The sequence below is a fragment of the Quercus robur genome, chromosome 12 (assembly GCF_932294415.1).
Source record: "Quercus robur chromosome 12, dhQueRobu3.1, whole genome shotgun sequence".
In the NCBI taxonomy this organism is placed as follows: domain Eukaryota; kingdom Viridiplantae; phylum Streptophyta; class Magnoliopsida; order Fagales; family Fagaceae; genus Quercus; species Quercus robur.
In genome coordinates, this window is record NC_065545.1 from 37247893 (window position 1) to 37536250 (window position 288358).

Below are 288358 nucleotides of genomic sequence, written 5' to 3' on the forward strand. Positions count from 1 at the left end.
TAGTCCAAAATATGTCCGAGGAGAAAAGTCATCTCGGAAACAGAGATCCGAGGTCAGTAAGAATGTCTTATCATCCTGGTCATCCTTCAAAGTTGCATCACGATTAAAAGTCAGACATTGGATAAGGGATGAGTGAAGGGAGGCAACAAATATCTTCAAAAGCTGCTACCTCCACATTAAATACACCCCAGCTAACTATCTGGCCACATTAATGTGAAGGTGATACTTGAATAGTGGTGAAGCAGCTTTACAGCTGTTAGTTGAAAGTTCTGGGAGGTGTTGGATGGGACAAGAAAGAGTTCCTAGAAACTAATCTACACGTGTATGGTAGGGTGATACCAAAATTATAGTATATAGCATGGAGAAGTGGCAAAAAGAGAAAAAAAAAATCTTTGTAATAATCCTTTGAATTCTTGTAACATTGATCATCAACTGGATATTATAATATAGCTCCTCGGACTGTGTCGAGGACAAATTTTCTCATTTCATTAGTGTTGATTCTCTTAAATAAACAACTGTTATTGTCTTTCTTATCAAATAGAATTAGTTCTTATACCCACGCTCTATAAATTCATTGTTTGGGCTTATTGGGCTAAAATCCAATCCTAATTCAGTCCTTACAATTGGCGCCATCTGTGGGGAGAACTTGGTCTATTCTGAGAGTATTTCGGGTGCAACGTTTAAGATGGAAAAAGCAGGTCCAAATCAGGCAGCGACAGATCCACACCAGGTGGATGCGAATCTACACCAAGCAGAATCAAGGGGGTCTCAAAATAGCAATCCACGTAGGAGCCCTGAATGGAGAGGAGATCATGAGGGAATTGTGCACACAGCTCATACTAGTAAAAGCTAGTCTCGAGGGAAGAGCCGTGTTTCCCATGTGAAGAACGATAGAGACATGCAACGTGAAATCGATGAGTTGAAGAAGGAATTGTGCCACGCACGGTGAAGACATTCATCGCCCAACTCCGAGCTGTCCTCCGAGGAGACAGATGGTGCTAGTTATAAACGGAGATCCAGAACTCCGCCTAGCGAGTCTTTCTCCTACGACGAGGAGTACCACCATAGACGTAGATACAAGAGCCCGCCTCGCAAAGGCCTGGGGAACGATGCCATGAACAAGGCGTTAAGTCAAGTTCTAAGTCACCCTTCACACGAAACATAGAAGGCGCAAGTCTTCCTTGGCGATTCCATCAACCCACGTTCACCATTTATAATGGTCGAACAGATCCAGTGGAACATGTCAGTCATTTCAATCAAAGGATGGTCGTTCATTCCAAAGATGAGGCTTTGATGTGTAAGGTTTTTCCATCTAGTTTGAGCCCAGTGGCGATGAGGTGGTTCAATGGTTTAAGGGCGAATTCCATTGACTCCTTTAAGAAGCTCACTCGGGCCTTTGGTGCTCGCTTTATCACTTGTAGTAAGGTTCCTCGGCTTTTGAGATCCTTATTATCTATGTCCATGCGGGAGGGGGAGACTCTGAAGGCCTATTCAGATAGATACTGGGAGATGTTTAATGAAATAGACGGAGACTATGATGATGTGACCATTAGTACTTTCAAGGCTGGCCTCCTAGCCGAGCATGATTTGAGGAAATCTTTGACTGGTAAGCTTGTTGCCAGTGTGCGTCAATTTATGGATCGAATTGACAAGTACAGAAGGGTAGAAGAAGACTAAATGCAGGGGAAATGAAAGGCTAAGGTGATCCCTTAAGAGAGAAGAGATTTCAGGTCGGACCAGTACAATAATAACCGACCTCGGAAAGACTTTGTTGGGCAGCCAGGATCTGCCAACACCCAGGTGGTTAATGCCGTGTTCCAAGAACCAGTTCAACAGGTTCTGGAGAAGATTAAAAACGAACCGTTCTTTAAATGGCCGAACAAGATGGTAGGAGATCCTATGAGGCGTAATCAAAATCTTTATTGCCAATATCGTCAAGACCATGGACACACTACCGAGGATTGCCGAAACTTGTGGGACCATCTAAACTAACTGGTTTGGGAAGGGAAGTTAAAGCAACTCTTGCATTATTCCAGTGGCCGGGGAGGCTAAACGGGTTTAGAGTTTCGGAGAGATGCTTCTTCAAGACTCCCTCTTGGCACAATAAATGTCATATTTGTTGCCCCAATGAAGACTGAATCTTGTCCTTCTAGGGTAATGTCAGTATCCCATTACCCAGTTGAGGAATCTAGTTCAATGCCGAAAAGAGTTAAGATGGGCATCCCACTGGTGTTAGGTTTTTCAGATGAGGAAAAACTTGGAACCATACAGCCTTATGATGATGCTTTGGTGGTTACACTTAGAATTGGTAGGTACAATGTAAAAAGGGTGTTGATTGACCAAGGCAGCGGAGCTAAGATAATGTATCCTGACCTATATGAGAGGCTAAATTTGAAACCCGAGATCTTAACAGCCTACAGTTCTCCTCTGGTGAGTTTTGAAGGTAAAATGGTCATTCCGAAAGGTCAGATCAGATTAACCGTGCAAACTGGCCCGAATGTGGTGGAGGTGGACTTCATTGTGATAGATGCTTTCTCTCCCTATACGGCCATTATGGACAGACCCTGGCTTCATACCCTAGAAGCTGTCTCCTCCACTCTTCACCAGAAGGTGAAATATCCCTCTGGAGGCCAAGTTTTGGAAATATTAGAAAGTCAGTCTACAGCCAGACAATGCTTGGTAGTGGCCATCCAACATCGGCCTGAGGCTGAAATCTTGGCCACTGCTGATAATGGTTTATAGCAATCAGAAACTCCGGCGTTGCCCTTCAATGTACCAGCCAGTGAAGCGAAATGTGAAGATCTAGAAAGGGTAATTTTTGGCGATGATCCGAAGAAGTTCTTTCAGGTTGGAGCTCAACTGCCTCAACAGGAGAGGGAGCAATTGATTGAATTTCTTAGAAAAAATGTTGATGTGTTTGCTTGGAGCACGTATGAAGCCCTGGGTATAGATCCAAGATTTATTTGTCATCATTTAAATGTTAATCCTTCCATCACTCTGAAGAGACAGCCACCTCGGCGTCCATCTAAAGAACACGTTATGGTTGTCAGAAATGAGGTAACAAAGCTCAAAGAGGCAGGGGCTATCAAGGAAGTTTTCTATCCTCAATGGTTAACTAATACTGTGGTGGTAAAAAAGAAAACTGGGAAATGGCGTGTGTGTGTGGACTTTACAGATCTCAATAAGGCTTGTCCCAAAGATCCTTTCCCTATGCCTCGGATAGATCAGTTCGTGGATGCGACGGTAGGCCATACTCGAATGAGTTTCTTGGATGTCTTTCAAGGATATCACCAGATATCACTAGCACTGGATGATCAGGAAAAGATAGCTTTTGTCACTCCCATTGGAAACTATCACTACAAAGTGATGCCCTTTGATTTTGAAAAATGCAGGGTCTACTTATCAATGGATGATGACTAAGATGTTCGAACCACAGTTGGGCAGGAGCATTGAAGTCTATATTGATGATATGGTTGTAAAGTGTAAGGTGGTGTCCAAGCATGTGAGAGATCTCACAAACATTTTTGAAATTCTAAGAAAGCGTAAGTTACGTCTGAATGCATCCAAATGTTCGTTTGGTGTAGGTTCAGGAAATTTTTTGGGTTACATGGTGACTCACAGAGGAATTAAGGTGAACCCAAATTAGATTTAGGCCATTAACGGCTTGCAATCACCTCGGAATCCCAAGGAGGTCCAGAAACTGACCGGGATGACTGCCACTTTGAATCGATTAATATCCAGGTTATCAGATAGGTGCAGACCCTTTTCCCTTTTGCTGCATAAATGGAAGGGATTTAAATGGACCGAGGAGTGTGCTGTAACATTTCAATAGCTTAAAGAGTACCTTTCTCGGCCGCCATCATGTCCAGCCCTGAGGTGGATGAGGTTCTGTTTGCCTACTTGGCGGTAGCATCTCATGCAGTAAGTTTTGTTTTGATACGAGTAGACAGTGGCATACAACGACCAGTCTATTACATAAGCAAGTCACTTCATGAAGTCGAGGTGCGTATTTACCACTAGAGAAGGCCATTTTGGCGGTAGTACACGCTACACGAAAACTTCCCCATTACTTCCAGGCACACACTGTGGTTGTCCTAATTCAGTTCTCGCTCAAGTCAATACTTCGGAGCGCGTATTATACAGGGAGGATTTCCAAATGGGGCACGATTCTAGGAGCTTTTGATATCAAGTATATGCCTCGTACCTCTGTAAAAGGCCAGGTCCTCGTAGACCTAATAGCCAAGTTTGCTGAATTTCCTGAAGAAATAGATGTAAAGCAGCATGGTATGGATGAAAAATTGGTTAGCCTAATCTCCACACAATCCCCCTCACCTTGGAAAGTATATGTGGATGGAGCAACAAACCAGCGGGGATTAAGAGTGGGGCTGGTTCTGGTATCTCCTGAGAAGATCACCATTGAAAAATCATTGAGATTGGGGTTCTCGGCTATAAACAACGAAGCAGAATATGAAGCTTTGTTGATGGGAATGGCAATGGTCCAAAAAATGGGTGGAAAGACAGTGGAAATGTTCTCAGATTCAAGATTGGTCGTAGGCCAGGTAAAAGGGGAGTTGGTAGCTCGGGAAGCAAGAATGCAGGAATATTTGGATCAAGTTAGGAGTATAAAAACAAAATTTGAATTCTTCGACTTATCGCATATCCCTAGAAGTAGAAATACCCACGCAGATTCCTTGGCTACCCTTGCCACTTCCTCGGCACAGGATTTACCCCGAGTAATACTTGTCGAAGACCTATGCACCCCTACCCCAATAAAGAGAGACTTGCTCCAAGTCCATCAAATCAAGGTAGGATTGAGTTGGATGGATCCTATACTGCTATTCCTTGAAAAGAATATATTGCCTAAGGAGAAGTCAGAAAATGAGAAAGTACGAAGGAAAGCTCCTCGGTTTTGGCTGTTCGAAGACAAAAAGTTGTACAAACGTTCTTTTTCTAGACCATATATGATTTGTGTACATCCCAAGATCAGAATTACTCCTAGAAGAACTGCATGAAGGAATTTGTGGAAGTCACACAGGAGGAAAATCTTTATCTCACCGAGCCATTACTCAAGGATACTGGTGGCCGGGCATGCAAAAGGAAGCACAAGAATATGTTAAAAAATGTGATCAGTGTCAGAGATTGCAAAACATTCATCAACCTGGAGGAGTTCTTAATCCTCTTTCTAGCCCTTGGCCCTTTGCTCAATGGAGCTTGGATATTGTAGGTCCTTTCCCTAAAGCAGTAGGAAATAAAAAGTATCTTCTGGTCAGTACAGACTATTTCACCAAATGAGTTGAAGCTGAAATTTTGGCTAATATTAGAAATGTGGATGTCAAGAGGTTTATCTGGAAGAATATCGTTACTCGATTCGAGGTTCCCCATACTCTCATCTCGGATAATGGCCTTCAATTTGATAGCAAATCTTTCAGGAAGTACTGTTATGATCTTGGGATAAAGAATAGATATTCCACTCTAGCCTATCCACAAGGAAATGGGCAAGCTAAAGCTGTCAATAAGGTTATAGTGAACGAACTTAAAAAAAGGCTGGATGATGCAAACGGAAGATGGGTGGAGGAATTACCACATGTCCTTTGGACATATCAAACAACACCTCGCCGATCAATAGGAGAAACCCCCTTTTTAATGATGTATGGGGCCAAAGTTGTAATTCCTTTGGAAACTAGTTTCCCAACACTAAAAACAAATGCATTTACCTCGGACAGCAATGATGAGATGCTAGAAAGGAGTCTAGATTTGATCAAAGAGCGAAGAGAGAATGCAATGGTCTAATTAGCCAACTACCAGCACAAGCTCAAGCAAGGTTATGATACAAATGTAAAGCTATGACCGTTAGCCCCAGGAGATTTGGTATTGAGAAAAGTTTTGGGTACTACCAGAAATCCAGCCTGCGGAAAGTTAGGGCCTAATTGGGAAGGACCGTATCGCATCACTTCGGTGGCAAGAATAGGTGCGTACTATTTGGAGGATCTAGATGAAAAAAATGTACTCCATCCTTAGAATGTAAACAACCTTAAGAGGTATTATTATTAATAAAAATAGTCCTATTTAGTTCTTCTTTAATTCATTCTAATCATGTATCATGTGTTTCCCTATCTATTGAAGTATTAAACAGAAACTAAGTCATGCCAGGTTTCTCGGACCACAAACTTAGTGAAAATTAATACCCTTTGACATCTATTGAAGTATTAACAGAAACTAAGTCATGTCAGGTTCCTCGGACCACAGACCTAGTGGAAATTAATACCCTTTGACATCTATTGAAATATTAAACAAAAACTAAATCATGTCAGGTTCCTCGGACCACAGACTTAGTGGAAATTAATACCCTTTGACATCTATTAAAGTGTTAAACAGAAACTAAGTCATGTCAGGTTCCTCGGACCATAGATTTAGTGGAAATTAATACCCTTTGACATCTATTGAAGTATTAAACAGAAACTAAGTCGTGTTAGGTTCCTCAGACCATAGACTTTGTGGAAATTAATACCCTTTGACATTTGTTGAAGTATTAAATAGAAACTAAGTCATGTTAGGATCCTTGGACCACAGACTTAATGGAAATTAATACACTATGGTACCTATTAAAGTGTTAGTCAAACATTAACTCAAGCATTTAAAAGAAATAAACTCCTGATTCTTTCTCTCGAATCACAAGGTTTGTTATCACCCAATAAAGATGTAAACCGCAGTACGCCCATGAGCATCACTTAGAGCATTTTAGGGTGCCCTAGACTTGGCTGTTATTTGGTCAAACATTAGAACATTTTCTTAAAAGTTAAACTTATTAGAATTGATAGATTCAAAGTGTGTCTTAATTGTACTACGGGTTCAATAGTTTTGATCCGCTTCGATTACCAATTAAGAGTATGTGAAAACTTCGTTTTTCTCTTATGTAAGCAACCTTGTACTTTCATGGCATATGATAATGTTCAAACAAAGGACAGTCAAAATGAAAATTACATAAATGAAGAAAATAACTCATACAAATTGGAGAAAGTAAAAATGCATATTTCATTAAAACATGTCCTGGAAAAAAGAAATTTCATTACAGAAATTGTAACTACATTACAAAAAATGAAGATTCACTGTTTCAATTTCATTTGAAGCTTGTCCTTGGAAGTTTTGCTAGCTGGTTTAGCTGCTTCAGTAGGAATCATTTTTTCTTTCTCTTTGGGGGCTCCCTCGACAGGCATGGTAACTGAAGCTAGGGCTTGTTCAAAACCTTGGGAAGCTGCCCTATCTTATGGAACCTCTGTGGCCTTGTCCGAGGATGTTTCCTTGGAAACTTTAGGTTCTTTTGTTTGCTCCTACTGACTGGGAGGAAGAGGATCCTAAGGCTGTGCTTCTTCAATCGAGTCAGCAACTGTAGAGGCTACTTCACCTTGAGTGGAAGGAAGATCCGAGGCTCGTATGGTTGGTGGGAAGTAGATGTTTTCTGGCCTTCTCAACTCAGAAGAAGCCTTAACCCCCAGCTCGGTTGAGGGCTTCGTCCCAAGTCTAAGCACAGTAGGTTCGACACACGGCAGGGACCTCTGCCCGAAGGGTTTCCTAGGTCTTAGCTACGCCGACGTCGTAACCATACTGTTCAGCCTCGTCCCAAGCCTTCTCGGCCTCAGCTTTCAACCTCTCGGCTTGATCTTTAAGTTTCTGGGTTTCTTCCAGACGGTGGCTATTTGCTCTTTGGAAGAAGCCAGCTGATCATTGGCATCACGCAAGAGCTGCCTTTGAGCACTTTTTAGGGCCGATTCAACACTCTTCTTGGCTCTCTCCTCCTCAATCAGCTTATTCCTTAGATCTTTGTTGGATTGATCGGCAACGTTGAACGACTGCACAGCTGCTACATGCCTATTCCTTTCGTCGTCCAGCTGCCAATAACAAGAGTTGATTATCTCCTCAACCCTGAAAGTGGCTTGGACAACCTAAAAGGAAAGGGTTAGTAACCTAACAAATAACAATAAAGTGAAAAAAAAAATAATAATAATAAAAAAAAAAGGTGGATAGCATCATACCATGCCTAGATACTTTTTAAGGTTAAGGAAAACCTCATTCTTCCTGCTAAACCGCAGTTCAGCCATATCAGTGGGGAGTAATAAAGCCTCCTCCAAAGCCAAGGCCACATGGAACCCAGCACCTCCATTGAAATTCCTGATGGATGCATCATCCCTTAGGGGTTCGCCATTTATCATTGGAGTAGGGACCCAAGCCTGAGGATCAGGTGGCTGAGTATCCTCTTTCTCCGAGGCTCTCTACCATGTTTGGCCAGTCTTTTGCTGCTTTGCAGCTCTTTAGGTCTCGTCTTCATGAGCAGGACGAGACCTCCGGCCTCCACTACGTCTTTGCCCTTCTACTCTCTCTCCCTTTTCGGATCAGTAGGTTCAAGTCTGGATGGCAAAGACGGCTGAGGAGGAGGAAGAGGAGATTTGGGAGTAATAGGAGGAAGTTTGGGCTGTGTAGATTTATCCGGTGCACCATTTCCGAGCTAAGATTCTATTAATTCCATCAAACTTCTTTGGGATTTCCTTTGGATACCCATTTCGTTCGAAGTGATGACGTCTGTTTATTGCTGGAAGTCAATGTTAGCCGATGTATTCTTGGGAGATGGAGGTTGATTGAATACTTCAAATTCGTCTGAAGAGTCTGACAAAGTTACAATCCCCTCTGGATTTTTTTCTTCTTCTTTCTCTCTTTCTTCCTCCTCTTCCTTAGGAACGGGTTGGGACGATGATGCTCATACTGAAGGGATTCCCACAAAGAGGGGTTGAGTAAGGGGTGTACCTTCAGGAATTGGAATACCCTCAGGAACAACAAATCCCTCATAGGCTACACTAATGAGGTGAAGCCGAGAATCGTTGGCTTTTATCACACACTTGGGGGCTTGAAATGCAAGAGAAATGGGCGTGTATCCAAGGATTATGTGTGCTACTTGTAATTGACCGTCGGCTTCGTTTACGAACACCTCGGACCGTAAAATTCTATCTAAGCTCTCTCTATTGACTAAGTTGAGCCAAGGTTTGGTAGAACGTCTGTCTGCAAAATCATTAAAGTGAAAGGAAATTTTGTTAGAAGTAGAGATAATGTAAAACAAAGGGAAAATATAAGCCAGTGTGCATAAATTTATAACTATACCCCCACCTGGTGCTCCCTCCTCAGTCGAACAGGGTAGGCCATCATGCCATTCCCCAGAAAAGATTAAAAAATCCTCCTTTAGCCCTTTGTTTGATGTAGGGAGACATTGGATTAACCTTACTTCGGGATACCTTGATTTAAGGTAATATCCTTGCCTCGTCAAATGGTGTAGGTTGTATACCCAGTTCACATCATGGTGGGTCAAATTCAAGTTCATTCTCTCGTTTAAGACTTCTATACTCCCTAATACCCTAAACATATTTGGGGCGCATTGTGTGGGAGATAGTCTAAATAACCTAAGATAGTTCCTAGTGATGTTACCCATGGGAATGGTCATCCCTCCTTCTATGAAGGCGATCATTGGGATGACCACCTCTCTAGTTTTCCTAGCATCTACCCATTCCCCCTAGGCAGTGTATCTTATGCCCACTGTTGGTGGGATCCTGTACTTAGCCCTAAACCTTTTTATATCCTCTTCGGATTTAACTAAACGCTTGAACTTACCCATTTTCTGAGAAGTTTTGAAGAGAAATTAACAAGTTTGAAACGAAAACTAAGAGGGTTCAGGAAACTTACAGGTTTGAAAAGAAAGCTCCTCGAACAAATTTTTAGTATTTGTAGACGCACAGGGAAGTGAGAGAGAGTAACAGGTTCAGTATATGAGCTTTAGGACTGTGTGATTGCTGAAAGTAGGAAAGGGAATTGATTTGAAAATCTCTTTATAGTAACACAGAAGTTACAAGCGGGAAAATTCCCGCTCGTAAACCTAGGAAAATCCTCCACCGTTGGATTTACATCCTGCCGTTGAACGTGGGGGACAAGGGTGCGCCAAAATTTAATGATGGCACGCTTTGGACGTTGAAGCGTTAGGAGCGTGCCTTGAGCAGGTAAAAAGGCATTTGGGAGTTCGGGAAGACAGGGTATAACCGTAAACGGGGTGGACTGAGGATATCAAAATCCTCCTTTCCTCTCGAGGAGTCGAAAAACAAGATTTTGAGGGGCTATTATGGGGGCCAGTTATCTAGAAGGTACTATTAAAACTGTACGAATTGGGCCTATGGCCCAATCCGAGGATATTAATTAATCCGAGGATGGTCAAATAAGGTTATAATGGGAATGGTATAAGAAGAAGAAATAAGGATTGTATATGATAGTCCAAAATATGTCCGAGGAGAAAAGTCATCTCGGAAACAGAGATCCGAGGTTAGTAAGAATGTCTTATCATCCTGGTCATCCTTCAAGGTTGCATTACGATTAAAAGTCAGACATTGGATAAGGGATGAGTGAAGGGAGGCAACAAATATCTTCAAAAGCTGCTACATTCACATTAAATGCACCCCAGCTAACTCTTTGGCCGCATTAATGTAGAGGTGATACCTGAACAGTGGTGAAACAGCCTTACAGTTGCTAGTTGAAGGTTCTGGGAGGTGTTAGATGGGACAAGAAGGAGTTCCTACAAACTAACCTACACGTATATGGTAGAATGATACCAAAATTATAATATATAGCATGGAGAAGTGGCAAAAAGAGAAAAAAAAAAATCTTTGTAATAATCTTTTGAATTCTTATAACATTGATCATCAACTAGATATCATAATCTAGCTCCTCGGACTATGTCGAGAACAAATTTTCTCATTTCATTAGTGTTGATTCTCTTAAATAAACAATTGTTATTGTCTTTCTTACCAAATAGAACTAGTTCTTATACCCACACTCTACAAATTCATTGTTTGGACTTATTGGGCTAAAATCCAATCCTAATTCAGTCCTTACATTAATGGATGTCCTAAGTTCATTGATTTAAGAAATATTTTTAAAAATCTTTTATAAGAAAAGAAAAAAAAAAAGATTTTTTTTGGATAACTTTTTACATTTTTCATAAAAATTTATCAAAATTTTCTAAAAATAGTCCCATCACATTGGTTCACTTCCCTATACTAGTGTTGGAGTAACGTTTGGAAACTCTTTCTTAGCAACTTCTTGCAATCAGCCCAGAAAAAATGTACTAATATTTTGTTAAAAGAATTAGCATTAACCACTCACTTCACAACAACCAATGGCTCTAGTGAAGCCTCTTATAACCATGCCCCAGTGAAGTCCCAGCTAGAGCCTTACCTAGATTTCCTGTCTGTAATCAATTTAAATCAAACCAAAGTTTGTTTTTATCCTAGCGGATTTGCATGGTGAGTGAAAAACTCTAATTATCTATGAAATGAATCCCTATGCAGATCTCTATTAAGGTTGGAATTCCAAAATAAGAGAATTTGTTCATACCGTTCTACAGGGTCCATAGGCCCATTGCAAACATGACTCCCCATGGCATATTGAAACCATACAGTAAAAGTACACTGCTACAGTAGTTTTTTCTTTTTTTGAAAATCAAATCAAAAGAACTTTCATTAAAGAAAAATAGCAATTACACAATATCATTTTGGATTACGACATACACACAAGGAGGAATCTCTTCAAGCCAAACCATAACAAAGCAAAATGAAGTTTTTCACTATGTGGAATAGAGCAGTGTAAAAGTAATACTACTAGATTGGTACTAAGATATTTTTAGCTAAACAACTTCGTATTGATTATATTTTATATTATCCATTAGAAAATTTTGACAACGTCAGTTATTTATAAATCAATACTCTCTTAGTTAGCCCCTCCTGTGAAGGGCTAATATTCTTCAACCTTGTTTGTCGTCTTTGGCTTTGGAATCGGATACCAAATCTAATAGACCCTTATATTTACTTTGTAATAACAGAGTTCAAAAAAGCATATTAGAATTGTGGATTCTTCGGCTGAATATTTGTATAAAAGGAAGTTTATTTGTGATATGAGAATTGTTCAAACTTATTTTGGAAAAATAAGGAGAAAGTAAATTTCAGTAATACTATTGCCGAAATTCTAAGAAAAAATAGGAGAGAGGAGAGAAAAATGATGCGATGGGAGAGAGAAAAAGTAATTTCAATATTGGTATTGCTGAAATACCACCCAAAAAAAAATTGACAAGTGTTTCGGTAATTGTATATTACCGAAATACTTTCCTTGGCCCACTTAAATTTGCCTATTGCCCGTTAGTTTCAATTTCTTTCTACTGTTAACCAACCTGTAAACTGTCATATGACTTGATAATGATATTAGGAAACTAAATATATCTATTCTAAAATTAGTAGATATTTTAAGTTTTTAAGAAAGTATACAATTTTTCTCTATACTTTCTAAAAATTAATGATGATGACAATTAGGATGGTGGACTTAAACATTGAACATCTTCTTTATAGATATCAAAAGTGTCGATTAACATAACTAGATAAAATTAAAAAAAAAAATTATTGTAATTATAATTAGGGATAATTACACTCCATTCCCTTGAGATTGGGAGAAATGACACTCCACCCAAAACCTATAGGGAAAAAACACACCACTCCCTTGAGGTTTGAAGAAACTAACACTCATTTCCTTTTGTTTATATTAGGAATGAAATATTCTAAATTTTTATAATAATTTATTTACAAAACTTTAACCATTGTTAGTAAAAAAAAAAAAAAACTAATAAATTTAGAATAAAAATGCAAAATTTATCAAGCATCAAAACACTTGCAATGGAAAATCTCTTCATAACTCGTTGAAAAAAGAAAAGAAAAAAGAAATAATAAGCAAAATTCATACTTAATATTTTAAAATACACTTTAATTAAAATATTAAAACAAAGAATTTTAATTATGAAATAAGATAATCTTAAAAACCTATTCTTAAGCAAAGGGCAAGTTAGCACACAACATTTTTTATATTAATTTAACAAAGTTTGGTTAATGGGATGTTAAAAGGGAAGTGTTTTTTCCTTCAAGTTTAGAGTGGAGTGTTAGTTTCTTCAAAACCTCAAGGGAGATGCGTGTTTTTTCCTTTTAAGTTTTGGGTGGAGTTGTCATTTCTCCAAATCTTAAGGGAAGGGAGTGTAATTAGCCCTAATTATAATTATAATAAAAATTAAAAATAATTAATTTTATTGAGTTATGTTAATTGACACTTTTGATATCTCTAAAGAAGATGTTCAATGTTCGAATCCACCATCCTAATTGTCATAACTATTAATGTAAGTACTTAGAAAGTAAAGGCCCAATCCCACTAAGAACAGTGGTACCTTGTCCTTCAAACTAAGCTCAAACAATAGAATTTTTTTTAGAGAGTGGGAAAATACTTCAAGTGCAATTCTAAGCTGAGTTCAAGTCTAAGGCCAAAGAGCCCAGAGTAACAAAAAGGTGTAACACAAGTAGTGAATGAGAAAAAATGCTTTCCTTAGGTAGGTTTGAGGATCAGTTTCTTATATATATTTTTCTCAAGTTCTACAATAGATAATGCGTTGTTCACTTTCTTGTTTTTCTATTTCTTAGAGAAAATGTCCATCCTCTATTTTTCGGAGATTCCCTTTCTTTTATATCCCCCTTCCTTGAATTCTAACCCTCCACCTATATGCCTCTAGGCATTCCTAAGGATATTTGTCCTATCAAAACTCTACTGAAGGTGGTGGAAGGGGCTGTTAGCTATGAAGTTACTGTTTAGGGGTCATTTCCTCATTAATGCAGCTGATAAGGTTAGTGCAGGGAATTCAATGCGGAGGAGAGAAGTATTCCTTCCAGAAAACTTCCTCCTATCGTTCTTGTTTTTCTATTTCTTAGAGAAAATGCCCATCCTTTATTTTTGGGAGATTCCCTTCCTTTTATATCTCCCTTCCTTACATTCTATCCCTCCACCTGTATGCCTCCAGGCATTTCTAAGGATACTTATCCCATCAAAACTCTGCTAAAGGTGGTGGAAGGGGATGCTAGCTGTGAAATTACTGTTTAAGGGTCATTTCCTCATTAATGCAGCTGATAAGATTAGTGCAAGGCATTCAATGCAGAGGAGGGAAGTATTCCTTCCAGAAAACTTCCTTGCCTCCATCGCCACCCCTTTTCCATACCCTGGAACACCATAAGACACCAATTGCCTTGATTTTGTTTCCATCCTCGGGTGGGTGAAATTCTCGAAGCACATTTATCTCTTCGGGTTTGGACTAGCAAATTATTCCTTGGTTCGATCCTCCTCGTTCCTCAGACCCCCCCCCCCCCCCCACCATTAATTTTTAGAAAGTATAGAATAAATAAAAAATGTGTGCTTTTTTTTTTTAACTTAAAATATCTACTAGTTTTAGAATAAATATATTTAGTTTCCTAATGTTATTATGGTACCGCCGATTTTTTAATTTTTACTGAAAAAGAAACTAGCATTTAGAAATTGAAACTAACACCCTTTTTTTCAAAAAGAAACTTACAGTTAGAAAATGAAACTAACGGGCAGATAGGGCCATGAGGAAAGTCTTTCGGTACTACAATTACCGAAATACTTGTTAGTTTTTTTTTTTTTTTTTTTTAATTTATTTTGTCAACACCAATACCGAAATTACTTTTTCTCTCTCTCTCCCATCGCATCATTTCTCTCTCCTCTCTTCTACTTTTTCTTAGAATTTTGGCAATGACATTACTAAAATTTGCTTCTCTCCTCATTTTTTTAAATAAATTTCAACAGTACCCATATCACAAATAAATTTCATTTTCTGCAATATTTAGCCAAAAAACTGCCTTTAGTCCTAACAGCCCAAATGACTAGGCCTACCTAGAGTACGACGTGGCCCGTGGGGCTGCCAAGTTCTCTCCAAGAAGCAAACGCCCCCACCCCCAATACATTGAGAGTCACCCAAATAAAAAGAAGAATATATCTTGTTTATGCTGATGCAAATGTAATATCAAATATGCCTTGGAAGTACAAAGATAGTGTTGAAAACTGAAAAGAATTGAACCCTGAAATGTATGAATACCTTGTTATATATTTTGGGTACTATTAACAAGTATCTATACTGTCTCATGTCCGTAGGCATGGCAATAGGCCAGCCCATCTTCTGGCAAAGCATGCTTTAGACATTGCTGATTTTTCTGCTTGGATAAAAGAGAACCCTTGTTTCATTGAACAAGCTCTTCTATATGATGTAACTGTAACCTTTCAAGAGCAATATTAATTTATGCAGTCTTCCCATAAATAAATAAATAAATAAAAAAGGTATCTAAAAACGTACCGACACCCTGAAATGATGCTATTAAATAACATTATGAGGCTGGATGCCCTTTCTCTTGCATGACGACACATCCCACTTTGGAAACGCAATCATAAGAGTAACATATATAAAACCAGTCACTTGTACCAACACACCTTTGAATAATCTTGTATTAGTTGTATATGCTCTCAACAACTAATTCCTGGTCCCTTGCAGCTCCCCTGGCCTAGAATTATCCTCACGTTTAACAGAAGTCATTAGGTTGATAAAACTGTAAGCTACTTGATAATCCTCTTTTCGTGTTTCCTTTTCAAAGTAAAACAATTGAGTATCTCCAACCTATGTTATATAATTCGAATTTTACAATTATTGATATATGAAGATAGAAAATTTACTTAAGAATCTTAAGCATTGATTGCATCACAATTTCATGCATATCTACACAGTGCAAGTCTTAGTTAGAGGTCACCTCAAGCACTAACAAGTAGCAATGTCCCTGAAAAGATATTCTGACAATCCCTTAGAGCTTTAGATTGATATGAATATAATGCAAGGTTTTTATTTTTCACTAATAAAAATAGGAGGAAATTATGATGGGGGTCCAAAATTTCAAAATGGATTCCATGTCATGGCTGATGCGGTTGAACGGATGGATTTCAAGTCAGTCTATGTCGGCATACTGAAAACGTGGTGCTCTTGAGCCTGTCAACAAAATTCCAGTCAGCTCAGCTAGACTACTTCTGCAATGTGTGAATCCAAGAGATGAATAGAGGTTTAATTGACAATGAACGAACCATTAGGAGCGTGTTTTAGAAGAAACTCTGAGAAAGATCTGCTTTCTAGTTTTCTTTAGCAATTTTAAAGATGTGTTGAATAAAAAATTAATTCGAGGAACATGCCAATTTTAACTCATAATGAGATGGTTGTATCCTGGCACCTTCCACATAGGGATCAGGGTCCTAATGTGATCTTTAACATAGGTGGGAACATCAATTGATGCCTAACATTGGTTCTCTAGTGCAAAGGCACCTAACTGTCCCTCTTACTTTCATTTCAAGCAAACCCACTGTTTATTTTCTCGTTCAAAAAACTCAACTTTGGTTTCAACTTATTTTGGTATCAATAATGCTACAACCACAACAAACTTTACACTTTTTTCACAACTTTTTGAGATGGCAAATTGTGATTAGTGCAACATTACTTTCACTAGGACCACCATTGAGTCATTGACATCATACATCAATCACAACATGTTAGCCCAATAGTTGTGAAATTTGTTGTGTTAGACTTATTGTTTTGGTATATATGTCAAGGTCAATCGTATGTTGTGGTCAAATAACTAGCATGTTACAAGTTGGCTGAGTTCAGAGATTCCAATATTTTCCACATTGTGCATACTTATCCACAATATGCTTTTGATATGAAAACGATTAGTCCATGACAACTGCAGAATTTAAAGAGTGAAAAGAAGAAAAAAAAAAAAAAGTTGTGATCAGCATTGACTGCTAATAGAATATTAATTTTGATAAATCTGAATTAAGTAGAAAAGGATTGTTTCAAACTCAAATACGGTTTAAGAAGGACTTTTGTTAACTCAATTAAAAAGATTTTGTCAAGGAGGAAAAGTACAAATAAAATTTGGAAGGTCAGAAGGCAGAGTTTTTCTATATTATTCTTTAAAAAAAAAAGAAAAAAAAGTAAATTACCAAGTCTAATAAGGTAGCTGAGAAACAATACTAACCGAATCCCACTATATCAAAATGCTTTTTAGAAGAATGTCAAGGTTGGTAAGGTAATGCTGAAGGAGGTGGATTTTGGTTCATTATAAATACCACAAGCCTCTTTGGCTTCATGCACTACCACCTTGTCTTTTGTGCTTTCGTCCTTCTATCCTTTTTATTCCATAATGGCTCTCTCTCTATGGTCTCCTCTGTCCCTTGTTGCAACTTTGCTTCTCATGCTAACGCTAGCAGGAGCTCAAACAAGTAGCGACCCTTTCATTCATTCTCGGGCAGCTTATTACCCAAATTCTGATGAACAAGGAACAGATAGTAAGAGAATTAAATAAAAATAAAAATAAAACACATACTTTGATATTGTTGTACATACTAGACATGCATTCTTATTTTTCATTTTTATTGAACAACAGGAGGAGCATGTGGGTTTGGTTCCTTTGGAGCTACAATTAATGGCGGGGATGTATCAGCTGCATCTGACCTCTATAGAAATGGTGTTGGCTGTGGCGCTTGCTACCAGGTGAGTTGATGCAGCATATATCTACCTCAGATTTTAAAGCTGTGCTTCTTTTGATATGATATTTAGTCCTATAGCATATGCTAGCTTACCTATGAATAATGGTTTCAGTTTATTTCTGATGTTCCTTAACAAAAAAAAATCATTTCACTAGGTGAAATGCACAAACATGGCCTACTGCTCAGACAAAGGAGTAACCGTAGTTATAACGGATTCAGGCTCAAGTGACCGCACTGACTTCATTTTGAGCAGACGAGCCTTTGGCCGAATGGCACAAACTACTGATGCAGCTGCTTCTCTGTTTTCCCTTGGTGTGGTTGATATTGATTACAGACGGTAAGATAATATTTTAGTATTAGGCTACCTATATGATCAACTTTAAGAAAAAATTATCTCTTAAAAAAAAAAAAATTTAAGCAGAAGGGAAAAGAGATTTAAGCCTTAGATAATATCTCTTTCACTTTTAAAATTAATTAAATTTTGATACTTGATTAACAAGATAGAGGAATTTATAAATGAAAGACATTATTGCATAAAGTTATTTTCATTACTCATTTACCAGTAGACCTTATTAAATTGCATATTCTTTTATTTTTTCTTCTGATTTGATGGATTATTTAAAGCATACCAAATAACTCTGTAGACTAATTCAGGGAGATCTCTCTCTCTCTCTCTCTCTCTCTTCAACAGTGTCTCATGCAGCTACCCGAACAAAAACATAACAATCAAGATAGATGAGAACAGTAACTATCCTAATTACTTGGCTTTTGTCATATGGTATCAACAAGGCAGGAAAGATATCACTGCTGTGCAGCTTTGTGAGGTAGTAATACACTTTCTTACTGTTAACTTTCATCCATCCAGTCTTGAATTGAGCCAACTTTGTTTTCTCTTCAAACACTTGCTTTCCATACAATAATCGGTTTAACTTGGTGAAGATGGCATTAAAATGTGGGGTTATAGGGTTGGTATAGAAATGGCGAAAATGCTAAAACTATCACCAATTTTACTATAAAGGACATGACAATGAATGTGATTGGTGCCACATCAACAACATAATAATAAAAAATTTCGAGTTTGTTTATGTTTAAAAGTTGACACATTAGTTTGTAAGGTCTATATAGTAAAAATTTTAGTAATTGTTCTAAAAAATAATCGGTTGTAAGAACAAAAGAGAGAAATTGAGTAACTAGTCTAGATTACTACATAAAAGGGGTTGCATATAATAATGTCCTGACCTATGGCCCATATATATAGCTAGCCTGTCTTTTTAGCTATCTCCTACTAGTGTCAACATTATAATAATTGTTAATTTTTTTATTGATGAAAAACTTTTCAAAATGTGCAGACTCAAAATTTTGGGTGCAAGCTATTGGATCGTAGTTATGGAGCAGTGTGGACCACAACCTCACCCCCAAGCGGACCTTTGTCTCTAAGAATGTTGTTCAGTGGCGCTGATGAAGATGATCAGTCATGGGTTGTTCCTATTAATAACATACCTCAAGACTGGAAAGCTGGAGATACATATGACACAGGAGTACAAGTGAACTCATAGACAAGCTAGATTTTATTATTCTATTGTCATATTTATTCCACAGCAATGATTACCCACTATATTCTCCTATGTAGTTCATTTGATTTGTTGCTGTTTTTTTTACTCTTTGCTTTTTATTTCTTCAGAGATGGAAATAGTCTTTAATAAGAGAGTTAGGAAAACTTCTCATTCCTGAATGTAATCATTGTATCATTGACTAATAAAATTCCCCGTTGTCCTGACCTGCTCTAGTTAAAGCCGCCAAATGTCTGCTTATCTGTGAACAATGCTTACCAAAGTAATTAACCAAGAAGGGCCACTCTATTTTTCTTGTATACTTCTCAAAATCTAGTTTTTATTTTCCATTTTTGGACATACTTTCGACCAAAATGGCCAAGTACCCTTATTTGGAAAAATATGCATGGATCTACCATTGTTTGCGAAATAATTAGGGATTTACTACTTTTTTTTAAACTCAAGTTGTGAAACTCTAGTTTGCTGTGTAACTCAAGTTTCACAAACTTGAATTCCATGGAAAACAGCTCATGTAACTCGAGTTCCATAAAAAATAGTACAACTAATTTGAAGGCTATTTTTTCAAAGAACTTGAGTTTCTGGAACTCGAGTTTAAAAAATGTGATAGATTGTTAAATATTTCACAAACAGTAGTATATTGCTAAATATTTTGCCAAACAATGGTATATGGCGGTTTTGCCCACATACTTTCATGCTCCTGGCTCCTGCATAATTATGCATGATCAAAGACAATGAAAGATACAGTTCTGAATCTTTACAAGAATGTGATACGTTTATTCAGCCATGTCTGAACTTTGTGGTGAATGCTTTGATAGGCAAATAGTGTTTAAAGATATTGTTAAATGAATAAATTAAGATTCACAGTCATTCTACTCCTTCCATAGTCTCTGAGGGCCAAACCTTCCTATCCGCTCTAGTAAATAACTAAATACTCACATCATGGTACTTACAGGTACTTGACAGTATCAAGAAGACTTGAAAGCAAAACAAAAATCAGCATGTTATTTTCTTGACCTAGATTAATCATCAATCAGTTAAAAATTGATGTATTTACCAACCTCCCCTGCGTGTAATTATTGTTATTCCAAGCGGCATGTCAAGCAGCAATTATTTTTATTCCAATTCCATAGACGTATAGTGCAAGCACAATGACTTACGGAACCTTGAAAAAAATAGTGTACAATCATTGTGAGTAGAGACATTATTTCTAATTTACATAGTTTCCTTTTGAAAGTTCAAAGTCTTCACCAGTAAGCCAATAGGCTTGTGGATCGATCGGCACCTACCCCCATCCCTCTGTCCCTTCGACCTGTCTACTCTCTCCTCACAAAAGAAAGAGAAAAATAATAAGTTTAATAATAATAATATAAAGAATATACCAGTAATGTCAATTTGTTGATGCTATTCAAGAGCAAAATCTAAAGGTTAATACAGAAGAAGGGAAACCGAGCTTACGGCTTATGCTTATTGGGCTTCATCTACTCCTGGCCTTCCTCAGATAGATTACTTTCCCAAAAAAAAAAATGTATCTACCCTGGGGGTTTTCAGGTGGGCTTGAATTTTATGCCTAATAGGCCTCATATACTCCTCTCTTTCTTCAAATCAATTGTTTAGCCGAAAACAAAACATAAAAATAAACTGAGGGGAAGAACTTAGAAGAGTCGAGTTTATAAGAACTGAAAGGTGTGTTATTTTTTGTAAGCATTACAATATTTAATCTTATTAATGCAAAAGTTAAAAATCACAAAAAAAAAAAAAAAATTAAAATTAAAATTAAAAAAACAAAAAATGATAAATCCATACACAGTAACGTCATCTGTGTAGATCAGAGAATTTCAACAAAACTTATTCTACAAGATTAATGCTTAATACAATATATCGAAGCAATACAACACTGCCATTGATTACTTAGCAGGTTTATGCTGGATACAGAAGTAAAGTTGAATCTGAAATGTGGACTTAACCTCTTTAACTGTACAATGCCATGTCCTTATTACCAACAGTATCCAACTGTAGATAATAATTATTCAGCCGCAGTGCCCTGTATGAATCCCATAATTGCTTAATAAAAGGCCTCTGGTACGTTTGTTCCTTCCCAGCATCTCCTCTTTTTAGAGTCATCATTCTCTGACATGTTACGTAGATCCATTTGCAGCAGTTTAATCATAATGTACACATCCACTTCAATAATTAACCATCATAAATTCTTCTTAATGTCTTTTAATCTTTGTTAAGCTCCCAATTTTGATGCCATATTATTAGAATCTCCACAAGACAGTTTCATCTGAGCACCCATCTCACTCAACATTGAGTACACCATGCTTTTCCTATGGACTAAACCATTTCCCACAAAAGATTCGGATTTAAACTCCCCAAATTGAACCAAGCTAGACCCAGCTGCTTTTTGTAACCCCTTTTCCTTCATCAGCTTTCTCACATGCTCTACATCATTCCATTTTCCTTCTGCAGCGTATATATTTGATAACAGCACATAGGGCCCAATATCCCTTGGTTCCAACTCAATTAGTCGCTTGGCTACAATCTCTCCTAGCTCTGAATTTGAGTGGGTCCTACAAGCAGAAAGTAGAGCTCCCCATAAGGCAGCTCCGGACTCCATTGGCATCTTACTTATAAGCTCCTCTGAATCTTTCATCAAACCAGCCCGGGCAAGGAGATCAACCATGCAACCATAGTGTTCTACCTTTGGTTCAATCTTGTAAACTCGACACATTAAATCAAAGCACCACCAACCCTCCAAAACCATTCCTGCATGGGTACATGCAGATAAGACACAGACAAAAGTAGCATCATTTGGCATTGGTCCTCTCTTCACCATCTCCATAAATACTTCTATGGCCTTTTCTGCATTCCCATGAATACCATATCCCATGATCATAGAATTCCATGACACAACACTTCTGATGGGCATCTCATCAAAAACATCTCTAGCCAAATCCATATCCCCACATTTTGCATACATTGTCAAAAGAGCTGTTGAAAGTAACACATCAGGTCTGATCCCACTATTTATTAGACAAGAATGAACCCATTTGCCTCTCTCAAGACTCCCCAAGTTCGCACATGCAGTAAGGACACTCACAAGAGTAGCCTCATTTGGCTTAGCCTCTCCATCTTCTATCATACTATCAAACAAGCTCAAGCATTCACTGTAATCCTTACTCCGCACATAAAGTGCCAACATCATATTCCAAGAAATCACATTTCGCAAAGGCATCTGATTAAAATAATCACGAGCCACCGAAACATTCCCAATCCTAGCATACCCATCAATCATACAATTCCAAGAGACAACATCTCTAATTTTCATTCTCTCAAACAACCCTTTTGCTGCCTCCATATCCCCAATCCCAACATACCCCGAAATCATAGAATTCCAACTAAAAACATCTCTCTCATACATCGCATCAAAAAGCTCACGCGCAACACCAACTTCCCCATTCTTCACATACCCATCAATCATCGTATTCCAACTCACCAAGTCCCAGTCAGGCCCCGCATCAAACACCATCCGCGCATCCCAAATCCTCCCACAAACCGAGTACATATGAATCAATGAGTTCCGCACAAACAAATCTGACTCAAACCCAAATTGTACCACACGAGCATGAGCCTTTTCCCCTTCTCTCAACGACCCAATCTCCGCGCACACCTTGATCAAAATTGGAAAAGTATAATGATTCGGCAAAACCCATTTCCCTACCATTCTTCCATAGTAAAACCGTAAAGCACTAAACGGGTCGTTAAAATTCACATAGCTTCTTATAATAGTGTTACACACAAAAGCATCAGGCTCATCAAGGCAATCGAATACGTAAACAGCCTGCGAAACAGTGAGAGAAGAAGAGCAGAGCTTTTTCACAACTCGGCTCGCGACGAGTGAGTGTTGGAAGAGAGCAGAGATAATTAGCTGAGTGTGGACTTGGTTGAAATGCCTAACGCTAGAGCATGATTCCAAGGCTTGCAAGATGGGATGGCAAAGCTTCAAGATGGGGAGACCTTGATAGTCTATCTCTGTAGGGTCGTCTTGGGTATCGAGCCAGAGTTTTGGTGGGGTTTTAGAGAGGTTTTTGTGGGATTTAAGGAAGTTGTCAATTGAGAGTGAAGAAGATATATGGCCTCTGGGTTTGAACCTAACGCCCATTCTTTCCCAAAATGCTGTGTTTTTTGGCGGGGGGAAGGCTAAGAGGAGTCCTGCCTCTTATCTAGGAAACAAAACAAAAGGTGCTGCGTGGAAATGTGGGTCCCAAATGAAAGTATTAATAGTGGATTTTAATAGCCAGCGAATTACAGCTACTTGGCAAAATATGTATAGATTTATTACTGTATGTGAAATAATTAGGGGTCAATAATTTTTTTTTTTTAAACTCGAGTTTGTGAAACTCGGATTATAAGGCAAACTCGAGTTCCATGGAAATAGCCATCATTTTTTTTATGTAACTTGAGTTTTATAAAAAATAGCACGGCAAATTTAAAGGCTATTTTTTCAAAGAACTTGAACTTCTGGAACTCGAGTTATATGACAAACTTGAATTTCAAAAAAGTAGTAAATTACTAAATATTTCGTAAACAATAGTATATTACTAAATATTTTGCTAAATAGTAGTATATGGCCATTTTGGCCGAAGTATTTGTTAGGAACCTATAGGTTCCTAATAAGGATGGGTATGAATTGTAGGCGGATTGATGTGCAGGAAAATTGACTTAATTCAAGGTAGTCACCTTCAATAGAGAAATAAAGAGAGAGAGAGAGAGAGAGAGAGAGAGAGAGAGAGAGAGAGAGATGCACTAATGCACTAAGAAATTGGTTTATTTTTCAATTGATATCTAATATTGAATTACAATCATGTATTTATAGGAGACTAGCTTTAATGTCATTGGCTCACATGGTTCAAGATAATTGGCTAGTTAATTCAACACGTACTCTATGAATTAAGCCATGTGTTAAATGAGTTACATGTGTTCAAATCCTAACTAACTCATTATAATCTCAACCAACTATCTAGCTACCTAACTAAAGGGATAACAATTATTTCATATTCCTAACAGTATTATTTGTGTTATGTGAGTTTATACTATTGTTATGCACATTAATTCATGATTTCCCTTCCATAACCACAACTTTATTACAAAGCTTAATTAATTTGTATGATAAAACAAAATAATCAAGAAATCAATTTTCGAAAAGATAAAGATCTTGTAGATAATATAGAGGTCCTAAGTTATATTGAGAATAGCCAAAAACTATAATCTTCGCCTCTATTGGAGGAAGAATATCTTAATCAATGGAATCATGTGATACGCATGCTAGAAGCCTGGTACAAATTAATTATATAAAAAAGCTACTTAAAAAAAAGTTAGGAGTTAGGACACCTATGTACTATTAATCATCTTCTTTCGTTGTCTTTTGAGTGTAACTCTACGTAAAAACTAGACTATAATATAAGTCTTCTTCTTCTATATAACTTAAAGCTTAAGTGTCCTTTTGTTAATGGTAAGGCAATGGTCGCTAATAATGGTGGATCACAAGTCCCAACTATTACTCAAAGCTTAATTAATTTGTGTGATAAAACAAAAGAGTCAAGGAATCAATTTTCGAAAAGTTTATGGTAAAAGATTACTTTGTTACTGGAAAGCTACACGTAAACTATAGAGCAAATCACAAAAGATAAAGATCTTGTAGAAAATAAAAATATAGAGGCCCTAGGTTATATTGAGAACAGCCAAAAACTATATCTTCACCTCCATTGGATGAAGAATATCTTAATGGATGGAAAAGCTTGGTGGACCCTTGCAAATAGCAAAACACAAGCTCTTGTTTTATTTATTTATTAAAAAAAAAAAAAAAAAAAAAAAACTACTTAAAAAAAAAAGTTAGGACACCCTCTCAATCTTCTTTGTTAGTTATCTACTTTGTACTAGTAATCATCTTCTTTCGTAGTCTTTTGAGTGTAACTCTCTATGTAATAAAAACTAGACTATAATATAAGTCTTCTTCTTCTATATAACTTAAAGCTTAATTGTCCTTTTGTTAATGGTAAGGCAATGGTGGATCACAAGTCCCAACTATTACTCAATTGCAGTGTATAAGACATAGAAAGGCTAAAGACTAGTTTTCTTCACGAGTTGGTTACCTCATTGCAAAAAAGATTCGTTTCATTTAGTAATTAAAAAAACAAAATATATCAAAACGGCGTCGTTTTGAGCTAGGATTGCTGATTTCTGACTATTATAAATAGCATTTTTCTACTCTCAGCCACTCAACACTCTCAGACCGACGCTCTATCTCAGTATCTCTCGCTCTCGCCTGAGTCCGTGGAACCACTGATCGTGAGTCGCCTCTTGCAGCTCGGCAGGCTTACCATTCACGAGTCACGAGTCACGAGTCACGAGTCACGACCACGCCAGCTACAGCCCAGACGCCTACCGCCGTCCGCCGGTAACTCACTCCCTCTCTCTCTCTCTCTGTGTTTGTGAGTCTGAGACAAAACAAAGTTTGAACATAAAGAAAGAATATATTGGAGTTGTATTAGTAATGGCTGAGATTCTAAGTTATATTAAATTTTCCAAAAAGAAAACCGATTACAAAATTTTCCAAATTAAGAAGAAAAAAAAAAGAAGACCAAAAACCAATCAAAAGAAAACAACAGGTGGCCCTAATTGCTAAGTACTATATAAACATTAAAAAATATTGGGAGAAATAAGAAAAAGAAAAAGAAATGTAGGAGCATCTGAATGCAGAAGCCGCATAGAGAAATGAAATCACGGCAAGTGCAAGCATAATCTGCTCCTCTCCATTTCGGCAACGTAAAGGGCTGTATACGCTATCCATTTCAAGCGCATCAGCTATGCTAACTAATTGCCTTTTTTTTTTCTTTTTTCTTTTTTTTTAATAAAAAAAATATACATAACACCAAAAAAAAAAAAACCCAACAAAGCTTTATCATCATATTCATATTCATATACATCTACTACTAGTCTAAAACTCAATCTCAGACACACAAAGAAGCACATGAATAAGTCTTCAGAAACATCTATGAATGACCCATGAGAGGCGCCTCTGCTCCGCTATATATGTAGGGTTTTATACTAAAACCCTACTTAGACTAGAATAACCCTAACCTAATTAGTAGTAGTACTACTATATTTTTTTAGTCCCTATATTATATGGGCTTCAGAGGCAGGCCCATTTATGACAAATGGGTTTTCTGTTAACTATGATCCGACCCGGTAAGGCCCATTAAATATGCTGAGTGATGAGTACTCCAAGGAAAGCCCTCCTTAAACCCTCTCAGAGAGAAGAGAAGAGAAGAGAAGAGAGGAGAGGGAGTGCAGTGGAGAAATGAAATGAGATCAAGTTGAAGATGGCCATTTCCGAAAAGCTTTGTGAGCTCAGTAGAAATGGTGGAACCCTTAAGAGGAAGTGGGTCCCTCTACCAACACAGCCACAGAAACTATCTTCTTGCTTTTGTAGTAGTAGTAGTAGTAGCAGCAGCTCCACCATTTCGTCCATACCTGAAACCCAATCCCAAGATCACGGTATGTATACTGTCCATGTAGCTGTGTTTTCTTCTTGGGTTTGGAGTTGTTTTATTAATTGAAGGCTTACTTATTTGTTTTGTGGTTTTTATATAGGGAATGAGAGTTCTAGTTCCAGATTGTCTAAATGGTTGCTATTCCTTCCTGGAGCTTTCACTTTTGGTCTTGGCACTTGGCAGATTTTAAGAAGGCAGGACAAGGTAATTCTAATACATTCTCTATCTCTCTATTTAAATTTGTAGACCCAGACCCAGATATCCTAGGTTCAATTCTCTTGGATTACCTGATGGACAGTTCTGACAGGTGGGGTCGCGTATCCGTGGTTTAGTCCCGAGGGATGTGTCCAAAGGACCCATCATCAAATAAAAAAATTGTCTCCAGTCTTTTCTATTAATTTATATATATTTTTTTCCTTCCCATTAGAGCATCCACATCCGGATTCTAAATCCCATCTTATTTTACCATCCCAAAAACCTACTTTATCAATTATACAATACCATTTTACAATACACCCAACATCCCAACTTTTATTTTCCTATTCTACTCATTAAAATAATATTTTTACATAATAAAATAATATATCCTTAAACCCAAATAAAAACAAAAACCCAATACCCAAATAACCTCTTCAACCAACTGCTGCTTCAACCCAATACCCAATACCCCAGAAACGCCAGCCACAAACGCCATCCAAACCGATCCTCAGCCCCAGAGCCACCACAACCCACCACCGACGCACTACACACCTGACACCGCCACTGCCACCACCAGACCCAACTCATAATTTACCGTCAACAACCAAAAAAAAAAAAAAAAAAAAAAAACCTGGGCAGCAAACCCACCCTGCCACCCACTGACCCAAAAAAACCACAATCACCACCACCGACGCACTACACACCTGACACCGCCACCGCCACCACCACCACCAACAACAACCCATAATTTACCGTCAACACCCAAAAAAAAAAAAAAAAAAAAAACCCAGGCAGCAAGCCCACCCTGCCACCCACTGACCCAAAACCCATTCCGACGGAGCCATAGACACCCACCCCACCGTCGACCCACCAGCCACAACTACTTCCACCACCTCCACCGTCGGCCCACTAGCCATAACCACAAACCCAGTAGCTGAACCAAAAAAAAAAAAAAAAAAAAAAACACAATCCAATGGCAACACAGCACAGCCAAATCCAGCCAAATCAAAATCAAAACCAAAATCAAAATCCTAAATCAAAATCCTAAATCAAAATCAAAATCCAAAATCCAAAATCAAAAATCAAACCCATCTGTTCTCGCAAAACCCAAACCCAAACCCATCTGTTCTCACCGGCAGCGATGGCGAGAGAGAGAGGGTCGCCCGTCGCCGATTCATCCCAAACCCGTCATCATCATCATCATCTTCGACCCAAACGCCACCCAATCGCCACCCAAATTCGACCCTCACGCCGGAAACCCACGACCTCCACGCCTCCACCACAGCTTTTCTGATCAAGCCTCCACGCCGTTGCCTCCATTCCGTTGAAGAAGAGAGAGCAGGAAGAAAGAGAGAGAAAAGAAACAGAAAAAATGAGAGAGGAGAGAGGAGTTTACCGGGATAAATGAGAGAGGAGAGAGAAATGAGAGTATTAAAAAATTATTTTTTTTTATAACATTTAGCTACAGTACCATCTTACATTTGAGATGGTACTGTAGCTAAATCCCAAATTTGGAATTGGCATTTAGCATATGGCCTTCCCATTGTTGAGTAGTTTTGGGGCTTAAATGCCAAATGTTCCTAACATTTGGCATATAGAAGCCCCAATGTTGATGCTCTTAGTATGTATGTTATGTGGTGCTTGTTTTCCTTTTTCATTCTAAAAAATTTTGGATTTTTTTGGTTTTCCGTATTTACAAATTGTCAGAGATGCGTTGGACATACACAGCAGTTGGTGAAATGCTGCAGATTCATGAATTTTTTTTTCAATACGTAAATTTAAATGCCAGACGCCTGATCGATACACATGACATGTCTATGTAAGTGTTTTCTCTCAAAATGCTTTGTCAAAAAAGTTATTTTAAAAAGAAGAAGAAAGAAAGAAATAAGTACTAACATTTTGTTAGGACACACACTGTTCTTACATACATATATAGGAGCAAATAAATGCTAACATTTTACTTATACCTTCAGCCTTGCATGTAGAAGATGGCAAGATGCTTTAGTAAATTCCGCTCAATCTTAGTTCTTAACAGGTCTTATGCTGTCATCAGACAATTTTCAAGGCCGTAAAACTCATTTTAAGACTGTCTGAAATTTCTTCTTCTTTTTTAATCTTTTATTTATAAGTATTAAGATTTTAATGTGAAAGGGGAGATACTCTATGCACACTGGATGTGTGTATAGAAGATACCCATAAAAAATGAAAACACTAATCATTGCATATGAATAGAGAGTGAATCAATGAAATCTAAGAATAGAAATTTACTTATTATTGCCTATGATTGGGACCACTCGAACAATGATCTTAAGAAGCCAGATTTCATCTCTAGAACAGTTGACTCCTTTTCATTAAACATTCACTTCCTTCTCCCTCCATATGGTCCACATTAAACAAAGGTGGTGCCATTATAAGTAAGAGAGCTTCTATGTTTGCTAGACCAGCTACAAAAACCAAATAAATCATCTATCACTCTCTTCGGCATCACCAGTCACCACTGTTCTCTGAACATAGGGGAAAAAAATGAGAGCACTTAACTTAGGAGCAACTTTGCAATGAAGAAGCAAATGGTCTACTTTTTCACTATTACGTTTGCAAATACAATATTGATTTACAAAGTGATACTCTTTTAGTTAGAATTTTCCCCAAGGCTGCTGTTAATGAAAAAAGCAACCCTCTCTGGTTCCTAAAACTAGAAGTCAGCACTTTTGTTTTTATCAAATTTTGAGCCAGTTTGGTAATGCTGTAGCTTTGCAAAAGACATTGTGAAGGAGTTGCTGCAAAGATCTTTCTGTGGTGTCCTAAGGGTTTCTATAGGGATTAATTTTTCTTGGAGAAACATTTCTTGCATTAAGGTGCCTTCAAATATTTCATTCTTTTGCATGAGCTGTGGGATTGGATAAAATCGTAATGGTTGATCATCTTCGAAACCATGATGTTGATTATTGATTGGTGTTGCATGTGTAAGAACAGGAATCCATTGATCACCTTTTACTCTCTTGTATAGTGGCAGGAGATATTTGGTCAGTTGTATTTTCAATGTTTGGAGTATCATGGATCATGCAGAGGAACATAGTTCAATTAATAAGCTGTTGACAACGAGATTTCTACTTCAGCAAATATCTAAAGCTTGGAATGCTGTCACATTATGTGTCTTCTAGACAATTTGGCTAGAGGGAAACAGATATATGGTTAGTTGTATTTTCAATATTTGGAGTATCTTGGATCATGCAGAGGAACATAGTTCAATTACTAAGTTGTTGCCAAGGGGATTTCAACTTCAACAAATATCTAAAGCTTGGGATGCTGTCACATTATGTGTCTTCTGGACAATTTGGCAAGAGTGAAACAGTATAACGTTTGTTTGTGTCAAGTGCCCAACACCTGATGTCAAACAATCCTTTCTAAGATGCAATGGTTCTCTTAGGCAATTTCCAATGACCAATCCTGTTCCTTCTTAGAGTTTTAAATAGCTTGTGGTTGAGTTTGTGGTTTACATTGTGGAGAAGTCTTGTATTATATATTCTTTCTCTTGTCTAAAATAAAATTATTTTAACTATCAAAAAAAGAGTTTCTCTGACTTTTCCACTAAAACATTGTTTGGTAAATATTTGCAGAGGTAGCAATATGTAACGTGAATTATTTACATAATGTTCAGTAAAATATATATTTAGAAGTCTTGTGAATTTTTGGTATGATGAAAATAGATAGCATAAGATGTTTCAAGAAAAATTTAGAGCATTACCATATGAACTTTGATGCAGAACAGAAGTAGAAAAATAGGAAATAAGGAGTGACAACAGGAACAACTCTTATGGATCCTTAAGAGTAGTTGGTAGAAGCATTGATATATATAGACTTAAATAAATATATATATATATATTTATTCTTTATTATTATTATATTTTTTATAAGTAAACGTCAATTTTATTCAAAGAAATATAAGTGCAACACAGCCACAGTTCACAGGCAGAGTACAAGGGCCGTCAAAAGTCATATGAAAGTACATAAATCCAAAAACTTTAGTATATCAGAGAAAGAATGACTAATGCTTCAGCAGATTACTTCAGCAGATTATGATACTTATGCCTAATGCTTTAGGAAGCTTCACCCTGCCTTTCACCTTTTGACCTTGCACATTGCCTATATGCTTCTAAGCTTATGTGAGTCCTCGCAACAAACAGTACTTTTTGATTTTTTGGACAATATGATGGGTTGGCTCATTCTTATAGTGTCAAATTTATGTTTGTGACCATATCTGTATCCATGAGATTTAGTTAACAAAACCACCAAAAGCTTTGAGTCAAAGACTGAATTGATTTGAGTTAAGTGGACTATTATGTTTGACAATGTTTTATATGTTGCAGATAAAAATGTTGGAATATAGACAGAATAGGTTGGAAATGGAACCTCTGATGCTTAACAATGTATCTCCATCAAATGGAAAATTGGATTCTCTGGAATTCAGGAGGGTTAGTTGCAAAGGAGTTTTTGATGAGAAAAGATCAGTCTATGTGGGTCCACGTTCAAGAAGCATTTCAGGAGTGACTGAAAACGGCTACTATGTAATCACACCCCTTTTGCCCATCCCCAACAACACTGAGAGGTATATGCAGCAGGAGTTTATTAGCTTCATTAGTCATTGTAACGTAACTCACCATCTTCTACATACAATGCAGATTGGCATAGTAAGTTTCTGGTCAAAAAACCTAATGATGAACTCTCAAAATTTAAGCTTTCTTAAAAAAGAAACTATCCTGTACCCTATTGTAATATATCTATTAATTTTTCTCATATTGGCTTGAAACCAAGCTCAAAGAAGCTGTTATATTCTACTAGCATCTTCTCACGCACTATGCATGTGTACGAAGTTTTTTTTTTTAATAAAAAATAATAATATGATTAAGTCTTAATCACAAGTAGTTATAGTTTATGTATAAAACATGTGTCCTGATTTTGTGGAAGTTAAATTTTTTACATTTACTTTTTATTTGTTTTATTCTATCTTTTTATTTTAAGAATGTGGCTTTTTAATGCGTGCAGAGTATATTTGGTGCTTGTTAGTGGGAGTAGAATTTCATGGACAGTTTTTAATTTCTCAATTTACCTGTATGTCCTTAATATGGTTATTTTTTGGAAGAATACAAAAATGGACACTAAAGCGTTCTATTCCAACTATATATATATATATATATGACCTTAGAGAAATGAGGGGGGGGGAAAAGGGATTACAACCTGACTAGTATTGAAAAAAAAAAAAGAAAAAAAAAAAAAGAGAGAGAAACTAAATAGAAATAGCAATTAATAGTATTGTGTCCAAATTGTTGGTACCGTATTCCATTTTGGGATGTCCCAAAAGTTTTTCCTCTCAAAGTTAATAGATAAATTTCCTAACATATCCTTTATTTGAAAAGTAAATGCCATTCTTTCACTTAAGTTTGGATTAATGAGGGTAGTTTTGGTAATTTGTAAGATAACATTAAAAAGGCGTCCCCTCAAAATTTAATTTTCTAAACAAGACTAGCAATATGGTTGGGGCAGTTTGGGGTAGAGGAGACAAGGCTTTGGAGAAGGGTGATAGCTATGAAATTCGGGGAAGAGAGGGGAGGGGGGGGGGGGGGGGGGGGAGGGGATGGACTTCCGAGTTGGGTAGGGGTTCACATGGTTGTGGTCTTTGGAAAAACATTAGAATGGGTTGGGAAACCTTTAGTCATTGTACTCGGTTTGTGAACGGGATGGAGAATTGGGTGCGATTTTGGCATGACTGTTGGTGTGGTGACCATCCACTTAAAGCGGTCTTCCCGACTTTGTATGAGACTGCCATTGATAGGGAGGCTTTTGTAGGGTGTGGGGGAGAGGAGTTGGGATGTGAGGTTCCTTCGTGATTTTAATGATTGGTAGGTGGCATTAGTAATGGAGTTTCTTGAAATTTTGGAGACTAACACCCTTCAACTGAGAGTGGGGAATGTATGTGGTGTAAGTTGAAAAAGAATGGGGACTTCCATATCTATTCTTATTATAATAAGCTTAGAGATTCTTATTCTGTCATCATCCTGTGGAAAGGCATTTGGGGGATTAAGGCACCTAGACGGGTTTCCTTCTTTGTTTGGATTGCAGCATGGGGAAAAATACTCACTGGTGATAATTTGAGGAGAAGAGGATCTTCTATTGTGGATTGGTGTTATATGTGTCGGTATATTGGGGAGACTATGGATCATCTAATGATTCACGGCAAGAGAGCTTATCTTTTGTGGAGCTTTGACAGTAGAACATTTGCAGTCTCTTGGGTTTTACAAGTAAGGGTGATAGACCTGCTATATGGATGGAGGAATTGGTTGGGGAAGTACTTGTCTGATATTTGGAATTTGACAGCATTTATGTTTGATGTGTTGCATTTGGAGGGAGTGTAATAATTGTACATTTGAAGATGTGGAGAGTTTGGGGAATCAACTCCTTGCCTCATTTATGGGCTCTTTGTTTGATTGGTCTCAGGCTTGGGAACTCACATCTAGTGATTCCCTTCTGATGTTTATAGATTTGCTTCTTCCTTGTTCATAGTTTTTTTTTTTGGGAAATTACACTTTGCCCACTTGTGGTTTGCTTGAAAAACACTTTACCCACCTATGGTCTTATCTATTAACAATTCATTGCCCACCTATGGCCTTGCCATTACTCTAACACAATTTAACTTAAAAACATATTAGAAAGTGAATCAAACACACTGAAAAGCCAATATCATTACTGAACAGCTTTGAGCACTTTGAAGTTTCTATTGCACAAAGAGAAGCTAACATAGTAGCTTCATATGTCATATGTATTCTAGTTAATCTTTGATTGAATTTTTTTATGTGAACTATTGGACAGTGAAGTTCCAATATAAAAAGCTCCGATTCATATTCAATTTTTTTTATGTGAATTTTTTTTAAAGCATTGATTTTAAACAAAGTCCTTCTTGTTTCCTTTACCTTCTCTTCCTTTATCAACCCCACCTAAACCAAGTTCTCTGGTTTTAGAACTTAACCACATAACGAAACCCAAAAAACTAATTTATAAACCCCAACATTTTTAATTTTATACCAAAAATTCTTGGGGTTTCTTTCTTTTCCCTTAATTTTGAGGTCTGTTTTCTCTTTTGTTTATCTAATTGTTGGTATTCACAGTTTGATTTCTCTGTAGGAAACTTTCAAAATCTTCTTCTGGGTACATGTTTCCCAGATCTGGTTTTGTGTCCTAACTTCTGCTTTTATCAGTATCCTTTGAGTTGTCCTCATTCTCTTTTGATTTCTTCATCATCACAGTCGGACTACAATTTAGTTTATTCTTTTCCACTCTCTTTGCCTTTCTTTCCTAACAGTTTCCAGAGCTTGAATCAGGCTTCCCAAGCATGTATCAGCATCACCTTCCTCAGTCTTGGGCATCAATTTCTGCAATTTCTAACACAGAATTCAATAGAAACAACATGGAGAATTACCATCAATTTCTGCAATTTCAAAAAAAAAAATTTAAAAATTAAAAACCCTAGGTTAGAGAACGTACTTGGAACTTCACTCTAGAGGGGTATTCCTCAAACTCTCTTATAGGGGTTTTGATCAGAATGGTAGTCGAAAGTGATTATGGAAATTTCACTTGATGATCTTCATGGAGTGGCTGAATCCGACAAGAGAGAGTGAAGAGTGTGGCATCGGGTTTCTTTCTCTTGGTTTTAGTGTGTTTGATTCACTTTCTAAAATGTTTTTAAGTTAAATTGTGTTAGAGTAACGGCAAGGCCTCAGGTGGGTAACGGACTGTTAACAAATAGGATCACAGGTGGGTAAAGTACCATTTTTTAAACTACAAGTGGGCAAAGTGTAATTTCCTTTCTTCTTCTTTTTTCCCTTTTCTTTGTACATCTTTGCTTCTTTGTGATCTTTTCTCATGAAGTGATCTTTTTTCATTGACATTCAACAAATAAAAAATATATGGGATGGAGGTAGTAAAATATTTCTGGACATTGAACATATGTTAGATGCACCTATCATAGTGATATGTGTTCCCACAGGTGATCAAAACAATCCAGTTACAAGGGCTCTTTGATTTTATTGATGTGCCAAATATTGGCTCAAACAATTTGACATAACTTGTTGGCTTAGATTGTATCCTAGGTTTGGGAGTTTTCTCAACAAGCAGTGTTTTGTACCATAAAAAATTAAAGTAGGGTTCTACTGTCTTGGAGAGAAAAATTCTCAAGGTTTTATCCTCTCCTTCATATCTTAAAAAAAAAAAAGTTGTATTGTCTTGACTGATTGATGGTTTTTAGTATTAGCTAAAAGTGTATTGAATATTTTTCTTCCAGCATGCAGTCGCCAATATTGGTTAACAGAGGATGGGTTCCTCGTAGTTGGAAAGAAAAGTCTTTGGAAGATTTACAATCCAGCGAACTTCCTTCCAGTACAGCAACCCCATCTGTCAAAGATAGCGAAAGCAGCTCTTGGTGGAGGATTTGGTCTAAGAAGCCCAAAAATATTGAGGTTTGTTTTGTAGTTACTTGATGCCTTGTTCAGGTGGGGCATATCAAAGATACAATCTAAATTTTTGCAACTTACAGGTCAATGCCCCTGCTGTCATTCCTTCAGAAGTTGTTGGAGTAGTTCGTGGGAGTGAGAAGCCTAGCATATTTGTTCCAGCAAATGATCCAAGCTCCTGTCAGTGGTTCTATGTTGATGTTCCTGCATTGGCTCGTACTGCTGGACTTCCTGAGAATACTATCTACATTGAAGACGTAAACAAAAATGTCAATCCAAGTAACCCATACCCGATCCCAAAAGATGCTAATACCTTGATTCGCAGCTCAGTAATGCCACAGGACCATCTTAATTATACATTCACATGGTATGCTTTTGCATCTTTAGATACACCAAATTTTGGATGCACTTGCAATCCTCTTCTGAAAAGACTGGTTTGCTGTTACTGCATTCATAATCATTCTTTATTCATTTATGCCTTGATCTCAGTTTATATTGTTCATGATTATTCCAAGAATGGAAGGAGTTCATCTTCCAATTGTCATGTTTGTTTCCCATTTTGTGGACCTATATATAGGCCAGCAGTGCCACTATGATATTTCCCTGGTCAATTGGGAAATAATCAAATTAATTTAATTCATTAATTTTAACATATAATGAAAACTGGTCAACAAATTGTTAGTGAAAATAACAATCTGTTCTGTTAAAGGTTCATACTAAGTTATGCTAGTTGCATGTTAAGCAGCTACCAACTTACCATTACTTCTCAAAGCCACAGATGATTCAAAGATTTCATATACTTATTATTTGAATAAGGCATAATTTAGATATTTGTTTTAAGTTCTATGGGAACATCTTTATGTAAAGCGGAAGCTACTGTTACTTCAAACATCGTTTCCGTTAATCAAACTATCAAAATGTTTTGATCACTGTACATCAATGAAAGAAAAACATGCTTGTGGGGTTTGATTGATGTGGGAGGCACAAATCCCAAAATGTATTTTAGCATGTCATTGCACTCTTCTACATACTAGTTGTTTACTTAATTATATATATGTTGAAGATATGAAATCCACACATATTTCCACAAGCAACAGGCCAACAGAATTATGAGATAAATTCTCTCGCAAGGTTAAGAAATTCTGGGACATACTACAATACCTTTTCTGATGTCATGTTTTATTTTGCTCAGGTACTCTCTATCTGCTGCTGTCACGTTTATGGCTTTCAAAAGATTAAGGCCCAAAAAGAGTCGGAGATAGCATTTTCTCATCAGTGGTGACCTTTACCAATCATTGTTCTTCCTCTAGATCTCATCCATGAATTTGATTTAGGAGAACATGGAGAAGTTAAATCCACTTCCCATCAATACTGTCCTTATTGAAATGAGATAATTTTACTGTCTTTATCAAAATCGGCAGAATTTTAACTGTTGACAATATTTATCTTTTCATAAGGTCTTAGTTGACAGGAAAATGTTTTGTGGATCAGCTGCTTTCATCATTAAATAAGCTTACATGAGGGCAGTCAAGTCGATGGAAAATAATGTTTTATTTTCCGTTTTGATATGGTGAAAAGTCTCTCTTACAAATCTTGCATAGAAGCTGTTTCTCTCTACCTTTTCTTTGTTTGGTGTGACATGATGTACTTTCCAGTTTAACAGAGGATTCCATTGGCCCTATATAGAGATAAATTGTGATTAAAGTAGTCTAACAATATGGAATTAGACTTCATTGGGTGGAAAGGTGTACAATTATGAAGTTAGCTCATGAAGTTATATTGTACCTCTCTCTCTCTGCAGTAATCATCTATGTCACCTTGTAGCTCAATTGGCACCACTTGGTGACTTCAATAGAGTAAAGCTACTACATTCATAACAATTTCACAACAAATTTTAGGTTGCAAGTTAATATTGGTGGATAAAAAAGTGATGTAAGTAGTGGGCTTATATTATAACCAATAATAACTTGTTATTTAGGATTTTTTTTTTTTTTTTTTTTAAGTTATGAAAATATTGTGCACATAGCATTACACTTACAACAAAAATATCTATGGTTCAAATGTCTCAAATCCGTTGTAAATAGTGAATTTAAAAAATGGAGAAGAGAGGAAGGAATGTGGGATGGCAGAGGGGTGTGTTTTGAAATTGATTATCCCTTCTAAAAGCTGAGAAGGATTACAAACAAAGAAGGCCAACATGAACCAGCACATTCTCGGTAGAGTGAATAGATTTTGCCTCTTTTAAGTGGCACAAGGGGGTGGAGCTGAGGTCTAGATTGTTGTAGCTCCATTTCGTGTGTTAGTCCCTGCCCTGCAATGATCAAAGTATCAGTAATGTTGAGCAATTTTGGAGAAAATTGTGGAGTGAGTGGGTTAGTAACAAAAATTTAATGTGATTTGGTAAAGTGGACAATATATACTCTCAAACCCGAACTGTGAATGATGGGGGCCTGAAACGGTCACACTTGCTCTTTTGAATTGTCGCCTTGGAGGACTGGTGCTTCAGTTGTCCACAATGATGTAGTAAATAACTTGTTGAACCGTCTTCATGAGCCTGATATTGAAGTTTTTTGTTTATGCCATCGCTTGGATCCTCTGGTGTTTGGGAAATTAGGCCTAAGTTGAATAACAAGGACCATGTCCAATTAGACTTGCTTGAGATTTTGTTGCTTATGCCATGGAATATGGAAATTACACTCATCTATTAAGTTCGTTGACCTAAGATTCTAGAGCATTGGTCTTGCAATATTTGCAAAAGCATTCATGTTTCAGTTTCTTGGTTAGAAGTTTTCCCCATTATTCATAGCATCTTGTTCGTTGACCTAGGATTCTAGAGCATTGGTCTTGCAATATTTGCAAAAGCATTCATGTTTCAGTTTCTTGGTTAGAAGTTTTCCCCATTATTCATAGCATCTTGTCGCTCCTGATGTAATCTTAATGTTTCTATAATAAAATTTTCTATTAGTGGTAACTAAAAAATGGTGAGTTGGAGTTGATGTAATTTTTATTTGAGCTCTTTTACAAATATATAAAAATCTCACAATATTTTCATAACAAGCTGAAATTTTTCCAACCATAAGTCAAAATAAAATAAAAGGAAAAAAAATTCCCCAAACCCACCACAACTCAAAACAAGCCTATTGAGCAAATTAATGTTATAAGATTTTGTTATGACTAAAAACTTTCTCATTTTTTAATATTATTTGATACCTTTTTATTTAACTAAATTTCTAATGAAGTATCACTCAAAAATTAATGATGCAAAAGATATGGGTAAAATATAAGCAACTCATCATCTTTAAGTAAATCGAAACTTTCTCATCTTTGAGTAACTTCTAAGCTAGACTCAACCCTTACACAACTCTATTGATACAACCCAATTTTGACATGTGAACACTAGAATTTACCAACAAATTTATGAACCATGACAGTGTTAATTTTATTTTATTTTTTTAATTAGGAGATTTGTCTTAATTACACTTCATTCATATATATATATATATATATATATAAACCTAAGAATATTTGGGAAGGAATAAACATTTTCTATAAGGTTCCTATAAATAAATCAAACATATGGATGCCACGTTCTTAAAAATCTTATTGATTTAAATAAAATACAATTTATAAAAGAAAAACCCAAAAATCTTATAGATATCTAATAATAATAAAAAACTAAATGTTAAGTTAACAAAATGAAGGTGAAATACCAATTTTATCTTCATTATAAACACACATATAGAAACTAAAAGATATACAAGTAAAATTTTATATACATATATATATATATATATATATAAACCTAAGAATATTTGGGAAGGAATAAACATTTTCTATAAGGTTCCTATAAATAAATCAAACATATGGATGCCACGTTCTTAAAAATCTTATTGATTTAAATAAAATACAATTTATAAAAGAAAAACCCAAAAATCTTATAGATATCTAATAATAATAAAAAACTAAATGTTAAGTTAACAAAATGAAGGTGAAATACCAATTTTATCTTCATTATAAACACACATATAGAAACTAAAAGATATACAAGTAAAATTTTATATACACACGTGTATATATATATATATATATATATAATCCTATCCCTTCATTTATAAAATCACAAACACAATAGAAAATAAAAAAGAAAAATATCATATTTCATTCAATTCTTTTATAGCTTGCTTAGATGGAGGGAGGTGAGAAGAGAGTAAAGAGAAGAGAATATTTAATTAACCCTGTTTGAATGTTTTTTTAAAAGGGAGAGGAAGGGTTTGGAGGGAATTCTTACCCCTCCTAACCCTTATTTTTTAATTTCCCCAAATTTGGAGGGGAGAGGGGTGGGGGGACTGAAGATTCTAGTCTTAATAATTTTTTTTTTTAAATTACTCATTTTAGCCCTCACCACATTTTCACAATTTACAAAATATACCAACCTCTAAAATGGTAAAAATCGTTTTTGTGTTGTCTCAATATTCATCATCCATCTTAGTTCTCTCTCTCTCTCTCTCTCTCTCTCTCTCTCTCTCTCTCTCTCTCTCTCTCTCTCTCTCTCTCTCTCTCTCTCTCTCTCTCTCTCTCTCTCTCTCTCTCTCTCAAATTCTTAATACTTTCTATCTTTATTTCTCTCTCTTGAGTTTCTTGACACGGAACTAGGTCAATTTGGGGGTTTATAATTTTTACAATATTACATAACTTGATAACATTTTTTTAAATTCATATTCTAATCTTGTCGTTGAATTACATATTGTCTATATTTTTAATATGTATGTCAAATTTTATGCCACTCAAATATTATTTAATATTTGATACTTAGATTCTTCTTTTATGTATAATTTTTTATATAAAAGAAAACATGAAATTTAAAAATATAATTTATGAGATAGTTTTTAATCTCTAATCATTTTGAAATTCAACAACTGTGAATGGTATATAAAGAAAATGACATCCTTAGATGGAGTAATCAAAATTCATATCCTAGTTAATAAATCCTAAAACTTAATAAATTGTTATTTAATTTTTTTTTCTTTTATTGTTATGATTGTTCGTAAGGGCACTGACATACAGGGGAAAACCAAAATAAGTTTCTGGGATTTTTCAACCTAAAAAATTACTAGCTAGGCTCGCTAAAAAGTTTTTTTTTTTTTTTTTTTTGGTAAACCAAAATTTCATTAAACAAAACTAATTAAGGATTACAAAGTCTAGGGTATGTGATACCCCAAGCGTTAGCTGCGAGCTGATACAAAATACATGAGGGGGGATGGGAATGCAAAAAAAGAGAGCTAGAGCACTATGAATTCCTTCCTTTGCCAAAATGTCCGCGCAATGATTTCCTTCACGGTGAATGTGGTCAATCCGAGCTTCCTCAAAACACTGGAGGAGGGACCTACAGTCATTAATAATATTCAAATAAGGATGTGGAGAGTTAGAATAAGCATTATGGGAGTTAAGCACATTTGTAACAGTTTGAGCATCAGTTTCTATCAGGAGCTTTTTAATGTTCAGGTTTTTGGCTAGGCTAAGACCATTTCTTAAGCCCCATAGTTCAGCAGCCATCGAGTAAGTAAAACCAATGTTTTTGCAGAAGCTGTCGATCCACATGCCATTATGGTCTCTTATCAGATCACCTGCCGAGGCCAAACCTGGGTTTCCCCTAGCCGACCCATCCGTATTCAGTTTAAAGAAACCAAACGGAGGGGGTTTCCAACCAACGTATAAAACATTATTTTTCATGTTGGATCTTTTGGGTGGAAGGGTGTGAGTGATTTCCTGGGAGAGGGTTTTTATTCTTTCCATGACTGTGGGGGCCATAAAGGGTTGGGCTTCCATGACGTATTTGTTACGAGCCGACCATATGGACCACATGGCAAAAGGGAGGGTTGTGGATCAAGGAGTGTTCAGCTAAGATGGGATGACCAATGAAGAGGTGGACATGTGCTTTAGCCACTCTGTGAGGTTGAGATTGAAAAAATCCAGTGGGAGTGAATTATTTGAAAGGCCATGCCATATGGGACGAATGCTTGGGCAGTCCCTGAGAATATGAATTGTATAGTTTCAGAGTATGAGAGACAAAGAGGGCATGAGTCATCATTTATAACGTGTCTCTTGAGGAGTTGATTTTTTGTGTAAAGGCGGTCATGGCATGCAAGCCATAGGAATGTTTTCACTCTTGGGAGGGTGTGTGATTTCCAAAGCCAATTCCAAGCAGCGACGTTATGGGTTAAAGGAAGGTTTGCAGCAAGAAGATAGGTCGTGCAAGGATTAAACTGTCCGTTTGGGGAAAGGTTCCACGTGGGTAGGTCACTTAAGGTGGAGAGAAGAGGTCTGGGAGTGGCTCGGATAATGTCGTGGACCTGGTCTGGAAGGGCAAATGATAAAGCATTTAAGTTCCAGTTTCCATTGGCATCCCAACAATCCTTAACCTTTGGTGGTGTCAAGAATGTGAAGCGAGCCTTGGATGAGGTTTCAGAAAGGACCATGACCGATCCAGTTGTCATACCAGAAGTGGGTTGTTTCGCCATTTTTGATAATCCAACGGCTACTTTCATCACAAATGGATTTGGCTTTTAAAATGTTGTTCCACGTCAAAGATTTTCTGTTGGTGACATTCGAGGTACTAGGGTATTTTTTCCTGAAGGTGTGAGCCCAGATTGTGTCAGCTTTAGTACGGAACTCCCATAATCTTTTGGCTAGGAGGGCCCTATTTCGGCTCATGCTCTTTGATATACCTAGACCTCCTAGGTGTTTTGGTTTTGTGACAACATCCCAGCCAATAGCATGCATTCTTTGCCTTATGGTCGAGTCACCCTAAAGGAAGTGTCGGTTAATCTAACTCAGTGCAAGTTTTATGGGGAAGCATGGTGCCCTACATAAGGCGGGTGGGCATGGCCGAGGTGACAGAGTTGATAAGCGTGAGGCAACCCGCCATGGATGAGGATCTAGCTTTCCAACCAGAGAGCTTAGCACGGACCTTGTCGACAATGGAATCAAAGGCTCGCTTGTCTCTACCATCAGTGATGATGGGGACACCAAGGTATCTCCCAAACTCATCCGTACGGTTCATGCCCAACTCGTTTTCAATGGTGACGATATTCTCAGCACTAGTGTGGGGCGAAAAGAAGAGTTTTGATTTGCTGTGGTTTACTTTTTGGCCGGAACAGTTGCAGAAGGTATCAAGAACTCTTTTGATGGTGATGCTATTCTTCTTGGTTGCCTTAGTAAAGAGGATCAAGTCAAAAGATGCGTGAATGAGGGGCCATCTCTAGAGGTTTTCACTCCAGTCCAATTTCCAAGAGCAATCTCAGAGTTTATGAGGTCAGCAAGTTACTCCATGCATAGAATGAAGATGTACGGTGAAAGGGGATCACCCTGGCGGATGCCCCTTAAAGGGAGGAAAGGGTCAAGTTTTTCACCATTTATAAGAACCGAGGGGTTGGGCGAGTTGATGTGTTAGAGATATATTGACTCATTAGCATAGGCTCAAGCCTAATTCTACTTTGTGTGCAAGCTAAATTTCTTACTTGTACTAAAAGTCTATTAGTCTAGGGTTTATTCTGTTATATATATACACAAGTTATGATTCATTGTAACACAGGATTTGTATTACACTATAATATATTATTGATGTAACCCTTTAGGGTTTCCTCCGTGGATGTAGGCCATTAGGCTGAACCACGTAACTCTTGTGTGTTATTGTGTTTTATACTTTATGCTTTCGCTTCCGCATTGATACACCATATTGAACATACTAGTATAGATGCGGAAGCGAAAGCATAAAGTATAAAACACAATAACACACAAGGGTTACGTGGTTCAGCCTAATGGCCTACATCCACGGAGGAAACCCTAAAGGGTTACATCAATAATATATTATAGTGTAATACAAATCCTGTGTTACAATGAATCATAACTTGTGTATATATAGCAGAATAAACCCTAGACTAATAGACTTTTAGTACAAGTAAGAAACTTAGCTTGCACACAAAGTAGAATTAGGCTTGAGCCTATACTAATGGGTTAATATATCTCTAACACTCCCTCTCAAACTCAAGATGGAAACTTGATGAAATTTTGAGATTTGATAAGGTTGAGAAGATCCCTTGAATGAAGTTTGGCTCTGTGACGATAGTTTAAGGAAGGCAATGATCTTGCAGTGTTGATGCGACTTCTGATAGTGGCTTGACTATACCGGAGAGTTTTGACGGCAGCAGTAGGAAGCCAAAGAAGATAAACGCAACGAAAAAAAACACCGAGGAAGACAAAGATTGCTCTTAAATATACCGTAAGGACAGAAAACCATGGCCACAAGAAGGTGGCTCTGATACCATGTTAAATATTAGCATTGATACACCATGTTGAACATGCTAGTATAGATACGGAAGCGAAAGCATAAAGTATAAAACACAATAACACACAAGGGTTACATGGTTCAGCCTAATAGCCTACATCCACGGAGGAAACCCTAAAGGGTTACATCAATAATATATTATAGTGTAATACAAATCCTGTGTTACAATGAATCATAACTTGTGTATATATAGCAGAATAAACCCTAGACTAATAGACTTTTAGTACAAGTAAGAAACTTAGCTTGCACACAAAGTAGAATTAGGCTTGAGTCTATGCTAATGGGCCAATATATCTCTAACATGATGCATGACATGATAAGGTCAATCCACGCTTTTGGGAAGTTGAACCAGATGAGGAAGCAATGGATGAAACTCCATTCAAGTCTATCGAAAGCTTTCTTAAGGTCGATCTTAAGCGCCATGAGGCCACGCTTGCTTCTGGAGATTGTCATGGAATGCACAATGTTCATATCCTTGTCAACGAAATAACTAAAATAGAAAGTTACAATGCCACTAGTTCATCACAGTTCTTACTACTTTTGATATGGAGTTTTTCCATTTGGACAAAATAATAAAAATATTTATATATATTAGTGTAGATCAAATCATTGGTTCGGATACACTGATTTTGTTTTCTTTTTTATGCATATCAAAATTTTCAATGTTTCTTTTTCTTTCTTCATTCTTTAAATGATGGTTGCTTAGCTTACTGCTTGAAAAAGACAAATATATATATGGGCTAATTACAACTTACCCATCTAAAGTTTTATGGGCAAATCTGGGTTGTGAATTCTGTGCTGATGATGCTTGGGTTTAAGGTTGATTGGAAAGATTTTAGTTCAAGATTTTTATAATTAAAAATTGATGAAGGAATTCATATGTTTGCTAGATCTAATGATTCTTTTTCAGTATTTGTTTGAATCTATGCATATGATGCAATGAGTGTAAATACATGTTTGAAATGCTAAGACATTGAGTAAAATTTGTTACCAACCACCTTTTGATCTTATTTTCTCTTGTATTTTTATGTTTTTTGTGTTTTTGGAGGAGAGAGACATAAAAGTGAAGCAAAATTACATATTGAACCCTATTTTTAACAGAGGTGGGTTACGGAATTTTAACTGAGCTAATTTCAGGTGGATAAAGTATCAAATTTCAAACTATAAGTAGACAACTTAAATTTTGGATAAACCACAAGTGGGTAAGTTGTAATTTATACACACATACTAGTATATGCCCGTACGAGGCACAGATTAATCAAAATTCATATATAAACAATTTTTTTATATTAATTTACATAAAATTAAATAATAAAAATAAATGAATATTTTACTTTTAAGTTATATGATGAATGCATAATGTGTGAAACTAAGGTGTTATAAATGCTCATAAAAAAAGGTGTTATAAATGCATATATATGTCTAAAATAATTGAATGGAAGATGGTAGATAACTATGTAACTAATATAAAAAGAGATACCTAAAAAAATATATCAAAGGATTTTGCATAATATATTGAGATTTAAGGCTCAAGTAATATTAAATGGAAAAGCCTTGAATTTAATAATCAAAATCTATTCAAAAAAATGATTGAAAGCATATTTAAGTGGAAACCTCACATGAAAATTTAATTTATATCCTTGAAAGCATGGGAGAAAACACCAAAACTTGAGTTGTAGGGACACGATTTTCTTAACGGCCCAATAATGATGTTGGGCTCATACATGAAAGATCCCTCACAATATGATTTGTAGAGAGTGGGCTTGAAAGGCTTGCCTTTGATCACGGGGTGACGGTCCAGACCGGATTTTAGGAGAGCTCAGGTAAGAAAGGGTTTCAGTATGGATATCCAAGCCCTACAACTCTATAACCTGAGGGATTAGACTCCTCGGATCATGTCCGAGGAGCACTAATGTCTTTCCCCGGTTACCCGGCGGTGGTATTTTGTGGTAAGGGGGTGTGCATACCTTGTCAAGGTATTCTCATTCCTGGCCTTTTTTCCAGGTGAGATGGATCTCCGACTTCATTACTTTACGTTTTCTTTTATACTATCCCACGTTTGCTGTCCTTCGTCCACGTGTAGGGTCAAACTTTCCAAGACTGATATTTGTCCTGTCAGTCTAATCCCAGAATTGTTGGGGATGGTTGATAAAGCTGAAGAATACTGCTCTGTTAGGTGCAGAGTCTTATCTAGGAAGGGTAATAAGGGTAACTTCCCTAAGATATTTTAGATCTCCTCATGGATTTTTCTTATAGCTCTTTTTACCCCTCTTCTTAAGGGAGCTTTGGGTCTGCCGGGGACTAAACTGTCCTCGGCTGCATCTCTGGGCCATCTTCAGCCTTATATTTTCGAGCTTGGGCCATAATCTTTTTCGGCTTGGGCCTGTGGACTTCCCATGAGCAAGCGGGCCTGGCCCATAAATTACCGGGCCCCACATGAGTGATTTTCACCCAACCAAAAAAAAAAAAAAAAGTTACTACAAGATTATACTACGTTGCTATTTTTTAATTAAGATTTTTTTATAAAGCATTAGATGAAGAATTTGGATTGTAATTAAATTAATAATTTTATTAACTTAAAAATTATAGGAGATCATAAGTGATTAGATGGAGAATTTGGATTGCAATCAAATTAAGATTTTTATCAACTTAAAAATTATAGTAGAAGAAGATAAACAAAAAAAAAAATTATATCTATTTTTTTAAAATCTAAAAAAAAATTCTGCAATTTGGTGAGGTCACTCAGTGCAACAATGGTTTCTAAGTCCAACTTTTATTATATAAAAGAAAAATCTAAATTTCTAAACATTAAAAATATGGAAAACAAAGTTAAGCAAAGAGAGACTTACATTGGAATTTGATTGATGGATCTAATTTATCAGATATAAATATATATATATATATATATATATATATATTTCTCTTGTATCCAATTTTAAATTGGCAGCAAATTTTTTTTTTTAGAAAAGCTAGACTATACATAAGAAAGCATCAAACGGAAACCACAACAAATTAAATCCCCAATGTTGATGTCAATAACATATAAAATGAAAATAAATGCTACAGCTAGCATAATTTGTAAACACATCCATACATGAAATTTCAACCTATCTATAAAATGAATAAATTCAATAAATAAAAAAAGAGAACAGAAGAACTACTTTGTTCAATTACAGTTTCTAGGCCCAACTTGTACTTCCTTCAATATTGTAAAACCTACCTACTTTTCATTTGCCTTGCACATTAGAGTCTACCATATATATTTACTTAACTAAATAACATTATACTTTATATGCATCTTCAAAGAAAAAAGTTATATATACTATAATAGGACTTTTTTATTTTTCTCAAAATGTGAAATGGAAAAAGTTATATAAACCATGTTATCAGGTAGAGAGAAGAGAAGAGATCCATATATTAACCATTTTTTTAAAACTCCACCATGATTTTTAGATTGAGACGTAACTCCATGATTATCAACTAAGGGAATGGATATTATTGTAGAAACTGCAGGTGTGAAGCCGAAATTCTATTCACCCTAGAACTCAACTCATAAATCAAATAAATTTCCAATTGCTAATCAAATAAATCAAAAGCGAAAGGACAAGTCAACGAAAGGACAATTTTCCTTGGATTCTAAAATGTATCCCAATGAGTGCATGCACGCTAACAACATGTAGTTAATTAATCAAAACTATTGGAAATTGGGTAGCTTTCACCGCATGGAAACTCGGCCATATAGTTTTACTTGGCCAAATGCCACAAAAATATATGGTATATTTCCTGAAAGGATGTTCAGAAAAGCATCACAAAAAATAGACAATCAAAAGAATTTTGTTCATTATATAGGCAGATTGTTTTGTTAACTGATTTTGCTCTTAATTGAGCAAATTTAATAGAGATTCAAAAGGATATATATATAGACAACAAAAAGTAATGAGGCTAAGAGATTCAACTCTTTGGTAACAGGGACAACTCTCTGCAATATGTTGGACTAAACTCATTATTGGTCACGCTCCATTTGGGTTTGGTATAGACCTATTGTAAGGGTCATATTTTTATGTAATTGACATATTTTTCAATAAAAAGTACTTTATGTATAATTGAGTCTTAGTATATAAACAACTAAAAGTAATGAGGCTAAGAGATTCAACTCTTTGATAATAGGCACAACGGCACAACTCTCTGTAATATGATGGACACTATATTTGGGTTTGGTATGGACCTATTGTAGGGTTATATTTTTATGTAATTGACATATCCTTCAATAAAACGCATTTTATGTGTAATTGAGTCTTAGTTTATAGTATGTTCAAGAATACCTTAAAGTTGTAAACAAGTTGTACGATTGAAGACACAAGAATGCTTAAGAAATGACTCAAGAAAAATTGCATCTGCAGGTCTTGATACATGTCAATCTATCGAGATTTAATGAACCTTGATGTCTAGCTCTACATCTCTCGATCTATCGAGTTTCAGGAAAATTGAATGTAAAGTTCTGTTTTCGGCCCATGATAACTTGGTTTTCTAGGGATTCATGTACTAGTATTCCAGAGCATATAAAAGACATTTTATAGTCGTCATCATCGAGATAGAGGGATACATGCATAACAGGAATTGTTGTGATGTTTGTGCGCTTAGGGTTTTGTGTCAAGCTACTTTAGATTCATTCAAATATGGATTAAGGAACTCTGCAAAGTTACAACAATTACAACAATAGAGGTTGTTATGGAGTTTGTCATGGATAGAGAGATTCATGCATAGGAGAAGTCTTTTACAAATCAAGTCCAATTGGGAATTAGAACTGAGACTGGTATAGTTTAGAGGTTCTACTATAGGTAGGTACCTCAGGATAGGCCTATAGGGTAAAATTCCATGTATCCGTAACTGTTTTTTCTTGATTAGTGGATTCTTTGAGAGTGGTGGCTTGAAATTCACCTAGTGAGGTTTTGCATGCGAGGGTTTTGCCCATTGTGATCAAATCTTCATGTCAAACTTATTTTCCCCTACACTCTAATTTAATTTGGTGATTTGATTGTGTCTTGGTTTGATCTGCATGCAATTTGACTAATTAATCAACTTGGATAATTGGATTAATTACCTAAAGTCAGTCTATAACCCAACAAGTGGTATCATAGCAGACATACTTTGATTAGGTTTTTTATCTTTATTGTGTGATTTCCTAACTCCTGATGTCCTGGATCGTGGATAGTCACAGAAAACACCTCCTTTGTTTGATGGTACTAACTATGTACATTGGAAACTTTTTTTGCAGACTCTAGATGAAAAAAGTTTGGTTGGATGTGGAAATTGGTTGGAAGAAACCTGCTGAACCTCCATATGCGTGGGATGAGATAAGATCAACGCCGCTAACTATAACAGTAGGATTTTGAATGCTCACTACAGTGGTGTGAATAATGAAGAATTCAGATTTCCTTCACTGATATTGCTAAGGAAGCATGTAATCATCTTCTTTCGTTGTCTTTTGAGTGTAACTCTATGTAAAAACTAGACTATTAATATAAGTCTTATTCTTCTATATAACTTAAAGCTTAAGGGTCTTTTTTTTAATGGTACGGCAATGCTGGCTAATAATGGTGGATCACAAATCCCAACTATTACTCAACTGCAGTGTATAATTTACGCATATTGCATTTTCTAGACTAATAGCTTCATATGGGTTATAAGATAGAAGGGCCAAAAATGTATCCCAATAATACTGCGCAAGGGTGGATGATGAACTATATTGCATGTTGTTAACTTGGCTTGCCATGTTCATTGTATTCATATCCTTTATATATTTGCATCATAGTAATTTTATTTGGGTATGATTTAGTATGGAACATATCCTATTTGGAGTGGATTTATTTATCTATTTTTGAAGTAATGATAACATGGTAGTCATTTTGGATGTGACAAAATTTGATTCTCAGCTTTAATTTTTTTATTTAAAAAAAAAAAAATAAAAAAAAAAACAGTTTTGGAGAATAAACTTCTTGCATAATAAGTCAAGGATCCAAGCGGGAGCTTGCCAAATTGCCAACATGCTGAGTTTCATAGTGTAAGCTCGCGATCAAGACAGACAACTAAAATCTGAAATCAACCTTGTTTCTTTTGTTATAATTTTCAGTTATTTGGTCGGGGTTTTCAACAAGCATCCAAAAAGGATTGCCATTGTTGTAAGCTTCATGTTTGAGAACTATATTCTTTAAATTTGTGTCTAGCCTTCTCGCTTAAGCTTGACAGAGATCTTAGCCACTGATTTTGCATTTGCTAAGGTACACGCCATTAGCCCCACATGCCACACCCACCTTCATTTTGCATAAAGTAGGAGATCATCACTGGAGTAGATGCAGAGTGTTTGACCACTGCAATAGAAAATGGAAAGTATTCTTTATGTCACACCCATAATAGGTTCGGCTAGTATCTACATCAAGCAATATATTTATCTGGACTTCATTAGTGAGAGGACTCACTCTTTAACTGCTTGCCTGACTGAAAAATTTATGTGTTTGGCTTACCTCTAGAAATTTTTTAACTAGACATAACATTTTGTTTTAAATATATAATGGCAAATGGTAGTGGGTTTTAATCTCCAATTTTTATTTAATTAGTGGGTGATGTGGCACTCTCTCATTAAAACAAAAGGAGATTCCTTTTTGAAAAGTACTGAAAATAGGTTTTTTTTTTTTTTGAGAACCAATACTGAAGATAAGTCAAACTCAAAATTTATAAACCACATGGATCCACAGTAATCCATATATCATCCTGGTTGCAAATGAATCAAATTATGAGCATGTAGAATTCACAACAACTTCGTATTCTGCCATTTCAGAATTCCTCCAAAGCAAAGTTAAAATGAGAAAATACTTTATATATACTTTTGACTAAATTGTCATGTGCCGTTCAGTTACTAGAATGATACAAATTATTTAAAATATATATATATATATATATATATATATTTATTTATTTATTTATTTAAGGGTCTGATTAACGGGTATCTTAAGACATTTGTTAATAAACTATTTAAGTAAAATTTTAATACCACTTTCATGAAAAATATAAAAAGCTATCATGAAAATATAAAAGCTATAAATAAATAATAATAAAAAGTCAGTTACTTTAAATACCTTTAGGCCAAAAAAGTTTTCAAATCTTTCAATAAGGCCATCTGACATTCTAAAAGATCACAATGGACACATACTCGGGTCAAGCTTAGGTCCAATGTCTAGTAGTGCTGGACCCATTGAGATGATGACATATGTCCACTTTTAGACACATGTTACCATCTGACCGGGTCTAGTGCACACTGGACCTAAACCAAGTCCCACATACTCACATGCCAGGAGGCCCAAGACTAGGTTTCTTTACAACAACGCAACAAGAGATATCCCAACACTCAAAGCATAAAACGTTATTGCTACATGCTATAGAATTGCGGTTTAATCCACAGCCAAGCAACAAAAATTACCTGGATTGTTACAGCATCTCTGCAGAGTTGAAATTCTACAACTAAGCATCATGAGTACAGAATTTCAATTGCGAAGGAAACAGCTGCTGCTATTGAGCAATAAAGGAAGTTCAACTGTACACCACTGCCACCAATTAATTTATGGAACATATTTTCAGTTGGTGCTGAGAATCCTTGGTGTCTTTACCAGAAACACATATAAAGCATATTGCCATCTTCTTAATCCATACACTTCAAGTCACATATCAGAGACAGACCAAAGATATGCTTCTGTTTCTGTAGCTCGTTTCTCATTCATCCTTTTGAACAATCCCTTCTCAAATCCTATAAGAGGTAAAACAACAGAAATTAATCACTTCTGATAGCTAAACATACTTTTCAAAATAATTCTTTTGCTTCTTTAGAGCATAAGAATCTTCCAGTGGCCAATGATCTCTCTCTCTCTCTCCCTCTCACACGCACAATTTCACTATAATGGGAAATGACCAAACGATTGGGATCACCACATCATGGCACACAGGAAGATGCTAAGACAAGATCCATAGCTTCTCAAGAAAAATAAAGAAACATCTGACTAAAGGATGATGGAAATGAACCAACCATTACTACGGTCAACTCCATCCCAATGTCTTCCTGGTCTTATACCATATCAATTTGGAGCAGTATCTAATCTTCGTTTTAACCAGCTGTGATCAGGAATGTCCTGAGGAACAACAAACCCTGATTCCTTCATTTTCTCATTATCCCCTAGGTTTGGGAGAACTAGTTCAGGACGCTTTTTCTGCACTATGTCAAAGAGATATGTCAAATTAGTATTAAATTCTTTGATTTCAACAACTAAAAATGAAAGTCAATTACTTGCCTTCACCAAATGTGCCATCGGATCACCATCTCTTATTCTCTCCCTCAGCATTTTGTCAAGTTCAGGATCATCTCTACAAACAGAGAACACAGATGTTATTTATTTTTACTTCCTGATAAGTAGAGAACACAGATGTTATTTATTACAAGGCACTAGGTGTACAAATAGTAAGACCGGAAAAGGAAAGCTGTGCTTCTGCTAAACAGAAGATGGGTAGCTCTGTAGTGAAGCACAGTTAATATATTATTCATCAAATGTACGATTTAGATTTTTTTTTTTTTTTTCTTTTTTTGGTCACATGAGTAATCTATAATCAGTAAAAAACCTTATACCCTGAGACAAATTCAGACACCATGCATTTAATCCCAAAATTTTCGAGTCAACTATGAATCCTCGACAAATTGATTAGGGTCGATCATATGTTTTCCTTTATTCTGCTTTATCTAAAGTCACTCTTTATTACTCCATTAATTGACATGTCATTTTTTATTACTTCCACTAATGTGCTTTTTGGTCTTCCTCTACCTTTTTTTGCTCCCTCAACTTAGCCCAATTCACTCTTTCTAACTGGTACATTAGTCACTCTCCTCTAAACATAACCAAACCATCTTAAGCGACCCTCCCTCGTCTTTTCATCAATAAGCACTACACCTATTTTTAAGTGAATTTCCTCATTTCGAATCCTATCTTTCCATGGATCTCCATTTATCCATCTTAGAATTCTCATTTCAACTATACTCATTTTATGAATATTGCTTCATAATAGCCCAACATTTAGCTAATTTTATGGCAATTTTCTCTTTAGCTTAATAAGTATTCTAAAATCGCACAACACTCCCGATGCACTTCTCCGCTTCATCCACCCTACTCTTATGAGTACGATTCACATCCTCTTCAATCTCTAATCTTTATGAATTATCAATCCAAGATATTGAAAACTATCACTCTTTAGTATCTCTTGGCAATCAAGTCTTACCGTCCCTTTGTTTTTGTTTTTACTTTTACTAAGTTTACATTCCATGCACTCTATTTTAGCCCTACCTAATCAAAAGCCTTTAGATTCTAGAGCGTCTCACCAAATTTTTAACTTGGCATTAATTCCACTTATGATTTCATTCACTAAAACTATATCATCAGCAAAAAGCATACACCAAAAGACTTCCTCTAGAATTAAGTTAGTGAGCTCATCCATCACTAGTGCAAAGAGATATGGACTTAGTGCTGATCCTTATCCTTGATGCAAACCTATAATGATGGGAGACATGCACTTAATGCTGATCCTTATCCTTGATGCAAACCTACAATGATGGGAAACTTGATTGTGATTCCTCCACTTGTTCGCACACTAATCAATTTAACACTCAGTAAACTACCATTAAACAAAAAAATGTATTTCTAAAGCCATAGGAAAAAAGTTCCACTACAGAGGTCTACCAATTGTAACAGAAACCCCCCCACCACCCCCCCCCCCCCCCCCCCCCCCCCCCCCCCATAAAAAAAAAAAAAAAAACTAACCTCTTTAACTGATTGAAACGATGCAAGGGCAGATTAGGATGCGGTTAAACCAGCACTAACATTCTTGCATCTGCAGCTACCATCTAGTGACATTCCTTTTATGGGTAATCATTAATAAAATATCATATGTAAGACAGAAGGTGCCAAAACCCCTACTAGAAATCATAATAATAATAATAACAACGAAAAGTTCTATGGTTAATTTATAGGCAGGTGGATTTCCGCAATACCCTCTGATTACAGCATCATATGGAAATCAAAACCATGCCATTGTAAAACTCAAATTTGGTGAGGCACAATAGAGGAACAGACCTACTGCAGGCCAGCAGCTATATACTTACCCACTTATTGTGCTGGATTATATTAACACTGAGAAAATCCATTTATCAAACCTACTCAAACAACAACAACAAAAAAAAAAAAAAAAAAAAAAAAGGTCCTCGAAAGACATGGTCAACCAGGATGCCCAAATGTCTGTCACCCGATCAAATGTATAGGAATTGGAAGGAAAAAAAAAATTAACATGAAAGATACAAGTAAAAGAAACCTACAGGCTACATCTTTCAGAATACAGAACACATGTAAATATTAAAATTAAATTTTTAAAAAAAACATATATATGTGTGTGTGTGTATATTACAATATGATATCTCGTATCATTAGTTTTACCTGGTCCGCGCAAATGGTTTGTCCTTCTCAGATTCCAATTCCTGCAGCCTAGCTTCAGCTTCCCGCTTTTGAGCCAAGCCTTTGCCCCATTCCAACTTAATCTCCTGACAAAAACATGCAGCAAATATTTATCTATCTACTAAATCCAGGAAAGAAGCCTTTGAAAAATTTTCTAAAAGCCTTTGAAAACTTTACTTATCAAGGAAAGAAGCTTTAAATCCAAGTTAAAACATTTCAGAAAGAAAATAAATTAAAATTGCTCACTATTATCCCTAAGATCCTCAACCATGATGCAGTCAATATATCTAAAAGCCTTTACTTCTCAATTTTCTGCAAGTTTCTGTCTCCTCTACAATATCACATTTTAAGCCTTTGAAACAGAACTACAGCACCTCTACCAAGCTTTGTAGTAGTTTTCTTTTTGGTGCAGTCAGTAGTATTCATAACCACCAACTTTTTTTTGACAACTTACTGTTAAATTACCGATTGTTCAAAAGCTTAAGTTTTTAGGAAATGGTGAGTTTAATCACTTAACCATAATTCTAACACTTACAAACAACTATTACAATATTAATAAAATCCCACAAAAGATGAAAAGGGGATGACATAAAGTAAAACTTTCTTGCAATCAGTACAAGTCTGACTCTCTCCATAAACAATTTAGTTCTTACAAGAGATGAGAAATGTAAACAGGGGAAAAAGAGGAAGAGAGAAGGGAACACTATCATAGCTAGATGACATCATTTCTTTTCTTTTTTTAACCAATCTCTCTACCCTTTTAACTAAACATTAGTCAAAACCAATGATCTTCTGATTTTTCAGAAAAAAAAATATATAGATTATTCAGCCAAAGCTTAAATAGACACCACTTAAGTGAGCCAAAGCTAAAATATACATCACATAACTGAAGAAAATCTAGGAGCATGAATCACATTTCCCAAATAGTTGTGCAGACAACTACTCAACAGAAATAAACAGACGGTAAACTTTCTACCAGGTCACATCAATAGCATTTAATTTGTGAATGAGTGCAAAATGTTTTATTTAGGGAATAAACATTAACATTATGATGCAAAAATATAATATAAAACCTAATGAATTCAAAAGGGAAGCTTCCTACGGTCCTCCGAATTAGATCAGAATTAGATCACTCCAATGACACAACAAAAGAGTGATGGTGAAATATAACCAAGGCAGAAAAATTGGGTAAGAAGGAAATTTAAAGTTGAATAAACTGTAGCTGATACTCATTGGCACTAATACTTTATCCTAAACAATTTAAAGCAGGGAAACTTTGTGATTGCTATCAGAACAAAATTATGCAACGTTTCTTGCTTGACCACCAAAATATGGGGAAAAAAGATACAGAATTTTTCATTCAAGTGAATGGGTCAGCCACAGGGTCATAACAAACACGTAAATGAACTCTTGGACTCCTATATTCTGTTAAAAACACAAATTTCATTCGCTCACGAGAATCTTATTATTTTACTAAAATGGAATTCTTTTGACAATTTAGTATGACAAACACTGCAGAGCCATGGTTGCGCCAAAAGGTATCTTACGAGACCACCCTCTCACATGTGGGTCCCATATGCTATGAGAGGGTGATAGTACCACAGCGCTGGCATAGCATCAAACAGGCTTAGGATCAATAAAAAATTGTTTTCGTCTGTAGCTTTTTCAATGAAATTTGACACCTCCCTCACCAAAAGATAAATCCAGAAATAATAACACAACAAATCAAAATAAGCAACTACGTTCACAACTGATCAGTTGTAAATGTGCATATAATAAAGATGGTAAACACAATTCATCAACCTTAAAAGTGGAAAAAAAGAGGGAGGGAGGGGGGGCAGTATTTTAACAGCTTAATGTAATTGTTTACCTCAACAAATCATTCTTCTTAGTTCTAGCAATCTCTTCCCTCATATCTTTGCCAGAAATCAGACCTGTTTTTCATTGTTCTTCCACAGCAGCTTCCTTTCGACTTTTCCTTGGTGGAGAAAGGTCAGGAAGCAAAGATGCATGTAAAGCATTGGTTTCAGTTGAGTGTCTACGTGGAGGGGAAAGGTCAGGTGACCCAGGTCTTCCAAGACCCTTCCTGCTTTTCCTTGGGGGTGAAAGGTCTGATCCCAAGGGAGCATGGAAGTCATCTTGATATGGAAAACCATGACGACCCCGTCGAGGAGGAGAAATGTCAGGGTTCCTCCTATCATTGTCTGCCAATACATGACGTCGACGAGGTGGAGACATATCAGAATTCAGGCTGGTGGAACGTGGCACCCTCTGCCTTGGAGATGACAAATCAGATGAAAGCTTCACTCCAGGTTCTGGTGAAGGGCTATCATTTCAAACCCTCCATTGACGAGGTGGAGACATATCATCGTTCAGGTTCGGTTGTGAAGGTGACAAATCGATGTTATCTCTGGCAGAATATGAAGGCTTCTGTTCAGGTTCTGGTGAAGGTGTGTCATTTCGAATCCTCTGTTTACGAGGTGGAGACATATCAAAATTTGGGTCATTAGAATTCAAGCATTTAGGAGAGAGTGAAAGCCATCCACTTCCATCCTCTGATATGGCATTATATGCACGTCTGGCCCTCAATTGTTCAAGCCACCTCATCCGCTTAACCTCAATGTCTTCATCAACTTGTGGCTTCTCTTCATCTACATAAAACCACCAAAACACGTTCAATAACATAATAGAACACTTAACCCAATGTGGAAAACCATCAACAAGGGAAAAATTAAAATCAAATTTAAAATGTTATTATTTACCAGCTGAATCGCTGCTGTTTTCCTCTTCGAGATTGACTGTTTTCTGCCAAACTGGATCTTCGTCCACAACTAAAAGACCCGTTGCATCTGGTTTACTGTGGACCTTCTTCTTCTTTTTCTTTTTATCTTCTTCATCATTTATTCCATATCTTTTCAGATATTCTTTAAGAGAGTTGGATCCTGAATATGCAGCTGCCGCCATTATTCAATATCAATGCCTCCCTAGAACAAAAGTTAAATAAATTCTTATTACCCCAATTTGCTTTCATCAAGCTCAACCCAAATACAAAATTACTCCATTATTAGATTCTAATTCTAGCAAAATCAAAAGGGTTTTAGAGTTTTGGCTCCATCATAATTACCAGCACAATAGCAAAGTCTAATGTTTTTATTTTTTTTTATGAGCCAAATAAGTCTACAACAATTTTCACATTGTAACAGAATCTGGCTGAGTTGTAACCTGACAAGTAGCTCCAAAATACTTAGGGACAAAAACAATTATCTATTTGTAAGTATAAAATCATTAATCCAACAAATCAAATGATCAAGTATAAATTCTAAAGATTTTTACATTAAAAAGCCTGCTATGCTGGAACAGGATGTCATTTTACTATACTACAAGAAGGAAGCTTGGTGTTAAGGTGTAGCATTGAATCAAACCAACTTTAACTTCTATTAGTTTTATAGGTTCCTTTCACGACTAGAACTGCATTGCTCTTTCTCAATGACAACCATTGCTAACCATTCTCAGCTGATTAATAGACTCAATTGGAATATACAGGCCCACTTCATAACCATAGGAGATGACAATACCATGCTTGTGGTAGCATATCCACTGATGACTGACCAGTTCAAAAGGTAAAATCTTTAAGAGATTTGTCTTAACTCAAATAAAAAAATGTCTCTGGAAGGTGAAAATGTGTAGGATGAGCCTCACCAATATATGCTTCTATACAATAAACAGAACTTCCCCAAACTTCAATATTTCACCCACTTTCTTACGATTCACCTACTGTCACATATAGGAGAGATAACATATCATCCACTTGTGAGTGTAATTTATTTCCTGACAGGAACACGTGAGCTTTCCCTTTCAGCATTATCCAACTACAGCCAGGAGCCTTTCTAACACCCTTCAGTTTCATCTCCTTCCTCAACATTGTCTCCTCCACATGCCGTCCATTTGCTGCATATATGTTACAAAGCACCACATGGGCAGGTGCATTTAAAGGATCCAGCTCAAGGATGCATTTGGCTGCACGCCTAGCAGTCTCAGCATTTGTCTCATGGAACCCACAGACACCAAGCAGTGACCCCCAAATAGCATAATCAGGTTCAAGAGGGAGCCTCAAGACTAACTCCTCTGCTTCTTTTACTTTCCCAGCTCGGCCTAAAAGATTAATCATACAAATATAATGCTCCAAACCTGGTTGAATTGCATAAGCATCACTCATGGCACTAAATAACTCCCACCCTCGATTCACCAACCCTGCATGGCTACATGCTGATAGGACACCCAAAAAAGTAACAGAATTTGGGTGGTTCCCAGATCTAAGCATGTCTTCAAATATTGTCAGAGTTTCATTTGCCAGCCCATGATGTGAAAACCCCATGATCATGGAATTCCAAGAAATCGAATCCCGGTAAATCATGTTTGAGAATATGCAATATGCATCCTCTATCTCCCCACATTTTGCATACATTGAGATCAGAGAATTTTCAAGAATCAAGTCAAATTCATATAATGTTTTCATCAGCATGCAATGGAATTGCCTCCCCTGATCAAGTTGTGACAATGCACCTGTGGCTCCAAGAAGAGTAGAATAAGTAGAATTTAGAGGTGAAATACCCTGAGCTCTCATTTCCGAAAATAAGTGTGTAGCTTCTGCAAAAAGCTCATTTTGGACATGCCCTGAAATCATTGCAGTCCATGCAACTGCATCTCTCTCAGGCATATTGTAAAAAAGATGGCATGCCTTTGATACTTGCCCAAAACTGAGATAGCCATTTATCATAGAAGTCCATGAGATCTTATCTCGAACAGGTACCACATCAAACAAATTTTGAGCCTTTTCCAGCTGTCCAATGCGAATATAGCCATTTATCAAAGAATTATAAGATTGAACAATACATTTATTAGGGTTCTTCGAACAAATATAGTGTGCAAAGTCCATCATACCAAACATAGAGTACATGTGAAGGAGGCTTCTAGATAACCTGCCATCATAATCATTGCAGTCCCAACTGTTAATAATCAGCTGAGCATGTAATTGCATGCCTAGACGAGGAAAACGCATTCCAGTACAAGCATAGGCAAGTGAAACGAAAGTCTCCTCATTTGGTTTTAAGTCAAAACACCCTCTCATTTCACGAAAAAGCAACAAAGCTTCTTTATAGAAGCCATTCCAGGTGAACCCACCAATCATGGCTGTCCAAGAAACGACATTCCTCTCAGGCATTATCCTAAACAGACAATACCCCTCTTCCACACTGCCCACCCTACAATAACCAGCAATCATGGTAGTCCAAGTGACCACATTCCTTTCTTGCATCTCATCAAACAAAACTTTTGCTTCTTCCATTCTACAACACTCAGCATACCCTGCAATCATAGCATTCCAAGAAACTACATTCTTATCGGGCATTTGCTGAAAAATCATCCTTGCTTCCTCCAAGTTCCCATTCCTAATCAACCCCACCACCATCGAGTTCCAAGACACAACATTCCTTTCAGGCATCTCTTCAAACAACCTCCTCGCCCCATCAATCCTCCCTGCATCTGCCAACCCACAAAGCATCGAAGTCCACGACACAACATTCCTTTCTGGCATCACCTCGAAGAACCGCCAAGCCTCACTCAACCTCCCATTCTGTACATAACCTGACAACATCGCATTATAAGTAACAACATTCCTCTCAGGCATCATGTCAAACAGCGCCCGGGCTTCGTCAACAAAGCCATTCTTCGAGTACTTGGACAGCAGCGAAGTCCAGTGAACAAGTCGGTCATGTTGGTCTCTGTGAGGCAATTCATCAAGCATGTTACGTGCATCTTGAAGCCTGTATTTGGAGAGGTAATGGAGAAGTTGTGAGTCATGGTTCGTGAGTTTCCGGTAATGGGTTTTGGAAAATGCCACCTGGGTTTCGAAGTGGCGTGCATAGATGAAACGGCACTGAAGCTTGGCTGAGATTTTTGAGAGAGAAGAAAGATGAACGACTCTGAATGAAAAGGCGGGCATTAACCGTTATACAAAGAAAATAAAAAAATAAAAAAATTTAAGATTCCTGGTGCTAGTGAGTAGTGACTGAGTGGCCTTAAAATTCTGAAAGCTTAAACGTTGTTGTCGTTGCCATGCATACAAAACAAACGAAGGACAACCTATATAGTTAAAATGCGAAACCAGAATTAGTGTAAGAGCTCGGGTTGTTCTTTCTTTCTATCACCCAAAATCTACTCAAACTTACCCAAACAATTTCGGCGGCGCTACCGTGAAACTTAAAAGTCTTCTCTTTCTTTGAACTGGAGCTGCCGAGTATTGGCCGGAGCCGCCGAGAAACACCTCTCGGTCTCTCTTTCTCCCTCTCAGTCTCTCTCACTTATATTATCGGGTGGGGTTCTATTTCGTAATTTTCGCGTTCTTCAGATGTGGGGGAAGGACGACGTGGTTGGGGGGTTTATTTTAATTTCTTGTTTTTTTTCAATTAACGTTTTTTAAATTTAAAAATAATTAATTAAATATAGTATGACTTATTGCTTTTTTTTTTTAAGTTTACTTGTGCTACAAAAAACACAAAGCAAACCTTCTCATAAATCTACTATCGACTGTTTTCTAATTTTGAAATAAAACAAAAAGAGATGAGATAACTTTTAGTTAGGAACATAAATGTAGCTAGTTGTAGTTGAACATAAAATATTTTCGAGTAAATATATATATGTATTTTTTAATTCTTAAGTGTTTGGTTACATTCGTGAAATAATTTCAAGAAACATTTTTAGGTGCTTGGCTAGTACATACTGAAACATTCAAGCTGATAAAATAGTACCATTATTTTCAACAACAAATTGAGAGATGGGAGGGTAAATCAATGGAGAGAGAGAGAGAGAGTCAAGCCCTTCTTAGAAAGCACTCACTAAGTTACTTACAGAATCTCAAATCTCTCTTGACGCCAAGAATTTTTTACGTGGCCAGGTCAATCAGAGGGAGAGAGATTACGTGGGTCTTAATGGCACAATCAATGAGGGAGAGCTTGATTTGCAAATGGCGGAGGAGCGAGACATGAGTGGTAAAGAGCTTAGACACTAGTAATGGCTTGGTTTAAATTTAACAAAGATGGTGCCCCACAATCTGCAATCCTAAAGAGATAAAGAAGAATGGTCTGAAATTGAATGCGGTGGTTGATCTTGTCATTGTAGCCGGTCCAATCTTGACTGTGAGAGTAGGGGGAGGGAGCTCTAGTTGTGTTGAGGTTTATTGTTTTTGGTTTTTGTTTTTTTATTTGCAAGTAACCTAAAAATGATTTTCGAAATTTTTGGGTGTAAACCATTTTACTTTTGATCCCTATTAGTCAAAATTGATTAGCATTTTCAGCAACACCAAACACCATTACAAAGATTCTTAATCGAGGGAGTAGGATTTTTTTATAAAATAACTATAAAACCCAAACTATGTTATTAGTTAGGCAAGTTTTGAAACAAATTTGGTTTCTAACAAATTGAGTCCAGAGGACTCAATTTTGGAGAGCTGAGCTGGACAAGCTGTGCACGTAGACTGGAAATCGAGTTTGTTGAACTCGATTTTTGTACATGAAAATCGAGTTTGCTGGACTCGGTTTTTGTTCATGGAAATCGAGTCTACTGGACTCGGTTTTTGTTCATGGAAATCGAGTCTACTGGACTCGATTTTTGTTCAAACACGGACACCACGCATGAAACTTAACCCCTGTTTTACTCTCCACAAAATAGAGCATGAATATTATCTATTGTAATCACCCTCAAAACTATTCAAATAGCTAGGAAGTCCCTCTAGTTTGGTGTAGAGTTTCATGTCATGTTCAGATAGCAAACAAAAGTCTAACATCATCACTGTACTTTGATAGCTTTGTGTACTATAAACTGATTTTGTGTACTTTGATAGGTTTGTGTACTTAGAGCTTTGTAACTGATTTTGTCTTTCTTGAAACTTTTGAGGATAAACTTTCTGTAGTTATGATTTTGTTCAAGTTTTGATGAATAGTGAACCAAATAAATAGTTACCATGTCAATTTTTTCTTCAAAAGAGCTGGCGGCTAGTGGTGAGAAAGAGTGGTATTTCTACTGCCCATGGGACAGGAAATACAGGAACAGTGCACGGCCAAACCGAGTGACTGGAGCTGGGTTCTGGAAGGCCACTGGGACTGACCGGCCTATGGCACAAAGAGGTATGCTCTGTTTTGTGGAGAGTAAACAGGGGTTAAGTTATTTCATGCACACCGTCTGTGTTTGAACAAAAACCGAGTCCAGTAGACTCAATTTCCATGAACAAAAATCGAGTCTAGAAAACTCGATTTCTATGAACAAAAACTGAGTCCAGCAGACTCGATTTCTATGTACAAAAACCGAGTCTAATGAACTCAAGTTCCAGGCCTACGTGGATAGCTTGTCCAGCTAAGCTCTCCAAAATCGAGTCCTCTGGACTCGATTTGTTAGAAACCAAATTTGTTTCAAAACTTGCCTAACTATAACATAGTTTGAGTTTTATAGTTATTTTATAAAAAAATCCGAGGGAGTATTCTCTTAAATTAAATCTCATATTTTTATTTAAATATGTTAACGACCATCTTACCATAAATAAAAATTTAAGTTTTGAAGTATAATAAAAATCTAAATAAAAAAAGTAAATCCAAGTCCCAAATTTTAGCTTTAAAATATCATTAGATCCCCTAAACCTTCATTTAAAAAATAAATAAATAAATGAAGTTGAGCTATAAGAATGAATCAATCCCAAACAGTTATTATTAACAGTAACATATAAAGTCTGAGGTAGGTGTCTAGACCGAGACCTCTGACCAAAAATGGAGTTCTTGGACGAAGACGCGAGGCCCAGGTTCCTCTTCCAAGCTCGCCCAAACCCTTCTTCTTCTTCTTCATTCACCGACTCACCACAAACCCACCAAAAACCCAGCAAGCCATTCCTCTTTATCACCATTTCCATCTCCTCCATTCTTCTCCTTCTTTCTCTTCTCTTCTTCCAATCCGAGCCCCTCAGATCTCTCCTCTTCTGGCTCTCCCTCTCTCTCCTCTTCGGTCCTTTCGCCCCAGCCTCCGTCACCGGCGGTGATATCCGCGTCGGTCAAGGCCCAATCCTCGAGTTCCCAAATCAAGAAACTGAAGCATTGGAAGAAACCAATAAGAGGGTATCCCAAAAGAGACAGAAACCGCGTAGGAATGAAGAATTCGATGCGAATTCGGTAGTTTCGGTCGAGAAGGCTAATGGGTTTGCGAGAGAAGAGAAGGAGGGTGGGAAAAATGGGGGAGGGAGAGAAAGTAAAGATGGGTTTGGTGTGGAGGAAGAAGAGAAGGATTGGACTGAGGAGGAGATTGAGGTATTGAGGAAGCAATTGATTAAGCATCCGGTGGGGAAACCGGGGAGGTGGGAGGCGATTTCTGAGGCATTTAGAGGGAGGCATAAGGTGGAGAGTGTGATCAAGACAGCAAAGGAATTGGGGGAGAGGAAAGTGGAAGATGGGGATTCATATGCTCAGTTTTTGAAGAAAAGGAAGCCGTTTGATAGGCGAATTGAAGGTGGGGATGGAGAATTGGATGGTGGGGTGGTGGTGGATAGTGGTGGTGTGGGGTGGAAAGGTGAGGAGGATATTGCATTGCTTAATGCATTGAAGGCTTTTCCTAAGGATGTGGCCATGAGGTGGGAGAAGATTGCTGCTGCTGTGCCCGGGAAGTCGAAGGCGGCTTGTATGAAGAGAGTTACTGAGTTGAAGAAGGGTTTTCGAAGTGCAAAGGCTGCTACTGAGAGTTAGATAAAGGATACACTACGGAGGAGGTAATTAGGTAGTTAGTAGTTAATTTTGGATTTGTTTGTTTTGCTTTTTATATCAAGATTAATGCCCATGTTTTGATTCTGGTTAAGTGCATCGATAAATTTGTTTTCGTTACCTGTTACCTTGAGATTGTGCTGTAATAAAAATGAATTATTATCAAAGTAATGTGTCTCTTTTTTCGATCTGTTATAAAATTTTGAATTTAGTCATCATTATATCAGAAACACGGACCTCTGGTCCGCCATTTGAATCTTTAATAGCAGTATCTTACCATTTGAGCCTGCTCCTGTATTTTCATTGTGAGTTCTTGGATCACATTATGCTGAACAGGGATCTTTGAATGTTTTTTATCAGGAGGATACCAGTGAGGTTGTCTTGTATACTTTTAGATTTAGATAGAAAGGAAATATAAAGAGAAAAGACAGATACACTAACCACTCATGTTTTCATTTTTTTTTATGCATTGCTTATGAATGTAAGTTCCTTTATGTCGTAATGGAGTATTTGGAGTGAGAGGAATGCTAGGACATATGATGAAACTGATGTTTCAGTGCTTGAATTGAGGTTACTATGTTTCAGAACAATTAGGGGTTTTGCTTCTTTGTTGGTTTCTTGGAATTGTTAGATATTAGCCTTTTCCCTTTTCCCTTATCTTATGCATATCTCTTTTATACTACCCATGTACAAGTGTTATTCCCTTTATTTCTTTTTATTTTTAAAATAAATTTTGGAACTTATAAAGAAAGGAATTGTATATGACTGATATTATATGTGCAAAGAGGATTTATGGTAGATAAACCAGCACATTGGTAAGAAGTCATTGACAGTTTGGTAACTTTGGTTTGGTCATGTTTAATATATGTAACCATCAAAAGTGTTCGACTCTAATATTTGTTTTTGTATGGGTGAAACTTAGCATTTTCACCTAACTGAGATTTTCTTGTTTGTAGTTTAAAACTCTATGGATTCTCAGATTAGCTGTCTGTTGCTATATAGAGATGCTTTTTGCAACTTTGGCAAAGATGGTCGTAACAATAATTTTGACTTTTACTACAAGAGTGATTACTCAGATCGTAATGGGACTAAAATCATTACACTGGACAGAGATCTGAATGTTTTTAATCTGGAGGGTACCAGTTATGGTATATTGTAAAATGAGGCTGTATCACCTTATGATTTTTGTCTAAGCTCAGGGTACCCCAAAAAAATCAATCCAAACCAATACTTTCAGATTTAGATACAAGCCAAAGGCCTTGTAGCTAAATTGGCACCTCCCCATGTTCAAAGTGCTTGGAGGTCTAGGGGGGAAAGGGTTCGAGCTGCGGGGTTAACAGCATGTTATAATTATTTCTCAAAAAAAAAAGATTTAGATACTAAAAGAGAGATGAAGAGAAAAGAAACATATGGTAAAGTTTTGGAGGGAGAGGAATGCTAGGAAATTTGATGAAATTGATGTCTTGGTGTTTAAACTGAAGTTACTATGGGTCGGAGCAATTAGGGGTTTTGCTTCTTTGTTTGTTTCTTGGATTTTTTTAGATCTTATTTTCTTTCCTTTTTCATTATCTTTTGTGCATCTCAGATATACTACCTGAGAATAAGTGCTATGCCTTGTTAAAAAAAAAAAAAATTGAACTTTTTTGGGGGGGGGGGGGGTTGTTTAAAGGAGACTAGGCTAGGGGCATATATTTAGTTGGAACTATGGAGAGATTGAGATAAATGGGTGGTGTGACAATTATGCTATCAAAAAATAGCACATTGGCAAGAAGTCATAGAAGGTTTGGTCTGGTCATGTGCAACTTGCATAACCATCAAATGTAATTCCCTCTTATTTGTTTTTGTACTGGATCTTGAGCATTTTTGCCTAATGGTGATTTGTTTGATTGTAGTTTAAAACTTTATGGATTCTCAGATAAGCTGTCTTGCTGTATAGAGTTGCTTTTTGCAACTTTGGTAAAGATGGTTGTAACAAGATTTATGACTTTCACTATAACAGTGATGACTCAGATCATAATGGTTCTAATATATTTCCTTATGTAACTTTTTCAATGAGTTATTGTTAAACTAGGCTTTTGAACATTCTTTTTTTTCAATATAATTGTTCATTCTCTTTTATATAGTTACTTACTAATTATCAAAAAATATAGTTACTATATAAAAGCACATACACATACATACATAATTGGGTAATTGAGTAGGTTGGGTTTTAGCTTAAAATTTTTTGGTTAGGTTTGGGTATGGATAATAATTATTTTGTTAAATGAATAATAAATGGGTATTTAAACATCCAATCCATTTATGACTTGTCCAAACCCACCCATTTGCCGCCCCTAAGTTAAACACAAACTAGTGTGATACATGGTTTCTTTTGGCAGTTAACTGGTGAGATGCATGCTTTCATAGAATCCTTCTATCAATCAAGGTTGATGAGGTATAACTTGATATAGCATTGCCATGGGCAATGGAGTAATATCAGTGAAATTCTAGTTATATTTTTGGTTTCCATTTAATAATCTCACTTGCACCAGCAGTAAAAGAAGATTTAAAAATCTAATTGTAGCAATTAATTTCTTTTAGGTGATTAGATAGACCAAACCCTCCACTACCTGATTTAGGTTAAATTGCAGGGAATGTTAAAATCACAAGATTGGAGCTGCTACCATTATGAAAGCTGTTAATCCACTTAAATTGAAGTTTAGGCAGTCAGTTTGTCTCAAGATAGATAGAACAGCACTCTTTTCAGCAGTCACTGTTCTTATCTACTGGTTTTGGTGCATCAGCTTGACAAGTCCAAGCAAAAACTGGCTCTATTGTTGATGACATTCATAGGTTAAAAGCCTCTTCTATCTCTTGTATTTTCAAGAAAGTGGACAGAAATACAGCAGAAGAAGCTCACTGAAATGCTAAGTTTAGTTTGCCATAATGAGGAGATCTAAACATCCAGTCAATACTGCATTACTGAAGCATTGTTATGGAGTTTGTGAGTTCTTTATTGGGTTTGTACTTTTTTATTTTTTTCTCTTTGTAGAATTGTTTTCTGATCCATCTAAACTGTTCCCTCGGTAGTTTTATTGTGAAGCTATCTCTTGAAATGTGATTTTCTGGGATGGTCTTTTCTTCTTATTTGTTCTACCGAAGTTCTTATCAACAGCAAAGAAATCAAAGCTTTTCTCTGATAGAATAGACGCAAACGTGTACGTCTTCTTGAATTACATACCTGTGTAAACATCATATATGGGCTCTATGTTGAATGATATGTATGTGTTCAATAGAGTTTAAATAAGTTATTTATCGAAAAAGAAAAAGAGTTTAAATAAGTGTACCATATTAGTAATATTAGTGTACCATACTAGTCTTTAAAGACTGATTGTTGATAATTGACTCAAATTGACTAATATTATCATAACCAATAAAGAATAACTTTGAATTTAATTATGACAATATATATACACACAATCAAATTTGAACCTATGGCGTGATGATTGTCCTTTATAATCATCACACCAAAACATCAATTGGTTTTTTGTGAAGATGAAATTCGAACTCAAGTTCCTTATTTATGACAAGAGAGTTTCCTAATTAAGCTAACTAGATTGAAACAAATAGTGAATCTTAATCTGCCTTTGTTAAATAGAGGATCCCTTGTTTGTCTTGAAAGTACAATGAGAATTATTTTGCTTTAACATGATGGGAATAATTTGCCTTGTTTACTTAGCTTAATGCACACCAAGCTCATCTGCCAAATGTTTGATAACTTCTTTGAGGAACCAATTATGTTCTAATGTAGGTTTTAAACTCTTTACTTTTCAACGATAATGTGGTCTCCTTGAAACCCTCTGCACCAGTTCTCTTTCTGGATCTATATTAGTGAGGGTTCTTGAGGAAAGTGGAGTTCCGCAATAAGATACGAAAATAATCCGACTGCGCTTTTAGAAAAAGTTAACTCAAAATCCTGTGTCTTGTCCTGAGAGAATTGATGCAAATCCTAAACTCTTTATAAGATCTCTGTGGTGGTCCCTGTGGACAATCTTACTACAGTTGTTATTTTTTAGACCAAAGCAATGCGTTTTCAATTTTAGGTCAACGTTCCTTTTAGGGGGCACTTGGAGAAGCATGTAACATGGCACCATGGCAGCCAATAGTGCAACATAAGCCTCATAGCGTTTATGGCCTTCTATGATACTTGAGGGAAAGGTTGAAATCTCCTCATGCCTACCAGGCAACATGTTTGGAACCCTCAGAAACTATAGGAACATTGTGTGTTTCATTCAAGTGGGATCTGCTTAAATGTGAGAAGCATCATGCTTTTCAGTTTTCACTTACTTTAGAAGTTCACCATACTTCTTGGTATGCGTAATCTACATGTCTTTACTCAATTGGAAAGAAGCAATGTTTCAAGAGAGCAAATTTAAGTCCAATATGCTATGGAAATTTGTCTCTGAGTCTCAGAGAACCGTACATATTAAATGGATTGTTAAAAGTTTGGTCTTCAACACACTCAACCCCAATGGATGCAGAAGTTGGGACCTTCACCTGAAATCATAGTGGAAAGGTTGGACAGAGTTTCATGGGACTCTATAAAGGATTATATCAAGCAAAGTTGACTCATTTCAAATGCTATTGAGAATACAAAAATTATTCCTTTCAAATCCAAAACAAAATAAATACATAACTATCATTCCAAATCATTGCAATGTTTGCTGTCTACGCTTCTTCATGTTATGTGTTCCCCAAGTATCAAGGTATATCTCCTACCAACTCATAGTTCTAAGTAATCAGTTACATATTCAACGATCAATAACATTAAATCAAAATCAAGCTCATCAACTAAGGACCAACTCTCTATGACAAATCTCCAATTAAAACATTAGTTAGAAAGAAGACTTCAAGAGCTGCTAAACCCTAGGAACTGGTCCACAAGTTTGGCCACAGAATTGGCTAGGCTGTCAGCTGCTTCTTGTGTTGATGCCTCTGCATAAACTCGAATGACATCCTCAGTACCCGATGGTCGTATGAAAGATCGGCCTTGAGGGTATTTGGCTGCATTATGAATTTAAAAAGAATTTAAAAAACAAAAGAGCAGAAGTCCAGTGATCAGTCATTCATGGCATGTTCCCTCAAAAAATTGGTTAGTCAAGAAGTTACAATTACATGAAATAGAATTAAACCAATCCAAGTTCCATACATATGCAAGGTTCTCCAGCCATGCAAAGACATAAAAAAGAAGAAGAAAAAATTAATATGTGGCACACACTGTCATCATTTAGGGGAATTTCTGTGTAATCATGTCTTGTTCTACATTCAGTGACATTTAGATGGTTGTTGAACCACAAAAATTGGATGGTCCAAATCAATTATCAAGTTGTGAACATGAATGGTAATCATGTACATGATATATGTGCACTTACCAGTCTCAGCATTAATGGCTTCTTGTATGCCAGGGGGCCTCACAGCCACAGTTTCTGCATTCGCTGTTACAACAGCAGTTCTGTCTATAACTTTAACCTGACAGAATGGGAAAAAGCAGCAGAAACATCAATTACTGAATTAGAAGTAAGAAAAAAAATATAATGATTACACTTTTAGTAAAGATGTAAGCTTGAAGAATATATAAACTCTAGCAGGCAAGTTTCCTCCAAGAGCAAAAAGAAGGGAAAATCAACCATGCCTTTCACAATTTTGGCGTATCTATGGTCGTGGAATGTGCTATATCACAGATCCAAGACCAATGCCCATTCCAGTCTTTCTTGTTTTCCTTCTATTTCTTCAACTTTCTACCAATTTAAACGACTCCCCTTCACTAACTTTCATTCATCTAGTCCTCACGGTGCTGCAAATAATTTACCAAAATGCATTTTCCTCTTCTTTTGACACAAGTCTGGTCAGCAACCTTATGTTTCTTGATGACCTGGAATTAGAGCGTAAGGCATGGCAGACCAGCCTTATGGTCGTCTTATATTAAGTCTACATGATTTAATATAGATAGCTGGAACACACTATGTTAATGCACCTTACCCTGTTTTCTAATCCCCTGTTTCCTTTATAAGGTAACTACTTGATGCATCACATGGAGAAGCCTGTGAATAACCAATTTTATAACAGAAGGTGCTAGATGAGTTGATCTTGTAAAAAAATTTACAATCTTACATTTAAAATTTCAGATGTTGCCATGGAAGATGCATAAGGAGAATTCAACTAAAATATAGTAGAATAGCTTTGATAGACATTAGCTATTATACCATTTCACCTTATTATAAAAAATAAAAAAACCATTTCACCTTTAAAATTTCACACAAGAAGGTTTACCATGGGTAACAGTGACATGCATTATCAACATTAATTTTTAACCCCTTTAGCTGTTTAGGACACATCTTATATATCCTCAATTCGAGAAATCATCAAATCATTTTTGAAGAATTAATCTTGAACAATGGCCACTTTTTAAATTAATCTTAATTAAAGATGTCTCCCCTAATCTGGAAATAATTGAACCAATTCAATAATTAAAGTTCCACTCAAATAATAGAATCCCCCATAGAATCCCCCATACCTATGAAGAGCTCATATATGCTGCAGAAAAAGAAAATGATCATCTAGCTTCCATCTAAAGTATAGAAGTTATAGAAGGTGACAAAGGAAATTGACCTTGAGCTGCCTACTGGGTAGATCTCGGTAAAGCTCAGTCCATCTGTGTATTGACCATCCCATGTGTTGCAAAATGACCTCCACCAAGAGTAACCCACTCAGAGCATCTCCAACAGCTTGGTTGATTAACTTACTGACTGCCAATAGTCTCAAAGCAGCCTTTTGCTGCTCTGAACCTGAAACAAAATAATTCATGAAGTTATCACTTGACCATCAAGTTAGCACTTCTAGAATTATGAAGACTATATCAGATATAACCTTTAACTACTGAAGAAAGCTCATTATTTCTGGACTCTAACCAACATACGAAGGATTCAGAAAACACGATCGTTCCGTGGCCATTTGCCTCAAAGTAGATCCCAATATCATACTCAGCAGCTTTTTCATGTAGATATTTCACTCCTGTTGGAGTAAACAGAACTTCTAAGCCCAACCTTCTAAGGTAATCTGATGATGCTCCATTTGCATAAGCTGTCTGTATGACACCAAGTCGAGGTTGATAATCGCTATTTCCATCTGTATGCCCTTCCTTGTTGAGAATGCTTAGTTGCTCTTTAATGAAAACAGCAAACAGAGATAATATCTTGTCCCCATCAACAAGATCAATCTTACTGCTACTTTCTGATGGCACAGAAAAATATACAAGCCGATCAGCATCCCCATCCAAACTAGCACACCTGAAATACTAGAATTGCCCATGTGATTAGTCCCCACTTCCCATTAGTCAATATTTATTAAGCATCAAAGATACAGCACACATTAAGTGGCCTCAGTCAACTTAGAATTTAGAACCACCCCCACCCCCCACCCCCCCCCCCCCCCCCCCCAAAAAAAAAAGTTTGCATGTAATCCTTTCTCAACAAACTGAATAGTTTTTACAGTCAATGGACATTGCCTCAAAACACCATCAAAACTACCTTTTTCAAGCAGCCAATTATCCAATGTATCAGTTAAGAGCCATTATCAATGTTCTTGATCACAATTCAAGTTATTTAACAACTAATTTGCCACTAATATACTGTTACAGTGAATATCAGTAATTCAAACCAACGAGGTATAAAAATATATTACAAACATAATATATATATATATATATATATATATATAAAAGACATGCTGACTAGAACAATCCAATAGGTTATTTATCCACCAAAAAAAAAAAAATTCCAATAAGTCACCAGAATCACAGAGCTTATTCCATGGATATCACAAATATAGTACTTTTACTTCACATCTATATGCAAGAGACAAAATTATTTGTCAAGTTAATAAATATTTTCAATCTTCCTCAGGAAATTTTCATGATTCGGCCATACAGGAACTCAAAGTAATATTTGGGTGAAAAATTAAAAAAAAAAAAAAAATATATATATATATATATATCTTTGTGTTTACAGTTGGCAATCAAAAATTACTTCCCTATTCAACAACGAAAAGATGCCTGACCTTATCCCTACATCCTGGGAACTAAATCCACGAGGTACAACCTTCTCTTTCTGCACATAATCAGCACCAACTCCTTCATTGAGTACACCTCCATCTTTCCCAGAATTACGAACCTCAATAGCCAAACCATCCAACATTTTCTTTAAAACTTCAAGCTTTTCTCCACCCACACCGTTAGCTCCATCCACCACCAATTTGTTATCCACCTCATTGAATGTACTGCCACTAGGGATCAAATCCATCAAGCACCTACCAAGTAACATAAACTCCTTAGCGAAGGCCTTCTGAAACAACATAATATCGAACAAATTATCATATTATATTCACCTTTATCTCAAACTAACCTGAATGAGCTTGATAGCTGTTCAAAATAATCAAGTTCAGATGCTTTCACGCCCTTATTTCTTGCACGAACCATCCAATGTAGTTGTGGGGTTGTCACAATTCCCATATCAATGGCAACTGCTCCAAGAATTGAACTGATTCCCTTTAACCGAACATAAAACAGAAGCAAATCAAACTTAAGAAAATGAAACAATGACCAAAATATTAGTGGAAAGTTCATAGTTATTAATGGAAAGAGGCTACGCACTTGTTTTGCAGCTTCAAGTAGAGATTCCCCACTAGGCCTAGTGTCCCTCCCCAACAATATCTGGGCCGGCCTTGCTCCTTCCAATGGAATGTTTTCCTTCTCCACAAATTCGATTATCAACTGTCCACAAAAACAATGCAACAACATAAGCATAGTACATTTTTCAATACAGGCATTCCAAGTAAAAAATTAAAAAATAAATAAAAACCCATCAAGACATACATTCCCACTTTTGAGTATTAAATCGTCAAAAAACCTCACTCTCACCCTTGAAACCCAATTCAACTATTATGAAAAAAAATTCTCCAAATTGATATCTTTGTGTCTCTCTCATTCCACGGTTTCACATCAAAAACTTTTCAAGCCAAGAGCATTGTGTAGCTCAGTGGCATTGCCTAGTCGAAGGAGAACCAGGCTCAAATCCCCCCACCCCCACTTATTGTAACAATTAAACTATCCCAGAAAAAAAATTCCAAGACCCAATTTAGCTGAATACACATGAAATCTAGTTAAAAAAACAGCAAATTGTATATTTTCAACTCTTTTGCAGGAAAAAATATTATCTCATTCACAATACACACACTATACAGCTAAAATTGACATTCTTTTCAAGACCCAATTTAGCTCAATACACATGGAACCTAATATGAACAGAAAATTGTAAATTTTCAATGTTATCCCATTCACAATACACACACTATACGGCTAAAATGACATTCTTTTTGTCCAAAAAAGATATCTTTTTCCATTAAAAAAAAAAATGGGCATTTCACATTCAAAGTAAATATGAAGAATACATGCGAGAGAGAGAGAGAGAGATACATGGAGGAGGTGTTGGGGAGAGGGAGCATTGGCAAGTGCATCAGCGAAAGGTTCCCAATGTTGAGAGAGCATTCCGCCACTTGGGTCAGCAATTTTGACTCCATTATCAGACTCTTTGTTGTGAGAGGCCGTAATCATGAGGCCGATCACCGAAGAGTCCATCTTGAGAGACCTCAGAGCTGCCAAGATCCCCGCTCTGTACACCGTCGATTGGAGCAACCCCGCATCAGCCCTGAAACCTGCCGTACCGTACGAGAGCCTCACCCCTGTCCCCAAACCCACCATATATCAGTCTCAATTCTCAATTTTCTATCATTCTGATTGTTGAGGAAAGGAAACAAAAAAAAGAGAAAAGAAAATGGGGACCTTGAGGAGGAGGGAAGCGAGCGGAGGAGCTGAGGAGGAGGGACTGTTGCTGTTCCTTCATGCTTTCTGTTAGAGTCAGAGAGAGACAAAGACCAGTTCCAGGAAGTGAGCGTGGTGATGGATTCTATGATTCTGTCGGAGGAGACTAGTACTGGTACTACGCAACCAACCGTCTATTTGTTTTTCATACTGTTCCTTCACTAAAACGCTCCGTTTCTATCTACGTCTTTTTTTATTCTATTCCTTGACATATCAACTTTGCCCATTTTAATTTTTATCCAACCAAAAAAAAAAAAAAATTGCCCATTTAATAACATTTTTTTCTTTATTGATTATTACAACTCCCATTGAATAAAGGACAATAGAAAAAAATAATAATGTTAAAAAAATGGGCTAGTTGATATAACAAGCAATATATAATTCAATGATGACATGTTTGTAGTGCATTTGTAATTATTAAATCTCTTAAAAATCTTTAGTTTAAAATTTCTCTTCTAAGAAAAAAACTTATTTTTCATTTGCTATATTTTTTTTTTCTTTTTTTCCTTTTGAATAAAAAAGGGAGTTTCCGGTGTGAGCTCATCGACTCCCCGTCACGTGACGGTAACGAGTAATACCACATATATTACATGGGTCTTGTTAGAGCTATCGCTCAAACCACTCATCTCTGGATGCAGAATGAGGACTTTTACCATCAAGTCACACCCGTTGTGGTTTTTTTTTTTTTTTTTTTTTTTTTTTTTTACACCCAGAGAAAAATATCTAGTTTTTTTTTCCTTTTTTTTTTTAATAGCATGTGACTCTACTCTAACTCTATTTTTGGGGGTGAGAACTAAGAAGAGACCAATGATCTATAGATAAAAGGATGTGAATTATACATTGATAAGTTTAATTAATTTAATCGATAAAAGTTTTAAAAAATAAAAAATAATAATAATTATGGAGCTGATTGAAATTCTATCCTATTTTAAAAAAAAATCTAAAACTACCCGTCAAAAATAAAGGACATATCCGTCATTTGACAGAAACCCAACACGATCATAGTTTTCTCAGCCCAAAAACCCTATTAAAAAAGTAGTAGCTCATTCAGTGACACTCATATACACAGAGCAATTCCAATTTTCAATCCAACCAGACATGGGTTTGCTATCTTGGTTCAAAGGCAGCCCACAGCCACAGCAACCCAAACCCGTATCCGAATCCGAATCCGAATCCAAACCAAAACAACCCACCACCACCCAAAGCCCCGCCGAAGTGCCCGGGATGAACGGCGCCGTGGCGGTCCCTCGCCGCCTCGCCGACGTTACGGTTTTCGAGTTTGGGTCGGTGACTGCCTCCGCCGACAAGGTCACTCTCGCCGGATTCTGCACCGTCTCCGACGACCTCGAGCCCTGCCGTTGGGAGATCCTTCCGGCCAGTTCCTCCGACGCCCCTCAGTTCCGCATCGTCTTTTGAGTGAGAGAAAGAGAGACTATTTTTATCATTTTGTAAACTAGCTCAAAATATAAAGAGACCCCATTGTTGAGTTTGCTTGTTTTTTCGGTTTAGTTATGTCAAATTTGAAACCGAACTCTGAATATAATTTTGTTAGAAATGGGGTTTTCTTTTTAAAAAAAAAATGTAACTTTATTTATTGGAAATTGACTTTTAGTAATCTATGTGATTGATTATGTTCTATGTTGTGTTTACTTTTGGAATCACTTAATTTTAATTTGAAAATGGGTTTTTTTTTTTTTTTTTTTTTTTTTTTTTTTTATTTATTTAAATAGCTAAAACAATATTTTGAGGCATTTGATGTACTTTGGTTGTAAACAATTTACTGGGTTTTACTTATTGTTTGCTTGGGTACATGTGTTTTCATTAGAATAATGCAGTTATTGAAACTGTTTTAAATTTGCACTATTGACATTGGACTTCTTTTGTATAGATATGTGAAATAGTTTATGCATGATAGGAATTTGTGGTCTGCATTATTTGTTTCATTAATATGATATAGCTTGTATTATGACATTTGCCTTTTGGTGCCCATAAGATGAATGATTATTGAGCTGGATATTTTTACATATATTCTTTTTACATATGAAGATGTATAATGTGTACACATGGATATGCTTGTGTATGATTGTAGATTGAAAACATTGAGAGTGGAATCACAACAATTGCTAAATCTTGTAGGTTGGTCAACATTGAAGCTTCCCCCAGTTGATTTGAATAGAATTGTTGTCTAATTTTGGCACTCAATGTTGCTCCACATGTGTGTATATATATTATTCACATTAATCCAATACAAATATGTTATAACAAGTAACAACTCATTGCTGCTTGGCTGTAATCGGAGCTTGATATGTCCTGATATTGTAGTATAATTTGTAGTGCCATATGTGGTTTCTCTTAGATTTAAGGACGGGATGAAAATGATGAACAACTTGAATGGATTTGGTAGTAAATTTAACTTTCTTGATGATAGTTTAAAACTTCAGCTATAAATTGGTATAGGCCTAGTGTTTTCTTTAGAGGGTTTAGGGGTCATTAGGATTTAGGACCTGGTAGAATATGTTGTTGGGTATTGGATAGAGATTTGGTGTTCTTTTGTTAGTTTATTTTTAATTTGACTCGAATTGGGTGTTCAAGCTCAAGGTAGCTAGTATTTTATGTTTCAAAAGCAAAAAAACAATGAGAATCTTAGGAAAAGAATATAAGAATGAGAACTGAGAAGAAACTTATTCCCAAGAAAAGTAGAAGAATCTTAGGAAATCATACACCTGCTGTTTTTGAGCAGCTGGGCATGTGTGAAAAGATTGTCAAATATTCTAATAAAGGCTCACAGAAATGAAGCTTCAATTGATATTTCATGAAGAGAGAATGAAACCATTTTAAGTGCTAAAAAACTTAGGATTGTTATATTCTACCCCTTGAATTGATTAGTTTGACACCAGCAGTATATATTTCAAGTAAAAGAAGCTGTAGAAGACACTCAACTTATACTCTTGGGCTGCAACATTTGCATGAACTACTTGCTGAATGCTAGACTAAAATAAACTTCTAAGCGAGAGAGATTGAAATAAGAAATAAGCTTCTGGTCTGGCTTGAAGAAAATTAAGGTTAGGATTGTATCTAGATTTTTATAAATGGGCTAAGGCAACCTACCTAGTGTGTTTGTAATCTTGGTTTAATCAGATTTGGTCTTGGAATTAACTCCCCCCCCCCCCCCCCCCCCCCAACCCCCCACTTCTCCTTTTTCTTTTTACTGAATGTTGTTTGAGCTGCTTGTTATGTAATAGAAATGCTCTGTAGTCACAAAGAGGACCAAGTAAAAGAAGAGGAAATTCGGAGTTGTCCGAATGGACACTTGATCTCAAGTGGTTAAAATTCTGTGTATTAACACCTTTTCTTTCTTATTGACAACATCCCCGGAACAGCTATTTGGCAAGCATATTTTCCAAATTATCTTGAAATTTCTGCTCTACTCGTTTCCAATCACCAAATCCCATCAAGCATATAGATGTTTGCCAAATAAAAGCAGCTGCAGGAAACAGGTTTCTGGATGTGTTGGATCTACTTTCAATCTGTATATGTAATGAACTTTTAGCAAGTATTGCAATTGGTTGATGGTTGATACCTAATTGGACATCCCAGTACTTTTGCTTACAGATTTACAATTGAACATTATGTTGCTTGTCCTTGAATTCTCCTGTGTTTGGATGAATGTGGGGCAGCAGAAGAATGAAACCAATGTGGTTTTATTGACTTTCATATCACAAAACCATTCTTTGGGAATGAGAGACCACAATGCAGAGTGAGAAAAATTGGAAGATAAAAGGCTTTTGATAGAGTTGTAGTTCTCGCTTCTATGATCAGCTAATCTTGATACTTATAAAATTTATCCATCAATTTGTTCCAGTAGTCGATCCTGCCATGTTGGCTAATGGGCAAGAATTGTGAACAAAAACCGTACTCTCTGATTTAGGAATGAGAGCAATAAAAGTGTGGCTACGTTCTGAAAGACCATTGGAGAAAAAAGTTTGCACAACCTCAATCACGTATTCACTATCCATCCTCCAAGGGTGTTGAAAAATAAATAGAGGCATAACTTCCGGCTCCAGCTTTATTAGACTTCATGCTAATTAAGTACAAATTGCTTTATTTCAACTGCATATGAAACCTGTCCCAGGTCGTCATTTTCCTCTTGAGACATGACAATTGGAATAAGGCTTTCAAGTTCTTGGGTACAAATTGTTTGCGAATGTCCTCCCTTGATGAAATTCATTGATGATTGTCAATCTTTAGAAAACCCATATGATTCTTCCTCCTCCTCATGATAGTTAGAGAGGTGAAAGAATTTTGTGTTTGTGCAAGTGAGCAATTGAAGGCTAGCACCACACGGAGGAAGACCTATGGACGGGTTAGAGGTTAAGCAACTTAATTCAGGTCTATTTGGTTTTGTTTTTGGAATGGTCGGAAAGTGCTTAAAGGGGGTTAAACCTCTTTTAGCTGAAATTGTCAAATCACTAAAGAGTTTTAAGGGGGTCTTTGTTTTAGAGTTGAATTTGAAACATTTAGAAAAAGACTTTACAATTCACGGTTCATACTTTATAAATCCAAACTTTTAAAGCACTATTCACTATAATTTCTAAACAATTATAATGTTTTTTTTTAGTTATAACTCTATATTGCTAAAGTTATACTACTAGGCAAGAGTCTTAGTATTCTAAGGGGTCTTTATTTTCAGTTTTAAGGTCAAAATTGAATTTAAAATTTTTAGGAAAATACTTTACAATTCACGGTCTATACTTTATAAATTCAGAATTTTAAAGCATTATGCACTATAATTTCTAAACAATAATAATGTTTTTTTAGTTACAACTCTATATTACTAAAGCTATACTACTAACCAATGGCCCTAGTGTTTTCAACCTAGCCGTTTAGGTTCAAATTCCTCTTCTGTTACTGAAACCTCTAGTTAAAACCCTACTTTTCATAATAGTGCCAAAGAGGCACTAGACCAAAGTTATTTCAAATTTTAATATTATTGTTTCGATAGTGAGGGTGGCACTTCAAACAAGAAATGTTGCAACTTGATATGAATGTATGACCTTTTTATTTTTCACTTAAAAGAGGAGCTCGCCTTGCGAGTTGAAATTAATCACATGCCACAAGGCGACGAGAATTGGGTTAAAATTGGGTTGGGTCCTTGGCAGAGGGCCTTGCATTGTGGTAAAAGGTTCTTCTTCATTTTAAATAAATCTATTTATGGTTTAGATTAAATATTAGAAATCTAAAGGAATTAGATCTAGGAAATAAAATCTTAATCATAAGATGCACTTTCTTTTTTTTTTTTCCCAATAAAATTTCTTGTTCCTGAATTGTTCTTATTTTGAGGTGTGCATATGCTAAGGATGAAAATAAACATTTACTAGCCCCGTTTTATTTTTTTATTGTAAAATATTTTTCAAAAAGTATTTTCTAATATTTGTTTCATTGTAAAATATTGGCCAATCCTAAAAACGTTTAGCAATCAACCAGAAAATGTGTGTAAAGAGACAATTTGCAGCATGGTCAGTTTGAGTTAATCCAATTGTTTTTTTGGGCAAATCGATCGAGTTTGCACCAATCTGGTGATTTGTGCTTGGTGGTGGGCCAGGTTGTGAAATAGGAAAACGTTTTATTTTTATGTTTTAAATACCTAAAAAAAAAATTTTGGAAGCATTTTCAAGAATATAACCAAACACCGAAAAAGAAAACATTTTCTCCAAAAATATTTTTAGTTGAAAACAATTTACATTATAAAATATTATTTTACAACGAAAAAAAATGGAACCTAAGGATCCATTTGCTTCAATGAAGTGTGTTTTTGCATTTTATGTTGTTTGGTACAACGAAAAATACATGTCAACTAAAACCAAACCCAATAAAAGACAAAACATATTTTCAGCTTTTTAGGAGCATAAAATGTTTTAAAAACAATACATACTCAGTAAATTACCATAATGTTGTATAAATTACCGACTTTATACAACTGGGAGTATCCTTTAACCAAATAACTTCATGCTCTAATAAGAAGGCAGGGTGTTTGAGCAATGCCCACTACTTCAAGAACTAGATGTTTTTCTCTGGGTAAAAAAAAAAAAAAAAAGACAGTTCATCACAACTTAGCCCAACCATTTTTAAGTAAATTTTTTTGCTATGGAAAAATACAATCTGGTGAGTGGTAGCAAAGGGCTGCTTCTTGTCTCAATTTTAAAATCAGAGATCATTTGAGACATCTATTGCAATAAAGGCACTCACCACATGAGCAAAAAAATATCAACCTTCATCCAAAAAAAGTACACTCATTCTAACGCAACTGAGGAAGCTCAAGCTCAAGAAATCAAGAAACAGAAGCCTCAAATGTGTAACTTAAAACTGATACTTCTTTACACAAATACAGCAGGGCCTTCTCAGAGTGCATTGTAATCATTGTCACCACCCATCTTAATGTAGCACATTATGGAAAATACAAGTACGAAAAAGGATGAGAGCTCCATTACTAGGGCTCCCCAACCAATAACACCGGCATGCTTCAATATAGCTGGTATGGCAATGCTTCCAACAGCTGAAGCTCCAGTCAAGAACTTAGTCGCATTCACCCAGCTGTTTTCATCATCAAAAAGGATGTAAGGACAAGTTGAATGCTTATTTCAATGGTTCAGCTCATATTAAAGAAAATTGAAAAAAAATTCATTGCTGATTAGTTTTAGAAAAGACTTACGGGCTCTCAGATTCAGACATTACAGAAGAACCATCAGATCCCGCTAAAAACAGCAAAGGCATGGGAAGGAGCACATACATCAATACTGCAAGAGAATAATTTGCATATTTTCAAACAAATAAGCCAACAGGACGAACATTTATATGGGAGAAATCTCAAGCCCCCTCATTCTATGTAAACATTTCACTATCAGCAACTTTGTCCAATTAAAGAACCAAATGACCAAAAATCTTTGCCTAAAACACTCCCTAGCAAAGATCATATCACTTATTATGAAATTAAAATATGAATATTACCATGCATATGCTAGTTATGGGCAACAATGAAAAATATGAATACACTAACAGTTGTGCTTATACAATATAGTACCTTATTTGAGATTAGAAAGTATAACCTATGTCGCAAGGACCAAGTATTGATTTAAAATTGAACGCCTCCAATTTATTATGCTCTAGGAATTCAGGTGAAAGCCTTAACCATCCAAATATAAATTCTTGAACATAATCTAACCATGTGATTAAAACAGGAATGAAATATGAAAAGCTGTATCTAAATTATGTTTGAAAATTCAATACTTCATCTAATAAAGGCAGCAGAGAACTCCAAATATATTCATTTTTAAAAACTAATATGTGAATATAAACTTCTTTAGTGAGAGTACCAATAAATCAATACGTGCAACAGCATAAGTATCCAACATATATCCGTTCCTGCAGTTGCACCTAGTCATGTAGGGAGAGATCATCCTGGTAAACACATCACTTAAAACCCTTTAATATAGGGTAATTTGTTCACTTAACAGTATATTATGACTTTTGTTTTCAAGTTATTTTTTTTACAATTTTATGTAACAAGATCAACCTTAGCGGTTTGGAGAATAGGTGTAGGCATGTCAGCCCTTTAAAGAATTTGATAAGTTAGAACCTCTCTCTCTCATCTTTGAAGAAAAAAATTATTAAAGCACAAAAAATACACAACCCACGAATTTAATATTTTACTTACAACTTACAAGGTCCTGATATAATTATCACATTGATTAAAACCAAATATAACAATTTAAAATTTGAAGTTACAAGCTATAGAGATTAGAGAGCCCCTTGATAACAAACCAATGCTAACACCCAAGACCAAAAACTCACCAGTTAGCATGGGCCACCAATTGTCGTACAAAGCACATGCCTGCAGTATCACATATAATAAGATAGTGATTAGGTTTTGGCACAATAACTGTTTTTTCATCAGTTTGTATTTATAATTCAAAATATGACCAAAAGAAAAGAGCATTACTGACCAATATTTGCAGTACAATCCCTCCAGAGACCAAAATTGCCAAGAAAGCAAGTTTGCCGGATTGCAAGCAGGCACGCACATAACCTGGTATGTCTGCCATAATCAAATTTGCCTTACCTCATAGAAGAGAACAACTGAAACAGAAGATGCTATTAAAGCAGATATATGGAAACTAAAGAAATAAATATTTGAAATAACTAGGCAGATGCAGGGGATGCACGATAAATAAAGTCATACAAGGACAGAAAATTTTAGGAAGCCATTTATTTAGCAAATTCTTAACCGATTTTGTTCGGAAGAACAAATTCATGCCACATTTCAGGTCAAATTTTTAGCAATGTGGATGTAAGCCCAAAGAAAGGAATTTTAGTTGCAGTAGGTTGACCTGGATACTTACTATATATATAGTAAAATTTTCTTGAAAATCAATCTCAAAGTTTTTTAAGTGCAAATGCATATAAAGACATTCACTTGAGAGAGAGAGAGAGAGAGAGAGAGAGAGAGAGGTGGGGGGTGGGGGGCCTTAGATCAAGCAGCCATAAAATTTGTCAGCAAACACCACATAATCATGCTTGGTATTTGTTTCAGATAGCTGTGTTGATTACTGAGTATGAGCAATTAGAACATGAACATTTTGTAATATTAGCATTATTAAAGGCTAAACACATATTGACATCATAAGCAAAGCAAGGCATGAGCCTGAATGAAGTTCAGCATATCTTTTGGAGTTATGGAAGATAAATATAGATGGGGAAAAAAAGAACAATATTGCAAAACTGCCGTGTTCATTGATGCAAAAAACTAAAATTTGATAACATAAATGCATGCCATATTTTGGATTTAAATACATAAAAGTAAATCTAACAAGGCCTTCTGAAATGTTTTTTTTTAATAAGTAGGAAAAATCTGTATAATAAAGCTTCTTTATGCAAAAGAGCACAAAGAAGTCAAAAAGTACAAGGAAGAAAAAAGATAAAAGCAAGGAAAAAAACTTAAATACACGAGAGAAGAGAAGTAATGAACAGAGGGAGGGAGTTACTAGACATGCCCAAGACCAATTAAAAAGAGTACCACTAAAAGAAGCAAGTAGATGGTATTCTGAACTATCTACATCCTTAGATGTCCGCCTATTACGCTCCCTCCGTATACACTACATCAAACACAATGGAACTAAATTCCAAATGTCTGAAGAATGCTTCCCCAACTAATTCCACCAACCAAAAAGAAAATCTAGTACCGTTCTTGGTAAGACCCACGAAACCCCAAAGGATTGAAAAGCAAAACACTACAACCAATGAGCCTTCACACAATGAAGCAACAAATGATCCACGGACTCCTCACAACAATGACACATAACACACCAGTCAACAAAAGTGAAACCCCTATTTCTCAAATTATCACCCGTGAGTATCTTATCCCAAGCTATGGTCCAAACAAAAAAAGAGACTCACCGAGGGACCTTAACTTTCCGAATGTCTTTCTAGGGAAAGACACAAAGAGAGGGCTCACAATTAATTATAAAGTGAATGGATATCAAAATCCCCATTTTTCTTCAACTTCCATCTCATGTGATCACCATTTTTAGTTGAAGGAGTATTGGATTCCGAAGGAAATCCACTACTAAATCCGACTCCCAATCATTTAGATCCCGAGTGAAACGTACATCCCAACTCTTCCTCTCCCCCACCCCCTGCCTTGCCAAGGAAAGCTCTACTGAGGCCTCCCTATTAATGGTAATCTCATACAAAACTAGGAAAGTCAGTTGAAGAGGTTGATCCCCACACAACCTTGCTAGAATTTTACTCTATTTCCCACCCCAATCTCAAATTGAGTATTTTGGCTAAATACTTCCCAACCCATTCGGATGCCATTCCCTAAACCACAACCATACATATTTTTCTCCAAGGAAAAAGGTTAATTTAAAGGATATATTTTTGCCTTACTATGGCCATAAAACAAGAGAATTGAGAGTATAGGGAGTAAGTGAAGACAGAGGAACTAAAAGGAAAATTTCACATGGACATTAGGTGAAACAACAAGCTTGTATTGTAATCTCTAAGGGCCAGTTTGGATGGAGGTGGGAGGGAGGGGGAGTAAAGGGATACCCTTTACTCTCCCTCCCTCCCCCCGCCATCCAAAATAACCATAAGTGCCATATCATGGAAGTCATCACCTCATGTTATGCATTTGTGCCTGTGCTAGTGAATTCCCTTCATTTGTTGACCTATTGTCAAAACTATATTATGCCTAATCACTTCTCTTATAATTGCTTCCACCCAAGGGTATGGCAAGGTAATCAGACCCAAAAGAAGGTTACCCTTCCAAACTCTATCAACATCTGGCATATGCATCCAATGCCCATCTCTTAAACAACATGAAAAAAAACTCCATTCCAAAAAAAAAAAAAAAAATTTCTTTTTTGATAAATCAGTAAGATTTCATTAAAAAAAAACACTCAAAACAAACAGTCCCGCTACAGTTCAAGACAAGGCTCAACAGACAATTCCGGCACAATCAACTCAACTAACAAATATGCAACAGAAGAAAACAATATCCAACTCACGACTCATTTTTCTGCTATAAGAGCTGAGACTACACTTTTTTTTTTTCACAGTATCCACTAACTTCACCAACTACCATGGGGTTATAGATTGCTTTTGGATTGAAGAACAGAGAAAGGTAATCCCCAGATGGAGCAGAGGACTCTGTTTAAGGTTGAACAGTAATCTCCTCCAATAGGAGCAACAAAATTTGCATTACCTAATCAACAACTCTGAAATTAGCAACACAAATTTTCACACACCTACTAAGTGAAAGACTCTAAAATCACCTCTAGTAAGAATGAATTGTCAATGAAATGAAATTACAAATTTTTTTTTTTACCACACATTAATCACCTATCAAGTAATTCAACCACATCTTTCATGGTCAAACTTCAGAAAACTCAAAAATCTAAGACCATACTCAAAAACCCACCTAATAAAAACGCAATTTTTAATAGACAATACCATGTATCATATCATATAAGTTACCAACAAAATTTTATTGTAAATCACAATATATTATTACGCAATCAGGGGAAAATCATGGTGAAAAATGACCCTTTATTCTCTGCTAATTATCCAACACAAACAGTAGTATAATCTGAACTATAATGGAAATTAAAGTAAAGAGTTACAATCTTCGAATCATAACATAAACATAGAATCAGAAAAAGAAGAAGTATTAAGAGAATTAGGAAGAGATTAAGGTCTGGTCAATGGATCTCTAGCAATTAAGTTATTATCGATATAAAGATGCAGAGAAGTGAAATGAGAGCGTACCAGAGGTAGAAGTAGAAGCCAATGTGTTTCGAAATTCGATTCTATAGTATAGGCGTGGAATGTACCGGACAGACAGCCCTGTGTCTGTGTGTTGGCCCTTTTCTCGGATACAACTAAAATCAACGATATCATTCAACAGAACAAGTAATTATATATATATATATATTTTGTGAGTGGTGGATGTGAGGTCTACCCTTGATCAAAGGATCCTAGCGCTAATTCACGTTTGATTATTGGATTCAACCTCACTTTCACACTACTAATCTATTTATTATAAAAATATAAATAATTATTCAAATTATTAAACACAATTTAAAATTATTATAAAAATATAAATAATTATTCAAATTAAAAAAAAATAACATGTAACATATGCATACGTATAGATACACTTAATAAGATAAAACGTGTGGTGATCATAATTATTCAAATTATGATCACTTTTTTTCTTTGTAATTTTTAATAGGATAAAACGATTAGTGATCTTTGTTGTGTAGTGATTTTTATTGAGAATTGTGATTTTTTTTTTAATTTAAATTTTATAGTTCATTAATATTAGATTCTTAGTATTTTGTACTCATTAATAACTCACTTGGTACAAAAATTGAAAAACTTAAATAGATAATTATGGTATGGTTCCCACATAAATTTAGATACATGCCGCAAAATTATATTCTAATTTCAAGTTCTAATTGAACTTTCTTTAAGTTTTACCTATTAATATATATATATATATATATATGTTATGTATTTTTTAAAAATAATTTGATAATTGGACATTTCTGTTGGAAATACACGAAGTGTTAATTAAGACATAATACTTTTAACTACTTTAATTATGTACTCTTCTCTTTGGGAAAAATTGGAAAATAACAACAAATTTCAAACAATTTCGTTAGTTAGCACCATTTCCAAGCTATTTAGGAAACTAAGATCTTGTGCTCATTGGACTCGATTTTGGTGTAGTAAATCAAGTTCTAGGGACTCGATTTCAATGACTGGAACTCGAGTTCCATAAAGAGATTTCAAACCAGAAAATCATGAACAACAAATCAGAAATACACAATCAGAAAAACCAAATCACGAACAACAAATCAAAAAACCCAAATAAAAAAACCACGAAGAAGTTCTACGAACCCAAATCAAACCCAAGAGCGACGACGAAGGTTGGAGGAGGCAGCGGCGGCGAAGCTCCAAGCGAAGCAATCCACGGTTTGGACTGAACCCAAGTGAGGTGAGCAACCCCACGATTCGAACTGAACCCAGGCAACGGCCTTTGCTCTCTGAACCCAGACAGTAGGTTTTATGCATTTTTCTGAATCTTTGATTTGATCCTTAAAAAAAGAAAAATGAAGGAAGAAGAAGGACTCGCAGAACGCTGAAAAATGAAGGAAGAAGAAGGATTCGCAAAGCGCAGAAATTGTCTCTCTTAAGCTCTAGTTCTCAAAGAAATTGAGTTTGTTAGGGTCGAGTTCTAAGAGCAAAATTGAGTTCCTTTGACTCAAGATGTTAGTTTCCTAAATAGTTTGGAAACATTGCTAACTAACGAAATTGTTTGAGAATTGGTGTTATTTTTAAATTTTTCCCCTTCTCTTTAAAAAAAAGTACTCTCGCTAACTTATTAAGCTTGCGAAAAAAATAAAAAATTATAATCCACTTCGTTTGTAAGACAAAAAAAAAAAAAAAAATCAATTTATTTATTGTTTATGTTATTACTATTTTAGGAACAATGAGTCTATGCATACAAAATTCTTCATTACTATTGACATAGTATGTTGTTGTTATTATTATTATTTTTTTTGATAAAAAGGAAAATGCATTAAAGAAAATGTTATGATTCATACGTAATATAGCCAATGTCAGTAGTAGGCCACATGGAAGTAAACAAATAGGTTGGGTCAGGCTGGTTCTAGTTTTATCCAACTAAGCATGGGTAAGAAACGTACCGAACTAAACAAGTTGCATAATAACTTATAACCTTTATTCAATTTTGATGAGTCATATAACCTATGTTGAAGTCCAATTTTACCATGTTTATATGAAAGTGATTTTGATATGATCATAATTTCTCATATTATAAATCATGACAAAAAAACTAGACCCTAACTTTGCTGTTTTAAGGAAGATTGATGGATGGTAACACAAAGGGATAATAATTACAGACTGCATGGGATTATTAGGATAGTTGGAACCTTAGTAACTAAGGATTTAGCTTAGGTCACAGCAAAAAAAAAAAAAGGATTTAATTTAGGACAATTTAGGTTAGATCACATTTTGATTTGGGCTTAGCGGTCAGTCAAATTATTAAATGGAATAGCAGACCGTTTGGGAGACACAAAACACAGCACAAGAGTCCAAAACTGAAGGAACAGTAGGTTGGCTGAATCTGATTCTGGATTTTAGGTAGAGGTTTTGTTCCAGTGTAAAAAAAGACAGCTTTGCTTGTGTGCTGTGTCGGCACCAGAGCTCCATAAATCTTGATTTTGTCCCAATTAACACAAAATATGCATTATTGAGCAGACCAGACCACAACTATTTCTACCCTCATTTTAGGACTTTCTTGACCAGACCAGAACATTAGTGATAGTGAATAAAAGATAATGCATTATTGTCCCAATGAATCTTATCTTAATTTCACTTGGGAGTTCGGATCCAATGAGAGACATGGTTACCACCTCGAACAAAGTTTTTCTCTAAACTAGTTTGAAGAAAAATCTTTCAAACTTGTCATATATTTTTATATTGAGTGTAAAATTTGAAAATCTAACCATTGGATTGCATGTTCTTATTATATCCTTCATCCTTGCAAAATTTCAAAAAGATCAAAGATCAATTGTTATATCATCAAACAAATGTTAAATTTTCAAGTTTTTATAATCTAAAATTGTGTATAAAAAATAAATTCATTGATCAAATAGTAAATAACATCCAAATTGAACGAAATTTGACATGCATATTAAGAACATAAAGAACATGAAATTCAACGGTTAGATTTTCAAAATTCACACTCGAAAAAAAGATATATGATAAGTTTGAAGGGTTTCTCTCCAAACTAGTTTGGAGAGAAACTTTATTCTTACCACCTCTTCCCTTACTTTACGAGAAATTATTATTTACACCAGGAGAACTGTTGATGTGATCCTTCCTGGCCAATGAAATAATGTTATTTATGCAAATGTATGTGAGAGCTTCCTAATTAGCACAAAGACTAAAAAATAAAAATTATCAGATGATGTCACATTTGCATAAATAACAGCATTTTATTGGTTGAGAGGTCAGGGAGAACCATGTCAGCAATTCTCCCAATAAACCTAATAATTTCTCATACTTTACATCACACCACAACTATTTCTACCCTCATATTAGGACTTTATGCATCTAAATTCCCATTGCAAAGATTTTATCCTATTGCAAATTTGATATGTTGACTGCAGAGCTAAAATTCCTTTCTTTACCTTGATTATACCTTTTGTTCTAAATATTTAGTTTGGGTTCAATAATCAATATTTTCCCCTCAAATTTCCATATATATATATATATATATTTCCTCAAATTTAAAAAGAGAAAATTTTAAATGTGTTAATTTCTCATTTTTAAACATATGTGATTAATGTTATTAATGATCTAAACTTTTTTTTCCTTACAATAAATTGGAGAAGAAAGTCTATTCAAACCATTTTTTTTTCTTCATAAAAAGAATTAAATAATATCATAGAGTCTCATATTGATAGCTTAATAATTGTAGGGATGATAGGCCTAGTAGTATATATTGGGCCGAGGGCTCGGATCGAGGACGCTTAGTAGTTTGAGGATAGGTAAACGTTGTTATGGAAGTTAGCATTAGTGAATAAAGAAAGGAGTCTGGTCATAATGGTCCAAGAAGGTGGTCTGCTATTCCAACCATTTTTTTTTCATAAAAAGAATTAAATAATATCATAGAGTCTTAGATTGATAGCTTAATAATTGTAAGGATGATAAGCCTAGTAGTATATATTGGGCTGGGGGCCTGGTTCGAGGACGCCTAGTAGTTCGAGGATGGGTAAACGTTGCTATGGAAGTTGGCATTAGTGAATAAAGAAAGGGGTCTGGTTAGATGGTCCAAGAAGGTGGTCTGAGGAGGGATGCTTCCTCGATTGAGCAAAGCAGAGGTCAGAAGGTGCGGTCTGCTATCCAGAAGTAACGTTCCAAGAGATTCTATTGATAAGGATATATATCGTGAAAGCACAGGACAAAGGAAAGTTATGAAATATCTAAGAGAAAGCTGTTACCACTACATTGAATGCTTTGTAACTAACTCTCTGGCCGCATTAATGAGGAAATGATATCTGAACAGTAATTTTCAGCCTTACAGCTACTCCCAGAGACTTCAGAAAGATGCTGATGGGATAAGGATTAACACCAACAATCTAATCTACATGTAGAGGGTAGAGATGAAAGAAAGAAAATAGTATAAAATAGAAAGAAGACCCTAAGGTAAAGGGATCAAAGAATTAAGAGAAAAACACTGTAAGAACAAGAACAGGACTTGTAACCAAATTCAAAAGAGATATATATAAGAACTGATCTCCTTGGATTGTGCCGAGGACAATTTTCTTTAGATAAAACTAGTTTATCTTTGCTTTCTCGTCATTTGGGCCAACTATAATGGTTGTCTAACTCATTAGAGCCTAGTTTTTTAACCCATTATCTACAAATTTATTGTATTGGATTTTTTGGGCCTAAATCCTTTAACCCTTTGGGTTTAGGAACCAAATTGTGACCTTACAATAATCATCCAAATATTTCCTAGTTTAATACGCTAATAAAGAGACAATATTTTATGGGAAAATTTTGTTACACTCATTTTATTGTATACTCTGTCCACATTTCTCTTAAAATTGTGTTTTGAGAATATGATTTCATTTAAAATTGTGAAATCATGAAATCGTGTTTTTAAAGGAAATGTGTATAAAGTATACAATAGACAATGTGATAATCATTATACTTGTATTTTATGAATAATGGCTGGTCCTTAGTGTTTAGAAAGAATAAAAATTTGATTCTCAACCAAAAAAAAAAAAAAAAAGAATAAAAGTTCTTTGATACTTTCTCTTACATTTATTTTATTACTAACATCAAATACGTACAAATAAAAGAAAAAAATATATATAAAAACACCATATGCTAGGAGAGAAAAAAAAAAAATCTCATGAAAAATCTATCCAAAAAAGAAAAGAAAAGAGAGCATCAATTCAAGGAATCTGCCTCAAACTAAGGAGGAGCATCAATACAAATTGAGAAACCAAAAATTCAAAGCTCTACAATAATCCATCTCAAAGTCAAATAAAGCCGTTTAGGAGAAAACCAAATCTAGAAGAGAGAGCCCACCTTAAATGCTTGATAGCTATGAGGAGGAACTCATTCAGTTCTAGAACTCTAGCCTTGAGATCTCAAACATGTTAGCGCAAAGGAGCTTCGATTTGATGGAAAAATTTGAAGGTGAAAATGAAAAGGAAAACTTTTTTTTTTTTTTTTTTTTTATATAAGATAGAAAATTGAGTGAAGATGAATTTTTTCTTAATCGACAAAAATGTCCATATGTACGTGCACATGGGCTCCCTCAAGTTGCCTTTATTTATTTATTTATTCTTTCTGCCTTGGGCAGTAATGTTACCTTTTGTTTATTTTTTTTTATTTTTTTTTTAATTTTCTATGCCTAGGCATGCCCTTTTTTTGTCTTGATTAACGTTGCCTCTCTTTCATTTTTTTTTTTTTTTTTTTTTATAAACTAGTCATGATTTTTTTTGGACATGATTTTTATTTTTTAATAAATTTCAGTGATTGTTCTTTTTTTTTTTTTTTTATTTATGGTTATTTGTCACTTTTTTGTTTTAATTGAGCCTCATTCTTTAATAAGGATATATGAGTAAATTTATTCAAACTAATTTTTTTCATCCCTCCACTTTTTCACTCTCAACTAAACAAAATGGAGAGAAAATAAAATCTCTTCCATCCTCCTACTATTTTTTTTTTTTTTAGGGCCTAGGCGTGATATATATAAATATAAATAAATAAATAAATAAATATATATATATATATATATTTTAATAAACTAGATAAAGCATAGCATTTATTGTTGCTATGCTCCAGTTAAACCACATCAGCATCTATGTCATTATCATTTTTTTTTCCCAATTTTTTATACAAATTTTTTAACATTTAAAGTTAATTAAAAACTCTATTATATTTCAATCAAAATATCATATTTATCTTATTTTTAACTATTTTTATTTATTATTAAATTTTCAATTCCATTTTAATTTTTCATTTCCCCACTACTTTCTACCTTATCTTTCTTCAACCTTTCTCATTCCATTTTAACTTTTCATATCCCCACTACTTTCTACCTTAATATCACTATTATTCTATCCTTTTATCTTCCTTTATTTTTGACTCTTCTTATTCTTATCCTCATACTATAAATTTGTCATCCCCTCTCTCATTCCATGCATAATTTTTTATTTTTCCACACATAAAAGGTTCTCTCTCTCTCTCTCTCTCTCTCTCTTTATTTTTCTTCAATTTTTGGTATATTTATTTTTCTTGCATCTCTACTTTAGGATGATAAACTTTTGTATTAATTCTTTAAAATTCTCCTTTGGATTGATATGATTTAGTTTTTTGTTTTATGTTGTTATCTTTTTTATTCTCATTGATTGTTAAATGTTATACTATTGCATTATAAAGATAGTATATAGAAATATAATGTTATTTTATTGCATAGCATAACTAAAATAATTTGGTGTTTATTGCTATACATTTCATTTTTACTATTTTTCTTCTCATCTTATTTTATTCAACATTTAAATTTAGCAACATCCACCATATTATTAACTTATTTATATTTTGTCTCATTTTTTTTTTTTATAAATTAAACATATAATATTTTTTTTTAAATTCAATAAATAAAAATTGCTCTTATAGAGTATTCCCATGAAATGTTACAATGCATCAATGGAAAAATAAAATACAGAACAAATACCAATTTAGAAACACTAAATTTATATATATATATATATATATATATATATGAAACCAAACATAATATAAAAAAACTAATAGTTATGGATATACTAACTTAATGGAAGCAAGACGGAGTGAAAAAATAAAAAAATAAACGTTATAGTACATATTTAGTACATTAGAATTATCAACAAAATTTGGAAAAACAATAAGATGTCAACAGGGAGAGAGAGAGAGAGAGAGAGAGAGATTTATGGGTAACAAAGTGTAGATGGAGAAAGGGAAAAAAAAAAAATCAAACATCAATTTGTAATTGTTAATTAGAAAACAAAGAGCTTGACGGGAGGAGTAAAGAATAAAATAGAGAAAACCTTACAGAGGACATCAAAAACTTTACTTCTACTTTTATTTTGGTCAATTTTTTTTTTCTTGCATCTCTACTTTAAGTTGATTAATTTTTGTATTCTTCAGAATTCTACTTTGGGTTGATACAATTTTTTTTTTCGTAGCCTATTTTTGTGTTTTAAGTTGTTATCTTATTTATTATCTTTGATTGTTAAATGTTATTCTATTACATTATAAATATAGTATATAATAATATAATGTTATTCCATTACATAGCATAGCTAAAATAATTTGGTGTTTATTGCTATACATTTCATTTTTACTATTTTTCTTTTCATCTTATTTTATTCAATATTTAAATTCTGCCATATCCTCCATATTATTAATTTATTTATATTTTATATCATTTTTTATTTAAAAAATTAAAAATATAATATTTTACTTAAATTCAAATAAATAAATAAATTTCTTATAAATTCTTCCCATAAAACGTTACAATGCATGAATAGAAAGATACAATACAAAACACATGCTATTTTAGAAACACTAAATTTATAATAATAATAATAATAATAATAATAATAATATCAAACCATACATATCATAAAACAAACTAATAGTTATGGATATACTAACTCCATGCCATCAAAATGGAATAAAATAAAAAATAAAAATAAACGTTACAATGCATATTTAGTACATTAGAATTATCATCAAATTTGATAAAACAATAGGATGTTAACGAAAAGGGAAAGAAAGAGATTAGTAAAAGATATCAAGTGTCAATTAAATAAATTAATTAGTAACTATTAATTGGAAACTAAAGAGGATGACAGGAGTAAAAAATTAATTAAATATGACCTTATGAATGTCATCAAAAGCTTTACAGTGCAATTAAATAAATCGTTAAATTCACTTAATTGAATCATATAATCAACAATTAAATACAATCATACAAAATTTAAACTTAAAACTAATCAGACTCTAATCTAGAAAACCATATTTATTATCAAAACTAAAAGGAAGATGTTCTTCAGTAATAATAGAAATATATAAGAAATAAAGATGGAAAAGTTCAAAATCCCATTTTTGACATTTCATTTAACATTATTTATAAATAATAAAAATAAAAAATAAAATCCTTAAATGCTTATATTCTTCACACATCATGACTTTTAAAAATCTAATGAAAGGTTCTAAGATTTTATCTCTCATGTAATGCCTCTATTATGAAAATCATCAGCCAGTAAAATATGATAATAGCAAAAAAAGTTACAAATGAGATCATGAAAAAACTAATTAGCCACTATTATTATGGAATAAATGTTTTTTTTTTAATGTATCTAAGGAAATGAAATGTATAGAGTTTACTTATTAAGGCATATTTAAAGATTCACATTAAAAAAATATGTAAAGGTTTTTTTGAAAAATAAAGTATATGTAAGGTTTTTATTAACTTAAAAGACAATGAAAAACCAATTGTTATTAACTACAATCATCACTACTCTATAAATCTCACACAACACTATATTTAATATCCTAAACAACTTATAAATTACAACCAAAATCAATCATACAATTACACAATCAAAGCATGAACATGTAACATGAATTACCTTCTGAATTATTGCTTAAAGTTTTCACAATTATTGAAAGAGAATCACTAAATTTAATTTTTAGGAAACATCAAGACAAGGTGTCACGCCCCAAACTCGATACCCGGATTTGTGACCATAACCGGCATGCTAATATCAAGCCTAAACTTGATATTAACAAAAACCAACTTAACTTTTACAAAACTTTTACCAAAAGCTTCCCCCTTACTTTTCATCCTTGTTTCCTTACTTAAATGGTATAACTTTTCACTTGATATTCATAGCATCTACATTGTACTCAAAGATTGACATAATCCACCAATTGTTCAAATTCGGAATTTCACATAATACATCTCTTAATACTTTAAGGTATACACTTTCATTAGATCCTAAAATACACAATGCTACAAATCTAAACATCATATTGCTAATTTAGGATCTATACATATAAAACTAAAATCAGCTCATTCCAAAACTCGACTAAGGCTCTCTCTGCTCCAAAATAAAACCTGCTAACTGAAAGAGTGGAAGGGGTGAGCTATACAACTCAGTAAAGGTAAGATATATGAAAATTTAATAAGGATGCATGTAAATCAGATCATTTCATTCTATGAATATTCGAATAGGAGAACATCTTTTGATGCATAGTATTTTATACTATTCATATTAATAACTTATACGCTCTTCATAGAAAATAATTGTTCTCTTTTTTCTTATCAAGTTAATATTACCAAAACCTTTCAGGTTAAACTTCTTTCATTTCCTACAAAGTCACTATATGTATATTCTCATTACAAAATAATCATTTTAACTTAAATCAGATAATCGGCAACTTTGTATTAAACTAGAAACATCTTGACCCAATAAGAAAACCTTTCTTTATAAACATTTTTCCCGAAAAAATATTATAACTTTCATAGTCATAAAACTTAACATATCATAAAGAACAGATATCTGATAACTTTTAAACATAACTTGTACTTTCATCGGAAGTTTTATCTTTATAGCACAATAGAACTTCAGAAACTTTTATCTTTAATGAACAGCTTTTCTTTTCATCAGAAACTTCTTCTTGCCATGAGAGCTTTTACTTTTCACAATGCATATAAACAAAATAATTCTCTTATGATTAATAATATAACATAGTTGTTCATAAATAACTTATTGGTTAGTCCAAATCTGATAAGTCTGTACTTATTTGGGAGGTTTCTAGCACCACAATGCTAGGCATCTAGCATTCCCCACAATGCCAGGTATTCCCGGGATTACATCGTAATACATATCTTTCAACCATGGGGGTAGGTTGACTTCGTCCACAAGTTGACCGTAACCAACAAGGGCAGGTACAGCAGAGCCAGTCCCACTTAATGACCAATCATATAACATTTTCTATGAAAAGCCAGTAATTAACCCTTACTGACAGAGTTCAGATCACCAGAGGACATAACCTGAAAATCTTTCATACTTATACATCATCCTGAAATTTCTTATTTTGCATAAGATTTCATAATAATAGCATTTCCATTCTTTTCTTTAAACATCATGTTCGTGGAAATTAGTAATGGCATCAATATGCTTAAATCATATACATAAGGTTTCGAAAGTTCATGAACATATCTTTGTCAGAATAATGATTATATGTCATATCTCTAACCAAAAACCTTTTAATGCATAATATACTTTAAAATAACCTCATGACTTACCAAATACCCATATAACTTATCCCTTACCTGAAAGCAGAGGAACCGAGAGCCTAAAGTCGAAAGAGCTTAGACTTGGATACTGGTAACACCTAAACCAAATATCAAAACTTATTACTATCCATAATTCATTATCATAAGCTTACACATTCATCTCAAAGTCTATCTTGTAGAATCAAGGAAATCCTAATCCCACCTCAACGAGGGTCCCACAAACACAAAATACATTCATCATACAACATGTTGAACAAAACAGCTTCATAAATACAACCGTTGCATGGTTTAGAACCCCTCCTTTGAGTACTAAATCTCAAACCAAGTTACACGAAATTAATCTATGATCTAAACATACCAAAAGATAAACATATTAAATTATAGCTCAAAACATTCACCCTAACTTTAGAATTAAATCCTCAAAGTCAGAGTTATCCTTTACCTTTGATTGCTCATTTCAACAGCATATGCCTCATTTGTAAAATATAAATGGGCTGTCCATACACATCAAAATGCCATGAAGTTTTACAAAACCACTCCCCTGTATGTCCAGTATATACCATAAAATTTTTCGGAGTCAAAACATAAAACCATGATTTATTAAAAATCATACAAGATAACATGCTCAAATCTATCCTGACAGAGTTTCAGGCAATATAGAAATTAAACTATTATTTTTATATTGATTCAAATGCTGTGAGACCACTTCCATAACAACCACATGTGTCTTAGATTCCATAGAAAATATCCCTAGCATCCAAATTCACTATATACAATTTAATATATAATTTACCATGCATGAACACAGAATCTGTCACAGTAACAGTTTTGCAACGTTTTATTGTAAATTCATAAACAATTATCAAACGATGGTATTTTCATTTGGGGATTTTTATATACTCATTAGACATGTTATAAAACACTTACATACAGTCATTTAACCATTTAGAGCAAAAATACACACAACAAAAATCCCAACAGCAGCATCAAAAATACTCATCCTAACTTTTTCTTACTTCCTTAATCATATAAAATCATTAATTAGTAAAAAACCCTAATCTACCTTCAACAAATCACCAACACAATTTCAAAGCTTCTTAAAACACTACATATATATATATATATATATATATATAGATTTACAAGTTCATGATTTCCTAATTTCACAAACCACAAAAACCATTACTAAAAATTCCTTGAAGAAATCATGGATTTTAAGGTGAGAGTAGCTAGAATCCTTACCAAATTTATGGTTCTTGAGAGGAAATAGAAATAAATCACTCTTGCATGAAAGGATGTCCCTTTCCTAGTGGCTGGACCAATGGCGGTTCTAAGAATATTTTTTAGGGGGTCAATAAGAAACATAAAACCAAAAAAAAACAAAAAAAAACCGAAATACATAAAGTTTTACAATTACTTTCTATGATGTTTCATTTATTGAAATTGTTAAATGATTTATTCATTATAAATCTTACGAGCTATATTTTTTTCAGTATATACAGCTAAACAATCATTGATCCATTGATCTCTCATTGATCCATTGGACTTATTAATTTTTTTCCCATATTTTAATTCAAATTGGTTTGTTATTGAGTTTTTTTTTTTTTTTTGGTTTAAAAATGCTAAGATATTGTTAAGAGGATCATATTCAAACTTATTTTAGCTAGGTTTAAAAAAAAAACCCATCAAGGTGTTCAAAATTTTATTTTAGGGAGGTCAAATTTTTTTCTTTTTTTGGGTGTGCGGGGCCAATAGGGGGTTCATTTGAACCCCCTGGGCTCCAAGTGGAGCCGCCTATGGGCTGGACCCAAAAGTATGAGAGGTAGAGAGCTTGAGAGAGTTTTCTTTCTTTTTGATGTTGGACCCGTAGGAATGCAAGAGAGAGTGTTCTTGATTGTTGTAGTTGTTTTGAAAGACTCAAAGAAGAGATAAGATGGAGACTTATCTTTCTTTTGGTGTGTGAACCCGTGGACTTGAGAGAAAGACTCAAGGGAGCTTCCTAGCACTTTCCTTAAGGGAAAAAGAGAGCAAAGTTAGGTAAGAAATTCAGATTTGTTGTTTACCCGTGGAAACAAGAGAGGGAGATGGCTTCTTGGGTGTTCTATTTGTTTGAGGAAGTCAAGGAAGAGGTGAGGTGGAGCTTGGTGATTGCATGTCCAAGTCTTGGTCTTTGGGTTTGTTCACATGCATGAAACTTTGGCTTTACATGTGTTGAATTTCAATTGATATGCCTAATTAAAACACCAACTATGTATCTAATAACTTAAACCACTTAATATAGTTTTGTACATACTTAGTGTGTGTCTATATATATATATATATATATATATAATACAAAAGGCCATTCAATTATTTATAATCTTTACAATTCTTATTCAAAGGTATTATAAAATAATATACTTATTAAATACTCTTCTATTAATTATAAAAAAAAGAAGGTTGTTTCAAATAATAATTAACCATTAAAACACATAGTTTAATTATAAAGTTGGGTCGGGGTGTTACACAAGGTATAAGAATTTTAATTTTTAACTTCCATAAAAAATTACTACCCACATTATTTCAACCCTTATGGAAAAGAAGGTATACATGTAGCATGCAAAACGTGTTTAATTGACTTCAAGATGTAAAAATTAGTCAACCGACTATGGTAGAATTAAGGTTTCAAAATTTAAATAAAAAAATTCTACAATAATAAAAAATTATTTTGTGATAAATATGATTATGAAATGTATTACTTTTCATTAAAATAGTTCAAATTACAAAATAATAATAATAATAAAGCCACCCATAAAAAATAGTCACACGCAACGCGCGGGTACGCGATTAGTGATTTATCTACTCTACCATTTTATAAAAAGAAAAATTATATTTTTATTTTGGTACATTAGGCAGAAAACTGAAAAACATAATATGCATTGTCAAATTATAAATAGAAATAGATGGTAAAGTAAATATGAAAAAGATATAAAAAATAATGTGTCAAAATAAAAATTTTAAAACGTAAATGCCCTAAGAGGACCAAAAGTACACTTTAGTAAAAAAAGAAATAAAAGAGAGTAGTTTGCATAAATATAGAAAAAAAATTACTAATAAAAAAAAGTAAAAACAAATTAAAGTTTAGGGGGGCATTAGCATTATTTTAAATTTGCACTTAACTTCTTATTTTAAAAGTCGAAGCCGGAGGATTTTTTTTAAAAGCCAGGGGACCATGGCCCTCTAAACATTTTCCAACCCCAAAACACGCGTGAAACCCAACGAGTCATTCTGTAACCCAATTATTGAGGTCATGGGACCCAAATTTGGACCCATGCTCGATAATTTATGTGAGAGAAGGTAATCCTATCAACAACGAGTGATTGTGTGTCTTTTCATTCTGTTTCTTTACATCATTCTGTTTCTGTGGTTCTTTCATTCTTTGGCTGTCAATTATTTTAAGCTTCCAGCATCTCCCATAGCAAAATTTTCACAGAAATACCAAAAAAAAAAAAAAAAAAAATCCAAGAAACGCAACAATCCAGCATAATCAGATCAGATAGAGAGAAAGATCTAGAGACCTAGATCAGATAAGAGAAAAACCAAAAAAAAAAAAAAGAAAAACAAAAAAAAAACCGAAATACATAAAGTTTTACAATTGCTTTCTATGATGTTTCATATATTGAAATTGTTAAATGATTTATTCATTATAAATCTTACGAGCTATATTTTTTCAGTATATACAGCTAAACAATCATTGATCCATTGATCTCTCATTGATCCATTGGACTTATTAATTTTTTTTCCCATATTTTAATTCAAATTGGTTTGTTATTGAGTTTTTTTTTTTTTTGGTTTAAAAATGCTAAGATATTGTTAAGAGGATCATATTCAAACTTATTTTAGCTAGGTTTTAAAAAAAAAAAAACCCATCAAGATGTTCAAAATTTTATTTTAGGGAGGTCAAATTTTTTTTTTTTTTTTTGGTGTGCGGGGCCAACAGGGGGTTCATTTGAACCCCCTGGGCTCCAAGTGGAGCCGCCTATGGGCTGGACCCAAAAGTATGAGAGGTAGAGAGCTTGAGAGAGTTTTCTTTCTTTTTAGTGTTGGACCCGTAGGAATGCAAGGGAGAGTGTTCTTGATTGTTGTAGTTGTTTTGAAAGAGTCAAAGAAGAGATAAGATGGAGACTTATCTTTCTTTTGGTGTGTGAACCCGTAGACTTGAGAGAAAGACTCAAAGGAGCTTCCTAGCACTTTCCTTAAGGGAAAAAGATAGCAAAGTTATGTAAGAAATTCAGATTTGTTATTTACCCGTGGAAACAAGAGAGGGAGATGGCTTCTTGGATGTTCTATTTGTTTGAGAAAGTTAAGGAAGAGGTGAGGTGGAGCTTGGTGATTGCATGTCCAAGTCTTGGTCTTTGGGTTTGTTCACATGCATGAAACTTTGGCTTTACATGTGTTGAATTTCAATCGATTGCATGTGGGTGGAATTTCTACTATAACATCTCATGCATCATATGCCTAATTAAAACACCAACTATGTATCTAATAATTTAAACCACTTAATATAGTTTTGTACATACTTAGTGTGTGTCTATATATATATATATATAATACAAAAGGCCATTCAATTATTTATAATCTTTACAATTCTTATTCAAAGATATTATAAAATAATATGCTTATTAAATACTCTTCTATTAATTATAAAAAAAAGAAGAAGGTTGTTTCAAATAATAATTAACCATTAAAACACATAGTTTAATTATAAAGTTGGGTCGGGGTGTTACACAAGGTATAAGAATTTTAATTTTTAACTTCCATAAAAAAAATACTACCCACATTATTTCAACCCTTATGGAAAAGAAGGTATACATGTAGCATGCAAAACGTGTTTAATTGACTTCAAGATGTAAAAATTAGTCAACCGGCTATGGTAGAATTAAGGTTTCAAAATTTAAATAAAAAAAATTCTACAATAATAAAAAATTATTTTGTGATAAATATGATTATGAAATGTATTACTTTTCATTAAAATAGTTCAAATTACAAAATAATAATAATAATAAGACCACCCATAAAAAAATAGTCACGCGCAACGCGCGTGTACGCGACTAGTGATTTATCTACTCTACCATTTTATAAAAAGAAAAATTATATTTTTATTTTTGTACATTAGGCAGAAAACTGAAAAACATAATATGCATTGTCAAATTATAAATAGAAATAGATGGTAAAGTAAATATGAAAAAGATATAAAAAATAATGTGTCAAAATAAAAATTTTAAAACGTAAATGCCCTAAGAGGACCAAAAGTACACTTTAGTAAAAAAAGAAATAAAAGAGAGTAGTTTGCATAAATATAGAAAAAAAAAATTACTAATAAAAAAAAAGTAAAAACAAATTAAAGTTTAGGGGGCATTAGCATTATTTTAAATTTGCACTTAACTTCTTATTTTAAAAGTCGAAGCCGGAGGATTTTTTTTAAAAGCCAGGGGACCATGGCTCTCCAAACATTTTCCTACCCCAAAACACGCGTGAAACCCAACGAGTCATTCTGTAACCCAATTATTGAGGTCATGGGACCCAAATTTGGACCCATGCTCGATAATTTATGTGAGAGAAGGTAATCCTATCAACAACGAGTGATTGTGTGTCTTTTCATTCTGTTTCTTTACATCATTCTGTTTCTGTGGTTCTTTCATTCTTTGGCTGTCAATTATTTTAAGCTTCCAGCATCTCCCATAGCAAAATTTTCCCAGAAATACCCCAAAAAAAAAAAAAAAAAAATCCAAGAAACGCAACAATCCAGCATAATCAGATCAGAGAGAGAGAAAGATCTAGAGACCTAGATCAGATAAGAGAGAGAGCGTAATGGTGTAGATCTTTATCAGCGACCCACTAACAAACACTTTCATTCATCTTCTTCCCCCACAACCCACTCCTATATCAACTGCTGATTACACTTTTTCACTTCAATGACTTTACTCACCCACCTGCCCTGAATCTGACTCACTCGCTCTCATCAATTGGTCAACACTTGTCATACTCCGAGTTCACTCGCAAAACCCAAACTATGTCCTCTTATCTTCAGTCCGTGATCGGACTCTCAGGTCATGGGACCCAAATTTGGACCAATGCTCGATAATTTATGTGAGAGAAGCTAATCCTCTCAACAACGAGTGATTGTGTGTCTTTTCATTCTGTTTCTTTACATCATTCTGTTTCTTCTGTGGTTCTTTCATTCTTTGGCTGTCAATTATTTTAAGCTTCCGGCATCTCCCATAGCAAAATTTTCGGCATGGAAGTGGTGGGCGCAGCTGTCGGTGCACTAGTGGCAACAACTAGCGAGCTTCTCTGTAGTTGTGTCATTTCTAAGACCAACACCACTTTCAATTTGCATTCAAATCTTGCTGCTGTTGAGAAGGAGATGAATAGCCTTAAGGATCGTTTTAAAGAAGTCAAACGTGAAACGGAAGCAGCAGAGAAAGAAGGAAACGAAATCAGAGCTCAAGTCGTAACTTGGCTTAAGGACGTGGAAACGCTTCAGCCTGGAGTCGATGCAAATCAAGTCGTAACTTCGCTTCAGGACGTGGAAACGCTTCAGCCTGGAGTCGATGCAAATCAAGGACAAATGGTCAACAACAAAAAGCCTTCTCGATGTTTCTTAAATTGCAGAAAACGATATAGAGCGAGCAGGGAAGTGGAAAAAACTCTGGTAGAGATCCAAAGGCTTCTTGATGTAGCTGACAAATTCAAGGATGGTGTGGTTTGTCCTACTAGAGTTCCCAGAGCAGTGGAGCATATTGCTGGACCTTCAATTCGGGATCAAACAACTGCATCAAAAAAATTAGGCGAGATTAGGAAGGCATTGGATGATGGATTCAAAAGGATTGGTATTTGGGGACTAGGAGGAGTTGGCAAGACTACTCTGGTGAAGAACTTGAATAATGAGCTCAAAAATGCATCTACACACCCTTTTGGCATTGTCATTTGGGTCACCGTTTCCAAGAATCCGGTCATTAAAAATGTCCAGACACGAATAGCTGAAAGATTAAATTTGCAGGTGGAAAATGAAGAAAGCGAGCAGGGAATGGCCAGTCGGCTTTATCAAAGGCTTGAGAAAGAAGAAAAATTTCTACTCATTCTAGATGATGTTTGGGCGAAAATTGATTTAGACACTTTGGGTGTCCCAGGGCCGGAAGTTCATAAAGGCTGTAAGATCATATTGACTTCTCGACTTATGGAAGTCTGTAGGGCTATGACAACCGATCTCGAAATCAAAATAGAAGTTTTAAATGATGTTGAAGCTTGGCAATTGTTTTGTCAAAAGGCAGGGGATGTGGCTCATCTAGAAGAAATTAAACCATTAGCAGAAGCAATTGTAAAAAAATGTTGCAGATTACCACTAGCCATCACCACCGTGGGAGCTGCCATGAGAAAAAAGACAAAGGTCGGGTTGTGGAAGCATGCGTTAAATCAGTTGCAAAGATCAGTGCCTTCTATAGAAGGAATTGAGGCTGAGGTCTATAAGCCGTTGAGGTTGAGTTACGACTCATTACAAGGTAACAACATAAAATCTTGTTTCTTATATTGCTGTCTATTTCCCGAGGACTCTGCAATTTCTATAAGGGAATTAGTACGCTACTGGCGGGCAGAAGGTTTGATAGGTGAAGGACAGAATTGGGAGGATATGGACGAAGGCATTTCTTTGATTGAAAATCTGAAGGACTCTTGTTTGTTGGAAGATGGTCCCAATGGGTGGACTGTGAAGATGCATGACGTTGTTCGGGACGTTGCTATATGGATTTCATCAACGTCTGAGGATGGGTGTAAATCCCTTGTTCGTTCGGGGATTGGGTTGAGTGAGATTTCTGTTGGAGAGTTTTCAAATTCAAATTCAAATTCTCTCGATAGAGTTTCTTTCATGGGTAACAACATAACAAGGCTACCTGATTGCATGATACAATGTTCAAAGGCCTCGGTTCTGCTACTCGGAGACAATCATGCCCTTGACACGGTTCCTGAGAAATTCCTGCAAGGGTTTGAAGCACTAAAGGTATTGGATCTCAGTAAAACCAGCATCCGGTCATTGCCTCATTCTCTACCTCAACTTAGAGATCTCCGTGTTCTTCTTCTTCGCTTTTGCAAGAATCTTGAAGAACTACCCTCACTGGGAACACTTACTAAACTTCGAGATCTTGATCTTTGTGGCACGTGTATCGCAAATTTGCCAAGAGGGATTGAAAACCTGAGTGAGCTAAGGCATTTAGACTTAGCCTTGACTTCCAAACTGAAAAGCATTCAACCTGGAATTATATCCAAGTTGTCTTGTTTAGAACGTCTAAATGTGTGGAATAGTGGCTTTTGTTTCCGTTTGAAGGGAGAGGAAGACGGACAGGCAACTTTTGAAGAGCTCAAATCATCCTTTAATCGAATACGTCATTTAGGAATCCAATTGAATGGGATCCCATGGGAAAAATCCGAAGATCTTTCCTGGATAAATAGAATGAGTCATCTTCTACTTCAGTTTTACCAAGCACAAGGAATGAGGGTCCTAATTGCATTTAATGAAAACACGTGTTCTATCAGGAATCTTAATCTTTCTCTCTCGCAAGAATGGATTGGGTGGTTCTGGGATAATTCAAGTTCTCTGCTATTAGAAGAATGTACAGGACTGGTTGAAATGCTTGAAGACTTCATTGAAAGTGATGCCAGCTTTGCTGGTTTAAAGTCACTTTCTATTATAAATTGTCCAACCAGTTTAGGGCGGGGAGGAGGTTGTGCTGCCCGCTGTGATCTACTACCAAACCTGGAGGAACTTCATCTCGAAAGTATGAAAAACCTAAATAGCATTTCAGAGCTAGCTGGTCATCTTGGGCTGAGATTTCATAGCCTAAGATCAATAAAAGTGGAATTCTGTCCTCAGATGAAATATCTTCTCTCCTGTGGTGACTTCATTCAGACTCTGCCAAACCTAGAAGTAATCAATGTAACCAATTGTAAGAACTTAGAAAAGCTCTTTAATAATGAATCAGGGCAGAACATATCTCCAGATCCTATGGTTCCAAAACTACGGATATTGGAATTGGAGAAACTTCCCAAATTCAAAACTCTTAGCAGACACGAGGAGACATGGCCGTGTCTGGAGCAGGTTGACGTGTCGGAGTGCAAAGGTCTCAGAAGGCTGCCTCTTACTAACCAAAATGCAGGTACCATAAAAGAAATAAAAGGAGAATCAGAATGGTGGGATGCTTTGGAGTGGGATGATGACCAAACCAAAACTAGTTTGCTGCCTTTTTTCCATCCTCGGTAGTTGGGTGGCTTCGGTCAAATAAGGGCTTTGGCCCAAAGTGGCCCTTTTGATTGTGTTTGAAAATTGAGTGAGTTTTTTTTTTTTTTTTTTTTTTTTTTTTTTTTTTTTTTTTTTTTTTTTTTTTTTTTTTTTTCAATTCGAGTTTGAGAGTATGTTCATTATTAGAGTGTGAGTACACCATTGCGTGTATTGGAAATTTGTAATAATTGAGTGTCATGTTTGTGAGTTAAGATTGAAAGAGTTTTGAGTTACCCATATTGGGTTTGAAATTGTGAGAGATTTATAGAGTTTGAAGTTTGTATCTGTATCTTTCATAAATGGATTTTTTTTCCTGGTGTGCCCATCGATGTCATGTAGGCATGAAGTTGAAGAAATGATAATGAAATTATGTTAATATATTTTAATTTCTTGTTTAAATGGATATATTTATACTTACTAAAAAATTAAAATGTTGGTAGATATTCAGAATTATGGTAAGTAATAAAACAATTTCAAGTATCCTTCTAGGCAGCCCTACTCCAACAAAATCTTGAGCACCACTCTTTTTACTTTTTCCTTTTCATGATTTCTTCTTCTTTTTTAAAGATCCATTAGGGAAAGAAAAACATTTATCTTCTTCTACAAGTTATATATCAGCTCATCTGTTTGATTTCAAGCTTAAAATGATTCGAATAGGCAATTTATTAATACTCTTCCCAAAAAATTTCTATCTTTTCTGGTATTTATGTTATGCTTTTGGAGCAATATAACTTTCCTGTACATGCAATTGTGTAGTCTGTGCTTTCCAGCTCTTTGCTGTCTGAACATAAATTCCAACTTGAATCTAAATAGAAGACCTCCTAATTTCCTGGAATTAGGTGATCTTCAGCAAATACAGAACACTGCTACATAATGCATAGCACCCAAAAAAAAAAAAAAAAAGAGAGAGCTTTTAAGCTGGTGTCTTTCACCTGCATAGTACAAAAAATGCATGACCAAACTATCAATTTGTTTATACAAATAAGCAGTACAAGATTACAGGCCTGGACAACTTTCCTAGAGAAAGATGATGGTCTATTTTGGCAAAATTTTTTGCCTTTTCACTCAATTTAAGAAAAAAAAATTGATAATTTTTTTTTTTTTTTTTGAAAATAAGCTAACATTTTAACTTTTTGTCATATATTTAGCATAAAAGCTACAAAAAAACTCTTTATCTCTTTAAAAAATACCATGCAAATAAGCTACCAAAAACTACAATATGCAAATAAGCTACCGAAAACTACCACATACCCAAACGCACACAAGATCAAATTAGTTTAAAATGCCATTTATATTAAAAAGAAAAAAAAGGTTGACTCATAGTTGTAGTTCCACAGGTTCATTAATAGGTATTATATTCATTGAAATCAGCTTATCAACTGATTAGATTAAAATGCCATTTATATTAGAACCTTTGCAGAATAAGATATTTTTAGAGCTTATGCCTAACTGTTCTAGTCATCCTATTCATTTAGACCATGCAATATCATCCTCATCTCATTACTCTGTTGTTAACATGTAAATGCCAATTCTTTATCACCTATCCTACTTCAGAAAATAAAAACCATTTTCACTGAATATACAGCACTGATGCTTGGGTACAAACAGATATACCTTCAAACATGTTTGAATATTTACTGTTTCATAGCATTGTTGAAAGCTTTAAGAAAAGCTTTCCTGAATCCACAAAACCATCAACCCTTTTCCCCTATAACTCATTAAAGGATGTTGCAGAAAGCTAGAGAGTAAAACTTGTAAGCACGTTTCAGTCCACAAGTGAAAAGATCAACTGGTTAAAGAATCTAGGAAATCCATGACAGAACAGGAAGAAATCCAATTAAACAAATTGTTACAGAAGGAAGATAAGAACCCACACATGAGATTGGTCAAGAATTTCATCTTTGATAAAATGTAAAAAGAGTGGTAGCAGAATATATTTAAATTAAAAGAATAAAGAAACAATGAGTGAGAGAATTTACAAGATGCTATTATGTATGTATTGAGAAAATATATAGACTGTTATTTACAAAGTTGAGTAGATGAAATCCCAAATACATAGCATCCATAGCTCTGCATCACTATTCTCTAAATTTCCACCCATCATATACACTATTAAGAGAAAAGGGACAAAGTGTAACTCAAAACTACCAGCAAGAAATAGGGAAATTAATTAAAATGTGACTAAAAAGAAATCCAAACAAGGTAGAATGAATTTCAATATATATATATATATATATACAACCTTCATTCAATATAACATCTTTACCAGATTGAAAGCCAATCAATATTCAATACTAGTAAGCTTAGTAACTTCATTTCTCATGTCCAACCAACCATTTAAACCAGACAAGGGACATACCTCTAATCAAACTCACCACCTTCATCTTTAAAATGATTCTTTATTTTCATGCCTTCTTTGTTACTATTTACAAACTTGAGTTGAGCCTCCATTCTTAAGCTCTTTCTATTAATTACAATCTCACGTGAGTCTTTGTTTTTGGGCTGTCACTAATATTTACAAAGCCCTTGGTTCCTACTAGCATCCAAGGCCATTACATTCAGTTTCTTTGCTAGCATTGTGAAATTCTGCCACCACAGCAGCACTGTCAGTCATAGAGTCAAGCAAGCTAGAGTTGCTCTTACATGAAAGCCTGCTGTTTCTCGTCATCTGGGCCAACTATGGTGGTTGTCTAAATCATTAGAGCCTAGTTTTTTAACTCATTCTCTACAAATTCATTGTATTGGGCTCTTTGAGCCTAAATCATTTAACCCTTTGGACTTAGAAACCAAATTTTGACCTTACAATAATCATCCGAATATTTCCTATGTTTTATATGCTAATAAAGAGACTATTTTATGGGAAAATTTGGTTACACTCATTTTATTGTATACTCTATCCACATTTCCCTTAAAATTGTGTTTTGAGAACATGATTTCATTTAAAATTATGAAATCATGAAATCGTGTTTTTAAAGGAAATGTGTATAGAGTATACAATAGACAATGTGATAATCATTATACTTGTATTTTATGAATAATGGTTGGTCCTTAGTGTTTAGAAAGAATAAAAATTTGATTCTCAACCAAAAAAAAAAAAAAAGAATAAAAGTTCTTTGATACTTTCTCTTACATTAATTTTATTACTAACATCAAATACGTACAAATAAAAGAAAAAAATATAAAAACACCATATGCTAGGAGAGATAAAAAAAAATCTCATGAAAAATCTATCCAAAAAAGAAAAGAAAAGAGAGCATCAATTCAAGGAATCCGCCTCAAACTAAGGAGGAGCATCAATACAAATTGAGAAACCAAAAATTCAAAGCTCTACAATAATCCATCTCAAAGTCAAATAAAGCCGTTTAGGAGAAAACCAAATCTAGAAGAGAGAGCCCACCTTAAATGCTCGATAGCTATGAGGAGGAACTCATTCAGTTCTAGAACAAAAAGGAGATAAAATAAAATCTCTTCCATCCTCTTACAATTTTTTATCCTTCCATTTTTTCATCCCTTCAACCAAACAATCCTTAAGACATATCTATATACCCAAACCATATATATAAATCTTTTTTGTTTTGTTTGATTGTTTGTAATTTTTTTTTTTTTTTTTTGGTGAAAAATTTAGATAGAAATGTAGAATAGTTGAGTGCTTTCAAAATAAGCATTACATATTAATTATTAGTATTAAATAATTAAAAAAAAAAAGAAAAAAAGAAGAAAAAAAAAGAAGAGAAACCTTTGAATTTTTTATTTTATTTTGTTTTCTTGTAGTTCCAGACTCAAAAAGCCGAAACTACGGACAGCTTCAAAATCACTTTTCCCTTTACCTTTCCCTCCCCATTTCCTTTTTCTCTTGCGACAATTCTCAGACTAAGAAACGAAGCCATGTCTTCCACTCGTAGTGGTCGTCATCATCGTCCTTCTTCATCTTCTCCTGTATCATCAAATTCATTACTGAAGTCTATAAAGGAACCCTCACACAACATTTTTCCCTCTAAGGACGAGTTCCTGAGACTCGTGGCGGTGCTCGCCATCGCTTCCTCTGTCGCCGTTTGTTGCAACATCTTCTTCACTCTCATCAACCGCCAACCAAAGCCCTTCTGCGATTCCCACAACTCTCACTCCCCAGATTCTATCTCCGGTACTTACTTCATGATAAATTGTTACTTGGGTTTCTGTTTATATACTTATATTGGATGTAATGTTTAATCTTTGTGGGTATTTCTCAATTCAATTGGTTACACAATGTGATTGATTTCCTATATGAATTTTTTTGAAAATATATTTATTTGTTTATTCAATTAGTGGGTTATCACTCAAAAATTCATTTCTATGGAACAAAGTGAGAGAATTTTTGTTTAGTAGCATGATTATCGAGGCAAGCCGAGTTGCGTGGTAGGCTGTTTGAGGAGCTGGACTTAGTTATCTTACTTAGTAGTAACCAGGCAATGAATAATGAATAACAAGCCTCTTATAGAGTACTTATAGTTTCATGAATGTTGCTCCAAACCCAAGCAAATCTATATTGGCACTTTTTGCAGTTTCATTAACTGGCGCATATATACATATATACATGCAACAACAACAAAAACTAAGCCTTAGTCCCAAAGCTTTGGTGTACAAGTTTGCAAAGTAGACTTTCAATGGGATATAGAACAACAACAAAATGGGTCTTAATGCGACAGATGCGTGTTGCAACTTTCTTGAAATGTACTCATCTAGTGTCATAAAAATAGGGTAAAAGTTAGGTACAATATGTTAGGTTCTCCAATTAAATTCAAACTCATAACTGCATCCATTTTAATTGTTATTGAAAAAAATATAACATTGTTTGTGCTTTATTGGTCAATACAACTATATGTTTGAATTTAATTGGGGAATCTAATGTACTGTATGTAAAGAATTGTACTTAAGTTTTGCTCATAAAAATAATATCTTGGTGTTCTACCATCTATCATATGCTTCAAAATAGTGGGATGAAGATCATGTCTTGAAGTTCCATCTACCATATAGGCCCCTGTTCCTTTAGGGCTGTATTATATTTGTATTCCTGCTTCATTTAATTGGTAGGACTCTCATGCCTATTCTATATAAACTCACGCCTGCATGCTTGTTTAGCCTGACCTCTAAACATGATCTTGTTTAATATTTCCTGTTGTGCAGTACCACTATCAGTATTAAATACACTGGTCCTGAGAAATAGGTTCTAGTCTGATCTTTACTACTTCTGTTAATGCTACATTTGAATCAATTTGGATAATTTACAGATTTCTGTGAGCCTTGTCCAAGTAATGGAGAATGTAACCAAGGCAAGTTGGAATGTGTTCGTGGTTATAGAAAGCATGGGAAGTTGTGTGTAGAGGATGGAGATATTAATGAAACAGCTAAGAAACTTGTGTGTCCTAAGAAACTTATTCATTCTGGTACACTTATGTGGTTGGTATAGAAAAATGCTTAATTTAACTTTGAATATCATGTATATCTTTCTAATTTGTAATTTATATATAATGAATTTGCAGCTGAAGTGGATAGAAATTCATCTTTGTGAAGCACAAGCTCAATTTTTATGCGATGGACTTGGGGCAGTTTGGGTCTGTCACCTTTGCGACCCTCTTAACTTCATTGCAATTGGTTCTATACTATTGTTACATGTGTATGTCAGTGAATGCAACATTCTTGAGTTTTGTTGCCCATATTTGTAGTTCTAACTTAATACCCATTGTCAGGTCAGAGAGGATGATATATGGAAGGAGTTAGATGGACATGATTTGGTGCAAAATGTTGGCTTGGACAATGGCACCTTTATGTATACAAAACAAAGGGCAATGGATGCTGTTGGTAGATTATTGGAGACAAGGACAGATCCTCATGGGTATACCATTCTATCTTCAATTCAGAAATCTTAAGATTTAATGAATGCTGCCGGACCTCAGGTTGGATGTTTTCTAATCATTTTATTCTATGTTTCTTTTCTTTTTATTTTTAGGATCAAAGAGTTGAAGTGCCCTGACTCGTTAGCAAAGCATTACAAGCCAGTTGCCTGTCGTATCTGTCAGTGGCTCTCTGAGCATGCTCTTATAGTTTTCCCAGTTTCAACACTGGTATTCCATTTCCAAAAGAACACCTTTCAATTTACATGTTCTAGCATGATTATGTTGAAGCTTGTTGACAATATCAAAATTTTACAGTTTATTGGATGCACAGTGTTATTCTGGAAAGTTTGTCAGAGACAATATATATCAAGCCGAGTTGAAGAACTTTATCACCAGGTATACGAGGCCATGTGTTATTTTCTGGTACAGCCAACTGAATATTAGTTTCTTGTTTCGTTTCATTGCCACCTCCTTCTTATCCAGAAATGTGTTGATCTTGCTGTCTTAGAAATTTCAATGGTTTATTGTTAGAAATATATAGCAGATAGATTGTTTATAGGTTGTAAGTTAGTCATGAAACCCTATGTCTGTCATATTGAAGAGATGGGAACAAGACAGCTTCCAATACGTGTATATGGTTGTGAATGAAAAATATTTTGTTGAGTTCGTTTGAGCTGACCTGGAAATTGAATAATAGTGAGCTCACAGTAGCAAAGAAATGGAGATAAAGTTGCACCATATATCAGGAAGAAAGTAGCCTTTTTAATTTTTGAACTACGTGATACGATGGTAAAGACTTGGGCTGTCAAGTGCAAGTGTGAGTTTGAGTCTTGACAATGGCCACCTCATGTGTTGAAGGACAGGAATGTATTCAAACTACCCTTCCCAGGATGCTACTTAAGTTGGACCATCAGTGATGAACCTTTTACGATATTACTCATGATGTACTATAACTTTAAGAATTAAACAATCCGGGTAAGAAGACATTACTTTTACACCTACCACTGGACAAATCATTTTAAGTGCACCATAATCTGAGAAAAGTCTAATAAACAAAATCAGTAAGCAGACCTTGCTTGACTCTATCCAACTACTCTCGGATGATGACACTGTTTCCATGAGAAGATAGCAGATCTTTTGCTTCAATGTGAGGAGTAACTTATGCTGGATATAAATTTGCTGGCCCTCAGTGCACATCATTTGTGCAACTGGCATTTCTGTAGTTTTACATAAGCATACTGGCATCTGTCTTTTGTATAAAAGTTTGGCAATAGAGGTAGGTGTCCCTGAATACTTGATTTTGATGCCTGAACTTAACAGTTGAACAGGACATTGTAGCGAGATTCAAAGAAAACTCATAGACGTGAAGGCAGAATCTTTTTTTTTAAACATCCATTCCCTCATCAATTTCTTGCTTTATTATTATTGCCATAGGTGAATTGTGTACTTGTGTGGCACCGAGTTTGGGTGTCACCCTGTTTAAATTTGCTATCTCCCTGTTTCACTTTCACAAAAAAAGCCCTTTATCTTTCTTGGGAGTTAGGAGTTCCAGGACTGCTGGAATTTATTTCTCTTCTTTCATGTACATGTTTTTTCATGGATTGTTTTTAGTAGAGCTTAGTAATGCATGGCTAGGTGTGCATACTTCTATTTTAACTTGATGTTGATTTCCCTTTATATTCCTAATCCGTGCACACTTTAGGAGAGAAAAAATTATCCCTGATTTTATCCCTTTATTGATTCCATTTTCTGAATCTTTTTATTTAAACATAACATTCTGTGTCCAATGTGATAGGTTTGTGAAATACTTGAAGATAATGCATTGTTGTCAAAGTGAGAAAATGGGAAATGTGAACCTTGGGTTGTTGCTTCTAGGTTAAGAGATTATCTTCTTCTGCCAAGAGAGAGGAAAAACCCTGTGTTATGGAAAAAGGTATTTTTGTGGTCCTTGGATATTGTTTCACCTAAATAACTTCTTTCCACAATGGATTAATATAGATACAATTCCAAAGCAGTAACTTTTTGGGGGAAGTTACAATTTACCCCATGTGGTTTGATCATATCACAATTTAGTCTACAAGCTTTCAGTTGCTACATTTGAGTTCCAAAGATTTGGACAAAATGAAATCCCCTGATGTTGTATTCTACCGGAGTTTAAAATTGCATGTGTTGGTATGTGTTGATAAAATGACATGCTTTTGTGAGATAACAAAGTTGCCTTTGTTCATCTATGATCTCATTGCAATGACCTTTTTGGAGGAACTGGAGTACTGGCGCAGGAGTTAGCCAACCAGTTTCAAATGTTTGAATTCATACCTCTTTGTTTTAGTTAATATGTAAGTGTACATAGGATTGCATCGCTTTTTGTTCCTTTTAATAAGTTATCTATGTGTATAAAAAAGTGATTATTTTGTATCAATCTGGGCACATTTTGACTTAGTAAAATTCTCAAAATGCCTTACACCTTTGAGTACAACCAAAGTTAGCTTATTTTGTTCCATTGCACTGATGACATGAATCTCCTTTAGCCATCTATCTTTTTGCCATAGTCTAATTTTGGCTTACAGGCCTTACTACTTGGAGTCACTACAATAAATCATGCCAAAGAGCACTAGCTCAAATGGCACCTCCTTCCCTTATAAAGAGCAAGGTGGACGGAGAGATTGTGAATTCCAAACCCATCAGGTGCTTGTGTGTGTAAGTAACCAATAATAATAATTAAAAAAAAAAAATTTGAGCCATTCATCTTTAGGAAGCCATATCATCTGTTCAATATTTGGGAATCATGTATTTTCTCACAACCTTGGCCTTCATTCGTTTGGCCTTAAATTTTTTTGGGCCTTTAACTTGAATTGAATGACTCCTACTAGTGCATCTTTTTTTCATAACTCCTGTAGCTGATAAAGATTTATCTACTTTGTTGTCTTCCTAAATTCTAATGTTTGTAAAAAATCTTCACCAATAAAAAAAAGAGTTTATCCAAAATCTTCAGGAATAATTTTATGATATTATGAACTAATGCAAGGCAGGTGCGCCTGTTGAGACCATTGGTTTGATTTTATTTATAAATGCTTATTTGTTTTCCCTTATACTAAATCTATATCATTGATGATTTTTACTTATGTTGAGTTTATAATTATTATGTTGTTATTAGTTTTGTTAATAATTTCCCCTATACTTGCAGGTGGAAGAACTGGTTCAAGAAGATTCCCGAGTAGATCAGTATCCAAACCTGGTGAAGGGCGAATCAAAAGTAGTATGGGAATGGCAAGGTAAAAAGGCTTACTCAAATGCTTTTTGATAATAGGTGTAGGTTTACCTCCTACTTGGTCAAGTCTCTTACCTGGCTATACTTACGTGTTACAACTTAATAGTCACAATATCAAAAGAATTTACTTTTGACAAACTAGGGGCTTTTTAGGAAACAAAAGATTGAATAAGATAATTTCCAAATAGTTCTTTTTTTTGGGTGTGTGCGTGTGTTGGGGGGTGGGGAATGGGGAAATGCATTAATGAAAGAACAATTTAAATCAAGTTGGAGTGAAAATAAGTTGAGGGAGGCCTAAAACAATATGGATAGACAGAGTGGAGGAGGACATGTTTAATAAGTAGGTGATAAAGTAAATGATTTTAGGTAGAATACAATGGTGGAAAAGGCTAAAAGTGGCCAACCTTGATTATTTGAAAAAGAATCTATATATCTGACCCAATTTAACATCAATTGAGGCTTAATTGAGTTGAGTTTGTCTATTGGGAACCAACCAGATCTGCCATCCTGAAATTTGAATTTCCTGCATTGTTTTGTCTGTGTTAGCAAAATCAAGGACAAGTTATTTTTCCTCTCTTTTAAATCTTGTTCGTTGGATTAGCTGATTGTTAAACCTTTCTAGGTTTTGTGGTGCAGACACTAGCTTAATGCTGATTTGATTCCATTGCTCCAGATTTGGGATTTGAATTGGTTTGAATTTTACCTTTTTTAGGGTTTTAAGGAATTTGGTTGCAATCTTAATTATGATTTCTATTCATTATTTTATGTAATCTGGGGCCCTATTTATAGGCCCTAGAGGAAACATTATTGTCATTTTGAATTTAGTGACTAGTCTGGAATTGAGAAATTCTCTCTAGCTTGGTGATGATTCTGTGCAGGCAGCTCTGGGTGATGAAGCCCAGGTGTTCACTCCCCACAACACCCCCCCCCCCCCTCACACACCCCCAAAAAAAAAAAAATTCCTCCCTTTTGCAACAGTCTTGCATCATTTTGTTAACATCTTCCAATGTCCATTCTGATGTCCTGAATCCTTTTTGGCTGTCAATTCCATGCTGACATGAGGCAATGTTATTTGCAAGTTTCATTTTGAACCTTTAGATTGTAAATAAAAAGCGTAATTGTTAATTGTGATTTATATTTATCTTTATCTTATGGAGTTCAATAGGCATTTCTCATATTGCTTTTTCATCTTCAACTTTGACATGTGTGCTCATTTTTTATAGTTGAAGGCTCTTTGAGCTCTTCAAAGGTTAGAAAAAAAGTAGAGGCAAACAAATTGAAGTCCACTGAAGGCATCGGCATAAATTCTGATAAATTACACCGCACATTGAAGGCTGGTGTGTTGGTAAACCTTTGATATTTTTTACATAATGCCTTTCTGTTGTATATCAATTAATATCTTCTTGATTTTTTTTTTTTTTTTGCTCAAAATTCTTTATCTCTGCCATGATATTGCTGAACTTATCTATCAAACCACCAATCTTGTGCAGAGCCCAAGGCATTGATTTTTGACGTGGGGCATTTCTCAAAAAGTTAGGGTCCTCTCTCAATCCCTTGTGCTGAAACAACTTAGAGCCTAGACCATGAGATCAACACAAGCACAAAAGCAATTGAACTTTCAGAAGGTCTGGTTATCTCCTGTACATCTATGCTCTTTTTGGGTCCTGTGAATAGTTGAATAAATACAAGGTTTCAGATTATCTTTTCAACTCTTTACTGCATCAAAGGTAAAAGTAAATGGAGCATTGATCTTCATATTCAAAAATGTCTGCTTTATTTTTATTTTTTTCTCACCTCTAGGCATGTGATAGAATTTGAAATCCTTAATGGGTCTAGTGTATCATTAATGCCCACCCTTGTGGTTTTCCATTCATGTTCATATTTTTTTTTTTGTTGGATGTGATCTCAATAGAGCTGGTGGTGCTTAGCAACAAGCATGTTACTGCAGAAGGGATTAGTATTTGACTGATTGTCTTGCTATTGATGGAATCATAGGCGTAATGCCATTTTTCTTGCTTAGCAATAGCACGTGACACCATGTATGCACTTTCTTTATGTGCATTTTCCTCCTGAATTTTATTACGTTAGAAGTCAGTGCTTTTGTGCTTATGTTGATCTCATGGTCTCGCTATTGAAAACAGATGTTGCAAAACATGACATGATGCTATTTTTTCTTTCTTTACGATATATCTCAACGTATTTAAGCTCTTGTGATAGCTCATTAGGGCAGCAGCCATGTGAAAGTGAAGCATGAGTGCTAGTTTCTAGCTAGTTGCATGCCATTGTTTCAATTTATAAAATTGATAATTCATATTGGAACATGTACATTCTACTCATGGGGCAGCCAGCGCTTGGAAATTTGGGGGAAGTACTGCCCATTAACAACAAAAAAAAAAAAAAAAAAAAAAAAAAAAAAACAGATTACTACCTAAAGGGCTATGAATTGCAGAATGCCCTATGTAGGGTGGTTCTTATCTTCTAGATGGTCATGCAGGATGCTTGCCATTTATTCTATTATTATTATTATTATTTAGCTAAAATATTATTTTGGTCTTTAAACTTTATCAAAAGTTTTTTTTTTTTTAAACCTTAAACTTTGTAAAGAGTTCCTTTTAATAGTTTAGAGACCAAAATAGGGATGAAAAAAGAATTTTTTTTAATTGTTTAGGGATGAAGAAATATATTTTTTAAAGTTTAAGACTTTAAGGACAAGAAGTGAAACATTTTTAATAGTTTAAGGATGAAAAAAGAACTTATTATAGTTTAGAAACGAAAAACAAACTTTTGATAAAGTTTTGAGACCAAAATAGTATTTTATCCTTATTATTATTATTATTTTTGATAAATTTGTTAGTTACAATGGGAGATGAGGGATTTGAATCCTAGACTTTTCCGCTGGTAACACTAGGAGGTGTTAGTTGAGTTACAAGTCTCTTGGTACCTTTTAGTTGAACAAAACAAATAAATGCAGAAGTTGTGTCGACAAATTGTGGTAATTATTTTTTGTTGTATGGTACTAGCCTTTTTCTGCTAAAAAATGGTATTGATGGACATAATGGCCCATACCTGAAAATTTAGATAGGTCTCTCATAGAATGGGCATAATGGAGATTCCACAATGCCCATTTCAGAAAGCTACATGGCCTGCATAAAACAATAACATGGCTGTTTCAGCCAAAGATAAATAAACGAAAATTTCAAAATAAATAGAGACTTACAGTAGTCATGGCATTAAAATCTAGATCAGAGAAAACATGAAACCATAGGGTTAGGGTAGGGCTTACCCAATCTCTTGCCGTCAATTCTTGTGACTTAGAAAGATAAAATTTCTGTATGGACTTCCTTGTCATGGAATGTCAAACACTTCATTAATGTTTCATTTTTTTCCCCTATATTTTTACCCATTTTGGACCATTCAATAACGTTGAGAATGTAGAGAACGAGATCTTGACAACTGTTTGCAAGGTGCGTTTTTGGATGGTATGAACAATGCTATAAAGTATAGACATAATTTTCATAATAGTTAGGTGCTCCTAAATATTATATATAACTTTTATATTATATACAATAATCTGAAATAGTTATTCTAAATAACAACACAGCTATATTGAATCATAGCATTCTAGTCTGAGACGATGTTAAAGATTACTGATGATATGCAATTGGCCTTCTCTGCACAAGTCACCAGCGTGAGCCCTTTTCATTGTGAGATTATGGTATCTAATATTTTTTAGCTTTGATGTGCTTTTAATGCAATTATTATAGGTGTAAAGGTAAGTAACTTTGATGTGATTTCCATGCAATTTCATCTTTTTATATATATATATATATATATATATATATATATATACACGATAAAAACGTAATTTACTAAAAAGAAAGGAAAAAAGAAAAAAAAGAGACAATGTATACGTATACTAGAGACCATCATAATCATGGTGCAGAGTACAATGATCAATGAAATTTAAAATAGAATAAAACGAAAAAGAACCTAATGAAGGCAGCCAAGCAAATGGAGAAGTAAGAAAAAACCTTTTCAGTTCTGGAATAATTCTTTCTTAATCCTCATAACTTTTGGCATATCGTTCACACCAAACGCTTGATATTCCGTTATTGTGTTCCCTTCTTACCGTCGTTGGCGCCACCCTAGTCGTAAAGTGTCACCTAGGACCTAGCTGTAAGGCCCGTTTGAGCCAAGAGAGGGCGTGTAGGGCATGAGAGGTATGAGGTTGGTTAGGGTATGTGTTACGAAATGCAACGATTGTGGGAAAAACATGATAACTGAGTGTTGAACCTAGGATAGTATGGATAAGTTGTGGAGATCCAACTCCTCTATCAGCTCCAGGACTAGTTGTCCTCCTGATATTGTAAATGAAGAAGATCACACTATTGATGATAATGAGGTGATCCCTGATTTTCGTAAATGGACTATTCCTAAAGTTGATACTAAAACCATTTACAAAACTAGTTTTGTTGAAAGTGCTTTTCATTCTGCTTATAAAGCTAGAACTGTTGAACAAATTTTCTCTATTTCGAGAATTCATGAAAAATGTTGTTTGTTTACTAAAAAGAATATTAATGACTTCCTTGCTGCTAAAAAATTCAGTTATTTGCATATTGGTATGGTTCAAGTTGCTATTAAACCACTTACCCGAAAAGGTATTAATGCTTCTGTTCTCATGTGTTTAAGAGATGCTAGATTTAAGATTTTTAAAGATAGCATTCTTGGTATGATCACTGCTTCTTTGTATGATGGTCCTGTTTATTTTAACTGTTATCCTGATCTTACTCTTGCTTTGGATGATCCTAATATTGTTAAAGCTTTAACTTTGAATATTGCTTCATCTGGATATCACATGGAAGAGGGTAGTAAGCCTTTTGCTCTGATTTATCGTATTTATTACAAACTTATGGGTACTCAAATGAATCCTTATGCTATAATGCCTAGAGAACCTTCAGGTAAAACCATGTTAATTAAATGTTCAACTCCTGATGCTAAAATCCAAGTTCCAAAAATGATTCAATGGCAAGATGTTAAACTTCCTAAAGATTGGTTGTTAGAACAAGAAACCCCTCCTGCTAAACCCATTTTTGATGAGCTTGATCTCACCCATATTCAACAATATCTTGATGGTACTGTTAAAATAAGTTTTCAAAACAATCCACCTTTGAGGATCAACGAAGGAAGACATTCCTTTGCTGGATCTGAAAGTATTTCAAAAAGAGATCATGAGATCAATGAATTTTTGAAAAAGAATTTGGAAACATCCTCTGATTTAAAGCTAAAAGGTATTTCAAGTGATAAATCTCAATTTAGCTCTGTTTACTATTCAACTAAACCTGAAACTTCCACTCCATTTAGTAAAACTGCTAATGAAGGTGAGGAAGACACTGTTTCTATTACTCCATCTGATTTTGATGATCCTATTGAAACTCCTCCTGTTTACCAAAATCAATTAAGAGTTTTGACTGTTTTAAATGATGATTTTGAAATTGATTGGGATTCTTTGTACAATGAGTTTATGCTTGCTTCAAACAAAACCAAGAGAAAATATTTCCAAGATAATTTTGCTCAGTCTGATAAAGACCGTGTTAAAAGAAAATGGTTGGAAATGATGAATCAATTGAAAAAACATATTTTGTTTTTTGATTTTCTTGAAAACCATTATGTTCCAAATAATGAGGTTTCAAAACAACATTTGAATGTGATAAAGAAATCAAATTTTGTTAAGATTGATAAAACCATTATTAGGTCTAGTCATCCTCCTCTTGATTCAATTTTGATAACTACTAAGAAAGATGAAGTGACAAAAGGAAGTGAAGGCCTCTCCTTTCAAAATTACTGATGATCAAACTCCCATTGTTAGCCTTATTGAACAAAACAATTTTACTAATCAATCTTTGCATATTATTGGTCAACAGCTTGACCGTATTGAAGAAAAAATTGTTGAAAAATCTGTTTCTGAAAAACCTGTTTATGAAAAATCTGTTAAAATTGATTTACCCAGTCAAGGAGAAAAAGTTATGTTCAAAACCTCTCAGTCCAAGACTCTTGAAATTGTTGAAAAAATGCTTTCTGATTTAAAAGCTAAAACTGAGGGTACTTCTGCAAGAACTCCAACTGCTCTCACTATTTCCAAAAAAGAATCTATTTCTTCTGTTCCTGTTGATGAACTTTATGAATGGAATATTGATAGTTTGTCTGAACTAGAAATTGTTACTAAAATGATTCACATGTCTATGGTTGGTATTGCTTATCAAAATAACCATAATCTTGATCAGCCTGATGTTATTAACTTACTTGTTACTGGGTTTTCTGGTGCTCTTCGTGGATGGTGGGATTCATATCTCACTGAAGAATCCAGAAAGTTTATTAAACATGCTGATAAAAAGAATGATGACTGTTTGCCTATTTTTGATGAAAGTATTGTTTGTAATGGAGTCAATACCTTGGTCTGTACTATTCTCAAACACTTTGTTGGTACTCCATCCAATATTTCATCTCATGATTATTTAAATAATTTGAGTTGTCCAACTATGTCTGAATACAGTTGGTATCAAGATGTTTTTATTTCCAGAGTAATGCTCCGGAAAGATTGTCTTAAGTTTTATTGGAAAGTAAAGTTTATTGACGGTCTGCCTCCTAACTTTGCTCATAAGGTAAAACAAGAATTAATGCGTAAAAATGATCCTATTGATTATAATAATTTAACCTATGAAGATATTTTTAGTACTATTAAAAAACTTAGTACCAATAGGTGTAATAATAAAAAAATGTTAAAACACCAACTAAGGTACAGATATAACTTTGTTAAACCTAATTATTTCTATATTAAGAAGAGATTTGTTAACTGTAGAAAATCTGGACACTTTATTAAAAATTGTGAAAGAAAACCTAGAAATTTAAAAGACAAATTCAACATTTCTTCCAATATTAAAATTGGTAGTAGAAATTCTTGCTGCAATGTTATTAAAACCAATGTTCTCACCAAGAATAAAGAGGGTAAAACTTTGAAAAAATTTAATAAAAAGAAAGCTAAAGAACTAACTGTTAATGATTTACAACATGAAATTAATATTGTTAAACAAGAGATAAGCAACTTAAAACATGATTCTAAAGATGTTAAAAGTGATAAAAATAATCTTAAACAAAGACTTGAGCATAATGATGGAGATGAATCCCGTCAACAAACTCTTCTTTCTGGTAAAGGTATCCCTGATGATGTTACTATTTCTCAACTTGCTCTTGTGAATAAAATAATTCCTCCAAAATGGTTTACAAAAGTTAAAATTGTTGTTTCTCTTGATTATCATTTCACTGTTATTGCTATGATAGATTCAGGGGCAGACATGAACTGTATCCAAGAAGGACTGATTCCTTCAAAATACTTTGAAAAATCTACTGAAAGATTGATTTCTGCTAATGGTTCTCAGATGAAAATAAAGTATGAATTGAATAATGCTCATGTATGCCATATGTCAAGGACTTTGATGAGAAAAATATTCCCACTAAAGCTTGTCCTATCCAAATGAATATTGAAACTGTTGAATTTTGCAAAAAAGAAATCCATGATTTATTGCAGAAAAAATTGATTAGGAATAGCAAGTCTCCTTGGTCTTGTTCAGCCTTTTATGTCCAGAAAAACGCTGAAATTGAAAGAGGAACCCCAAGATTAGTCATTAACTACAAACCACTGAATAAGGTTTTAGAATGGATTCGGTATCCTATTCCCAACAAGAATGACCTTGTCCATAGGTTGAATGAAGCCGTTGTGTTCTCTAAGTTTGATATGAAATCTGGGTTTTGGCAAATTCAGATTAGTGAGAATGATAGGTACAAAACTGCTTTCACCACTCCTTTTGGACATTATGAGTGGAATGTTATGCCATTTGGCCTTAAAAATGCCCCAAGCGAGTTTCAAAATATCATGAATGATATTTTTAACTCCTTCAGTCATTTCACCATTGTTTATATTGATGATATTCTTGTTTACTCTAGCTCTATTGACGAACAATGGAAACATTTGAATTCGTTTCTAGATACTATCAAAAGAAATGGTCTTGTTGTTTCAGCCAAGAAAGTTAAACTATTCCAAACCAAAGTTCGTTTCCTTGGCTATGATATCTCTGAAGGACAGATCCGTCCTATAGATAGAGCCATTCAGTTTGCTGATAAGTTTCCTGATGCTATCATTGACAAAACACAACTCCAAAGATTTCTTGGGTCATTAAACTATGTTGCAGACTTTTACAAAGATATGAGGAAACAATGCAAACCTCTGTTTGATCGGTTAAAAAGTAATCCTCCTCCTTGGTCTGATGTTCATACTTCTATTGTTAAACAAATCAAAACTCATGTTAAGACATTGCCTTGTCTTGGTATTCCTACTGTTGGAGCTTTCAAAATTGTTGAAACTGATGCCTCTGATGTTGGTTATGGTGGTATCCTAAAACAAAGAATTTCTCCTGAGTCATCTGAACAAATTGTTCGTTTCTATTCTGGTATTTGGAACAATGCACAGTTAAATTATAGTACTATTAAAAAGGAAATTTTATCTATAGTACTATGTATTTCAAAATTTCAAAGTGATTTGTTAAACCAAAAATTTTTGTTACGTATAGACTGCAAAAGTGCTAAATACGTTATTGAAAAAGATGTTGAAAATATTGCCTCAAAACATATTTTCGCTAGATGGCAAGCTATTTTAAGCGTTTTTGATTTTGATATTGAATATATTAAGGGTTCTCAAAATTTTATCCCTGATTTCCTTACCCGTGAATTTCTGCAGTGTCACCATGACAAGTAGAAGACCAAAAGATAATCCTCCTGCTGAAACTGATAAACAAATTGTTAAAAAGGAACCTGCTTCTCCTCTTGAAATAACCAACCGTTTCACCACCCTAGGAACCATCCCTAGGATTAATTACTCCATTGTTCTTGCTTCATCTTATGATCCTTATGCCTTAACCCCTGTTAACCGACCCATCAAAACTGTTTATCCAAAAAATTCTCCTCAATATATCAAAAAACAATATTTCCAACACCTGTTTTATATTGAACCCAACAGAGCCTCTATTTCTGATCCGCTCAGACTTGCTAGGAGTTATTTCCCTCCGAAGTTTCATTGGATTCCGGAGCATAGGGAAAAGAATTTAAATTATTATTCTGATCTTCTGCGCCATGAAAGATCTATTATTATTAACACCATTTCTGATCACAAAGATGCTTCCAAAATTATTTACCACAGTGTTTACTTGGCCAATTTTATTTCTGAAGAACAATGGGGCTCTTCTCTTACATCTACCAGAACAATGCCAAGTTCCCCCATTCCCTATTCATATTATGATTATATCATGGCTTGGTCAAGATTCATGCTGCACCAGAATGAAAACATGTCCCATTCCTGGTTTGTTAACTTTGACAAAGAATTCACTGGTGATTTGCCCCTTTGGTTCAACCGCTGGTGGGCCCAATTTGGTCCTATTGTTGATTTATTTCCTGCACCATTGCTTGAAGCTTTCAACAGTTTCAAGAAATGTTTTAGGTATGATGCTTATGGAGCCAAATTTCCTGCCTTGCTTCATTTTGTTAAAAAATATAAAATACCTTGGATATTGAAATGGCAATATGAGAAAGATGGTGATGTTCTCTCCAGACATTGGTATGTAAAATGGTGGGGAAAATTCCCTCACACTCAAAGGATCATTACCGCTGTTGCCTTTATTTCCAGAGAATTTTCATCTACTGCTTCCTTGCCCAAGGCCAAAGACCATTCCCCTGTTCAGACCCCTGCTCCTGCTGATGCTCCCTCTTCCTCTTCTGGCAAAAATGTTCAGACTAAAAGCTCCTCTATTGACAACTTGAGGAAGAATCCTGATGCTCTTCTAGCTTTACTCAAATGGGCAGAAGAAGCTGTTGCTGATCAGGAAGGATCCAAAGCCTCTTCTGAAGAATCTGTTGCTCACAACCCTTATTTCCCATATGACCAGGAGCTGTTTGGACATGATGAAGATACTCCTGATCTTCGTGAAGATTGAACTTATTTGTCTAGCCTGCATAAAGGCCAAATGCTACACTATTTACTAATGGACTGTTAATTTCCACTCCTGATGATAATATTCTGAAAAGTTGATTCTCCGTGTTTCACATGCTACACTGTTTACTAGTGGACTTTCACTGTTAATTTCCACTCCTGATGATAATATTCTGAAAAGTTGATTCTCCGTGTTTCCCGTGACTTTTAGTCACACCAAGATTGCTTTCAGCAATTTAACTTTTACTGTTTATGAGTATTGTTTACTCAAAGCTTTGCCTATTTAAGGGGGGATGTCCCTTGGGTTTTTCTAAGTTAAGTTTAGCTTCTGATTTCTCTTCCCTTAGAACTAGCCTTCTTAGAGAGAGAACTCACCCTATTGCTACTACTACTACCTTGTTTACAACCTTGTTCATCCTTGTTCACTACAAGCCTTGTAATCCTACAAACCTTGTAACTAGGACTAGTTCAAGCTTTGTAACTGTTGAAATCTTGTATTCACTACTACTACTGTAAGTATTTACTTTCAATAAGAAGTATTTTCAGTTCTATGTTCATTACTTTACTTGTTGCTACCACCACCTTGGACGGATTACCGCCATACCGGATGGTTTTAAATTGCTTTCATTAATTTTGAACTATTGTTCTTATTTACTTTGAATTATTTTGATATATACTGCTTGGCTGGTTCTACCGCCTTATTATTGTTCTTACATTCAAGTCATTTACTTTCAAGCTATTTACTTTCAAGTTCTTTACATTATTTCCATTTACAATATTACTGTGCTTCCGACTCCTTCTCTTCAGCAGCGTGTCCCCTTCCCCCTTTATGGTATATATATATATATATATATATATATGTGTGTGTGTGTGTGTGTGTGTGTGTTGGGAGGGGAAAAGTAAAAAAAAAAACTGATTTTTTTACTACTATTTATATTTTTTATAGAAGAGATATCAAAACTTTCCTAAAATAGTTTATTAACAAATGCCTTAAAGACACACATTAACCGAACCCACATATTTATTTGGGTAACATGAAATCTCACCAAGGAAGGACCTTTTAGACCCACTCCAATGGATTAAAGTCATTAAACCATATATAGATACACAAATTCACCTCCTAGAATCATGTATTCAAATGTTTAATGAGATTGAGCTAGTTGATGGATCCTATATACATGACAATTCAAATGTTCATTCACATGTCTTTTAATTATAATTATATGATATGTTAAATCATTTAAATGTGTCTAGTGACTATCAAATATATGTTTTGTCTTTTATAATTGTGACAATAAATAGGGAATAAGATTTGAACTTTGATTCTCTCTTAAAAGAGACCACATAATGCTATTGAATTATTAATTTCTTGGCAATATGTTATATAATTAAAATACATTCAGATCACTATTAGTTGAATCATATGTTATAACAACTTTTCTCTAAATTCAGTTTGGAGAGAAATCCTATCTTAAATTAGTTGGTCAAAACTTAGGTTAAGAGCTAAGGCAAAAGTATAAATGTGTTAAGTCCCATTTCAGTTAGATGAGAAATATGTTAATTATGTTAAAAGACTTTTTCTTGGGGGGCAAACAAAGAAAACCACATGCTTCTAATCTGTTAATTGTAACTTCCCCAAGAGAGCCGAAAGAGGTAGGAAACAATGCCGATGCGAAGGAGAAGGAATGTTTACGAAAGCAGTACAAAGTACAAACTGTTTCTCAAGGACAACATTTGTGGAAGTATCATATTGCTTACAGAATTCAGAGGCACTCCTATTTCAGCCTCAATAATTTTATAGTAAGTATACTATTTGACACATATTTGATGCATATGACAACTGTTTTATGTGTAGGAAAGTATCATTCAAGTGATTTCCTACTGCCATATGTGGCTGGAACTCCAGGCAACTGACTAGGTCATGACAGGAAACAAAACTAAAGAATTTACAAGGTCTAGCCAAGCAAATGTCGTTGGAGCAATGACTAAAAATTAAAAGCAGAGCCATAGTAACAATGCAATTATAAAAACATATAGCAACCTATCAGCTGAAAAGAAAAGAAATATATAGAAAAAGGAGGAAGAACAAAAGAATGAGAAGATTTAAAGTGAACAATTATATAGTCAACCAAAATCAGTATGTAAATACAAATAGCCTACATAATATTTTTCCAAGTAATATTTATTTTTCTTGCATCTCTACTTTAAGATGATAAACTTTTGTATTCTTTAAAATTCTCCTTTGGATTGATACGATTTTGGTTTTTTGTTTTATGTTGTTATCCTTTTTATTCTCATTGATTGTTAAATGTTATACTATTGCATTATAAAGATAGTATATAGAAATATAATGTTATTTTATTGCATAGCATAACTAAAATAATTTGGTGTTTATTGCTATACATTTCATTTTTACTATTTTTCTTCTCATCTTATTTTATTCAACATTTAAATTTAGGAACATCCACCATATTATTAAATTATTTATATTTTGTCTCATTTATTTTTAATTAAACATATAATATTTTATTTAAATTCAATAAATAAAAATTGCTCTTATAGAGTATTCCCGTGAAATGTTACAATGCATCAATGGAAAAATGAAATACAGAACAAATACCAATTTAGAAACACTAAATATATATATATATATATATATATATATGAAACCAAACATAATATAAAAAAAACTAATAGTTATGGATATACTAACTTAGTGGAAGCAAAACGGAGTGAAAAAAATAAAAATAAATAAACGTTATAGTACATATTTAGTACATTAGAATTATCATCAAAATTTGGAAAAACAATTAGATGTCAACGGAGAGAGAGAGAGAGAGAGAGAGAGAGAGAGAGAGAGAGAGAGAGAGAGAGAGAGAGAGAGAGAGAGATTTATGGGTAATAAAGTGTAGGTGGAGAAAGGGAAAAAAAATCAAATGTCAATTTGTAACTGTTAATTAGAAAACAAAGAGCCTGACGGGAGGAGTAAATAATAAAATAGAGAAAACCTTACAAAGTACATCAAAAACTTTACTTCTACTTTTATTTTGGTTGATTTTTTTTTCTTGCATCTCTATTTTAGGTTGATGAATTTTTGTATTCTTCAGAATTCTACTTTGGGTTGATACAATTTTTTTTTCGAAGACTATTTTTGTGTTTTAAGTTGTTATCTTATTTATTATCTTTGATTGTTAAATGTTATTCTATTACATTATAAATATAGTATATAATAATATAATGTTATTCTATTACATAGCATAGCTAAAATAATTTAGTGTTTATTGCTATACATTTCATTTTTACTATTTTTCTTTTCATCTTATTTTATTGAAAATTTAAATTCAGCCATATCCTCCATATTATTAAATTATTTATATTTTATATCATTTTTTATTTAAAAAATTAAAAATATAATATTTTACTGAAATTCAAATAAATAAAAGAATTTCTTATAAATTCTTCCCATAAAATGCTACAATGCATGAATAGAAAGATAGAATACAAAACACATGCTATTTTAGAAACACTAAATTTATAATAATAATAATAATAATAATAATAATAATAATAATAATAATAATAATAATAATAATAATAATAATAATAATAATAATAATAATAATATCAAACCATACATATCATAAAACAAACTAATAGTTATGGATATACTAACTTCATGCCAGCAAAATGGAATAAAATAAAAAATAAAAATAAATGTTACAATGCATATTTAGTACATTAGAATTATCATCAAATTTGAGAAAACAATAGGATGTTAACGAAAAGGGAAAGAAAGAGATTAGTAAAAGAAATCATATGTCAATTAAATAAATTAATTAGTAACCATTAATTGGAAACCAAAGAGGCTGACAGGAGTAAAAAATTAATTAAAGATGACCTTATGAATGTCATCAAAAGCTTTACAGTGCAATTAAATAAATCATTAAATTCACTTAATTAAATCATATAATCAACAATTAAATACAATCATACAAAATTTAAACTTAAAACTAATTAGACTCTAATCTAGAAAACCATATTTATTATCAAAACTAAAAGGAAGATGTTCTTCAGTAATAATAGAAATATATAAGAAATAAATATGGAAAAGTTCAAAATCCCATTTTTGACATTTCATTTAAGTTTAACATTATTTATAAATAATAATTATAATAAAAAATAAAATCCTTAAATGCTTATATTCTTCACACATCATGACTTTTAAAAATCTAATGAAAGGTTCTAAGATTTTATCTCTCATGTAATGCCTCTATTATGAAAATCATCAGCTAGTAAAATATGATAACAGTAAAAAAAGTTACAAATGAGATCATGAAAAAACTAATTAGCCACTATTATTATGGAATAAATGTTTTTTATTTATTTATTATTATTTTTATGTATCTAAGGAAATGAAATGTATAGAGTTTACTTATTAAGGTATATTTAAAGATTCACATTAAAAAAAAAAGTACATATTGGAGCCAAAGATGATACGATTCAATCTTACCAAATTCCTCCGATAAAGGAAGCAACGCTCCGAAAAATGGATATCCGTTGGCTTTACTGAAACAATGAAGCCCTTGCGTATATGTCATATATCCAATATTTTGAATATGAAGTTGGTGAAGCAAATGATGCTGGCAGAATATATAAACAACGCACACTACGATTCCCATAAATTTGCTACTGAATAATAAACGTGAAGGCACTTGCAGATTCATTGAAGCCCCCGCATTTTGGTGCCTAATCCAATTCGGAATTTCACTTCCAAGAATTGTGAGATATGTTAACCTATTCGGGTTACAGCATCTCTGAAACAAACAAATCATGATGTTTAGAACTTCACTCACATGCAAGAGAGAAAGAGAGGGAGGGAAAGAGAGAGAGAGAGACAGACCTTAATCATATCATGTCTTCAAATTTTTGATAACAAGTCACCTTTGCCTTGATTATAAATCAATTTGACACAATTGAGATATATATTTTGGCTAGTACAGAATTGGGTTTTTTGTACTTTTTCTTGCTATTTGCCTTGTTTTGAGAATAGCATCTCAGGTTGTTTCTGGTGCCTGTGCTAATAAAATTTTCTGATATATAAATTTTTTTTTTTAGAGATTGTAGATCAAAATAATGAAATTTTTTGAAACATCTTGTAATTTTATATTAACATATTGAATCAGTCAATAGCATTTTTGGATGGCTAACTACAGTAAATCAGATTGCTACTTTTGATGCTAGTGCTTACTCAATGGCAATTTTTTTTTTTTTTTTTTTTTTTTTTTTTTTTTTTATGACTGTCTCACTAGGTAAATTGAGTTGTTTCATATTCATATCTTCATATCAACTTTATTTCTTGAAAATTTTTTCATATGAAATAAAGAGAGCAGGATCCCCGTGCAAATGCTGTTGAGAACATTTTTTTTTTGATTGACTATTGAGAACGTTTCTAATGCCACTAGTTATGTCTAGTGCTTAGTCTAGAGAGTTGATACACAAATAGAAACTAGCATGATAATAGTAAAAAAAGTTACAAATGAAATAATGAAAAAACTAATTAGCCACTATTATTAAGGAATAAATGTTTTTTTTTTTTTTTTTTTTTTTTTTTTTTTTATGTATCTAAGGAAATGAAATGTATAGAGTTTACTTATTAAGGTATATTTAAATATTCACATTAAAAAAATATGTAAAGGTTTTTTTGAGAAATAAAGTATATGTAAGGTTTTTATTAACTTAAAAGACAATGAAAAACCAATTATTATTAACTACAATCGTCACTACTCTATAAATCTCACACAACATTATATTTAATATCCTAAACAACTTATAAATTACAACCCAAATCAATCATACAATTACACAATCAAAGCATGAACATGTAACATGAATTACCTTCTGAATTATTGCTTAAAGTTTTCACAATTATTGAAAGAGAATCACTAAATTTAATTGTTAGGAAACATCAAGACAAGGTATAAGAATTTTAATTTTTAACTTCCATAAAAAAATACTACCCACATTGTTTCAACCCTTATGGAAAAGAAAGTTTACATGTAGCATGCAAAACGTGTTTAATTGACTTCAAGATGTAAAAATTAGTCAACCGACTATGGTAGAATTAAGGTTTCAATATTCAAATAAAAAAATTCTACAATAAAAAAAAATATTTTGTGATAAATATGATTATGAAATGTATTACTTTTCATTAAAATAGTTCAAATTAAAAAATAATAATAATAATAAGACCACCCATTAAAAATAATCATGCTCAACGCGCGAGTACGCGACTAGTGATTTATAATAAATGAGTTTATATATGAAATTTATACTCTACCATTTTATAAAAAGAAAAATTATATATTTTATTTTGGTACATTAGGTAGAAAACTGAAAAACATAATATGCATTGTCAAATTATGAATAGAAATAGATGGTAAAGTAAATATGAAAAAGATATAAAAAATAATGTGTCAAAATAAAAATTTTAAAACATAAATGCCCTAAGAGGACCAAAAGTACACTTTAGTAAAAAAAGAAAAAAAAAAAAGAGAGAGAGTTATTTGCATAAATATAGAAAAAACAAATTACTAATAAAAAAAAAAGTAAAAAGAAATTAAAGTTTAGGGGGCATTAGCATTATTTTAAAATTTGCACTTAGAGCATCCACAGCCCAAATGGTATATCTTATATCTTGATATGTTTTACAATCACAGCCTTAAATTGTTGCTCCAGCCGGACATGCCAAATGTTACTATTGTAAAAAATTTTACAATAGTGCTACAGTACCATCTTATTTCTAAGATGGTACTGTAGCAAGATTGTATAATTAAAAATTATTATTATATTATCTCTGATTCTTTCTCTCTCTTCCTTTCTCATTCTTTCATTTCCCTCTTTCTCTTGTTTGTTCTCTCCTCTTCAGACCCAAAACCATGGTGGACATCAACGCCATCACCAAGCCACCATGGCCGGACCCACTATGACAGGCCCCACCGCAAGCCACCATCCAGGCCACCGCAAGCCACCTGACCAAGCCTCTACTTTAATTTTTCTACCAAAAAAATTATTAAATAATTCCTTTAATTTTCTTTTCTCCTCCCAATGATGCACTTCAGATCATTATGGACTGTTTCAGATCATTATGAAGTCGTTGGAGACGAAATACAGAAACCAATACAAAACCGGACCGATCCCTTTGTGGGTTTCTGGGTTTCAATTTGTGGGTGTAGATATTTGGATGTATGATTGTTGACCTGCTTTTTTTGGATTTGAGGGTGTCGATCTGTGGTTGTGGGTATCACTCTGTGGCTGTGGACGTCGATCTACCGATGCACCGCATCGAACCGAGTCCAAGAACCGCATTGCTGGAGGCTGGAGAACCAACCTCCGGCAGTGATGAGCGGAGCTGTTTACCTTGATGTACGGTGCGATCATGCGCCAGTTGCTTACCGATCTGGAGGAGGTTGAGGAAGTCAACAAGCAGCTTGATCAAATGTAAATTTTTATTTTTTTATTAGTTTCTTACGGTTTTTTTCCTTTTATATTTCATAGATTTTTGTGTCTAATTTGTGGGTTGCCGTGGTTGCCGGAGTTGGGGGTTGCTATTGCTATTGGTTTGATTTGATTTTGTTTTCTCTATGGGTTTCGATGGCCATGAGTTTGTGGCTGGGGTTTCTGGTTTTTCAAGAAAATAACCGTTTGGGTATGTTCTTCGCAGTGGTGGTGGTAGCAGGTGGTTGCAGAGTTGTTTTGGATTTTGGAATTTTGTTTTTATTTGGGTTTTGGGATATATTATTTTATTGTGTAGAAATATTATTTTAATGAGTAGAATAGGAAACTAAAAATTGGGATGCTGGAAGTATTGTAAAATTGTATTGTATAATTGATAAAGTTGCTTTTTGGGATGGTAAAATAGGATGAGATGAGAATTCCGACTGTGGATGCTCTTAACTTCTTATTTTAAAAGTCGAAGCCGGAGGATTTTTTTTAAAAGCCAGGGGACCATGGCCCTCCAAACATTTTCCAACCCCAAAACACGCGTGAAACCCAACGAGTCATTCTGTAACCAAATTTGGACCCATGCTCGATAATTTATGTGAGAGTAGGTAATCCTATCGGATCCATATCCCTCTTTTTTCAGCCGTAGATTTAATCTAATGGCTCAAATCATTGACACCTCACCAAAAATTAAAAGACTACTTTACCCTTTAAAAAAATTTCACCCGCCCACTGTTTCAGTTTCAGCCCTAATTTTTCATAAACTCAAAATTTTTTTTTTCTCTCTCTCTCTCTCCTGCGCAGCTGCCTCTCCTTCAACCCATTCTCTGCCTCTCCTTCAATCCATTGTCACAGCAGCTCGGTACCAGTCCACACAAGGCCAAGCTTCTCTCTTTTCAAAGGACCATGCTCGATAATTTATGTGAGAGAAGGTAATCCTCTCAACGACGAGTGATTGTGTCTTTTCATTCTGTTTCTGTGGTTCTTTCATTCTTCAGCTGTCAATTATTTTAAGCTTCCCAGAAATACCCAAAAAAAAAAAAAAAATCCAAGAAACGCAACAATCCAGCAAAATCAGATCAGAGAGAGAGAAAGATCTAGAGACCTAGATCAGATAAGAGAGAGAGCGTAATGGTGTAGATCTTTATCAGCGACCCACTAACAAACACTTTTATTCATCTTCCCCCACAACCCACTCCTATATCAACTGCTGATTACACTTTTTCACTTCAATGACTTTACTCACCCATCTGCCCTGAATCTGACTCGCTCGCTCTCATCAATTGGTCAACACTTGTCATACTCCGAGTTCACTCGCAAAACCCAAACTATGTCCTCTTATCTTCAGTCCGTGATCGGACTCTCAGGTCATGGGACCCAAATTTGGACTAATCCTCTCAACAACGAGTGATTGTGTGTCTTTTCAGTCTGTTTCTTTACATCATTCTGTTTCTTCTGTGGTTCTTTCATTCTTTGGCTGTCAATTATTTTAAGCTTCCGGCATCTCCCATAGCAAAATTTTCGGCATGGAAGTGGTGGGTGCAGCTGTCGGTGCACTAGTGGCAACAACTAGCGATCTTCTCTGTAGTTGTGTCAGTTCTAAGACCAACACCACTTTCAATTTGCATTCAAATCTTGCTGCTGTTGAGCAGGAGATGAAAAGCCTTACGGATCGTATAAAAGAAGTCAAAGATGAAACGGAAGCAGCGGAGAAAGAAGGAAACAAAATCAGATCTGAAGTCGTAACTTGGCTTCAGGACGTGGAAACGCTTCAGCCTGGAGTCGATGCAATTCTAGGACAAATGGTCAACAACAAAAAGCCTTCTCGATGTTTCTTAAATTGCAGAAAACGGTATAGAGCGAGCAGGGAAGTGGAAAAAACTCTGGAAGAGATCAAAAGGCTTCTTCTTGTAGCTGAAAAATTCAACTATGATGTGGTTTGTCCTACTAGAGTTCCCAGAGCAGTGGAGCATATTCCTGGACCTTCAATTCAAGGTCAAACAACTGCATCAAAAAAATTAGACGAGATTAGGAAGGCATTGGATGATGGATTCAAAAGGATTGGTATTTGGGGACTAGGAGGAGTTGGCAAGACTACTCTGGTGAAGAACTTGAATAATGAGCTCAAAAAGGCTTCTACACAGCCTTTTGGCATTGTCATTTGGGCCATCGTTTCCAAGAATGTGGTCATTAAAAATGTCCAGAAACAAATAGCTGAAAGATTAAAATTGCAGGTGGAAAAGGAAGAAAGCGAGCAGGGAATGGCCAGTCGGCTTTATCAAAGGCTTGAGAAAGAAGAAAAATTTCTACTCATTCTAGATGATGTTTGGGCGAAAATTGATTTAGACACTTTGGGTGTCCCAGGGCCGGAAGTTCATAGAGGCTGTAAGATCATATTGACTTCTCGACTTATGGAAGTCTGTAGGGCTATGACAACCGATCTCGAAATCAAAATAGAAGTTTTAAATGATGTTGAAGCTTGGCAATTGTTTTGTCAAAAGGCAGGGGATGTGGCTCATCTAGAAGAAATTAAACCATTAGCAGAAGCAATTGTAAAAGAATGTTGCAGATTACCACTAGCCATCATCACCGTGGGAGCTGCCATGAGAAAAAAGACAAAGGTCGGGTTGTGGAAGCATGCGTTAAATCAGTTGCAAAGATCAGTGCCTTCTATAGAAGGAATTGAGGCTGAGGTCTATAAGCCGTTGAGGTTGAGTTACGACTCATTACAAGGTAACAACATAAAATCTTGTTTCTTATATTGCTGTCTATTTCCCGAGGACTTCACAATTGAAATAAGGGATTTAGTACGCTACTGGCGGGCAGAAGGTTTGATAGGTGAAGGACAGAATTGGGAGGATATGGACGAAGGCATTTCTTTGATTGAAAATCTGAAGGACTCTTGTCTGTTGGAAGATGGTCCCTATTGGGAAACAGTGAAGATGCATGACGTTGTTCGGGACGTTGCTATATGGATTTCATCAACGTCTGAGGATGGGTGTAAATCCCTTGTTCGTTCGGGGATTTGGTTCGGTGAGATTTCTGTTGGAGAGTTTTCAAATTCAAATTCAAATTCTCTCGATAGAGTTTCTTTCATGGGTAACAACATAACAAGGCTACCTGATTGCATGATACAATGTTCAAAGGCCTCGGTTCTGCTACTCCGAGACAATCATGCCCTTGACACGGTTCCTGAGAAATTCCTGCAAGGGTTTGAAGCACTAAAGGTATTGGATCTCGGTGAAACCAGCATCCGGTCATTGCCTCATTCTCTACTTCAACTTAGAGATCTCCGTGTTCTTCGTCTTTGTTATTGCAGTAATCTTAAAGAACTACCCTCACTGGGAACACTTACTAAACTTCGAGATCTTGATCTTCGTGCCACGTGTATCGCAAATTTGCCAAGAGGGATTGAAAACCTGAGTGAGCTAAGGGATTTAAACTTAGACAGGACTAGTGAACTGAAAAGCATTCAACCTGGAATTATATCCAAGTTGTCTTGTTTAGAAAGTCTATCTATGTGGGAAAGTGGCTTTTGTTTCCGTTTGAAGGGAGAGGAAGTCGGACGGGCAACTTTTGAGGAGCTCAAATTATCCTTTAATCGATTACATTACTTAAACATCTCATTGAATGGGATCCCATGGGAAAAATCCGAAGATCTTTCCTGGATAAATAGAATGAGTTATCTTCGACTTTGTTTTTACCAAGCACAAGGAATGGAATTCGAAATTATATTTTATGAAAAAAGGTGTTCTATCCGGAATCTTAATCTTTCTCTCTCGCAAGAATGGATTGGGTGGTTCTGGGATAATTCAAGTTCTCTGCAATTAAATGAATGTACTGGACTGGTTGAAATGCTTGAAGACTTCATTGAAAGTGATGCCAGCTTTGCTGGTTTAAAGTCACTTTCTATTAGAAATTGTCCAACCAGTTTAGGGCGGGGAGGAGGATGTGCTGCCCGCTGTGACCTACTACCAAACCTGGAGGAACTTCATCTCTTTAGTGTGGAAAACCTAAATAGCATTTCAGAGCTAGCTGGTCATCTTGGGCAGAGATTTCATAGCCTAAGATCAATAAAAGTGGAATACTGTCGTCAGATGAAATATATTCTCTCCTGTGGTGACTTCATTCAGACTCTGCCAAACCTAGAAGTAATCAAGGTAACCGATTGTGCGAACTTAGAAAAGCTCTTTAATAATGAATCAGGGCAGAACATATCTCCAGATCCGATGGTTCCAAAACTAAGGATATTGGAATTGCAGAAACTTCCCAAATTCAAAACTCTTTGCAGACACGAGGAGACATGGCCGTGTCTGGAGCAGGTTGACGTGTGGGAGTGCAAAGGTCTCAGAAGGCTGCCTCTTACTAACCAAAATGCAGGTACCATAAAAGAAATAAAAGGAGAATCAGAATGGTGGGATGCTTTGGAGTGGGATGATGACCAAACCAAAACAAGTTTGCTGCCTTTTTTCCATCCTTGGTCGTTGGGTGACCCTTTTGATTATGTTTGAAAATTGAGTGAGTTAAGAGTTCGTTTTCGTAGTGTGAAAGCACCGATCCGTTTTTTTTTTTTTTTTTTTTAATTCAAGTTTGAGAGTATGTTCATTATTAGAGTGTGAGTACACCATTGCGTGTATTGGAAATTTGTAATAATTGAGTGTCATGTTTGTGAGTTAAGATTGAAAGAGTTTTGAGTTTCCCATATTGGGTTTGAAATTGTGAGAGATTTATAGAGTTTGAAGTTTGTATCTATATCTTTCATAAATGGATTTTTTTTCCTGGTGTGCCCATAGATGTCATGTAGGCATGAAGTTGAAGAAATGATACTGAAATTATGTTAATATATTTTAATTTCTTGTTTAAATGGATATATTTATACTTAACTAAAAATTAAAATGTTGGTAGATATTCAGAATTATGGTAAGTAATAAAACAATTTCAAGTATCCTTCTAGGCAGCCCTACTCCAACAAAATCTTGAGCTCCACTCTTTTTACTTTTTCCTTTTCATGATTTCTTCTTCTTTTTTAAAGATCCATTAGGGAAAGAAAAACATTTATCTTCTTCTGCAAGTTATATATCAGCTCATCTGTTTGATTTCAAGCTTAAAATGATTCGAATAGGCAATTTATTAATACTCTTACCAAAAAATTTCTATCTTTTCTGGTATTTATGTTATGCTTTTGGAGCAATATAACTTTTTCCTGTATATGCAACTGTGTAGTCTATGCTTTCCAGCTTTTTGCTGTCTGAACATAAATTCCAACTTGAATCTAAATAGAATACCTCCTAATTTCCTGGAATTAGGTGATCTTCAGCAAATACAGAACACTGCTACATAATGCATAGCACCCAAAAAAAAAAAAAGAGAGAGCTTTTAAGTTGGTGTCTTTCACCTGCATAGTACAAGAAATGCATGACCAAACTATCAATTTGTTTATACAAATAAGCAGTACAAGATTACAAGCCTGGACAACTTTCCTAGAGAAAGATGATGGTCTGTTTTGGCAAAATTTTTTGCCTTTTCTCTCAATTTAAGAAAAATAAATTTGATATATATATATATATATATATATTTGAAAATAAGCTAACATTTTTTCTTTTTGTCATATATTTAGCATAAAAGCTACAAAAAACTCTATCTCTTTAAAAAATACCATGCAAATAAGCTACCAAAAAGTACAGTATGCAAATAAGCTACCGAAAACTACCACATACCCAAACGCACACAAGATCAAATTAGTTTAAAATGCCATTTATATTAAAAAGAAAAAAAAAGGTTGACTCATAGTTGTAGTTCCACAGGTTCTTTAATAGGTATTATATTCATTGAAATTAGCTTATCAACTTATTAGATTAAAATGCCATTTATATTAGAACCTTTCCAGAATAAGATATTTTTAGAGCTTATGCCTAACTGTTCTAGTCATCCTATTCATTTAGACCATGCAATATCATCCTCATCTCATTACTTTGTTGTTAACATGTAAATGACAATTCTTTATCACCTATCCTACTTCAGAAAATAAAAACCATTTTCACTGAATATACAGCACTGATGCTTGGGTACAAACAGATATACCTTCAAACATGTTTGAATATTTACTGTTTCATAGCATTGTTGAAAACTTTAAGAAAAGCTTTCCTGAATCCACAAAACCATCAACCTTTTCCCCTATAACTCATTAGAGGATGTTGCAGAAAGCTAGAGAGTAAAACTTGTAAGCACGTTTCAGTCCACAAGTGAAAAGATCAACTAGTTAAAGAATCTAGGAAATTCATGACAGAACAGGAAGAAATCCTATTAAACAAATTGTTATAGAAAGAAGATAAGAACCCACACATGAGATTGGTCAAGAATTTCATCTTTGATAAAATGTAAAAAGAGTGGTAGCAGAATATATTTAAATTAAAAGAATAAAGAAACAGTGAGTGAGAGAATTTACAAGATGCTATTATGTACGTATTGAGAAAATATATAGACTGTTATTTACAAAGTTGAGTAGATGAAATCCCAAATACATAGCATCCATAGCTTTGCATCACTATTCTCTAAATTTCCACCCATCATATACACTGTTAAGAGAAAAGGGACAACGTGTAACTCAAAACTACCAGCAAGAAATAGGGAAATTAATTAAAATGTGACTAAAAAGAAATCCGAACAAGGTAGAATGAATTTCAATATATATATATATATATATATATATATACAGCCTTCATTCAGTATAACATCTTTACCAAATTGAAAGCCGATCAATATTCCATACTAGTAAGCTCAATAACTTCATTTCTCATGTCCAACCAACCATTTAAACCAGACAAGGGACATACCTCTAATCAAACTCATCACCTTCATCTTTAAAATGATTCTCTATTTTCATGCCTTCTTTGTTACTATTTACAAACTTTAGTTGAGCCTACATTCTTAAGCTCTTTCTATTAATTACAATCTCACGCGAGTCTTTGTTTTTGGGCTGTCACATTTACAAAGCCCTTGGTTCCTACTGGCATCCAAGGCCATTACATTCAGTTTCTTTGCTAGCATTGTGAAATTCTGCCACTACAGCAGCACTGTCGATCATAGAGTCAAGCAAGCCAGAACTTCTCCTACATGAAAGCTTGCCGTTTCTCGTCTTCTGGGCCAACTATAATGGTTGTCTAACTCATTAGAGCCTAGTTTTTTAACTTATTCTCTACAAATTCATTGTATTGAGCTCTTTGGGCCTAAATCCTTTAACCCTTTGGGCTTAGGAACCAAATTGTGACCTTAAAATAATCATTTGAATATTTCCTATGTTTTATATGCTAATAAAGAGACAATATTTTATGTGAAAATTTTGTTACACTCATTTTATTGTATACTTTGTCCACATTTCCCTTAAAATTGTGTTTTGAGAACATGATTTCATTTAAAATTGTGAAATCATGAAATCGTGTTTTTAAAGGAAATGTGTATAGAATACACAATAGACAATGTGATAATCATTATACTTGTATTTTATGAATAATGGTTGGTCCTTAGTGTTTAGAAAGAATAAAAATTTGATTCTCAACCAAAAAAAGAATAAAAGTTCTTTGATACTTTCTCTTACATTAATTTTGTTACTAACATCAAATACGTACAAATAAAAGAAAAAAAAAAATATAAAAACACTATATGCTAGGAGAGATAAAAAAAAAAAAATCTCATGAAAAATCTATCCAAAAAAGAAAAGAAAAGAGAGCATCAATTCAAGGAATCCGCCTCAAACTAAGGAGGAGCATCAATACAAATTGAGAAACCAAAAATTCAAAGCTCTACAACAATCCATCTCAAAGTCAAATAAAGCCGTTTAGGAGAAAACCAAATCTAGAAGAGAGAGCCCACCTTAAATGCTCGATAATGAGGAGGAACTCATTCAGTTCTAGAACTCTAGCCTTGAGATCTCAAACATGTTAGCACAAAGGAGCTTCGATTTGATGGAAAAATTTGTAGGTAAAAATGAGAAGGAAAACTTTTTATTTTTATTTTTATATAAGATTGAAAATTGAGTGAAGATGAATTTTTTCTTGATTGACAAAAATGTCCATATGTTACCTTTTGTTTATTTTTATTTTTATTTTTTTGTTTTGGGCAACGTTGTCTTTTTTTTCTTTTTTGATTTTCTAAGCCTAGGCATGCCCTTTTTTTTGTCTTGATTTACGTTGCCTCTCTTACATTTTTTTTTTTAATAAAAAACTAGTCATGATTTATTTTTTGGACATGATTTTTATTTTTTAATAAATTTCAGTGATTGCTCTTTTTTTTAATTTTTTTTATGGTTATTTGTCACTTTTTTTTTGTTTTAATTGAGCATCATTCTTTAATAAGGATATATGAGTAAATTTATTCAAACTAATTTTTTCCATCTCTCCACTTTTTCACTTTCAACCAAACAAAACGGAGAGAAAATAAAATCTCTTCCATCCTCCTACTATTTTCTATTCTTTTCTTTTTTTTTAAGGATTTGGGCATGATATATTTTTATTTTTTTTTATAAACTGGACATGATTTTTTTTTGGACATGATTTTTTATTTTTTAATAAATTTTAGTGATTGATATTTTTTTATTATTTTTTGATGGTTATTTGTCACTTTTTTGTTTTAATTGGGTATCATTCTTTAATAAGAATATATGAGTAAATTTATTCAAATTAATTTTTTCTATCCCTTCACTTTTTCACTCTTAACTAAAAGGAGAGAAAATAAAATCTCTTCCATCCTCTTACAATTTTTTATCCTTCCACTTTTTCACCCATTCAACCAAACAATCCTTAAGACATATCTATACCCAAACCATATATATATCTTTTTTGTTTTGTTTGTTTTTTTTTTTTTTTTTTTTTTGTGAAAAATTTCGATAGAAATGTAGAATAGTTGAGTACTTTCAAAATAAGCATTACATATTAATTATTGGTATTAAATAAAAAAAATTAATTTCTTGTTTAAATGGATATATTTATACTTACTAAAAATTAAAATGTTGGTAGATATTCAGAATTATGGTAAGTAATAAAACAATTTCAAGTATCCTTCTAGGCAGCCCTACTCCAACAAAATCTTGAGCACCACTCTTTTTACTTTTTCCTTTTCATGATTTCTTCTTCTTTTTTAAAGATCCATTAGGAAAAGAAAAACATTTATCTTCTTCTGCAAGTTATATATCAGCTCATCTGTTTGATTTCAAGCTTAAAATGATTCGAATAGGCAATTTATTAATACTCTTCCCAAAAAATCTCTATCTTTTCTGGTATTTATGTTATGCTTTTGGAGCAATATAACTTTCCTGTACATGCAACTGTGTAGTCTGTGCTTTCCAGCTCTTTGCTGTCTGAACATAAATTCCAACTTGAATCTAAATAGAAGAGCTCCTAATTTCCTAGAATTAGGTGATCTTCAGCAAATACAGAACACTGCTACATAATGCATAGCACCCAAAAAAAAAAAGAGAGAGAGAGCTTTTAAGCTGGTGTCTTTCACCTGCATAGTACAAGAAATGCATGACCAAAACTATCAATTTGTTTATACAAATAAGCAATACAAGATTACAGGCCTGGACAACTTTCCTAGAGAAAGATGATGGTCTGTTTTGGCAAAATTTTTTGCCTTTTCTCTCAATTTAAGAAAAATAAATTGATAATTTTTTTTTTTTTCAAAATAAGCTAACATTTTAACTTTTTGTCATATATTTAGCATAAAAGCTACAAAAAAACTATCTCTTTAAAAAATACCATGCAAATAAGCTACCAAAAACTATAGTATGCAAATAAGCTACCGAAAACTACCACATACCAAAACACACACAATATCAAATTAGTTTAAAATGCCATTTATATTAAAAAGAAAAAAAAGGTTGACTCATAGTTGTAGTTCCACAGGTTCGTTAATAGGTATTATATTCATTGAAATCAGCTTATCAACTGATTAGATTAAAATGCCATTTATATTAGAACCTATGTAGAATAAGATATTTTTAGAGCTTATGCCTAACTGTTCTAGTCATCCTATTCATTTAGACCATGCAATATCATCCTCATCTCATTACTCTGTTGTTAACATGTAAATGACAATTCTTTATCACCTATCCTACTTTAGAAAATAAAAACCATTTTCACTTAATATACAGCACTGATGCTTGGGTACAAACAGACATACCTTCAAACGTGTTTGAATATTTACTGTTTCATAGCATTGTTGAAAACTTTAAGAAAAGCTTTCCTGAATCCACAAAACCATCAACCCTTTTCCCCTATAACTCATTAAAGGATGTTGCAGAAAGCTAGAGTGTAAAACTTGTGAGCATGTTTCAGTCCACAAGTGAAAAGATCAACTGGTTAAAGAATCTAGGAAATCCATGACAGAAAAGGAAGAAATCCAATTAAACAAATTGTTACAGAAAGAAGATAAGAACCCACACATGAGATTGGTCAAGAATTTCATCTTTGATAAAATGTAAAAAGAGTGGTAGCAGAATATATTTAAATTAAAAGAATAAAGAAACAGTGAGTGAGAGAATTTACAAGATGCTATTATGTACATATTGAGAAAATATATAGACTGTTATTTACAAAGTTGAGTAGGTGAAATCCCAAATACATAGCATCCACAGCTCTGCATCACTATTCTCTAAATTTCCACCCATCATATACACTGTTAAGAGAAAAGGGACAAAGTGTAACTCAAAACTACCAGCAAGAAATAGGGAAATTAATTAAAATGTGACTAAAAAGAAATCCAAACAAGGTAGAATGAATTTCAATATATATATATATATATACAGCATTCATTCAGTATAACATCTTTACCAGATTGAAAGCCAATCAATATTCAATACTAGTAAGCTCAATAACTTCATTTCTCATGTCCAACCAACCATTTAAACCAGACAAGGGACATACCTCTAATCAAACTCACCACCTTCATCTTTAAACTGATTCTCAATTTTCATGCCTTCTTTGTTACTATTTACAAACTTAAGTTGAGCCTCCATTCTTAAGCTCTTTCTATTAATCACAATCTCACGCGAGTCTTTGTTTTTGGGCTGTCACTAATATTTACAAAGCCCTTGGTTCCTACTAGCATCCAAGGCCATTACATTCAGTTTCTTTGCTAGCATTGTGAAATTCTGCCACTACCACAGCACTGTCACTCATAGAGTCAAGCAAGCCAGAGTTGCTCCTACAGGAAAGCCTGCCGTTTCTCGTCATCTGGGCCAACTATAATGGTTGTCTAACTCATTAGAGCCTAGTTTTTTAACTCATTCTCTACAAATTCATTGTATTGGGCTCTTTGGGCCTAAATCCATTAACCCTTTGGGCTTAGGAACCAAATTGTGACCTTACAATAATCATCCGAATATTTCCTATGTTTTATATGCTAATAAAGAGACAATATTTTATGGGAAAATTTTGTTACACTCATTTTATTGTATACTCTGTCCACATTTCCCTTAAAATTGTGTTTTGAGAACATGATTTCATTTAAAATTGTGAAATCATGAAATCGTGTTTTTAAAGGATATGTGTATAGAGTATATAATAGACAATGTGATAATCGTTATACTTGTATTTTATGAATAATGGTTGGTCCTTAGTGTTTAGAAAGAATAAAAATTTGATTCTCAACCAAAAAAAAAAAAAAGAATAAAAGTTCTTTGATACTTTCTCTTACATTAATTTTATTACTAACATCAAATACGTACAAATAAAAGAAAAAATATAAAAACACTATATGCTAGGAGAGATAAAAAAAAAAATCTCATGAAAAATCTATCCAAAAAAGAAAAGAAAAGAGAGCATCAATTCAAGGAATCCGCCTCAAACTAAGGAGGAGCATCAATACAAATTGAGAAACCAAAAATTAAAAGCTCTACAATAATCCATCTCAAAGTCAAATAAAGCCGTTTAGGAGAAAACCAAATCTAGAAGGGAGAGACCACCTTAAATGCTCGATAGCTATGAGGAGGAACTCATTCAGTTCTAGAACTCTAGCCTTGAGATCTCAAACATGTTAGCGCAAAGGAGCTTCGATTAGATGGAAAAATTTGAAGGTGAAAATGAGATGGAAAACTTTTTATTTTTATTTTTATATAAGATAGAAAGTTGAGTGAAGATGAATTTTTTCTTGATCGACAAAAATGTCCAAATGTACGTACACATGGGCTCCCTCAAGTTGCCTTTATTTATTTATTTATTTATTCTTTCTACCTTGGGCAGTAATGTTACCTTTTGTTTATGGTTTTTTTTTTTTTTTTTTTTTTTTTATTTTCTAAGCCTAGGCATGCCCTTTTTTTTGTCTTGATTAACGTTGCCTCTCTTTCATTTTTTTTTTTTTTTAACTAGTCATGATTTTTTTTGGATATGATTTTTATTTTTTAATAAATTTCAGTGATTGCTCTTTTTTTTTTATTTATGGTTATTTGTCACTTTTTTTGTTTTAATTAAGCATCATTCTTTAATAAGAATATATGAGTAAATTTATTCAAATTAATTTTTTCCATTTTTCCACTTTTCCACTCTCAACCAAACAAAACAGAGAGAAAATAAAATCTCTTCCATCCTCCAAATATATATATATATATATATATTTTTTTTTTTTTTTTTTGGGCCTGGGCGTGATATATATTTATTTTTTTATAAGCTAGATATGATTTTTTTTTGGACATGATTTTTATTTTTTAATAAATTTCAGTGATTGATCTTTTTTTTTTTTTTTTTTTTTTTTTTTTTTATGGTTATTTGTCACTTTTTTGTTTTAATTGGGTATCATTCTTTAATAAGAATATATGAGTAAATTTATTCAAACTAATTTTTTCTATCTCTACACTTTTCTATTCTTAACCAAACAAAAAAGAAAGAAAATAAAATCTCTTCCATCCTCTTACAATTTTTTATCCTTCCACTTTTTCACTCCTTCAACTAAACTATCCCTGAAACATATCTATACCGAAACCACATATAAAAATCTTTTTTGTTTTGTTTGTTTGTTTTTTTTTGTTTTGTTTTTTTTTTTTTAGGTGAAAAATTTCGATAGAAATGTAGAATAGTTGAGTCCCTTCAAAATAAGCATTACATATTAATTATTAGTAAAAAAAAAAAGAGAAGAAGAAGAAGAAGAGAAACCTTTGAATTTTTTATTTTATTTTCTTGTAGTTCCAGACTCAAAAAGCCGAAACTACGTACAGCTTCGAAATCACATTTCCCTTTACCTTTCCCTCCCCATTTCCTTTTTCTCTTGCGACAATTCTCAGACTAAGAAACGAAGCCATGTCTTCCACTCGTAGTGGTCGTCATCGTCGTCCTTCTTCATCTTCTCCTGTACGATCAAATTCATTGCTGAAGTCTATAAAGGAACCCCCACACAACATTTTTCCCTCCAAGGACGAGTTCCTGAGACTCGTGGCGGTGCTCGCCATCGCTTCCTCTGTCGCCGTTTGTTGCAACATCTTCTTCACTCTCATCAACCGCCAACCAAAGCCATTCTGCGATTCCCACAACTCTCACTCCCCAGATTCTATCTCAGGTACTTACTTCATGATAAATTGTTACTTGGGTTTCTGTTTATATACTTATATTGGATGTAATGTTTAATCTTTGTGGGTATTTCTCAATTCAATTGGTTACACAATGTGATTGATTTCCTATATGAATTTTTTTGAAAATATATTTATTTGTTTATTCAATTAGTGGGTTATCACTCAAAATTTCATATCTGTGGAACAAAGTGAGAGAATTTTTGTTTAGTAGCATGATTATCGAGGCTAGCCGAGTTGCGTGGTAGGCTGTTTGAGGAGCTGGACTTAGTTATCTTACTTACTAGTAACTGGGCAATGAGTAATGAATAACAAAGCCTCTTATAGAGTACTAATAGTTTCATGAATGTTGCTCCAAACCCAAGCAAATCTATATTGGCACCGTTTGCAGTTTTATGTGCTACTGCTATCTGAAGAAAACTTTCATTAACTGGTGCATAAATACATATATACACACAACAACAACAAAAACCAAGCCTTAGTCCCAAAACTTTGGTGTACAAGTTTGCAAAGTAGACTTTCAATGGGATATAGAACAACAAAAAAATGGGTCTTAAATGCAACAGATGTGTGTTGCAACTTTCTTGAATTGTACTCATCTAGTATTATAAAAATAGGGTAAAACTTAGGTACAATATGTTAGGTTCTCCAATTAAATTCAAACTCATAACTGCATCCATTTTAATTGTTCCTGAAAAAAATTAAACACTGTTTGTGCTTTATTGGTCAATGCAACTATATGTTTGAATTTAATTGGGGAATCTAATGTACTGTACAGAAAGAATTGTACTTAAGTTTTGCTCATAAAAATATATCTTGGTGTTCTACCATCTATCATATGCTTCAAAATAGTGGGATGAAGATCATGTCTTGAAGTTACATCTACCATATAGGCCCTTGTTCCTTTAGGGCTGTATTACATATGTATTCCTGGTTCATTTAATTGGTAGGACTCTCGTGCCTTTTCTATATAAACTCACGCTTGCACGCTTGCTTAGCCTGACCTCTAAACATGTTCTTGTTTAATATTTCCTGTTGTATAGTGCCACTATCAATATTAAATACACTGGTCCTGAGAAATACGTTCTAGTTTGATCTTTACTACTTCTATTAATGCTACATTTGAATCAATTTGGATAATTTACAGATTTCTGTGAGCCTTGTCCGAGTAACGGAGAATGTAACCAAGGCAAGTTGGAATGTGTTCGTGGTTATAGAAAGCATGGGAAGTTGTGTGTAGAAGATGGGGATATTAATGAAACAGCTAAGAAACTTGTGTGTCCTAAGAAACTTATTCATTCTGGTACACTTATGTGCTTGGGATAGAAAAATGCTTAATTTAACTTTGAATATCATGTATGTCTTTCTGATTTGTAATTTATATATAATGAATTTGCAGTTGAAGTGGATAGAAATTCATCTTTGTGAAGCACAAGCTCAATTTTTATGCGATGGACTTGGGGCAGTTTGGGTCTGTCACCTTTGCGACCCTCTTAACTTCATTGCAATTGGTTCTATACTATTGTTACATGTGTATGTCAGTGAATGCAACATTCTTGAGTTTTGTTGCCCACATTTGTAGTTCTAACTTTATACCCATTGTCAGGTCAGAGAGGATGATATATGGAAGGAGTTAGATGGACATGATTTGGTGAAAAATGTTGGCTTGGACGATGGCACCTTTTTGTATACAAAACAAAGGGCAATGGATGCTGTTAGTAGATTATTGGAGACAAGGACAGATCCTCATGGGTATTCCATTCTACTTTCAATCTAGAAATCTTAAGATTTAATGAATGCTGCAGGACCTCAGGTTGGATGTTCCATCATTTTATTCTACATTTCTTTTCTTTTTATTGTAGGATCAAAGAGTTGAAGTGCCCTGACTTGTTAGCAGAGCATTACAAGCCAGTTGCCTATCGTATCTGTCAGTGGCTCTTTGAGCATGCTCTTATAGTTTTCCCAGTTTCCACATTGGTATACCATTTCTAGAAGACCACCTTTCAATTTACATGTTCTAGTATGATTATGTTGAAGCTTGTTGACGATATCAAAATTTTACAGTTTATTGGATGCACAGTGTTATTCTGGAAAGTTCATCAGAGACAATATATGTCAAGCAGAGTCGAAGAACTTTATCACCAGGTATACGAGGCCCTTGATATTGCTGTCTTAGAAATTTCAATGGTTTATTGTTGGAAATCTATAGCAGATAGGTCGTTTATAGGTTGTAAGTTAGTCATGAAACCCTATGTCTGTCATATTGAAGAGATGGAAACAACACAGCTTCCAATACATGTATATGGTCGTGAATGAAAAATATTTTGTTGAGTTCGTTTGAGCTGACCTGGAAATTGAATAATAGTGAGCTCACAGCAGCAAAGAAATGGAGATAAAGATGCACCATATATCAGGAAGAAAGTAGCCTTTTTAATTTTTGAACTACATGGTGCAATGGTAAAGACCTGGGCTGTCAAGTGCTAGTGTGTGAGTTTGAGTCTTGACAATGGCCACTTCATGTGTTGAAGGATAGGAATGTATTCAAACTACCCTTCCCTGGATGCTACTTAAGTTGGACCATTAGTGATGAACCTTTTACGATATTACTCATGACGTACTATAACTAAGAATTAAACAATCCGGGTAACAAGACATTACTTCTACACCTACTACTTGGACAAATCATTGTAAGTGCACCATAATCTGAGAAAAATTTAATATACAAAATCAGTAAGCAGACCTTGTTTGACTCTATCCAACTACTCTTGGATGATGACACTGTTTCCATGAGAAGATAGCAGATCTTTTGCTTCAATGTGAGGAGCAACTTATGCTGGATTTAAATTTGCTGGCCCTCAGTGCCCATCATTTGGTGCAATTGGCATTTCTGTAGTTTTACATAAGCATACTGGCATCTTTATTTTGTATAAAAGTTTGGCAATAGCGGTAGCTGTCCCTGAATACTTGATTTTGGTACCTGAACTTAACAGTTGAACAGGACATTGTAGGGAGATTCAAAGAAGACTCATATATGTGAAGGCAGAATCTTTTTTTTTTAACATCCATTCCCTCATCAATTTCTTGCTTTATTATTATTGCCATAGGTGAATTGTGTTCTTGTGTGGCACAGAGTTTGGGTGTCTCCCTGTTTAAATTTGCTATCTCCCTGTTTCACTTTCACAAAAAAAAGCCCTTTATCTTTCTTGGGAGTTAGGAGTTCCAGGACTGCTGGAATCTATTTCTCTTCTTTCATGTACGTGTTTTTTCATGGATTGTTTTTAGTAGAGCTTAGTAATGCATGGCTAGGTGTGCATACTTCTCTTTTAACTTGATGTTGATTTCCCTTTATATTCCTGATCCGTGCACACTTTAGGAGAGAAAAAATTGTCCCTGATTTTATCCCTTTATTGATTCCATTTTCTGAATCTTTTTATTTAAACATAACATTCTTTGTGTCCAATGTGATAGGTTTGTGAAATACTCGAAGATAATGCGTTGTTGTCAAAGAGAGAAAATGGGGAATGTGAACCTTGGGTTGTTGCTTCTAGGTTAAGAGATCATCTTCTTCTGCCAAGAGAGAGGAAAAACCCTGTGTTATGGAAAAAGGTATGTTTTTTGTCCTTGGATATTATTTCACCTAAATAACTTCTTTCCACAAAGGATTAGTATAGATACAATTCCAAAGCAGTAACTTTTTGGGGGAAGTTACAATTTACCCCATGTGGTTTGGTCCTATAACAATTTAGTCTACAAGCTTTCAGTTGCTACATTTGAGTTCCAAAGATTTGGACTAAATGAAATCCCCTGATGTTGTATTCTACTGGAGTTTAAAGTTGCATGTGTTGGTATGTGTTGATAAAATGACATGCTTTTGTGAGATTACAAAGTTGCCTTTGTTCATCTATGATCTCATTGCAATGACCTTTTTTGGAGGAACTGGAGTACTGGTGCAGGAGTTAGCCAACCAGTTTCAAATGTTTGAATTCATACCTCTCTATTTTAGTTAATACGTAAGTGTACATAGGTTTGCATCCCTTTTTGTTCCTTTTAATACGTTATCTATATGTATAAAAAGTGATTATTTTGTATTAATCTGGGCACATTTTGACTTAATAAAATTCTCAAAATGCCTTACACCTTTGAGTACAACCAAAGTTAGCTTATTTTGCTCCATTGCACTGATGACATGAATCTCCTTTAGCCGTCTATCTTTTTGCCATAGTCTCATTTTGGCTTACAGGCCTCACTTGGAGTCACTACAATAAATCATGCCAAAGAGCATTAGCTCAAATGGCACCTCCTTCCCTTATATAGAGCAAGGTGGAGGGAGAGATTGTAAATTCAAAACCCATAAGGTGCTTGTGTACATTAGCAATAATAATAATTAAAAAAAAAAAAATTTTGAGCCATTCATCTTTAGGAAGCCATATCATCTGTTCAATACTTGGGAATCATGTATTTTCTCACAACCTTGGCCTTCATTTGTTTGGCCTTAAATCTTTTTGGGCCTTTGACTTGAATTGAATGACTCCTACTAGTGCATCTTTTTCTCATAACTCCTGTATCTGATAAAGATTTATCTACTTTGTTTTCTTCCTAAATTCTAGTGTTTGTAAAAAATCTTCACCAATAAAAAAAAGAGTTTATCCAAAATCTTCAAGAGTAATTTTATGGTACTATGAACTAATGCTAGTCTGGTGTGCTTGTTGAGGACCATTGGTTTGTTTTTATTTATAAATGCTTGTATGTTTTCTCTTATACTAAACCTATATTTTTTATGATTTTTACTTATATTGAGTTTATGATTATTATGTTGTTATTAGTTTTGTTAATAATTTCCCCTATGCTTTGCAGGTAGAAGAACTGGTTCAAGAAGATTCCCGAGTAGATCGTTATCCAAAGCTGGTGAAGGGCGAGTCAAAAGTAGTATGGGAATGGCAAGGTCAAAAGGTTTACCAAAATGCTTTTTGATAATAATAAACAGGGTGTAGGTTTACCAAAATGCTTGTTGTTAATAATAAACATGGTGCTCCTACTTGGTTAGGTCTCTTACCTGGCTATGCTTACGTGTTACAACTTAATAGTCACAATATCAAAAATTTACTGTTGACAAACTAGGGGCTTTTTAGGAAACAGAAGGTTGAATAAGATAATTTCCAAATAGTGTTTTATTTTATTTTATTTTTTGGTGTGTTGGGGGGGGGGGGGTGTGTGACAGCCGGATAGGGAAATGCATTAGTGAAAGAATAATTTAAATCAAGTTGAAGGAGTGAAAATAAGTTGAGGGAGGCCTAAAGCGATATGGATAGACATAAAGTGGAGGAGGATATGTTTAATAAGGAGGTGATAAAGTAAACGATTTTAGATAGAATACAATGGTGGAAAAGGATAAAAGTGGCCAACCTTGATTATTTGAAAAAAGAATCTATATATCTGACCCAATTTAACATCTTAGTTGAGTTAAGTTTGTCTATTGTTGGGAAGCAACCAGATCTGCCATCCTGAAATTTGAGTTGCTTGCATCATGTTGTCTGTGTTAGCTAAATCAAAGACAAGTTATTTTTCATCTCTTTTAAATCTTGTTGAATGGATTAGCTGATTGTTAAACATTTCTAGCTTTTGTGGTGCAGACACATGCTGATTTGATTCCATTGGTCTAGATTTGGGATTTGAATTGATTTGAAATTTATTTTATTTTGAGGGTTTTCATGAATTTGATTGCAATCTTAATTATGATCTGGTTTCCATTCATTATTTTATGTAATATGGGGCCCCATTTATAGGCCCTAGAGGACACATTACTGTCATTTTGAATTTAGTGACTAATCTGGAGTTGAGAAATATTCTCTCTAGCTTGGTGATATTTCTGTGCAGGCAGCTCTAGGTGATGAAGCCTAGGTGTTCCCTCTCCCCACCCCTTTCCTTCCGTTTGCAACACTGTCCTGCATCATTTTGTTAACATCTTACAATGTCCAATATTCTGATGTCCTGAATCCTATTTGGCCATCAATTCCATGCTGACATGAGCCAATGTTATTTGCAAATTTCATTTCAAATTTTTAGATTGTAAATAAAAAGTGTAATTGTTATTTGTGATTTATATTTATCTTTATCTTATGTAGTTCAATAGGCATTTCTCATATTGCTTTTTCATCTTCAAATTTGACATGTGTAATCATTTTTTATAGTTGAAGGCTCTTTGAGCTCTTCAAAGGTGAGAAAAAAAGTAGAGGCAAACAAATTGAAGTCCACTGAAGGCATCGGCATGAATTCTGATCAATTACACTGCACATTGAAGGCTGGTGTGTTGCTAAACCTTTGATTGTTCTACATAATGCTTTTCTGTTGCATATCAATTGATATCTTCTCAAATTTTTTTTTGCGCAAAACGCTTTATCTCTGCCATGATATAGCTGAACTTACATATATCAAACCACCAATCTTGTGCAGAGCCCAAGGCATTGATTTTTTGACGTGGGGCATTTCTCAAAAAGTTGGGGCCCTCTCTCAATCCCTTGTGCTGAAACAACTTAGAGCCTAGCCTGTCTTTTTAGATGTTTAGTCTGGCTCATTGTTTTATACTGGTAAGGGGTTGAACATGATGCCTGATCAATGGAAAGTTTGTAGAAGGGTTCAATTGCGATATTATTAATTGAAAGTTCATAACCTTCTGATTTAAGAGTATGGAGGTTTTATCAGGTTTAGAGATGAATTCAGAAGGTCTGGTTATCTCCTGTACATCTGTGCTCTTTTTGGGTCCTGTGAATAGTTGAATAAATACAAGGTTTCAGATTATCTTTTCAACTGTTTACTGCACAAAGTAAATGGAGCATTGATCTTCATATTAAAAAATGTCTGCTTTATTTTTAATTTTTCTCACCTCTAAGCATGTGATAGAATTTGAAATCCTTAATGGGTCTAGTGTATCATTAATGCCCACCCTTGTGGTTTTCCATTCATGTTCATATTTTTTTTGTTGGATGTAATCTCAATAGAGCTGGTGGTGCTTAGCAACAAGCATGTGACTCCAGAATGGTTTAGTATTTGACTGATTGTCTTGCTAATGATGGAATCATAGGCGTAATGCCATTTTTCTTGCTTAGCAATAGCACGTGACACCATCTATGCACTTTCTTTATGTGCATTTTCCTCCTGAATTTTACAACGTTAGAATTCGGTGCTTTTGTGCTTGTGTTGATCTCACGGTCTCGCTATTGAAAACAGTTGTTGCAAAACATGACATAAAGCTATTTTTGGTACTATATTTCATTGTAATGTGCTTATATTCTTCACACATCATGACTTTTAAAAATCTAATGAAAGGTTCTAAGATTTTATCTCTCATGTAATGCCTTTATTATGAAAATCATCACTCAGTAAAATATGATAATAGTAAAAAAAGTTACAAATGAGATCATGAAAAAACTAATTAGCCACTATTATTATAGAATAAATGTTTTTTTTTTTTTTTTTTTTATGTATCTAAGGAAATGAAATGTATAGAGTTTACATATTAAGGTATATTTAAAGATTCACATTAAAAAAATATGTAAAGGTTTTTTTGAAAAATAAAGTATATGTAAGGTTTTTATTAACTTAAAAGACAATGAAAAACCAATTGTTATTAACTACAATCGTCACTACTCTATAAATCTCACACAACATTATATTTAATATCCTAAACAACTTATAAATTACAACCCAAATCAATCATACAATTACACAATCAAAGCATGAACATGTAACATGAATTACCTTCTGAATTATTGCTTAAGTTTTCACAATTATTGAAAGAGAATCACTAAATTTAATTTTTAGGAAACATCAAGACAAGGTATAAGAATTTTAATTTTTAACTTCCATAAAAAAAATACTACCCACATTGTTTCAACCCTCATGGAAAAGAAAGTTTACATGTAGCATGCAAAACGTGTTTAATTGACTTCAAGATGTAAAAATTAGTCAACCGACTATGGTAGAATTAAGGTTTCAAAATTTAAATAAAAAAAATTCTACAATAAAAAAAATTATTTTGTGATAAATATGATTATGAAATGTATTACTTTTCATTAAAATAGTTCAAATTAAAAATTAATAATAATAATAAGACTACCCATAAAAAATAATCATGCGCAACGTGCGAGTACGCGACTAGTGATTTATAATAAATGAGTTTATATATGAAATTTCTACTCTACCATTTTATAAAAAGAAAAATTATATATTTTATTTTGGTACATTAGGTAGAAAACTGAAAAACATAATATGCATTGTCAAATTATGAATAGAAATAGATGGTAAAGTAAACATGAAAAAGATATAAAAAATAATGTGTCAAAATAAAAATTTTAAAACATAAATGCCCTAAGAGGACCAAAAGTACACTTTAGTAAAAAAAGAAAAAAAAAAAGAGAGAGTTATTTGCATAAATATAGAAAAAACAAATCACTAATAAAAAAAAAAGTAAAAACAAATTAAAGTTTAGGGGGCATTAGCATTATTTTAAAATTTGCACTTAACTTCTTATTTTAAAAGTCGAAGCTGGATGATTTTTTTTAAAAGCCAGGGGACCATGGCCCTCCAAACATTTTCCAAACCCAAAACACGCGTGAAACCCAACCAGTCATTCTGTAACCCAATAACTCATAGACAAAAATTGAGGTCATGGGACCCAAATTTGGACCCATGCTCGATAATTTATGTGTAAAGATAGGACTTGAGTAACTTGTCATCAAGGCATGCAAGATTTTTCCTTACAGAAAAGTTTAGATATTTGGCATATTGAGTTCCAACCTTAAAGCTAACCATGTGTTTCTCTGTATGGGTAAGAATAATTGAGAAGTGCTATGTTCACAACAAATTATAAGTAGTTAATTGTTATTGGTTTAAATTTGAACCTATTATTGAATTACTATTTTGCCCCAACAATAATAACTTGCTATTTAAATTTGTTGTGAAAATGTTATGGACATAATGCACCTACACAATTATATAGTGACTACAAAGTACAAACAGTTAAATTAAAGATTTTGTTCCTATTAAAATAATAATAATTCTGCAGAAATTACATTTATTATCAGGTTTAAATTTTTTGTAATAAAAACTTGGTAGTAGTTTTAATATTTTTTTAATTTTTTGTTATTAATGATTGTTTATGGTAGAAAAATAATGTATTGATTTATAAGACTTTCAAATTTATGATTCTTATAATGTCAAGCATATATATTCAAGGAAAAAAATAATGTCAAACAAAAGATATATAGATGTTGATGTATAGCAAAGTAGAAAAGGCAACAATCATGCATGTACATGACTTAGGATCAACCATGTTTAAACGTCACACATAACCCCAATCGAAGATTCTAATTTCTCTTTTTCGCCCAGGAGGATTCTAATTTCTACGGAGGTTAATTTGAATTGTTCACATGGTGATTTAAATCAACTAATCAAGCCAATTAATTCAAATTTGTGGAAAAGAAAAAATCAAAATTGGGTACTGGACTCTGTAATTTGGTAGACCTGGTAAATATTGACTAGATCAATTTAACGTAAGGGAAAGGCATTCGAATTGTCAAACTACAGACATATAATAACGGAAAAAAAAAATTATTAGAAATACTATATATGCACACTAAGCACAGGGCTCTTCTCTGTATTCAGGTTCAATCATGGCTCTCTCCAACATACCAGCTTCTTGCTTTTTTGAAATTCAAAAACTCCAATCTCTTCTCTTCTTCATTTTGGTCCTCTTAGGGCATTTATGTTTTAAAAGGTAATCCTCTCAACAACGAGTGATTGTGAGCCTTTTCATTCTGTTTCTTTACATCATTCTGTTTCTGTGGTTCTTTCATTCTTTGGCTGTCAATTATTTTAAGCTTCCGGCATCTCCCATAGCAAAATTTTCGGCATGGAAGTGGTGGGTGCAGCTGTCGGTGCACTAGTGGCAACAACTAGCGATCTTCTCTGTAGTTGTGTCAGTTCTAAGACCAACACCACTTTCAATTTGCATTCAAATCTTGCTGCTGTTGAGCAGGAGATGAAAAGCCTTACGGATCGTATAAAAGAAGTCAAAGATGAAACGGAAGCAGCGGAGAAAGAAGGAAACAAAATCAGATCTGAAGTCGTAACTTGGCTTCAGGACGTGGAAACGCTTCAGCCTGGAGTCGATGCAATTCTAGGACAAATGGTCAACAACAAAAAGCCTTCTCGATGTTTCTTAAATTGCAGAAAACGGTATAGAGCGAGCAGGGAAGTGGAAAAAACTCTGGAAGAGATCAAAAGGCTTCTTCTTGTAGCTGAAAAATTCAACTATGATGTGGTTTGTCCTACTAGAGTTCCCAGAGCAGTGGAGCATATTCCTGGACCTTCAATTCAAGGTCAAACAACTGCATCAAAAAAATTAGACGAGATTAGGAAGGCATTGGATGATGGATTCAAAAGGATTGGTATTTGGGGACTAGGAGGAGTTGGCAAGACTACTCTGGTGAAGAACTTGAATAATGAGCTCAAAAAGGCTTCTACACAGCCTTTTGGCATTGTCATTTGGGCCATCGTTTCCAAGAATGTGGTCATTAAAAATGTCCAGAAACAAATAGCTGAAAGATTAAATTTGGAGGTGAAAATGGAAGAAAGCGTGCAGAGAATGGCCAGTCGGCTTTATGAAAGGCTTGAGAATGAAGAAAAATTTCTACTCATTCTAGATGATGTTTGGGCGAAAATTGATTTAGACACTTTGGGTGTCCCAGGGCCTGAAGTTCATAAAGGCTGTAAGATCATATTGACTTCTCGACTTAAGGAAGTCTGTAGGGCTATGACAACCGATCTTGAAATCAAAATAGAAGTTTTAAATGATGTTGAAGCTTGGCAATTGTTTTGTCAAAAGGCAGGGGATGTGGCTCATCTAGAAGAAATTAAACCATTAGCAGAAGCAATTGTAAAAGAATGTTGCAGATTACCACTAGCCATCATCACCGTGGGAGCTGCCATGAGAAAAAAGACAAAGGTCGAGTTGTGGAAGCATGCGTTAAATCAGTTGCAAAGATCAGTGCCTTCTATAGAAGGAATTGAGGCTGAGGTCTATAAGCCGTTGAGGTTGAGTTACGACTCATTACAAGGTAACAACATAAAATCTTGTTTCTTATATTGCTGTCTATTTCCCGAGGACTTCGCAATTGAAATAAGGGATTTAGTATGCTACTGGCGGGCAGAAGGTTTGATAGGTGAAGGACAGATTTGGGAGGATATGGACGAAGGCATTTCTTTGATTGAAAATCTGAAGGACTCTTGTTTGTTGGAAGATGGTCCCGAGAGGAAAACTGTGAAGATGCATGACGTTGTTCGGGACGTTGCTATATGGATTTCATCAACGTCTGAGGATGGGTGTAAATCCCTTGTTCGTTCGGGGATTGGGTTGAGTGAGATTTCTGTTGGAGAGTTTTCAAATTCAAATTCAAATTCTCTCGATAGAGTTTCTTTCATGGGTAACAACATAACAAGGCTACCTGATTGCATGATACAATGTTCAAAGGCCTCGGTTCTGCTACTCCGAAACAATGGTGCCCTTGACACGGTTCCTGAGAAATTCCTGCAAGGGTTTGAAGCACTAAAGGTATTGGATCTCAGTAAAACCAGCATCCGGTCATTGCCTCGTTCTGTACTTCAACTTAGAGATCTCCGTGTTCTTCGTCTTTCTAATTGCAGTTTTCTTGAAGAACTACCCCCACTGGGATCACTTCCTAAACTTCAAGTTCTTGATCTTCGTGACACGTGTATCCAAAATTTGCCGAGAGAGATTGAAGACCTGAGTGAGCTAAGGGTTTTAAACTTAGACCGGACTAGTGAACTGAAAAGCATTCAACCTGGAATTATATCCAAGTTGTCTTGTTTAGAAAGTCTATCTATGTGGGTTAGTGGCTTTTGTTTCCGTTTGAAGGGAGAGGAAGATGGACAGGCAACTTTTGAAGAGCTCAAATCATCCTTTAATCGATTACATTACTTAAACATCTCATTCAAAGGGATCCCATGGGAAAAATCCGAAGATCTTTCCTGGATAAATAGAATGAGTCATCTTCTACTTTGTTTTTACCAAGCAAAAGGAAGCAGCGTCAAAATTACATTTAATAAAAAATGGTGTTGTATCGAGAATCTTAATCTTTCTCTCTCGCAAGAATGGATTGGGTGGTTCTGGGATAATTCAATTTCTCTGGAATTAGAAGAATGTACAGGACTGGTTGAAATGCTTGAAGACTTCATTGAAAGTGATGCCAGCTTTGCTGGTTTAAAGTCACTTTATATTATAAATTGTCCAACCAGTTTAGGGCGGGGAGGAGGATGTGCTGCCCGCTGTGACCTACTACCAAACCTGGAGGAACTTCGTCTCTACAGTATGGAAAACCTAAATAGCATTTCAGAGCTAGCTGGTCATCTTGGGCAGAGATTTCATAGCCTAAGATCAATAAAAGTGGAATTCTGTCCTCAGATGAAATATCTTCTCTCCTGTGGTGACTTCATTCAGACTCTGCCAAACCTAGAAGTAATCAAGGTAACCTATTGTAAGAACTTAGAAAAGCTCTTTAATAATGAATCAGGGCAGAACATATCTCCAGATCCTATGGTTCCAAAACTAAGGATATTGCAATTGAAGAACCTTCACGAATTCAAAACTCTTAGCAGACACGAGGAGACATGGCCGTGTCTGGAGCAGGTTGACGTGTGGGAGTGCAAAGGTCTCAGAAGGCTGCCTCTTACTAACCAAAATGCAGGTACCATAAAAGAAATAAAAGGAGAATCAGAATGGTGGGATGCTTTGGAGTGGGATGATGACCAAACCAAAACAAGTTTGCTACCTTTTTTCCATCCTCAGTAGTTGGGTGGCTGGGCTTTGGCCCAAAGTGGCCCTTTTGATTGTGTTTGAAAATTGAGTGAGTTAAGAATTCATTTTCGTAGTGTGAAAGCACCGATCCGTTTTTTTTTTTAATTCAAGTTTGAGAGTATGTTCATTATTAGAGTGTGAGTACGCCATTGCGTGTGTATTGGAAATTTGTAATAATTGAGTGTCATGTTTGTGAGTTAAGATTGAAAGAGTTTTTGAGTTATCCATATTGGGTTTGAAATTGTGAGAGATTTATAGAGTTTGAAGTTTGTATCTATATCTTTCATAAATGGATTTTTTTTTCCCGGTGTGCCCATAGATGTCATGTAGGCATGAAGTTGAAGAAATGATACTGAAATTATGTTAATATATTTTAATTTCTTGTTAAAATGGATATATTTATACTTACTAAAAATTAAAATGTTGGTAGATATTCAGAATTGTGGTAAGTAATAAAACAATTTCAAGTATCCTTCTAGGCAGCCCTACTCCAACAAAATCTTGAGCACCACTCTTTTTACTTTTTCCTTTTCATGATTTCTTCTTCATTTTTAAAGATCCATTAGGGAAAGAAAAACATTTATCTTCTTCTGCAAGTTATATATCAGCTCATCTGTTTGATTTCAAGCTTAAAATGATTCGAATAGGCAATTTATTAATACTCTACCCAAAAAAATTTCTATCTTTTCTGGTATTTACGTTATGCTTTTGAAGCAATATAACTTTCCTGTACATGCAACTGTGTAATCTGTACTTTCCAGCTCTTTGCTGTCTGAACATAAATTCCAACTTGAATCTAAATAGAAGAGCTCCTAATTTCCTGGAATTAGGTGATCTTAGCAAATACAGAACACTGCTACATAATGCATAGCACCCAAAAAAAGGAAAAAGAGAGATTTTAAGGTGGTGTCTTTCACCTGCATAGTACAAGAAATGCATGACCAAACTATCAATTTGTTTATACAAATAAGCAATACAAGATTACAGGCCTGGACAACTTTCCTAGAGAAAGATCATGTCTGTTTTGGCAAAAAATTTTGCCTTTTCTCTCAATTTAAGAAAAAAAATTTTGATAATTTTTTTTTTTTTTTGAAAATAAGCTAACATTTTAACTTTTTGTTAGCATAAAAGCTACAAAAAACTCTTATCTCTTTAAAAAATACCATGCAAATAAGCTACCAAAAGCTACAGTACACAAATAAGCTACCGAAAACTACCACATGCCCAAACGCACACAAGATCAAATTAGTTTAAAATGCCATTTATATTAAAAAGAAAAAAAAGATTGACTCATAGTTGTAGTTCCACAGGTTCATTAATAGGTATTATATTCATTGAAATTAGCTTATCAACTGATTAGATTAAAATGCCATTTATATTAGAACCTTTGCAGAATAAGATATTTTTAGAGCTTATGCCTAACTGTTCTAGTCATTCTATTCATTTAGACCATGCAATATCATCCTCATCTCATTACTCTGTTGTTAACATGTAAATGACAATTCTTTATCACCTATCCTACTTCAGAAAATAAAAACCATTTTCAGTTAATATACAGCACTGATGCTTGGGTACAAATAGATATACCTTCAAACATGTTTGAATATTTACTGTTTCATAGCATTGTTGAAAACTTTCAGAAAAGCTTTCTTGAATCCACAAAACCATCAACCCTTTTCCCCTATAACTCATTAAAGGATGTTGCAGAAAGCTAGAGAGTAAAACTTGTAAGCACGTTTCAGTCCACAAGTGAAAAGATCAACTGGTTAAAGAATCTAGGAAATCCATGGCAGAACAGGAAGAAATCCAATTAAACAGATTGTTACAGAAAGAAGATAAGAACCCACACATGAGATTGGTCAAGAATTTCATCTTTGATAAAATGTAAAAAGTGTGGTAGTAGAATATATTTAAATTAAAAGAATAAAGAAACAGTGAGTGAGAGAATTTACAAGATGCTATTATGTATGTATTGAGAAAATATATAGGCTGTTATTTATAAAGTTGAGTAGATGAAATCCCAAATACATAGCATCCACAGCTCTGCATCACTATTCTCTAAATTTCCACCCATCATATACACTGTTAAGAGAAAAGGGACAAAGTGTAACTCAAAACTACCAGCAAGAAATAGGGAAATTAATTAAAATGTGACTAAAAAGAAATCCAAACAAGGTAGAATGAATTTCAATATATATATATATATATATATATATATATACAGCCTTCATTCAGTATAACATCTTTACCAGATTGAAAGCCAATCAATATTCAATACTGGTAATCTCAGTAACTTCATTTCTAATGTCCAACCAACCATTTAAACCAGACAAGGGACATATCTCTAATCAAACTCACCACCTTCATCTTTAAAATGATTCTCTATTTTCATGCCTTCTTTGTTACTATTTACAAACTTGAGTTGAGCCTCCATTCTTAAGCTCTTTCTATTAATTACAATCTCATGCAAGTCTTTGTTTTTGGGCTGTAACTAATATTTACAAAGCCCTTGGTTCCTACTAGCATCCAAGGCCATTACATTCAATTTCTTTGCTAGGATTGTGAAATTCTACCACTACAGTAGCACTGTCAGTCATAGAGTCAAGCAAGCCAGAGCTGCTCCTACATGAAAGGCTGCTGTTTCTCGTCATCTGGGCCAACTATAATGGTTGTCTAACTTATTAGAACCTAGTTTTTTAACCCATTCTCTACAAATTCATTGTATTGGGCTCTTTGGGTCTAAATCCTTTAACCCTTTTGGGTTTAAGAACCAAATTGTGACCTTACAATAATCATCCAAATATTTCCTATGTTTTATATGCTAATAAAGAGACAATATTTTATGGGAAAATTTTGTTACACTCATTTTATCGTATACTCTGTCCACATTTCCCTTAAAATTGTGCTTTGAGAACATGATTTCATTTAAAATTGTGAAATCATAAAATTGTGTTTTTAAAGGAAATATGTATAGAGTATACAATAGACAATGTGATAATCATTATACTTGTATTTTATGAATAATGGTTGGTCCTTAGTTTTTAGAAAGAATAAAAATTTGATTCTCAACCAAAAAAAAAAAAAAAAAGAATAAAAGTTCTTTGATACTTTCTCTTACATTAATTTTATTACTAACAACAAATACGTACAAATAAAAGAAAAAAAAAATATAAAAACACTATAAGCTAGGAGAGATAAAAAAAAAATCTCATGAAAAATCTATCCAAAAAAGAAAAGAAAAGAAAAGAGAGTATCAATTCAAGGAATCCGCCTCAAACTAAGGAGGAGCATCAATACAAATTGAGAAACCAAAAATTCAAAGCTCTACAATAATCCATCTCAAAGTCAAATAAAGTCATTTAGGAGAAAACCAAATCTAGAAGAGAGAGCCCACCTTAAATGCTCGATAGCTATGAGGAGGAACTCATTCAGTTCTAGAACTCTAGCCTTGAGATCTCAAACATGTTAGCGCAAAGGAGCTTCGATTTGATGGAAAAATTTGAAGGTGAAAATGAGAAGGAAAACTTTTTATTTTTATTTTTATATAAGATAGAAAATTGAGTGAAGATGAATTTTTTCTTGATCGACAAAAATGTCCATATGTACGTGCACATTGGCTCCCTCAAGTTGCCTTTATTTATTTATTTATTTATTTATTCTTTCTACCTTGGGCAGTAATGTTACCTTTTTTTTTTTTTTTTTTTTTTTTTTTTTTTTGATTTTCTAAGCCTAGGCATGCCCTTTTCTTTTTGTCTTGATTAACGTTGCCTCTTTCATTTTTTTTTTTTTTAACTAGTCATGATTTTTTTTGGACATGATTTTTATTTTTTAATAAATTTCAGTGATTGCTCTTTTTTTATTTATTTATGGTTATTTGTCACTTTTTTGTTTTAATTGAGCATCATTCTTTAATAAGGATATATGAATAAATTTATTCAAACTAATTTTTTCTATCCCTCCACTTTTCCACTCTTAACCAAACAAAACGGAGAGAAAATAAAATCTTTTCCATCCTCTTACTATTTTCTATTTTTTTTTTTAAGGTCTGGGCGTGATATATATATATTTATAAACTGGACAAGATTTTTTTTGGACATGATTTTTATTTTTTAATAAATTTCAGTGATTGATCTTTTTTTTTTTTTTTTTATGGTTATTTGTCACTTTTTTGTTTTAATTGGGTATCATTCTTTAATAATAATATATGAGTAAATTTATTCAAAAATTTTTTCTATTCTTCCACTTTTCCACTCTTAACCTAACAAAAAGGAGATAAAATAAAATCTCTTCCATCCTCTTACAATTTTTTATTCTTCCACTTTTTCACCCCTTCAACCAAACGATCCTTAAGACATATCTATACCCAAACCATATATATATATATATCTTTTTTTTATTTTTTATTTTTATTTTTATTTTTTATTTTGGTGAAAATTTTCGATAGAAATGTAGAATAGTTGAGTGCTTTCAAAATTAGCATTACATATTAATTATTAGTATTAAAAAAAAAAAAAAAAGAAAAAAAAAAAAAGAGAGAAACCTTTGAATTTATTTTATTTTATTTTATTTTCTTATAGTTCCAGACTCAAAAAGCCGAAACTACGTACAGCTTCGAAATCACATTTCCCTTTACCTTTCCCTCCCCATTTCCTTTTTCTGTTGCGACAATTCTCAGACTAAGAAACGAAGCCATGTCTTCCACTCGTAGTGGTCGTCATCGTCGTCCTTCTTCATCTTCTTCTGTACCATCAAATTCATTGTTGAAGTCTATAAAGGAACCCCCACACAACATTTTTCCCTCTAAGGACGAGTTCCTGAGACTCGTGGCGGTGCTCGCCATCGCTTCCTCTGTCGCCGTTTGTTGCAACATCTTCTTCACTCTCATCAACCGCCAACCAAAGCCCTTCTGCGATTCCCACAACTCTCACTCCCCAGATTCTATCTCAGGTACTTACTTCATGATAAATTGTTACTTGGGTTTCTGTTTATATACTTATATTGGATGTAATGTTTAATCTTTGTGGGTATTTCTCAATTCAATTGGTTACACAATGTGATTGATTTCCTATATGAATTTTTTTGAAAATATATTTATTTGTTTATTTAATTAGTGGGTTCTCACTCAAAAATTCATTTCTATGGAACAAAGTGAGAGAATTTTTGTTTAGTAGCATAATTATCGAGGCAAGCTGAGTTGCGTGGTGGGCTGTTTGAGGAGCTGGACTTAGTTATCTTACTTACTAGTAACCGGGCAATGAATAATGAATAACAAGCCTCTTATAGAGTACTAATAATTTCATGAATGTTGCTCCAAACCCAAGCAAATCTATATTGGCACTTTTTGCAGTTTCATTAACTGGTCCATATATACATATATACATGCAACGACAACAGAAACCAAGCCTTAGTCCCAAAACTTTGGTGTACAAGTTTGCAAAGTAGACTTTCGATGGGATATAGAACAACAAAAAAATGGGTCTTAAATGCAACAGATGTGTGTTGCAACTTTCTTGAATTGTACTCATATAGTGTTATAAAAATAGGGTAAAACTTAGGTACAATTTCTTAGGTACAGTATGTTAGGTTCCCCAATTGAATTCAAACTCATAACTGCATTGATTTTAATTGTTCTTGAAAAAAATATAACACTGATTGTGCTTTATTGGTCAATGCAACTATATTTTTGAATTTAATTGGGGAACCTAATGTACTGTATATAAAGAATTGTACTTAAGTTTTGCTTATAAAAATAATATCTTGGTGTTCTACCATCTATCATATGCTTCAAAATAGTGGGATGAAGATCATGTCTTGAAGTTCCATCTATCATATAGGCCCTTGTTCCTTTAGGGCTGTATTACATATGTATTCCTGCTTCATTTAATTGGTAGGACTCTCGTGCCTTTTCTATATAAACTCACGCTTGCATGCTTGTTTAGCCTGACCTCTAAACATGTTCTTGTTTAATATTTCCTGTTGTATAGTACCACTATCAATATTAAATACACTGGTCCTGAGAAATAGGTTCTAGTTTGATCTTTACTACTTCTATAAATGCTACATTTGAATCAATTTGGATAATTTACAGATTTTTGTGAGCCATGTCCGAGTAACGGAGAATGTAACCAAGGCAAGTTGGAATGTGTTCGTGGTTATAGAAAGCATGGGAAGTTGTGTGTAGAAGATGGAGATATTAATGAAACAGCTAAGAAAATTGTGTGTCCTAAGAAACTTATTCTTTCTGGTACACTTATGTGCTTGGGATAGAAAAATGCTAAATTTAACTTTGAATATCAAATATGTCTTTTCTAATTTGTAATTTATGTATAATGAATTTGCAGTTGAAGTGGATAGAAATTCATCTTTGTGAAGCACAAGCTCAATTTTTATGCGATGGACATGGGGCAGTTTGGGTCTGTCACCTTTGCGACCCTCTTAACTTCATTGCAATTGTTTCTATACTAATGTTACATGTGTATGTCAGTGAATGCAAAATTCTTGAGTTTTGTTTCCCACATTTGTAGTTCTAACTTTATACCCATTGTCAGGTCAGAGAGGATGATATATGGAAGGAGTTAGATGGACATGATTTGGTGCAAAATGTTGGCTTGGACAATGGCACCTTTATGTATACAAAACAAAGGGCAATGGATGCTGTTGGTAGATTATTGGAGACAAGGACAGATCTTCATGGGTATACCATTCTATCTTCAATTCAGAAATCTTAAGATTTAATGAATGCTGCAGGACCTCAGGTTGGATGTTTTCTAATCATTTTATTCTATGTTTCTTTTCTTTTTATTTTAGGATCAAAGAGTTGAAGTGCCCTGACTTGTTAGCAGAGCATTACAAGCCAGTTGCCTGTCGTATCCGTCAGTGGCTCTCTGAGCATGCTCTTATAGTTTTTCCAGTTTCCACACTGGTATTCCATTTCTAAAAGACCACCGTTCAATTTATATGTTCTAGAATGATTATGTTGAAGCTTGTTGACAATATCAATATTTTACAGCTTATTGGATGCACAGTGTTATTCTGGAAAGTTCGTCAGAGACAATATATATCAAGTAGAGTTGAAGAACTTTATCACCAGGTATACAAAGCCCTGCGTTATTTTCTGGTACAGCCAACTGAATATTAGTTTCTTGTTTCATTTCATTGCCACCTCATTCTCATCCTGAAATGTGTTGATCTTGCTGTCTTAGAAGTTTCAATGGTTTATTTTTGGAAATATATAGCAGATAGATCGTTTATAGGTTGTAAGTCAGTCATGAAACCCTATGTCTGTCATATTGAAGAGATGGGAACAAGACAGCTTCCAATACATGTATATGGTCGTGAATGAACAATATTTTGTTGAGTTCATTTGAGCTGACCTGGAAATTGAATAATAGTGACCTCACAGTAGCAAAGAAATGGAGATAAAGATGCACCATATATCAGGAAGAAAGTATCCTTTTTAATTTTTGAACTACATGGTGCAATGGTAAAGACTTGGACTGTCAAGTGCAAGTGTGTGAGTTTGAGTCTTGACAATGGCCACTTCATGTGTTGAAGGATAGGAATGTATTCAAACTACCCTTCCCAGGATGCTACTTAAGTTGGACCATCAGTGATGAACCTTTTACGATATTACTCATGACGTACTATAACTCTAAGAATTAAACAACCCGGGTAACAAGACATTACTTTTACACCTACCACTGGGCAAATCATTGTAAGTGCACCATAATCTGAGAAAAATCTAATAAACAAAATCAGTAAGCAGACCTTGTTTGACTCTATCCAACTACTCTTGGATGATGACACTGTTTCCATGAGAAGATAGCAGATCTTTTGCTTCGATGTGAGGAGCAACTTATGCTGGATATAAATTTGCTGGCCCTCAGTGCACATCATTTGGTGCAACTGGCATTTCTGTAGTTTTACATAAGCATAATGGCATCTTTCTTTTGTATAAAAGTTTGGCAATAGAGGTAGCTGTCCCTGAATACTTGATTTTGGTGCCTGAACTTAACAGTTGAACAGGTCATTGTAGCGAGATTCAAAAAAGACTAATATATGTGAAGGCAGAATCTTTTTTTTTTTAACATCCATTCCCTCATCAGTTTCTTGCTTTATTATTATTGCCATAGGTGAATTGTGTACTTGTGTGGCACCGAGTTTGGGTGTCTCCCTGTTTAAATTCCCTATCTCCCTGTTTCACTTTCACAAAAAAAGCCCTTTATCTTTCTTGGGAGTTAGGAGTTCCAGGACTGCTGGAATCTATTTCTCTTCTTTCATGTACATGTTTTTTCATGGATTTTTTTTAGTAGAGCTTAGTAATGCATGGCTAGGTGTGCATACTTCTCTTTTAACTTGATGTTGATTTCCCTTTATATTCCTGATCCGTACACACTTTAGGAGAGAAAAAATTATCCCTGATTTTATCCCTTTATTGATTCCAGTTTCTGAATCTTTTTATTTAAACATAACATTCTTTGTGTCCAATGTGATAGGTTTGTGAAATACTCGAAGATAATGCGTTGTTGTCAAAGAGAGAAAATGGGGAATGTGAACCTTGGGTTGTTGCTTCTAGGTTAAGAGATCATCTTCTTCTGCCAAGAGAGAGGAAAAACCCTGTGTTATGGAAAAAGGTATTTTTTTGTCCTTGGATATTATTTCACCTAAATAACTTCTTTCCACAAAGGATTAGTATAGATACAATTCCAAAGCAGTAACTTTTTGGGGGAAGTTACAATTTACCCCATGTGGTTTGATCCTATCACAATTTAGTCTACAAGCTTTCAGTTGCTACATTTGAGTTCCAAAGATTTGGACTAAATGAAATCCCCTGATGTTTTATTCTACCGGAGTTTAAAATTGCATGTGTTGGTATGTATTGATAAAATGGCCTGCTTTTGTGAGATAACAAAGTTGCCTTTGTTCATCTATGATCTCATTGCAATGACCTTTTTTGGAGGAACTGGAGTACTGGCGCAGGAGTTAGTCAACCAGTTTCAAATGTTTGAATTCAAACCTCTCTGTTTTAGTTAATATGTAAGTGTACATAGGGTTGCATCCCTTTTTGTTCCTTTTAATATGTTATCTACGTGTATAAAAAAGTGATTATTTTGTATCAATCTGGGCACATTTTGACTTAATAAAATTCTCAAAATGCCTTACGCCTTTGAGTACAATCAAAGTTAGCTTATTTTGCTTCATTGAACTGATGACATGAATCTCCTTTAGCCGTCTATTTCTTTGCCACAGTCTCATTTTGGCTTACAGGCCTTACTACTTGGAGTTGCTACAATGAATCATGCCAAAGAGCATTAGCTCAGATGGCACCTCCTTCCCTTATAAAGAGCAAGGTGGAGGGAGAGATTGTGAATTCAAAACGCATCAGGTGCTTGTATAAGTTACCAATAATAATAATAATAATTAAAAAATTAAAAAATAAATTTGAGCCATTCATCTTTAGGAAGCCATATCATCTATTCGATATTTGGGAATCATGTATTTTCTCACAACCTTGGCCTTCATTCGTTTGGCCTTAAATCTTTTTGGGCTTTTAACTTGAATTGAACAAGTCCTACTAGTGCATCTTTTTCTCATAATTCCTGTAGTTGATAAAGATTTATCTACTTTGTTTTCTTCCTAAATTCTAATGTTTGTAAAAAAATCTTCACCAATAAAAAAAAGAGTTTATCCAAAATCTTCAAGAGTAATTTTATGATATTATGAACTAATGCAAGTCAGGTGTACTTGTTGAGGACCATTGGTTTGTTTTTATTTATAAATGCTTATATGTTTTCCCTTATACTAAACCTATATCATTGATGACTTTTACTTATATTGAGTTTATGATTATTATGTTGTTATTAGTTGTGTTAATAATTTCCCCTATACTTTGCAGGTAGAAGAACTGGTTCAAGAAGATTCCAAAGTAGATCGTTATCCAAAGCTGGTGAAGGGCGAGTCAAAAGTAGTATGGGAATGGCAAGGTAAAAAGGTTTACCCAAATGCTTTTTGATAATAATAAACAGCGTGTAGGTTTACCAAAATGCTTGTTGTTAATAATAAACATGGTGCTCCTACTTGGTCAAGTCTCTTACCTGGCTGTACTTCGTGTTACAACTTAATAGTCACAATATCAAGAATTTACTTTTGACAAACTAGGGGCTTTTTAGGAAACAAAAGGTTGAATAAGATAATTTCCAAATAGTGTTTTATTTTATTTTTTGGTGTGTGTGGGGGTGAGGTGGGGGGGGGGGGGGGGGGTGAGACAGCCGGATAGGGAAATGCATTAGTGAAAGAATAATTTAAATCAAGTTGAAGGAGTGAAAATATGTTTAGGGAGGCCTAAAACAATATGGATAGACATTAAGTGGAGGAGGATATGTTTAATAAGGAGGTGATAAAGTAAATGATTTTAGATAGAATACAATGGTGGAAAAGTATAAAAGTGGCCAACCATGATTATTTGAAAAAGAATCTATATATCTGACCCAATTTAACATCTTAGTTGAGTTAAGTTTGCCTATCGGGAACCAACCAGATCTGCCATCCTGAAATTTGAGTTGCCTGCATCATGTTGTCTGTGTTAGCTAAATCAAAGACAAGTTATTTTTCATCTCTTTTAAATCTTGTTGAATGGATTAGCTGGTTGTTAAACCTTTCTAGCTTTTGTGGTGCAGACGCATGCTGATTTGATTCCATTGGTCTAGATTTGGGATTTGAATTTTATTTTATTTTGAGGGTTTTAATGAATTTGATTGCAATCTTAATTATGATTTGGTTTCCATTCATTATTTTATGTAATCTGGGGTCCTATTTATAGGCCCTAGAGGAAACATTACTGCCATTTTGAATTTAGTGACTAATCTGGAGTTGAGAAATATTCTCTCTAGCTTGGTGATGATTCTGTGCAGGCAGCTCTGGGTGATGAAGCCTTGGTGTTCCCTCTCCCCACCCCTTTCCTCCCTTTTGCAACACTGTCCTGCATCATTTTGTTAACATCTTACAATGTCCAATATTCTGATGTCCTGAATCCTATTTGTCTATCAATTCCATGCTGACATGAGCCAATGTTATTTGCAAATTTCATTTCAAACCTTTAGATTGTAAATAAAAAGTGTAATTGTTATTTGTGATTTATATTTATCTTTATCTTGTGGAGTTCAATAGGCATTTCTCATATTGCTTTTTCACCTTCAAATTTGACATGTGTACTCATTTTTTATAGTTGAAGGCTCTTTGAGCTCTTCAAAGGTGAGAAAAAAGGTAGAGGCAAACAAATTGAAGTCCACTGAAGGCATCAGCTTAAATTCTGATCAATTACACCGCACATTGAAGGCTGGTGTGTTGCTAAACCTTTGATTGTTTTACATAATGCTTTTCTGTTGCATATCAATTGATATCTTCTCGATTTTTGTTTTGCTCAAAATTCTCTATCTCTGCCATGATATAACTGAACTTATATATATCAAACTACCAATCTTGTGCAGAGCCCAAGGCATTGATTTTTTGACGTGGGGCTTTTCTCAAAAAGTTGGGTTCCTCTCTCAATCCCTTGCGCTGAAACAACTTAGAGCCTAGCCTATGTCTTTTTAAATGTTAAGTCTAGCTCATTGTTTTATACTGGTAAGGGGGTTGAACATGATGCCTGATCAATGGAAAGTTTTTAGAGGGGTTCAATTGTGATATTATTAATTGAAAGTTCATAACCTTCCGATTTAAGAGTATAGAGCTTCTATCAGGTGTAGAGATGAATTCAGGAGGTCTGGTTATCTACTGTACATCTGTGCTCTTTTTGGGTCCTGTGAATAGTTGAATAAATACAAGGTTTCAGATTATCTTTTCAGCTGTTTACTGCACCAAAGGTAAAAGTAAATGGAGCATTGATCTTCATATTCAAAAATGTCTGCTTTATGTTCATTTTTTGTTGTTGGATGTAATCTCAATAGAGCTGGTGGGGCTTAGCAACAAGCATGTTACTCCCGAATTAATTAGTATTTGACTGATTGTCTTCCTATTGATGGAATCATAGACGTAATGCCATTTTTCTTGCTTAGCAATAGCAAGTGACACCATGTATGCACTTTCTTTATGTGCATTTTCCTCCTGAATTTTACTACGTTAGAATTCAGTGCTTTTATGCTTGTGTTGATCTCATGGTCTCGCTTTTGAAAACAGATGTTGCAAAACATGACACAATGCTATTTTTCTTGCTATACGATATATCACAACGTATTTAAGCTCTTGTGATAGCTCATTAGGGCAGCAGCCATGTGAAAGTGAAGTATGAGTGCTAGTTTCTAGTTAGTTGCATGCCAGTGTTTCAATTTATAAAATTGATGAATCATATTGGAACATGTACATTGTACTCATGGGGCAGCCAGCGCTTGGAAAGTTGGGGGAAGTACTGCCCATTAACAAGAAAAAGAACAGATTACTACCTAAAGGGCTATGAATTGCAGAATGCCCTATGTAGGGTGGTTCTTATCTTCTAGATAGTCATGCAGGATGCTTGCCTTTTATTTTATTATTATTATTTTTTAGCTAAAATATTATTTTAGTCTCTAAATTTTTTCAAAAGTTTGTTTTTTTCATCCCTAAACTTTATAAATAGTTCCTTTCAATAGTTTAGAGACAAAAAAAAAGGATGAAAAAAGAAGTTTTTTTAATTGTTTAGGGATGAAGAAAGATGTTTTTTAAAGTTTAAGACATTAAGGACAAGAAGTGAAACATTTTTAATAGTTTAAGGATGAAAAAGAACTTTTTATAGTTTAAGGATGACAAACAAACTTTTGATAAAGTTTAGGGACCAAAATAATTTTCTATCCTTATTATTATTATTGATGATAAATTTGTTAGTTACAAAGGGAGAGAGATTTGAATCTTGAACATTTTTGCTAGTAACATTAGAAGGTGTTAGTTGAGTTACAAGGCTCTTGGTACCTTTTAGTTGAACAAAACAAATAAATGCAGAGGTTGTGCTGACAAATTGTGGTAGTTATTTTTGTTGTACGGTACTAGCATTTCTTGCTAAACAGCAAATGGCATTAATGGATATAATGGCCCATACCTGAAAATTTAGATAGGTCTCTCATAGATGGGCATAATGGAGATTCCACAATGCCCATTTCAGAAAGCTACATTGCCTGCATAAAACAATAACATGGCTGTTTCAGCCAAAGATAAATAAACGAAAATTTCAAAATAAATAGAGACTTACAGTAGTCATGGCATTAAAACCTAGATCAGAGAAAACATGAAACCATAGGGTTAGGGTGGGGCTTACCCAATCTCTTGCCGTCAATTTTTGTGACTTAAAAAGATAAAATTTCTGTATGGACTTCCTTGTCATGGAATGTCAAACACTTCATTAATGTTTCATTTTTTCCCCCATTTTGGGCCATTCAATAACGTTGAGAATGTAGAGAACGAGATCTTGACAACTGTTTGCAAGGTGCGTTTTTGGATGGTATGAGCAATGCTATAAAGTATAGACATAATTTTCATAATAGTTTTTTTTTTTTTTTTGATATAATAATTTTCATAATAGTTAAGTGCTCCTAAATAGTATTGTGGCGCTTTTTTAGTAGTTATTTTTTATTTATTATATATACCTTTTATATTATATACAATAATCTGAAATAGGTATTCTAAATAACATCACAGCTATATTGAATCATAGCATTCTAGTCTGAGACGATGTTAAAGATTACTGATGATATGCAATTGGCCTTCTCTGCACAAGTCACCAGCGTGTGCCCTTTTCATTGTGAGATTATGGTATCTAATATTTCTTAGCCTTGATGTGCTTTTAATGCAATTATTATAGGTGTAAAGGTAAGTAACTTTGATGTGATTTCCATGCAATTTCATCTTTTATATATATATATATATATATATATATAGATAGGATTTTGCTAATGTGTGCCTTAAGGACACACGATAAAAACGTATTTTATTGAAAAGAAAGGAAAAAAGAAAAAAAAGAGATAATGTATACGTATACTAGAGACCATCATAATCATGGTGCAAAGTACAATGATCAATGAAATTTAAAATAGAATAAAAAGAAAAAGAACCTAATGAAGGCAGGCAAGCAAATGGAGAAGTAAGAAAAAACCTCTTCAGTTCTGGAATAGTTCTTTCTTAATCCTCAAAACTTCTGGCATATCGTTCATACCATAGGATATATACATATATGTGTGTGTGTTGGGGGGGTGGTGGGGGAGTCAACAAATGTCCTATGAGCTTTGGTTTAAGAAATACTTTAGTAAATTTTAATGAGAAAAGTAAAAAAAAATAACTGATTTTTTTACTGCTATTTATATTTTTCATAAAAGAGATATCAAAACTTTTCTAATATGGTCTATTAACAAATGTCTTAAAGACACATTAACCGAACTCACATATTTATTTGGGTAATATGAAATCTCACCAAGGAAGGACCTTTTAGATCCACTCCAAGGGATTAAAGTCAATAAACCATATATAGATACACAAATTCACCTCCTAGAATCATGTATTCAAATGTTTAATGAGATTGAGCTAGTTGATGGATCCTATATACATGACAATTCAAATGTTCATTCACATGTCTTTTAATTATAATTATATGATTTGTTAAATCATTTAAATGAGTCTAGTGACTATCAAATATACGTTTTGTCTTTTATAATTGTGACAATAAATAGGGAATAAGATTTGAACTTTGATTCTCTCTTAAAAGAGACCACATAATGCTGTTGAATTATTAATTTCTTGGCAATATGTCATATAATTAAAATACATTCAGATCACTATTAGTCGAATCATATGTTATAACACCTTTCTCCAAATTTAGTTTGGAGAGAAATCCTATCTTAAATTTGTTGGTCAAAACTTAGGTATAATTTTTAAGATGTAGTCAATGGCGATGCCACATTCAACCCATGGGGTTCAAGCCTGGAAAAAAAATTAAAATTTATATATAATATATTTTTATATTTTTTGTTTTGATCATCCTAAAATAAAAGAGAAATTTGAATTAAGAGCTAAGGCGAAAGCATAAATATGTTAAATCCCATTTCAGTTAGATGAGAAATATGTTAATTATGTTAAAAGACTTTTTCTTGGGGGCCAAACAAAGAAAACCATATGCTTCTAATCTGTTAATTGTAACTTCCCCAAGAAGTAGGAAACAATGCCGATGCGAAGGAGAAGGAATGTTTAGGAAAGCAGTACAAAGTACAAACTGTTTCTCAAGGACAACATTTGTGGAAGTATCATATTGCTTACAGAATTCAGAGGCACTCCTATTTCAGCCTCAATAATTTTATAGTAAGTATACTATAAAAGACATATTTGATGCATATGACAACTGTTTATGTATAGGAAAGTCTCATTGAAGTGATTTCCTACTGGCATATGTGGCTGAAACTCCAGGCAACTGACTAGGTCATGACAGGAAACAAAACTAAAGAATTTACAAGGTCTAGCCAAGCAAATGTGGTTGGAGCAATGACTAAAAATTAAAAGCAGAGCCACTAGTAAAAATGCAATTATAAAAACATATAGCAACCTATCAGCTGAAAAGAAAAGAAATATATAGAGAAAGGAGGAAGAACAAAAGAATGAGAAGATTTAAAATGAACAATTATATAGTCAACCAAAATCAGTATGTAAATACAAATAGTCTACACAATATTTTTCAAGTAATATTTGACATTTGACACATCAAACATAAAAAAACTCCCATATCAAATGTTTTAAATGCTAAAGGTTTTAGCATGAGTGAACAGTACAATTCTAATTATAAAACAGTACAGATGGAAATGCTAAAACCGTTTGATATTTTTTTATTCTATTTTCTCTCTCCTCTCACGTCGTGAGTTCACTCTCCAAATCTCTCCTCTCTCACCCGTCTCATTTACTCCCACCTTTGATCTCCTCGTTGATCTCACCTCCAATCTTGCCGTCGATTTATCCTTTGATCTTGTCGTCACATCCCGCTGATCTCTCCTTTGATCTCATCGTCGCATCTCGCCGATCTCACTTTCAGACGCTGCCCCCGATAAGATTTTTTTAATCTACATCTATGGAATCCCATATAGTTTTTTTTTTTGGTTGCAATGGGCTGATATTGGTGGTTGGTGGTTGATTTTGTGTGGTGATTGGTGGTCGTGGGTTGTGACGGGTGAGCTATGGTTGGTGGGATATTTTGTATTTATTTATTTATTTATATATATATTATAAGAGAGTTTTTTAGGTTATTTTAATGTATTGTATATATTATTTTAATGTATTTTTGAAAAGAATAGAATATTTGATGTAGACTGTATTGTAAAGTGGTGTGTTAAAATAGAAAAAATAGGTTTTTATGTGTTAGAATGACATTTGGTATAAAATTGTCAATGCTAGTGCTCTAAATAAGTATCTGTATGCTATTTTGATTGTTTGTTCTTTTCTTTTTTCTCTATCTTCTTTTACTAGGCATGGTCGGGTTTTTTCTTTTTCTTTTTTCTTTGCTTTTATTATTATTATTTTAATTGGACATGATTTTTGTTTTAATAAACTTAGTGTAATTATTATTTTTGGTTGATTGGTATTTGCCTTTTTAATTGTGTACAATTTTTTTAAATAAGGACATGCGAGTTAATTTATACCAACTTTATTCCAATCTATCCCACATCAAAAAAGTCTTCTACGAACTAACTTAACAACTATTCAATCCATTATTCCAGAATAGTTTTTCACACCAATTGGCTCATCTTTTGTTTCTGCCTCCTCCAAACCAAACTACTTGGCATGATGACAGCTTTAGTAGCTGGGAATCCAATAAAAAAAATAGTCCAAAATAATAAAATCTACTGATTTTGACACTTGACAACATCACCAATTATAAGAGTGAGGCATTTTAGGAGAGTTATTAGTTTCTTCCAATATTTCAATGATATTACTCGTTAAACACTTATTTGCAAAAAAAAAAAAAAAATGATTTGATATTTGGTTTTTTTAACATCTTTAGCCTAGATTGAATTGGTTTATTTGTACTAATACCACTATAATCATGCTAAAATCATGATATATTAACTATGTTATTGGCATGTAAAATGTCTTTCATGCAAATATGGCCACATTTCTATGTAGATTTTTTTTTTATATGCGTAGAGTATTTTAAAAAAAAGTTTTAAAATTTTGTAAATTTGAAATGGTTTCATTTCTATTAATTATCTCAATTTAGATTCAAATAGATTCTTTTCAAATCTCGTTCAAATTCACAATTTGAAAAAACAGGGCCTAGTCTAGGACCGACTCAAATGTAAAATGCACTATTACTTAATATTTTATAAGCAATACATGAATTAGGAAAAAAATCCAACATTTTTATATAATTTAACACAGTAATTAAACTATTTTTAATATATTATAAAAACATATTTTAAAACTTTAAATTCTAAAAACATTTTAGATGGTCATTGTCTTTCTTGGCAATGTTGGAGTTCAGCTATTGAACAATGTTAGTAATGAATTTGTCTTGAAAACTAATAATTCTAATTTTAATTTTAATAGAAAGAGAAAGGAAGAGTAAAATTTTTGGAAGATTAAATTTTTTACACTCTTAAACTACAAGAGACATAGTAAAACATATTAATAAAATGTTAAACAGTATAATATTTAAAAATTATTTTTATTTATTACATTTTTTGTTTTAATTAAAGTTTGCGTGTTTAGCAATTAGTTCGTTTCTCAAATTTTTTTTTTTATTTAAAATTTTAAAATGGTAAGACAAATAGATAAGACATGCCGATAGAAGATGTCGCTCAAAATAAGGCACAAACTCCATATGGCAATTACATAAATACATTTAACAAGAAAAAAATAAATAAAGAGGATCATTGTGACAATTCAACAGTCAAATTTGCTCAATTGGTTCCTTAATTTAAGCAAGTCCACATAGCCAAACTATTTTGTGAGAGGCCCAATCAAAGAGACCCAATGCAGAAGTTGGAAACTTGGAATATGAACAAAAAGAGCTAAAAAAAAATTTACAGCATGTAGAATTACAATCTCCAAAGTAGAATCAGGTTTACAGTTGCTAAGCAACTTAAATCTTTAATTAAAAAAAATTTCTTGGGGGACTGTGGTAACCAATTAAATTGTTAATCTAGTGAAAGGATACTAAACTCAAATAAGTCAATTTTTTTGTATAATGGAAAACTAGTACTAATCAAATCCAAGACTTAGACCAATATATAAATTGGATTAACTCAAAAAACATTGGTAAGTTAGTAACTATAATTTTTACTGCACCAAAAGTTGCATCAAGATAGAAAAGGCATTGACTATAGTTTTACTTTTATGTTAAATGGTTTAAAACGCTGACCAAAACAATAGAAAACTCATTAATAAAAAATAAAAAAATAAAAATCTCTAAGTGGCTACTTTTTGCATGTTACAAAGACAATCTGCACAGTCAATAGAATAACCCAGCAAGTAATCACGTCCAATTAAGCTCATCCACTCCCCCAAACTACTTGTACGGCATTCCGAATTGATCACCATAATAATCAAAACCCAGTTCTGATTCTGTGAAGCCATGAGGATCACTGTCTAATAGTGCCATAAGTTCTTGCACATTAAAAAGTTCGTTTTCAGAACAATCCAGAAATTGGTCCAGTCCACTATCCATAGAGTAGCTCGTTGCACCATACTCATCCTGCACCAAAGTACTTGTAGTTGGCATGGCAGTAGACTCACTTGTACTAGCCATGGCAGTAGACTCAACAGCAGAAGCCTCAGATTCCACAGGAGTAGGGCCAGATATAGTGGAAACAGACTCTGGGAAGTTGAGTCGCGCATAGGCACCATACATCACCCTAGCAGCTTCATCGTAAGCAGAAGCGGCCTCAACAGCATTATCGAATGTGCCAAGCCAAAGCCTCTTTCCTCTGTTAGGCTCACGAATCTCCGCAACCCATTTGCCCCAAGTCCTTTGCCTGACCCCTCTGTAATTGCAGAGTGCATTCTCAGGCCCTCCTTTTCCTTTCATGCATCCCTTCTTCGACCCCATAGCCGGAAGCTTACGTGCACGTTTGGCCGAAGACTCAAGCTGAGCATTATGGTCTCTCCACTTGGCCAATGTCTCAGCCACAGACACTCCGTCACCTCTACTCTTCCTCTTCTTTGAAGATTCCATAGCCAGATCACGTTAAACCATGAAAACTCCAATGATGCCCTGTTCTGTTCAACGAAAACACAGATTCAGATAACAATTTTGAATTTCCTAAATTGAATAATCGCAAACCCTTTTGCAAAAAACCCCCCAGAAAATCCAAACAGTTTTTATAATTTGCAAATAAAGGATTAGAATTAATAGTCTAAAAATAAACGAATTAACAAAAAATAAAATTCCAATAATACCCACATTCAACAAAAAGACCCAAGATTCAGGTGGCAATATTTGAATTCCCTAAACGGAACTAATTAATCACAAAGCTTTATACAACAAAACCCCAAGAAAAAAAAAAAGAAAACTGTAACAGAAAAGGAAACAAACACGGACCTTTTTTTTACAACAAACCCCAGAAAAAATAAAAGAAGAAACAAAAAAGGAAAAATACATAAGAAGAAATAAACGAACCTCGGTCTCTGTGAGAGTGAGTTGAAGAAGAAAGAAAGCCTAAATCTTTTTGGACCAAAATGCGGCGTTTTAGAACCAAGATAGATCAGGGTTTGGTGGGTTTGATTGATTTTTGTCTTTTGAGAGATAGAGAGCTCTTTTGCTTTGTTTTGGTTTTCAGAGTACAAAGTTTTGTTTTGAGAGAGTGAACAAGGCGGCGTATTTATAGTGTTTTGTCTTGTGTTGCGACGGGTTTTGGGTGTGACGTGGCGCTTTTCTAGTCGTTTTCTTCAGTTCACACTGTCTTACTTTAGTTAGACAGATCGTTGCGAAGCGTAGTATAAATCTTGACTGCCAAGTATCTATACTCATGTTATGTCCAGTTATATATACTGAGATCTACAAAAATCTCCTGATCGTGATTTAATTATTAAAAAAAAAAATTTGGTACAATTTGCTATAATCATATGCATAATTACTGCTTGCACTATATAATCTGGACATAATTAATTATTATAGTTGATCAAGATAATTAAAATAAATAACAAATTTTTTTTTTTTTAAATTTGAAACTCTTTGTTAGAATTTTAGTCGAAGGAACGTTTTTATAATTTGCAAATAAAGGATTAGAATTAATAGCCTAAAACTAAACGAATTAACAAAAATAAAATTCCAATAATACCCACATTCAAAAAAATAAAAAAAATAAAACCAGAAACCCTAAAGATTCAGGGGGCAATATTTGAATTCATTAAACGGAACTAATCACAAAGCTTTATACAACAAACCCCAAGAAAAAAAAAATCACAAACCTTTTTTTACAACAAATCCCAGAAAAAATAAAAGAAGAAACAAAAAAAAAAAAGGAAAAATATAGAACAAGAAGATAAGAAAAAGTAAACGAACCTCTGTCTCTGTGAGAGTGATCGTTGAAGAAGAAAGAAAGCCTAAATCTTTTTGGACCAAAATGCGGCTTTTTAGAACCAAGATAGATCAGGGTTGGGTGGGTTTGATTGATTTTTGAGAGAGAGAGAGAGAGATAGAGAGCTCTTTTGCTTTGTTTTGGTTTTCAGAGTACAAAGTTTTGTTCTGAAAGAGTGAACAAGGCGGCGTATTTATAGTGTTCTGTCTTGTGTTGTGCACCGTGGGGTTTTGGGCACGACGTGGCGCTTTTCTAGTCGTTTTCTTCAGTTCACACTGTCTTACTTTAGTTAGACAGAGTTGCAAAGCGTAGTATAAATCTTGACTACCAAGTATCTATACTTATGTTATGTCCAGTTATACATACTGAGATCTACAAAAATCTCCTGATCGTGATTTTTTTATTAAAAAAAAAAATTGGCACAATTTGCTATAGTCATATACATAATTACTTCTTGCACTATATAATCTGGACATAATTAATTAATTATTATAGGTGATAACAATTTTATTTTTAAAAAAATTTGAAACTCTTTGTTAGAATTTTAGCCGAAGGGAACGTTTTAAATTTCCTAAATAGAGACACTTGAAATAAACTATCATAAAAACTAGTATAAATTACTTAATATATATATATATATATATATATTTTTTTTTTTTTTGATAGGTATGATATTTTCATTATAGAGTTTCATAAAAAGTAAATTATCTTAACAATGAACTTGCCAAATGACAAAATCCCACTAAAATAAAGGATAGTTAGATAATACATTCAGTTGGGCCACATTGCTCAACGATTAACGACTTAATTTCTGATTGTAAGAAGTTAAATCCTGGTGAAACGAGGATACTAAAAATTCAACATGACACTTATTAAGCAGCATGCCATTGTACCAATAATTACATTATATGAGAATAATTTAAAGACTTGAACTTAATCAATTAATTAGCTATAATAATTTAATTGGTCTCATCTTCTCTTTTATTCTCTACTTTTAAAAAAATTAAGATGTTGGTGACAAGATTTTCAATGCAATGCACATTTTATATAGAGTTTAAATTTTATATGGATGCGATGTAAAACCCAAGTTTTACATCCTCATTCCCAACATGCAACAATATCGTATCACATATTAAAGAATAAGTACAACTAAACCCAATTATTTTTAATACTGTGGGGCCTGAGAATTCATGGCCCAAGCCCGCTCTACATCAGAGCCCCAGGCCTAAGCCGAGGAGACCTGTTGCCGAGAACGCATAGTGAAAGCCCCAAAAAAGGCCCGAGGGCCCAGCCCAAGGAAGAACTCCTCCTCGGACAGGCCAGGCCGAGGAGAAAGGGGACGGTCAGCCACCAGAAAGTGACACATCAGACCACTCCACGAAAGAGGATAAGTATTAAGAAAGAAAAGGACAAAAAGAAGCATGAAAATATCTAAGAAAAAGCTGCTGCCAATACATTAAGTATTCTGCAACTAACTGAACCCTACTTTCCAGCCTTTACAACCACTCCCAACGACTTTAGGGAGGGGCTGATGGGACAAGTATCAGCACCATAAATCTAAATCTACACGTGGACCCTAAAGAGGGGGAGGAATACGAGTATAAAAGGAAACTAAAGCCAAAGAAAAGGGAGGAGGCGGAAAAAGAGGGGAAGAATGGGAAGAACTTGATGCTCCAAGGACTAAGTCCGAGGAGTCAAACCCTTCAGGCTACATCGTTGTAGGGCTTGGATGTTCAGGTCAAATCCACTTCTGTATGAACCCCCCCCCCCCTAAAATCAGGACCAGACCGTTGCCCAGCGATCAAAGGCAAGCCTTTTAAGCCCACTCTCTACAAATCATATTGTGAGGGATCTTTTATATACGAGCCCAACGTCATTCTTGGGCCGTTAAATAATCGTGTCCTTACAAATACCTATATGAAAATCCAACACAACTAGAAGTTTATTGAAATATTATTAGATGTGGCAAGATTTATTAAATTATAAGTAAAAAAATAATTTGACAATCCTTTATTGAATGGTGTAAAACATATATGTGTGTGTGTGTGTGTGAAATGGGATAAAATACACCCTATTTCAAGTGTATGTTTCCTCCCACTCATAGTTGGTGGGACCCACTTAGCTGTGAGTGGGAAGAAGTATACACCTGAAACACGTTATACTTCCTTGTATAATGGAGTTTATTGAAATAATACATAAAAAGATCAACATTTTTCATTTGTCCTACCTGCTCTCAAGACAATGCAAGAAAAAAAAAAGGATGTGAAGTCTCTCTTTGATTACAACAAACATTCCAATGGATAATAGAGTGAACTAGAGAAATAATTTGAGACTATATGGTCATGTTTTACGAAAATTCTTCCTCTTTGGTCACAATAAAAGGCAATGTGATATTCATATTTATCTAATTTTTTCCAATTTTTTTTGAACAAAGTTTTTCCATATTCTTAAGTCTCTTACTTTCACACATTACATGTGAAATTAAATGAACTCAAAATATATAATTGCAAATTTTACCAACTGCAATGAAATAGTATGTAAGATACTTTAGTGTGCTTATTGTGTACATGTCATCACTCATCAATCAATTCTTGATTGAAACTTTGAAAGTACCAAAAAAAAAGGCAATTTCACTTTAAACCCTAAATATTTAAATATTTAGGTTGGTAACAAATTATATAATGAATTTTCTAAAATAACAAATTAAATTCTGAATTTTCAAAATGTGACAAATTAAACCTTGCCATCAAATAAAATTGTTAACCGTGTCGTTAGGACCTAAAAAGATTCCAAGAAAATAGGTAGAGAGAGTGGCTGCTGCACCCCACCATCACCGCTCGCGACCCACCACTAGCTGCCCACTATTATCTACATTGCCATTACACGCTACCCACTAATGTCGGACCACTGCCAACCCCACCAGTCAGTGATAAATTCTAAAAGCCTTTGGTTTCTTTCACAATGGTCCAAGAAATTTTGTAGATGTAGGAGGTGGTGCTCTTGATTGGATTTCATTCAAGATTTAGAACCACTGGCCTATCTCTCAATATTGACGTAATTATTAACTACCATGAATATTCAACTACAACAAGCTCTAATTAGTCAAGTATTTGTTCAATATAAAATTGAGAAGTGTTATATTCACAACATTTTTATAACAAATTATAGGTGATAAATAGTTACTAATTATAATTTGAACTAACTATTAAAATTATTTTTTTTCTCACCAATAATAGCTAATAACAATTTGCCACTTATGACTTATGATTTGTTGTGAATATATATATATATATATATATATCATTTCTCTATAAAATTTCATACATACATATAGAATTTAAGAATGTCCTCATTCCTTTAGACCTCAACAATTGTCAATCCATAAAAAAATTTTAAAAGGAAAATAGTTTTGAAAGTTTAGGGTTTAATTTGTTACACATGTGTTGTAGTGGTACCCTATTGCCTTGAGCACAAGCTTATAAGGCATAGGGGGAGCGCTTCTCTAAGCGATGTGGGACTCTTGCACAATGAGCATGCCCACACTCGCTAAGAGAACAAAACCGTGCGGGTAACATGCGGTGCGGACATTGCACAAAAAGCATGCCCACCCTTGCCCCAAAGCGGACAAAATATTGTGTTCCCACAGAAGCCATTAATGTTAGTGCAGTAGTATAACTATAGAGTTCAATAGCGCTAATTACAACTATTTTTTAAACGGTTTTTTTGACAGTTGAGATTAGTTGCACGATTTATGTTAACTATTTTTTGTTATTTGTGCATAAAATATTAAAATGCCAACTACAGCAAAGATTAGATTATGTCGGTAGAGTTCATCAAAAAAAAAAAAAAAAAAAGATTAATGTCGGTAGAAAGGTGTTAACGTTAATTGCTTATATTTAACTATTAATGGAAATGTTATGTAAATTGCTTTTGTGCGTGGCACTTTTGCTATCATACAACAAAAGTGATCACTGTCAGAGGTCTTTTTTGGGAGGGCATCTAAATGCAAGTGGAAAATGGTTAGAGAAAGTATATAGAGCGTAGGCCATTAGGCCCTACACTACAATATAAATTCCTATAGCATTAAGGTAACCTTGTTAATTATATATTGGGATGTCCACTTCAACTTGCCTTTGATAGTGAGCCTAGCTACTAATAATTTTCCATTTGTGACGTTTGTGGCCAAGGGGTGAATATATTTCGTCGACCCACAGTCCCACATGATCTGCTTTGTCTCGTCTATCCGTGTTTTTTATTTATTTTTTAATTTTTAATATTTATGTACATCCTATATATTTGTAATTCTTTTACATATTTCATCACCATTACCTAAAACGTTTATTCTCACTCTTGATTATCCATTTAGTATTACAGCATTATTATACCATTAATGTCAAAGACAAATGATTAATTAGGGAAAGAAAAATGTTACAAACATGAGTAAAACTCACATTTGAAAACTGGTTTGCAAAGAGAGGGTACTCAAGAGCTTATATACACATGGTTAAGCATATACTTATTCCATGTGGGTCATTAGGATCATAATATACCACCACATTCCACAACCGACGTCTACAACAGTTCACTCTATTGATACTATCCTGATGATAGCCTTTTTTTCTTTTTGGTGGCTCTACTTACCTATTAGTTATTTTAATCTAACATTTACGTCCCCTCTTCCAAGATTCGAATACAAAACTGTAACTCATTTAATCTCATACTTAATGAGCTACATCTAACTATTTGACATGATGGTTGGCTTTGATACCAAATGTTACAAAACTATATGAAAACTAGCTTGTAATGGAATTATGGAAGGGTGTCCAAGAACTTATACACACACGGTTAAACTTACAATTAATCTATGTGAGACCCTAGAATTATAATAATAAATTACCTCTAAGGCTCTAGCCTCTAAAGTCTCTAACTACCATGTCCTTGCCTGCCCAGTTCTAGTCTTGTATGGGTTTTTCCCACCTCAAAAAGGAGACATCCCTAAATTGATCTCGTTTTATTCCATTGTCATTCTAAAAAAATACATATGAGTTATTAAAAAAATTTCCATCAAAAGTAATTAATCAAACAAATGTTTTTTTTATGTAAAAGTTTTTGAAATTTTTGGGTGTTTGGCGCAATTAAAAATACCGATAAGCCCCGAATATAATTTTAATTTGATCAGGATTAAGTTTTCAGGGGTTTTACACAAATAAGTGTTGTAAATCAAATTTTCCCACACTGTTGTACTCGTGATTTCCGTCCAATCCAACGATGGCTTAATATCTAACCCCCAGATCAGATGTTTGGAGATAAATCTTCTAAACCTGTGGCTTTTAGTATGAAGAAAATAACGAGGTCCAATTTATTTATTTATTTTTTACTTTTTCTTAATTATTTTCTCATACTAGTGTTCACGCAAGAAAGATGTTTTTACCTTCAAAACAAGCACAAGAAGAGTAATTAAAATTATCCATACCCTAAAATTTCAATTCTATATACGTATTTATATAAGCAAATCTTAAAATAAATCTGATTTTAAGATATAATGTCCCATTATAAACCAATTTAACACATGTTTTGAAAGGGATCGATAGCAAAACGAATTCAAGTTCGATAGTATGTTTTTGTAAAAATCAATAAATTGTGTAAAATATTCAACTTTGCCCGGCATACGCCTAATCATTTATTTGATTGGGTTTTTACTTTTTACAATAGTAATTGTTTTTGAAATCTTTATAGAATTATTTATCTTGATTACTTGCAAACATTGTTGTCAGCTCATTATATCTTCTTTTGTGTCCATTACAAGTCGATTAAACTTGTGTACCCCTAGGCTTTCACACCCTTCAATTTTGTTATAACCCCATGTATAAGTAACTCAGCTCTCACATCTTTACATAAAATTCTTAGTTTCAACTGGCAAAATATAAAAGTTATTAATCTACAAAAGCTTCCTTTAGCTTTTCTTCTTTATTTTATCCCTTTTTCTATGCTAAGTATGCTTATCTCTCAAGCTTACAAGTAACAACAAATGAAAACCTAATCTAAAATTATTTATGTACATCAATATGTATGATAAAGTATAAACTTGACTAATCTCACAACATTAATTTAACTTACACAACTTTTTTTCCATAATATTTTTCATCATTGTTAAATTGGTCAAATGCGAGTGAACACAACTTTTTACAAGGATCAATCAACTTTTTTTTTTTGTTTTTGTTTTTTTACCTCTCTATCAGTCAATTACGAAAAAACACAGGCTTCTTATTAAACACTCGTGTACATACACCAGATAGAATTGTATTTTCCGCCATAATTGTGAAATAGGGAAATCGTCACATTTTATGAGTGTAGCCTTACCAAAAATTTAAATGAGCAGCATGTATCAAAATGGGAGATCCGATCGGTTTGACAATAAAGGCAAATGGGGGCCATTACTATAGTTTTTTTTTTTTTTTAATAAATAATTGGGGCCACTACTATAGTAGATTCCATTTCTAGGCTAGAGTACTAGTGGCAGTGAAATAGTAGGGTCTGTCGGTGGATAGTTCCAAACCAAAAAACCAGAGTCTCCAAGTTCACTCCTTTCTTTGACTCTTCCCGTGAAGAAGTGGACTACTACTGCTACTGCTATATTAAGTTTTAGCTCCTACATTATACGTGTCTCTCTAAGTTAAATCTCTCTCTTTGTTCTCTGTGGCCAGGTAAAGCATGTGCATTGTGCTCTCATTTTCTGCTTTTCTTTTTTTTCCTTACTGGGTTTTTGCTTACCGTCTATTCTTATATGTTCCCCGCACTTGTTTTCTCATTCTTCTTCTTCTGGGTATGTCAGAAACATGCGATTACTTAAGTTTCTAGTTTAGTTTTGCTGCTTGTTGTTTATGAATACTTTTTGTTATCTACACTCAAAGATATCAGATTTGGTTGTAAAGTTCCATTAGTTTTTCAATTTCAATTCACATTTACTTTAGACTTATATATATAGATTAAGGCTGTGTGCAAATAACCGATGCAAAAAGATATGAGTTCCATGCCTCTCCTATTATGTTTGAGCATAATGTGATTGAAAAGTAGAAGAAGTTGCGTTTTTTAAAATTTTCCTAATTCGTCACTATCTAGTGATATAAACTGATCTAAATTCATTGAATTTTGCAGTGCTATTCATTTATTTTTAATTACATGAAGCCTCTTGGATATATATATATGTGTGTGTGTGTGTGTGTGTGTGTAAAATTAGTTGATACACATATACCATGTGTTTATAGATGATTGTTTCATAGTTGGAACAATTGTTAATGAACTTTCCCCAAGATTAATATTACTATTTAGCTTTGATTTCTCAACCATTGATGATTTGTTTCAAGTTACTGCTTTCTAATTTTGCTGTGTACTATAGTAGGTTTGAGGGAATTGTCTCAATCGTATCATGGGCTCTAAGCAAAACTCACAAGGCAACATACCACGAAGGCCATTATCTATATTTCTCATTATTGGTCTATGCTGTTTCTCTTACATCATGGGAGCATGGCCGAGGAGTGGTTTTGGAAAAGGGGATGGCATAGCATTGGAAATAGGCAAGCAGACAGATTGCAACATTATAAGCAAACTAGATTTTGAGCCTCATCACAAAGTTGTTAAGATTAGTGAACCTTCTTTACCTAAAGCCAAAGTGTTCAAGCCATGTGACATCCGATACACTGATTATACTCCTTGCCAAGAACAAGACCGAGCAATGAAATTCCCAAGGGAAAATATGATATACAGGGAAAGACATTGCCCTCCAGAAAAGGAAAAATTGCAGTGTCTTGTCCCAGCACCCAAGGGATATATGACTCCATTCCCTTGGCCTAAAGGCCGGGACTTTGTCCACTATGCTAATGTTCCTTATAAAAGCCTGACAGTTGAGAAGGCGGTCCAGAATTGGGTGCAGTTTAAGGGAGATGTGTTCAAATTCCCAGGTGGAGGAACAATGTTTCCTCAAGGCGCAGATGCATATATTGATGAACTTGCATCAGTCATTCCAATTGCAGATGGCACTGTCAGAACAGCACTGGATACTGGTTGTGGAGTATGTTGATAATTATCTATCTTTTTTATTGTGTTTGGATCCACATATATGCATATTGTAGTATTCATCATATTTTAGAACTCAATTTGTTGCCCTACCACCACCAACCACCCCCCCCCCCCCTCCCTCCAAAAAAAAGAAAAGAAAAAAAGATCTCCCAATTTCCCTTCTACCTTTAGCTTATCTGGATTCACATTGAGAGCCCATAAACTGTATTTTTTTTTCTTTCCACTTCAAAGGCCTTTAAAAATTTACCCAATTAGGCCTCTCTCTTTGTTTACATGGAAACAATAAGATAGAGATGCTCAGACAAAAACATAATGTTTCTCTTGATATCATTCTTAAAATACCATGCCTGTGCTGAGGCCTGAAAGGCACAACAACTGGTTGATGTATCTTTTTTGAAGAGCTTGATATATTGGGAATCAGCATTAGTTTTATGCTCTTAGAATACCAATCTTGTTGGCTCTATTCTGGACTACTTCACATTTTTCTTTGTTTTAAACTATCAATATGAATTTGATTTCTTGCTGACAACGTTCAGATGATATAATATAATTTATGGCCTAGGTTACTATCTACAGATTCCAATTTAAAGTGGAGCTCTGTCTCTTTCCTATATATCAATATTCTGGCAGTAGCTTGTTTGTTATTTTTACCAGCTGCCTAATCTACTCATTCTCAGTTGGCTTTTTAATTCAGTAACGGTTACTGGACTAATGATTCTGCTCATGACACAGGTTGCAAGCTGGGGCGCATACTTGCTGAAAAGAAATGTGTTGGCTATGTCCTTTGCACCCAGGGACAATCATGAAGCACAGGTACAGTTTGCATTGGAACGAGGTGTTCCTGCTGTTATAGGTGTTCTTGGATCAATACGACTTCCATACCCATCAAGAGCCTTTGATATGGCTCAGTGCTCTCGATGTCTGATACCATGGACTTCAAATAGTAAGCACTAGGAATGTCTTTGTTCACAATCATATATTGATCTTTGCACTTTTTGTATTATGTAGAGAGCATGTAAACTTATACTTAATAATAAAACCACATCAAAATCAAATACCCCGGAATTAGATTGTGAAATATATCTAGACTTTTGATTCTTTTTCATCACAAAAATAAGTATGAAAACTATTTATACATAGCAAGACTGAGATATTTTGATAGTCACAAAAATAAGTATGAAAACTATGTGTGAGCACAAATTTATCAAAACATTTATTTCATGTTAACAATCCATGAAGTGTAAACAAAATTCTTCTTTTACATGAATAAGTCATGAACTATTCCCAAGAGTGACTATCAAATAGTAGACATGGAGTTTCTAAATGCAAGTGAAAGCTTGGTTTATGGCTAAGTTTCAAATTAGAATCTTCAAGTTTGCAGAGTTTAAAATTAAAAAAGTTCCCTCACCCCTTCAACTTCCTAAAATTACATAGTAGTTTTAATTTTTATGACAAAGGGGTGGATATCAAATAGGCATTGCAGAAAGAAGTTTCTTTTTTCTTGTTAAAAGTTAAAGAAAACTAAAGAAGAAATAAAGATTCTTAGAAACCTTGAAGAAAGATAAAATTTAATTTTTTAATTATAAAAGAAAATGAAAAACGTTTATATCGCTTTTATTTATTTATACTTATATCACTCTGTCCTTATATGGTACATATTTTAATTACTCTGTGTACCATACAAAATTTATCTTCTGTCATCCAACACATTCACAATATGCTATGTATTAACATTTATTAGGTATAATTGCATTAAAATGGACTATCAGTTTAGTACAAAGGCAGCAGAATTTTTGTGTAATTGGTAGAAGTTGATTTTTTAATTTTTTTTCATATGAACTTCTCTATACAGATGGATTGTACCTAAAGGAAGTTGATCGAGTCCTCAGACCTGGTGGATACTGGATCTTGTCTGGCCCTCCAATCAATTGGAAGACCTACTACAAAACATGGCAGCGGTCTAAGAAGGATCTCCAGGCTGAGCAAAGACAGATCGAAAAGCTAGCTGAACTTCTTTGCTGGGAAAAGAAGTATGAGAAGGGAGATATTGCTATCTGGAGAAAAAAAGTAAATGCCAAATCCTGTCAAAGAAACTCTGTCAATGTATGTAAATCAAAGGATGTTGATGATGTCTGGTGAGTCCCTGTGCACTTCAAGTTTTCTTGATTACACAAGTATACAGTTGCTATGATGTTATTTTCTGCTATGGGTACAACATTGTTACTTATATGACATGTTTGTTGGGTTGTCGGGTTCAAAACCTGTAGACACCCCTATGGATCCCAATTCGAATTGTATATGGATCAGGGGGAGTTATTTGGGGAGATAGTCATTTAATTGTAAAGTTGAACTACCTTACTATTAACCGGTCAGATATATCATTTGCAATCAGTGCTGTGAGTTAGTATATGGCTGGACCTCGACATCCACATTGGGAAGCTGTTATCTGGATTGTGAGATACCTTAAGGCTCATCCTGAATGTAGAATTTTATATAGAACCAATGGTCATTTGCGTGTCGAGCCCTTAACAGATTCGCATTGGGCAGGATCACCCTCAGATAGGAGGTCCACCACATGATAGTGTTCTGTCCTAAAGAGGTAACTCAATCACTTGGAAGAGTAAAAAGCAAAGTGTTGTTTTTCATTCCAGTGCTGAGGCTGAATATAGAGACATGGCTCAGACCTCGTGTGAGCTTATGTGGATTAAGCATCTTCTAGAGAAATTGAGGTTTGATGTACACCTGCCTATGACCATGTATCAAGACAACCAAGCAGCAATTCATATCATTTCCAAGTTCCAATCCAATGTTCCATTTGAGATTAGTGTGATTGCTACCTTGTATATCTCAAAAAGAGCCCAAGTTGCTGATATGTTCACAAAACTGTTGTGCAAGGTCCACTTAGATTTGTTATGTAACAAGTTGGGACTATATGATACATATACCCTAGCTTGAGGGGGAGCGTTATGAGGAATATTGTATAAGTTATGAGGGTAGTTTGGTCATATTGTATCTAGTGCCTGTTATATAAATAACATATGAGTATTAGGATTAAGTTAAGTAGTTTTTAACCCTAAGCCAACTCTGGTTTACTCTAGGTATTATCATTCTAATTCTTATTTTTGTGGTGTATATAGGTACAAGAAAATGGACACATGTATAACTCCTTTCCCTGAGGTAACCGGTAGAGATGAAGTAGCAGGAGGGAAGTTGAAGAAGTTTCCAGCTAGGCTTTTTGCAGTCCCTCCCCTAATAGCTAAGGGATCCGTCGAAGGGATTACAGCAGAATCTTACCAAGAGGATAATAAACTTTGGAAAAAACGTTTAATTACCTACAAAAGGATCAATAGATTGATTGGCACTACAAGATATCGGAATGTGATGGATATGAACGCAGGCCTTGGAGGATTTGCAGCAGCACTTGAATCACAGAAATCTTGGGTGATGAATGTGGTGCCTACAATTGCCAAGAACACTTTAGGTGTTGTTTATGAGAGAGGCCTAATTGGCATATATCATGACTGGTATGCCCCTACAATTTTGTCCTCTTTGTTGCCCACTTAAACTTTCACACTTTTCCTGCATTTTTGTAAACTGAAATTGCAGAGAATTTGTAGCATGTGAGTTTTAATTGCAATTTTGATAAAGATGAAAATCTGTTATTTTATGACCAACTAACAGCAGCTTACCTTATATTTTTGGTACATTCTGAGAGGGATTCATTTATAAGCTACCCTTTTCTTGTTGTTGATAGCATAGCAAATTCCTTTGCAACTCATTTAGTATCTGTACAATATGTTGGTTTATTAATATTTTCAAAATTTCCTGATTTATCCCGATGCCAAGGGAAACATAAGAATGTCAAATAATACAAGTTTTCATGCTCATTAAAAGCTCAATTTCTTTATCACAATGCCAAAGGCTATGGAATCTCGATGACATTTTTATTCCCTATATATCTTTGTTCAGGTGTGAAGGCTTCTCTACTTACCCAAGGACATATGATCTTATTCATGCTAGTGGTGTCTTCAGCTTGTATCAGAACAAGTAAGCCTCATCTTCTTCTTCCTGTATGCCAGAAATCATATCAGGTTTTGGCATATTTAAATTATTTGACATGGAAGCATTCCAATCAATGATAATTTTTGTACTCATAGCTTCTTAATTTTTGGGAATTTTCATGTGTATCATTTTCATTCTAATGTGTCCTACTTTATTGGAACTCAGCAATAAGGTCTGATGCTAGAATCTGTAAACCACTTAGGAAAGCCCACTATCTTTTCTTGGAGGTTCTGAATCAATGATAATAATGGATTTCCGAACTTGAATTTTTCTTGGGGCAAGGTGAAAATAGCACCACCTTTGCGAAAATTTTGGTCAGCACCTTAGCCACCTATAATTTTTAACTCAACTAGTTATTCTTTCTTTTTCTTTTTCCTTCTTAAAAATATACGTATCTTTATTTCTCTGTTGCAGTGAGTGAAAAATAGGTTGCTGCAATTTATATTATCTGAATTTAATAACTGAATCCAGATTATATGAGTTTTCTTCTGATAGAAAACCTCATTTGTAAGAAATTTTTACTACCTTTGAATTCTGATGAAAAATATATGTAAATGATTGAATAGGTGCCAATTGGAATACATCCTTCTGGAGATGGATCGCATATTGCGGCCTGAAGGGACTGTCATCTTGAGGGATGAAGTTGATGTGATGAACAAGGTTAAGAAAATTGCTGGAGGCATGAGATGGAATACCAAGTTGATGGATCACGAGGATGGTCCCCTTGTGCCTGAGAAGATATTGGTTGCAGTAAAGCAATATTGGGTTGGTAGCAGTGGAAACAGCACATCCAGTGATGAATAAATCAGGTCTTTGCTTGTTAGTGAATGAAAGCAAAGACTGGCACCAAGTCATGATTTAAGTTACTTCTGAGTAGAGGGACTCAAAGAGTTCCGATCCTCATAGATGGCATGTGTAAGTCATAAATTTGTGTTATTGGTGATATAGAGGCAATGGTAGAAAAAAGATGCGCAAATAGCATTTCAAGAATACTATTAATTATGTTAAGCACGACATTAATAATCATCATATAATTTTTTTTTTTTTTTTTTGTCCTTACGATGAGCGTTCATCTCTTTTTTGCTCTAAATTTGCGTTGGAAGCTGCACATTAGATCAACTAAAGTGTAACCCATGCTTATGCACAGACATTTATCAGTGATTCAGTATTAATGATGAAGTAGTCTTACATAGGTGAGTAAAGTGATCACTTTGGCATTATGAATAATTCACTTGACACCAAAATTTAAAAAAAAATAAATAAAAAAAAAAAAATAAATGGACACTTGGCACAATATTATATTACAATTAGAAGCTAATTTGAACTTAATTTGGACTTTGATTGTGTTTAACTTTAATTGATAGATAGAAAAACTTTAAAAAATGATATCTAAAAAATATTGAGTTATCATTTTATTTTTGGTCGAATGTCCTTCCTTGTTCTAATTATAACTTTCGTAAACAATCCTGTTTTTAAAATGCTGAAAAATAAATTGAACCAAAGGGACACTTAGTTTGATAAAGTTTCCACCAGGCAGGCTTATTATTTCCTTGAAATTGGGTAGAGTAGCGAGATAAATTTTCCAATTATAATAATTATTAAAAAAAAAAGAAAAAGTAACATAATAAAAGCATGGATCAAGTGCAAATCCTCCATCTTGACTAACATGATCACCTCTCTAATTTGACCCTAGTGGTAGCTCCAGGAATTTTTTTCCAGGGTATTCCTCAATAAGTATAAATTATACAATCTAATAAAAAGAAAATTTTATATATTGACGACAACAATAACAACAACAAAAAAAAAAAAACACGCAAATACATAAAATTTTACAATATAAAACTTTTGAAGTTCAGTTGTAGTTGTTGTTAGTATTGCTGAACAGGGATGGACGACGATGGCTCTCGAGAGTAAGTGAGTTTCTTATTTGCATCTTGGACACGCTTTCTCACTTTCAAAGCTGGAATTTGCTGCTTCTTATCATAGGCTGAGAGGTGCCAATGTGCTATGTCCGTTTGCTTTCCATTGCACCGGCATGCCCATTAAGGCCTCAGCTGATAAGCTTGCGCGGGAAATTCAACAATTTGGGGATCCACCAAATTTTCCCCATGAATCGGAGGAGGAAATAGACACTGTACAAGAAGCTGAGGAAGCAAATGCAGGTGCACCACCAGATAAGTTCAAGGGCAAGAAGTCCAAGGCTGCGTCAAAATCTGGTGGTCAGAAATTCCAGTGGGAGATCATGCATTCATGCGTAGTTTTGGCCTCTCTGATAATGAGATATCCAAATTCCAAAATCCATATAATTGGTTGACCTATTTTCCTCCATTGGCAATGGAAGACCTTATAGCTTTTGGCTTGGGTTGTGATTGGAGATCTTATAGCTTTTGGTTTACATTAATTCTTTATTAAATTAATGTAAACCAAAAGTAATGTAAAATAAAAACCTTTATAGCTGGTCGAAAGGTAAAATACATTTAAAAAGCTAGTGAAAAGAAATGTAAATAGAAGAATTAAATTAATGTAAACCAAAAGTAATGTGAAATAAAAACCTTTATAACTGGTCAAAAGGTAATGTAAAATACATTTAAAAAGCTAGTGAAAAGAAATGTAAAAAGAAGAATGGGTCACAATATTCAACAAAAAAGAAAAAAGAAAAAAAAAAAAAAAAACTAGTCACAAAGCAATATGATAAGAAGTTGTTTGTCCTCTTTTATGTTGTAAATTTCCGAGCCCTGAAATACAGTGCCAAAGTAATGAAGGTTTCTGGGAAATTTTCTACATGCGCGTGATCTGCAATCTACTTCTCAAACGTCAAAAAAAGAAGAGTTGGAAATTTCCTACACCATGCCAAACTTGTTTGTCCCCTCCCTCTCTCTCAGAGTGTTTGGTGGGGACAAAGAATTGGTTGGAAATTTCTACAATTAGAGTGTTTTCCTCAAAAGTTGTGCCAGTCTACTTTCTTTCTCTCTCTTTGAAATTAACACAACACAATGTTTTGTAGACTGAGATTCTTTGACATTAATAGTGTTTGGTGGATGAAGTTGATGTGATGAACAAGGTTAAGAAAATTGCTGGAGGCATGAGATGGAATACCGAGTTGATGGATCACGAGGATGGTCCCCTTGTGCCTGAAAAGATTTTGGTTGCAGTAAAACAATATTGGGTTGGTAGCAGCGGAAACAGCACATCCAGAGATGAATAAATCAGGTCTTTGCTTGTTGGTAAATGAAAGCAAAGACTGGCACCAACCAAGCCACCAAGTCATGATTTAAGTTACTCCTGAGTAGAGGGACTCAAAGAGTTCTCATCCTCATAGATGGCATGTGTAAGTTATAACTTTGTGTTATTGGCGATATAGAAATTTATTGTTTTTATCCTAGCTAGTATTCTTGTATTGGTTTTAGAGGCAATGGTATAAAAAAGATGCGCAAATAGCAGTTCAAGAATACTATTAATGATGTTAAGCACGACATTGATAATCATCATATGATTTTTTGTTTTGTTTTTTTGTCCTTATGATGAGCGGTCATCTCATTTTAGCTCTAAACATGCATTGGAGGCTGCACATTAGATCAACTAGAGGGTAACCTATGTTTATGCACAGACATTTATCAGTATTAATGATGAAGTGGTCTTACATAGGTGAGTGAAGTGATCACTTTGGCAGTATGAATAATTCACTTGACACCAAAATTAAAAAAATTAAAATGGACACTTGGCACAATTTTATATTACAATTAGAAGCTAATTTGAACTTAATTTGGACTTTGTGTTTAACTTTAATTGATAGATAGAAAAACTTTAAAAAATGATATCTAAAAAATATTGAGTTATAATTTTATTTTTGGTTGAATGTCCTTTCTTGTTCTAATTATAACTTTTGTAAACAATCCTGTTTTTAAAATGCTGAAAAATAAAAAATAAATTGAACCAAAGGGACACTTAGTTTGATAAAGTTTCCACCAGGCAGGCTTATTATTTCCTTGAAATTGGGTAGAGTAGCGAGATAAATTTTCCAACTATAATAATTATTAAAAAAAAAGTAACATAATAAAAGCATGGATCAAGTGCAAATCCTCCATCTTGACTAACATGATCACCTCTTTGAGTTGACCCTAGTGGCGGTTCCAGAAAATTTTTTCTAGGATGTTTCTCAACAAGTATAATTTACACAATCTAATAAAAAGAAAATTTTATATATTGATAACAACAATAACAACAACAATAAAAAAACACGCAAATACATAAAATTTTACAACATAAAACATGTGGAGTTCAGTTGTGGTTGTTGTTGGTGTTGTTGAATAGGGATGGACGACGATGGCTGGAGAGAGTAAGTGAGTTTTTTATTTCCTTTTAGCCTTCAGGTTTGATTTAGTTTTAGTTTAAATTGTTTAATGACTTGTGAATCTGCGAGGCACTAAGGCAGTGAGGATTTTTTTTAATATTTGTTGAATTAAAAACGTAATCATGTTGGTGTTAGAGTAGTGATAGTCTTAGTCTGAGATAAGATTGATCTTGTAGTGAGCTTTTCTATTGGCATTTGGTTTGGACCTTGTTAGTGGTTATATTATAATTTTTTTTTTCCAGATTTTTGTTCAATTTTTTTTTTAAATGGTTTTATAAACCAGTACGGTGAAAGAACCAGAAAAGGGACTAGTTACTGGTTTTTTAGTTGGACCGAGATCTGACCGATAGTCAAATTAGTGACATCATAAATAATATAATTAATAAAATTTTAAATTATATAAATAAAAATATAATAAGTTTATTTCTAATAATATGATAGCAAAATGAAAAAACATAATATTTAGTGACACTTTTCGTGTAAATTTAATCAAATTTCCTTAGAATAGACAATCACATGTTTAATTGTAATCATAAAAATAAAAATTTTATTATTATATATAATGAATTAATTGATGTTACATAAAAATTAAGTAACTTTTTAAGTTTATTCACTTTGTGGGGCCTGATAATTTGTAGCCCAAGCCCACTCCTCGGTTGGGCCCAAGGCCTAAGCTGAGGAGAGCTGTCTCCGAGGACGCCTAATGAAAGCCCAAGAAGGGCACGAGGACATGGCCGAGGACGATCTTATGCTCAGCACCTCCCAAAACACCTGGATAAAAGAAGCAAACTCGGTACAGGGGTAGGGCAAGGAAAAAAGCCGCCAACACAGTAATACAGAATCCTGCATCTGACAAGCCCATACTCAAACTCATGCCCTTGTGCTTTTCCAGCAACCCCCAACCACTCTAGGTATGGGTTGACTGGACAGACCTGCACCCCAAAAAGTAAAACTAACACGTGGACACAAAAAGGAGAATGAAACACTAGTATAAAAGGAGAAGAAAACAAAGCTAAAGAGGGAGGCGGGTGAAGCCTAAGTCTTACAACCCCTGCTAATGAAGGGTTTAGCTAGTCAAGCCAAGCCCGTCCATACATAAATTCCCGCAGGAACTACGACTAAACCGCTCACCTGTGCCCAAGGTCATGCCTTTCAGGCCCACTCTCTACAAATCATATTGTTGGGGCCTTTTACATGCAAGCCCAACGTCGTCTATGGGTCGTTAAAAATCGAGTCCCTACAATTGGCGTCGTCTGTGAGAACGGCTTGTGTCTTGGCATAGGCGATAATTCGAGACAATTCCCTTGTCATTTCTACCAGCTGGTTATGGTGTTCTAGCGTAAAGTTACGTTAGGGGCTACGATCCTTGACTAGGGGCTATGCTTTATAGCGTCAGCCGTGCAGATGGTTATAGGGGATCGACTGAGGAGCTAACTCCCCTAAAGCTAAGGTCCCTTAGAAGAAAAACCACAAGTTTTGGACAGAACCAAGGCCTTGTATGGTCCTCGGACTCAAGCCTCTGGGGAAACCAACTACTTAGAAGAAAAACCACAAGTTTTGGACAGAACCAAGGCCTTGTATGGTCCTCGGACTCAAGCCTCTAAGGAAACCAACTACTTAGAAGAAAAACCACAAGTTTTGGACAGAACCAAGGCCTTGTATGGTCCTCGGACTCAAGCCTCTGGGGAAACCAACTACTTAGAAGAAAAACCACAAGTTTTGGACAGAACCAAGGCCTTGTATGGTCCTCGGACTCAAGCCTCTGGGGAAACCAACTACTTAGACGAAAAACCACAAGTTTTGGACAGAACCAAGGCCTTGTATGGTCCTCGGACTCAAGCCTCTGGGGAAACCAACTACTTAGACGAAAAACCACAAGTTTTGGACAGAACCAAGGCCTTGTATGGTCCTCGGACTCAAGCCTCTGGGGAAACCAACTACTTAGAAGAAAAACCACAAGTTTTGGACAAAACCAAGGCCTTGTATGGTCCTCGGACTCAAGCCTCTGGGGAAACCAACTACTTAGATGAAAAACCACAAGTTTTGGACAGAACCAAGGCCTTGTAAGGTCCTCGGACTCAAGCCTCTGGGGAAACCAACTACTTAGAAGAAAAACCACAAGTTTTGGACAGAACCAAGGCCTTGTATGGTCCTCGGACTCAAAGCCTCTGGGGAAACCAACTACTTAGAAGAAAAACCTCAAGTTTTGGACAGAACCAAGGCCTTGTATGGTCCTCGGACTCAAGCCTCTGGGGAAACCACTACTTAGAAGAAAAACCACAAGTTTTGGACAGAACCAAGACCTTGTATGGTCCTCGGACTCAAGCCTCTGGGGAAACCAACTACTTAGACGAAAAACCACAAGTTTTGGACAGAACCAAGGCCTTATATGGTCCTCGGACTCAAGCCTCTGGGGAAACCAACTACTTAGACGAGAAACCACAAGTTTTGGACAGAACCAAAGCCTTGTATGGTCCTCGGACTCAAGCCTCTGGAGAAACCAACTACTTAGAAGAAAAACCACAAGTTTTGGACAGAACCAAGGCCTTGTATGGTCCTCAGACTCAAGCCTCTGGGGAAGCCAACTACTTAGAAGAAAAACCACAAGTTTTGGACAGAACCAAGGTCTTGTATGGTCCTCGGACTCAAGCCTCTGGGGAAACCAACTATTTAGATGAAAAACCACAAGTTTTGGAGAGAACCAAGGCCTTGTATGGTCCTCAAACTCAAGCCTCTGGGGAAACCAACTACTTAGAAGAAAAACCACAAGTTTTGGACAGAACCAAGGCCTTGTATGGTCCTCGGACTCAAGCCTCTGGGGAAACCAACTACTTAGAAGAAAAACCACAAGTTTTGGACAAAACCAAGGCCTTGTATGGTCCTCGGACTCAAGCCTCTGGGGAAACCAACTACTTAGACGAGAAACCACAAGTTTTGGACAGAACCAAGGCTTTGTATGGTCCTCGGACTCAAGCCTCTGGGGAAACCAATTACTTAGACGAAAAACCACAAGTTTTGGACAGAACCAAGGCCTTGTATGGTCCTCGGACTCAAGCCTCTGGGGAAACCAACTACTTAGAAGAAAACCACAAGTTTTGGACAGAACCAAAGCCTTGTATGGTCCTCGGACTCAAGCCTCTGGGGAAACCAACTACTTAAGAGGAAAAGTGCAGGGTTTGGACACAGCCGGGACGTTATATGGCCCTAAGAGTCTACCCCAGATGAGAGTTACCCATTTATAGTTGGGTTAATTCCTAGACCGACTGAAATCCGCAGCCTACCTTCGAATCCTCGATACCAAGGGAATGGGTGCAATTGTTATAGGGTCAGGTGTTATCAAAACACGGCCAAAGCCCCTCACTGCTCGGCAACCCCCTCGGAGGGAATATTTAGTATTTATCATTCTCGGACGGTCGCCGCGCATGCATTACGGGGCATTGAGCCGTTATCTCAATTGGTAAGGTTCTGTTTCAAGGTTTCCTGCTTTAAGCATCACTAAAGGAAGATACATACATAGCGCACCCGTTCACAAAGTAATTGCTGCCGAAAGGAAAAGTATTTACAAAGAAATAAATTCATCTTTTATTAAGACAAAAAAATAGTACAGCGTACAATGAAAAGCTGGAATAGCTTATACTAAAGCTAACTACATAAGCGAAAAGAAAGATACAAGAGAATAAAGAGAAAGCTGAGGAAGAAGTGCAGAGGAGAGGTTGGTTGCTGTTCCAAGATGTTGTTCAAGGAAACCATTCCTCAACACTTTTACATGCCTATAACTCAGGCAGCCAAAGAGCCCAACTTGGGGCCTGCACCGTTGAAGAAAAGGTGCAGGGAACCTGACTTCAGGCTAGCACCGTTGAAGAAAAGGTGCCGGGAGCTGGAAGTTGAGGAGCCTCCGTATAACCGCGCCCGCGATAGAGCAGACGGCGCTAATGGCGGAAAACCTTACTTCTAACGCGTCAAGAATCTGACGCAACCAGTACCTGCTTCGGATTTTGGCTAAAAGAGGTAGAGATACCATCCCCACCTTACCAAGATGGAAGATCATCTTGAGTCTGTGTCTACCCTGTTCAGACCACCTCACCTTGAGTTTCGGAGGGACCCGGTGCCTCTGTGGCGAGTGTAGTTCCTTCACACCTACACGCGCCTTAGGCATATTGCACTAAGGGTGGGAAGCACTAGATATGGAGACTCTAATTATGGCTGAAGGATTACGGTTGTGAAGAAAACCGAAGGGTTTGTATGTAAGAGGAGTAACCTCCTATCCTGCTTATTTAAAGGGAAATGAGGAGATATTTGATTTACGCAGAGTTCCAAGGAACGCTACGTATGAGGAGGACTTGGCTCAGTCTCCAACGCCATCTGCAACCATAAAATTAAAAGATCCTCGTGAAGGCGCGTCTCGAGCATTGTAACATCAAAGAACGCCGCGTGACTAAAAGTTAAAAGGGGCCTCTTATAATTTGGTGCATCTTCTATGCAAATGGAAAGGCACAGACATCGATGAAGTACAGAATTTGAGCGAGTCATGATGAGAACCCAAAATAATCAAAACCCTCCCCCCCAACTAAAGTCGAGCAGCAGGATTTTGAGGGGCTATTGTGGGGCCTGATAATTTGTGGCCCAAGCCCACTCCTCGTTTGGGCCCAAGGCCTAAGCCGAGGAGAGTTGTCTCCGAGGACGCCTAATGAAAGCCCAAGAAGGGCACGAGGACATGGCCGAGGACGATCTTATGCTCAGCACCTCCCAAAACACCTGGATAAAAGAAGCAAACTCGGTACAGGGGCAGGGTAAGGAAAAAAGCCGCCAACACAGTAATACAGAATCCTGCATCTGACAAGCCCATACTCAAACTCATGCCCTTGTGCTTTTCCAGCAACCCCCAACCACTCTAGGTATGGGTTGACTGGACAGACCTGCACCCTAAAAAGTAAAACTAACACGTGGACACAAAAAGGGGAATGAAACACTAGTATAAAAGGAGAAGAAAACAAAGCTAAAGAGGGAGGCGGGTGAAGCCTAAGTCTTACAACCCTTGCTAATGAAGGGTTTAGCTAGTCAAGCCAAGCCCGTCCATACATAAATTCCCGCAGGAACTACGACTAAACCGCTCACCTGTGCTCAAGGTCATGCCTTTCAGGCCCACTCTCTACAAATCATATTGTTGGGGCCTTTTACATGCGAGCCCAACGTCGTCTATGGGTCGTTAAAAATCGAGTCCCTACACACTTAATTAACTAAAACTACTTTTTTTTCTAATCAAAATTATTGGAAAAAGAAAAAAGAAAAGTAGTTGTACAATGAAAAAAGCTAAATTTACATGACTTTAACCAATTAGTTGTATAATATAAATTATAATGTTTTTGAGGAAAAGTAGTCATACAATGACAGTGTGTCAAGTAAAACAAAAACTAAAAGTAAAGTCATAGTATAGGCTTTAAAGAATATTTAAGCATGTGATTCTTTTTGCTTGAAAGACCCTAATATATTGTTAAGTTACTCAAATTATGGACCAAAATTTAATTTTATTGGCATAAAAAAAATTCAAGGTGTTCTCAAAATTTTTTTTAAAGGTAGATAAATATAAAAATTTAAATTATTATGTATACATTTTTTTTTTCAGGTCACCCATCCATATACTTTGTAATGTATTCCTAGCTAACGCAATTCTACATATTTTAAGTCCATGTCCTATCTAAACTACGTTCAATTTAACTTTTGAGTATTTTCAATGGGCGTATTCACTAGTAAAGAGTACATTGGTTGGTTCTTGCTTAGATTTCTTTTAAAAGTTGTAGGGATTTCATTTCAATGGGCCTGCCCAAGGTTGAATGTTTGAGTAACCCCCTCAACTTTCCTTTTTCAAACATGAAAGTAAAAAATTGCCTACATTTTTTTTTTCAAACATGCTAAATCCACCAAAATAAACATCACAAATTAATGCATATTAAACAATGTCTACATAACTTTTGAATCATGCAAATGCAACTATACACATTGACTGCACTGTTTAGTTCCTGAGAAAGCATGAAAGAAAGCCAAATATCCAAACTCTTAGTAGTCTGAACTAAAAGGAGCCAAAACACTATAAAAAGCGAAGAAGTCTTGAAACACAGATTGACAGAAGTGACCACACTAGCCACTAGGTCTGAGTAGTAGAAGGAAAAATTAGGAACATTTTTCATAGCATGTCACCCATGTATAGTATATATTAAATTGTCAGATCCAAATCATGTTACAAACTGTTAGGTTTTACAATCAAAATCTATTACAATTCGGACCACAAATTTGTGCAAACAAAACATGGCAAGTTTTCTTATTTATTCACAAACTGATATGCTTCTTCAAGAAAAAAAAAAGTTCAAATACTTAAAATGTAAAAGATCCAGGCGAAGATTACATACAAAACGATCCTTAATTAATACATGAGTATTTACCAGAAGTTCAAATCTCTATAAAAGCTCAAATCTCTTAAAACGCAATACAATGAGTACACCAATATGAGAAATTCCAGTGCTTTGTTCTTTCTAGATGCTAGGTTCAAAATGATCTCTAACTTTGTATAGACATAAGCTTTACCTCGAATTCCATTTGTTTAAAAAAAAATCCTTTACATTCATTTTTTTTTAAAAAGGGCTCCTCAGTTTTATTTTTTTATTTTTTTGTTAAAAGAGCTAATATATTAGATTAAACAAAAATAAAAATAAGTATGTTACAATGTTAGCTGCCTTATCAATAGCCAATAAATTCTCCACCACACACAGTGTGTTGTCAAAAAGTACAAAAGAGGAGTCTAAGTTAGCACCCAATTTAACCGGTGCATCAGCACACTAGTTAGCTTCTCTATTCACGTGTTCAATATGAGTTCTTCAGTTACCATCAATAGATTCTTGCAATCAAAGAGTAAAGGTTCCAATAGATGGTTAGCAATGGTGGACTCATGACACAAAATTTGACTACAATTTGAAGCCAATTTGAATTAGATCTGGGTTTTAATTCTGCTTTCACTTTAGAATAATGCTATATTACAACAATTTTACGACAAAACTTAGGTATTAGGTGAATATCTGTTACTAGTTCTTATTTGGATCCACCACTAATATTACATTTTTCACATATCGTTAATAGTTTATCTAAATTTTATTGTAAAAATGTTGTGTTTCTTAACTTTATTCTCCATTTAACGTAATAATATACTAGCTCGTCTGGAACACAATCTTAAAGTAGAGTAGACGGTTAGGAGGAGTTTCAAATGACATTAAAGCTACAAAATTTTAATTTTTAAGTGAATTACGTTACAAAATAAAAACAATAACATATTAGCATTATTACAAAATAATACCCCTTTAAAACCTATCCAAAAATAAATAAATACCCCTTTAAATTATAATACAAAAATTGGATTTTTTTTTTTTTTTGCCTAGTATTTGAGAGTGGTGAGACGGGGTCCAATCGTATGTGAATTTTGTTGACTGTTTGATTTTGCATGTTGTGTCAGTGTCACTCTTAAAGCTATGGAAATGAATTACTGGGACTGGGAATATGAGAGTTGAATTGGGTTGTTAATAATGAGTTGATAGTGGACCTATAAATTGGTCTCTCAAGCTATTCTATGTGGTGATATGGAAATGGTCCATAATTTTGAGCTTGCACCAAACAGATGTGTGTGTGTGTGGGTTTTGAGTACTTTCTGCAATGGTTCATTTTCTTCTTGCATTTTGGTCTTTGCAGTTTCCATCAGCATTGTGACATGGCAGGTGAGGGTGGGAAAAGCTTCGCTAGGAGGGATCGTCTCCTACAAATTGAGCATGATGTTCGAAAGTGGTGGGACGAAGAAGATGTTTTCCGGGCTGAATCATGTGAAAAGCCCCCTGAATCAGGTGAGAAGTTCTTTGGCAACTTCCCTTATCCTTACGTGAATGGGTATTTGCATCTTGGACACGCTTTCTCAATTTCAAAGCTGGAATTTGCTGCTGCTTATCGTAAGCTGAGAGGTGCCAATGTGCTATGTCCGTTTGCTTTCCATTGCACTGGCATGCCCATTAAGGCCTCAGCTGATAAGCTTGCGCGGGAAATTCAACAATTTGGGGATCCACCAAATTTTCCCCATGTATCGGAGGAGGAAATAGACACTGTACAAGAAGCTGAGGAAGCAAATGCAGGTGCACCACCAGATAAGTTCAAGGGCAAGAAGTCCAAGGCTGCGTCAAAATCTGGTGGTCAGAAATTCCAGTGGGAGATCATGCGTAGTTTTGGCCTCTCTGATAATGAGATATCCAAGTTCCAAAATCCATATAATTGGTTGACCTATTTTGCTCCATTGGCAAAGGAAGACCTTATAGCTTTTGGCTTGGGCTGTGATTGGAGACCTTATAGCTTTTGGTTTACATTAATTCTTTATTAAATTAATGTAAACCAAAAGTAATGTAAAATAAAAACCTTTATAGCTAGTCAAAAAGTAATGTAAAATAAACTTCAAAAACTAGTGAAAAGCAATGTAAAAAGAAGGAGTCACAATATTCAGCAAAAAAAAAAAAAAAAAAATCTGGTCACAAAACAATATGATAAGAAGTTGTTTGTCCTCTTTTATGTTACAAATTTCCGAACCTTGAAACACAGTGCCAAAGTAAGTAATGAAGGTTTTTGGGAAATTTTCTACATGCGCGTGATTTACAATTTACTCCTCAAATGTAAAAAAAAAAAAAGAAGAGTTGGAAATTTCCTACACCATGCCAAACTTGTTTATCCTCTCCCTCTCTCTCAGAGTGTTTGGTGGGAGCAAAGAATTAGTTGGAAATTTCCACAATTACAGTGTTCTCCTCAAAAGTTGTGCTAGTCTACTTTCTCTCTCTCTCTCTTTGAAATTAACACAACACAATGTTTGGTGGATTGAGATTCTCCGACATTAATTCTGTTTGGTGGATGAAGTCAATGTGATGAACAAGGTTAAGAAAATTGCTGGAGGCATGAGATGGAATACCAAATTGATGGATCACGAGGATGGTCCACTTGTGCCTGAAAAGATATTGGTTGCAGTAAAACAATATTGGGTTGGTAGCAGCGGAAACAGGACATCCAGAGATGAATAAATCAAGTCTTTGCTTGTTGGTGAATGAAAGCAAAGACTGGCACCAAGTCATGATTTAAGTTACTCCTGAGTAGAGGGACTCAAAAGAGTTCTGATCCTCATAGATGGCATGTGTAAGTTATAACTTTGTGTTATTGGCGATATAGAAATTTAGTGCCTATTTGGATTCGAATGAATCCAGCGTCTGCGTTTTCTGATTTTTTTTTTTTTTTTTGCAGCAGCATAATATGACCAAGTCAGCTGTGAACAGTGCACAGATGCACTGTTCACAGACCCACACATTCCACTTTTCAGCAACTTTTTTTATTAAAAATGGGTCCCACAATACTATTCACACATTTAAAAATTATTTTGCTACAGTGTTTTCAGTTTCAGTTTTCAATTTCAGTAAAAATAAGCTCAATCCAAACGGACCCTTATTGTTTTTACCCTAGCTAGTATTCTTGTATTGATTTTAGAGGCAATGGTATAAAAAAGATGCGCAAATAGCATTTCAAGAATACTATTAATGATGTTAAGCACGACATTGATAATCATCATATGATTTTTTGTTTTGTTTTTTTGTCCTTATGATGAGCGGTCATCTCATTTTAGCTCTAAACATGCATTGGAGGCTGCACATTAGATCAACTAGAGGGTAACCTATGATTACACACAGACATTTATCAGTATTAATGATGAAGTGGTCTTACTTAGGTGAGTGAAGTGATCACTTTGGCATTATGAATAATTCACTTGACACCAAAATTAAAATGGACACTTGGCACAATTTTATATTACAATTAGAAGCTAATGTGAACTTAATTTGGACTTTGATTGTGTTTAACTTTAATAGATAGAAAAACTTTAAAAAATGATATCTAACAAATATCGAGTTATCTTTTTATTTTTTGGTTGAATGTCCTTTCTTGTTCTAATTATAACTTTCGTAAACAATCCTGTTTTTAAAATGCTGAAAAATAAATTGAACCAAAGGGACACTTAGTTTGATAAAGTTTCCACCAGGCAGGCTTATTATTTCCTTGAAATTGGGTAGAGTAGCGAGATAAATTTTCCAACTATAATAATTATTAAAAAAAAAAAAGTAACATAATAAAAGCATGGATCAAGTGCAAATCCTCCATCTTGACTAAAATGACCACCTCTCTGATTTGACCTCATTCTAGACATTTTTTCAGGGTGTTTCTCAACAAGTATAAATTACACAATCTACTAAAAAGAAAATTTTATTGACAACAGTAATAAAAAAAACACGCAAATACATAAAATTTTACAACATAAAGTTTGTGGGGTTTAGTTGTGGTTGTTGTAAGTGTTGCTGAATAAGGATGGACGGTGATGGCTGAGGAGAGTAAGTGAGTTTCTTATTTTCTTTTAGCCTTTAGGTTTGATTTAATTTTAGTTTAAATTTTTTAATGACTTGTGAATTTGCGAGGCATTGAGGTAGTGAGGATTTAAAAATATATATATATATATATTTGTTGATTTAAAAACGTAATCGTGTTGGTGTTAAAGTAGTGATAGTCTTAGTCTAAGATGTGATTGATCTTGTAGTGGGCTTTTCTATTGACATTTGGTTTGGACCTTGTTAGTGGTTTTATTATAAATTTTTGTTTTTCCAGATTTTCATTCAAATTTTTTTTTTTGGGTTTTTTATTTTTTATTTTTTACGGTTTTATAAACTAGTACGGTGAAAGAACCGAAAAAGGGACTGGTTACAGGTTTTTTGGTTGGATCGAGATCCGACCGATGGTCGAACCAGTGATGTCATAAATAATATAATTAATAAAATTTTAAATTATATAAATAAAAATATAATAAGTTTATTTCTAATAATATGATAGAAAAATGTAAAAACATAATATTTAGTGACACTTTTCATGTAAATTTAATCAAATTTCGTTAGAATGGACATCACATGTTTAATTATAATCATAACAATAAAAAGTTTATTTATATATATAAATATATTGAATTAATTGATGTTATATAAAAATTAAGTAACTTTTTATGTTTATTCACTTAATTAACTAAAACTACTATTTTTTTTAATCAAAATTATCAAAAAAAGAAAAAAGAAAAGTAGTTGTACAATGAAAAAAACTAAATTTACATGACTTTGACCCATTAGTTGTATAATATATATTATAATGTTTTTGAGGAAAATTAATCGTACAATGACAGTGTGTCAAGTAAAATAAAAACTAAAAGTAAAGTCATAGTATAGACTTAAAAGAATATAAAAGCATGTGGTTCTTTTTATTCGAAAAACCCTAATATATTGTTAAGTTGCTCAAATTATGGACCAAAATTTAATTTTATTGGCATAAAAAAAATTCAAGCTGTTCCCAAAATTTTTTTTAAAGGTAAATAAATATAAAATTTTAAATTATTATGTATATATATATATATATATATATTTTTTTTTTTCAGGTCAGGGTGGTCCTGGGACCACCCTAGCCATAAGATGGGCCTAACCCATATACTTTGTAATGTAGGACCACCCTGACCATAAGGTGGGCCTAACCCATATACTTTGTAACGTATTCCTAGCTAACGCAATTCTACATATTTTAAGTCCAAAACATAGCACCTATCTAAACCACGTTCAATTTAACTTTCGAGTACTTTCAATGGGCGTATTCACTTGTAAAGAGTACATTGGTTGGTTCTTGCTTAGATTTCTTTTAAAAGTTGTAGGGATTTCATTTCGATGGGCCTGCCCAAGGTTGAATGTTTGAGTAACCCCCTCAATTTTCCTTTTTCAAACATGAAAGTTAAAAATTGCCTACATTTTTTTTCTTTTCAAACATGCTAAATCCACCAAAATAAACATCACAAATTAATGCATTAAACAATGTCTACATAACTTTTGAATCATGCAAATGCAGCAATACACATTGACTGTTACAATTCGGACCACAAATTTTTGCAAACAAAACATGGCAAGTTTTCTTATTTATTCACAAACTGATATGCTTCTTCAAGAAAAAAAAAGTTCAAATACTTAAAATGTAAAAGATCCAGGCGAAGATTACATACAAAATGATCCCTAAGTAATACATGAGTATTTACCAGAAGTTCAAATCTCTATAAAAGCTCAAATCTCTTAAAACAATACAATGAGTACACCAATATGAGAAATTCCAGTGCTTTGTTCTTTCTAGATGCTAGGTTCAAAATGATCTCTAACATTTTATAGACATAAGCTTTACCTCGAATTCCATTTGTTTAAAAAAAAAAAGGGCTCCCCTGTTTTATTTTTTTAATTTTTTGTTAAAAGAGCTAATATATTAGATTAAACAAAAATAAAAATTAGTATATTACAATGTTAGCTGCCTTATCAATAGTCAATAAATTCTCCACCACATGCGGTGTTTTGTCAAAAAGTACAAAAGAGGAGTCTAAATTAGCACCCAATTTAACCAATGCATCAGCACACTAGTTAGCTTCTCTATTCACGTGTTCAATATGAGTTCTACAATTGCCGTGAATAGGTTCTTGCAATCAAAGAGTAAAGGTTCCAATAGATGGTTAGCAGTGGTGGACTCATGACACAAAATTTGACTACAATTTGAAGCCAATTTGAATTGGATTTGGATTTTAATTCTGCTTCCACTTTAGAATAATGCTATATTACAACAATTTTACAACAAAACTTAGGTCTTAAGTGAATATTTATTACTATATCTTATTTGGGCCCACCACTAACTTACATTTTTCATATATCATTAATAGTTTATCACCTAAGTTTTATTGTAAAAATGTTGTGTTCCTTAACTTTATTCTCCATTTAACGTAATAATATACTAGTTCGTCCATTAATGAGGAACACAATCTTAAAGTAGAGTAGACAGTTAGGAGGAGTTTCAAATGACATTAAACCTACAAAATTTTAATTTTTAAGTTAATTACGTTACAAAATAAAAACAACAATATTTTTGTTATTAAAACAAAAATTTATAACATATTAGCATTATTACAAAATAATACCCCTTTAAATCCTATCCAAAAATAAATAAATACCCCTTTAAATTATAATACAAAAAATTGGTTTTTTTTTTTTTACCTAGTATTTGATTTTCAAGAAAAATTTCATTAAAAAGTCTTATTTGAAATTATTTAATTGTGAAACCTCATTTGGAATTTGAATTTCTGAAGATTGATGAGTTACCAATTTTTTCTAGATATCTAAATTGTTATTAAATATCAAAAAGATCCGCACACAAAAAAATAAAATAAAAATAAATAAATTGTCGAATATGTCCAAGTCCACGCCATCCAAAACCTCCACAGTTCGCCACGTGGTCCAATCAAAACCAACCTCCTCTAAACCCTAGTAGTTGTTCTTATTCTTCGTCTCCGTCACGCACACGCTGGTTTGACAAGAAAAAAAAAAGGGGTATCCTTGAAGAAAACCCGATTCTCTCTCGCTGGCTTTTGTTGTCCTTCGTCAAAATCTTCACAAGTGTTCGCGTAATGCCCTTCCCATCAATTCACTTCTTCTGAATCACAGGTACAACATAAACATTTCTTCCTTTTATGTTGTTTTTTGTTTTTTTTTAAAGCCTCTGAAATACCTTATTTTGATTTCGATTGATACTAGAATGAATGTTTTTGGGCTTGATTATGTGTCTTTTTTCGTGGGTAATTGCTATATTTAGTGAATTCTTATTTACTTTTTGATGAGTGGTGAGATGGGGTTCAATCATAGGTGAATTCTGTTGGCTGTTTGATTTTGCATGTTGTGTCAGTGTCACTCTTAAAGCTATGGAAATGAATTACTGGGACTGGGATTATGAGAGTTGAATTGGGTTGTTAATAATAAGTTGATAGTGGATCTATAAGAATAAATTGGTCTCTCAAGCTATTCTATGTGGTGGTATAAGAAATGGAAATGGTCCATAATTTTGAGCTTGCACCAAACAGATGTGTGTGTGGGTGTGGGTTTTGACTTTTGAGTACTTTCTGCAATGGTTCATTTTCTTATGGCATTTCGGTATTTTGCAGTTTCCATCAGCATTGTGACATGGCGGGTGAGGGTGGGAAAAGCTTTGCTAGGAGGGATCGTCTCCTACAAATTGAGCATGATGTTCGAAAGTGGTGGGACGAAGAAGATGTTTTCCGGGCTGAATCATGTGAAAAGCCCCCTGAACCGGGTGAGAAGTTCTTTGGCAACTTCCCTTATCCTTACATGAATGGGTATTTGCATCTTGGACACGCTTTCTCACTTTCAAAGCTGGAATTCGCTGCTGCTTATCATAGGCTGAGAGGTGCCAATGTGCTATGTCCGTTTGCTTTCCATTGCACCGGCATGCCCATTAAGGCCTCAGCTGATAAGCTTGCGCGGGAAATTCAACAATTTGGGGATCCACCAAATTTTCCCCATGAATCGGAGGAGGAAATAGACACTGTACAAGAAGCTGAGGAAGCAAATGCAGGTGCACCACCAGATAAGTTCAAGGGCAAGAAGTCCAAGGCTGCGTCAAAATCTGGTGGTCAGAAATTCCAGTGGGAGATCATGCGTAGTTTTGGCCTCTCTGATAATGAGATATCCAAATTCCAAAATCCATATAATTGGTTGACCTATTTTCCTCCATTGGCAAAGGAAGACCTTATAGCTTTTGGCTTGGGTTGTGATTGGAGACGCTCCTTTATCACTACAGATATGAACCCGTTTTATGATTCCTTTGTGAGATGGCAGATGAGGAAGTTGAAATCCTTGGGGAAGATTGTGAAAGATGTCAGATACACAATATTTTCTCCTCTAGATGGCCAGCCATGTGCAGATCATGATAGGGCAAGTGGTGAAGGAGTTCAGCCTCAAGAGTACACTATCATCAAGATGGAGTTGGTATCACCTTTTCCCCCAAAACTAGGAGTGCTGGAGGGGAGAAGAGTTTTCTTGGCAGCTGCGACTTTGAGGCCAGAGACCATGTATGGGCAAACAAATGCATGGGTATTGCCTGACGGGAAGTATGGAGCCTATGAAATTAATGACACTGATGTCTTTATTCTCACACAAAGAGCTGCCCTTAACCTTGCCTATCAGAAGTACTCTAGAATCCCAGAGAAACCTACATGCTTGGTTGAGCTGACTGGTTATGATTTGATTGGCCTCCCATTAAGGTCCCCTCTTTCATTCAATGAGATCATATATGCTCTTCCCATGCTGACCATCTTAACAGACAAAGGTACTGGTATTGTCACTAGTGTGCCTAGTGATGCACCTGATGATTACATGGCCTTGCATGATTTAAAATCAAAACCAGCTCTTAGGGCAAAGTATGGTGTGAAGGATGAATGGGTATTGCCCTTTGAAATTATTCCCATCATCAACATTCCAGAATTTGGAGACAGGGCTGCAGAAAAGGTATGCATGGACTTGAAAATCAAAAGCCAGAATGAGAAGGAGAAGCTTGCTGATGCCAAGAAGTTGACATACTTGAAAGGATTTACTGAGGGAACAATGCTTGTTGGTGAATTTACAGGGAGGAAAGTCCAGGAAGCAAAGGCATTCATCAGGAGTAAGCTCTTAGAGATGGGCCTTGCAATTATGTATAGTGAACCTGAGAAGCGGGTGGTATCAAGGTCTGGCGATGATTGTGTTGTGGCACTTACAGATCAATGGTATCTCACATATGGGGAAGAAGAATGGAGGAAGTTGGCTGAGGAGTGCCTGTCCAACATGAATCTTTATTCTGAAGAGACCCGACATGGCTTTGAGCACACTCTGAGCTGGCTGAATCAGTGGGCTTGTTCACGATCGTTTGGGCTTGGGACTCGCATTCCCTGGGATGAACAATTTCTTGTTGAGTCATTGTCTGATTCCACCATTTACATGGCTTATTACACTGTTGCCCACCTGTTACAGAATGGGGACATATATGGATCCAGCAGATCTTCTATAAAGCCTGAACAATTGACTGATGAGGTTTGGGATTTTATTTTCTGTGGTGGCGCATACCCGAAATCCTCTGATATCTCTTCATCGATACTTAATAAGATGAAGCAGGAGTTTGAATACTGGTACCCATTTGATCTTCGAGTGTCTGGTAAGGATCTCATCCAGAATCATCTGACCTTCTCCATCTACAACCACACAGCAATCATGTCCAAGAAGCACTGGCCTCGTGGGTTTAGATGCAACGGGCACATCATGCTCAATTCTGAAAAGATGTCCAAGTCTACAGGGAATTTCAGGACATTGCGCCAAGCAATTGAGGAATTTTCTGCTGATGCCACACGATTTTCATTGGCTGATGCTGGTGATGGTGTTGACGATGCAAATTTTGTATTTGAGACTGCAAATGCTGCCATCCTACGACTCACCAAAGAAATCTCATGGATGGAAGAAGTTCTGGCAGCAGAGTCTTCTTTGAGGACAGGCCCCCCGTCTACTTATGCTGATCGGGTGTTTGCAAATGATATAAACATTGCTGTCAAAATGACCGAGCAGAATTACCGGGACTACATGTTTCGAGAAGCTCTGAAGACTGGCTTTTATGATCTTCAAGCTGCAAGGGATGAGTACAGGTTCTCATGTGGTGCTGGGGGCATGAACCGTGATTTGGTGTGGCATTTTATGGATGTGCAGACTCGGCTTATCACTCCAATCTGTCCTCACTATGGAGAGTATGTTTGGAGGATCCTTTTGAACAAGAATGGGTTTGTTGTGAAGGCTGGATGGCCTGTAGCTGATTCTCCAGATCTAACCCTCAAGATTGCCAACAAGTATCTCCAAGACTCAATTGTTTTGATGAGGAAACTGCTTCAGAAACAAATATTAGGTTCAAAGAAAGCCAATAAGAAGGGCGCTCCAGTCACTACACTGAGTGAAGACAACAGGCTAGCAGGTTTGATATATGTGAATGAGCAATTTGACGGATGGAAAGCAGAATGCTTGAGGATATTGCAAAGTAAGTTTGACAGTAAGACTCACACTTTTGCTCCAGATGGGGAGATAATGGAGGCATTGAAGAATAGTTCTATTGGTCAGGCTGCAAATTTCAAGCAAACCCAAAAGTTGTGTATGCCTTTCTTGAGGTTCAAGAAGGATGAGGCAGTCACTCTAGGGGCTCAGGCTTTGGAATTGAGGCTACCATTTGGAGAGATTGAGGTCCTTCAAGAGAACTTGGACTTGATTAGGAGACAAATTGGTCTTGAAGAGGTGGAGATTTTGTCTGCAACTGACCCCGATGCTCTTGCTAAAGCTGGTACCCTTGTTTCACTGCTAAATCAGAATCCTCCATCCCCTGGAAATCCAACTGCCATCTTCTTGACTAGGTAAGACAACTTTGTGCATTTTAGCAATTTTGTCTTGATTGACATCCACTTTCTTCAGATTTCTGCTCAACAAATATGGTTTTGTTTTCTAAGATTATATTTTCATAACTCTTGATCCCCCCCTCTCCCATTGTTGTAATTATTGAATTATAAAAAATAAAATTGTTAATTGTTTTGTCCCTCCATATTTTTAGCTGTTGAAAGAAGAGTTTACTGTTTCTTTATGTTAAGAAATTGTGGAGTTGAAAATTTTGACAAGTTGACAACATTAAAGTTACCATTCATTTTCTAAAATTTTTAGTGAAATGGTGCCAACTTTAGCTTGTAGTTCCTTCTATTTGCTGCCACTATTATTAATTTTGTTGTTGAAAGCTTATCTGTCCATCTACACTTGTTTAAATGAAACCTTTTACACCCATATGAATGGTGTTTGAACTCATGCTTCCTTGTTAACTAAAATTCATAATTGGGTTTGGGTGCTGAATCAGAAACAGAAAAAATGTGGTGGAGAAACTGGTGAACCGAGGACTGTACAAATTGTTTTGCTTTTCACTTGTTGAATAGCTACATTGTTGTGTTCCACTGTAATCACCTCTTGAAATTCATTAGATGTCAGTTCATCAGAGTAGTCATCTCTAGTTTCATTTCTGTTATTTTTCGGCAGATATCCATAATTTGGTCATTGTTTCATATATGACATATCTCTGGCAAGTCTAATACGCTATAGAAAATCATCATTGTTGTTGGCATCTCATAATATGTAAGGTTTAGAAGGTGAAGGCATGGGTTCAAATCCCATCGGTGTGTGTGAGTCATGGTTGCTCATTTAAAGAAAGGTGTACTTGCTTGATTTTCTCAAACTTGAAAATGGTTCATCGTCCTGTTTTTTGCCTAATGCTAATAACAATAGCACTGATGTTCTTTGTGTTAATTTAATGGTGTTATGAAATTTTTTGCTCACATCTTCTCCTCTCCATTAATAGGTCATAGGAAATGGCTGGTATTAAGGGAGCAAATAGTAGTGATTTACTTGACCTGGAAACTGATGATCTTGCTGTACATGTTGTTTGGGAGAAACTCAAATGACTACACTGAACAGAAGACCTTTACAAGATGCCATGGTATATGTGGTTCGTGAACTTTTCTTACTGTTGTTCTAATAGGGAACAGGCCATTTTGACATTATTATTTTGTTATCTAGATGAAATGGATTTGATTTGGGGTGTGCAACACTTGGTTTTTGTTAAACTTCTGCCTTGTGTTGTTTAATTTTATATTTAATTTCATCTGTTGTTATTGACTGTAGTAGCACTTTTTAAGGTTCTGGAGGGGAGAGGATGGAACGGGACCATCTGGATTTACATTAAGGAGAGCCATTTTAATTTTTTTCTTCTGTTCTCTGGATGAAAATGGCTTCTTCTTTTTTTTTGGTACTTTGGGTATGCAGCACCTGGAATAATACCTGCCTTTAGTTTTGTTTAATTTTATATATGTTTTCATCTTGAATTGAGTTCTTGATTACACCTCCTTTCAGTGAGGGGAGCAGCTGAACTGGTAACTGGTTCCTGATTATAAGAGTACTGGAGGGTTCCTCTCTTAATTCCTTTAGCTGAAACGGCTTAAAGCCTAGCCAATTTCTTTTTTGATTTCAACTCTCTCTTTGTCTATACATATAGAGGATTTAACAAGATGCCTAATAGACAGAGAGTTCATAAAAAGGATTGATTGAGATTTTATTGATTAAAAGTTCGTAACTTTCTTATTGAAGAATATGAAACTTGTATCAGGTTTAGAGAGAAGTTCAGAAGGTCTGGTTATATCCTGTATACCCGTGATCTGTTTGGGTCTTGTGACTCGTTGAATGAATACAAGGTTTCAGATTGCCTTCTCCTCTGTTTAGGGCACCAAAGGTAAAAGTAAATGGAGTGTTGGTCTCCTTATTTTAACATATCTGCTTTAATTTTTTTTTCCTCACCTCTTTGAATGTGCGTAATAGAATTTGAACTTCTTATTGGGCCTAGTGTAACATTAATGCCAGTCACTTGGTGGTTTTTTTTGTTCTTCCCTTGATATTATGGTTTATGTGCATGTTCATTTTTTCGTTTAGATGTCATCTCAAAGGAACTAGTGATGCTTACTCCTGAATGGATTAGTATTTGATTGCGCTGTCTTGCTACTGAAAGCGTTTTATGATGCTCCGTGCTTAATGCTTAGGAATAGCATGTGTGCACTCTCATTATTTGCAAATTTCTCCCGAATTTTAACTGAGTTAGAATATAGTGCTTGCGTGCTTGTTTGATATCAAAGTTTCTTCATTGAAAACAGAAGATGTTGTCAAAATCGACATATTTAAGCTAATGTGGTAGCTAACAAAGGCAGTGGCCGTATGAAAGTGATGCATGAGTGCTAGTTTTTTTTTTTGATGCATGAATATGCTAGTTGATTGCTACCTGCATGCCATTGGAATATTTATTGGAATTACTATCCATCAGCAAAAAAGGAACAGATTCCTACCCAATGGACCACAAATTGTGGATCCCTTATGTAGGGATTAGTCATTCAAGATGCTTGCCTTTTAGACTTTTAGTTGTTGAGCAAAATTAATAAATGCAGAGGTTGTGTCATTGTGGTAGCTAATTTTGTTCTTTAAAAAAAAAATGATAAAGGCAATTCCTTTAAATTTAGATAGCTCTCCCACATAATGGGCATAATGGAGACTCTACAATGCCCATATCTGAAAGAGAGAAAGCTACATTCCCTCTCTATTGGGACACGGTTACAAATTTGTCCACCATAAAACAAGAACAATGCTTTTTCCAGCCAAAAACAATTTAAACTAATTGTTTGAATCGAAAATGTATTTTTAAAATCATAGCAATTTGAATCCAGAACATTCCAAGTTTGGTTGGAGACTTGGAGTTATACATTGATATGATTTTAAAAGTTTAGGGTTCAATTTGAAGCTAACAAAACAATACAATTTAATTTTGTATCAGTCTTAAAACTTTAGGGTTTAATTTGAAAGTTTTGAAATTTTAGAGTTTGTTTGAAATCACTCCATACATAATAAGTTCTAAGATGTAATTTGTCTAGGAATTACATTGGTGGCTCTTCCTTGGGTGATCCAAGGTTCAACTTGCTATCACTTTGATCCACTCATCCAATAGTCGAACTTGATGCTGATCTAGTTTTACATTTTCCAAAAAACAAAAAAAATTACTTCACAACTTTTTAAGCTGTTACTGTTAGAGACTGTAAATTCCTCATGAGCTCAATATCTCATCTAATGCAGTTAACACCTCTAGTTTTTTATTATTTGAGATGGTTATAATGTGTTGTTAATCCTGTAACTCGAATAATTTTTTCCTCCTAGACCCTTGAATACTTTATGCATGGGAATGTGCTAATTAAGCTATAAGACTCTTGGCTGATATGTTGAATTCGATTTCAAATTATTAGGTAAATATTTGTAATTATTATTCAATATAGTTTATATAAATTATCTTCTTTCTAGTAAAAAGAAAAATGTAATTCACCCAAAATAATATGTATATCTTATGACTTCTCTATTATTCCTAGAGACTTTTCTCATTCCATCTTGAATGATTTGTACCTTTCTTCTTTCTTCTTTCTTCTTTCTTTTTTCTTTTGAGGGAGTACTTTTCTTCTTTGTTATTTTGTTTTATTTATCATAAGGCAAAGACTCTTAGGTGAGCAATGGGATCGCAGACCGTTAGTTGCCCATTGTGGGCCAATACATGACTCACTCATTCCAACAGTAGTGTGCCTGCCAGTGCAACATCAACATCAAGATTGGATACATGGGCCTCTGGATTAACATTGTGCAACAATCTTAATGCAATTATCATCTAATTTCGTTTTTGTTATTTAGCCCCCCCAAAAAAATCCAACTTTTTTCGATGTGTAGCTATGGATGATTCTTAGGAAAATCCACAAAGAGGAATTTACCTCAGTATCATTTTACAAGTTTCTTATAACCAGTTAGCGACACTACTTTCACTAGTTTGCTCAATTCAATATACAGGCAACGTTTATGGTGATGCCCAGTTTATAATAAAATTTGCCTGAACTAAATTAAGTTTTATAAAAGATTGTGGGAAAAATAATAAATAAAATTACTAGATTTTTTTTTAATAAGAAATAAAATTATTAGAATTTGTAGAACTGGGGAAAAAAAACTGCATTATTAATGAACACGTGGTGCTGTGATCTTCATGTGTTCCAATGAGGTTTGGACTGTGTCTAGTGCATAGCATTGGATGCATTCCGGACGCAGCACATGTCAATCCCAACTCCTTAATCCATTTTATACATTTTCTACTTAAATTAAGATATTTTTCTAAAAAAAATTACTTCAGAGGATAAGTAGAATAAATTTTTTTATATGAGTATGATTATTGGTTTATTTTATTTAAAAAATAAATTGGGTAAAAATATCAATGTCACTAAAAAAAATAATGAGAATTTAAAAAGTTGTTTGAAAATTTATTTGGTAAAATTGGCATTCTCAAACAAACCGTAAGAAGAGGGAAAAAACCAAAGTCCTACTTTCTTCATCCCCATGTAATAGTTTTACTTAAAAAATACATAAATTCAAAAAGTATTAACGCAATCTCCTATTTATTTTAATTTTTAGCATTATCATTTACTTTTTATACTGAAAAGTGAAACAATTTTAAAAAAAAAATTAAAAATATATAAAAGGAAAAACACAGACATTTATTTAAAAATGGGGCAAGTCCTATTTTGCAAGAAAATATATTGAGTGTGGTGAAAAATCATCAAATCCAAATACAAATTAGAATTGGAAGTACTACAAGTCCCTATTTTGCAAGGACAACAAATTGATTATGTAGTGAAAAATCATCAAATCTGAATACAAGCTAAACAAACTAAATGAGAGTACTATAATTCCCTATACAATGAATTAATTGTGTGGTGAAAAATCATCAAATCTAAATACAAACTAAAACAAGAGTACTATATGTCCCTACACAATAAATTGATTGTGTGGTGAAAAATCATCAAATCCGAATACAAATTAAAGTGTGAAATTATGAACTAATCACAATTTGACACATTAGGTGTGAAATTGAATGTATCTCTATACTTCTCTTTTTTTATTTTTTTATTTTTTTAATTAAAAAAAAAAAGTTGGACGTATCTTATGAAATAAAGAGCTACTCCATTATTACCATTCTTTTTTGTTTTGATAATTCATTACCGTTCTTCTTAAATTTGAGTACTAAGCTTTCTTGTTGTAGAAAATCATTCATAATTTATAAGAACATTTTTCATATTTTTGAAAAGACAAGCCAAATGCAACTGTTTAAGAAGATAACACCTTAGTGAGACTCCAAGTAATCCTTGACATAATATATTGGGACACCATTTATCCCAAAGTCTTAAACCTTAAGTTTATACTCAATTATGTTATATTAATTTCTCAAATTCTTTATTTTTCCTTCAATGGACTTCTAATTGAACTTGTATAATTAACACCTTACTTCAAAGTTGTCACCAAGTAGATTTCCAAATACAGGTGACACACTTCCACCCTCCAAATAACATAAAACATATCATGTTTTTCAGAATGATTTCCACTTAAATATTTTAGGTAGGAATGCATTTTACACCAAATAAACACCTAAGTTTGGACATTGTGTCAAATTAAAATCATTCCCATTCTTTGAAAAATCATTGTTGTTGCTAAAAACTTTAGGTAAGATTAGGCCACATAGCACATAGGGATCCAAATCTGTGGGCTTTGAGGCTGTATTCATGCACTTTCCAATAATAGTCCAACATCATGGTGTTGAAACATTTACCACATGGTCCATTGATTGAACAAAGCTTTGTACTTCATGCTTGCCTGCCTCATGTTTTAGTCTCACTTGGGTCCACATTGATCGACTATCCATGTTAGACATCCGTGCAAATCACCTGGATGAACAAGACACCACCAACCTAATAAGTCCAACAAATTTGGCTACTTTTTCAAGGGGTTTCAAACCCTTATGCTTTATATGTTGGCCTGGTGAATCAGTGACTAGCCTTTCTAAATTATGACCGACATGAGGGGCAAGCTATTTGTGGTCACATTGAGTTCAATCATATATCTCACAGTAATTATAACAACCATCACAACAAATAAGAGGCTAGTAATTGTTTAAAAAAGATTAAGAATCGATTCATTCAACTATGCCAAGTGTCAACACAACGAGACTGAGGAACCAGTTTGATTGATTTTTAAATATGATGCAGTCTTCTCATTTTATTTATGAGGAATGTTTATTAAAGTGAGGAATTACACATACCCAAAAGAATAATCTCGAAAAATTTCGAATGTGTTTACAAAAAAATATATTATGAGATGGTTATAACTTATAAGCTCATACTTTGGAGTTGACTAGACCTATGCCAAATGAAGCTATGTGTAGTTAAAAATGAGATTGGTCTCGGTGAAGGAAAATGATAATGGTATCAACTTTCTGAATCATTTATTTCCTTATTAATATCCATTTGTTCGACTTTCACCTAAGCAAAGTACTAAAGCCTGATTTTGCAATCTTAACGTTTTTCACTCATAATATTTTGAAAATTAATGCAATTTAATTATATATGTTGTGTTTAAGTCATATGACCTATTATTGTGGATTTCAATTAACTCAATTGGTAAGTCTCTTGTTGTCGAGTAAGAAATCTATGGTTCAATTCCTACCTATACAAAAAACTAATTATTTTCTTGACATTATAATAAAGAACAAAAATACTATCGTGTAAAAAAAAAAAGAAGTCATTTGACCCATTGTTAATCATTATATGATATCTGTAGGGGAACAATTTGGTGACCCAGTCCTTGTTGTTCAAGTCTTAGCTCAAAAAGTCCAACACAATGAATTCTTGTAGAGTATAGGCTAAAGAACTCGGTTTCAGTAAGTTTAAACGGCTTGTTGCATGGGTTAAGGGAATACACGAACAAGAATAAATGCCACTGTGTCGAAAGGTCTCCCGGAATGATAGGGCTAAAAACTTGATTAATGGATACAGATCAGTGCAATAGGATTCCTCTTAATGCTACAGTATTCTCCTCTTTTTTTTCTTGTCCCCCTCTCTTGGGGGACTTCTACATATTATATAGGCCCTTCCCAATCATCTGGGCTTTACACTTGTTGATCATCCAAACCCCCACTTGAGCACCTGTCCCATCAAACACCTCTCTCAGTTCTTTGTGAGTTGCGGTAGCCAAGGTAGCACTGTTCAGGGGTCTTCTCCACATTAATGCGGCCAGGAGAGTAGTTGTAATGCATTTAATGTGGTGGTGGCGGCCTTTGTTAAGATATTTCGGATTTCCTTCCTTTTTACGTATTTAGAAGATGGGCTGTAGTGGCTTGGATGTACCTTTGCTCCGGATTTTCAGTATCAGAGGAGAAATTACTCCTCGGACATGTTTTCTTTGCCCCTGTGGGTCTGAATAAGAATTGCTTGAGTCACGCTGGCTCCTCGGATGGGCTGCGTCCTCGGATGGGCCTAGGGCCCAGCTTGTTATTTTGGGCCGATCCCCACAATATCTTTTATGGTTTTACCACAAGTCATTTTATTTTATTTTTTATTATTATATAATATTTCATTTAAATATTTTCTAAACTGTTACATGAAAAATGACAATTTGTTCCTATTGGAAACTCCTTTACTGAAAATTTAAAAAAAGAAAAAAAGAAATACTATTTACTTTATTTCATTTGAAACTCTACTACAAAGGTTGACTTCAACACAAGCAATATTTTTCTTTGGCTCCTATCAAAATTATTGTCTAGAAGACTAGAAAAATTCATATATAAATCAATGTAATAATACACAATATTTTATAAAATATTTTTCTTTTACTCCTATTAAAATTATAATCTAAAACAATTCATAGTTAAATAAATTTATGATGAATAAATAATATTGTAATATTTTTATTTATTTTATCAGTTAATTTGTTCATTGTATTTACATTTAAAAAGTGAAGCAAAACCCTTTAATTTATCTATTTTCTTTTTCTCTAGATAATGATAAATCTCTGTCAGGCTTTTATGATAAAAGACACGTGAGACTTTTTGTGCAAATAAAGATAATGAATGAAAGAGACGCAAATCTAATCCTTTCAAAGCATTATTAGGAGCTTCTCAAAAAAAAAAAAAAAAAAAAAAAAAGCATTATTAGGAACAAAAGATGCTAATCACGTACCATTGTCTATTGGACATGATCCTACAAAGATCAAATTAGCACAAACAAAACAGATAAGGAGTGAAAGAGACGCATAAATCTAATCCTTTCTAAGCATTAATTAGGAACAAAAGATGCTAATCATGTACTATTGTCTATTGGATCCATATGATCCTACAAAGATCAAATTAGCACAAACAAAACAGATATGAAATTTGTGATTCTAATTAAACATCCCAATTAGCAAATGTGGCTCTTAAGTAAAGTGGAAAGGTATCATAAAAAAGGAAAAAAGAAAAGGGTAAACTGGAAAGGGACTCAAATAGCCTAATGGGGGAATTAAAAGTGTGCCCCATAAAATCAACAATTAGGTGTGAGTCTATTATTCATCTATAATAAGGCAAGGATATGGAATGATGTGGTATTTTGAATTCTGGGTGCTGGTTAGAATTCTCAATTCTCTCAGAACTGAAAATGATTGAACCTTTTGAAATTTTCCAACAGTTAGCTAGATGGAGGAGACAAGGATCTGTATGATGATCATGGTGGGGCTTCCACAACTTCTTATGAAGAGTAAAATAAAGGACAAGGTAAGCTCACCTTTATCATCTAACAACTGTGGGGGACTGCCATTGACATATCATTAGGTCCTTTTTTCTTCAGTGGAATATTGAAAATCTAGATTGCTTAAATTCAAATATTAAACAAAGAAACTTACTCACTCTAGTATTGTTGGCTAAGTGATGTTACACTTAAACAAGATCAAAAGATTGAATGTCAAAACATAGACATGTGATTTTGATTTTTGGAAACTTGTCCAAGAGGGATAAGAAATGCAACCCAACACCTTATATTTCTTTTATCATTAAAAATTTTATCTAGATTTTCATATTTTCACTTACAAAGATTGTTTCAAGTATTAGTCTTCCATACTGAATAGCAAAATTACAAATCGCGTATTAATTATGAATTCATATTCATATATGTTTCATTGCATATTATTGTTGTTGAGAAATATTATGTTTCTAATCTATAAACCCGTTGAAGTTTTAATAATACTACTTTTTTAAAACTTATACAAAAACAACAACAAAGTCTGAATCCAAAATTTTGAGATTAACTATGAATTTTTTACAAATTAGTTAGGGTGGATCACTTGTATGAATAATAAAAATACAAATTGTGCATTAATTGTGAATCCATTTTATGTATGTTTCATTGCAGATTATTATTAAGAAATATTATTTTTCTTATCTATATAAAGCCCTCAATGGTTTAATAATGGGTCCGGCTCTCCTCCCGTTTGGAATCCTCATGTTTTCTCCTGTTTTTGTTTAGATGAGTGACACGTGGCAAATGACACATCCAAAGGTTAAAATCCACCCACGTCAACCATGGTTTTTCTCTCAATTTTTTGGGTCTTTCTTTCTATCTGCCTCTTTCTAGCTATCTCTCCAACATTATCACCGCCACCTGAAAATCAAAGGCATCAAGATCAGAACTTGAGTAAAAGTGAATTCTGAATGCTAAGAGAAAACCCAAGATTGTTTTTTTTTTTTTGACAAAACCCAAGTTTGCTTTATTTTCAATCTCAATATACAATTGAACTTGAGAAAAGCAAAGCGTGGAGGAATAAAAATCAACTGAAGTATTTGACATTGAATAGATTTAGCCATTCGGTGATAACGTGTTGGGTCTTCAATAGCCCAAATCAACAAGAAATATACAATAAATTATGCGGTCAAACAATTACTCAAAACAATAGGAAAAAAATGATAAAACAAAATTAAAGAAATTTAAAACAAGAATGGAGATAGAAGTATAGAACAAATGATGGTTTTACAAGCAGAATGAAAATGGCTTTACAAATAGAGGACAATAATCTGCACAGCCACCTTGCACAATAGAGCTTTCTTGGCTTTTGGCAGACAGATATTTTATTCTTCTTTGATTTTCTCATCTATTGTCCTACTTTTACCTCTTTTTTTCCAGAAAGTAATGATCTTGGCACCTTTGATTCTCAGGTGAGTGTGACGATGTTTGAGAGATAGGGGCAAAACCTTAAGAGGAAGGGGCAAAGAGAGAAATAGAAAGAACGAGAGAAAGAAAGACCCAAAAAATTGAGAGAAAATCATAGTTGACATGGGTGGTTTTTAACCTTTGGATGTATCATTTGCCACGTGTCACTCATCTAGAAAAAAACAGGAGGAAACATGAGGATTCCAAATGGGAGGGGAGCCGGACCCTTTAATAATAATACCCTTATTTAACCTATACAACAACAATATTAACAATAACCAAGCCTTAATGCCAAAATTCTGGGATTGGTTATGGATCTTAACAAACCAATCAAGGTTAATCACATATATTCTTAGCTACTGTTTTATTATAATCAAAATTATACTCTTAATTAAATCCTTAATTAACATGTCAATGTTGTGTATTTACAATATTTTGTTTGCAACAAAAGAAATAAGGGCCAAACCCTAAACCACCCCTCCTTTCACTATATATGATGATTGGAACCACCCAATGAATGATTCGACCGAAGCCTTGGAGAAGTATAAACTTCCATCATCAGCAAAGTCTATAACCTAAAGTCCATGGTAACACGCAAACATGTGTCTTGAAAAATTAGTTTACAATGTTTTGATAGATATATTTTAGCTTGAAGAATGGTTTATAGGACTTCAAACCCGTACAGGAAATCAGATGCCCAATTGTCCTAAGCAATTGAATTGTGATGATTCAATTGTGATGTTTTACGTAACATTTTGAACAGGAAAATATATATATCATTGAATTTTCCTAGGCTCCATTCTCAGGTTTTTTTTGCTCTTTTTTTTTTTTTTTTTTTTTTTTTTTTTTTTGAAAAATACTAAAGTTACATAAAATTTACATACAGATGAAACAATGAATATAATTTGTGAAATTCTACTACCTTATAAATGAATATTTAAATTATTTCATTATAATTAATTATATATCGGTTTTTAAACTCGATATAATATAAGTTGTAATACTCGTAACATTCACTTTCCTTATAAAAATATATGAAGTTAAAAATAAAAATAAAAAACTAAAAAATTAAAGACATAGCATAACACAATTAGTGAAGTATGTTATAAAATAAAAAATGATACAGATAATTTATATATATATATATATATAAATTTATATTTGATGACCAAAAATAGGATAGTGATAATAAACTCGAGGAGGATTAACAGACACCTTATGGTGTTTGTTAAAAAACAACTTTATACCAATAAAGTTGACATCTTGTAAGATTTTTTATTAATTTTATAGGATATAGTGCGAATAAAACCAAATTTTTTTAGTTTCATTTGTTATTTCAATACTATTTTCAATCATTTCATCAGTTTAAATTAATTTATTATTAAGTAAATTGCACAATAAATCATTTTTAATAGATAGCCTCGTTAACCTTTCCCATCAGCCAGTACAATGTCTTGTTGTGCCCTGTTGGAAAAAACTATCAGCACATTTATTGGCCTCATGGCACACGTGTCAAGGGACCACATCCACTTTATAGTCAACAATGCCCTGCTGTAATCCAAACAATAGTGTACAAGATAGGCAAACCGGTATGGTATAGATATTGGATTTTGCTAATGTGTCTCTTAAGAGGCACACAATAATTAACCATTTTTGGGTTATTAAAAATTAAAACTAAAAAGATTTAAATACTATATATTCACATAAAAGCCTGGTTGCTACTGATAATAAAACCATGATTATGAGAAAAACATCTAATCCAATTTTTGCACCTACTGGTATTGGATTTGGATCTCCTGTTACACTACCATTTCCATCTGTGTTAAGCTTGAATGGTTTTTTTTTTTTTTTTTTTTTTTTTTTTTTTTTTTTTTAAATAAAAATCAGATGCCCAAGATTTGTAAAAGGCAAATTTTATAAAAGTTTCAAAAAATATTCAAACTTTTTTATTAAAGAATGGAGCAAAATAGTCTTTATTTTTATCATATTTGAATGGAAAGAGATTATATTTACTTTTTAGCTAGATGTGAAACTCAATTTATAATTAGAGTTTAAGTAATAATTTAGTAATAACTAATAATGACATTCATTGTGTTGTTCATGTTTGCAGTTTGAATCTAACCTCCCTTCCTTCATTATCTACAACAACAACAAAACCATAATATCAAATTTCGGGGTCAACTATTTATTTTTAACAAATTAGTTAGGATTGACCATATTTTTTTTTCTCCATTTGATTCTATTTGACATCATACCTTTTATAACTACCTTAATTGATATATCATTTTTTTTATTACTTCTACTTATGTTATTTTTTGTATTTCTCTACTTTTTTTTTTTCTTTCTCTCAACTTGCATCAACTCACTCTTTCTTACATGTGTATTAATTGCTTTTTTTTGAACATTACTAAATCAATCATTGCAAACGACTCTCTCTCATCTTAGAGTGACTGCATTTTATGATGACTGTTAACTTATTGCAGCCTTACTCCTTTTCTCAGATTTGGGACCATCTATGAACAAATTATAAGAGTACAAACGTAGGTGAAGTTCTTTTTTGACAAGTCCATTCTTCAACTTTGTTATTTGTGCTAAAATGGCCTTGTGCAATTATATGATTTATTTATATCAGAGATTGGTACAGTCCTTTTTTGGCTTTCGGCAAAAAAACAAAGGTTCGTTTTTTTTTTTTTTTTTTTTTTTTTTTTTTTTTTTTTTTTTTTTTTTAAACCAAAAAAAAAAGGGTTCGTTTTTTGGCTTTTGCTACTGGCCAGAAAATGAATAATGATCACACGAGCAGTCGAGCACCATGGGTCAATTGTGATATCTGCAACCAGATTTATTTCCCAATTTAGGTAAGTGTTTTGAGTTTCTCACTCAAGCACTCGGGAATGGCAGTAGTGATTGATTTTGCTGTGGATGGAGTCCATAGAGAAACTAGCTAAGATAGTTGGGAAGCTAGTGTTTGATTATCTCTATTCTAAAGTGAATTTAAGAAACTCCATTTTACTATTCATTTTATTGTTAAAATTATATTTTTTGAATATAACAATATACTGGATGCCATGTTTATTTTAAATGAATTTAACGGTATAAATGAGGTAAAAATAGATATAATTTATGATTATAATATTTAATATATTGAATCAGGAAATTAATTCATTTAAAAATGAGATAATCATTTTCCATATTTTATCCCTAAAGGCCAAAGAATCGTCATCCAATCAATTTACTCTTGTAATTAGGGGTGTTCCCGGTGCGGTGCGATTTTGGGCCATTTTTAGCACCGTACTTTACGGTGTGGTTTAACTAAAAACATAACTACACCGCACCTTGTTTTTGCAGTCATATGTGCGGTGCGGTGCGGTTTAGAGTTTAGCCAAAATCATAACCGCACTGCACCTCATTTTTGTGGTCACATGTGCGATACTAAGTATAAGATGCGGTTTGAAGTCAATATATTTTTCAAATTTTAGGCTTTTCTTACTCAACCCAAAACTAATTTTTCCCTTTTTTTTGGGCCAAGTTTTAAATTATTGAGCTAGTATTTTTTATTTTTTATTTATTTTGGGTTGGCTTTTCTAGTCAACACTTGCTAGGGTTATTAAACTTTTTTTTTTTTTGAAAACTAGGGTTATTAAACTATTAATAATATATTTAATATTAAAAATAAATAAATTTATTAATATATAGAGAGGGTGCGGTGCGGTGTGGTTTGTGCGATTTTCTTATTATAAAACCGTAAATCGCAGTCATCATGCAGTGTGGTGCGGTACACTATTACTTGCAGTACGGTGCGGTTATGCCATTTTGCAGGCGGTTTTGGTGCAGTTTTTGCGATTTGTGCGGTTTATGCGGTTTGGTGAACACCTCTACTTAGAATACTTTAGCATGGAGGTTTTTTTTTTTTTAATTAAAAAAAAAACTTTACGCAAGGAATTGCACCCTATTAACATATGCAATGAAAATGAAATAGACAAAGCCAATAGAAAATTTTCTTGTGTGATTCAAACCTTTAACTAAGAGCAAATAAAACATCATTGTGTAAAAGGATAATATTATATACACAACTTTATTTCATAATTTTTTTACAACTGTTGACATGATTTGTTGCAATGAGCTATATTAATCATAATTAATAAGTATATTAACAGTTGTGATTTTTTTTTTTAATAATCCTTTTTGTGAAGAATGTTGTGCTCATATGATTTTTATTTTTTATTTTTTTGAGAATTGTGTTCATATACTTTTTCAGATAGTGTTCATATATTTAATTGTTTGTAAACTGGGATATGGGGTTTGGGCCTTCATGTATAGCCCACCTGGTAAAGGTAGTATATATGCAAATTAATCAAGTAGTAAAGAAAGTAGTTAGTTTCCACGTGATCACGTAGATTGTCACGAGTGGCACGTGACCCTAGCGTTTTCACTTTTCACTCCATCAAAATTTTGACATAACACATCTCATTCCCTGCATTAAATTACTTTCGGGAGTGTTGTGACTGTAAGATCACATTATATACCCCAACCTGATATTTGATAACATATGCGACCGTGAATTTTTTTTTTCTTCTAAAGAACTGTGAAATTGTAATTAGTGAGTCATTAATTTTACATGGATTTAACATTTTCTCTTCATTACAAAAAATCACACGTATCGGTATTGTGGCAATAGTATTATAGTTTGGACACAAAAAGATATCTTCACAAATTTTCTCAATCACTTTGGATCAATTTAATTACTAGAATTTTGTCTTGGGTTTCATGAGAAAATCTAGAATCACAATTTTTTTTACCAAAACTTTACTGCAACTTTGATGTGGTAGATCGTGAGTGGTGAAGAAAAAAATTATGGTTCTATGTGAAAGTAATAGATAATCAATCTTTGTCGCATCAAAGTTGTGGTAAAAAAAGTTGTAATCTAGAACAACACAAGTTCCATTCTAGGGATGTAAACTTTTACGCACGGTGCCTCCTTGTAACATATCCTTGTTCCTACTATCTATATACACAATAAATTTTATAATTTTTTTAAAGCGGAGTTTTTTAGATGCAATAAAATTTCAATGTATTAAGTCCCCTCTATTATGATTATTTCTATTATTAAACTAAGACATCAATTAGTTTTTGGAATATGAGATATTTTAATCCCAAATCCATTATTCAACGACAAGAGACTTAGCCCATTAAGCACTAACTGGAACCCACTTTACAATAGTTAAGTTTATAGATTGTTAGTGGTGTATAATAAAAATGGTATTAGTGATAATTCTATGTGAATTTGATATTGTATTAATCACAATCGATCACCCCAGGGGTTATTAAATTTTTTTTTTTACCACCGCACACCTTTGATGCGATGGTCACTCTACAAGTATAAGTGTTTGTGAGGCATGGGGGGTAAGGGCTGAGGTTCAAGTCTCCAAAAGGGAGTTTTACACACATATACATTTAGATTAGGTTAGAGTATAATTTTTATCTTGTATAAATATATATATATATATATATATTTTGTTTGCAATTTGTTATGTATATTGCAAATTTGTATTCTTTGAGTGAGCTTTAGTATTCTTAAATGAGCTTTTAATAATAATAACTAAAAAAAAAAATTGTATTCTTTGAGTGAGCTATGCACACACGCTTTTTTTCTTTTTTTAATGAAAAGTATTAAAACTACTACAAATTATATCACAAAAAGGTTATAAAGTGACGTGGTAAATTATCTTATTGGTGTCATTTCAACAAGATAATAATATATCCTTAGTATCACTATTTGTTCATGACCTATTCAGATATAAGATTTTATTGGTTATATATATTACTTTTACATAAATTCACCAGTCACACAAATTTGTATCCATCAAATTTAATTTATCGCCGTCACAGATTGTGAAATTGTGTATTAATAATTGTAGTTTAAATTTTTTTTTTTTTTGTTGAAATTTCATATCTACTCTTGACTTAAAATATAAATAACGAACTAACGATATGTACTTAAGCAAATCTTTAAGCATGGACCATCATGATTACTTACGGATTTATCCTTCCATCATTTGGCATTTTGTCTGTCCTGTTGTGCTCAAGTCCTAATACAATTGTGGAGGCAAACATTGAGTCTCTATTATTCTCCAAGTCCTATGAATAATTCAACATGATGCTTCATCTATTACTTATTGAATTATTCAACCTTTTCCATAATTTATATATAAATAAAAAGAAGCATTAAGATCATGGGGAGCAACATTAAGCTCCCTCCATTTTATAATAATGAAAGTTTGTAAGTAATAGTCTAATACCCAATTAATGAAGTAAAATAAATATAATAGTATTAATGAAAATTCCTAAAATTAAGTGATGAATGGGATATGGGATATGGAATAAGATAAACACAATTGACAATTGCATATTTGCAATACCCTCCTACAAACATCTTTGAAAAAATTGTATTTTTCAGATATGGTATATGGGATAAGATAAACACAATTGACAATTGCATATTTGCATTACCCTCCTACAAACATCTTTGAAAAAGTTGTATTTTTCAGATATGGGATAAGATAAACACAATTGACAATTGCATATTTGCATTACCCTCTTACAAACATCTTTGAAAAAGTGGTATTTTTCAAAGTTTCAAACTTATATCTATTTAGTATCCGAGAGAATATAAGTATTTCAAACCATCAAGCTCATGAATTTAATTGCTCCTAAAGAATAGTCAATTACAAGTTGGAATTGGAAGGGAATTGAGATTAATACAAATCCTCTGTACCATTTTTTGTGTTTCACTTTATGTTCTACTAATCACAACTTGTCATGTATTTATTTAATTTTCCTTATAGAATAGCCAAAACTTAAAATGGGAAAAAAATTAAATACATAGCAAGTTTTGATTGGTGGAACACAAAAAGTGGTACAGATGATTTGTATTCAATTAAGATGCCCTCTTGTCTTGTAGCCCGAGAGTGTTCGCTACTTGGTACCTTTTCTAGAATGGGAATTTTGAGAGGACAAATGACAATAAAAATGGTCAAAAGTCATGTCATGCTATGCTCCACAATTATTAATACTATTTATTTCTAATGAAATTCATTAATTATTATAACTATATTTTGTAATAATGGATAGTGAAATAGAATTTAAGCTAAAATGCAAATTGCATCCTTTACATTTATCTGAAATTCAATTAAGTCCTGTTTTACTTTCATTCAATTAACTTTTCTAAGTTTCAAATTTATTCAATTCAGGATTTTTGTCCAATTTCATTAAAATTTTACCATTAAAAAAATATTTTTCTCACATGAAAAAAATATAAATTAATAAAAATATTTTATAGATTTTTTATATGAATTTTTTTTATTAGTTAATTGCATACTTAATGGTAATTTTTTTAACGGAATTAGACTAAATGACTTAATTGAACAAATTTGAAACTTAGAAAACTCAATTAAATTAAAGTAAAATTAGAGTACTAAAATGAATTTCAGTCAAACTTAGAAGGTACAATTTGCATTTTAATCTAGAATTTAATGCAAGACAACTTAAGAATTAGACTCTCTTTGAACACATACAAAAACACAATGAAACAAGTTATGGGTCTTATAGCTCAACTGATATTTTTCAATAAAAATGTTTAAGACTTAAATCTTTTCTTTCCCAACTATTGAATTATCCAATAAAAAAAAAAAAAAATACAATAAGACAATGTCATCAAATGGTACATCATGACTATTCTATATCATAATACAATAAATATATGACACTCGATACATCAAGATTTTTATATATAAGCCAAAAGCCTTGTAACTAAATTAGCACCTCTCCATGCACAAAGTACTTGAGGGTCTAGGGAGAAAGGGTTTGAACTGTAAAATTAGCAACATATTGTAATTACCTCTTAAAAAAAAAAATTATATATGATAATATTATACCATAGTTAATGTAATCCCCAAAGGCTGGTCTAATTGTTACTAATGTCTCATCATAAGATTCATAATTTCCTAAGTTCAGTACTCTTAAAGTCAACATCTTGGACCACCCCAATAAAATCATTTTTGTAATTACTTGGTATGCGTGCAACATTGAGTACTATACTCACATGTTGAATAGTTAGGTGCTAAAAAAATTTTAGACACCTACGTTAGCCCAAAAATATATATCTACTATAGTTAATGACCTTTGGGTCAATTGCGTTTTCTAATGTTTTTTTTAGAGAGTTTCAATCTATGACGCCCGCTCCTGATGATAGTTTTTTATCATCAGACCAAGACATCAAACTTAGAAAGTACAATTTGCATTTTAATCTAGAATTTAATGCAAGACAACTTAAGAATTAGACTCTCTTTGAACATATACAAAAACACAATGAAACAAGTTATGGGTCTTATAGCTCAACTAATATTTTTCAATAAAGATATTTAAGATTTAAATCTTTTCTTTCCCAACTATTGAATTATCCAATAAATAAAAAAAGATACAATAAGACAATGTCATCAAATGGTACATCATGACTATTCTATATCATAATACAATAAATATATGACACTCGATACATCTAGATTTTTATATATAAGCCAAAAGTCTTATAACTGAATTAACACCTTTCCATGCATAAAGTGCTTGAGAGTCTAGGGGAAAGAGTTTGAATTGTAGAATTAGCATCATGTTGTAATTACCTCTTAAAAAAAAGATTTTTATATATAATAATATTATACCATAGTTAATGTAATCCCCAAAGGCTGGTCTAATGGTTACTAATGTCTCATCATAAGATTCATAATTTCCTAAGTTCAGTACTCTTAAAGTCAACATCTTGGACAACCCCAATAAAATCATTTTTGTAATTACTTGGTATGCGTGCAACATTGAGTACTATACTCACATGGTTGAATGGTTAGGTGCTAAAAAATTTTTAGACACCTACGTTAGCCCAAAAATTTATATCTACTATAGTTAATGACCTTTGGGTCAATTGCGTTTTCTAATGTTATTGTTTTTTAAAGAGAGTTTTAATCTATGACGTCCATTCCTGATGATAGTTTTTTATTGTCAGACCAAGATATCAATCAGTTTTTGGTGTAGGCGGGGATTGAACCCTAGATCTCTTATACAACTATCAGAAACTTTATCAGTTGAGCTAACTGGAACCCACCGTTTTCTAGTGTTTTAAATGTAAACGTTAATGGTTGGAAACCATCTTCTATTTAAAATGCATATAACAAAAAATTACTCCACTATAAAATATAATATTTACACTATGAAAGATTATAATGAATTTACAAGTGTTTAGGATAAAAAAAGTTATGTACAATACAATAATGATTATTAACTAATGTTATTCTATAATATATTGTGATTTAGACCAATGCTGGCTTGATATAATTTGAGGTCTAAAGTGATAATTTTAAAATGAGATTTTTTTTAATATTTAAATATTGGTCAAAGTATATATATTTAATTTTATGTATCATAATTGTAAGGACTCAATTTGTAACGACCCAAAATGATGTTGGGATCGCACGTAAAAAGGCCCAAACAATATCACTTATAGAGCGTGGGTTTGAAAGGCTAGGCATTGGTTACCGGACGGTGGTTTGTCGTGGTGTTCATACAGAATTAAATCGTGTTCTCTCGAGAAGTCTTTCTCCTTGAGGCGGTCTGGGAGGTCCTGGTTCTTGGCCTTTTTTCCCAGCCTCTCCTTCTGGATTGCTTGCTTCCCCTTTTATATTAGCCTGTATCCCTTATCCTACGTCCACGTGTAGGTTCGACTTTCCAGGATTGATACTTGTCCCATCAGCCCATACTCAAAGTGGTTGGGGGTGGTTGTAAAAGCTGAAGAGCATGGCTCTGTCAGGTGCAGAATGCTTTATTGCAGTACTGGCAACCTTTTACTTGTACTGTTTACGCACTGTGATCACTCTTCCTTTTAGGGGCATTTATGGCATGCCGAGCAGGAGCTCGTCCTCGGCCATTTCCTTAGGCCGTCCTCGACTCTCATGGTGCGTCCTCAGCCCTGTATCTCTTCGGCGCAGGCCTTGGGCCTTAACATGTAATGGGCTGGGGTCACAAACTCTCTGGCCCCACAATAATTTTTTTAAAATCTATATTTCTAACTTTTTTAGATGCGAAATTAATAATGAAGTTTTTGTATTCAAGTTTTATTGAAATCTTATTTTCAATTGATAATATTGTCTCATCACTTAATCTTTCTTGTTTCATAATCAATCTTAAATAGGATTTTATTAGTTTTTATTTTAAATGTTATTTGTATAAGCAGCTATAGCAAGTGTTGTTAGTAAACTTTTTTTAATGATCTATTCATGCATTTTGAAAAGAATTAATAATATATTTATATAAGTTAATTTGTCAATTGGAGTATTTTTTTTTCTTTGTACTTCTTTTAAAATTTTAGTTTTGAAAAAAAAAAACCTAAATTTGTTGTTATGTTCTGTTCATCATTAGTAATAAATTTCAAGAGATCGTTTTTGAGATTATTAACTCTTCCATTTTATTTATTTAAAAATGAATTAATTCTTCTATCAATTATTTCTAGTAAAATTTAATAATTAAAAAAAATCAAAACTAAAAGAATACCATTTACAATATAAATTATAATATAAAGCTTAAAATAATAGAACTTGATTTGTCTAATGCACTATTGCAGTTTTACTTATTATTTATCAAGATAATCATTCAATAACCTTAATCTTCACAAGTGAAGAAGGATTCACTTAAAATCAAATTAATATTAGACTTTTTCGTAGCAACTATATACAAAGAGACATGTTTAGGTTTTAGTATGGGAATCAACATTTCTAAATAAAGATTAGGGGTAAAATTACCTATCAATTACTTTTGTCAAACCTTATAAAAGTGGCCATTTTGTGCACTATATATATGACCTTAACGGGTTTGGTGGTAACTGGCTGTCAAAAAATGTTTAGAGAGAAAAAATGATGGTGCACAAATTTTTCCATATTTTAATTAGACATAAATCACATTTCCAAACAAAAATGTGAGTGGGTATGTGATATATTTAATTTAGAATAAAATAAAAACATGTTGTATATAAGGCCAAAGATTATGGGGGGCCTCATTGGATAAGAGATTTATTGTTTTTAGCATATGCAAGATGTAAATTTAGGTTATTCATTTGAAAAGAAGAGGCTTTACTAATTGAACTAATTAGATTCATAGCTCATCTCTTAAATAAATAAAAAAAGAATTATATCTGATTTTTTTAAAATTTAATAGTTACAATAATAAGGAAGTCATCTCTTTTATTGAACGAAGAAAGAAGCCATCTCTTAAAATAATAAGTACAAGGTTTTTGGTTCTCCAAGTGAACAAGCATAAGTAAAGCCACTTATTTTTGAATTTTGGACTTATATAAATTAACGAAAGAGTTGGTGGTGGGAAAGTAGAGTAGTGAGTGAGAATAAAAAAATTAATTGTCTACCTATATGGGTATGGTTCTTAAATAGAGCAAGGCTTGGGTTATTAATATCTAAAAGATTTTTTTTTTTTTTTGGTAAATTTATCTAAAAGTTCTCTTTATAGGGTAATTATTGGGTACTCCAAGAATATCATAAATATGTACTCCTCCCTCTTACATAACTGTGAGTTCTACTAAATAAATTTATGATGGGACCCACAATTCATGTGAGAGGAAGAGTACGCATTTTTGGTACTTTTGGAGTATTCAATAATTTTCCCTCTTTATAGTTTATACTATTATAAGAGAAGATTGGAGGACAAAAGAGAGGAATAAAATAAGACAAAAAAAAATTAATTGTCCAACCATGTTGAGGATGTAGGGGTTTTGTATTGATAATTTATATGTAGAGAGGATGTAGGGTTGTTTTCATTACATTAATATATAAGTTCTCTCATCCTTTGTTAAGATTAGAGAAGACAAGAGCTAAAATCTAATAAGTTCTCTTATCCAATGTTTAAATTTGAGAAGACAAGAGCTAAAGGATTAAGGATAGAGGTATTCCTTCGCAAGAAATTTTAGAGTTCATGACAACGCTAAAGGTTTTGTGCTTGAGAAAACTTCATTTGTTGACCAAGAAAACATCAATAAGTGCAAGCGAGAACGTCAGAAAAGGCAAAGCAATAATATAGATTGAAAAGTTTGGTCTCAATAGTAATCGATTAGTCATGAGGACTTTATGTTATAGGTGTTGGTTTTTTTTTTTTTTTTTGGGGGTGGGGGGGTGTTCGGAGGTGTTTGTTGAGTGTCCAATAATACCTCCAAAAATTATCCTCTAGTCATGAGATTTTCAAGTGTTAGAAAAGCAATAATTTTCCAAAAGCAGAAAAAAATAAAGATATTACATAGCCATCTGACTATCGTGCCACAATTTGCTGAAAAAAATAATATTTTGGATTTGTTTGGGATCTACTTATTTTGTTAAAACTAAAAATTTTTTGTTGAAAATATTATAAATAAAAGTAAAAGTTAATTGAAATAGTACTATGAGACCCATAAAAGGTATCAAAAAGTGCAGTTTGACCCATAAATAGTAGCAAAAATAAACTGAATAATAAAATAAGTTAGCAAAAATAATTTTTGCCAGACAAACACTTTATATATATATATATATATATATATACACACATAGTAAATATCAACAACATAATTATAATTATTAATTTATAAAGTTTATGCAATACAATTATGGTGTAAAATTCGTAGTCTCTCCCAAGTCATTCTTTATACAATAAAATTATGGCGTAAAATTTGTAGTATCTCTCAAAAAATTATATCAGCAATGGTCTTTATTTATGATTGGAGAAAAGTGATTTTCTGTGTAGTTTTGAGATATTCATCAAAAAGGAAGTGGAAAAAAAAGTCTATTGACCTTTTGAAGGAGAGCCTTTTGCATTTCATATTCTGTGGTCCGCAACACACGATGGCAACTGTACAGTAATTCACAGAAACAGACACCCCCTTCAAAACTCACAAGTGCATCTCTCTCTCTCTCTCTCTCATATACAAAGCCAAAGGATAATAAGTAATAAGTTATAGAAGAAGTGGGAAGAAAAGAGCCAGGGTAAGAAGAGGAGTTTCAGTGTTCATTAGAGGTAGTTGAAAAGAAAGAGTGTACTTCTGTGTGTATTGTTTGATATCTTGCTTTACCATCTGCATGCTGATTACCAATATTTTTATGATTATTGTTACATAGATTTACAGTGCATTTTCTGTTGATTTTTTTTCCTGTTATGCGCATGCATGGATTTGACTTGGAGCAGATTATCTTCTTTGTTTTTCTAGTTTCATTCTAAGACATCCCAAGTTTTCTTTTTTAACTGCTCTTTAATTTGTCTTAATTTTTTTTTAAAAATTTATGGTTGAGTTTTTCTTGTCCGTTCCTCTGTATTTTGTGGAGAGTTTACATGGGTTTTTTATTGTCTGTTTCTTGTTCTGCACAAATGGCACTAGCTTATAAGATCTTTACACTTTGAACAAAATCTTTCCCAACTTCTTGTTATCTTACATTTTACAAACTTGTGTCAGGATTTTGATTAGTTTCTCATATGGGTTTTTTTTTTTTTTTTTTAGTACCTTTCTTGCAAGTAAGTTGGAAATTATTGAATGATCTAATAGTTTCAGTGTTGCACGATGCATAATCAAAACTTGTTCTTGCACTATAGTTTAAAGAAGATTTTTGAGTTCAAAATAGCCTTTTCATGACTAAATCTTTAGAGATCAGTAAATATATTGGTGTTTCATAGGTCATTATTATGTAAACATGCTCAACTTGCATGTGATATGATAACCTCAATGTGTTTACTTTTTCTTTCAATCATCAAAAAAAGTGTTTTACTTTTTTTTTTTTTGTTTCTTTCTCACTTCTTTTTGTTTGTTTACTTTTTGAAGTACTTTTTTTATAATAGAAAAAGTTTGGATTAACAGTTATAGATTATTAGATCCAACAAAGATAATTCTAATGTGTAATTCTTGGGGGTCATGCAGACCTGTTTAAATGTTGGTAATCAGTGATCTGCAAGATTTGTTGGGGGCCTGAGAAACGATGCCAAACCAGCTATGGTTTGCTCTGCTAATGATTTACAGGAGTGGAAAGACTTTCCTAAGGGACTCAGGGTGCTTCTTGTTGATGGAGACACCAATTCAGCTGAAGAGATAAGATCAAAGCTTGAGGCAATGGATTACATTGGTTAGAGATTTTGAATTCCCCTATTTGTTCTTAGCTTTTTCCATACAATTCTCTTTCCGAAACTAGAAATCTTGGTTTGCATCTTATCTTACTTCACTTTATATTCCATGAATGCATTGGTCCCCCACCCCTAATCTTTGTCTTCAAAAGGCATATTTTAGCGCCCCAATATTTTACATCTTCGGGATTTCTGTTCTATGTATAAATGTGGTTTTGGATGTTAGTTTTATTGAGCAAAGAAGACATTTTGACTGTATAGTGTTAGAGATCAATCAACTTTTCACACAGCATGGTTTTAAATGATAAACAAAAGAGATTAAAATTCTTAATACATTAGAACTTTTGTACTATTTGTTAGTTGCATGTGGTACAATGGTGAAATTAATGCGTTGTTATCTTTGGCAATTTCTTGTTAGCCTTTTCAACATGTTTCTTTTGGTTTCTCTAATCTCTTGCTATCATAGTTTCTTTTGGTAAAACTTGAATTTGAAGAATAAGTGATTTAAAAGTATTGTGTTAAGATACTTCAAGCAACTCCTCTTCATTTTGTTTTTCTTTTCTTTTTCATTAGTAACTCATTTTATCCTTCACTTTTTTATTGGATATTAGTAAAGTTCTTGTGTTTAATTTTTTTACCTATCTTCACTCATCTTTCACTTTTTGTGTTCTTGTTAACATATATGTGACAACCCTTCCGTGTCTGTTACAGTTTCTACATTCTGCAATGAGAATGAAGCTTTGTCAGCAATTTTAAACAAGCCTGGAAGCTTTCATGTTGCTATTGTAGAGGTAACAACCTTTTTGAAACGGAAATTCATAGAAGTCTTTCATTATTTCTTTAAAATTTTCAAAATGACATGCATATATGGAAAATAATGTGTTATTTACCAAACGTTGTAATTATCCCAGATCAAGAAAAATGATTCCCTCTATTTCCTTCTAAAAATTCATATTCCAGAAAATGCAACCATAAGTAAACATGCTCCATTCATCTCATCTTGTCTCTAACATCATCATAATGCACACTTCATCTATCTGCATTAAGGTAATTGCTTCCTTGATATGTTTAGCATTGAGATAAATGAGCCTTTGTGCTATGTTGCACTCTTCCTACACATGTATGTATCTTTTAAAAGCACATGTGGTCACAGGTGGGAACAAGCGACAGCCATGGGAGTTACAAATTTCTCGAAACTGCTAAGGACTTGCCAACCATTAGTAAGTTTAGAAATTAGTCCCAACTGGTCTATATTCAATATAAAGGTTTCTTTTTATGTTATCTTTCCAGTCAAATTTTTTAACTTTGTTTCAGTTCTTATACTTATGTCATTTACCTCTATCTCTGTTTTATCCTTCACGTTTTTCTTTTTCTCTTTTTATAATTTTTGTTTTCAAACTTTTTCAAAATTTCGTTTCACGAGAAACCAGATTACTAGTTTACCATCGATGTCAGTGTAAAGTAGAGTTAGGGAAAAAGTTATGGGAGGACTCTTCTTTCCAACATCACGTACAATTTCTTATGTAAAGCAATATGATCTTCTTGTTGCAGTGACTTCAAACATTCATTGCCTGAGCACCATGATGAAGTGCATAGCGGTAAGGTTTTAAGTACAAATTTGCAATAAATAATCATGCACATCTAATCATACAATCTTTTAATTGGCTTTTCTTTTGTGATGTTTTGTTTTTTGGTCCTTTATAATCGTAGACCAATATTTGAACTTCTCAGTTTAAATTCCAATGCTTCAATTAAACGATCTTTAACTTTTGGTTATTTCTATTTGATCTTTACTGGGAGTTTGATGCTAAACTCATATGTGATAACAACCTGGAGTGCATTTCCAATCCATCATAAATGTTAATATGTCTATGTTATTATAATTTTTCAGCTAGGTGCAGTTGAGTTCTTGCGGAAGCCACTTTCTGAGGAGAAACTCAGGAATATTTGGCAGCATGTGGTTCACAAGGTCTGTCTGAATTTCTGGAAGCATAGTGTTTGGACTTACTATTAGATATATAGTACAATTATTGAGAGCAGAAAAATTATTATGTTGTAAATACTGTGCAGGCATTCAATGCTGGGGGTAGCAACCTCTCTGAATCACTAAAGCCTGTCAAAGAGTCTGTAGTGTCCATGCTGCAGCTACAAGTGGAAAATGGAGAACCTGAGAATAGAATATCAATGGAAACTGAAAATGAGTCCCTTGTTCATGAAAATGACAAGGAGCACTCAGCAGGAAGTGATAAGTACCCAGCTCCTTCGACCCCACAATTGAAACAGGGAACACGGTTACTGGATGATGGGGATTGCCAAGATCAAACTAACTGCTCAACAGAAAAAGAGATCGGTGAGCAAGATGGGGAATCTAAATCTGTCGAAACTACTTGTGGTGATTCAATTTGTGTAGGCACTCTTCAGGAGGACAAACTTCAAATACCAGAAAAGAATCTGGTCAAAGAGGAAGAGGAGTCTGCTGATGGTTTTAAAAGTGAGAGAAAGGTGTCTCATCAACTACATAATATAGATAGTCTCAGCAACAAAGGAGATGATTGTGCTGAAAAACCAATTAAACCATCTCAACCTCATAATTCATGTGGGGCTAGATCTAATCGGAAGAAGATGAAGGTAATCTAATTTATGAAAGTTATAGCAACTTTTTGAAGAACTCCCCGATATTGCCTGATGTTTAGAGTACATAGACTAATTTGTCCCATATGATCCAATAATTTGAGAATACGTAGGTGCTCCTAACCACAATAACTTCCTAAACAACTAAAATTCACTTAAAAGTTCTAAAAAATTGTCCAAGTACTTGGTTTTATGATTGGCATACGAAGTCATCCATGTAACAAGCCAATGAGTGATTGCCATGTGCGAGCTTGTTACATGGGGACTTGATATGCCTGTCACAAGATAAACTTTCTTGTTATGAAGGCCTTAGAGTAAGTTCTTTTACTTTACATTTGAAACTTATGGTTTTGGTATTACAGTTTTCAACTGCATGTGATGCCGTGGTCAATTCACATCTTCTTGAAGGAATGTTAATTTTTTTTTTTAAATGGGAGCATGTTTGAAGTCTAAACAAGTCAACCATAGATCACTGATCCATAATCCATTAAATAACTAAAACTCTGAGTAAATAACAACACAATTCTCAAAGTTTTGAGAAAATTCGATGTCTAAGGAGAGTCTTTTTCACCAGTATATGTAATTTTGTACCATTGTGATTATACTTAGAGGTTTCATATCAATAGCATACCCGTTTCTGTTTTGTTTTTCTTCTTTCGGTCATATCTTCATGATCAGTTTTATAGGTACTACTGTAGTAAAAAATATTCACTAATTTAAATTTGTGTTAGGTTAGCATTTGGACATGGTAACCATCATATTATATTTTGATATGTATTTTTTGTTTTGGTTTCAGGTAGACTGGACACAAGAACTGCACAAGAAGTTTGTGCATGCAGTGGAGCAACTAGGTGTTGATCATGCCATTCCTTCTCGGATACTAGAGCTCATGAAAGTGGAAGGTTTAACAAGGCATAATGTAGCAAGCCATCTCCAGGTTGGTATTCTGTATTGCTATTACCACCCAATCTGGTTCTGTTTCAATATGATTTTCATTTTCTTGATGAAAGACTCGAACTTATTTGCTAAGCTCTCCAGATATTGTATCTAAAAATTTTTTCCATGGTAAACCTTTTTTCACATCATGCCATCTTTTAGACATTAATTTAATACTGAGATTCATATTGACATGACAATGAATGAACGTGATTGGAAAATACTAAAACTATTACCATTATTACTACAAAATGCATACAAATTGATATGACATTCATATTGACATGACAATGAGTTTGATTGCTACCATTTCAACAATTGGTCAAGTTTATGTAGTAAAATATGCAGTGTCGGTATCCCTAACATATTACTTCATAATTTTTACCCTGCATGACATGTTTTCACATTATTGTTAGTGATCAAATCACCTCTCTTGGCTAATCAGATGAATTAAGTATTTGTTGCAAAACAGAAATACCAAATGCATTAATCAAATGAATAACCATTTGTTCTCAAACAGAAATACCGAATGCACAGAAGACATATCTTGCCCAAGGAACAAGAACGGAGATGGCCGCGTTCAAGAGATCTAATGCAGAGAAATTATTATCAACAGAGACCAGTCATGGCTTACCCTCCCTATCACTCTAATCACACCCTCTCCACAGCTCCGATTTATCCCGTATGGGGACAACCTGGCAGTCAACAAGCTGGAGCCCAATTGTGGGGTCAACCTGGCTATCCTGCATGGCAACCAACAAATAATTGGCATTGGAACCCTTATCCAGGGGTAATGCATGTTTTTGACATGACTATATGTTGTATTATTTTCTCAACAGTGAACATGCACAACTGCAAAACCCTTGAATTTTAGTTTTGACTAGGTGGTTGTATTATTATTGAATGTTTGATAATGTGGGATATTTTGATGTTTCAGATGCCTGCTGATCATGCTTGGGGCTGCCCTGTTGTGCCACCTACACATCATCCTTATACTTCCTACCCTCAAGTGAGTGTGCTGATGAAGAGCTTTTGATCTTGTTCATGCATTACTCAAATGTGTCATATATCCAACTATGGTTATGAAGATACATGCTTTTATATAATCTCATAAATCGCCAAAAGCCTAATAGTTTAGTGGCATAGATCTTCTTTATTAGAACTAAGGTTCAAATTTTCTTTACCAATTATTGTAACTATCGAATTATCAGGAAAAATAAATCACTTTTTATATATTAATTCCCATTTCCCATAATGCAGAATGCTGCAGAATTTTATCATGCTGGTGCAGTTGATAATAGCTGTGGCATGCCACCTGTTGACCATCATCCGGTAATTATTAACACACTTCCTTTTCTTGCCGATTTTTATAAATTTTGAGGTTGATGCATATATTTTTACAACAAATGTGGGTACTGACTACAGAGTCATAATTTCCAAGAAATTGGAATTGGAATTCGGTTTAGTTTACAAGTTATGAAAAATAACGTACCTAATTTTAACTTTTTTTTTTTTTGAAAAAAAAAAACTGCTACACCTAGAACGGTTCAATTATGAAAAAAAAAACCTATATAGTAATTTTATGTTATATCTTGGTGTATACTTTGTACAAACTCTACCATCCTTTTCCTCTAAATAAAAATGACTTTTATAAAAAAATAATGGTTCAAAAAGGTATGAGATGGAAGCTATATTATATTTTGTACCAAGATGGTTCAGTACCATGAACATTAAATATTAGTTCCCCATGTTGTGACCCGCAAGATGTTAACACGAAAGTGTGATAAAATCAAATGTGAAAAATGCCCTTATATTTACATTAAATTATTGCTTTGAAAGCAGGAAGAGGAGGTAATTGACAAGGTTGTGAAAGAGGCAATTGGCAAGCCATGGCTACCCTTACCCTTGGGGCTCAAGCCTCCTTCCACTGATAGTGTACTAGCTGAGCTCTGCAAGCAAGGCATCTCCACCATCCCCCCTAACATCAACAGCTCAAAACCCAGATGACGTGGCAACACGTCACCGAGTCCCACCTAGAGTTATTATGTCATGTGGTTTCAATGCAATCCTTAACCTATTAATCTCCCCTATCTTCAAATTTTACGACATGCTGATATGTGCAATTGTGAGCGATCAATTTCAATTTACAAACTTACTAATAATTTTTTATCAAACGCTTACAGTCGTATAAAGTCAGTAAGTCGGGAAATTGGGTCGCAAGTGTATTCGTAGTACCAAATTTTGACAGGTGTCAAAGGTCCTGATTGGTCTGGTCTGAGCTGGAGCACCATCTGATTCTGATCTCCAGTTCAAGTTGTTCCCCGGTTCCCTCCACCAAACACCCCAACAAAAACACCGCACGCGCCCATGCTGCGCGTGGGAGATGCGCCTAAGAGCTAACGTAAGGTGGTGCGTAGACACAAGAAGAAAAGGACATTGATCGTATCCATCGCCACAGCATTAAAATCAGAGTGGGCAGCCTTTTAATTTTGGACGGTCCAGAACCGGCCACGTATGTATGTGAAAAATCTGTGGTTGTAAATAGACAATAGTTGCTGACAAGAGCTGTCGTGGTTGCTGTTGTTGAATGTGGTGGGATCCGTGTGAATTAATCTGATCTGATCTGATCTAACGTGCGTTGGACGGTGATTGATCACGAGTGTCCTTTTTCATTGTGGGGCCCACTCTAATCTAATAATGAAGGGGTATTTTGAATAATGCCAGGACCAACGGGGTAGGGACTCTTGTGAATAAAAAAGTTTGACTTTTTTTTTTTTTTTTTTTTTTTTGTTGAGAGATGAGTGGAACGCTGGCTTGTTTCTGTCTCCTCAAGAAATGATGACATATTGATATGACAAATGCAGGCCATTTCTTGTAGATGTTTTGTTTTGTGCTGTGTTGGGTTGTGTCGGTGCTATGCCTAGGAACACTATTTTCACAATTTTATTTTGTGTGATGATAATTGATAAGCATATTCCTATAAATATATATATATATATATGATAAGCATATTACAAAATGAGTAATACTGTATTAAACGTCTTAACAAATTGATTAGTCATCAAATTATAATGAAGTAATTAATCATTCATTAATTAATTTTTTTTTGTAATCCACTAAAAAGTAAAAACATTTATTCTTATATTAACCATTAAACATTCTATGATAAAATTTTTGTATAACTTCAGGATTTTCCTTTTATTTTTATGTTTGTCTATCAATCGCTGCTAATATTTTTGTTATGCTTTTGTTCATCTGTGCCTAAAGGATATAAATGTGTATTATTATTATTATTATTATTTTTTTTTTTGAGAAGAGGATATAAATGTGTATTTAATGTTTTATTAAATACTCCTAGTATTTTATATACTTTTCAAATAATAAAGTTAAATTGTGCTCATATATCAAGAAAAACATAAAGATCCTGTTTGGTAAAGTAGTTAAACAACACATTTTTAGTTTTTAAACAATTTTATACATATTTTTACATATCTTTTTACCCACACGTATTTCAAAAAAATACAAACAACATTACTCAAACTCCTCTACCAAACATGTCCAAATAATCCCAATATATTTGAGCATGTAAAAAATAATTAATAATAAAAAAAAAAAAAAAAAAAACCAACCACCACGGTCCTTGTGGGGAATCTCCAAATGCTGAGTTAGTATTTATATTGGATTAGGCCCCTTTTTTCTTTTTTCTTTTTTCTTTTTTACATTTTAGTCATGTTCACTGTTATAGCCATAATTACCCATGATGAGAGGTATAACTGCATTCATCTTGTACTAGATCTCAAATTCCTTTCATTATGGGCGAGACTTTACGCATGTAACTACATATTATGAAAAGTTGGTAAGATTTTTTTCTCGTACACATCAATTCCTTTCATAATGTTCTCTTACTTTTTTCTTTTTTTTTCAATGAAAAGTAAGATTTTTCATTCCTTGATTCGATATTACGATTCAGTAGTCTGATTTAGGAAATCTAGCATGAGAATATAAGACAAAATGCTCTGAATTTCTTTCTTGACAATGTCCCCAACAATGAGACAATACCTTCGGATAAATACAGCACGTCAGCACGAATCCCATTTAGACTAGGAGCCTAAAAGGCATAGGTCCCAAAAACTTTCACTGTTTTCTCATAATAACGTGTTGCATTAAGCATTTGGTTTTCCTCCAATGTTAATTTGTAACATCACTCAGTAGAAAGATCCTGCAGATTGATGTTTGTAATATGTTCTAAGGAATAAAGCTCACAAAACCTACCCCGAATGAGGTTAACATCATCTCTATCAACCCATTTCCCAATTGATAAGCTTTTTAGTCTTACAATTTTATTCCTTCATCTCTAATTCAAGAATGTCAATGATAGTAGGTGGTGAAGGATATAGAGGTATTTTCAATAGTATGCTATACCAAGAGGTTTAAAAGAACCTGGTTAAGAGCAATAACTTAGCTAATTTCTTTTTATTACCTTGGGTTACAAAAAGTCTAAGACCACACACTTGTCACTTAATCACAACTTAAACATGTGGCAATCGGTAATTTGATTAGTTTTCATTACGTACCAGGAATGGATCATGTGTAAGTGGTGTAATCCAATAACAAGTTGACACTTACACAAACTGTGGTAAAGTATATGGTCAAGTGCAAGGTCCTAGAAGATGAGAAGAACTAATCAGGCTAACCTTCTTTTCTTCACCAAGATGTTTCCTATTCCAATTGGCAGTGAGTGAGACAAGAAAAAGTTTATTAGGTCTGGGGGGACAAAGCCTTTAAAAGTTACATTAGCCCAACAACGGTTGGGCCTTTCTTGAATTAATTTGTAAAGTACCACTAGGATTGATCCATGTGAATTTAGGGCCACAGAATTCTAGGTCCAACACGCCACAAACATTCAACCCTAGGTCCATTGCCAATCTCTAAACTTTTCATCTTTTGAAAGAATCTCATTTAAAATCTCCCACAATGACCCATAGCAAGTTATGCAACTAAGCCACTGTTTTCAAAATTTTCCAAATAAGCATTGTTCCTTAAACCTGGGACTAGCATAAACTGTAGTAAAATTCCATGAAAAATTTAAAGCTTGCACCACAAACATTTCATAAAAAATGTTGGGGTTTAGTTAATCGGTGCATTTAGGACATTTTTCATGAAATCATTTTAAGAAATTTTTAATACTATTTTTATGAAAAATATAAAAGGTTGTCAAAAAATCAATTACTTTTTTCTTTTCTCATAAAAAATTTCTAAAATGATTTCTTAAACCAATGTTTGCATCTGTTAACTTTTCCCAAAAATGTTTTAATAATCACTTATTTATAACAATGACATCATAAAATATTGAGTTATGTCACATAATTCTAATAAACTTAGCTACCTTGAAAATTGGAGTTACTAGCCATTCAAAAGTGGAGAAAGTAAGTGAAAGCAAATTATTAGTCTCAATTTAACTCAATCCTTACTAGAGTGAGCATAGTGACATATTGATTTTTAAATGGTACCAGGGATGAATGCAGGGACGGAGTTAGAACTTTGAGTTAGGGCTTTATTGTTGTTTGTGTGCGGCAGTTTGAACTTTTGACTTTGCTACTACTTAAGCTTAGCTATTGAGAATTTTTTTTTTTTTTTTTTTTTTTTTTGTTTAGGTAAAGAGCAAAATTATTTTTATTTAGAATTTTTTAAAGGGTAGGGTTATTTATTTTGGATAAAATTGGTTAGTTGTGCTTAATTTTTTTTTTTTTTTTTTTTTTTACTATTGGTAATTTTTATTGTTGAGCTATTTTTTTAGTTTTATAAGTTTTTTATAAATTATTGATATGATTAGTGGTTACTAGTAAAAAAAAAATAATATGAGTGGTGGGCCCATTATGCAAACCAATAAGAATTTACTACAAAACAATTTATAAAAAGGTTGTAAAAAAGTTTGTAAGTATAACATTACGCTTAAAAAAACCAATGATATTGTTTAAAGGAAACAAAATGTAATTTTATAAAACAAAATTACTAAAATTAGTACACATATATATAATATTTTGTTTAAAAAAAATTTGGGGGGCGATTGCCCCCTCTAGTCCAATGACACCTCCATCCCTAGATGAGTAGCTTAATTTTACATAGCGATTGGTTCAAGAAATTTAAAGTACTCTCACATCTAGATTTCCAAGAATGTAATATGGGGATTGCACCTAAAGATCTTTATTTTCTTCCAAGCTAAACCTGGATACTTCCAGTTAAGGCAAATACATTGTGAGCAACATATTTTGATATGGAACAATTACCGTGTATCTTTTTGGGATTATCCTTTGTGAGAGCCGGTTAATCAATGAATTATTAAAATCGTGTTAACTGGGCTTGTGGCCCATCCGAGGACGTAAAACTATCCGAAGAGACCCATATCAAGTTATAAGGGTAACCAAATGAAAAGGAGAGTAGATATCACGTGAGGTGAGTTTAGTATTCGTCCGAGGATAAAATCCTTCTCGGCAGTATAAGTCCGAGGACGACCTAAATGCCACATTGTTGTGAACACACTTCAGAGCTACATTACCACTAAAGGTGGGACATGAGACCAAGGGTAAGAAAGAAAAGGTAAACAAATATCTTTAACAACAGCTGCCTCCACATTAATTGCCTCTCAACCAACTCTCTGGCCGCATTAATGTGGAGGTGATGCCTGAACAGTGATGAGACAGCCTTACAGCTGCTAGTTGGAGGTTCCAGGAGGTGTTGGATGGGACAGGAAGGGATCCCCCGAACCCAACCTACACGTGTGTGGTGAAGATGACACCAAGAGGGCAGTATATAATATGGAAGAATGCATTGAGAAAGGGAGATCGGGACTTCTAAACGAGTAGTACATAGAAGAAAACCTTATGAAATAAAGAACTGAACTTGTTTCAAGGAGAAATTGATCGTTATATTAGTGTTAATCCATCTATAAACGTGAAGTTTAATCGTTTTTCTTTTGGAGTTAATCTAGTTCTTTGACATCTACACTCTACAAATTTATTGTTTGGGCCTTTAACGTTCGAACCCAATACGAATTGGGGATCGTTACAAATTGAGTCTTTACAATTGGCGCCATCTGTGTGAAGAGCTTGATCTAACTTAAAAGAAATCCGGTGCAACGTTCATGATGGAGGAAGCAAGTCCACATCACTACGCAGTAGGACCACATCAGGTAGATGCCAACCCACATCAAGCAGAGTCAAGGGGCTCCCAGCATGGTGATCTGCACCGGAGTCCCGAATGGAGAGAAGGCCGTGAGGGGAGTGTGCGCACAACTCATACCACTAAAAGTCGCTCTCGTGGGAAGAGTCATGTTTCCCATGCAAAAAATGACAGGAACCTGCAACGTGAGATTAACGAGTTGAAAAGAGAGTTGCGCCATGCCCAGCGAGAACGTTCCCCACCTTACTCCGAACCATCATCTGAGGAGACGGATGGAGCTAGTTATAGGCGGAGATCCAGAACTCCGCCTAGTGAGACTTTCTCCTATGAAGAGGAGCACGACCATCGACATAGGTACAAAAGCCCGCCTAGTAGGAGCTTAGGGAACAACGCTATGAACAAAGCGTTAAGCCAAGTCTCCAAATCACCCTTCACAAGGAATATAGAAGAAACGATCCTTCCTCGGCGATTCCACCGGCCTACATTCACCCTATATGATGGCCGGTCAGACCCAGTAGAACACGCTAGCCATTTTAGCCAAAAGATGGCTATCTACTTCAGGGACAAGGCCTTGATGTGCAAAGTCTTTCCATCAAATTTGGGTCCGGTGGCAATGAGATGGTTCAACGGTTTAAGGGCCAACTCTATTGAGTCCTTCAAAAAGCTTACCCAGGCTTTTGGCGCTCGCTTTATCACTTGCAGTAGGGTTCCTCGGCCTTTGGGATCCTTGCTGTCTATGTCCATGCGAGAGGGCGAGACTCTCAAGGCTTATTCAAATAGATACTGGGAAATGTTTAATGAAATAAAGGGAGAGCATGATGATGTGGCCATAAGTACCTTCAAGGCTGGCCTCCCAACCGAGCATGAATTAAGGAAATCTCTAACTGGTAAACCTGTTGCCAGTGTACACCAATTGATGGATAGGAATGATAAGTACAGAAGAGTAGAAGAAGACCAACTTCAGGGAAAATGAAAGGTTAAGGTAATCCCTCAGGAGAGGAGGGATTTCAGGTCGGACCGTTACAATAGTAACCGACCTCGGAAAGATTTCGTTTGGCAATCAGGTTCTGCTGACACCCAGGTGGTTAATGCAGTGTTTCGGGAGCCGGTGCAACAGGTATTAGAGAAGATAAAGAATGAGCCATTTTTTAAGTGGCCAAACAAGATGGCAGGAGAGCCTAAGAGACGCAACCCGAACCTTTATTGCCACTATCATCAGGATCATGGGCACACGACAGAGGATTGCAGGAACTTATGGGACCATTTGGAGCAGTTGGTCCAAGAGGGGAAATTGAAGCAACTATTGCATCATTCTAGTGGTAGGGTAAGCCAGGCAGGCTCAGAAATGCATGGGGACGCTTCCTTAAGACTCCCCCTTGGTACGATAAACGTTATTTTTGCCGCCCTAGGGAGGACTGGATCTTGTCCTTCCAGGGTACTGTCGGTGTTCCGACCCCCGACCGAGGATCATTACCAAGCGTCGAAGAGAGCCATGGTGGACGTCCCCCTGATTTTGGGCTTTTCGGATGAGGACAAGGTTGGAACCATACAGCCCTATGATGATGCTCTGGTGGTCACGCTGAGAATTGGTGGGTACGATGTAAAAAGGGTGATGATTGATCAAGGTAGTGCTGTTGATATAATGTACCCAGATTTGTATAAGGGGCTAGGTCTGAAGCCAGAGGACTTAGCAGCCTACAGTTCCCCTCTGGTGAGTTTTGAGGGAAGGATGGTCGCTCCAAAACTACAGATCAGACTACCTGTGCAAACCACTATAGACGTGGTGGAGGTGGACTTCATTGTTGTAGACGTTTTCTCTCCATACACGGCTATTATGGGCAGACCTTGGCTTCATACCCTGGGAGCAGTCTTATCTACTTTACATCAGAAAGTGAAGTACCCATCTGGAGGGCAAGTATTGGAGATAGTAGGAAGACAGGTTGCAGCTTGGCAATGCCTGGTAGCGACTATACAACATCGGCCAGAGGCAGAGACCTCGGCTACCGCTGATAATGGATTATAGCAATTAAAACCCCCAGCATTACCCTTAGATGGACCAACCGACGAGGTAAAGTGTGAAGATTTGGAGAGGGTAATTGTTGCCGATGATCCGGAAAGATTCTTCCAGGTTGGGGCTAAACTGCCTTTGCAAGAGAAGGAGGGATTGCTGGAGTTCCTCAGAGTAAATGTAGATGTGTTCGCATGGAGCTCATATGAAGCCCCAGGTATAGATCCGAATTTCATTTGTCATCGACTCAATGTGAATCGTTCCGTAATTCCCAAAAGATAACCACCTCGGCGACCATCAAAAGAGCACGCTGAAACTGTCAGGAGTGAGGTGACCAAGCTCAAGCAGGCTGGGGCTATCAAAGAAATTTTTTACCCACAATGGTTAGCCAATACGGTGGTGGTAAAGAAGAAGACAGGAAAGTGGCGAGTGTGCGTGGACTTCACGAACCTCAATAAGGCTTGTCCCAAGGATCCTTTCCCCATGCTGAAGATAGACCAGTTGGTGGATTCAACCGTTGGTCATCCCTGGATGAGTTTTTTGGATGCCTTCCAAGGATATCACAAAATTCCATTAGCTTTGGACGATCAAGAGAAGATGGCTTTTGTCACCCCTATTGGAAACTATTATTATAAGGTGATGCCATTTGGTTTGAAAAATGCAGGATCTACCTATCAACGGATGATGACTAAAATGTTCGAACCGCAACTGGGCAGAAACTTTGAAGTCTATCTTGATGACATGGTAGTGAAGAGTAAGGTGGTGTCCGAGCATGTGGAAGATCTCACGAACATCTTCGGAATACTGAGAAAGCATAAGCTATGCCTAAATGCTTCAAAGTGTTCCTTTGGTGTAGGCTCCGGGAGGTTCTTAGGATACATGGTGACTCATAGAGGAATTGAAGTGAACCCAGATCAGATTAAGGCCATCAACGATTTACAAGCACCTTGGAATCCAAAAGAGGTGCAGAAACTGACTGGAATGACTGCTGCTTTGAACCGATTTATCTCCAGATCGGCCGAGAGGTGTTATCCCTTTTTCCTTCTACTGCACAAGTGGAAAGGATTTGAATGGACCGAGGAGTGTACTGTGGCGTTTCGGCAGTTGAAGGAGTACCTGTCCAAGTCGCCTATCATGTCTAGTCCTGATGTAGATGAGGTGATGTTTGCTTATCTGGCAGTTGCGCCTCATGCAGTTAGTTTTGTCTTAATACGAGAGGACAGCGGCGTACAAAGACCAGTTTATTACATAAGCAAGTCCCTTCATGAAGTTGAGGTGAGATACTTGTCATTGGAAAAGGCCATCTTGGCGGTGGTCCATGCAACACACAAACTTCCACAGTACTTTCAGGCCCACACTGTGGTTGTCTTGATCCAGTTATCTTTCAAGTCCATACTAAGAAGTGCAGACTACACTGGGAGAATCGCTAAGTGGGGCACATTCCTAGGTGCTTTTGACATCAAGTATATGCCTCGCACCTCTGTGAAAGGCCAAGTCCTTGCCGATCTGGTAGCGGAGTTTGCCGAGTGCCCAGAAGAAGCTAACATGAAGCAAAATGACATGGATGAAAAATCGGTTGGTCTGATCTCCACACAAGGCGGTCCCTCCTGGAGAGTATATTTGGACGGAGCAGCAAACCAACGGGGGGCAGGATTGGGGCTAGTTTTGATATCCCCTGAAGATATCATCATTGAGAAGTCCCTGAGGTTGGGATTCTCAGCTACTAACAACGAAGTAGAATACGAAACTTTATTGATGGGAATGAGTATGGTCCAGAAAATGGGTGGAAAAGTAGCAGAATTATTCTCGGATTCAAGATTGGTAGTCGGCCAAGTGAAGGGAGAATTGGAAGCCCGAGATCCAAGAATGCAGGGGTATTTGAGTCAAGTTAGGCGTATGCAAACGAAATTTGAGTCTCTCGACTTGTCGCATATCCCCCGAGGTGAAAATACTCATGCCGACTCCCTGGCAACCCTTGCCACCTCTTCAACATGGAGTTTTCCCCGAGTGATAATCGTCGAAGATTTGTATACCCCCACCCCACCAGAAAAGGACGTACGTCAGGTTCATCAAGTCAAGCTAACGTGGAGCTGGATGGATCCCATATTGAAATTCCTCAAAAGTGACACCTTGCCCAAAGAGAAAATAGAAGCTGAGAAAATACGGAGGAAAGCTCCTCGGTTTTGGTTATCCGAGAACAAAAAGTTATACAAACGGTCCTTCTCTGGGCCGTACCTACTTTGTGTACATCCCGAGATGTCAGAGTCACTCCTAGAAGAGCTGCATGAAGGCATTTGTGGAAGTCATATAGGGGAAGGTCCCTATCACACCGGGTCATTACTCAAGGATATTGGTGGCCAAATATGCAGAAGGAAGCGCAGGAGTATGTTAGAAAATGTGACCAGTGTCAAAGGTTCGCTCCAAACATCCACCAGCCTGGAGGAATTCTTAACCCTCTGTCCAGCCCTTGGCCTTTTGCTCAATGGGGGTTGGATATTGTCGGCCCTTTTCCTGAAGCCTAAGGAAACAAAAAGTATCTGCTGGTCGGCACGGATTATTTCACTAAATGTGTCGAAGCTAAACATTTGGCTAACATTAGAGACGTAGATGTTAAGAGGTTTATCTGGAAGAATATTGTCACGCGATTTGGAACTCCACGCACTCTTGTCTCGGATAACGGCCTTCAATTTGATAGTAAGGCCTTTAGGCAATATTGTTCAGATTTAGGTATAAAGAATAGATATTCCACTCCGACCTATCCTTAAGGGAATGGGCAAGCTGAAGCTGTTAATAAAGTAATAGTCAGTGGGCTTAAGAAGAGGTTGGATGATGCAAAAGGAAAATGGGTGGAGGAATTGCCACATGTTCTTTGGACCTATCGAACAACGCCTCGATGATCAACAGGAGAGACTCCTTTTTCCATGACCTATGGAGCTGAGGCCATCATCCCTCTGGAAACTAGATTCCCAACGTTAAGGACTAGTACATTTTCCTCAAACAATAATGATAGGATGTTGGAAAAAAGTTTAGACTTGATCGAAAAGCGAAGGGAGAATGGAATGGTCCAATTGGCTTACTACCAGCATAAACTCAAGCAAGGCTATGATATTAATGTGAAGCTGAGACCGTTAGCCGTAGGAGATCTGGTGCTGAGGAAAGTTCTGGGAACCACCAAGAATCCAGCTTGGGGAAAATTGGGGCCTAATTAGGAAGGGCCTTATCAGATTACTTCAGTAGCCGGAATAAGAGCCTATTATCTGGAAGACCTAGATGAAAAAGCTGTACTTCATCCTTGGAATGTAAATAATCTCAAGAGATATTATTATTAATAAAAGTAGTCTAGTTTGGGTTTTTCCTTTAATTTATGCTAATCATGCATCTTGTGTTTCCACACCTAATGACATCTAGTGAAGTATTAAACAAAAACTAAGTTATATCAAGTCCTCGGACCACAAACTTAGTGGAAATTAATACCCTATGACATCTATTGAAGTATTAAACAGAAACTAAGTTATATCAGGTCTTCGGACCACAAATTTAGTGGAAATTAATGTCCTATGACATCTATTGAAGTATTAAACAGAAACTAAGTTATGTCAGGTCCTCGGACCACAAACTTAGTGGAAATTAATACCCTATTGCATCTATTGAAGTATTAAATATAAACTAAGTTATGTCAGGTCCTCGGACCACAGACTTAGTGGAAATTAATACCCTATGACATCTATTGAAGTATTAAACAGAAACTAAGTTATGTCAGGTTCTCGGACTACAAACTTAGTGGAAATTAATATCCTATTGTATCTATTGAAGTATTAAACAGAAACTAAGTTATGTCAGGTCCTCGAACCACAAACTTAGTGGAAATTAATACCCTATTGCATCTATTGAAGTATTAAACAGAAACTAAGTTATGTCAGGTCCTCAGACCACAAACTTAGTGGAAATTAATACCCTATTGCATCTTGTGAAGTATTAAATAGAAACTAAGTTATATCAGGTCCTCGAACCACAAACTTAGTGGAAATTAACACCCTGTGAAGTCTATTAGGTCACTAAGTGGGTTCCTTGGAAACTAATACAGCCTCTTGATATTAAAGTGCTAAGGCCACTTGAGCTCATGCATTCCAAGATAACAAATTCTCAAATATCATCCTAAGATCACAGGATTTTTAATCACCTATTGGAGATATAAACCCCACTAAGCCTATGAACATCATCTAATGTACAATTGAAGTACTGTAGACCCAACTTTATTCAACTTTTGAACATTCCCTAAAGTTTCAATTGATTAGAAACAATACGTATGTATCCAAGATGTCTCCCTGAGACCTCATAGTATTAATGGTTATCACCCATTTTTAATCCCCAATTGTTAATGTTTATAAGTTATTTTCTCTCTTGCAAACGAAAGATAGCCAAAATGAGTCCATTCAAATTAAGATAACACAGTGAACAAATACAAAAATAAGATAAAACGACAACAACAATAAGCAAATAAATACAAATATCCTTACAAAATTCCTAATCAAATTACAAAATAAGTCCTATTTTTTCAACTTAATTTGGAGCTTTGGAGCTTGGTTGACTGATTTGTCTGCCTCCGAGGTGGTGACTTCCTCTTTATCCTTAGTTGCTTCCCCAGCTGGCATGACTGTGGAAGCCAAATCCTGTTGGAAGCCCTGAAAGGCCACCTCTGCCTCAGAAGCAATTGCGGTCTTGTCCAAGGAGGCTTCTGGAGGGGCATTATTATCTTTAGCTAGTTTTGATTGTCCAGGAGGAGGAAGACTTGGAGGCAAAACCTCCTCATTAGGGTTAATGGTTGAGGGAGTGTTTTCAGCTTGACTGGATGGAGGGGTTGAGGTGCGGATTGCTTCAGGGTAGAACATGTTCTCTGGCCTCCTTAACTTAGATGAAGCCTCAACCCCAGCTCGATTAAGGGCTTCATCCCAAGTTTGGGCGCAGTAGATACGACATACCATTGGCACCTCTGCCCTTAGTGTCTCCTCCGTCTCAGCCACGCCGATTTCATAGCCTTTCTGCTCGGCCTCATTCGTTGCCTGTTCGGCCTCGGCTTTTGCTCTCTCAGCTTGCTCCCTAGACTTCTCAGCTTGCTCCCTCAGCTTTTGGGTTTCCTCCAAGTGCTTATTAAGGGCTGCAACCTGCTCCCGGGCAGCTTTTAGCTCTGCATTTGCTTCACGCAAGCGCTTTTGATAGCCTTCCAAGGCCGAGTCAGCACTCTTGCGAGTTTGCTCCTCAGCAAGTAACCTTTTCCTCGCATCAGCCAAGTCCTGCTCAGATTGTGTCAAAGTCTGTACAGCCGATGCCCGTTTCTTCTTTTCATCGTCTAGCTGACTATAGCAGATATTGAGCATCTCATCCAGCTTAAAAGTATTTTGGATAACCTACAAGGAAGAGATTAATACTATAGTCAGTAAAAAGTACACATCAATGAGTAATGATCACAAAAAGAAAAAGAAAAGAGTTAGCACTATACCATGCCCAAGTATCTTTTATTATTGAGGATGAGTTCATTCTTCCTCGCATTCTTTATTTCGGCCATGTCCTTTGGGAGTAACAAGGCCTCCTCTATAGCCGAGGCTACGTGACACCCAATGCCACCGTTGAAGTCCCTAATAGATGCATCATCTCGTAGGGGCTCCCTAGTATGCATGGGTGCTGGCAGCCAGGCTTGAGGCTCAGGAGGTTGAGTGTCAAACCTCTCCTGGCCTCGCTGAGGAAGATGGCTAGTCTTCTGCTGCTTTGCAGCTCTTTAGACATCTTCCTCGCGGGTCGGACGGGACTTGCCAGCATCCACCACGTCCTTCCCTTTCTGTTCCCTGCGCCCTTTCAATTCGGCCGCATTAGCTCTGACTGGCGGTTGAGGTTGATGAGAAGGTGGATGAGGAGTAGGAGGTGGAGACCTGGTGGGAAGAGAAGGAATCTGGGATTGCGTTGATTTCCCCGGTGCATTCTTCCCCCCAGGCTGATTCTCGATCAACTCCATTAAACTTCTTTGGGGCTTCCTTTGTATTCCCATTTCGTGAAGATCTTCCTTGGAGCATATAGGTTGATCAAAAACCCCAAAATCTTTCGAGGAGTCTGAGAGTTCTACAACTTCTTCCTCTTCCTCTTTCTCTTCTACTTCCTCTTCTCTGAGGACAGGCTGGGATAAAGAGGCTCTTGTTGAGACGGCGGCCACAAAAAGGGGCTCAGTGCGGGATGTATCCTGGGGAAGTAGAATACCTTCTGGAACGATGAACCCCTTGTAGGCAACACTAATACGGTGAAGCCGAGGATCGCGGGTTTTGGTCACGCACTTCGGCGCCTGGAAAGCAAACGAGAAGGGGGTGTAGCCAAGGATTAAATGAGCTGCCCAGAGTTGGCCGTCAACTTCGTTCACGTATATCTCGGCTTTCAATACCCTATCCAAGCTTGTTTGTTGACTAACTTAAGGTTAGGTTTCGTGAAACGTCTATCTGTAAAACCATTGAATTGAAATGAAACGTCATTAGAGATAAGAATACTAAGACTCAAAACAAAACAAAACAAAACAAAACAAAAAAATGTATGAACTGGATATTATGGATCTATGACTGCATTCCCACTGGTGTTCCTTCCTCCGTGGGGCATGGCAGACCATCATGCCATTCTCCAGAAAAGATAAGGAAATCCTCCTTTAAGTTCTTGTTTGAAGTTGGAAGGCACTGAATTAGCCTCACCTCGGGATATCTCGACTTGAGATAATACACCTACCCCTTCAAATGATGGAGGTTGTACACCCAATTCACGTCATGATGGGTCAGGTTTAGGTCCATTCTCTCGTTCAAAGCCTCTATACTTCCCAGGACCCTAAACATATTTGGGGCACACTGAGTTGGGGATAACTTAAAGAACCTAAGGTAGCTCCTAGTAATCTTACCCATGGGGATGGTCATTCCGCCTTCTATGAAGGCAATCATGGGAATAACCACTTCCCCTGTTTGTCTAGCATCGGCTCATTCCCCTTGGGCTGCGTACCTCATACCCACTGTTGAAGGAATCCTATACTTAGAGCGGAAATTTCTCATACTTTCCTCGGACTCAACTAGACATTGAAACTTACTCTCCTTTGTCCCCATTTTCCTAAAGGATTTAGTAGAGAAATTAACGAGTTTAAGATGAAAGCGGTAAAGGTTTTGAGAAAACTTACAGGTTTGAAAGAGGGTCCTTAGACAAGATTTAAGTATTTGTAGATGCCAGGAAAACGACGAAAAAGGAGAAAGACAAGTTCAGTGTATGAGCTCTAGAATTGTGTGATCGCTGAAGGTAAGAAAGAGAATTGATTTGAGAATTCCTTTATAGTCATGCAGAAGTTATGAGCGGGAAAGTTCCCGCTCGCGAAACGAGATAGACCCCCTACCGTTCGATTTACATCTTACCGTTGAACGTGGGAGACAGGGACGTCGCCAAAATTTAATGCTGCCACGCTCGGAATGCTGAAGCGTCAAGAGCATGCCCAAAACATAAAAGGGTATGGGCTTGTGACATCAAAATCAATCTTTTCTCCCAAGGAGTCGAAAAGCAAGATTTTGAGGGACTATTATGAGGGCCGGTTAATCAATAAATTATTAAAATCGTGTTAACTAGGCCTATGGCCCATCCGAGGACGTAAAACTGTCCGAGGAGGCCCATATCAAGTTATAAGGGTAACCAAATAAAAAGGAGAGTAGATATCACATGAGGTGAGTTCAGTATTCGTCCGAGGACAAAATCCTTCTCGGCAGTATGAGTCCGATGACGACCTGAATGCCACATTGTTGCAAACACACTTCAGAGCTACATTACCACTGAAGGTGGGACATGGGACTAAGGGTAAGAAAGAAAAGGTAAACAAATATCTTTAACAACAGCTGTCTCCACATTAATTGCCTCTCAACCAACTCTTGGGCCGCATTAATGTGGAGGTGATGCCTGAACAGTGATGAGGCAGCCTTACAACTGCTGGTTGGAGGTTCCAGGAGGTGTTGGATGGGACAGGAAGGGATCCCCCGAACCCAAACTACATGTGTGTGGTGAAGATGACACCAAGAAGGCAGTATATAACATGGAAGAATGCATTGAGAAAGGGAGATCGGGACTTCTAAACGAGTAGTACATAGAAGAAAACCTTATGAAATAAAGAACTGAACTTGTTTCAAGGAGAAATTGATCGTTATATTAGTGTTAATCCATTTATAAACGTGAAGTTTAATCGTTTTTCTTTTGGAGTTAACCTAGTTATTTGACATCCACGCTCTACAAATTTATTATTTGGGCCTTTAACGTTCGAACCTAATACGAATTGGGGATCATTACAAATTGAGTCCTTACATCCTTATTTCATATAAATGATATGGGGAAATTTTGCAAATTTGTATGAAATTATAGTAGGGTAAAATATTATTTTGGTTTCTAAACTTTATCAAATGTTTGTTTTTCATCCCTAAACTTTAAAAAGTTTATTTATCGTCCCTAAACTATTGAAAAATTCCCCTTTCATCCTTAAACTATTGAAAATGTTTTATTTATATCCTTAAACTTTACTAAAAATTTGTTTTTCATCTCTAAACTATTGAAAAAAAATTCTTTTTTCATCCCTATTTTTTTGTCTCTAAATCATTAAAAAAATTCTTTACAAAGTTTAGAGACGAAAAAATAACTTTTTAAAATTTAGAGATGAAAAACAAATTTTTGTTAAAGTTTAGAGACCAAAATAGTATTTTACCCAATATAGTATTATTTAGCTAAACATGGACCACTTTTAAAAAGTCAATATGTATGAAATACATTTTATTCTAGATTAGTGTTACATTAATATTTATATTATAACACTAAAATTATTGGGCCTAAACACAAAGTTTTCACTAAAGCTATAGGCTAGGCAAGTAGCCTAGAAGCTGAGCTATGGGCAATGAGAGATAGTCTTGCCCTTTGTATACACCTTCTAATTCAAGCTGTTGAAATTGAAATTAATGCTAACTCTGTTGTTAGTTTGTTGTCCAATAAAAAAGACAGTTATGTTGAATTTTCTATTGGAAAAAATTCTACATAATTGTGAATAAATTTCAGCAAGTATAGCGGAAGCACAACCATACAAGAATGTAAAGATTTTCGTGGAAACTCCTTTTTCTTGAAGAAAAAAAATTATGGGACAAACTCCAAATAATTTCACTATATTAAATAAAGATTACAACACTTAGAGATACAACTTTGATCAAAGAAAAAATCGTTTTTTCTTTTCACTCACTGCTTTCTTCTTCATTGTGTATCTCTCACAATTTTATCTTGCTCTCTATATTTTCTCTTCTCTTTTGCTTGCTCTCACTCACACAGTTTTTCAAGATTGCACCAGCCCTCATACTCTAGGACTTCTCTCTTTTTTCTCTTCTACACCAAATGACCGAATGGCCTATTTTATATTTTTTCATCTTTTTCTTTCTTCTCTATCTTCAATGTGTCCCACAAGCTTAACATCACATCTAAGGCTGTAAACAAACCAAGTTGTTCATGAACAACTCAGGCTCGGCTTGATAAAAAACTCATTCATGTTCGTTTGTTTATAAATAAGCCAAGTATGAGCCTTAGTTTTAGGCTCGTTTGATAAACAAGCCAAGCCTAAGCAAAACAAATTGTTCGTGAATAAGCTCGTGAACAATAGGGCTTGATACAAAACATGCCGAGCTTAGACTCGTTTATAGCTTGATACATGTTTACTAAATAAACTCATTATTATGACAGTACACATATCTTAATAATAACATAGTTTAGATGAGACCACTTATCACTATCCATTAATTTTTCGCCTTTCGTCTAATTTTTTTTAACACTCCCTCTAAACTGACCATGGAACACTTTTAGACTTAAGTTACATTTTTTTTATTTATAAATTACTCAAGCTATAAACAATGAATGATGAATGGATGAATTTAATTATGTAAAGTTGGAATTTGAACAATTTCTAATCACTAGTGGAATTAGAAGCATGATAAAATGAGTATATTATTTTCTTTTCTTTTCTTTTCTTTTTGGTTTACTTGATTTTTGGTGATATAAGCATTTGATAATGCAATTTTTTTGGATCCTAAGCCAAAATACTTAACTTGAGCTCGAGTTTGAGCTTGATATTAAGCTTGAGCTTGGCTTGACTAATTAATCAAGTCAAGCCAAGCCAAGCTCAAGCTTTTTGGAATTCTCACGAACTCGAGTTCAAACATTGTTTTTAGGCTTGTCTCAAGCTTGAACCAAGTTTGAGCAGTTAATTTTTATTGACGAGCCGAACTCAAACATGCACTACTCGGCAAAGCTTAACTTCTATGAGCTCTATCACATTTTCATTCATGTGGCTTGACTTTTGTACATCCCTTCATAAATGTTCCTCAACTTTTTGTACATAAAAGCTAACTTCATTTACTTCTTAATAAGCTTTTCTCACAAGCTCATTTAATGAGCTTCGACAAAATGTGTGGGCTAGACTTGTGGGTGTCAGCACCCAACAATTTCACCAATTGTTGATGGTTACAGAAATTTGTTGAACTGAATCCCTGTATGGAAGCTAAGCCATTGCTACAAGGAAGCAAACTTTTGTGCTAATGCTCTCATAAGAAAGGCAGTCCAAATGCAACAAAACTATCTTATTTTGGACACTTTGCCTGTGGAGTTGCACCAACTTTTGTTGTATGACCTTATATGAGTTGAAACGGTTTTTGCATCGATACAACCTTAATATGGTTGCTATTTAGCTTTTCTATATATATTCCATTTGAAGGCATTAGGAAATTGCCTAAATGGTTATAAGAAAAAACGATCACTCTGCTTTTGGAAGAATCTTGGAATTGTGATTATGTTATGTTGAATTGCATTATTTAATCAGTAATGCAAGGACCACAATAAAGCCAAAATTTTGCTAAAACTTGCCATTTAGACAAGTTGTGACAAAATTTGTGGTTTTAATTGTGATCCTAGCATTTTTGTTATTTGTTGGGACTTCTACTAAGAGAGAAGAAGGGGCAGTCGAGAAGAAAGAAGACTTGAAGGAATGCACTGAAGATAAAACAGGGCAAAATGACACAGTTGAGACTAAAAGGAAGAAAGTAAAGTTGAAAGCTAAAACGATGTCGTAGCACTTAAGTTTTAAGACTCATCTGTTAGCACGTGTAGTTAATGGCATGTATGAACTAATCTAAGTGGTTTACAGCTGTTAATTAGGCGGTTAGAGTTTTGGTAGTTAGTTAAGATTCTTTCTTTCTTTCTCTTTTACTGCTTCGTGTATGTAAGGGAAAGACACAGTGTAAATTAACAACTGCTTCTCATTTTCCTATTTTCAATTCAGAGAAATTGGTTTTCTTCCAATATTTTCTAGAACACTTTCTTAACATGGTATCAGAGCTTCAATAGCTCATCCATGGCTTTCGCTACCAACACAACTTCAGAATCAGATCCAATTCCCACCAATTCTTCTAATACTACAAATCAAAGACCTTCCAATCAAGCACTTCCAATGGAGGATGCAAATACCAATCCATCAAGCCCTTACTTCATTCCACCTACAGATATTGTCCTTGTTTCTCAACCACTGATTGGTCCTAAAAACTATCTCAGTTGGTCAAGGGCTGTATTTCTGTCATTGAGTGGAAGGAGCAAGTTTGGCTTCCTTGATGATTCGATTTCCATGCCTAATCTCTCTCATCCTCTGTACAATACTTGGCACAGAGCAAACACCACCATTCTTTCATGGTTGGTGAATTCCTTGAGCAAAGATCTTGCTACTAGTGTGATGTATATTCACACTGCAAGGGATTTGTGGACTGACATGCGTGATAAGTTTTCACAGCCTAATGTTCCAAGATTCTTTGAGGTTTAGAAAGAAATTTCAAAGCTTTCACAAGTTTCACTCACAGTAAGTTCTTACTTTACCAAATTCAAGATTTTGTGGAATGACCTTGTGCATTATCAATCTTTTTCTACTTGCACTTGTACCTATACTTGTGGTTCTCAACGAAATCAATTGAATGCTCAGCAAAAAGATCAAGTTTTTCGTTTTCTCATGGGACTCAATGACAGTTATTCCACTGTCACTAGTCAAATTTTGATCATTGGGCCATTACTTGCACTTAATAAAGCCTATTCTTTGTTTTTGCAAGAAGAAAAACGTAGGCAAATTGGTCAAGCTGACTTGGTCATTGAACCAATAGCTTTATATGCTAATAATTCCAATCCTAAAGGATTTCAAGGTCATCAAGGTTGGAATCAAGGGGGAACTCATGGAGGTCAAGGTGCAAAAGGTGGTAATTCTAAGAAGGAGAGGCCTATCTGTACTTACTGTGGAATCGTGAGTCATGTAGCTGATAAATACTACAAATTGCATGGTTATCCTCCAGGATATAAGCACAAAGGGAAGGCTTCTGCCCATCAGGTATCTAGCAATGGAAATCTTGGCAATTTCTTTTTCAATAATGGTAATTTTGGGAATTTTGCTTCTCCACCCATGCTGGGGTTTACTAATTAGTCTGAGATAATGCATTGCTCACCACAGCCTCTAGGAGCGCAGTCTCAATTGAACTTGTCACAATCATAGTTCAATGCTTCTTAGTGCCCCATTACTCAGAATCAATGTGAGTAGCTGCTTTCCTTCCTTGCCTCTCAGTCATTCAAGGAAGCTGCCACATCTCAGCTCACATCTACACATCAGGCTACCTCAGTCCTATCTCCTTTGTCTAATGCAGCTGCTATTGCTAGCACTAGTTTAACCATGCCTCACTTTTGCCAATTTTTCAGGTAATCCTTTTTGGTTGCCTCCTAACCTTTCTCATTCCATTTTTTCTGCCCATATCATAGATAGACAAGTCTATAAGTCTAATGATTAGATTATTGACACTGGTGCAATAGATCATACAATCCATTCAGTTTCTTGCCTAACCACAATTACATCCACCATTAATACCTTTGTCTATTTACCCAATGGAGAGAAGGCTTTGGTTACTCATAGAGGAACAGTTCATATCTTAGACAACCTTATACTCTGTGGAGTTTTATGTGTTCCATCCTTTATATTTAATCTGATATCTATCAACCAGCTCACTAAATCCCTTTTTTGTTGTCTTGTGTTCCTTGTTCCTTTTACTTTATCCAGGACCTAGCCAATTGAAACATGATTGAACTGGGGAAAGCATCAAAAGGCCTATATCTGCTCCAGCACAAAATTCCACCTCCATTTGTGCTTACTGCTGCTTCCAAGGTTCCTGTCTCCATTCCTTCTGTCATATTCACTAGTGTCAATGCTGATTTATGGTATTTTCGTTTAGGGCATCCTTCTTATGCCAAGTTGTCCTTGCTTAATAATCTTTTATTTGTTTTACGAGCTAATAAGACTGTATGTTGTGACATTTGTTATATTTCTAAACAAAAGAGACTATCCTTTCCTACTAGTCAACATGTATCTCATTGTGTATTTGATCTTGTACATTATGATCTTTGGGGGCCTTTTTCAGTTCCCACTATTGAGGGTTACAAGTTCTTTCTTACCATTGTGGATGACTATTCTAGGTGTACTTGAGTTTATTTGCTTAAATTTAAGTCAGAAACACCAGCTCTTATTCAACAGTTTTCTATCATGGTTGAAACTCAATTCAATGTCAAAATTAAGTGTATTAGGAGTGATAATGGCACATAATTTATTATGAAGGATTTTTTCAAATCAAAAGGCATCTTGCATCAATTATCTTGTGTTGATACTCCTCAACAAAATGCAATTGTTGAGAGAAAGCATCAACACATTTTAAATGTTGCAAGAGCATTAAGGTTCCATTCTTCTTTACCTTTAAAACTGTGAGGTGATTGCATTCTCACTGTAGTATATCTTATAAATAAGTTACCCTCCAAGCATTTAAACAACAAAACTCCTTATGAAATGCTTTTCAAACAACCTCCTTCATATAGCCATATTAGAATTTTTGGTTATTTGTACTTTATTTCTACTCTTAGTCACAACATACATAAATTTGCACCAAGAGCTCGAAAATGTGTTTTTCTAGGATATCCACATGGTATTAAATGATACAAAGTTCTAGATTTGGAGTCAAATTCTATTCATGTCTCTAGGGATGTGGTTTTCAATGAAACTATTTTTCCTTTTGCTTCTACCTCATCTTCTTCCCACTTCTCATCTAATTCTTCCATTGATGCTTATCATGATTCTTTTGTTTTTCCTCATTTAGTTCCTGATTACTCCTTTTCAGATTCCTCTTTTCAATAACCTCTTGTTTTTCCTTCTGTTGATTCTGCAGATCAGATTCCTACTTCTTCACTTCAATTTGATTTGCCACATCCTACTCCTGATCTTATTTCTGAGACTGACATTGTTTCATTACACCTCAAAAAATCAACCAGACCACATAAGCTGATAAGCCTCCTTCCTACCTACAAGATTATTCTTATAAGTCTGTCACTTCAAAACCCTTGTCTGGTCAGCCTTATGATATCTTTGTTTGCCTTACTTATTCTAATCTCAGTAAGAACTATAGTCAATTTCTCCTGGCTGTTGATTCTGTTTCACCAGACCTTACTACCTTTTTTGAAGCAGTCCAATCTTCTGATTGGAGGGCTGCTATGGATAAGGAGATTACAGCCCTTGAACTCACAAATACACGAACTTTAACCCCTCTTCCTCCAGGTAAAGTTCTATTGGCTGTAAGTGGGTTTATAGAACCAAATATAGGTCTGATGGCTCCATTGAGAGACACAAGACTCGTTTAGTAGCTAAGGGTTATACTTAGAGAGAAAGCCTTGATTACACTGACACTTTCTCTCCTGTAGCTAAGTCGGTTTCTGTCAAAATGGTCTTGTCTATGACTGTTGTGAAATGGTGGTTTCTTCATCAAATGGATGTCAATGATGCTTTTCTACATGGTGATTTGGATAAGGAGGTTTATATGAGTCTTCCACCTGGTTTTCACAGCAAGGGGGAGTGCGTTTCTCATTCTAATTCTCATTCTACTTCTCCTCATTCTGCTCCTTTGGTTTGTAAGCTCAACAAGAGCCTTTATGGTTTAAAGCAAGCTTCAAGGCAATGGTTTGCCAAGTTTTCTTATACATTGTTGAATTTTGGTTTTGTCCAATTCAAGGCCGACTATTCTCTTTTTACCTACACTAAAGGATCCTCTTTCACAGTTCTGCTAGTCTATGTAGATGACATTTTGCTCACTAGTAATGATCCTAATTGCATTAGTGCTTTGAAGCTCCTACTTGATACTAAGTTTGGCTTGAAAGATTTGGGTTCTTTGAAATATTTTCTGGGTCTTGAGGTTGCCAGAATTGAAAAGGGGACCAGTTTGAATCAAAGAAAGTACAGGGATTTTGCAAGATACAGGTTTTTTAGGGTCTAAATCAGTCAGAACACCAATGGAACAAAACTTACATTTATCAAAGGATGTTGGTAAACTTCTTCCAGATGCTAGTTAGTACAGGAAACTAATTGGAAGATTGTTATATCTGACTCTGACTAGACCTGATATCACCTGCATAGGTTAAGTCAGTTTCTAGCTAAACCAAAGAGAGCCTCAAATGTTGGCAGTTAATAGGATACTTCAGTACTTGAAGGGGACTCCAAGCAGAGGTTTGTTCTTCTCTAGTAGCTCAAGTATGCAAGTTAAAGCCTTTTGTGATGCGGATTAGGCAGGTTGCCCATATACTAGAAGATCTATCAAAGGCTATAGTGTGTTTTTGGGTGATTCCCTAATCTCTTGGAGGTCTAAGAAGCAAAGCATAGTCTCTAGGTCTTCAGCAGAGCCAGAATACAGGCAATGGCCACCACAACATGTGAAATTGTTTGGGTTCTTCAGTTGTTAAGAGACTTGAGAGTTGATCATCCAAGTAGTGCTCAATTGTTTTGTGATAATCAGGCTGCAATACATATTGCAGCAATCCAGTCTTCCATGTAAGGACAAAACATATTGAGGTTGATTGTCATTTGGTGAGAGACAAGATAATAGAAGGGGTGATCAAAACATTCTATGTTTCAAGCCATTTTCAAACAGCATATATTTTTACAAAGGCATTGGGACTTCCAGCTTTTAGCAGGTTAATTACTTGTTTGGGGTTAATAGATATTTACTCACCAAAGCTTTAGACTACTGCTAATCAAGTCATTGAACTTATGATTCCTGACTTGAGGGGGAGTGTTGAGACTTTTGCTAAGAGAGAAGAAGGGGTAGTTAAGAAGAAAGAAGACTTGAAGGAATGCACTGAAAATAAAACAGGGCAAAACGACACAACTTAGACTAAAAGGAAGAAAGTAAAGTTGAAAGCTAAAACAATGTTGTAGCACTTAAGTTTTAAGACTCATCTATTAGCACGTGTAGTTAATGGCATGTATGAACTAATCTAAGTGGTTTACACTTTACAGCTGTTAATTATGCGGTTAGAGTTTTGGTAATTAGTTAAGATTCTTTCTTTCTTTCTCTTTTACTGCTTTGTGTATATAAGGGAAAGGCATAGTGTAAATTAACAATTGCTTCTCATTTTCTTATTTTCAATTAAGAGAAATTGGTTTTCTTCTAGTATTTTCTAGAACACTTTCTTAACATTATTTGATCTGTTCTCTCGAAATTGTTGATTGAAATCATCTGGATTTTGATGGAAGTTGGACTCGTGTGTTTGTCTCCCTTTGTATGTATAAGAGGCTGAGCTTAAGATGCCCTAGTAATAGCTAGTTAAAGGAAAAGTCCACTAGCAAGGGACTGGTTTGGCTCCTCATCAAGAATCTAGGTCCAAAAAGTGTGGATTCCATTCTTAACGCAAAGCAGCTCAAATCCAAAAGGAACTCACATTGGTTATACACTGTAATTGCTTATAAATATCAATAAGAATTAAGATGATGATGGAGTGGTATTTATTTTTTAAAAATTGCTAACATTTTTGTCTTATTTTGGATGTAAATGATTTCTTCTAATAATCAAACGTGTGACTTATCGTAGAGGGCAATATCAATGATTAGTAGTTGTTGGTTGAACGTATTTATTATATTGTGCAATAGCCAATAGTAGCATATAACATTAATGGCCCTTATATGGGCATGGACCCTATAAGCATGGGATGTTATATGTAATGGTTACATAAGATACCACCTCAATTAAATTTTGTCAAGGATTATCCCCTTTTGATTGTTTAATCTTTTTGGTTTTACATCAAAACTTAAAAAAAAAAAAAAAAAAAAAAAAAAAAAAAAAAGCATGTGTATGCTATACGTGCTATGAGCAAACTAGAATTGGAAAAGATGACCTGACAAAATTAGACTCGCACCTAATAACCCACCCGGACCTGAAGGATAAAAGTGGGTATGGACAAGAATTTTTTGGACCAGTGAAAACATGGGTCAACTTGAACCTGAACTTGCTAAACAGCAGGTTCAATCAAATCAACTCATGAATTAGATGGGTTCACCTATATTTTTAGGAAGAATAAAATATCAATTTTCTAAATATCAAGAAGGAAAGAAATTTTATCTAAAAACAATAACAAGAAACTTTAATTACTTATTTATTTTATTTGTTTTCAAATGCTATGTCGAATTTATGTAGTCATGTATAAAACAAGAGAAAGTTACTTTTGCTTATATTTTAATATGAAAATTCACTATAAGAAAAAAAAAAAAAAGTTATAAGCATTAAGATTTGCGCAATATGGTATTAGTGTTATTTATTTTCTATGAAATATTATTTTCTTTTTAAAATTCATGTTAAAGTTCTTTAAATTATTTGGGCTAAATAAAGTTTATCCTTCACAACTAATGCATAATCCTACCATAATCATATCTTTCTAGCTAAGTTTAAAATACTAGTTATTATTCTGTTAACTTTATCTCACATTTTATAACTCCAACATGTGCACCCGAGGTTTATATTTGGCAATGATCCGTTTTTTCCTTTATATAAAATTATTAGACTAGTAAATTTTGGACTGAAAATTTAAGATTTTATTTATTATTTAAATTTTATTTTTAGTATTATCATTTTTTTTCTTATTTGTATTAAAAAGAAGATAAAAAAAACTTGTTACGTTAGGGCAAGTATATTATAATTGTTTTTTTTTTTAATAATTTTTGAATTATAACAAGTATATTATAATTGTTGAATTCTGACTCTTTGTACCTAATAATTTATTTGACCGGCGGTTGATGACATTGAAAGACCGTTAGGGGGCCTATTTTCTCCCGCCAATTTTTGGATGCGGGACCTATTTCTTTTGTTAGCCAAGCATCAAATTATATATACAAATACTAATAATGATTGCTGTTTACGAATTAAACTTTAAACCACTCTCCAACAAAAGTTAAAACTTTAAACTATTTGAACTTTGCAATTTTACAATGTTTTGGGTAATACAATAAAGGAAGTAACATAATTTGACACTAGTGACTAGTGCACAACATCGAAAAAATGAGGATGTTCGTACAAATTGGTTTTGGTGCCGACGAAGTTTGACTTTTAAATTTTAAAAAAAATGAGAATGTTTCAAATAATTAATTTTGGTAAAGACTAGGTTTGGATCAAAGATTTCTTATTCGACAATAAATAAAACTTTTTATCAGTTGAGATATTTGGAACTCACAAATTTTATAGTTATTAATTAATAAAATCTCACTACCTTTCAATAAAAATAAATAAATTATAGTATGAAACAATATATATTTTTTGAATCAAAGACTATAACTAATTTTTTTATTAGTTGTGTTTTCATTATAAATCAAAGTTTACAATGGGAAAAAGAATAGGAGGGCATTACTATTGAGGTTTCCTCCATCTCTTTAGCAAAGACCCTTAAGATTACTTTAGTTTTATTACATGATCTAGACACTGACCGAAAAGATATTATTTCTTTTATCAGTAGTAGAAGACTATTGTTTTTATTATATGATGATGATAATGTTAATTCATTTTATTTTATTTTGTAGTTGTAGTTGGGAGAAATGGACAATATTAATGTGACGTTAATGGAATTTCTTAAATGGAGAATGGAGATAGACTCAAAGAAGGCAATGGGTGGTGGACTGAGCAGCCAATAAAGAATCACTATCCCACCGCCCTATAACTTTTTTTTTTTTCTTTCTCCCCAGTACTTGTTCTTGAATCTCAGCCATCCGTTGTTACTTACCCAATCTTTATGCCGACATGTGCAGCCTGTCTTTAATTTTGTCATTCTAGTCTTAGATTATGATGTTCTTGAATTTTTAGATTTTTATTGAAAGCCGATTTTTTTGATTAAGATTACATTTTTTAAAATTTTATCTATTTTTTTATTAAAAAAAATTTTATCCATTCATTTTGATGTGATAAAATCTAGGGTAAATTCCACAAATCTATCCTGAGGTTTGAGGAAATACCAATCAAGTCCATAACATTTAAAAACTGACCATCTCGGTCCTTATCCTCAAACGGTTTGTAACATCCGTTACATCTCTCCTCTCTTTCATCCCTCTCCCTAAAAGTCTCTCTCTTTCCTTTCTCAGATTTTGAGAAGAAGAAAAAATTGAAGAACAATGACTTTCTCAGGAAAACAAACAGAAGAAAGAGGAAAAAAAAAAAAAAGCCTTACCATCGACCCAACAAATCTCAAAAACCCAGTGACCATCAACCATAATCAAAACCCACAAACGCAGCAAAACAATGGAATCAACAAAAACCACAAATCCAGCAAAACAATGGCGTCAACAAAACCCACAAAAACCATCAACCCACAAACCCATCAGCAAAACTCATCCACAAACCCAAAACCAGCAACCACAGACCACATGCATCAACAAATTTACAAACATTTCAAACCCACAAAATCTTCATCACATCTCCTCTGTGGCTTTCTGATAATCTGCCACCGACCACCCCACAACAAACCCAATCCAACAATCCAAACCAAAACCTACAAAACTCCAACACACCCACAAAAAACCCATATCCTCTGTCACCGATCCAAATCAAAACTGACCCACTACAAAACCCACAACCACGAGGCCACCACAAAGACAAATAGAGAGGTGAAATCAGTGAACCTACCACCACGATGCCACCGGACAGACGAAGTGAGAATTAGAGGTTATGGACTGAAAGGTCAGAGGAAGATAGAGAAATTATAAATCAGAGAGAGACGAGAGGGTCAGAGGAAGAGAGAGACAGAGAGAGAGAGAGAAGTGAAGAAAAAGACAACAGAAATCGGAGAGAGGATCAAAGTAAGGAAGATAAGAAAGAGAAGAGACATGAGAAAGAGGAGAGTTCTGAAAGAGAGAGAAAGAAACTAAAAAATTACCCAGAAATTTAACAGCATTAACAAGCCGTTTGGATTTTGGACTGAGATGATCAATTTCTAAATGTTATGGACTTGATTGGTATTTCCTCAAACCTCAGGGTAGGTTTGTGGAATTTACCCTAAAATCTATATTCTTATTTGAATGGATAATATATTTCAGAAATAACTTGTTATCCTAAAACTCTTAAGAACCTTCGTCATGTTTCTTAACGTAGTTGTTATAATTGTAAAACAAGCTAATGTATTATCCTTCTCAAATTGAAAACCAATGTGCTCTTTTTTTGCTCTTTTTTTTTTTTTTTTTTTTTTTTTTTTTTTGGGTAGGAACCAATGTAATATTTAATACTTAATTGTGATTGGTTTGATGAAAATTGATTACCATAAAATATTTCTTATATTTTCGAGTGATTGGGGCGTTGAAAATGTTAGTCAAGCGAAAATCAATTTTTAGTTGACCGGAAAATAATAACACTTATGGTGGAAACTAGTTTACACTTTTATATTCCGTAAAACATTTTTCACTTCACTCAAAACTCATCAACCGAACCTCTACTCACTATTGTTAACCACCCAACTACCATCTCCCACTAATGTCCCTAGTCTTCAATTGGCAACCATTGTCCCCACTGTCAATCGCTGACCACTACCACTTCTGGTGACCAATCTTCATCACTGCCAGTTACCTTCGGTCTCTGCCATTGTCAGTGGCCATCGATCTTTACCACCATTGACCTCCGATCTCTGCCACCATCTATTTCCAGCGATCTCTGTCATCAGTGATTTTCTATAGCATTTTTTAGAATGCAATTAAACACTTGAAAGTATTTTTTGAAGTATTCTTCAGAACGCATTCAAACACTTGAAAATATTTTTTGTTGAACCAAACACTCTAATACATATCATATCGTATTATATAATATAACTACATGCATTGTGTGTGCATAGGGTTTTTTCTATTTTTTTTTTTTTAAATTTTCTAAAAGGACAAAACTTTCCATGTATACTAATTTGGGGTTGCATTTTTCAATTACCAAAATTCCTAGGGGAGTAATGAGATTTAGGTTTTTTCCTTTTTAAATTAAAAAAATATTGTAAGGACACAATTTGTAGTGACCCCAAAATTATATTGGGTTCGTACGTTTAAGAGCCCAAACAATATCATTTGTAGAGCGTGGGCTTGAAAGGCTAGGCCTGGGTCACCGAACAGCGGTTAGCCATGGTTTCTATGGAATTTACATGAAGGTGAACCTTGCGTGTCTAACAAGACCTTCTTTTGATGCTACATGAGTGGTTCCGGTCTTTGGACCTTGTCCGAGGAGGTTAGTGTTCTTATTATTCTCATTTTTTAAGACTTCATGGTCTGGGAGATGCCCCCCTTTCAATTGGTTCTTTTTTCCCTTTTATACTAACATTTACCCTTCTTCCAGTGTCCACGTGTAAGCTCCACTTTCTGGGGTTGAGACTTGTCCTATCAGCCCATACCTAGAGTAGTTGGGGGTGGTTGTAAAAGTTAAATAGCATGGTGAAGAGCATTGACATGTCAGACGCAGAGTTCTTTATTGCAGTATTGGCAGCTTTTTCACTTGGCCTGCTCCTGCACTGAGCTCGTCCTTTCCTTTAGGGGTTCTATGGAGTGCCGATCATAAGATCGTCCTCGGCCATATCCTTAGGCCTTTTTTGGACTTTCATTATGCGTCCTCGGCAATAGTTCTCCTTGGCTCAGGCCTTGGGCCCTAATGTAAAGTGGGCCGGAGTCACAAATTCTTTGGCCCCACAATAGCCCCTCAAAATCCTGCTGCCCGACCTCTTGGTTGGGGATGAGGGTTTTGATGATGTCGGGCCTACATCATGGCTTGCCCAGCTCTGCCCTTCATTAATGTCGGTGTCTCTTCATTTGCCTGGGAGGTGCGCCGGATTATGAGACATTCCTTTAGATTTACTCACGCGACGCCCTCGCCGTTTCAGTGCTCGAGGCGCGTCTTTAATATGTCCCCTTCACGAGGCCACCCAAATCCTATGGTTGTAGACGGTGCTGGGAGTTGAGTAAAAACTGTCTCGTTTGTAGTACTTCTTGGAAATCTGCGTAGATTAAATGCCGCCAACTTGCCCACCATATAAGAAGCAGGGTAGGTGGTTACTCCCTTTACGTACAGATCCTTCAGTCCTTTCAATTCCTAATCCTTCATCTGTGCTTAAAGTTTTCATCGCCAGTGCAATTAAACCTTATAGAGTGATATGTTTGAGGCACGAGTGGGGGTGAAGGAACCACACCCACTCCAGAGGCATTGGGTCCTTTCGAGACTCAAAATGGCGCGGTCAGGACAGGGGAAACAGAGACTCAAGACAGTTCTCCGCTTTCCCAAGGTGGGAGCGATGCCTCCATCTCTTTCAGTCAAAATCCGAAGCAGGTGCTGTTCGCATCTGATTTTCGGTGCAACAACAGTGGGGTTTCTCGTCGTCAGTACCATCCGCTCTTTCTCGAGCGCTACTAATATGACACCTGCGTGTTAGGAGTCAGAGCTGATGCGGGGATTAATCATCCCTGCTTCTTCCTCTCTTCCTTCACTGGTGCCTCTTTTCGCCTCCGCTTCTTCTTCTTTCCCATCACCGGGGCTACCTTGGTGTTTCTACTTCTTCCTCTGCTTCTTCTTCTCTTCCATCAACGGGGCCATCCTGTCATGCATAATCTCTACCAGAGTAGAGTTTTGAAGGATTTATCTCTTCCTTGTATCTTTTTCTTTTTGCTTCTGTAGTTAGCTTTTGGTATAGGCTTACTTAAGCCCCTCATTGTACGCTGTACTATTTTTTTGTCTTAATAAAAGATGATTCTGTTTTATTCTACATATTCTTTCTTTTCTGCAGTAATTAATTTGTGAATGGATGTATTTCATATGTGTATTTTTTTTTTGAATGATACTTAGGGCAGAAACCCTTGTAACAAAAAGCTATTATTTTGAACTTATTGAGACTGTCAAGCATAATAATACCAACCTACAGTAGATTAAACATACGAGATTAACCGTGATAACAGCTGAATGCCCTGTATTGCGTGTGAGGCAGTCATCCGAGAATGAGTAACCTAAAATAAACCATCCGAGAGGGTTGCCAAGTACTAGAGGGCTTGGCTGCGTTCTTGGTAACATATGACCTTAATCGTTTTTGGCATCTGGTCCGAGGACCGAGGTATGGCTGTACCGGGCCTAAACACTCGTTTGCGTTAGGTCCCTTAAAATTGAGGATCCGAGGATAAACCGGGACTTCCATTCGGTCCAGGACTTAACCCAATTTTTAATGAGTAATCTCTCCTTAGGCCAGAGTCCAAGGACCATACAATACCCTGGTTTTGTCCAGAACTCATAATCTTTCTTTTAAGTAGTTGGTTTCCCCATAGGCTTGGGTCCGAGGACCATACAATGCCTTGGTTCTGTCCAAAACTCATAATCTTTCTTTTAAGTACCGAGGATTAGCCCCTCAGCCAAGGCACGGGTCGTCGAACTGATGGTGGAATCTCCTAGAACTGCCCTTGTCGCTGGTGCATCGAAGCATAGCCCTTAGTACGACTTTATATTAGGGAAACAACATCAAGCCACTGGAAGTAATGGAGGGGCTTTCGCATGCCCTGGGTTGACAGGAGTTTGACCCACCGTCTGTGCCAACGCACAAGCCTTTCCCACAGATGGCGCCAATTGTAAGGACACAATTTGTAGAGACCCCAAAATGATATTGGGTTCGTACGTTTAAGGGCCCAAACAATATCATTTGTAGAGCGTGGGCTTGAAAGGCTAGGCCTAGGTCACCGAACAGCGGTTAGCCATGGTTTCTATGGAAATTTACATGAAGGTGAACCTTGCGTGTCTAACAAGACCTTCTTCTGATGCAACATGAGTGGTTCCGGTCTTTGGACCTCATCCGAGGAGTTTAGTGTTCTTATTATTCTCCTTTTTTAAGACTTCATGGTCTGGGAGACGCCCCCCTTCAATTGGTTCTTTTTTCCATTTTATACTAACATTTACCCTCCTTCCAGTGTCCACGAATAAGCTCCACTTTCTGGGGTTGAGACTTGTCCTATCAGCCCATACCTGGAGTGGTTGGGGGTGGTTGTAAAAGTTGAATAGCATGGTGAAGAGCATGGACTTGTTAGACGCAGAGTTCTTTATTGCAGTATTGGCAGCTTTTTCACTTGGCCTGCTCCTGCACTGAGCTCGTCCTTTCCTTTAGGGGCTCTATGGGGTGCCGAGCATAAGATCGTCCTTGGCCATATCCTTAGGCCTTTTTTGAACTTTCATTATGTGTCCTCGGCAATAGTTCTCCTTGGCTCAGGCCTTGGGCCCTAATGTAAAGTGGGCTGGGGTCACAAATTCTCTGGCCCCACAAATATATATTTGTATTTCTATAAGAATAGATAGTTCTTCAACATTAATTAATGTTTGCTCTTCTCCTTCATGCAAAGGTTTGCATTTTGAATTGTTCCACTCCAAATGTTTAAGTTGTTCATGCCCTGCAATTGTTAATCATCTAATACCAACTTGAAAGGTCGAAAATTAAGCTCATTGCTTAAAAATTGGACTCAAATTCATTGCTTACCATTAGAAACTTTTTTCAATCTATGTTGCGTTTATAAAATAAGCTACTTTTGAACAAAAACATATCCTAAAAAAAGAAAATTAAATATTACATAATCTGAAAGAAAACATATTAGAGGGAGAGAGATCGAGATTGCGGTATTCAAGAATAAAGTTATCTGAAGCATTTACCAATCTCCTCCAAGCAATAACCTTAAAAATAACTTTTTAAAATGCTACACATAAACAATTAACCCAAGTTATAAAATAAAAAATCAAAAACCCATATAAGACTAAATCACCAAAACTGTAACTTACCAAACAACTATGGTGTTCTCCCAAATCAACCAAACATTCCTACGACCACATTGAATCAAAACGTGAAACCATAGAACAATATCAGACAATTACAGAATTTAAAAGAAAATGGTTACAGAATACTTATGTTCAAGCATACAACTCTATGAAGTTGTAGGAATGGTAATAAATATTAGTACTACCATAAAATTGTATAAAACATTTTTACATGTAAAACGCATGGCCCATCTATTCAATTGTAGCATTTATAGAGAAAGGGAAAGACAGACAATTTTACTGAATGAGGCAAACTGCAAACTTAGAAGTTTTATCCAACAAAGGAGAGTAATAAGGACAATATTTTGTTTTATTTTGATAACTGAAAAATAAATGACAATTATTCAAAATTTTCAGTGGTGATAAGGATAACTGCTATGAGATGGTGAGAGAGAAGAGGAAAGTCGAAATCTTAGGGTATGTTTGGTAACTATTTTTTTTCCTTATTTTCTGTTTCCAAAAAAAATTTTCTATTTTTGAGACTAAAAAACTTGTTTGGCAACCCAAAATGGACATAAAACAAAAACTGTTCTCAAAACTCAATTTGTGAAGGAAATTGAAAACATGCAAAAGGCTGTTTTCAGTTTTTAATTTTCAAAAGTCAATGAAAATACGCATTTAATTTTATGAAATGGTCTCATTTAATAAGTTAGCATTAGTGTTCAAATCCTAGTAGCAACATATTTTATTTTATTTTTCTTCAAAAAACGATCTTTTTAATTTCAGCTAACCAAACATGTTTTTGAAAATAGGAAACAAAAATTGTTGCCAAACATAACCTTAGGATCAGGTTTTTTCAGTTAGTTTTTAACATTTCTTAAAGGAGTGATCATATTGAGGAAGTTTAGGATTTTAAAATGATTTGTTGGAGGAGGGAGAAATAACATGATGGAAGATATTGTTTTTTAAAATTATCTAAAATTTATGAATTTTTAAATAAGTAATTTTACGTGTCTAATCCTATTATCTATTCTTTTTAAACATTTGATTTTGAGGATATTTTAGTATGTTAAAGGATAAAATCCAAATAAGGAATCCTGTTATTAATGGTATATAAGAAGGTAATAAAAATTCGGTTTTTAAAGTTGTAATTTGTCAAGTGACTATCTTTTTTTTTTTTTTTTTTTTTTTTTTTTTTTTTTTTTTTTAAGACAAAAAACTAAAAGCTTACTTATTTTTTAAAAGCTAAAAGTTAAATTATTTAAAATAAAATTGGAACAATAAGTAGTGTAGGACACGGCAGATAATTTAACCAAAAAAAAAAAAAAGTAACCTTTAATCTTTGCCAAAACACATATTAAATGACGACAATAACTGAACCAGTAAAATTTCTTTTGGTTTTTTTTTTTTTTTTTTGAGAAACAAAGTTTTTTTTTTTGGTTGAATAAGAGATTTGAGATTCAATTTTTATCTACATCAGAAATTGACTGATATCTTAATCTAATGATAAAAAGTTATCACCTTACACTAAAAATTAATTAGTGTCTTAATTTTTTTTGATAAATAGGTATTATTAAGAATGGAACGGGCGAAACACTCTTAAAAAAAGTAATGATGGCTGAAGTCATTCTCTCTCTGCAGAATAGCATAGGAGGATGGATCCGTGGGTAGATAGATTCCTCTCCAAAGGTGAAACGTAAACCTGGGCGCCACCAGCCAGTTTGGAAAGACCGACAACGCAATAATGACAGTATCAACCCCCACACTACTTATGAAAAGTTTTGATCCTTTTAATAATTTTACACACGTCCGTTCCTTAGAGGGTACAAATGTCAGATGCGTTCGCTTTTATGTAGTCAAAAATAGGAGTGGAGAAAGCAAAATAGCAGCAGCTGAGCTGGCCATTAAGGAAAAAAAAACAGAACAAAAGTGGACCCCATTTTCTTCCACCTTTGAAATTCCAGACTCACACAGACAACACCCCCCCCTCTCTCTCTCTCTCTCTCTCTCTCTCTCTCTCTCTCATTTTCTCTGTTTTCAGAATCATAAAAAAAATACAGAGAAAGAAATTCAATATTTGTTTTGACCTATCGGTTCTATTTGTAAGTACTCAATTTTTCTACTCTCTCTCTCTCTCTCTCTCTTCGTTGTTTTTCTTTCTAGTTTTCTTTTTTTCTTTAAGATCGACAAGTTTAGATTTTTATTTTTATTTGCTTAATTGGGTTATTGAAAACTTTCTGGATAATAGGAGTTTTAATTGAGAATTCGTGTGCATTGCATCGTGAGCTGGATGATCAGAGAACTTATTGGGGGGTTTGGGGGTCTCAGTTTTCATTCGGCAATGTCAGATTTGATGGTTTTGGGGGATTACTAACATATTTGCATATAGTCTTTTAGATTGCTGAGAAAATGTGAAGGGAAAAAGGCCCAATTAGATTTTGAATTTAAAATTTTGATTTGGTCTGGTTGTGATTCTAGCTCAACTAACTTCAGCTTCATTGAAATTTGCTTAATGGGTATTTTTCATATTCGATAGTGAATTAATCTAAAGTTACAAAATTTAGTTACGCTTATATTACCCTAAACATCTTAAGCAACGAGAGCTGAGTTTTTCTGATGTTTTCATTCATTACTCAATTCTTAATCTGGGTTTTAAGTATTTTGTGAAAGTTTTTATATTTAAGTTATTGATATTTTGGAGTAAATGTGGTACGTTTGTGTGCAAGATATTGGCTATTGGATGAAATAGGAAAGACCCGTTTTGGATTTTGACTTGAGGGAATTGTAGAGAATGGCATGCAGAGGGTGTTTGGAGTGTATATTGAAGCTTCTGAACTTGTTGTTGACCCTTGTGGGTCTGGCCATGGTGGGCTATGGGATCTACTTGCTGGTTGAGTACGAAAGAACCACCACTAATGCTCTTGTGTCCTCATCGGTGAGCGGTGATGGAAGTTCAGTGCAGCTTGGTCGACCACTGCTCGTGGGTGTTTCCCTATCGGCTAGTATTTTGGATGACCTGCCCAAAGCTTGGTATGGCTGCTGATCTCATTTCGTATATTTTTTGTTTTGTGTTTCTCTGTTGTTGCTAGTTTGTCATGCTTGAACTCATTGTTAAGAGCAACTGGTATATATTTTGAATTCGAAATGCGGTTTTATGGGAAATGAAGAAATGGGTTCTTGTGTCTGATTTCCATTGAACAAATGTGTTATAGCTCAAATGTCTTGAGGTCCTCTATTTTTTGGGGGAGGGGGGAGAGTGAGGAAAGGCAAAGGAAAATGATTAAAGAAAGATGTGTTTGAGCATTCTCTTTCTTTGTCATCATTCTTTGAAAGAAAAAGGAAATGAATGCCATGCAAAATGGACTTATTTCTATTTCTAGATTGTTAATTAAGTATTTTAACCCTTGCATGTCACCCTTGATTGTAATGCAATGAATTGTATTGTCTTAGTAATAATTATTAGCAGCAATGCCCTCAAGTCAAGTTCTCATGCTGCATACTTTCTCCATGTGCTTTATGCTGTAGTCTTTATCTCTGCTATGTGCAATAATGCAAATAATCATTGTTAAACCACTGAGGAAAGCAACTTGGTTAACTGATTACACATTGATCATAGGTAATTATATATACACACAGTAACAAAAAGTGCACACACAAACACTTGTATGACCCCTTGTGTAATCTTGGCAATGATGCAAGGGTTCACCTTTTCTTATTGTGGCAATGAGCTTTAGCTCGAAGGGCATCTCCTCTCCCTGTAAGAACATGGAGGGTGAGGTCGTGGGCTTAAAATCCATTGGGTGGGTGTGTAATTACCAATCCAAAAAAAGAAAAAGAAAAAAGAAAAAAAAAACTAGGGAAAAATACTCAAAAGCCCCTTGTGATTTTCCTGTAAGACATAGAACCCCGTGAGGTTTTGAGTGTAACACTTAACCCCCTAGAGTTTTTGAGTGTGACACAAAACCCCCTTGTGGTTTTTGTTTTATGTGAAATCACTCAATACTTTACAGCAGTTTCGTGTTTTAGGGGGAAACCACAGTGGAGGTTTTGTGTACCTTTTCCAAACTAAAGCTCTCGTTGTGGAACAAGAATGGTTTGTAACATGCATAATGTTGTGTCACAAGATATTTATATTTTAAAATTTTTATTACTACTTAGTGAAATCCTATTGCAAATCTGTCTCACAAGTTCTTGAAACTGATCTTTAAACAAATACATATTCAACAATTTGGGCTTACTAAGCTTAAATTATTTTGTTAGCATTTAATTGCTGCAAGCTAACTATTGAGCCTGGCTTGAGACATTAGAAATTGGTTCCAACTCTTTCTAAGAAATTCCTACACCTAAACAAAATATGTGTAGACTGCTTTTTACCAAAGTTTAATGTGCCTGCAAAATTTTCCATTGAGCTCTAGCTTCTCAATTGGCACCTCCTACTCGGGTGGAGGGTGAAGTTGTGGGTTCAAGATCCATTAGGTGCGTAACTTACTAATAAAAAAAAAGTGCCTGAAAAACTCAAAACTTGTTTATGGGGTATTGTGAAAATATTGAGGCTGCTTTACAGAGTTTTGAACTTTGGTTTTTGGAACAGTCCTCTTTGTATGGTCAAGTAATGTTTCAAATGGATGAAGGAAAATCCCAGCGACAAGATCTCATACTATTCGATGTTGTTATGCAGATTGTCCTTTTTTCCCATTAGTTCTATATGGACTATAATTTTTGATAAGTGATTCTATGTATACTATAGTGAATCAATCATTGTCATTGTATACCCTCTCACAGCCCCTCCTCTTTTATTGTTTGTGTTCCATTGACCTTCTTTCATATGTAGTAAAATTGCTTCAAATTCAGCATATGGATTAGTCACCTAACTCAGCTAACTCCATTTTTAAAGCTACTACATCTCAAACAATATGTATTTTCTATACTAATTGATTTCTGCCATCCTGCTCTATTGTTATTTTATCCTCCAAACAATGAGCTATTGTATATCTTTTCTGCTTGTCCCAACTCACATTATTTGTGGCCTCCATATCTCCTTATAGTGCCTCCAAATTGAATCAATTGATTCAAAAATACTCCCTAACATGGTATTTGAGAATTGAGATACCTAGGCAGGGCTCAGTGATTGCCTCAGTGGCACATAAACCCAATGGAACCCTAAAGGCTTCAATTGGTTGACTAGTCAGCATACCAATTTTGGCTTTGCAGTGGACTTGCTGCCCTCGACATTCCCTAACCACTCATGTAATTGCAATAGAGATGGAAGTGCTAACCATTATGAAAATCCAGGTTCTGCATAACAAAAGCAGGTGGACTGAAATTTACCTCATCTACATTCAGATCCGCCAGGATCAGAATGTGAATCATGCTTAGCTAAATTTAGGTCTTGTTTGAGTGTTGGTGCTATGCCTCCCAATTCCATAGTACTTCACAAGTAGTCATTTACAGAGAGTCTATCTTGATTCCAATACCTTAAGTAGGTTGGTATAAAGCATTATCTTGTATGCATGTAGCATCTCTAGTTTGCTTCATTTTTCTACAACCATCAATATATATATATATATATATCTTTTTTCTTTTTCCTGGTCATGAGTTTGTCTTGATCCCAATACAAATTGATCAAAGCCAATGGCCTTTGGGCTCAAATGGGATCTCTATGGGATAGGAACGGGGTGGTGGATGTGGTCTTTGGTTCAAGCTTTGTGGGAAGTTTGACTTACGAAAAAAAAGAAAAGAATAGAAATTCATCAAAGCTGTGCCTGTGCAACTTGGTTTTTAGTATTGGCTCATTAGTGTCGATAGTTTGCCCTGTTTTTCTGCATCTCCATATTTATTTTTCTACAACTGTTGTATTCCTATTCTTTTATAGTGGCATGTAACTCGAGTACATGCATCCACACACACAGATATGTTGTTGAATGAACCCCTACTGTCTCCTCCTAGATATGTGTGTATTGATATGTGTTAATCTATAGACGATCACTTTGAGGCTTTGAACAATACAATTGACTGAAATTATTGGCATCATACATTTCCTTGAACTGCCTAATTCGTTTTTCCTATCCTTCTGTTAATCATGTCTTTGCAGGTTCATATACTTATTTATCGCCATAGGAGCAATTATCTTCGTCATTTCTTGTTTTGGTTGCATCGGAGCTGTAACAAGGAATGGATGTTGCTTGACTTGTGTATCCAAATAACTTATATATTTCTCAGAGAAGTGATATAATTTCCTTTAATCAAAGAGTTAAGGAAAAGATTCAAGATATTTATGTCATAGACTATCTATTAAAGAATAACTGCTCTGCAGCCATTATATGCACCACACCTATTCATACTAATATCATGCCTCATAAAATGTCATCAGATGTACAATTCAATGGTTGATAGATTGTTCTTGTATCATCCTCCTTTTAATTTCACTTTTATTTTTTATTATTTTGTTTCCTTAAGCCAACATAGTACTCGGTATTGGTGATTTTATTAATCTTGGTAGAGCTGGGATGTGCGGCCTTCATATATTTTGACAAAAGCTGGGAATCAGTGAGTGTTTTGTTAATTGATATTTCAACTTTAAGATTGTATGTTTAGTCTCCTAATTAGTCGCCTGTGTTCGGTTTTAGGAAATTCCAACAGACAAAACTGGAGATTTTGACATGATATATGCTTTTCTGGAAGAGAATTGGAAAATTGTCAAATGGGTTGCTCTTGGAGCTGTTGTTTTGGAGGTAAGCACAACATGACCACCTTTGCTTTTATTGAACTAAGATCTTCACATTGTTGAAAATCATGTCTCTACATGCTTTTGACTATATAGGCTCCATTTGTTTAAGTGGAAATATGATGGGGTTCTTGAGCATAACAATGCCAATAAATTGTCTTTTTTTTTAGTTTTCAAATTGCAGCAATTGACTGTTGTGTTGCTTAATAGGAAAGGTTACTTCTTAGAAAGCAAACACAAAATACCAGGCGGTGGTCTGTTGGAGATCTATTTTCAAGTGCACGCACTAATGATAAGCAAAAAATATATGAGAAGGCATTTAATTGGAAAAATCTAAGGAAGTTTCTTTTGTGGTCCATAATATATATATTTTTTCTGGCTGGGTCTGGCCCATTCCTTGAAAGAAGTTTTTATGGGATCCCTATCTACCAAAATTTTTACTTCTGGTTCCAACAAATGAAAAGTTGGGAAGATTTCAATATTAGTCAGTTAACCTTGGAATTCCTCTGTTCATTTAATTTTCTTAGCAAGAAATACTTTGGTGCAATTTCCTGGGACCTCTGGTTCAACCTCAAAAATAAATGGTGTGAAATCGTTTTGCTAGACACCTTGTAATTATGTTACAGATATGCCAATTGTGCCAACTTTATTAGTGTACATGTTTCTTTTGTGCCAACTTTTACAAAACATGTGTGAAAATGTTTCATGGCATTTGAACCTATGATTAAAATATGACAATGGTGTTGAGGGTTGAAATAGTCCCAGAGCAGGCAACATGCTAGCGGAGTCTGTTAATTGTAATACCATAGATCTGGGTTGAATTTCCCTTTTGGACTTGCATAATTGTACACCATCTTGATCTTTCTCTTTGACTCCCTAGCATGAAATTAGGACAAAATAACTGATGTTTGGCATGTATTGTGTTGGTGTGCATTAATTAGTAAATAGAGTGTTCTTCCAACTCTATCTCTCTTCTGGTGACTTTGGACTCTTATGGGCACAAGGTTGGAATTTCATTATTCAATAGAATTATTTATTTCTTGTGGTGGCCAAATAGCTTCTTTATTATGATTCTACATGAATTGCAGGCACTGCTATTCTTGTTAGCCCTTGTGGTCAGGGCAGCAAACAGACCACCAGAGTATGACAGTGATGATGAGCTCATTGCCTCAAGGCAACAGATCAGGCAGCCACTCGTCAATAGGCCACCAGTTCCAGCGACAGGTGTACCTGTTGCTGGCACTGTTGATCAGCGTCCGAGTAGAAATGATGCTTGGAGTACACGTATGAGAGAAAAGGTATGATCTGTTCAAGTGGAAGAGTTTATTTGAGTGCTTAAATTGCAAGTTATGGAGTGTCCATTGGCAGTCTTGAATGATGTTTTGTGGCTGCACAATGATCTTGATAATTATAAGACAAATTTTAGATGATAGCTCAATTTAGCATGAAGCAATTGGGGGTCAATCTTGACACATGTGATTCACTAATTCACCAGCTATTAATGAATTCATTGATTCTGTAGTTCCACCTTGTGTTCTGCCAAGTATTGACCTTAGTATGGATGATCTGATAGTTAACGCTTATGTATTAATCTATTCTTTCTCATTTACTTTTCATAATGACCATCTCTTGCATAGCTAATACTGCTGCTGTATTTTCTCTCTTTTTTTTAACTGTATATAAACCAGTATGGGCTCGATACTTCTGAGTTTACATACAACCCATCCGAGTCACATAGGTACCAGCAAGCCGCTGCACAGCCAGCAGAGGAAAGGAGCCGATGCACCATCATGTGATGACTTGATAAATTTTTCCCAAAATTGGGTTGGTTTCTGAAGACTGCTCATAGACAGTTGTGTTTGTAACTTCACATTTCTTCGTTCTTTTTCTTTTTGTTGAGCTTGTGTAAAAACACACGTTTTTCATGATCTTTCTTGTTCCCCGACCTTCTCACTCTCCTCTTCAACTGAATTACCATTTGGTGTGTCAAACTGTAAGGCTACAGTAGGTTTTTTTTTTTTTTTTTTTTTTTTTCCTTATGGAGTTGCAGGTGAGCATAGTTTATTTAACAAGAGTTAATGATGATATTCTGCCCAGTTGCTTTAATGTGAAAGGAAAAAAAAGATTAAAAAGAAATTCTGCTTGTCTTAAGGCTACAACAATATTTTGCATTACATAAATATTCAGTTTTCTTTTTTTCATTCCATTTAAATCCGAGGAGCCATGCAACATCTTGGTACGTATGTTAATTATTAATAGAACTCACTTTCTCCTCACGTAATAGGGACTACATGCATTTTTTATAATATAGTTTTAAAGTGTGGTGGGTGGAAAGGAATTCTTGCATCTGTCTAATCAAATGTGTTTTTGCTGGTAGTTTTCATTTCATATCAGGGTTTACTAGCAATTTAATGGTGAAGAATTGGGGTTTGCCTGTCATTACCATTTTTGCTCTGAATTTTATTTTTTGCTCCATCAAACTTTCCCTTGGTAAAGTCTCTCTTTTAGAATACAACAACGCTAGCAATTTATTTATTTGATAAGTATCAACACAAGCAAATTTCACAACTTTTCACAACTTATTGAGGTGAGGATATTGCAACATCACTTCCATTGAGAGCACTATAATGTCACTTTTATCAGTTTATGTATTGTGCAGTGTGCACCAATAACAACCTATTATCTTTAGCAATGGGCAGTCTGACCTATTGTTATTGAGGCCCAAGAGTAGTCCACTAGCCAGTGAGTCAGGTTATGGGTTAGTTTTTATGCCCACGGACACCTAATGGACTAGCCCAGTAATCCAGCCAGTTGCCTAGCTCAATAACTCAAAATTAATAACGAAAATATATAGAAGTATGAATGATAGATCTTGAGATATTATAAAAGAATTTTTTTAGGAGAACTCTTCCAACTATTAAGATACTTAAAGTGGTTGTTTTAAAATTTGTTTACTAAATATATATTTTTCTAGTACTTTTGCAACTTTGATTTAACTATTTGACATTTTTTATACTAGAAGATAAAAATAAAAAACTATTTAAAGCCTTAATAAAAAAATTAAATAGGTTTCCATCATAAAAACAAAAAATTAAATAAATTTGATCGTAAAATTTTTTTAATTAAGCATTAAATTCTTTGATTCTTTTCTTATAAAAACTAATAAAATAAGATGCTAATACAAGCTCATGATTAGGCCCAATGGGGTAGCCTAGCCTGCTAAAGACAAAATGGGCATTGCTCATAGGCTAAGGTTTTCTCTTTTGACCGAGCTCGACCTAGCCCGTTAACTAGATAATAGCCCACTAGGTCTCTAACATTAAAATATCATCACTTTTATCATCATGCATATATTTTTTTTGATCTTATCATTTTAATGTTTATATATATAACTTTAAAAAAATTTGTAAACTAAAGTAAAACTATAATTAGACTCACTTTTTGCTCTCCCCCTCGAGCACTATCTACTTATCTAAAAAAGAATAAAGAATTCATTTCTTTTTTCAAAAAAATAAAGCAACCCAATACCAAACTGATGAAATTGGGTTTTCTCTTCTCTAAATAAATTCTACTTAAATTAGCTATGTTATTTTCTAATATGACTTGTTATTTATTAATATCTATTAATTAAATATGTACAATATATACATTTTTATATTGAACTTTCTTGTGCACTGCCCATGTTAGTGGCCAGTAATATAAAATAAAAACCTTCAAATTTTTGGTTGATTCTTTTTCAATGTCAAGTAAGCTTTTGAAAACACACATCTTTCCACATCATCATCATAAAACACACACACACACAAATATAAATTTTTTTTGTGGCATATTAATTAAAATTAATTAGAATAAACCAACACATATTACATGTAAATCTTAAAAGTAGTCACCAACTCACCAGTCACCATTGCCTTATCAATAAACAAGTCTATCTGAGTTATTGTGAAAAATAATGTTGTTGAGGAAACCTCCGAAGAACTTGTCAATTTTAAATAGATGGTGCCATTGACCCCAAAAATTTCAAGGAAAATGAAAGTCCCACACTATTATTCCTTGGCTTTACTTCTATTTATTTCCTTTCTTTTACTAATACCCTTTTTTTTGGAGAACAAAAGAAGAGTCTATACTCCACGCAAACCTTTGGTTTGACCATGATTAATGATACCATTGATTTTTATTTTTTGGTTGAGATTTTTGATACCATTGATGTTGACAAAAAATTGTCTTACTAAATTTTGTTCTGACTACAGATGAAGTAGTGTGACTAAGATAAGGTTTCCTGGATAAATATAAGCATAATAGTGAATATTCGAATCCAAAGTAAAATAAACAAAATACTATAGTAAGAATTAATGCTGAAGAAAATGAAATGGGGTTATGTCATGGTACTGTTTTAGTCGAATTCTTATGTATGAAAATATATATCATTAATTAAAGGAAAAAAATAACACAAAGTTGCCCTTTTCAAAATCTACTAATTTGTTTCTCCAAAAAAAAAAAAAAAACTACTAATTTCCTTGAATTTATATGATTCTTTACACTTTTCTACTTGCGGTTAATTACCTGTAACGAGTTGTTAGTCTATGCAACCTCCTAATCAATAATTCAGTTGAAACCTAGAATTGCCCTTAACAGTATAAAAAATACGTTTAATTAGAGTGTAACAATTACTTCCTAATTAAATTGCTTTCATGTGATACTTTCTTTAGTCACTACCGATCGGTCAAGTACTAAAACCCAACTCTGCAAAAGATGGCTATGAAACACTTGTAATATATTTCGGACTTAGATCAGGTGCAATTGCTATTGCACCATGCAATTACACTACTTCCTTCACAAGTTTTTTTTTACATTTTTAACTTTAACCTTTTACTTCTTTTTAATATTTTTTTATTTAATGGTTGAGATTGAAAGTTACTTTTTGCAAAAAGTAATATTCAATCTCAACCGTTCATTGCTATTGCACCCGGATCCTAATTAAAAAGTAACTTTCAATTTGCACCTGGTACCGGATCCTACTCCATATATTTCACCTTCAAAGTCAAACTTACTAAAATGCAGCAATGCTTGTTATCGTTGCGTGATAATAATAATAATCACAATTAACATCTAAAATGAGTTGCCTATGTAATGAAATTAGATTTCTTGCTTTCAAAACCAAAAGTTTCATAATCAATGATAGCACCATTTGTTACAACATATATTCCATCACAATATGCACCTTTTTGTTTTTGTATTGAATAATCGATTTCTTAACGCAAAGGTTCAAAAAGATGTATCAATTTTCGTCTCCATTTAATAAGGAGAGGTCAGCCCCAGGTTAGTGCATGTCGTTCTCAGTAGTACTGTTCCGTCTTGATTTCTTCTATCTTATCGGCTACCAAAGCTTTGTGGTCACATAGCACAAAGTGATTGCAAATTTAAGATTTTTCTCTCTTGTTGAGAATGACGCAATTAATCAAGTTGGGTCTTTGCTCAAGGTTTATTATTTATGCTTCTTTTTGGGATTTGTTTGTGGTGGTGGTGTGTAAGATAATAGTGGGTTTGGTAGTGCATGCATCTTTCTCTGACTTTTTATGTGTATTTGACTCGACCTAAAATCTGAAAAACCCCTAGAGAGATCAATTCAAAAGGTTGGTGATATCATAGGAGACCCATCCTTTTTATTTACACTAATTTGTGCCCAAAAGATATAATAGTAGTTTGTCAGTTTCAATTTTGCGTTTCTATACAAAAGGGTGTGTTGTAGTTGTCAATTGCCCGCTTTTTTTGCAATTTGCATATCAAATGGCCAAAAGCTTGCGTCTCTGGTGCGTTGGATACCATATGTCTAGCGCTATTTGGTTTGGTTGGGAGATGAAAAAGTGGGGATAAAAAAATAGGGATGTTGTGGTGATGACATTCTCGTCCAAATCAGATGTTTCCATTTTCTCTTTGATTTGCTTCTCGACTTGGGGAGATTATGTTTTGGTAGGTCCAGGCTTCGGGCCCCATCAAAATCACATTTTCTTTCTTTAAACCAAACAACCCCAAGTTCTTCATAGTCTCCACTTTTCTCTCACCAATTTTTCTTCTCTCCAATAATAACCTCATCCAAAGTCCAAACACAATGTAAATATACTACTACTCTTTGCAATTTGCATATCTAATTTTGGTTATATGTTCATATCATGTTGCGATCAGTGCACTAAAAGACCAGACACGAGCCAATTCCATCTCAAATTTAGGGAGTGGGGCTATATATACCATACTCTCTGTGAAACATGCTATATGCATTCAAATTATTTGCTGAAATAGTAATTTTGTAAAATTATTTTACAAAATCAATTATCGGTGAAAGAGACGAGTTTCACATGCATCATGTTGAGCTAGAACACTGATTAGACGTGCACAGTCTAAAATGCATTCATCTTTACAAAAGATGTGTTCCAATCAAAACAAGAACTAGTCAATAAAAAAGACAAGTTGCACTAAAATGGCCATGCGTGTCACATTAGCCATGTCAGCTTGACCGAGGTGGAAAAACAAGTTCAGTGCAAGAAAAACATAAACAAAACGAAATGCTATCATGTAAAGTAACTAATTAAGTCTAAAACAATATACTTTACCAAATTCATTATTTATATATATAAATCTTAACTT

The 288358-nt window shown here is 34.6% G+C and overlaps 19 protein-coding genes and 1 long non-coding RNA gene across 40 annotated transcripts; 13 read left to right on the top strand and 7 right to left on the bottom strand.

Annotated features, from left to right (window-relative positions):
• Positions 1 to 17068: 17068 nt before the first annotated feature.
• Positions 17069 to 19261, top strand: LOC126709906 (expansin-like B1). The gene is made up of 5 exons (XM_050410274.1): positions 17069 to 17283; positions 17382 to 17488; positions 17640 to 17821; positions 18176 to 18308; positions 18834 to 19261. Exons 1-5 carry the CDS (start codon positions 17139 to 17141, stop codon positions 19038 to 19040), a joined length of 774 nt encoding a protein of 257 aa, XP_050266231.1. The 5' UTR covers positions 17069 to 17138; the 3' UTR covers positions 19041 to 19261.
• A 1583-nt stretch (positions 19262 to 20844) lies between these two features.
• Positions 20845 to 23270, bottom strand: LOC126709877 (pentatricopeptide repeat-containing protein At4g18840-like). Its single transcript, XM_050410242.1, has one exon. It carries the CDS (start codon positions 23215 to 23217, stop codon positions 21286 to 21288), a length of 1932 nt encoding a protein of 643 aa, XP_050266199.1. The 5' UTR covers positions 23218 to 23270; the 3' UTR covers positions 20845 to 21285.
• Positions 23271 to 26068: 2798 nt separating this feature from the next.
• LOC126709348 (surfeit locus protein 1-like) lies at positions 26069 to 36910 on the top strand. Its single transcript, XM_050409557.1, has 6 exons — positions 26069 to 26612; positions 26709 to 26812; positions 31174 to 31412; positions 35139 to 35313; positions 35391 to 35674; positions 36500 to 36910. Exons 1-6 carry the CDS (start codon positions 26438 to 26440, stop codon positions 36567 to 36569), a joined length of 1047 nt encoding a protein of 348 aa, XP_050265514.1. The 5' UTR covers positions 26069 to 26437; the 3' UTR covers positions 36570 to 36910.
• A 14864-nt stretch (positions 36911 to 51774) lies between these two features.
• Positions 51775 to 57153, bottom strand: LOC126708466 (uncharacterized). Its single transcript, XM_050408261.1, has 6 exons — positions 56952 to 57153; positions 56530 to 56840; positions 56146 to 56460; positions 54172 to 54275; positions 51988 to 52060; positions 51775 to 51906 (listed from the first exon to the last, which is right to left on the bottom strand). The coding sequence occupies exons 1-6, from the start codon at positions 57151 to 57153 to the stop codon at positions 51775 to 51777; spliced, it is 1137 nt and encodes a 378-aa protein (XP_050264218.1).
• LOC126709185 (pentatricopeptide repeat-containing protein At1g32415, mitochondrial) lies at positions 51988 to 60610 on the bottom strand. Of its 8 annotated transcripts, none has more exons than XM_050409309.1 (6): positions 60417 to 60610; positions 57523 to 60011; positions 56952 to 57173; positions 56060 to 56840; positions 54172 to 54275; positions 51988 to 52060 (listed from the first exon to the last, which is right to left on the bottom strand). In XM_050409309.1, exon 2 carries the CDS (start codon positions 59990 to 59992, stop codon positions 57950 to 57952), a length of 2043 nt encoding a protein of 680 aa, XP_050265266.1. In that variant the 5' UTR covers positions 59993 to 60011; positions 60417 to 60610; the 3' UTR covers positions 51988 to 52060; positions 54172 to 54275; positions 56060 to 56840; positions 56952 to 57173; positions 57523 to 57949. The 8 variants fall into 8 exon arrangements, with proteins under 8 accessions (XP_050265266.1, XP_050265265.1, XP_050265260.1 ...); XM_050409308.1 differs by having other exon boundaries at positions 57523 to 60135; XM_050409303.1 differs by having other exon boundaries at positions 57523 to 60330.
• A 2326-nt stretch (positions 60611 to 62936) lies between these two features.
• Positions 62937 to 67195, top strand: LOC126710050 (transcription factor MAMYB). Its single transcript, XM_050410426.1, has 2 exons — positions 62937 to 63988; positions 66611 to 67195. The coding sequence occupies exon 1, from the start codon at positions 63003 to 63005 to the stop codon at positions 63963 to 63965; it is 963 nt and encodes a 320-aa protein (XP_050266383.1). The 5' UTR covers positions 62937 to 63002; the 3' UTR covers positions 63966 to 63988; positions 66611 to 67195.
• A 1373-nt stretch (positions 67196 to 68568) lies between these two features.
• LOC126710049 (phosphoacetylglucosamine mutase) lies at positions 68569 to 74039 on the bottom strand. The gene is made up of 9 exons (XM_050410425.1): positions 73855 to 74039; positions 73489 to 73754; positions 72667 to 72786; positions 72419 to 72561; positions 72075 to 72323; positions 70887 to 71305; positions 70629 to 70804; positions 69392 to 69488; positions 68569 to 69023 (listed from the first exon to the last, which is right to left on the bottom strand). Exons 1-9 carry the CDS (start codon positions 73913 to 73915, stop codon positions 68869 to 68871), a joined length of 1686 nt encoding a protein of 561 aa, XP_050266382.1. The 5' UTR covers positions 73916 to 74039; the 3' UTR covers positions 68569 to 68868.
• Positions 74040 to 74899: 860 nt separating this feature from the next.
• Positions 74900 to 75542, top strand: LOC126710051 (uncharacterized). The gene has a single exon (XM_050410427.1). The coding sequence runs from the start codon at positions 74992 to 74994 to the stop codon at positions 75307 to 75309; it is 318 nt and encodes a 105-aa protein (XP_050266384.1). The 5' UTR covers positions 74900 to 74991; the 3' UTR covers positions 75310 to 75542.
• Positions 75543 to 80221: 4679 nt separating this feature from the next.
• LOC126709450 (vacuolar protein sorting-associated protein 55 homolog) lies at positions 80222 to 85383 on the bottom strand. The gene is made up of 5 exons (XM_050409699.1): positions 85216 to 85383; positions 81894 to 82026; positions 81742 to 81781; positions 80603 to 80687; positions 80222 to 80484 (listed from the first exon to the last, which is right to left on the bottom strand). The coding sequence occupies exons 2-5, from the start codon at positions 81990 to 81992 to the stop codon at positions 80292 to 80294; spliced, it is 417 nt and encodes a 138-aa protein (XP_050265656.1). The 5' UTR covers positions 81993 to 82026; positions 85216 to 85383; the 3' UTR covers positions 80222 to 80291.
• Positions 85384 to 94479: 9096 nt separating this feature from the next.
• On the bottom strand, positions 94480 to 97171 carry LOC126710149 (uncharacterized). Of its 2 annotated transcripts, XR_007649582.1 has the most exons (3): positions 97094 to 97171; positions 95888 to 95949; positions 94480 to 94673 (listed from the first exon to the last, which is right to left on the bottom strand). It is a non-coding gene; the product is annotated as an uncharacterized LOC126710149 (long non-coding RNA). The 2 variants fall into 2 exon arrangements; XR_007649581.1 differs by lacking the exon at positions 94480 to 94673 and having other exon boundaries at positions 95703 to 95949.
• Positions 97172 to 99132: 1961 nt separating this feature from the next.
• LOC126708751 (disease resistance protein At4g27190-like) lies at positions 99133 to 136627 on the top strand. Of its 2 annotated transcripts, none has more exons than XM_050408672.1 (2): positions 99133 to 99187; positions 133330 to 136627. In XM_050408672.1, the coding sequence occupies exon 2, from the start codon at positions 133362 to 133364 to the stop codon at positions 136344 to 136346; it is 2985 nt and encodes a 994-aa protein (XP_050264629.1). In that variant the 5' UTR covers positions 99133 to 99187; positions 133330 to 133361; the 3' UTR covers positions 136347 to 136627. The 2 variants fall into 2 exon arrangements, with proteins under 2 accessions (XP_050264629.1, XP_050264630.1); XM_050408673.1 differs by lacking the exon at positions 99133 to 99187 and adding an exon at positions 101399 to 101453.
• Positions 102129 to 105486, top strand: LOC126708467 (disease resistance protein At4g27190-like). The gene has a single exon (XM_050408262.1). The coding sequence runs from the start codon at positions 102129 to 102131 to the stop codon at positions 105141 to 105143; it is 3015 nt and encodes a 1004-aa protein (XP_050264219.1). The 3' UTR covers positions 105144 to 105486.
• On the top strand, positions 108925 to 152191 carry LOC126708752 (uncharacterized). 4 transcript variants are annotated; one of them, XM_050408676.1, is made up of 10 exons: positions 108925 to 109302; positions 146535 to 146662; positions 146787 to 146858; positions 146994 to 147139; positions 147250 to 147364; positions 147452 to 147532; positions 148856 to 148993; positions 150242 to 150329; positions 151576 to 151689; positions 151838 to 152191. In XM_050408676.1, the coding sequence occupies exons 1-10, from the start codon at positions 109047 to 109049 to the stop codon at positions 151858 to 151860; spliced, it is 1161 nt and encodes a 386-aa protein (XP_050264633.1). In that variant the 5' UTR covers positions 108925 to 109046; the 3' UTR covers positions 151861 to 152191. The 4 variants fall into 4 exon arrangements, with proteins under 4 accessions (XP_050264633.1, XP_050264632.1, XP_050264631.1 ...); XM_050408675.1 differs by lacking the exons at positions 146535 to 146662; positions 146787 to 146858 and adding exons at positions 110429 to 110556; positions 110681 to 110752 and having other exon boundaries at positions 108926 to 109302; XM_050408674.1 differs by lacking the exon at positions 146535 to 146662 and adding an exon at positions 110429 to 110556 and having other exon boundaries at positions 108928 to 109302.
• On the top strand, positions 132410 to 158252 carry LOC126708468 (disease resistance protein At4g27190-like). The gene is made up of 2 exons (XM_050408263.1): positions 132410 to 132443; positions 155263 to 158252. Exon 2 carries the CDS (start codon positions 155295 to 155297, stop codon positions 158250 to 158252), a length of 2958 nt encoding a protein of 985 aa, XP_050264220.1. The 5' UTR covers positions 132410 to 132443; positions 155263 to 155294.
• Positions 158253 to 162841: 4589 nt separating this feature from the next.
• LOC126708754 (uncharacterized) lies at positions 162842 to 170100 on the top strand. Its single transcript, XM_050408678.1, has 10 exons — positions 162842 to 163205; positions 164347 to 164474; positions 164600 to 164671; positions 164807 to 164952; positions 165066 to 165180; positions 165268 to 165348; positions 166754 to 166891; positions 168154 to 168241; positions 169483 to 169596; positions 169745 to 170100. Exons 1-10 carry the CDS (start codon positions 162950 to 162952, stop codon positions 169765 to 169767), a joined length of 1161 nt encoding a protein of 386 aa, XP_050264635.1. The 5' UTR covers positions 162842 to 162949; the 3' UTR covers positions 169768 to 170100.
• A 6491-nt stretch (positions 170101 to 176591) lies between these two features.
• Positions 176592 to 178913, bottom strand: LOC126710297 (putative dehydration-responsive element-binding protein 2H). 2 transcript variants are annotated; one of them, XM_050410706.1, is made up of 2 exons: positions 178759 to 178913; positions 176592 to 177473 (listed from the first exon to the last, which is right to left on the bottom strand). In XM_050410706.1, exon 2 carries the CDS (start codon positions 177427 to 177429, stop codon positions 176764 to 176766), a length of 666 nt encoding a protein of 221 aa, XP_050266663.1. In that variant the 5' UTR covers positions 177430 to 177473; positions 178759 to 178913; the 3' UTR covers positions 176592 to 176763. The 2 variants fall into 2 exon arrangements, with proteins under 2 accessions (XP_050266663.1, XP_050266664.1); XM_050410707.1 differs by lacking the exon at positions 178759 to 178913 and adding an exon at positions 177874 to 178102.
• A 6396-nt stretch (positions 178914 to 185309) lies between these two features.
• Positions 185310 to 194419, top strand: LOC126708036 (probable methyltransferase PMT14). Of its 4 annotated transcripts, XM_050407855.1 has the most exons (8): positions 185310 to 185478; positions 186171 to 186842; positions 187583 to 187793; positions 188703 to 188985; positions 189988 to 190374; positions 190820 to 190897; positions 191479 to 191721; positions 194123 to 194419. In XM_050407855.1, exons 2-7 carry the CDS (start codon positions 186201 to 186203, stop codon positions 191714 to 191716), a joined length of 1839 nt encoding a protein of 612 aa, XP_050263812.1. In that variant the 5' UTR covers positions 185310 to 185478; positions 186171 to 186200; the 3' UTR covers positions 191717 to 191721; positions 194123 to 194419. The 4 variants fall into 4 exon arrangements, with proteins under 4 accessions (XP_050263812.1, XP_050263809.1, XP_050263810.1 ...); XM_050407852.1 differs by lacking the exon at positions 194123 to 194419 and having other exon boundaries at positions 191479 to 191956; XM_050407853.1 differs by lacking the exon at positions 194123 to 194419 and having other exon boundaries at positions 186174 to 186842; positions 191479 to 191956.
• LOC126708035 (leucine--tRNA ligase, cytoplasmic) lies at positions 192877 to 214023 on the top strand. 3 transcript variants are annotated; one of them, XM_050407850.1, is made up of 4 exons: positions 192877 to 193074; positions 203426 to 203570; positions 209938 to 212637; positions 213621 to 214023. In XM_050407850.1, exons 1-4 carry the CDS (start codon positions 192948 to 192950, stop codon positions 213625 to 213627), a joined length of 2979 nt encoding a protein of 992 aa, XP_050263807.1. In that variant the 5' UTR covers positions 192877 to 192947; the 3' UTR covers positions 213628 to 214023. The 3 variants fall into 3 exon arrangements, with proteins under 3 accessions (XP_050263807.1, XP_050263805.1, XP_050263806.1); XM_050407848.1 differs by lacking the exon at positions 192877 to 193074 and having other exon boundaries at positions 202999 to 203570; XM_050407849.1 differs by lacking the exons at positions 192877 to 193074; positions 203426 to 203570 and adding an exon at positions 208699 to 208867 and having other exon boundaries at positions 209362 to 212637.
• A 21719-nt stretch (positions 214024 to 235742) lies between these two features.
• Positions 235743 to 243513, top strand: LOC126710560 (two-component response regulator-like APRR2). Of its 3 annotated transcripts, none has more exons than XM_050411081.1 (12): positions 235743 to 235977; positions 236870 to 237071; positions 237781 to 237860; positions 238223 to 238289; positions 238621 to 238667; positions 238961 to 239038; positions 239140 to 239697; positions 240497 to 240637; positions 241157 to 241426; positions 241574 to 241645; positions 241897 to 241968; positions 242479 to 243513. In XM_050411081.1, the coding sequence occupies exons 2-12, from the start codon at positions 236942 to 236944 to the stop codon at positions 242641 to 242643; spliced, it is 1680 nt and encodes a 559-aa protein (XP_050267038.1). In that variant the 5' UTR covers positions 235743 to 235977; positions 236870 to 236941; the 3' UTR covers positions 242644 to 243513. The 3 variants fall into 3 exon arrangements, with proteins under 3 accessions (XP_050267038.1, XP_050267039.1, XP_050267040.1); XM_050411082.1 differs by having other exon boundaries at positions 235743 to 235946; XM_050411083.1 differs by lacking the exons at positions 235743 to 235977; positions 238621 to 238667 and having other exon boundaries at positions 236938 to 237071.
• A 33430-nt stretch (positions 243514 to 276943) lies between these two features.
• LOC126708665 (tobamovirus multiplication protein 2A) lies at positions 276944 to 283852 on the top strand. Its single transcript, XM_050408519.1, has 7 exons — positions 276944 to 277094; positions 277719 to 278022; positions 281084 to 281183; positions 281458 to 281538; positions 281619 to 281723; positions 282805 to 283014; positions 283405 to 283852. Exons 2-7 carry the CDS (start codon positions 277784 to 277786, stop codon positions 283510 to 283512), a joined length of 843 nt encoding a protein of 280 aa, XP_050264476.1. The 5' UTR covers positions 276944 to 277094; positions 277719 to 277783; the 3' UTR covers positions 283513 to 283852.
• Positions 283853 to 288358: the final 4506 nt, after the last annotated feature.

What these genes read in the sequence shown, in the direction of transcription:
- LOC126709906 (XM_050410274.1), top strand. Translation starts at nt 17,139, where the DNA reads ATGGCTCTCTCTCTATGGTCTCCTCTGTCCCTTGTTGCAACTTTGCTT. An exon ending in TGATGAACAAGGAACAGATA is followed by an intron (nt 17,284 to 17,381) that starts GTAAGAGAATTA and finishes ATTGAACAACAG; the next exon opens with GAGGAGCATGTGGGTTTGGT. An exon ending in CTGCTGTGCAGCTTTGTGAG is followed by an intron (nt 18,309 to 18,833) that starts GTAGTAATACAC and finishes CAAAATGTGCAG; the next exon opens with ACTCAAAATTTTGGGTGCAA.
- LOC126709877 (XM_050410242.1), bottom strand. Translation starts at nt 23,217, where the DNA reads ATGGGCGTTAGGTTCAAACCCAGAGGCCATATATCTTCTTCACTCTCA.
- LOC126709348 (XM_050409557.1), top strand. Translation starts at nt 26,438, where the DNA reads ATGGCCATTTCCGAAAAGCTTTGTGAGCTCAGTAGAAATGGTGGAACC. An exon ending in ATCCCCAACAACACTGAGAG is followed by an intron (nt 31,413 to 35,138) that starts GTATATGCAGCA and finishes TTTTTCTTCCAG; the next exon opens with CATGCAGTCGCCAATATTGG. An exon ending in CTTAATTATACATTCACATG is followed by an intron (nt 35,675 to 36,499) that starts GTATGCTTTTGC and finishes TATTTTGCTCAG; the next exon opens with GTACTCTCTATCTGCTGCTG.
- LOC126708466 (XM_050408261.1), bottom strand. Translation starts at nt 57,153, where the DNA reads ATGGCGGCAGCTGCATATTCAGGATCCAACTCTCTTAAAGAATATCTG. An exon ending in AAACAGCAGCGATTCAGCTG is followed by an intron (nt 56,841 to 56,951) that starts GTAAATAATAAC and finishes GGTTTTATGTAG; the next exon opens with ATGAAGAGAAGCCACAAGTT. An exon ending in AAAGTCGAAAGGAAGCTGCT is followed by an intron (nt 54,276 to 56,145) that starts GTGGAAGAACAA and finishes TGTTTTTGTCAG; the next exon opens with GAGATTAAGTTGGAATGGGG.
- LOC126709185 (XM_050409303.1), bottom strand. Translation starts at nt 60,190, where the DNA reads ATGCCCGCCTTTTCATTCAGAGTCGTTCATCTTTCTTCTCTCTCAAAA.
- LOC126710050 (XM_050410426.1), top strand. Translation starts at nt 63,003, where the DNA reads ATGGAGTTCTTGGACGAAGACGCGAGGCCCAGGTTCCTCTTCCAAGCT.
- LOC126710049 (XM_050410425.1), bottom strand. Translation starts at nt 73,915, where the DNA reads ATGAAGGAACAGCAACAGTCCCTCCTCCTCAGCTCCTCCGCTCGCTTC. An exon ending in TCGCTTCCCTCCTCCTCAAG is followed by an intron (nt 73,755 to 73,854) that starts GTCCCCATTTTC and finishes GTTTGGGGACAG; the next exon opens with GGGTGAGGCTCTCGTACGGT. An exon ending in TACCCAGTAGGCAGCTCAAG is followed by an intron (nt 69,489 to 70,628) that starts GTCAATTTCCTT and finishes CCATTCTGTCAG; the next exon opens with GTTAAAGTTATAGACAGAAC.
- LOC126710051 (XM_050410427.1), top strand. Translation starts at nt 74,992, where the DNA reads ATGGGTTTGCTATCTTGGTTCAAAGGCAGCCCACAGCCACAGCAACCC.
- LOC126709450 (XM_050409699.1), bottom strand. Translation starts at nt 81,992, where the DNA reads ATGGCAGACATACCAGGTTATGTGCGTGCCTGCTTGCAATCCGGCAAA. An exon ending in GGATTGTACTGCAAATATTG is followed by an intron (nt 81,782 to 81,893) that starts GTCAGTAATGCT and finishes GTGATACTGCAG; the next exon opens with GCATGTGCTTTGTACGACAA. An exon ending in TTGGTGGCCCATGCTAACTG is followed by an intron (nt 80,688 to 81,741) that starts GTGAGTTTTTGG and finishes ATTCTCTTGCAG; the next exon opens with TATTGATGTATGTGCTCCTT.
- LOC126708467 (XM_050408262.1), top strand. Translation starts at nt 102,129, where the DNA reads ATGGAAGTGGTGGGCGCAGCTGTCGGTGCACTAGTGGCAACAACTAGC.
- LOC126708752 (XM_050408676.1), top strand. Translation starts at nt 109,047, where the DNA reads ATGTCTTCCACTCGTAGTGGTCGTCATCATCGTCCTTCTTCATCTTCT. An exon ending in CTCCCCAGATTCTATCTCCG is followed by an intron (nt 109,303 to 146,534) that starts GTACTTACTTCA and finishes GATAATTTACAG; the next exon opens with ATTTCTGTGAGCCTTGTCCG. An exon ending in ACCCTGTGTTATGGAAAAAG is followed by an intron (nt 148,994 to 150,241) that starts GTATGTTTTTTG and finishes TATGCTTTGCAG; the next exon opens with GTAGAAGAACTGGTTCAAGA.
- LOC126708751 (XM_050408672.1), top strand. Translation starts at nt 133,362, where the DNA reads ATGGAAGTGGTGGGTGCAGCTGTCGGTGCACTAGTGGCAACAACTAGC.
- LOC126708468 (XM_050408263.1), top strand. Translation starts at nt 155,295, where the DNA reads ATGGAAGTGGTGGGTGCAGCTGTCGGTGCACTAGTGGCAACAACTAGC.
- LOC126708754 (XM_050408678.1), top strand. Translation starts at nt 162,950, where the DNA reads ATGTCTTCCACTCGTAGTGGTCGTCATCGTCGTCCTTCTTCATCTTCT. An exon ending in ACAAGGACAGATCTTCATGG is followed by an intron (nt 164,953 to 165,065) that starts GTATACCATTCT and finishes TTTTTATTTTAG; the next exon opens with GATCAAAGAGTTGAAGTGCC. An exon ending in ACCCTGTGTTATGGAAAAAG is followed by an intron (nt 166,892 to 168,153) that starts GTATTTTTTTGT and finishes TATACTTTGCAG; the next exon opens with GTAGAAGAACTGGTTCAAGA.
- LOC126710297 (XM_050410706.1), bottom strand. Translation starts at nt 177,429, where the DNA reads ATGGAATCTTCAAAGAAGAGGAAGAGTAGAGGTGACGGAGTGTCTGTG.
- LOC126708036 (XM_050407855.1), top strand. Translation starts at nt 186,201, where the DNA reads ATGGGCTCTAAGCAAAACTCACAAGGCAACATACCACGAAGGCCATTA. An exon ending in CACTGGATACTGGTTGTGGA is followed by an intron (nt 186,843 to 187,582) that starts GTATGTTGATAA and finishes CTCATGACACAG; the next exon opens with GTTGCAAGCTGGGGCGCATA. An exon ending in TTCAGCTTGTATCAGAACAA is followed by an intron (nt 190,898 to 191,478) that starts GTAAGCCTCATC and finishes ATGATTGAATAG; the next exon opens with GTGCCAATTGGAATACATCC.
- LOC126708035 (XM_050407848.1), top strand. Translation starts at nt 203,014, where the DNA reads ATGGCAGGTGAGGGTGGGAAAAGCTTCGCTAGGAGGGATCGTCTCCTA. An exon ending in AATCCATATAATTGGTTGAC is followed by an intron (nt 203,571 to 209,937) that starts CTATTTTGCTCC and finishes TAATTGGTTGAC; the next exon opens with CTATTTTCCTCCATTGGCAA.
- LOC126710560 (XM_050411081.1), top strand. Translation starts at nt 236,942, where the DNA reads ATGGTTTGCTCTGCTAATGATTTACAGGAGTGGAAAGACTTTCCTAAG. An exon ending in CCATGATGAAGTGCATAGCG is followed by an intron (nt 238,668 to 238,960) that starts GTAAGGTTTTAA and finishes ATAATTTTTCAG; the next exon opens with CTAGGTGCAGTTGAGTTCTT. An exon ending in ATGTAGCAAGCCATCTCCAG is followed by an intron (nt 240,638 to 241,156) that starts GTTGGTATTCTG and finishes GTTCTCAAACAG; the next exon opens with AAATACCGAATGCACAGAAG.
- LOC126708665 (XM_050408519.1), top strand. Translation starts at nt 277,784, where the DNA reads ATGGCATGCAGAGGGTGTTTGGAGTGTATATTGAAGCTTCTGAACTTG. An exon ending in ATGGATGTTGCTTGACTTGT is followed by an intron (nt 281,184 to 281,457) that starts GTATCCAAATAA and finishes AAGCCAACATAG; the next exon opens with TACTCGGTATTGGTGATTTT. An exon ending in GTACACGTATGAGAGAAAAG is followed by an intron (nt 283,015 to 283,404) that starts GTATGATCTGTT and finishes TATATAAACCAG; the next exon opens with TATGGGCTCGATACTTCTGA.